Consider the following 254,025-nt stretch of genomic DNA (forward strand, 5'->3'; position numbering starts at 1 on the left):
ACAAACCATTCCATCCTTCCTTCTAGATAAGGTTTATTTTTCCTTGTGGAAAATCCAGAGTTTGGGAAAGAAGTATGGAAATCACAGGTTCTGCAGCCTTCGCTTTTGTGTGTGACGCCAATGGGTTTTCAAGTCAACATTTTGACCGCAGACCCCCGGGGTCTCACGTTTCTCATTCTCCAAGGAGGGGCGGTTGGATGGGGATGTTGGGAAGCTGCTGCTCCAGCTCCTCAATCCATATGAATTGTCCTCAGGTGCTGGCAAGAGTCACAGACCTTAAATTTGCAAGGTGTTAAGATAATAAAAGCAGGTTAGAACCCCATCTGAGGAAGCATCGGTTGATTTGTAGCGTTCCCGCTGCACCTGCGATGGCTCATCCAGCGTCTGGAGGAGATCAAGCTGCGGTTTTAATCCGGTCCTGCCTTGTGCGCAGCAATTAATATTTATTACAGTCTGGACTGAGCGATGGTATTATTTTTCCTGCTGTGCAGAAGACATGTTTATTTAATCTGCCACAGAAAAGAGTGGAAATTAGGATGAGCTTCAGAAAAGAGCTGGGAACAATTAGTCGTGTTATTTTACTGTGACTTAATTACCGTAACATTCAAATTGACAAAGAGAACATGGATGCTACAGGAGGGGCTTGCTGCTAGATTTGAAAAGGAAAATGACTTCATTACAACAGGCATGATGTGCTATAATTAACCTGTTTATTATTACTGAGTTATACATTTAATAATCTCTGCTTAGGATGCATTGGAGCAGATAACGTAGTAAGAACTCATGGCAACACACAAAATTAAGGTGTCCTCAGATGCAAGAGTCTGTACATCCCCCATGGCCCGTGTGGGTCCAGGCCAGCACAGGCCCCTGTGAGCCCAGATAAGCCCTGGGCAGCTCTTGGTTCTCTGCTGACCCTGAAACAAAACAAGAGAATGGGGGAAACTATAGCAAGAGGAAGAGCATAACATAAGAATGGCCACACGGGGTCAGCTCAAAGGTCTTTCTAGCCCAGAGTGAACGCATCTCTAGCACTCTGCTTTTAATTCGGCTTGTACAAATCGCCTTTTGACAGCAATTTCAATGGAGAGGAGAAGTGACAAGTTTGACAGGAGCCATAACAGAAATCTGGGGAAGAATAAGAACACAACAAGCCAAGGCGATAGCGACTGCACTCCCATCCTGCAACTATTTGCTCCATAGGAACTCCTGATGTAAAATAAAGGGAGAAGGGACAGGCAAGAGCTGAACCTGACACAACAGCATCCCCATCTCTCTTCAGGCATTCAAGTGTAGTGATGACAGTAATAATTAAAAAGGGGTTTCTGCGCCCATTATCTCAGGTATCTGTTTGTATGCAATTACATCTGGGCTTTGCAAGATGATGGCTCCTTGGGGAAGCAGAACAGCTGATACAGATGTTTTATTTGCAACTGCTCTACGCATCCGTTGCTGGCACTGGGAGACGTAGTCACCTCCTTCTCCAGAGGACTGTGGCTTTGGAGCACCTCTGAAATCTGCTGCTGAGGTTCTACTGAACATGCTGTTAGATTTTTTTGCACAACTAGTTCTGCAGCCATTTGCACTTGATGTCAATGGGAAGCCTCTGCTCAGGGGTGCTGGCAGAAGCTGGCTCCGATGTTTCATAAAATAACATCTCAGTCTTTTCAGCAGCTTGTCATTTTCCTGTTTTGTTTAATTCCTGTAACTGTCTTCATATGAAACCCTGAAGCTGCAATGTACATTTTGGTTTTCTGTTACAGTGCTTGTTTTTGTAGCGGGAAATGTAATCCTTCAAATGCTTCTGTTTAAGAGAATGCAAATCAGCTTGCCAGCACAATGCCTTGGGAACGCTTCTTTCATGCAAAACCCAGCTAGATAAATAAGGAGGGGGAAAAGGGATTGTTTGCCTCTATAAACAACAAAAATTAATTATGCTCAGTAAATGACAGGTTAAGATCAACATGTGAATCTTTCTCAATGTGGATGAAGTCTGCACTCCTGTCTCCGGGTTGCATCAAACGCCATGCACAGCCTGGCCGGTGCCACGGGACAAGGACAAGAGCTGGGACGTGTGGCTGCCCCGTAGAGCCACGGCAGGATGCAAAATACCTCTGTCCAAATCTGAAACGTCTCTGGATCACGTCTGCTCCATCCGGGAAACACCAGCCCATCGCCGACCCTGCCACAGGGCAGAAAAACAGGTTATTGTTTCCTGGTGCCCTCAGCACCCCAAGCTGCAGTAGGAAAAGGGACCCGAGTCTGAGTTCTGGTTCAATGCAGCCAACTGGAGAAAAGAGCCAAGTGCATTTGAAAGCTCATAGGGAGCAGAAAATATCCATGCTATACAGGCATTTCTCTGATGGTGATGTCCCAGTACTTGACAGCCAACAGCTGTGTGTATGCTTATATACGTCTTAAATTGTAAACTTGTCGCGAGGCATCTCTGCTGTCCCAGTTCCAGCCACGCACAGGCCGCTCAAGCGCAGGAGGGACAACCGAGGGCACGCAGAGCTCACACCGCTGTGCTCCTGCACAGCCAGGAAGGTTATGAAAATCAGAGAACGGGGAAAATCAAGGAATTACTGCCTCCTGCAACAGCATTTGTGGAGATCAGCTCTTCTTGTTTGTCCCCAGATAGGAAAAGTCACTCTGCCTCGTTCTCCCTCCTGCCACCCTGCCCTTGTAGGGGTTTGACAGTCAATTATTTCACATTTGCAAACCCATTTTCAAGCCTTTTTTGAAAGCAAGTGATAGAAGTGCAAATTCTTATTATTGCTCTTCAAGAGGTTTTTGCAAAGATGCTCGTTAATGAGCTTGCTTAATGAGCTTTCTTAAATCTATATTTATATCCTATATACAGCTGTATATAGATACAGCAATGCCTAAAATATGTATGGATTGCACACACATATGCCTAGGAAAACGAAGGCTGATTAACACACATCTTTTTCTGTTATTACGGTGCAAGTATTTATTCCTTTTTCCTTGGAAACTGGAGAGATAAAAGATCCATTCTGGAATAAAATAATTTTGTGCATATGCGCTAGATGGTTTTGTTTATGAGACCCAAGTATGTGAGTGTATGCGAGACAGATGGTGTGTCTGTTTGTGAAAGATATGATGCGTGGATGAATGTGTGTAAAAATACAGGTTTCTTAAGAGGTCTTTTTTTTAAAAAAAGAAAAGGAAAAGACAAAATAACAAATGTCTGCTTGGTACGTTATTTCACCGTGTCATGCTCTTTGTCAATATGACAGAGGAGTGTTCCTGCGGCAGGGAAAGCTGCCCCAGAAAGTGAAGGGTGCTGCCCTTGAGGTTTCGAGCTGGGCATCGTGAATTCTCTTCAAGTTTTCAAAGTCCTGGAAAGTTTTGATAAGCAAATGCTTGCTGGGCTCTGCTCCTCTATTGGCTGCTTCTTCGCCGCCAGATTTTGACACAAATAATCTGATTGAAAAATCAGGGAGGGGAACGGGGGCAAGAAAACAGAGAGAGAAAAAAGGAGAAGTATCTATTTCTGCAGACTGCGACTAAGTGAAAAAGTGGAAGAGGAGTCCAGAGAGGAGACAACGTCCTGCTCGTCTGGGGAGATTTCAAGGCGAATCCAGTAAAGCAAAGTCCCCCAAACAGGTGATTGATTTATTATTTTAAATGCTCCTCATTTCATTGTTTTTTTCTCTCATTTCTCTCGTGTGTTTTTCTAAGATTTTTCTTCTTTGCTTGTGTTTGCAAATACGTGACATATTCCACTGCCTAAGCCACTTGTCCTGAGGGTGCCTTTATGATAATAGTTCACTTAATTCAAATGAGTCAAGCCTTTAAAAATTATACACTATATGCTTCAGTCTCACCTGTGAAAATGGTAATAGCAGGACAAAATATAAAAGATGTGACGATGGTCTTGGGTACCTGCATCCCAACAAGCTCCTTGCAGCAGGAATAGTTTCTAGACGTCAACTTTTGTACTTAAACATTGAGGAGAGGGCATATGTTATTTTCCCTTTGAATTGCTCTTTTACCTTTAAATTCAGAAAGCAGCACCTCTGCTGACATCAGTTAATCTGTGCCGATTTTGCTAGATGATAATCCAGTCTCTTCTGTTGAGTTTTGCTTCAAATCTACCTTTTATCATTTTCCCATGCTTTTTAAGTACAGGCTGATCTAGTGTAACGATTTTTTGGTATATGGAATTAGCTATTTACAGACGCTCGAATACCACCACATGGATTCAATACATGAAGCATGAAAGCATCTATATTACACTTTAAGGGGATATAGAATTTGTCAGGTTGCTCTATATAACTCTATCCATGGAAACCTAAGGCAAAATTTGCTAGAGCCAGTGGCATTCCCAACATCACTCCCAGCTAAACGAGTTTCCTGAATAACAAATGCTGCGATTATATTCCGAACATTTTTTCTCTATACTACAGATGTACAAACATTTCCATTCCACTTCTTGGACAACATTTCCACCAGAATTTGCTGCCCCCACCATCACGTCGACTTCCCCCATCTTACCACAGCAATTAAAATTGTTCTGCTCATTTTTCCCCTAACAAAGTTGCATCCAAGTTACTTGCCCGATTTGATATCGCAAGGGTGGATGTGATCAATATTGTTGTAAAGAACTTGAATTCTTTGTGAATATTCTTTTATATTTAAAGAGTTAGGAGTCCATAAGACCTCTTATTTTATTTGGGCTCAAAATTACACACGCAGGTTGTGTTCTGGTTTGTGCTTTTTTCCTCAAAAATGCAGTGTTCTGAGAGACAAACTATTCTGTATTTTTGGAAGCTTCACCTTTACCAGAAAGAACAGGAAAAAAGCAATATTAAGATTTAAATATAAGTAATGGGAAGGAAATAAGCCTCTTTTAGTCTAAAACTTCCTGCACTCATCAGCTTATACGAAGACATATCCCAATTGCAAGTTAAAATTATGTCTCTCCACTGAGTGTAGTGTGAAAAGGGGTTTCATCTCTACAATTAACCTGGTCAATTTGAAAACAGGATGATGTGCTTTTAGAGGAAAATGAAAGCTTAAGAATGGAACTTACTCTACAAATTGTGTTCCTGATCCAGCGTAGCACAATCCTGCAAGCACCTGTTCCCAAATACGGTGTTTGGTGTTATAAATCCTCTCAGTGAAGGAACCAGAGACAACAGCTCCACAATCTACTTCAGTGAGAATACGAATTTCTTCTAAATTGTATCAAAGGGCCCAATGCTGTGTTTCTGGGTACCGTGAGCTGCTATGCAGTTAAGTGGGAGTTAGGGCTTCACAAGGAACACAAGATCAAGTAAAATTAGGATTCTGAAGTCAGAAACAACCCCCTAAAAAAGGAAAACAAACAAGGCAAACACAAACAAAAAAGACGTAACAAAACAATGCCAACTTTTAATTTGGTTCTCGCACAGTCTTCAGCGCTTCAGTTTTACATGTCATTCTCTGCAAAATCACCAGAGAGCATCACTGAGGATAAAGGACCTTGGAACACAGGAGGTGCTGAGTCGCCTTTCAGATGTGACTGGGGACTTTATAACTGGTAGCAGAAGCCCTTCTATGGTACTTCAGATTAGGTACCTAAAATAATGAAGTAGGTATTTTTTCCCTTGGGTCCTTTCACTGTCTTTTCCTCATGGCAGATTACTACAACAGTATTGTACAGCTACATGAATGGCAAACAAATAAGAAGGTCAATTCTAACCAGCTCCTGATTTTATATTCTACACAGCACTTGGGTTTTGGGTCTCACTCCTGCCCAGGCAATGAACTCCCTTGTGCACTTGCCAGTCAAGGCAGAAATTGCTGCCGCAGGGGCCGGCAAGAACAGACTCCATAGAAATAAAGCTTAACTTTTAGCAAAAGGTTGAGGCTAAATTCTGTTGGAAGCTTCAATGACTTTAAGATGTAACAGGGTCTGTTGTCCACAGCAGTACTGTCCCTGTGAAATATGGTTAACCATTAGTAGCTTGCTACTGATAATCTTGAGTTTCGAGGGGAGATGATAGTATATTCTCTCTCACAATCTGTGCTTCTAGCTTTCCTCTAACCCCGTTGTGTGAATCACATAGACAGTCCAATGCAGTTGTTAATTAACTCCGCTTTGGGCTCCCAGTTCCTGTTTTCTCTGTAAAATGGTGTGGGGGAAGGTAACTTCCCTTCTGTAACGTTCAGCAGTGCATTAAAGATCACTGTGCTCAGCAAAGGCTCTTATCAGCAGTCAAGATACTGGACCAAATTTGACCTTCACATATGCTGCAGCAAACACATCCCAAAAAATCCCATTGATTCATGCGCGTCAACTGCCATCAGAAAAGAGGGGCTGTACTTCATGCCTTCAGGTACTTTGCATATTGGTACTGCCGTAAAACACTGCAAGAGTGCTTATGGCACCTGTCACCAATCCCCTGATGTACCTGGGTAAGTGTATGGCAATGCCTTGGGGTCCTTGAGCTGGTGGCAGAGAGGCTGTTCCAGCCAGCACTGCTGGGCACAGGCTTCACCCACTGCCACAGCCTCGTCCTTCACTGTGTAGGCAGCCCAGGGCAATTAACTAGTTAATTGAGGCAGAGAAATCCCACATCTAAAGCTTGCTGGTATCAATACCCTCCATTGTGGACGCAATCCTGCCCCACCACATGGGAAAATCCCTTCGGCACAAGTGGAAGTTCCACGTATAAAGGGTTTGTGGCAGGACTTTAGCTTGGGGTGCGTCTACATTGCAGAGTTTTGCTCCGTGCACAGATAGCCCAAGTGGGACTGATTGAGAGCTGTGAGACCCCCTGAGGGTCTGCTGGGGTGTGAGGGGCACAGGCTGAGCACATTGCTGGAAGAGTTATCCCCATCGCATCCCTGAGCCGGCGGTACTTCTGTGCACGCAGCCTTTTCCCAGGCAAAGATGCACTGTACAATACTTAGAAAGAACCTCATTAGTAGTTACAGAAGAGTAAATACAACAACGTGCTTCAACGTCGCTTCTCTCGAGGGCATACTCATGGTTCATTCTCAGTACTGTTTTGCCCTCTAAAATTAAACCACCAAATCTACTCTTGGCCTCTGTTTTCTCTTATTCATCTCAAGTTACATGCAAATTTCTCAGGAAAATGATGAAGACAAACAGGTGAGTCATTTCAGGAGAAAAAATGGCTAGAGACGCTGAGAGTTATCCCTGAAGTCATAGGAGAAACAGTGGGAATCCTGGATTTAAAAGCCAGCTATCACTGCATTTCCAAAGGCAGCTGAAATGGTGAGCACCCAGTTCTCACCAACAACCGTGGGCTGGGCGATCCACCTCTGCAAATCTGGCCCTTGGATGCTTAAACGAAACACCACTGGGCCATCGGGTTGTGTTTGTCATATAGGGGGAATGTGGGCACTTCTGAACCCCAAGGAGCAAATCTTTTCCATCCCTGGCTGCTTGGGATTCCAGGAGCCCACACTGCTCTGTCCTGACTTACACAGACATTGCAGGTCAGTCCTAATTAACAGAAGCAACTTGGATTTCTTTTTCTTTTTTTTAGTAAAAAGTACGCTACACTTCAGCTGCTCTTGGGGGAAAAAACACCCTGAACAATACTACACTTTCCCAGAGAGCCAGGATTCACTGCTGATTTTTCATATGAAATATAGCAAGATTTGCTTTTAGTGCTACTATCCTGAACAATTGCAAGGGAAAATGCAAATACATATGCAAATAACATGCCAGCTGATGTTGCCATACGCAGCATCCAGCCTGTTGTCATTCTGCTTACACAAGAACAGTTACTGGCCACGGGGAGCAAGCACAGGGCGGGCTGGCTTCTGGGTAGTAAAGATAACAGATGCATTGCAAGAGAATTTTGTATGATTAAATTTCAGCATTTGATGTTTGTTTCTAACCCGTCGTTTCAACGGTCTGTGATATTTGATTCAGATCCAAAAGGTAACCTGTCTCACCCAACGCTGCTGCTCCGCCTCTGGTTGACTGTTGTTTGTCAGCCAGAATTACAAAATACTCAAGCTATGGCTAACAAGAATGAAACCCAGCACACATCATGGCTGTGGGGATTTTCCACTGCATCTCTCCTATTATTAGATGTTGTTTCTGTCATTATTATTTGTGTAGCAATTTCACTCCCTGGTCTTCAACTGGGTGAAGGGACTTTTCAGATGAACTCCCCATCTCCCAAGTAGAAGGGTTTTAATTCTCATCGCTGCTGCAAACAGAGCTGATGTGCTGGGGAAACAAATGATAAATTACCCCCAAAACCACAGGGTTTGACCTGCTATTTTTCTGTGTTTCTGCCCGGACAGTGAATGGAAAATGCCACGTTCCTTTCTGGTGAAGAGCAAAAAGGCTCATTCCTATCATCAACACCGCTTTGTGGAAGATGACCTGCCTATCCTCACATGGGACCCAATCACCTCTCCCTTCACTGGTGAGTCAATCCAGCCGTGGGGCTTGTAAGAATACACCCGAGCAAATTAATAATTGAGCAGGATGAGTGAGCTGAAGAGCAACTAAGGGCTTCCACATAGTGATGTCAGTCTGAGGACAGGCTGGTCCCTCACTTGTGCCCTCTTTCTTTAGGCCAAATCCACACTGTTTCACTGAAACCAAATTTAGATCCTCCCTTTGTTTCCTGCGGGGGAGACTGGAGATGTAAGATTGTTGTGTAGAGCTGGTCATTTTGGGGAAAGACAGCCAACTTCAGGCAACTAACAATTAGGAAAAGAGCTTGCACTTGGTTGCTGGTGTCCTACAAACTCACAGCTTCGCCACCTCAATCTCCAGCTTGCTCTTTTCATTGTTCTCATTCTCTCTGGACCTACATCCTCTCACCTCAGTGTGTTACCACCTCTTCCTGATAATTTGCAAGAAGGTCACAGCTAGAGTGAGAAAGTGCTAGTGATACCTGAACACTGATTGTGGAAGGAGTCCCAGATGATGTACACTATATTAACATCAACCAACACTGCTTCTGCCTGTTCCCGCTGCCTTCCCTCTGCTCCTGTTCCTGCTCTCCCACAGCCACCCCTGTATTGCCAGGCCAAGGCAATTACCTTAGTAATTCAAATTTTCTTTATTCAAATCTAGGATCAGCTTACCCTTATCAGTTCTAGCCCTGGCTGTCAAATTGGAGTCCAACCCTATGATAAGTTTGATTAAAAAGAAAGGAGGTGACATTTTAATTTCAATTCCTGCCACCATCCTATGGCTGTTTGTTGTGTCTCTCTCACTTCCAATAAGTGCTGGTTGATGTCTTTAAGGGCTGGGACAAGCATGGAGAAATGGGAGTGTGGGCAGGATGAGACCAGGATCTGTGGTCACCTTTGCAACTGTGTAAGCAGTTACCTCCTCTCTCTGCTTCCCTGCTTGGCTGTCCATAAATTCAGGTTAACAATACCAAACTCTCTTAGAACAGGGGTGGGGAGGTTAATAAGTTAGTGATTATTAGTTACCCACACAAATGGAAATGGTTCTAAATAGGGAAGTGATTGTTACAGACATGTGGTCTTCTAGGGTTAATTTTCTTTAACTATGTAGGGTATCAACTGTCCTATCATTTCTTCCTGCCTCCCTCTACCTTGCCTATCTCATCCTGCTTGGAATTTCCCTTTGTCAGCAATGAACAGACCTTGATTGCTGTGCTGATTGCACCACTCTGCACTTATTCAGAGAATTCAGCATGGGCTCATGTATCTGAGCATGAATTCATACATAAGTACAAACCCCACCTTAATAGACTCTCCTCTTAACAGCTAAATTAAACTAACTGTGACACCACTGTGTGATTACAGCCACAGGAGACAAGACACCAGAGAACATCAAGAAACGGGACCTAGAATGCATAGTTCCAAAACAAGAAAAGGACCCACCTGAACTGAAAGAAGAAAGCGTCCCTGTCCAGTACCTCAGCAGGATGCCAGCAGGGCCTTCAGCTCAAGGTCTGCTACCCAAGACCACACTTGCAAAAGATGTTAGGGCTGAGCTGGCTTATGGAGCCCCCACAACTGGGTCCAGATTAAGTAAATGGCAGCTCTTATTTTGACAGCAACAGTCAAACTCATCCCAGGCAGAGCTCATCAAGAGTATTCTGTATCTCCTTTTTCAATTCTGGTCTAGAGCAGCATCTCCCTGAAGAAAGACACTGTGATTCCCAATGAGCAAGCATCCAAATCTCAAGGGCTAATGCAGCTTTGTGCTATATGGGTCAAGGCAGGTGTCCACATGATAACTTGTTCAACTACCACACGAAGCAGGGCTAGTAGGTGGGGTAATATTCCCTTAGCATTCCCTCTCCCATAAAACTTCCTCATATTGAAATCAGTCATAATAGGAATTTTGTAGGGGGGTCAGGATTTGAATCAAAGGAGGAGTTACCAGCTGCAACTCCCAAGGTCAGGCCAGACATTAAATGGGGGAAATGGTACCTGGGGAACTTTTTTACTGGTGCCCAGCTGCAGGCAATGGCATGACACTCACTTCTCCCTCTCCTTTGCAAACTCAGAGATGGCCATCCCAGGTCTGCAAATCAAAGACTGCACTAACTCGACAAGCACCCCTTCCTTCTACAAAACCGGCTTTTCTTGGGAGGCTTTCCATTTGCCATACAGCTACCGGCAGATGTCTTCCAGCATGCAGTCAGCCCTGCTGGAGCACCCAGTGAGCCTGTACGGAAGCCACCTCCTGCCAAGCACGGAACCTCCTCTGGATTACAGCATGCATTTCTCCTCGGACATGGAGACCTACCACTGCGTGAAGTGCAATAAGGTGTGTGTTGGACGAGAACCTCAGGGACGGGCTGCAGTGATTTTCATTGCATATGTCAGTGTTTCACTGGGTTACACCACAGCTCAAAATGGGTACCTACTTGCTCTCCTGATTAGGGGACAAGGGCACTAGGAATGACACAGTTCACATGGCCCACAAGAGGGAAAAAATCAAATGAAGAGAAGGAATTGAAAACAGAGGTAGAGACACAGCTACCTCATCTCAAAAAAAGAAAAATCACTGGCATTTTGTTTTGCAGGTATTCTCCACTCCCCATGGACTGGAGGTCCATGTCCGCAGGTCTCATAGTGGGACCCGGCCCTTTGCTTGTGAAGTATGTGGCAAAACCTTTGGACACGCTGTAAGCCTGGAGCAGCACACCAATATTCACTCCCAGGTGGGTAGCGTGTTTCCAGAAAACCAGCTCTCCAGAGCTCCCGAGTGCTCGGACCTTAGCTGTTGCTTATTCAGTTATCAAACAAGTGACATTTCCTAGGTTACAAACATGGTGGCTTTCCTGGAGCACCCAATGACAACGATAGGAGCTCTGAAGGCCATAGATCACAGATACTGGTCTCACAAATCTCAGACTGCCCTTCAGAATTCCTTGGGTGGGCAGGGAGAATCATTCTGCTGGTTCTTCTGTGCCTCGCCTCCTCCTGAAGGGCACAGGAGTGTGGATCACAAGATGCAATTCATTTCCATAAGTAATTCTCCCTGCATTCTCTTTGTACTGCACCTAGCGCATCAGTCCATGAGCTGAGGAGATTTGCTTATCAAATCTACTATTCTTGAAGGCTTAACACTCCTCAAGCTCTGTCACATGTCTTGCAGCCACAAGCACCCCATGATTTTCTTTCCCTAACAGGAAAGAAGCTTTGAGTGCAAGATGTGTGGGAAGACATTCAAACGTTCCTCCACCCTCTCCACTCATCTATTGATCCATTCGGACACGCGGCCCTATCCCTGCCAATACTGCGGGAAGCGCTTCCACCAGAAGTCAGATATGAAGAAACACACTTACATCCACACTGGTAAGAAACAAAATACTCCCGATAAGAAAATGCAAATTAGAGTCCGTCATGTTGATACACGCAGCCCCCACACAGAGAGAGGCTGGACCAGGGATGTGTCCAGAGGCACTGGAAAGTCATTCTTCCCTGTTTGGTAAGACAGCAGAAGGTCTAAGCATCACTGAGATGTATCCTCTGTATCACAAGGAGGGGGTTATTGACCAGCCTCCAGTGCGTGTGATGGTTGTAGCCAGCCCTGGATGCAGACAGGGCATGGACCACCCATCTGGAGAGGCCTGTCTGGCTCCTCTCACCCTCTGGTGCTGGAGCAGAGCAGCATCAGAACAGCTGGGCCGGCAGCACCCTGATGTCCAAGCATAGGCAGTCAGGTCTGAGTCTCCTAAGTGGCATTTCTACCTCCCTTCTCTCATCTCTTAACTATTTCTTACCATTTTCTCTGCCCTGCAGGGGAGAAGCCCCACAAATGCCAGGTATGCGGCAAAGCCTTCAGCCAGAGCTCCAACCTCATCACCCACAGCCGCAAGCACACCGGCTTCAAGCCCTTCAGCTGTGAGCTCTGTGCCAAGGGCTTTCAGCGCAAGGTGGATCTACGGAGACACCGTGAGACCCAACACAGTCTCAAGTGAGGGACAGCCCCAGGTCTCTGCTGGAGCTCCCGCTGCCAGTGCATGCACCAGGGAAGATGACTCCAACACCTCCATCCAGCGTTGGGCTGCCCAGCTCATAAAGCTTCCTATGTTCCCTTGGGCACTCCAGGGCCTTACACATCCCAGTAGGTGACACAGAAACATGTGGGAGCTCTCACTTTCCAACTAAAATAGGCACCAGCCCAGATATAACATCACCTGCTCAAGTGCAAATCCAGAGGAATTCCTCTAATGTCACTATTACTCTTGTTTTACACCCTGTGCAGAATGCGGTTCAGACTTACCAGCAGTGAGGTAGAAACTCCTGGACTAGTGGCAGCAAAAATCTGTGCCCAGCTAGTGCTGTAACCGTGTTCTGCTTTGATAGTTAGGAAGATAAGACTAGGGCATGCAAATAGATTGCCTTCAGTGAGCTGTGTGCAACCTGAACAGGGCTGCTGCAGAGACTTGCCCAGGTCATAAATTCTGGCAACAGCCACCTAAAGTAATTTTCTTTTAGCGGAGCATTTACTGTGATCAAATGACAAGTTAACTGTGTTGTATTTTTAGCTGGGAGTGGGAGGTAAATACTGAGAAAACAGCTCCTATCCCTGATAACAGGGGTCTCTAAATGCATTCCTCATACACGCCGCACTGCAAAGATCCCTGGGTTAGCAGCAACCAGGCGAGCTCCAGGAAGAGCCGTGCCGCAGAGCTGGGCATAACCTAATAAACCCCATGTCTCAGTGCCATGCGCGAGAGACTGGCTGTTCTTGGAATCCAGGCTGGTATGTCCCACAATATTTCACTGCATGCTGGACATACTGGCTTAGAGCTGTCCTGGGCAATCCCGTGTCACTGCATGGTCAGGAATGGCCCTTGGATATCAATGTCAAGGGCCAGAGTTCTGCTTTCCAGCCACTCTCTTAAAGGAAGAGGTGACCTGGCCTGTACACATTGGCATAATATCCAAGTACCTTGCAAATATTATACAAACAGAGCAGCAGCATTTCCTCCTTCCAGGTCTAGGGGTTGAAGCAAAGCACTAGAACAAGTAAAAAGCCAGTTCCCCTCCAAGCTCTGCTGCCTTCTCACTGCACAACCTTCAGCAAGTCACTGCACTGGACTTTTCTTCCTCCACCTCTCATGATGATGTGGAGTCATTCACTCAGGTTTGTAGAGCCCCTTGAGTTCTTAACAGGAAGGACAAAGTATTATTATAGCATTAAAAAAAGACAAGTGCTTTCAGTTAAGCAGGGCATTGCAGCAGCACACAGCCCCCTCCATACCCACATCCCTGAACACGTGGCCTCAGACAATGACACTGGCAGAAAGTAGCCTGGAGAATGGGCTCTGGCACAAACCATTTCACTCCAAATGCTTCTGAAGGAAGGCTGTCATCATGGCGGGGGGAAGTCCAAATGGAAAATTCATTTACTGCCAAGAGAAAAAGAGGTCTGTTCCTACCCTCAGTTACACTGCCATAAATCCAAAGCCATTCTCCTGATGGAGAACTAGAATGCACTCACCCCTGTTTTATGCTGTGCTTAGCTGTCAGTCATTAACATGCACTCTGGAAGCTCCAAAGAGAGTTTGTACTCCTGGCTTTATTTGTACACTGTAAATACGTATTTATACTTATTCTAATGTATATTTTTATTGCACTACACCAGACAGTAACAAGATGTACAGGCCTGCTGGGTTTTATCTGGTAAATCTGTTCCCTCTCAGTAACTGGGCTAACGCAGTTTGTTTCATGTTAAAAACATCCGTTTCAAGAAAGGCTCTTGCGTGGTTCTGGAGATACAGGCAGTGGGGATAGAGGGGAAAAGGAGGAGGGAGAGAGTACAGCATTGCCCCATACAGTTCAAATGGAAATAAAGATGGAAATTCACACACAGGACAGGGCTCCTAAACTTAGGCATGAAATAGTAAATAAAACTCTGAGTCATGCCAGAGCCTGGTCAGGGCAAGGATTCCAGTGGATATGTTTAACCTGTTGTGGCCATGACACCAGGCACACATACGCATGTGTGAACACTCTCACACATGCACAAGTTTTACTCAAGGTAAGGTCATATCAGCTTACTAAAGCTGCTGCCAGAAATGCAAACTGTTTGTTATTCCCCTTGTCCTCCACAAATCTGCAAACAGAAGTATTTAAAGAGCATGTCAGCATCTGAACTGCCCAGGAGCTAATACCCTCCAGCCCCAAAACACGCGGACACACCAGCACAGGCTTCCCCGCTGTGTCCTGGGCTCAGCAGGTGTGCCTGGCTCCTCCGGAGCTCCCCGGTTTGGGGGAGTTCTGGAGGGAAGTGCTGGCACAGGCTGATCAGCAGGACTGCCTGTAAAACCACTCGTAAAAACAAATCAGCTGGTTCTTCTGAGCCTGCTGAACAAGGGCTACTGTATCCATTAGATTTCCATTCCTATCTTTGATTTCCATGGCATGTGGGAGGTACAACCTTCGACAGGCAGCTGAGGTCTTCTGTCCTAAAGCTGTGCTTCTACAGCTGGCTTCTCCCTCCTAACAAAGCACAGATCACCCCAGCCCTGGCTTTTGTTTCCCCAGGACTCTAGGGCAGGCAGCTGCTTTCACCATTATTGCTTAGTGAAGAGCAGTTATACCAGATGAGACAGTGTCAGCCTTACCACTTTATTTGTGAGGAGTCTGGTGAGCACATCCCCAGGAGATGCAAGGATGGGTTTAGATGTATAGGCAGCAAGCAGAGAAATACACTGGGACAACATCAGGCAGCGTGCTGCTGCAGAGCCATGCTCAGAAAAACACATCTGTGGGCAAAACAGCCCAGGGCCCCCATCTGACCCACTCCCCCAGGCACTGGGATCCTATCTGCAGAACCATGGGCTGTGGATGGACGCCAGCTGGCAGGGACACTGTGAGATGGTACAGCCAGAGTCAGGAGGTGACCCAAGAAGGGAGGAAGAGGAGAGAGAATTAACTTGCAGAGTTTTCCACAAAGGCACTACAGTTTCTTTCTCTAGACACCCAGGTACCACCACCTGCCTCCTTTCTCCCCAAGCCCCATCCTTCCTTTATGTACATGGATGTCAGCAGCCTAGAGGAAAACCTCTGCCCTGAGAAGTGCTCTGAAAACAACCCCTTTGCCACTATTTCCCCTTGCAAAAAAAAAAAAAAAAAAATATTCTGGTCAGTCAATCAAGGAAACAGATAACAAAAGGCAAAATCTCAACTAATCTTTGTGGCTGAAGAAAGAGCTGATTGTTTTTACCTTCGTCTGAGCCCGCCCTGTATCCTGTACTTCCCCAGTCCTCTTTATGCCTGCTTCCCTTTACTGCCAGGGGAAAAAAAATCCTGGTCTTTGGGCTGTTTTGTTTAGCAAATGAGGGACATGCAAAGCAACAACCCTGTGCATCTGTCAGGAGGAGAGAGGTGCCTCTGTGCCTCCCAGACAGCCTGCAGGCGCTGAGAGCAGCGGCACAGAAACACTATGATCAAGGGTGGGTTTAAGTTTGAACATGGGATGCATCTTTCTCTTCCTAAAGAAGACAGAGCCACAGGACACCTGGAGGAAGCAAGGTGTGATCCCAGCTAGAGCTTATATTCAGGTTGTATTAACTTCCATGGAGTGGAATCCTAGAGAAGGCAAAAACCTGAAGTTTTCATGTTGTGGTTAGGGAAGTCCTAAAAGGAACTGAGAGGAAGGACAGGGAAGAATTTGGCTGCAGTTGGGTACAGGTTGGATTGGAAAAAAATACATGCTAAGTCCAGTTGCTTTCCACCCAAGACTTCGCAAGAAAGCGTTTTCAGTGCAAAACAAAAGATAAGGGCAGAGTCCCTTGTCCTCACAGCAGGTCATTCCCCCCAGGGCCACGCTGTTGTAGGTGATAGGGACACAGCATCAGGTTAGTCCTAGACCTCTTGCACAATTCCTGACCTACCATCTTCCAGCTAACATTCACCATGGACACACACTGATCTCAAGGCTGCAGCCTCGACCTGAGGCGTGAGATCTGCCACATGTTTCCTGCACGACCTCGAGCAAGGCACGAGTGCTGGATTTCTGAAGTTGTTCAGCACACTATGAAGCTCACAGAAAGCTTCACCCCATCTGTGAGAAGAGGATAATAATTCCCCCTCTCCCCTTCATTTCACTTGTTTATTTCAACAGTAAGATAGCCAGGAATGGGACTGCTCCTCCTTATCTTCTATATACAGCACCTTACACAATGGAGCCTTGATCTCAGCTGGAACGCCTAAGTGCTACTGCAATACTAATAAAGGTGATAGAAACTTTATTCACCAAAGCAACCCAATTCTGTAACTGGCTTAGAAAAAAAACCCTCCAGCGAGAACTCCACGTTAAAACAATTAAATGAGTGGAGAAACAGGGTAAGCAGAAACACAGAGAGGATAAAAATGAGCAGCATTTCCACTGGTGAATAATATTCCAAGGGGGGAGACAGGGCTGGATATGGATGCTACAAACAACCCACTTGACACCCACATTTTAAAGGTGCTGTGTCAACACAAGCGTTTTTCAATCTGGTCCTTAGGCTGCTCTGACCTGCTGGCCCCAGGGTGATCTGTGTTCACCGTACCAGGCGGCAAGAAAGGGAGCGAGGAGTCCCTGAGAATGGGGAAATCTGAGGCTGGGGAGGAGCTGAGCTTGCACTGGCCTCAGCTTTGGTCTGATAAGTTTATCAAGCACTGCCGGCTGCTAACTGTCAGCCGGCGAACAGGGCCTGTTAGGGAGGAGGAACAGCTCCCAGGGCAAGATAGGACAGCCCAGGCCTTATCAGAGCGCTTGAGCCAAAGAGGGAACTGGAGAGCGGGCACTTTCCAACCACTTCATCTGAACAACAGACAGATTGGCAGGAAAGGGCTGTCAGCCCTTCGCTCCTGCTGCCCAGCCATCAGCAGGGAGCCCCCATCCATGCAGACAACCCTGGTAAGTGCAGCGTGAGAGCCGCAAATGTGAACATAGGGTCCTGAGGGAATGCACAGGGTAGGTTTTCTTGGGGGCATTGCCCAGTGCGGAGAGTCAGATTTACAGCGAACAGTTCAGGTGCTTACTGAGCAAGCTGCTCCTGTTCAGTGCCCAGAGCAGCAGCGCTCCCCCCTGCTGCCTTCTCTAGGTTTGGGAGGGGAACCTTGCATTTCAAAATAAATCTAGTCACTAAGTTTTGGTGTACAGCAAAGTGCTTTGTTTTCCCTCTACCGTTTCTGCAAAATAGTAAGAAAACCTAAGCGAATAGAAGAGGAAAAACCTGACCATTCCCATCTGAGCTGCAGAAGTGTGGCCAGCAAATACCCCTCCATGCTGATTGCCAGGGCAGCAACAACCATATCAATGTAGCTGAAGGCCATAGCAGAGAGACTCTCCGACATTTGTGCAAGGTCCCTGTGTGTGTACCTCAGCCATGACAAGGAGGGTAAAAAGATTCCCTCCTGGCACGTCCTCTGCTCATTTTCCCTGCTGAGGACATGCTGTGCAAGGTAGAACCAGCATCAGATCAGCAGCTTCAACATACTAGCGCTAGACCATACAGACAGCTGTCATTCTGCATCTGGCTCACCTTCGGGTCTCTGGCTGGGTTCAAGGTGGTGACTTGGGTCCTGCCCACACCAGGGGATTTTAGAGAACTGGCCCCAGTGCAAGCCCTGACCCTTTACTGGGAGGACAGGATCACACTTGGCTGCCTGGGTGCAAGTGCTGTCCCAAGCCCTCCATGGGCTATAAGGCAGGAAACCTGCAGCACCAGTGAAGGCCAGGATGTCTCCTATGTGAGCTAGGCACTCAACGGTTCCCTTTCTGGCAAGTAACATATCTAGGGAGGGCTTTACCTCCTCTTAAAGCACATATCTAAACCAGGACAGAAGTCATGCCTTCAACACACCTCCTTCTCTCCCTGGGGAGCCCGGTATCTGCAGGCATCTAAAGTTACATGAGATGAGTCATATGGTTTCTGCACTATTCTCTGGCCAAATTTCTCACAGCTGTTTCTGCTCCAGACCGTAATCTGCTCTTCTCCAGGCCGCTAACAACCTTTAAGCTGTTTAATTCCTCTGTGCATCAGGGACTCCTAAGCAAGTTGTGAGTACAACAGCCACATTCAGCACTGGCCAACACAACTCTAAGGCTCAAGGCTTCCTCATGAAAATGAGTTCGAAAACCCTACCCCATTGATTCTGCCTTCCTTTTGAATAATTTTAAAGCAATGGGGCTTTATCTTATATACCAGACCCTTCTATATTAGGACCTCTGGTGGGATTTTTGGCAGTGGTCAAGTCCGCTGGTTTCTTCTCTTTATAAAGTAGAAGTTATCTCTTGTCTCAGTTGGGGAAGGGGAAGTCAGAGATGATGGAACATTCCTGTTCTTGAAAGGGCCCCATCCTGGGAGTGTGGACATGGTGAACCAGTGTGTCAGTCAGACATCTCTGCCTCAGCTCCTTATTTAGACCCAGCCTGTAGTAGCTTGACTGTAAATCAGTCAGACCCAAAGGACACCCAGATGTGACAGCACCTGGAAAAGAGTCCAGAAACCAAAGCTGCACTTTCTGATTTCATAGTGTCATGGAGAACACTAAATGAGTCTCAAAATTCAAAGAAGGATTGTATTCCTGGCTTTGCCATTCTCAGCTGATCTAAGCCAGTCACTATCCCTCTCTATGTCCCAGGTTTCCCATCTGCAAAAGCATTTTAGTTTCCAGCTCTTATTTTGATCATTGGGCAAAATCCAGACCCATTGTGATGAAAACAGCTGCATAAGTTGCACCAGTGGACTTTGGTGTATCCTCTCCAAATAAACATGCACACAAATGCCTTGGAGCCCTGACACATTTTTCTTCACACCACACCTTACTACTGTATGTCTGGAAGCAACCACTATGTAACATGACCTATTTCAAGCCAAATCCCTGTTTTCTTAACTACGTGTTCCCACTGAAGCAGGCACAGCATGCAACAGTCTGCAGGATTCAGCCCCTTGTCTGCAGGTGCTCTCACAGCATCATCATAAATTCTGCAGGAGATACAACACAAACCTTGTGGTTGACAGGATCACTAATTTATATTTCTGGGGCACCACCTCCTCAGCCCCACTTCCTCAATCCCAAAGTCTCCAGCAATCTTAGCTCGGAAGGGAATGTGACTCAGGCCTCCAACCGAAGGGCTGTCATCTGCAAACCCTGACGACTGGATGTGGCCGTGGTTTTATCACCGGCCACCAGCTGCCTCTAGAGCTCTTGCCTCCTCCCCAATGATTCAGCAAATCTTCTTCCAGCAGAAAAACAAGCGCACAAGTGAACAAATCACAATGTCAGATTACAAAGATGAGCGGGGAAAAACCGCGGCTCGAAGGAGGGAGATAAAAGCTGGCGAAGTTGCACGAGCCAAGGGTGAAAGGCCTGGCAAAGATGTGTTTTTTGGAGCGGGGCAATAATAGTGGGAAAAATAGGGTTGTAATTTGGATTCTTTATACTGTGGAACATTGGTAACAATAAAAGGAACACGACATGGAAGGAAATGAAGCATATTCTGCCCTCTGCTACCTGGGCATTGAACATGGCTAATACGGTTTTTTACTGGTATAGCTGAAAGCTGAATAGTCCATCCTGCTTTACACTGGAACAAAACTCCACCAAGCAAACTATTTTCAGAAGGACTTTTGGCTCTCCATAAGCAAGATCTTCAATAATTCAGAAGCCCATTATCAGACACTTTGAACATCACTCACCCTGAAATAAAAAAGCTCTTGAAACCATCTGGTATCCAAGGCATGGCAGAGGGCAGTTAGAAATAATGGTTTAACTTCTGACATTCTGGACCACTGTATGAGATTTATATATTACAGCCCTTCTCCATAAACTTTTTTCCCTGCTGTAACCACTCCTGAGGTGCAACATGTTTATCAGCTTAACAACTAATGGCACACAGTCTATAGAATAGAAAGTAAAGAAGAAACTTGAGCCAGACCTTAGCTAGGAGGTGCAGTATTTCCCCCATGGTATTCAGTCCAAACATTCCCATCAGAGCCCATGGCACACTGGTGGAATCTCTCAGCCCAGTGGGTCCTCTGGGGTCTATGAGACAGACACACAGCTTTCCACTAGATTAAACGCAACATAAAAACCAAGCACAGAAGGAAAAGGAGCTCAGGAGTTGTGTGTACAGGTATTGCGGATGGATAAACTGAAACTGATTTGGTCTCATATCGCATTTACACTCCAACTGATTAACCTTGCCAACCGGCACAGAGATCAGTAACACTAAAACACAACTAAGCAGGACTAACTTACCCCGTTACGGGTTTGTACATGCTCTGTGAATATTTCAGTATTCACCCCACCAACAACTTCCAGCTCACAAAACCTCCTTGTCCCTCTCTGAGGGCTCCCAGGGGGAGCAGGGTTTGGGTACATGTACCCACAGTGCCTCCCGCTCTTCCCTAGGAAACACAAAAGATGCAACCACAGCACCAGCCAGACAACCTACCCTCAAGCTCACCCAGGGAATTAATGCTGCATAAACCATGTGTAAGTAATGCCAGGGCTGTCTGCTTTTAAAGCATTTCCCTCTGTAGTGCTGTCACCTGTTCTCACAGGTTTGGGGGATCCCTCTCAAGTGTAACAATAATCAGGTGTGTTCGTAGACCTCCAGTGGCAGAGCCAAGGGGATTACAGTTTATAAACTGAAAATGCGGTACTGCTGCACCCTACAGGCTGAAAACAGCGATAGGTAGTTCTTTTGGTTAAAATCACACTCTCTAAGCCAGGCTCAGCACTTTTGGGTGGCTGGCTCATGGCTCCTGGGTATTTGAGGCTGGAGGTTCTGATTCAGCCCTGTCCTGGAGTTCCCACGAAATGAACAGACCCACGGCCCATCCTGCGGCTGTAACACCAACACGTGAACACGCACACGTACAAATACAGATGTGTCACCAACCCTGACTCCGGGACTCTGTGTGGGGAGGAGGTTCAGCTGTGCAGGATCCATCCCCAACACCCTGGCTGCTGAGCGTGGGGACACCCAGGAAAGGGGAGCGCAGGGGTGGGGTGAGGCTGGTTTCATGGGGTGGAGATGGGATGGAAACCTTCACCTGTTTAAGCTGCTGCCCTGTTCTGTTTTATCCCTCCTGATTTGGTTACACCAGAGGCAGGCACGCTTGAGAAACTGTCTGGACAGCAGAAACCTCAGCAGAAGTCCACTTAAGGAAAGGACCTGGTGATCTGGCGATGATGTCTGCATCCCCAGCGCAGCGTGGGGTGCGGTGAGCCCCGCTTTCTGCAGCTTCCAGCAGCTGGAGCTGAGGGAGAGTGCACAAGAGTTGATGCAAAATGTTCCTGTGACTGCACTCACCGGACCTGTTCTATCCTGCGTCCAGTTGATTTTGCCAGAAGAATAATCTGTCAGATCTCCCACAAGAAACATCTTCTGTTTTCTCACTGTTGGCCTTCATCTGCACTTGAAAATAAAGTCTCAACTGCATTTCCATCTTGCCTCATCCCTGTGCCCTGCTGAGCTGCAGAAACTACAGCAGAGCAAATGCAGAGGGTGAAACCTTTTGTGCAACAAATGCATTTCATAGAAATCAGTAGCCAGCTGCCTGGGGGTTTTCTGTCAGACAGTAGAGGGGATCTCTGTCACTGTGCAGCTGGGTGTAGCCTTGCAGGGAGGTTTAATTTAAATTTTATTTCTTCAGTGGTATCACAGGGGTATTTTATGGTACTGGTACGTGATTCCAAACCCCATAGGGAGTTGGGGCCAGAGGTAAAGCAACCCGCTGCTCACATGGCTGAGTCCCTTCTGTTCCAAAATCTGGAGCACAAACTTCTATTCTCACGTGTTTCCATGAAGTCCCCAAGTCACAGTCAGAAAGCATATCTAATGCACGGTTTAATATTGTTTCAGCCTTCTGCACTTGTATGAGTCTTCTCAGGGCTTTAGCATTTTTTGTGTTCTCTGAAGTTTTGTTAGACTGAGATATTTCCTTAGGTTTGACCTCCAGCCCACAAAAGCAACACCTGCAGGGCTCTCACACAGCAATGCCAGGTACCTCAGCCATGGTTTGGCCTCAGCCCCCTGAAAGCCACATATGTAGAGGCTGCCACATCAAGGTCGTGGCTTTGATGCACAGCTGCTCTCCAGGCTATATAAACACATAGGGCTGCAGGTGAGGGCGGCCTCTCCAGTGCGCGCTCACCATGGCTCGCTGGGAGATCCTGTGCTTTGCCTTGTGCTCCTACCTTGGGGTAGCGTGGGCTGCAACCGTAAGTACAAAAGCTGTGGGCTTTGCACAAGGGTCCGAGGAGGTGGCTGGAGAAGGGGGCTGCAAATCCGTCCATCCGGGGGACTGGCCAGGGCAAAATGTGCAGGTGGGCAACGTGGGAAGCCAGAGTCTTGAAGGACTGTGCAATGGATTTTCTCTTCTCAACGGTATCACATGCAGCTGGGTGTCGTGTACACCGAGGGTGGTTTTGTGGAAGGCGAAAGTAAAAGACTGGGACTCTTTGGTGGCTACGTTGACATCTTCAGAGGGATCCCCTTTGCTGCCCCTCCAAAGCGTCTGGAAGACCCCCAACCTCATCCTGGCTGGGAGGGTAAGATCCAGCTTTTGGACACCTTTGGTTTGGGGTTTTCTTTTCATCTCTCTCTCTCTTTAGTCCTTTTTTGACAAGCCAAAGATGTTGTTGCCTGCTTTTATCTCCTAAGCAGCACCAAGAAAAAGCTCTTAGTCTCACGATGGGTATGGCAGTCCATGTCTAAGTGTTCCCAAGCCACTCAAGCAACCACATTAAGTAATAAAACCAAAACATGATACCTGCATCTCCCCTCACCAGCCTTGGGTGTCCCAAGCTAGCTCACATGGAAAAGGGTCCCACTTTGTCACTTCCTCTAGACCGGTCCCAGTGGCTGGGGAAGCTTTACTGCCTCTGCACTACACCCACAGAGGACCAGATGGTTGGACAGAGAGGCTGCAACCAAACAATGGAATTGACGCCTCTAACTAGGACCTGCTGCCTCTCCTCTCAGGAACACTGAAGGCAACAGAATACCAAAAGCGCTGCCTGCAGCTGACACTTGCACAAACTGATGTCCGTGGGAGCGAGGACTGTCTCTACCTGAACATCTGGATCCCTCAAGGGAGGAAAGAGGGTATGTGCTTGGCAGAGACCTAGGCAGGAGATTCCCGTTTCTTTTTTGTAGCCAAATACCTTTGGACTGTCTCTCAGCAACTGTGACCCCATATTGGGCAACTGTAGGAGCCTTGATTTGCAGAGGGAAGGGTGGGAGCCATGTCAACCAGTGTCCTGCAGCTGCAGCCTGTTGGGAATTTCAGCCGTTGTACAGAGTGTGGTCTTTCTTGGCCATAGGCTATTGTGAAGCGTCTGGTGGGTACAGGGATGGAAGGGCAGCACTTTCCAGCTGTGCTGTGACTCACACTGTCCTCCTTCCTCTTCTCCCAGTCTCTACCAATCTGCCGGTGATGATCTGGATCTATGGCGGTGCCTTCCTTTTTGGAGGGGGTCAGGGAGCCAACTTTCTCGATAACTACCTCTATGATGGTGAGGAGATCGCTGTGCGGGGCAACGTGATTGTGGTGAATTTTAACTATCGTGTGGGGCCCCTTGGCTTCCTGAGCACCGGAGACGCAAACCTGCCAGGTACTGTAGCTGCCGCCCATTCAGGGGAGCCTGTCCCGGGTCCCCGGTGTGTCAGCTTTGCTGTGCCCTTGCTCAATGGTGGTTGCTCTCTATTGCTCAGGGAACTACGGGCTGAAGGACCAGCACATGGCTATTGCCTGGGTGAAGAGGAATATCCGCGCCTTTGGGGGTGACCCAGATAACATCACCATCTTTGGGGAATCAGCCGGTGCTGTCAGTGTCTCCCTGCAGGTGTGTTGTCCTTGTTGGTTCCTCTGCTGCAGGCACGTGTCCTCACTTTTGGACTTCTGGTGAAACAGCATTTACTTGCCATGTCTACCTACTCTGCTCTTCACTGTATGGCCTTTTTAACTTGAACTGCTGATGCTGTTCACAGCATGAGAGTTGGCAGCTTCCGCGGGTCTGGTCCACAAGCTGTGAGGAGATTGGCCAGGTCTGGCAGGCGCTGATCTGTTTAGGAGTTAGTACCTGAAACACTTTTTTGTTGTGCACCACAGACGCTGAGCCCGAAGAACGCAGGATTGTTCAAGAGAGCCATCAGCCAGAGCGGTGTTGCTCTGTGCAGCTGGGCCATCCAGAAGGATCCTCTGTCCTGGGCTAAAAAGGTAACGTGCAAATCTTGCCTAAGGGAGTGGGAAAACCAAAATATGATTCCTTAATGAACAGCATAACTAGCAAGGGATTTGGCAGGAGCTCTGCTGACAAACACAGAGCTGTGGAAATATGCAGCTTTGATATTAAAACCAACCTCTGCCTCTGGGAAGCCAGGAACAAAGCCTGGCTTTGGAAGGTAGTGCTGGGAGGTTTCTCTCTGTCTCCTCCTGCAGATTGGAGAGAAGGTGGGCTGCCGCACGGACAACACCGCTGACTTGGCCAACTGCCTGCGTATTTCTGACCCCAAAGCCGTGACATCAGCCTACACACTGCAGCTGGTTGACCTGCCCGGTAAGTCCCCGGGGCTGTCCTGTGGTCCCACACCCACTCAGCCTGTGCTCTCTACAGTTCCTTGAGCCTTGGGATATGCCAGGTCACGCTTCTGTCTTTGCTCAGCTCCTAATGGACTCTGGTTTTGTCTCCTGCTGCAGTTCCCGTGGTTCACACACTTGCCTTCACTCCTGTCATTGATGGAGACTTCCTCCCAGACATACCAGAGAACCTCTTTGCCAATGCTGCTGATATCGACTACCTTGTTGGGGTCAACAACATGGATGGACACTTCTTTGCTGGCATTGATATGCCTGCTATCAACCGCCCACTTGTGAAAATCACCGCGTAAGTGAGGAACGTGCCTAAAACCCTCAACAGGAGGAAACTTATCCTTCATGTGCCCTAAACTTCGAGGACTCAGAGCTGAGTGGGCAGGGCACAACCTCCAAAACAAGATGTTACACCAAGCCAGGCTGCCTCGGGCATACGCTGCCAAGTCCATGGCCTTCAAGAGAAAGGGCCAGCTTGCGGGGAAACCTCCCCATTGGCCTTGAAGGTGCTCCTGATCTCAGCACCAGCGATAGGCTTGGCAACCCTGATGCTCTCTGTCCAGAGCAGGTACATGCCAGACGTGCTGGGCACCTGCCCCGTAAGGCTCCCCTTTAGGGATGAAAGGAGCTTGTGACCGATTTGGCCCCAGCTGCTCTGCTGAGAAGCCTGGGAAGCACATACCCACCATGTGAAACCTGGTCTCATATCCCGGGTTTTTATTCCACCAGATCATTGCCAATCGCAGGGTTGGGTGTGATCGTCATTGAGGGCTGGGATCCATTTCCATGAGTCCTGCCCCACTGGAAGGTGCCAGTCTTTAATCACTTGATACTACCTGTCTTTCCAGGGATGAGGTCTTTAATTTGGTCAGCGGACTCACCATGGACAGGGGCGAGCGTGGAGCCACTGAGACGTACAATCTCTACACAGAAACGTGGGGTGACAACCCAGACCAGAAGGTCATGAAGAAGACAGTGGTGGCTTTGGCTACTGACTACATCTTCCTGATTCCCGCGCAGTGGACACTGAATATGCACGTGCAGCATGCCCGGTGAGCTGCTGAGCCCTGGCAGGAGCCCAAAGCCTGCCTGGGGCCCAAAACACTCCGTTTCCAGCACAGGGGGCTTAGCAGCATGTTAATGGGTCTGAACTGAAAGGAGAAAGCTATTTTGGTACCAAGTACACGCTTACATGTGGATCAGATGTACACTATTTCTCTAATTTTACAGGGCAGTCATGCTAGGAATTTGTTTGAAATTCCCATCAAAACAAGGTTTTGCTCCTTAAAACTTCAGATTTCATCCTAACAGTGTTTGATGCCACAAGACATGGCAGTTGGATGATAATGAGGATTAGTGTGAGAATCAGAAATGAGAGAGAAAAATTCCCAGATAGAAGGAGGTTTTCTACTGAGAGCACCTCTTAGATTCAAGGGAGCTCCTTCCAGGCCTGAAGCTCTCGCTCTGATAGTATTTGAGCATGTTTATGAACCTTCACCCCTTTCTCTGTTCTCCACTTGCAGCCATTTATCAAGTCTATCTTATTTCCCCAGGACTGGCAAGACATACAGCTACTTGTTCTCCCAGCCATCCCGAATGCCTGTCTACCCAGGGTGGGTAGGGGCAGACCATATGGATGACCTGCAGTACGTGTTTGGGAAACCCTTATCCACCCCCCTGGGCTACTGGCCCAAGTACAGGAGGCTCTCAAGAGCCATGATTGCTTACTGGACCAATTTTGCCAGGACAGGGTGAGTGATTCCACTTCCATAGTTGGGGCTCGCTGCAGTGCTTCACCCTGCTGCTTTGCCTGGAACTGCTTGGAGCAGTTCCCAAAAGCGGGATGTCCTCTGTCTTTGCACTCCCTTAAAGCCTTACTTGAGCAGACGGAGTTCCTGCTGAACACCACAAACCTTACTGCATCCACAAGCTGCCCTGATAAACCTGCATAACTGTTTCTTGTGTTTCCCCAGGGATCCCAACACTGGGTACTCAGAGGTGACTGTTCACTGGCCAGCCTACACCACTGATGGTGGTTACTACCTAGAAATCAATAGCGACCTAAACGATGACTCTGTGAAGCAGAACCTGAGATCCCAGTATGTGACCTACTGGAACACGGTCTATCAGAATCTGCCGGTGGTTGCCAACATCCCCCAGACTGTGGAACTGCTGTGGAACTAAGGAAAAACACTTTTTAAAGACAGTCCCAATTCATTAAAGTCTTGCTTGTAATTGAGCAATTCTGGCTTCTCTGTCTTTGCCGTGACAAGATTTTCTCCCTGATACTAAGGTCAGCCAACAAGCGACATCCAGTGCCTTGCAAAGCATGTTCCCTCTCGTCCTGTCACTTGTTATTTAGGAGAAGAGATTCCTTTCCGGCAGTTCAGAGATCAGAAGGTCTCCCCTAAGGCTCATGTTCTCCAGCTGAACCCCCAGGTCCCTCAGCCGCTCCCATCACACTTGTGCTCCAGCCCCTCACCAGCTCCGTTCCCTTCTCTCAACTCACTCCAGCACTTCAAGGGCTTTCTCATCGTGAGGGGCCCAAAACTGACCCCAAGATTTGAGGTTTGGCCTCCCCAGTGCTCAGTCCAGGGGACGGTCACTGCCCGGGTCCTCTGGTCCTGCTGGCCACACTGGTGCTGACACAAGCCAAGATGCTGGTGGCCTTTTTGGCCACCTGCTGGCTCATGCCCAGCCACTGTCACCAACACCCCCAGGTCCCTTTCCATCAGGAACTTTCCAGCTGCTCTTCCTTGAGGCTGGAGCTTTCATGGGGTTGTTCTGACCCAAGTGCAGGACCCGGCACTTGGCCTTGTTGAACCTCAGACAATTGGCCTCAGCCCATCAATCCAGCCACTTAAGATCCCTCTAAAAGCCTTCCTACCTTCCAGCAGATCAACACTCCCACCCAGCTTGGTGTCATTTGCAAACTTACTGAAGGTGCACTTGATCTGGTTAGTGCATTTTCTCACAATGTAGTAAATAGCTGTGTTGGTTCTGGAATGGAGAGGCAGTGAAACATTTTCTTCTGGTTTGATAGATTCCTCTAGCAGACACATTTTCAAGTTACTATTTTCTTTCTTTTTCATCACTTGAAGATGCCCCCAATCCATTCTGATTTCAGTGTTGTTATAGGATCTGTGCTCTTGAAGCATCAGAGCAGCACTACATGCCTCCTTCATGTACGTCACCTGTTTAAGCTGCTGCCCTGTTCTGTTTCATCCCTCCTGATTTGGTTACACCAGAGGCAGGCACGCTTGAGAAACTGCCTGGACAGCAGAAACCTCAGCAGAAGTCCACCTGAGGAGGGGACCTAGTGATGTGGCGATGATGTCTGCATCCCCAGCACGCTCCAGGCAGCGTGGGGTGCAGCGAGCCCCACTTTCTGCAGCTTCCAGCAGCTGGAGCTGAGGGAGAGTGCACAGGAGTCGATGCAAAATGTTCTCTGACTGTGCTCACCGGACCTGTTCCTTCCTGGTGCTGGCTGGTTTTGCCAGAAGAACAATCTGTCAGATCTCCCACAAGAAACATCTTCTGTTTTCTCACTGTTGGCCTTCATCTGCACTTGAAAATAAAGTCTCAACTGCATTTCCATCTTGCCTTGTCCCTGTGCCCTGCTGAGCTGCAGAAACTACAGCAGAGCAAATGCAGAGGGTGAAACCTTTTGTGCAGCAAATGCATTTCATAGAAATCAGTAGCCAGCTGCCTGGGGGTTTTCTGTCAGACAGTAGAGGGGATCTCTGTCACTGTGCAGCTGGGTGTAGCCTTGCAGGGGGGGTTAATTTAAATTTTATTTCCTCGGTGGTATCACAGGAGTCTTTTATGGTACCGGTACGTGATTCCAAACCCCATAGGGAGGTGGGGCCAGAGGTAAAGCAACCCGCTGCTCACATGGCTGAGTGCCTTCTGTTCCAAAATCTGGAGCACAAACTTCCATTTTCACATGTTCCTGTGAAGGCCCCAAGTCCGTGTTTGCCACAGGCAGAAAGCAAACCCGATCCTTTCCTCTTTCTTAGGGAGGGATACAACAATCCCCAGGTGTCTGGTGAGAACCTCATTGGCCTCAGCAGGGCCCGTCGCTCACACAACGCTATCCTTGTGAACTTTGATGATGAGAAATCTCAACTAAACCCCTGGATGCTGCTGTACAGACCTGGAAGAAATTGTGCACCAACTCTGTGGATAAAAAGGTGGAGAAAGAGCTGAGAAAGGTACATCTTATTTCTTAGTTGGGCTGAGGACTATACTGGGGCATGCAGACCTTGCCAATAATTGCTCTAACTACTACTGGTTTCTCTGAAGGTTTTGTGATTCTGTTTTCTGTCTAACGTTGTTAATAGTGAGGTATGGGCCTATGTAATTAGGCCAGGAACTTGAATGCAGGACTTTGTGTTCCACTCCAGTTCGATGTCAGCTGCCATTTGTGCCATTAGCTAAATACACATTTGCTTTCTCTGCTCTCTTATCTATCAAATAAAAAGGGCTGTGCTGGCATATTCTGCCAGGGATACAGGAATATTTGGTGTTCTGAACAGCTGCAGCTCCCCTTGAAATGATGGATGGGATAAAAATTTGTCAAGGCATGAGAACATCACATCAGGACATACCTGAAATGCCACCCAGGGCTCTGAAATTGTCTTCCTTAGAGTTGCCTGTGCTCTGAAAAAGAATTTAGGAGGAAGGAGACCTCAAGCCTTCTGACAGGAGTGAAAATGAAGAAATTCTGCAGTGAGTAATTCCTTTCTGCAGCACATAGTGTGTGCTGTTCTCAATAGCCAATGCACTTCTCAATTGCATTTTGACACCCCCAGTAAATAACAAGTGTGGAAGGAGGCGGGAAATGGGTCCACAGAGCCTGGCCATCAGTCTGCCATTGCTGGCTGGATCCTTACCACCCAGTCACTGAAATTAAGGATCTGCTGGCATTTTATGAGTCTTGTCAATTCCCAGTATGTTAGGTGTGCAAGGTTTCTCATTAGCTGCTGATAATATGCTCTAATGCATGGTTTAATATTATTTCAGCGTTCTGCACTTGTATGAGGCTTCTCAAGGCTTTAGCATTTTTTCTGTTCTCTGAAGTTTGTCAGATTGAGATATTTTCTCGGGTTTGGCTTCCAGCCCACGAGAACAACACCTGCAGGGCTCTCACACAGTGACGCACAGACGCATTCCAGTCTATATATACGTACGGCTGCAGTTCGGGAAGGGCTCTCTGGTGCGCGCTCACCATGGCTCGCTGGGAGATCCTGTGCTTTGCCTTGTGCTCCTACCTCGGGGTAGCGTGGGCTGCAACCGTAAGTACAAAAGCTGTGGGCTTTGCACAAGGGTCCGAGGAGGTGGCTGGAGAAGGGGGCTGCAAATCCGTCCATCCGGGGGACTGGCCAGGGCAAAATGTGCAGGTGGGCAACATGGGAAGCCAGAGTCTTGAAGGACTGTGCAATGGATTTTCTCTTCTCAATGGTATCACATGCAGCTGGGTGTCGTGTACACCGAGGGTGGTTTTGTGGAAGGCAAAAGTAAAAGACGAGGACTCTTTGGTGACTACGTTGACATCTTCAGAGGGATCCCCTTTGCTGCCCCTCCAAGAACTCTGGAAGACCCCCAACCTCATCCTGGCTGGGAGGGTAAGATCCAGCTTTTGGACACCTTTGGTTTGGGGTTTTCTTCTCACATCTCACATCTCTCTTTAGTCCTTTCTTGACAAGCCCAAAGAGTTGTTGCCTGCTTCCATCTCCTAAGCAGCACCTGTGCCTCCCCTCACCATATTTCGGGTGTCCCAAGCTAGTTCATATGGAAAAGGGTCCCACTTTGTCACTCTCTCAGACTGGTCCCAGTGGCTGGGTAGGCATTGCTACCCACTGGGCCCACAGAGGAGAGGATGAATGGGCAACGAAAGGATGGAGTTGAAGTCTCTAACTAGGACCTGCTGCCTCTCCTCTCAGGAACACTGAAGGCAACAGAATACCAAAAGCGCTGCCTGCAGCCGACACTTGCACAAACTGATGTCCGTGGGAGTGAGGACTGTCTCTACCTGAACATCTGGATCCCTCAAGGGAGGAAAGAGGGTATGTGCTTGGCAGAGACCTAGGGAGGAGATTCTCAGTTGCATTTTGTGGCCAAATTGCTCTGGAGTTCCTTCAGCAACTGCATCTCAATATTGGGCAGCTGCAGGAGCCCTGATTTGCAGAGGGAAGGGTGGAAGCCACGTCAACAAGTGTCCTGCAGCTGCAGCCTGTTGGGAGTTTCAGCCATTGTACAGAGCGTGGCTTTTCTTGGCCATAGGCTATTGAAAGCATCATGTCTGGTCACGCCCAGATGGAGTCATGCTAAGAGAGTGGGTACAAAGATTGATGGGCAGCACTTTCCAGCTGTGCTGTGGCTCACACTGCTCTTGTTTCTCTTCTCCCAGTCTCTACCAACCTGCCGGTGATGATCTGGATCTATGGCGGTGCCTTCCTTTTTGGAGGGGGTCAGGGAGCCAACTTTCTCGATAACTACCTCTATGATGGTGAGGAGATCGCTGTGCGGGGCAACGTGATTGTGGTGAATTTTAACTATCGTGTGGGGCCCCTTGGCTTCCTGAGCACCGGAGACGCAAACCTGCCAGGTACTGTAGCTGCTGCCCATTCAGGGGAGCCTGTCCCGGGTCCCCGGTGTGTCAGCTTTGCTGTGCCCTTGCTCAATGGTGGTTGCTCTCTATTGCTCAGGGAACTACGGGCTGAAGGACCAGCACATGGCTATTGCCTGGGTGAAGAGGAATATCCGCGCCTTTGGGGGTGACCCAGATAACATCACCATCTTTGGGGAATCAGCCGGTGCTGTCAGTGTCTCCCTGCAGGTGTGTTGTCCTTGTTGGTTCCTCTGCTGCAGGCACGTGTCCTCACTTTTGGACTTCTGGTGAAACAGCATTTACTTGCCATGTCTACCTACTCTGCTCTTCACTGTATGGCCTTTTTAACTTGAACTGCTGATGCTGTTCACAGCATGAGAGTTGGCAGCTTCCACGGGTCTGGTCCACAAGCAGTGAGGAGATTGGCGAGGTCTGGCAGGTGCTGGTCTGTTCAAGATTTCATACCTGAAACACCTTTGTTTTTCTTGTGCACCACAGATGCTAAGCCCGAAGAACGCAGGATTGTTCAAGAGAGCCATCAGCCAGAGCGGTGTTGCTCTGTGCAGCTGGGCCATCCAGAAGGATCCTCTGTCCTGGGCTAAAAAGGTAACGTGCAAATCTTGCCTAAGGGAGTGGGAAAACCAAGATATGATTCCTTAAAGAACAGCATTAACTAGCAAGGGATTTGGCAGGAGCTCTGCTGACAAACACAGAGCTGTGGAAATATGCAGCTTTGATATTAAAACCAACCTCTGCCTCTGGGAAGCCAGGAACAAAGCCTGGCTTTGGAAGGTAGTGCTGGGAGGTTTCTCTCTGTCTCCTCCTGCAGATTGGAGAGAAGGTGGGCTGCCGCACGGACAACACCGCTGACTTGGCCAACTGCCTGCGTGTTTCTGACCCCAAAGCCGTGACATCGGCCTACACACTGCAGCTGGTTGACCTGCCCGGTAAGTCCCCGGGGCTGTCCTGTGGTCCCACACCCACTCAGCCTGTGCTCTCTACAGTTCCTTGAGCCTTGGGATATGCCAGGTCACGCTTCTGTCTTTGCTCAGCTCCTAATGGACTCTGGTTTTGTCTCCTGCTGCAGTTCCCGTGGTTCACACACTTGCCTTCACTCCTGTCATTGATGGAGACTTCCTCCCAGACATGCCAGAGAACCTCTTTGCCAATGCTGCTGATATCGACTACCTTGTTGGGGTCAACAACATGGATGGACACTTCTTTGCTGGCATTGATATGCCTGCTATCAACCGCCCACTTGTGAAAATCACCGCGTAAGTGAGGAACGTGCCTAAAACCCTCAACAGGAGGAAACTTATCCTTCATGTGCCCTAAACTTCGAGGACTCAGAGCTGAGTGGGTAGGGCACAACCTTCAAAACAAGATGTCACACCAAGCCAGGCTGCCTCGGGCATACGCTGCCAAGTCCATGGCCTTCAAGAGAAAGGACCAGCTTGCGGGGAAACCTCCCCATTGGCCTTGAAGGTGCTCCTGATCTCAGCACCAGCGATAGGCTTGGCAGCCCTGATGCTCTCTGTCCAGAGCAGGTACATGCCAGACGTGCTGGGCACCTGCCCCGTAAGGCTCCCCTTTAGGGATGAAAGGAGCTTGTGACCGATTTGGCCCCAGCTGCTCTGCTGAGAAGCCTGGGAAGCACATGCCCACCATGTGAAACCTGGTCTCATATCCCAGGTTTTTATTCCACCAGATCATTGCAAATCACAGGGTTGGGTGTGATCGTCATTGAGGGCTGGGATCCATTTCCATGAGTCCTGCCCCACTGGAAGGTGCCAGTCTTTAATCACTTGATACTACCTGTCTTTCCAGGGATGAGGTCTTTAATTTGGTCAGTGGACTCACCGTGGACAGGGGCGAGCGTGGAGCCACTGAGACGTACAATCTCTACACAGAAACGTGGGGCGACAACCCAGACCAGGAGGTCATGAAGAAGACAGTGGTGGCTTTGGCTACTGACTACATCTTCCTGATTCCCGCGCAGTGGACACTGAATATGCACGTGCAGCATGCCCGGTGAGCTGCTGAGCCCTGGCAGGAGCCCAAAGCCTGCCTGGGGGCTGAAATACTACTTTTCTAGCACAGGGAGGTAAACTGGAAGGAGGCAGGTGTTTTGGTACTGAGTACACACTTCCATGTGGCTCAGACATCCATTATTTCTCTAATCCTGCAGTGCTGTCATGCTAGGAATTTGTTTTAAAGCCACTCAGCAAGTCTATTTTATTTCTCCAGGACTGGCAAGACATACAGTTATTTGTTCTCCCAGCACTGCCGGATGCCCGTCTACCCACGGTGGATAGGGGCAGACCATGCCGATGACCTGCAGTACGTGTTTGGGAAACCCCTCTCCACCCCCTTGGGCTACTGGCCCAAGCACAGGAGGCTCTCAAGAGCGATGATTGCTTACTGGACCAATTTTGCCAGGACAGGGTGAGTGATTCCACTTCCACATTTGGGGCTCGCGGCAGTGCTCCTGCTGTGAGCCTGGCTCTGTGTCTCCCAGTGGTGGTGTTTGCTCTGGGTCCTCCTCATCCAGGGAACACCTGGGGACAGCAGAAGCTTTTTCAGAACTTGTGAACTCTGTTTAAACTTAATTATGAGATTTGTGTCTGAATCCTGGCACTCAGACAGGAGTTAAGTCCCCATCTGCAGGTAGGGCTGATGCGAGTGGGGACCAACGAGGGAGACTCAGGTTGCTCCTGTCAGGCAGAATTGATGTTGCTTGTCCCAATGTCAAACTCTCTCTTTGCACTCCCTTAAAGCCTCATTTGAGCAGATGGAGATCCTGCTGAATGCCCCAAACCTTACTGCATCCACAAGCTGCCCTGATAAACCTGCATAACTGTTTCTTGTGTTTCCCCAGGGATCCCAACACTGGGTACTCAGAGGTGACTGTTCACTGGCCAGCCTACACCACTGATGGTGGTTACTACCTAGAAATCAATAGCGACCTAAACGACGACTCTGTGAAGCAGAACCTGAGATCCCAGTATGTGACCTACTGGAACACGGTCTATCAGAATCTGCCAGTGGTTACCAACATCCCCCAGACTGTGGAACTGCTGTGGAACTAAGGAAAAACACCTTTTAAAGACAGTCCCAATTCATTAAAGTCTTGCTTGTAATTGAGCAATTCTGGCTTCTCTGTCTTTGCCGTGACAAGATTTTCTCCCTGATATTAAGGGCAGGCAACAAGCGACACCCAGTGCCTTGCAAAGCGTGTTCCCTGGCCCATGGCAGAGCAGTGCCCTGGTGGAGCTGCCGGCACAAGGAGCTGCAGCTCACGGTTTGTTTGTCCTTGTTGCCTGTGTGACCCCGGGCAGGACAGGCCAAACCTAAGCTGTCTTATGGATATCCCCACCTTACCATCAACATCCACACTCCTATCAAACAGCTCTTCAATCAGTGCAGTGCAATACACGCAAGCAAACCAGTGACCTGTTGCCACGGGCGTGTGGAAACCAGCTCAGAAACTCGAAGGGGAAAGTAACGCCAAGGGGGAGGCTGTTTTGCACTTATGGGCACAAGTGCTGCTTGGCAGGGAACAGGTCGGGCTGGGGAGCTCCGGCTCCGGGGCTGGAAGGGAAGCACGACCGCCCGCGGACCTCCATCTCCGCAGCCCCCACTGGCGGAACCGTCGTGCGGGGAACCTTCGTGCGGCGGAACCTTCGTGCGCGGCCGCACGGGGCGGCTGCCGGAACGGAGCGGGGCGGAGCGGGGCAGGGAGCCATGGCGGCGGCCGAGCGGGGTTCGGCCGTGCTGGAGCTGCCGCGCACGCCGCGCCTGGTGTGCGTGGAGTACCCGGGGCTGGTGCGGGACGTCGGGGCCATGCTGCGGACGCTGGGAGGAGAGCAGGGGGTGTCGCGGGTGAGAGGGACCCCGGCGCTGCGAGGGTTGGGGGAGGGCGGCTGTTCCCTGTGGGACCCCCCCTGCCGGGGAGCAGGGGAAGGTCCCACGCAGGCTCCACGCGTGGTTTCGGGGTCGCTGCTGTACAGGAGCGAGGGGACGGGAGGTGTCGGGCAGGACGGGGGCAGCTGCGTGTCCCCGCGATGTGCTGCTGGTGGAGCGGGGTTCAGAGAATGTCCTGAGCTAGATCATGGAGTCCAACTCCTGTCCCTGCACAGGACACCCCACAGTTCACACCGTGTGTGTGGGGACGTTGTCCAGTCTCTTCTTGAACACTGTCAGGTTGGGGCCTGGGGAGCCTGTTCCAGTGCCCAGCACCCTCTGGGTGAAGAACCTTTTCCTCATGTCCAACTCACCCTCCCCGGCTCATCTTCCTGCCGCTCCCTTGGGTTCTGTCACTGGTCACTAAAGAGAAGAGCTCAGCCCTCCTCCTCCTGCTCCCCGAGGTGCTGTGGGGGGGAAGCCCCATGGTTGAGGGTGTGGGGTCGTGGGCTGGTGCCAAACAGGTTCCAGGGGAGACGGGCTGCGCGGGTGTGATGCTAACGATGCTAATGGATCCTGTGCCCACCCTCGCCGACAGATCTACGCGGACCCTACCAAAAGGCTGGAGCTGTATTTCCGCCCCAAGGACCCTTACTGCCATCCCGTCTGCGCCAATCGCTTCCCCACCTCCACCATGCTGCTCAAGGTCAAGAGGAGGACCAAGAAGAAGAAGAAGCAGCTGGACAGCGGAGAAGAAATCCAGCCAGAAGTCCAGTTTGAAATGGAGATTGTTGGGACTGTCACCACCGTTTACAAATTTCAAGGTAATACTTGGGTTTGTGTCCACGTGGCTTGAAGGTGAGTGTGTCTGATGGGAAAGTGAAGTGTTACCTTCTAAGAATTTACAGCTGGAAGGACAATCAAGTCTCCTTGCCGTATAAGCCTTTACATAAACTTATCAGACTCCTGCTTCTGCAAGTTGAGTCTTGTGAGAAATATTGCGATATTCACAATGAACTTCACCATGTTTTAACTTTTGTTTCTCGCAGGAATGTCAGATTTCCAGTACCTGGCGATGCACTCTGGTCCTGACGGCAAACAAACCTCCATGTATGACAAAGTCCTGATGCTCAAGCCAGAGAAGGAAGAGTTTTTCAATGGAGAATTACCTCTCTACATCCCACCCCCAATTTTCTCAAGACTGGACACTCCCATTGACTATTTTTATCGGCCAGATATACAACACCGGTTAGTGCCTTTTCTCATAATGTAGGAAATAGCTGTGTTCATTCTGGAATGGAGAGGCAGTGAGACAGTTTGCTGGTTTGTTATATACTTCTGGCAGATAAGTCTGTGTGGGGTGCAGTGAGCCCGGCTTTCTGCAGCTTCCAGCGGCTGGAGCTGAGGGAGAGTGCACAGGAGACGATACCAAATGTTCCTGTGACCGCGCTCACCAGACCTGTTCCTCCTGGCCCCAGCTGGTTTTGCCAGAAGAAAAATCTGTCAGATCTCCCACAAGAAACATCTTTTGTTTTCTCACTGTAGTCCTTCGTTGGCACTTTTTTTTCCTTTTAAAAAAAAGAAAGTTCTTATTTCTAGATTGAACTAATACCTGCATTTCTATCTTGCCTTGTCCCTGTACCCTGCTGAGCTGCAATAACTACAGCAACCAGATGTAGCTTTGCAGGGATTTTTTAAAAGTTAAAATTTCTTTCCTCAGCAGTGTCACAGGAGTCTTTTATGGTACCAGTATGTGGTTCCAAACCCCACAGGGAGTTGGGGCCAGAGGTAAAGCAACCCTCTGCTCACATGGCTGAGTGCCTTCTGTTCCAAAATCTGGAGCACAAACTTCCATTTTCACATGTTCCCATGAAGGCCCCAAGTCCATGTTTGCCACAGGCAGAAAGCAAACCTGATCCTTTCGTCTTTCTTAGGGAGGGATACAACAATCCCCAGGTGTCTGGCGAGAACCTCATTGGCCTCAGCAGGGCCCGTCGCTCACACAATGCTATCTTTGTGAACTTCGATGATGAAGAAATCCCAACTAAACCCCTGGATGCTGCTGTACAGACCTGGAAGAAATTGTGCACCAACTCTGTGGATAAAAAGGTGGAGGAAGAGCTGAGGAAGGTACGTGCCTTATTTCTGACTTGAGCTCTGTACCGCAGTGTGGTGTGTAGGAAGAGCCTGCCTCTAGTTCTAATATTGCTGTTCTGGTAGGTCATACTAAGGGCCAAAGACCCAAATACAGAAGAAAGTCCACTTTGAAAGCTGAACTGCCATTAGTAACCCACTTCCTACTGTTCCCATGGTTGTTTCCTTACTATTTTAGCTCTTTGAAGTCCGTCCTGTCTGGTCTCGGAATGCAGTAAAAGCCAATATCAGTGTCCACCCAGACAAGCTGAAACTTCTGTTGCCGTATTTGGCCTATTACATGGTGAGTCTGTATGTGCCCGGGGGGCTGTGGGGAGGCAGAGCAAGGGAGCATCAGCTGGGAGTTTTGGTCCTTCACTGTTTCTGAGGTCCTAGCACTAAGTACCAGTGCTTAATGTTATGTAAAGAGAAGGAAGGAAGAAAAGCCTTGTTTTTAAACGGAAGTTAAAACCATGAAAGATTCAGTAACTGTTCACACCATTGGTTCTAATCTGCTTTGCAAGTCAGTCAGAGACTCAAGTTGACTGTCCACCTGGCAATGGCAGCAGAATTTTTCCATACAAGCACTTGATTGTGACCTTGCAAGTTAGTTTGTAAGAGCACACAAGTATTTGTGCTTTGACGCATTGATTGTCCAAGTTTCAGTATATAAACACTGGCGTGGCAGGTGAGGAAAGAGCTGGTAACTGAAATAAACTTTGGGAACAAGGGGAAATGCTAGAATTATTTTAAGAACCTCTGCAACATTGTACTGTTCTTTTGTAACCATCTCTTCCCATGTGTGTTTATGCAGTTAACAGGTCCTTGGAGAAGCTTATGGGTTAGGTTTGGCTATGACCCCAGAAAACACCCCGAAGCAAAGATTTATCAAGTGCTGGACTTCCGAATTCGCTGTGGAATGAAATATGGTAAGAGGGCACAAGCCCCAGAGACGCTCTCTCTGCTTTCTGGTTAATCCTGGTAGTACTTTTTACTTCTTTTCCAAACTCTTCTTACCATATTTCTGCTCTGATGAAGATGACGCCTTTTGAGCTCATTCTTACTGTATTTCTTCCATTAACTCCTGTAATACTTCATTTCACAGTATGTGTCTCTGCTCGTTTGGCACGTCCCACACTCAGTGGACAGCTGGCTGACTTTTCTCCCACACATTCAAAGCCCAGGTGGGGTTTTGTTGATCTGACGCTTCTCCTCTCCCTGCCTTGCTAAAGTCACCCAGCCCAGGGATCCACCAGCCCTTCACACACCGGCCCAGCACTTCTGTTACTCAGCCAGGGATGTTCTGCAGGATGCTGGCCCTCAGTTCATTATTGGTTTTCTTTTTTCACCTCTAGGTTACGCCTCTAACGACATGCCTGTGAAAGCAAAACGCAGCACGTATAACTACAGTCTGCCCATCACTGTTAAGAAGCCAGGTACGCTGTGCCCACAGAAGGGCTGGCTCTTCTGTTTCTTTGTTCACCCCATCCCCACAGCATTGTCTGTGTTCTAGCTGAGCCAAAACTGGAGCTTTATTTCTGGTTATAATGTAGTGCTGCTGTTTAGCGAGTAGAAGTGTTGTGAGAGCCTTGGATGCATGTCTGGCTGAGGCACAGTACCTGTTGGCAGACACAGAGTGAAAGATGTCCCTAATTATGACTCTTTTTTTTGTCTTTCAGTAAGTCATACAGTCAGCGTACATGATCTGAAACAGGGGCTTGGTACATCCGGTGCATCTGGTGCAAAAAAGTCTGCCTCCAGCATGTATAAACTGAAGGTGAGCATTGCTCCCTTTTACCAGAATCTCAGTGAAAACCAGGGTGTTTACTGTTTTGTCAGTCATTAAGGGGACAGTTGTGACTTGATGTCCTCAGGGTTACCTGGGCAGCCACTAGTTGTACATGTCACTGCAGAACTTCACCTGCTGTGCACTAAATGTATTTCTTAACTGCTGCAAGATGGGATTGGTGCTCTCAGCCCTGGTCTTAGGCCTGATGAGCATTTTATTTCATTTGATAAAACAGGAACTTTATGGACAGGGAAGTTCAAAAAAAATCACCATGTGTTCATCAGGTCATGCTGCAAAATCCAGCAGGGCAAAATAAATATTTAAACAGGGGTCTTTTATTCTTGCCTTCTTGCTCGAATTAAACCTATGTGGTGACAGAGCTGCAGTGTAAAGAGATGAAGTGTGTTCTCTGCACAGCTGTGCTGTCATGACTATGGATGCCAGGAAATTTTGCCACAGTCCTCATTCAGCTTTACCTTTTGCCCTGTGCAGACACATTAATCCTTTCCTTCCTTCCTCCTCTTAGGAATCTGTGTACATTTTCCAAGAAGGAGCCTTACCCCCTTATCGGCAGATGTTCTACCAGCTCTGTGACTTGAATGTGGAAAGGTACGGCACGCTGGCAGCTGAGTCTTCTGCTAGAGCTAGATGTCAAAGCCTGTTGTTTAGATCCAGTCCATTCCCTTCCCCTCTCTCTCCTTAACCAGAAACTTATGAGGTGTTTAGCTTCTGAATAAAAATAGAACAGATTTTTCACACCTGAACTTCATTCCCCATATGATAATTACCTGAATAACCACATATGCTGTTCCAGCTCAGCATAGTAAAATGGAAGTAAGCCATAATCTGTCTCACTTGAAGCTTACACCTGAGTGCTGAAGGCTAACATCTCCTTCTCTTTTGCTGCTTTTTAGCCTACAGAAAATCATCCATCGGAATGATGGCACAGAGTCAGAATGCACAGAGCGGGATGGGTGGTGCCTTCCAAAGACCAGTGATGATCTGCGAGACAGCATGTCCCTGATGATAAAGCAGATAATCAGATCTGCAAGACCTGGTAAGGATGTTTCAAAGCATATTACTGCCTTCCCGATGGTGTTGAGACATTGTGGGTTGGATAAGGATGTCGCAGCCAGCACTGCAGCAGTAGTGTTCATGTGTTTGCCTCCTCCTCTGTGCCACATCTGGCATTCTTTGTGTTATAGTTCATTACAGCACATGACCCGGGGCTGTTGTCCTCCAGCATCAACGTGGGTTGGGACTAGGATAAAGGTTTTCGGTTCCATCTTCCACAGCTTTCAGGTTTTAGATGTCTTTTCTCAGTGTCTTTTCTCAAGCTCTTATTCTTACTGATGTATCTGTTGGTGGCATTTTACTTTTTATTGATGTTATTAATTGAACAAGAAGTGAGGAAATAATTTGTGCATGATGCTGGGCTCAAGCAGTATCCCTGTGAATTAGAACAGACTGAGCCAGGAGAGGAGGCACCGCACCTGCAGAGCTGCTGGTGTTCCTGGAGTATGGGAACATGTTGCTTTGGGCTTGATCCAGTTCTGCTGAGATGTGCAGCATGAGCTGTGCCCCTCCAACTTCTGTCTTCTCTCACTTGTTTTATGAACTCTGCTGCAAATGCCCCCGGGTTTCACTGAGAGGAGGCATCACAGTGTCTGTCTTTCTTCCCAATTAAGCTCTTTTCTCAAGTACAACAAGCAGTGAAGACGGCAAAGAGCAGCTGACATACGAGTCTGGAGAGGATGAGGATGACGAAGAGGAGGAGGAAGAGGACTTCAAGCCTTCTGATGGGAGTGAAAATGAAATGGAGACAGAAATTCTGGACTATGTGTGAACTCGGTGAGCAGTCTGGCTGCTGTTGGATGGAATCACCTCTGCCCACGTTCCTTGAGTGCTGAGGGTTCAGCAGCAACTTGTACTAAGATGCTGACGATCTCTCTGCACGGGCTGCCGTGCCTGCTGGTGGCTGTCATTCTGGATGTTTTGGAGCTGTTCCTTACATTTTCATAATTGCTGGCTAATAAACCGTCAAGCAAGCTCAACAAACTCCTGAGAAAGAGCCCAGAATCCAAACCAGTTGTTACTACACCAGAAAAGAGGAGAAATTGCATTCCAGAATCTCTGTGTAAGATAGGAAAGGTGCTAAGGTGCTGGAGAAACACTCCAGTGCTCCTGGAGTTGCTGAGGCAGGTGCTGCCCTTTTGCTGACCTAAGGAGAGTGAAAATATTGTGCCATGACCTCAGCATTGGGACTCACTGCTGATCTTGGAAACAAAGCCAGCAGGAAAACCCACTTTCTGGCAGTGAATAATTCCCACATTTATGCAGCAGGACAATCTCCCAGGTTCAAATGAACGTGGTTCATTTGAAAATCAGACACCGGTATCTTAGTTCAAACACAGAACAAAGCTCTGCTTCGCTGAGTTAATGTAAGGTACAAACAATAAACCGAGTGCTGCCTCCTCCACAGCCAGGTCCGCTCCTTTGTCTCCAGGAACACGCCAGCATTTTGGGGAAGGAGTTCAGGCCAACGCCCGCCCTGGGGCAGAGACATTTGAGCATCAGTATTTTATTGCAAAGACTAATTACATTGCTGTGTACAAGTCACACCGGGCGGTGTGCTCCTTCATTGAAGTGTTACAAAATACATATGGTACAGCCGGTCCCTCTGGTGACACTGGGCTGCTGGGGGACACTGGTGGGAGGGGAAGGGAAGGTGGGGGGCAGGAGCTGGCAGGTACAAAGCAGAGGGGAGACGCTGGGGTGCTGGAAAACAAAGGCAGGCGCTGGGCTTTGGGCAGGGGGGAGGCAGGAGGCTGCCCCTGCGTCAGGGAGCCAGGGGCTCCCATCATGTGCAGTGACGGGTGATGCCACCCAAGGGCCCAGGGGATCCCCAGGTGCCACCCAGGCCCTTCTGGAGCTGGGGAAGGTGCTGCACCTGCCTGGCAGCACAGCACCCACAGACAGGGAACAGAAAGGAACAAAGCGCTTAAAAATAAAACAGATGGAACCAGGAGCAAAAAAAGGTCCCCCTTCGGTTAGTGTTTCCTACAGTGATTAAAACAAGCATCTCTGCTGCTGCTCAGGTGAGTAGTGGTATAGGAGGAAGGGAGGGGGTGGCCAGTGGGGTCTGTGCCCCATGAGCACGACAGAGTGATGCTGCTGCTGCCAATGTCCCTCCCAGCAGCCTTAAACACCAGGGTGGGGAGTGGAGAGGGACTGGGCTGCAGGGCATGGGGGAGACTGGATTAGTAAAATGTACAAGTTCGTCTCTTCTATTTACAACCAATAAATATTGAAAAAAAAAAAAAAATCAGTAAACTTTGTTTTATACAAAAAAAAGTCTCATTGCTGCTTCTCCCATGGTCAGTGTTTGAAAAAGTCTGGTTAAAGCCCAAGATGAGTGGCACTTTCTGCGGGTCAGGCGGTGGCACCCAAAGCACCCTGAGCTCTCTGGCTCCTCGCCTGCCCAGCAGACCCAAAGTCTCTATTTGCACAAGTTTGGACAGAAATTCGCTCTCCTCCTCGTTAGGCTGGCAGCGCTGGGGGCATGGGGAGGCGCACAAAGCTTCCCCCACCAGCAGAAGAGACGCTGGCGTTTGATCTTTGGTGCAGGGTTGGACACGGGCCGGCGAAGTCCAGCTGGAGGATGCGCTGGATCAGGGAGAGGAGCGAGACCATGCAGGCTTCCAGTCGTTGAGAGCACGAGGCACCCGCTCCATCACGACACAGACACAGCACCTTCCACAGGGCTCTGAGCATGGGGCGGCGTCTTCTCCGTGGCTTCTCCCAGGGGAAGGATGGGCAGAGACGTGTGGCGGTGGTGATGCCAGTTATCCCGCGGAGGAAGGATGGAGAGGTACAACAATGCTGGGAAAGCCAGGAACAGGAGTGGCCCACGGGCAGCCCAGCTCATGTGGGAGAGGCGATGACTCGTGCTCTGCTCCTTGCAAACTGCCCCTCTGCACGTCACCGCTCCCCGGCTCCCTGGGACACAAGGCACCTACGGCAGAGGCGGGCTCCAGCTCTGGGCTGGCTGGCGGCTGGACTAGTGCCACACCGTGGAAGGTTAGAAAGAGAAAAGAAAAGAGAGAGATCCCCTCTGCTGCCTTCCTGTGTAGATAAAAAGACCTGATTGAAACGGGAGCTTGTGCAGAGAGAGGCAGAGGCTGACACAGGGTGCCAAAGCACCCCGGCTCTCTGTGCAGGAGGAGATGCACAGCTGTCGCCCGCGGGGCAGGGTCGCTCCTCTCGCCAGACCGGGTGGCACAAGGACCGGCCACAGCTGAGCACAGAGCAGCCTGTCCCCAAGGCCCCGTCGGTGATGGGTGGCAGTGGGGCTGAGGCTAGAAGATGCCTTTGGCGATCTTCAGGCCTTTCTGCTTCATCCTGGGCAGGGTGGAGCTGGAGCCATGCTTGATCTTCACCCCCTTGGAGAAGCCTCGCTTCTTCAGCACAAAGTCGTAGTTGGCAGCAGAGTTCATGGCATAGAAGACATTGGCGTTGTCAGGGATCTTCAGCTCTGGAAGTGACCAAGAATGGGGTCAATCAGGCACCCTTTCCCCAAAAGGGGCCCTGAGCGGGGCTGAGAGTTTTCCCCAGGTGCTGGGACCCCTCTGCTGTCACTGCTCCACCCAGTGCTGCCCGAGCTGCGTGACCAGCCAGGGCTTAAGCCCCCAGGAAAGCCCCCTGCGCCCCAGCACACACCTCTCTCCTCTGAGATGATCTGAACAAGCTCATAGTCTTCAGGCCGGTCTCCATCCAAGTTGTGTTTGGCCATGGCTTTGCGAATAACGACCGGGGTCTTATCCTGGCTTGTCACCTGTGAGCACAGAGCATTATTAACTGTAGGGGTGCAAAACACTCAAGCCTCCCACCACCGTCTCCTCCCAGAATGGGCCATGCCCGCAGCTGAGCAGGACAAGCCACCCTTCCGTGGTGTCACCGTGGGTGCCCCGTGCTAACCAGGATGCTCTTGTACATGTTGCCGTTGTCCACGGCCAGGCTGACGCGGATGATGCAGCAGTCGTCGACTTGCTGGTTGTAGAGGGGCAGCGAGAGGGAGGAGTAGCTGGAGATGCCGGAGACCGAGCGCTTGTGGGTGCGGGAGGCCGTCACCGGCGTGGAGGAGACGGAAGAGGATGAGGCACTGCTGGAGCCTGAGCCAATACCCGACGTGTCCAGGGAGGAGAGAGAGGTGGATTCCCAGAACTGGAGGGCAGGGAGGAGAGGGGATGCGGAGGACACAGTGGTTTTAGCTTCTCCGTCGGCCACAGACGGGGCGTACCAGCGCTGGGGGAGGGAGGCCAGAGGGATCTCACTGACCTGTGACAACGGGGGACCGACACAACTACAGCCACCGGAGGCACAAGAGCCCCGCCACGCTGCTGCAGCAGCAAAGGGCAGGGGCCTCCCCAGCCCCAGTGGGTCAGAAGCAGCCCCCAGGGACGCCCAACCCACTCCCCCCAGACACACCTGCCTCTGGAGGCCCGGACCCTGTGAGGTACCCCATACCTTCTTCTCCTGGCAGTCGGGAGACTCGGGGATGAAGCTGATGTTGATCTCCTCCACATCGGAGCTGCTGGAGCCGGCGGAGGTGACGCTCACCGAGTCGGTGGTGTCCCCGCTGCACAGGTACTGCCCGCACTTGAGCTGGTCGAAGGATTTTGAGTGGGAGCTGCCACTGGCGCAGGGCTCGGAGCTGGGCGGCTGCCGGCTGCCAGGAGAGACGTGGAGCAGGTGAGAACAGAGCAAAGCGAGGGTGCATTCGGCTGCCAGGACAACGGCCACCCCAGCTCCATCCCTGCAATGCTCAGCTGGTGTCACCCCACACTGGCCCCATCTCCTCCCCGCATCCCACCAGGGACTCACTCGCTCCATCGCTTGATGATGCCCGTGTTCTTCTTTGCTTTCAACGTGTTGCTGGCTGACTCTGAGAGCGGCTCGATCTCACACGACAGCCCATAGCTGGGAGGGGAGAGAGGAGGGTTTGAGCTCTCCGAGCTGCCGCGGTGAGCACCGTGCTGGAGGGGACGAGCGGTGGGACCTCCCAGTGCCCCGGCAGCAGCACAGCCCTGGACCCCACTCACCTCTCAGCCTCGCTGAGCCGCTCCAGGCCGTGGAACCAGTCCACAAACTGGTCCTCCCGCGTGAAACTGTAGTTGTTACAGGCTGACTGAAGCAGCTTGATCTGGGCAATGACTTCAAACTCCTGCAGCGAACAGAGACCGTGAGACCAGATCTGTTTGCCAGCCCCATGCACAGAAACAGATATGAATGACCAGAATCCTCCTCCCCAAACACTAAGAACATGACAGCAAAAAAGGAGAGGGATCAACCCCAAAGTGACTGGCACAGGCTGGGCTTGCATCAAGTCAACCTCCTCCCTCCACCCTGCTGTGCTGCCAGGGCAAAGCTCTCACCTTCCTTCTCTTCTCAAAGTTGATCAGCCCACCCTGGAAAAGAAGGAGCCAAATGTCAGTGTGGAGAAAAAAATATGGTTCCCATAGCTCACTGTCACTGCTGTGCAGGTGTCCCTGCTGAGGCACAGTGGGACAGCAGCCCATGGCCACGGGCTGGCAGAAGTGGATGCACAGGGTGCAGTGTCGGATATACGACACACAGGGTGCAGTGTACGACATAGGACACATGGGGCACCAACCCTCCATTTATCAGCCCAGGCTCTGGGGCAGCTGCGTGGAGGAAGGAGAGGACAGAAATGGAGCTACATACATCCAGGTAATCCTTCATGGCAGTGTCGAGCATCACCAGGTCTGTGAGGAAGGTGCCAAGGTAGGGAATGGTGCCCTGCATCACACCCTGTGGGGACAGGAGGGTCAGGAGGGTCAGCAGGGGGTGGGTACCAGCCCTGGCAAATGCTGGTGGGGGGACATGGGGGTGGCTGTGCCAGACTCACCATCTCTCGCTGCTGCTGCTGCCGCTTCTGAGCCCTCTTCGGGTTGATCTCCAAGGTGGCAAATTTGGATGTGCCCTCCTAGATGGTGGGGAGAGGTGTGGATCAGTGCAGGTGGGAAACTGCACTAATAGATGAGCTAAAATTCATCCCTGTTTTTATTGCCACAAGTTTCCTCGTAGAGAGGAAGAGGAGGAAATCACAGCTGAGCTTTTTCATGGCTAAAAGGGGAGAGGCTTAGTGAATAGGAACTGCTGCTCCCATTTCCAGCTCTGTATAAATAGCTCCTCAATGGGATGTTTTGTAGCCTTTTGCATTTTGTGTCCTCCCAGCCCCCAAACTGGAGCTAGGTTGGAAGCTGTGGAGAGGCTCTATGCAGGAGGACTTTTTCTGCAGAAAGACTTTAACAAAACCTACAGCCCCACCTGAAATCAAGAGGACTTTACACCGAATGCAGCTGCCTCTGGGGAGAAGCTGTCACCTGGTGCACTGGATCCTATCCCACTGCTTATCTCTGCTTGCTAGACTGCTCTGCTGTCTTCAGGCAACGACAACTTTTGGGTGGAGGAGCAAAAAGCCCAGCCTTGTCTGAAACCCCTGCCTGCAACCCCAGCAGCACTGCCACGGCTTTAACCTGGTGGCTGGAACAACGTGGAAACTTCTGCCAGCATCAGCTCGAGCTCCCTGCCAGAGACCAGAGGACGTGGGTGCCGCTTCCCCGTACCTTAATGAGAAGCTCCCGGCTCAGCGAGTGGTTGTTCTCATCAGAGAAGATCTCAGAGAGCTCATGGAAAGTGCGGATGCTCTCCCTGCTCAGGGAGAGACATGGAGACAAGTCAGCAATGTTATCATGGTGGGTTCTCCTCCTTACCCAAAGGACTCTGCAATGCTCACAGCTCTAGCAGGGCCTTGCTTTTTGGGGGCTATTTCAGGGTGTTTTGCATGGGAAGGAGGAAGAGGTGATGGAGCTTTTATTTCCTCACCTTCCTTAGGTCCCTGACACCTTATGCTGGATTGTGGGCACTCCCCAAGAGGCAATGCTGGAGCTGAGACGATCCCAACTACACATTCGAGGGCCACAGACACAGCCCAGCCTCCCCCATGAACCCTCCCCACGGCCACAGGAGCCCAGCAAGGTGCTGCTTACCGCAGGACCTCATCCCAGGTCTTCTTCAGCCGGTGAACGGCGTTGCACTGCAGGGCCGAGAGGATGGCTCGGAGGGAGGAGAAGTTCTTCAGGATGCGGCACTCCTGGGGGCAGACAAGGAGACGACAGGACTCAGCGCTAAAGAAAGCCCAGGATCTGCTGGGATTCTCATACTGCAAAACCTCAGCCCTTTGCCGAAGCGAGAGGCGAGCGAGCTGTCCTACCCGAGCCACTTCGATCCACCGCTCCACCACCTTGGCCCGCTGCTGTGGCTTCAGGGACCGGTCTCCGAGACACGTGACAATGACACAGTTGGCCACGCTATTGAACTGCGAGACCGTGGCACGGATGGTGGGTGCCAGGTGCTCTTTGCCCTTCTTGTCTCGCTGGGACCAGATGCAGCCCAGGCAGTGGTAAGGCACCACTTTCTTAAACAGCTCCTGGAAGATAAAGGGATGGAGATGGGTCTCTGTGGGGTCCCTGGGAAGGGAACGGGCCAGGGGGAAAAGATGGATGGGAAGAAACAAGCCTGTGCCCAGAGCTGCAGGTGGGCAGAGCGCTGTCGAATGATACTCACGGCATCCATCAACGTGAACTGTTCTGCCACCATCTCTGGGGAGAAGGAGAGGAAATCTGGCTTTCCGTCCCCAACCCCGTTCTCCTCCACCAGCTGGAAGGTGCAGGCGCCATGGTCCACAGCTGTGAGAGATGGCACAAAGCTGAGCCCCGTGGAGCTGCCGCGAGCCGGGATCCACACCAACCCACGCCATCCCTGTGGGCACCCACGTCCCACCTCCCGGGCTCTTAATTCCCATCTGGCTTCACGCCTCGAGAAACGAGGCTCCGCTAAAAGGATAGTCATCTTAAACCTGGACACAAGCATCTGCAGAGGATTAAAGGCAGATTAGCTAATCCATTTAGAAATCCCACTTCTGGTTCAGTTGGATTAGCTTCCCGTTGTACCTCCACATAAACACGGGGTTTATGGGGGTTCAGTGACCCAAGATTTTGGAAACCCTCGATGCCAACCAGTGGCACTCTCTCCACCTGCAACCCCAAATGAGCCCCTGAAAGCGGGGGGAGGATCCCACCTTCCCCCTCGGACTCGCTCTGCTCTTGCTGCTGGAACTGGGCCAGCAGGATGCGGGCTCTGCGCTCCAGGTCCGATCCGGGGATGTTGTGGTGCACGTAGGAGATGAGCTGCTTGAGGCAGGCGAAGTCCGGGGGCTTGCGGAAGTCCTCTGAGTACTGGTCCAGCCAGGCACCCAGGATGGAGGAGATGGTGCTGCAGGGAGGAGGGAAACACAGGCAAGCCTGCTGAGAACTGTGTCCCAGCACCATAATGAGCCCCAGGCACCAGGAGCACCCCCGGGACAAAACATGCCTTTGTACAAAAACTAAAGAACCATAAACCAGAGCCACCCATCTTGTCCACCCACAGTGGTCAGACTTACTTCTTCAGCTCCGTCCTCTCGTCCACGGTGTGCCTGGAGTGGTCCCCATTCGTCTGCACGTGGAGTTTGCCGTACCTGGGGGGCACATTGAGGAGGCACTGAGCATCCTGGGCTCACTGCCTCTCACCGCTGCCTCTTCTCCCTCCACATCACCCCCAGTTCTGCCCGGGGATCAGGATGAACCTCTCATGCACTGTCCTGCTCCCCTCACTCTGCCACAGCCCCCAAATTACATGAACCGGGTAGCGGCTGGAAGGGGAGCAGCTCTCTGGGAAGTTGTGTCCCTTCATGCTAGTGGGGTTGGGAGAAGCTCACCAGCCCTCCAATGCACAGCAGCAGAAGATGCTGGGGCTCTCCCGGCCAAAAGGGCTCAGATATTGGCCACCCCCAGCTGCATTTTGGGGCTCAGGGCATCCTCACCTGTTCAGCAGAAGGTCCAGCACTTGCTTGGTGGTGGCGAAGGCCCGGTAAGTGCACAGGAAGATGGTGACATAGGTGGAGTCATTGCCCTTGAAGGCTGAGACCAGGTACTCCACCAGCTTCTCCAAGGTCCCAGCTTTTATCGTCCGCACCTTACACGTCTCGTAGAGGTTTAAGGCCGACTCGTTCTCAAACTGCCAGGACAGGAGCAGAAGTCAGTGGGCTGGATGAAGGCAGACACGTTCGAGCGCAACACAATCCCACCAGCTCCACAAGGTGCATTTGGGTCTAGGCTGGGACCGGGGATCCCGTATAATGCCCAAGACTCCCATGATGGACCTGGAGAAAGGGAAGCTGGGTCTCCTCGGACACCAAATACCAGCAACTTGGCTGAGAAGATTTGAGCATTTGGGAAATCCCAGAAAATGCCTCAAGGTTGCTGAAATCTAGATGCAAATCAGGGTTGCCCTATTGTGCAAAATGAGGCTTCAGATTGTTTCCCCTATGCCCTTCCATGTGGGGAAGAGGCCAGTGGGTGCTCCCAAATAAATGCATGATTCCCAAATAAGGCTTTCAAGGGGCACCCTGGACAGGAGCATATGAGAGAGTACGAAAAGGGCAGGATATGGGTTAGTATTGACCCTGCCAAGCCCTGACATCAGGGAAACATCTGAAAACACCGCAGCTCACCCCCAGCCATCGCTGCCCTTTGTTGGCCGTGTGATGGAGCTGCACTTTCCGGAGCGATATGCTGTAGATCACACCATCCTCCAGCTCTTCTCCGATCTCCTGTGTGGAGCTCTGCATGGGAGGACAAGATACACCGTGAGATAAGGAGGCTGAATTGTGGCAGAGATGCTTTTGTGGGCTCATAGGCAACAGCTGGCTGGCTGCTTCCTCCTCCCCAAGCCTTTGCTTTCCCAGGAGATGACATTGCCACCCGGTGTGACCATAATCTCGGTAATCTGCCCCTGTGGGAACTGAGCACCTCAGCGCACCTTCAGTAATAAATAATAACCATGAAAACAATCTGTCTATGAGCTTTGACAGCGCTGGCCACGCACACAAGGCAGAAATCCAAAAGGGGAGATCAAAGCTGGGGGGAAACCTCAGGGAACAGCACCAGGGTGGGCTCAGGAACAGCTGGGACATGTCCCTGCACCCCTGGGGACAGGCACCTCCAGGCCACAGCCCAACCAAGCTATGAAGCTCATGTTTTTGCTCTGGGGAGATGGAGATTGTCTAAAACTCAGTGAGGAAAGAGGGGATGCTCTCGGGGGAGGTCCCCAGGCAACACCTGCCCCAGCTCCCCCAGCCCCATGTGCCAGCGTGGGGCTTGGCAGCGGCTCCAGCCCCACACGGATAATTGGGTTCCCTCCTCCTCTCTCGCCACGCTGTGCTGAGTCAGTGCCTCTCTTAAGAGGATTTATTCAGATCCTTTTAAACACTGCAGGGTTCTCCCCCACCCTCCATCCCCCATGCCAAATGGTGGGACACGGTGTAACACACAGCAAAACCCACAGCTCAGCAGATGGGGAAAATGCCTGAAAGCATTAAGCCGGTTAGCGGGGGGAGGTGACCATGCGCTGGGGTGCAGGGACCTGGGGACAAGTCCCCCCTGCACATCAACATTGCCAGCCAGGGACCAGAGCCAGCCTGTGGCTTTCCCTGCAACCAGGAGCACAAAAAGCCCTGGGGAACGGCAGCAACATCGGGCTCACCGGGGAAAAAGTTGCTGTGGGGCGACCCAGGATGGAACCCCAGCAATGCTGCTGCTCCCTGCAAAAAATCCTCCTCTCAAATTGCTCCTCACAAACGCAGCAACAGCCGTACCCAAGGTCCAGGCTCCAGACAATGCTGCACACCTCAAGGTGACATATCAAATGTGCGCCCAACATGCTCTTTAACCACCATCCTGTATCATCACCATCTCAGTAGCCGTCTCTGCTGTTATCATCCCCTGCTCAAGTCAAGTACTCGTTTGGTTTGCAGAAGCTCGAGGAGTTGTGGGGCTCCGAACTTCAGCCGTGCTGTGAACACCAGAAGTCCTTCCCAGGACTCAGTGACTTCTGGACCAACCCTGACAGCACCTGCACAAGGCAGCAGACAGACAGACAACCTTCCAGACACCTGCGTCAGTCCCTCTCTTGTTCTATGCTCTGGGATGAATTATGGCATCAATTTATGTCCAAGTATAAACAGGTCTGAACTTTAAGAGATGGAGAAAGTGCTTCCCATCATCTCCCCTGAGCTCTCTCAGTATCTTCCAGTCACACTTTGGGCAGGAGGAAAACTCTGGGTCCAGCAGGAGCAGACCCCTTGCACAGTTTAACTCAGAAAAGAGATTTGGCTGGGCAGTTGTAAACCCCAGACACAAATATCAAGAAAGATCAGACGCTTGCTGAGATGCAATTAAGTTAATAAAGAAATCAAACGTCTCAGGATCAAACCATGAATCACTGGCAGCTGCTGTGCAACTACAGTGGAAAATATTGCCATGACTATGCAGGGGTTTTCACTCTATTTCATGTCACGTGCAGAGGATACACCCAGCTTTATGTGCGTAGAAGCACATTTCATTTCCTTCCCATATTCAAGACTGGCAGATTCATTCATTTTCTGTCTTGCTGACTCGTGCGATATCCCCCAAAGTTCCCCCTTTGCAAACCACACGCGAAGTATGCAGCTTCCAGCGGTCCTTGGCCAGGTTCATGCCAAGAGCCAGGCGAGCCGCTACACTGGTACTTTTTAAAATCCCGCTATTTATATTCTGCGTGAGCTTCCTCTTTCCTACCACTGCTTCTCCAAGATGCTGATTGTGCATTCCGCACATGTTGGTTAAAAACCAAGGAAGCAAAAAGCAGCAGCAGGACGGAGCCAGTGAAGCCCCACTCCAACACCTGCACCAAACACACGTTTATCCCTTTGCAGGTGAGGAGACACGGGGTGGGAGAGACACAAAACCTCCAACTGTGGCTTATGTGTGTGTGGGCACCAAGAACTCTGCAATCCTAACTCTGGCACTCACACCAGTTCCCTCCAGGACTTCCAGCAAGTCAACCAGAGACGAATGTCTTCAAAACGGTCTCTAAAGGGCTTTGACACACAAGTGCTGGTATATATTACTGCAACAGCTACTGCTCCCCATTGCTTGCCCTACACATCTGAGTTTTCTGCCTCTCAAAGCAGAAGGGAACTTGGTTCAGGCCTCAGCCAGCACAACAAGAGCCCAGCACCCATGTGCAAACCTCCTTCAACCCAAATAACTGAGCACTGAACTGTGGCAGAGATACGGATGAGTCATCCCTTCCGTTTACTGCATCGCCTTGGTACAAGAGACATGGTCAACAGGCCCAGGCAGGGCTTTAAACAAAGCTTTTCTGTGACAGCACTAACTCTGAACATGTTGATGGTTACAGTATTTGCATCTTCCCCCAAACTCATACAGAAGGGACTCAGCATCCCAAAAAGGGAGATCCAACGCATTTCAAGATGGGCACCAAAATAGAGAAGACACAGAAAATGAACATTTGACCACGATTTCTCCAGCTCAGCGTGCAGTCCTGCTCCTCTCCATACAACAGGAAAAGGGCCTCTTGATGGAGAGGCAGAAGGAAAAACCACATATTTAACTTCGGGGTATCAGACGCCCAATTCTGCAGTCCCAGAGCCTTTTGCAAAAGCAGCGGTAAGTGAACTCGGCAGGAGTTCATCCCCTGAAATACGAAACTGGAGGTCTGCACCAGATGGCTTGCCTGGTTTGAGAGACGCCTCCTCCAACCGCAGATCGCCCCGGGCTGCGTGAGCAACAGTGAGAGCTCCTCCGATAGTTCAAAGCCATGGTGACTACACCGCGGAGGAATTCCTGCTCCGTGCAATAAACCCTGCTACTCTCTGGTGAATGTTCTAGCACACGGCACAGCGTCGAACCCCACGTCTTCACGCAGAGGTTTAATAATGAGCTGTGAGACGTTGCCAGGGTTTGCAAGCCTGGAGGAAGGGCTGTGGTGTGAGGGACCCCAGGCAGGGAGCAGCAGGGAATCTGCCTTCGTCTGTGCTCATCGGCTGAACGGGGGGAGAATGCAAAAGCCAAACAGTAAAGCATATTATTGGCGAGGGATGTGCACTTTAGAAAGCGTTTGAGATCAGTCACAATGGTGATTTCAGTAAGACAAGAGCAATGTAAGGGATTAAGTGTGAGCATGACAGCATCCCTGCACGTTACACAGACAATTAGCCAACAATTACCAGGTCTTAAGAGCTCTGGTCCCACGTGTCCTGGGTTAGCGCATTGGCCTCCAAGGACACAAAATAATGAACTGTTATTGGAAAAAAGGTATTAATTTCAGCACACGTGGAAGAGACAAAACTGCTTAAAGTGCTTTTACTGATGCTCCCTGGACAACAGCTGGTTTAAAGATCAAGATGTTCGTGTTGCTCTGTTCCCCTTCAGCTTGGCTACACAAAATGCCTGATCTACGGACAGGTATAACACAGCACCAAGAGGTTCTTTGCACCGCGATTTCCAAGGACTGCTGCTACCAGCCAGAAGAGAGGAGCAGATGTTAACCCTGCCCATGGGAACCTGAGTCTGTTGGGAATTAACAGTCGTGCTGGTTGAAGAGACAAGAAAAGGCAGAGCTGAGCCTCAAAGACATCACCAGGAGTTTCTTGGTGAAGCTCCACGCTTGCACAAGTTCAAAAGGACTTGATGAAAGCTGGTAAACTTTCTAGAAACAGAAAGTGAGGGTTTGGTGTTTACAATCCCCAGTCCTTTCTCAGAATAATCCCTTCACACCGGCAACGGGAAATGGGCCTTTTTCCAGAACCGAAAGGAACTGGCTCCACCAAGACCGTGTCCTCCATGCCTCACACAAGCCCCAAGTTAACTTTCGTTTCACTCCCATTAGCAAATCCCGAACCCATGCAATGAACTGCAGCGACTTTGGGGCCTCTTATGTAAACTGAAGCATATGACATTAAGTAAAAGGAAATAGGAAAAAAGCCACCCCCATCTAGTGAAAGGAAAACAACTGCAGTTCCGTGACCTAAAGAAAGACCGCAAAAGCAGAAGTACCCTCTGTGCTACCCATCCAAAATAAGCGCACGTAGCACAACCCCCTTCCTCATGGGGACTTCCAGGCAAAAAGCCCCATGCTGGCTGTTCCCCCATGGGGTTGGGATTGTCCCGTCTGCTCCTCAAGCTCATCAGCGGTTTCCTTCCCCCAGCTGTGCTCAGGAAGGCTATGGAGTCCACCTAAAGCTGTGAGGAAGGCACCGAATATCCCCAGTGCTGGGGGAAAGAGAGGTGCCCCATGGCAGCGCCTGCCCACCCCAGGGACCCCCAGTACGTGTTTTGCATCGGGAGCCCCATGGAGGACAAGAGCCCTCCTGCTCCCCAACACCATCCCAGTGATGACCACAGCGGCATTGGGGTACAGTGGTTTTGGGGGCTGATCTGCTGGCTCTGTTGTCCCTGAGCTGTGTTCCCATCGCTGCTGGTGGAGCTCAAGTCCCCAAACACAGCTCGGCTGCCCCCAGCCCCGGGCGCTGCTCCCCACGCAGAGATGTTGGGCAGATGGACGTGATTCCTTTCGGTTTTCAACACTCTCTGCCTTCCTTCCTGCCTGCTCAGAGCTGCCTCAGACCAGGACGGATTCCAACAGCCCATTAAAAAAATAATGACAAAGAGGGAAACAGGAAAAGAGGAGAAAAAGGACTAGAAGCTAAACTTAAACTCACTGTGAAAAGGGGGTGTTTCTGCCAGGACACCAAGACAGTGGCAACAGCTGAGAGTCTGTTCTCACCCCATCAGCCGCTGGGCTCTGCAGCTGGGCTTTCCCGACACCCCAAGCTCTGCGTTTGCTCTGCTTTGGGTGTTTGAGCAGGAAAGTTGCACCCAGTGCCCGCAGGGAACAGCCCTGGGCTGGGCATCACCCAGCACCACTGCACCCCAGGGACAGAGGGAGGGGGAACATCACCCCACACCTGCCTCTTGGGGAGATTTTATACCTCCTGTCTCATGGTCTGGGGCTGCACGAGACTGACAGCAGGTCTGATCCTGTGTCTGCAACCCAAAGGGGTTAGAGACAATATTCAAAGCTGCCTTCTCCACCATCGCAGCTTAGGAGAAAGCAGCAGCTAGCGGATGGGTTACAAAGGCATCTTGTGATTCGCACGCAGTGAGTCAGAGGCTGGAGCGAGGATTAGGAGCTCAGCGCTCAGGTTCAGAAATGAGACAGAGCAGATACAGAGTATTCCTCCCCCATCGCCTTTTGTTTTGCTTTTATAAAGAAAAGGAAGAGCCTTCCCACATGTAGAAACTTTTTCGCTCTTTTTATGGTCTGGAAATCAAGAGCCGAAGATGTGCAAAGATGCTCTGTGTCTACTCGGCCTCCAAGGAGATCAGGCCCTGTGATGCAGGGGGGATGAAGGTGCTGGGGGATCAGCCTTGGCTGGGGGACTCCCCAGGGAAAAGCAAATGCAGAGACATCAGAGACATCAGAGATGCCTGCTTAACTCCAAACTCTGTGTTTCCTACACCCAGGAGTATAGAAGACCACCAGCATCTCTACCTAAATATTTGCATCCTGCATGAAAACCCCACCAAAGCAGGACCTTCCTCATGTTTCCTACTAGGGGATGTGCCAGGAATGTTGTGCAGGGATGTGCAGGCTGTTGAAGTTCAGAAGAAAACTGAGGGCAGCAGGTTTTGCTTCCTCTCTAAGTCGATGGAAAAAAGATCCCGCCGACACATCAGTTCCAGCTCTTGCACCACAGTCCTCGGCTCTGTGTTCGTGATCGCTTCGGCGTGCGCCCCGGCACTATCCATGCTCAGCACCAACGCCTACGCAGGGCCAGGTTTGCATACGAGGGACGCAGCTGGCCCGCGCTTACGGAGCAATTGTACCGCTACAAACTTGCCTAGAGCCCGGGGGGTAATTACTGGAAGTGAAACCAGAATGACATGACTGGTGACAACTGGTCTATATAAAAGAATTAAAACATATTGCTTTGCAAGGTTAAGTAAAGACTGAGTGGCTCATAGTAAGTCATTTCAGCTCAGAACAAAGGTCGCTATTTCGCCAAGGTGGAACAGAAAAATCTGCAAGAAATGTAACAGAAACAAGTTCAAAATTTGCCTATTTTTTTGGTGCATGAACAGTAGCACCTGTAAGTCACATGCAACATGTCAGCTTTATAATGCCTCATCCAAATGCAAAGAAAAACTGCATATGTGTCCCAAAGAGGTTATAGTTCAAGCCTGATCTAATGCTGCTCTATTGATTCCACTGCTGAAACAGGGCCCTTCTGCACCAAGTGTGCTATTTCTGCTGTGGCAATGACTGCCATATGTATTTGGAAAGGGATGGCGATGAGGCCGGCATTCAGAGCTGATGTACCTCGAAACCGATCGGTATGCTTGCTCCTGAAATGTCAGTTATGTCTTAACACATGTTAACCAGAACACCAAGACTTGGTCGTTGCAGCAGCTCCAGGGCAATGCTTGTCCCTCGCACACATCAGTATTTGCAAGCCGGTGAGTTCATCTACCCCAAAAGTCAAGTCTACATTTTCAGATACACAAAGCCTTGAAATAAATATTCTCCTGCTCTCAGCTTGTAGCCTACGTGCAGGTCCAGACAGCTAAAAAATACATTCAAAGAAGTATCAGCTGCTTTTGTCAAACCCCTCTCTCGCCCCCATCCTCTAAGTCACCCATGTGTCCAAAGCGCACACCTGGGCACACACCTGCGGCACAAACCAGGCACGTGGGACGTACAGAAAGGGCAAAGCAACGACTATGGCTCCAGCAAATGCCAGGAAGAAAACATCAGCCCAGAGCCAGGAGGCGGCTTTCAGCCCCTCGCGCCATGCTAAACCATCCCACCAGCCCCGTGCCAATATTCCCAGGGAGTTTCGCCACATACCATTCCCAAGCAGCCTGGAGAAGCTGTGAATGACTGCCTACGCAGTAACTCACCTGCTGTAGCTTGTAGAGGGGGAAAAAGAAAGCAAAGTTCTATCTTTCTGTGATTTTTGAAGGTGCACAGATTGGGATGGACGAATTGGAGGCTGTCCAAAAGGCACAGCCCTGTCTGGCTGCAGTCTGGCTTACGGTCACTGCGCCGCCACATTTCCTTTCAATCTGAACAAGGTTAATTCTGATTTAGCTCAGACACATCCTCAGCTCAGATAAACTGAACCAAAAAAAGCCCTCGTGAAATAAATGTGTCCACCCACGTGTTTACACCACCTTACGTCAACTTATATTCCCCCTGTTAGAACTGGTGTGAATGAAGCGTGGGCAAAGCCAACAAACCCAGACCTCTCGGTCCCCCCTCCCCAAATCCCAGCACCCCAGCCTGCGCAGAGGAGGATGCCTGGGGGCTCTGTACGCCCCTGGCCCCCTGGAGCAGGGCAGGCTCGGCCGCTCTCCCAGCCCGGTTCTATGGCCCCACTGTGCTCCCCATGGCCGGAGAACGGCTCGCGGTGCTGGTGGCACAGGAACGGCCTCGCCGGATAGCTCGTTCTTTGTGTGTGTGTGTCTGCAGCAGGGTGACCCAGTAAACAGCTGAAGCAGAGAAAATGCAGGAACAATCCAGTGCAGGGAGGCAGCGAGGGGCTGCCGGGGAAAGGACAGGAGGAATAAATGCGAGTCTTTGTTCTCCGGCCGTGCCCCTCGCGCCCAACTCCCACCCCGGCCGGGATGACGTGCGGTGCCTCCATTTGCTGCCGTGTGTTTCCCAGCACGGAGCTCCGGGCTGAGCCCAACTCGTCCCAGCCTCCTCCTGACACCCTCAGCCCCGGTGTCCCACCATATCCTAATGCAGGGCTCAACCTGCAGAGATTCTCCTCTCTGTGGGTCCCCCCCTATTTGTTCTCCTCCCTGGGGTGCCTGTGGGAAGCGGGAAGGGGGAAGAGCAAGCACTTTTGCTTTGTAGTCAAGAAAATCTCACCTTCAGAGCATTACTTAAATAGGTGTCAACGAGGCAGTAGGTGCTACATAAGCAGGTACAGGGGCAGGAGTAAACAAGCCAACACCCGGGAGGGGTCTGCAATCAGGATGCTCTGATTTCCACTGCCTAAGCAACTGAGAACTTAAGTTTAATTGGCACCTTTGGGGAGAAAACTACTTTAAAAAAAAAAAAGGATAAAAAACCCACACCACCTTAAAAAAACCCCATTTGTTGTCAAGTGTCTGAACACGCTGGGAGCCCAGAAGTGAGGTTTGGACACGGTCCCTGCCCTGAGTGCTGGGTGTGCCGGATCCTGCACACACGGAGGGTGGAGAGCGGCTGTGGCACGAGGAGTGCGGGTGTCCGGGCAGGACACGGGCAGCCGGGGCGCTGCGATGAGCGCTCTCCCCAGACCTGCAGTTGTAGGTGCCACGGACCATGTCCGAACATCACCCGGGACCCGCAGGCAGCTTCACCCAGGGCTGCTCCACTTTCTCACCTACCCTGACTCAGCACAGATTTTTGGAACCATGTTTTCTGTCACCACTTAAAGACACGGCCCTTTTCCAGTGGTTACTGATGACGAAGGTGTACCTGTGTTTGCAGCAGCGTACCCGCTCCCGCTCGGGGACAGCGGGATTTCAACCCAGCGCTGGGTCACCGCAGGCATTTGCAGACAAGCATTCCCTCACGTTACCAGAGCTCTTTCATGGCAGCTAAAACACCGCACAAGAAGCCAGCTCCTCCTGGCCGCGGCACTTTGGCAAACCAGTGCAGACACGCTCCCAGCCCGACTTGTCTGTTCCTGCCACCCTGCCCGATTCACCAGCCACAGGTGAGCATCCCTGCAGCTCACCCTCCCATTTAAAACGATTTTGGGGGACAAACGCTGGGATATCCCAAAAGATGTGCACAGTAACCATGGGGCAGCATCAGTGCAAAGAGTACAGAGGTGCCCACTTTCCTCCCCCGGTTCCTTTGATGTTGTGCCTGGACTAAGCCGGGTCAAGCCCCAAGCAGCCCCATCCTCCCAGAGCTGAGTTTTACTGAGGAACACACTGAAATCTATTGGAATGAGGGCTGAGAGAGATGTGGTTTGTGGGATACCCCCCAAAGAAGCACTTCAAGGAGTGTTTGTTGTGACACTGGTGTGAGCCATAGCTACACTCTGAGTCACCCCAGCGCGTCTGCAAGGGAGGGACCAGCTGGGCCCGTCTTAGTGCCAGTTCTCACTGTCGCAAGCGGGACTGCATCTAGTAAACCACGTCGTCTAGAAACCCAGTAATCAGTGACGGTCACCAGCAACGGGCACTGCCACCGCATTGCTCAGCATGGAGATCCAGCCAAGGGCCCCAACCAGCACAATGGCAGCTGGGACCAAATATCCACTACAAAACAAATAAAAGTAATCAAAAGCAAATAGCAACATTTGGAGAAAAGCTGGGCTGCTTCGAGATGATAAACCAAACTGAGCATTAGCCCGGCTCTGAAAAATCTGTGCAGAATCAGACCTCACCAACAGCAGGTCATCACAGGAGCCTTCTGAGCAAGTGTCTTTGAACAAAAGCCCAGGGTTTTGGCTCAAACTGGAAGGTGAGGTCCCGAACAGCCCCACCACATGAAGGTGTATGCTTCAGCAACCTTGTTCTCTTCCCACAGCTGAGTTTTGGCCCTGCCAGTCTCAGGCAACATGCTTTGCTTTGCCCCGCTTGGCTAAACGACCGTTTCCTGAAATTACTTCCAACTCTAAGAAGTGAACCCAAACTAAACACATCATTTCGCAAACGAAAACGCGGCTCGAGCGGGGAGCCCAGCGCAGGCTCTCGGCTTGCGAGTCTCCACGGAGACCCGACCACTGCAAAGAGCAGGGAAAGGCGGTGTGGTTTTGCTCCATCACATGAAAAGAAGTTCTGGTAAGACGGGTAGCGAGCCCTTTGAAAAGCAGGTTTCCACACAGGCCCTGAGCTCAGCTGCTGTTTGTTAAAGCGTGGTTAGCAGAAAGAAAAGCCGCTCTAAAAATAATGCCTCAGCATTCCAGATGAAGTTGCCTCCGACGAGTTTCCTCTCCAATCTGCTCTGTTTCCAAGTCAAACCAATGTTATTCCTCCCCTGTCATCTCCGAGGACTCTCTGCTCCCTGGCAGCTGGAACCACCTCTGTTCCGTGCCCACCATCCCATGGGCACCCAGCACCGCTCGTGCGGAGCAGGACGATTCCCTTCCCCATCGCTGCGTGTTTCTGACAGCAGGGCTCGTCAAAATACCAACGGTGTAATGAAAACAAACCCGCTGCTGTCGAGCTACGCAAGTGAAACAGGCAATGCAGATGCCTCTGTGTGTGCTTAATCTCCCCCGACACTCAGCTGCCACATAACTCCTGACCCTCAGGTATGTTAGAGAGAAACTCGCGGCGGTTATCTAATGTAAAAGCTCTTCCCTATAAGAACCTGTACCAACGCAGCCCGGGGAATGTAACCAAAGACTTTAGAGATTATTTGCATAACATCATCGAAACAAAACAAACAAAATCACATGGAGAGAGAGGTTTTAGGCGCTGTGGAGCTGCTACTTCATTGCACGGAAGGAGACCAGGTTTTGCTTGCTGCAGACCACGCGACAGCAGAGATTTAGGAAAGGACTTTCCTGTCACCTCTGGGAGAGCTGCTCCCAGGTGTGAAGAGAACACAGGGCCCAACCACAAAAGCCCTTCTGCAAACACCAGATTACACGAGAGCAAAGCTGCTCCTGTGCCAGCCGGCAGTGTGTGCCCGGAGCAGGCTCACTGTGCATCACCTCTGCTCCTGATGGACGTATATGACAAATAATGACAAAGAATGTTAATCAACCTTTGTTGAACAGTTAACAAGACATGGCCCTGAAAGAAGGAAGAGGATGAGTGCTCTGCTCCCCTTCCCATGTCCCCATTCCGAAGGCCACCCTGCCGGGCAGAGCCCCGGAGCAGCGGGGATTGCCCCATGCCGGAGCTCAGTGCTCCCTTTCCCTAACAACTCAGGAGCAAAGTCCAAATGCACCTTTATTGGAACTTCATGAGCCAGTAGGGCTGGGGCTGCTGTGATGTGTGGGTGAGTCCCCGCATGGGGACAGGAATCAGACAAACTGACAACTAAAAGAGCCAAACGGCTCATTTCTTCCCCTGCTGCCAGTTTCCCCAGGCAGAGGCTGCGGTGCAGAGCGACGCTCAACAGGTCTCAATGGGCACCAAGTCCCTCCTTGCGCCAGCCCCACCTTTCAGCCGACAGAACAAAGGTCCCGCAATCCCTGCACACTAACAGTACAGGATGAACAATTAATCTATGGGGGAGACGAGTCCTACAACTCAACTCCCACCATCCAGACCCCGCAGGTGCCATCCCACCAAAGCAATGCTGAAATTCTGAGCCGCCACGAGCTGTGCTGGAGCCCCCCGGCCCCCCTGCCAGCAGCTCAGCCAGCTTTGTATCCAAATCCCGCTCCTTAGCAACGACATTTTTTCCCCCCCCTCTTGCTGGGTCTGTGGGAGATGAAGAAATATTTGAGAACTGAAACAGCCCTGCTGCAAGTGTGTATTTGAATAAAAGGAGCACATCTGCTTCAAAGGCAGTCACTAGGCAGCTCTGGAGATAACGGCTTGAGAGAAAGTACAAGCAGGGGATGCCCAGCCTTTAAATGTGGTCTAAAGTGACCTAAATAAGCTCTCTGCTCCTTCAATTACACGTCCCTCCGGGGACAGAGCGCTGGCGATTAGAGAGGCGGAAAGGGTGATGGAGGGGCCGCTGGTGCTGAAGCCCTTCCAGTGGCCAGACCAACGGCCCTAAAACCAGCCCCATGCTCTGTCCCTAACTGAGGGGGGGGGTCACAGCCAACCCCCCCATCTCCAAAACAGCGGTGCCAGCTGAGCAAGACCCATCCCCACAGGCACAGCTGGTCTGATGCTCTTTCTGCTCATCCCACCCCAAACCCGGGCACAGGGAGGCATGAAAATCCCCGAAGATCGCATTTAGTTGCCCCTGTCTGGTAATCTCACCTCAACAGAGAGAAAACAGGTGGCTGTAGTGGGGCAACTGTGTGATTTGGGGGCCTCGAAGTGGCCTTTGGGGGGAGTTGCCCATCCAGTTTTCAGATAAACAAATATTTTGGTTTCCAGGGTTGCCAGACTTGGTATTAAATCCACTAAAACCTCAGTGAGATCCCAGCACTGGGGGGTTTCCCGCCCCTATGGAAACACGGCATAGCAACACCATCCTTATACAAACACATTTAGAAATCTCTCTCCAGCTTCTCTCTAACAATATCAAATAATAACTAAAAATCCCTCCCATCTCTGTTATTCCCATCTTGCACCAGCCACCAATAATCAGCATCTCGGTCTGTTCCTGGCCCCACCGCCAGCTCCAAACCCTTCTGGAAGGGAGCCAGAAGGTAAGTCCCCATCCAAGAAATACCAACAGATGATGTTCATCTGGCAAACTGCAAGGGGCATATCGGGTTGTGCCTGGGGGAGGAGAACAGGCTGGGAGAAAAGGATCTTCTTCCAAGGCAATTAAAATGGCTTTTAAGAGATATCTTTGCCCCTCCCTCACCTCCTTCCCAGCTGTAAAGAACAAGCACTGACCCCCAAGGCCATCTGGGCTGAGCAGTTCAAGTTTTTAGGATGCGTTTAGCAACTGAAAATCTCCTAATTGTTCGGAAAACAAATAGAGCTAGAACAGCGAGAACACAAGCTTTTTTGATAGGTGTCAGCCCAGCCCCTTGTCAAGAGGTTTGACAATGTCAGCCTCATGAAAGTTTGAGTCTGTGTCATCTGCAGGGGTGTTTATGGCCCGATTGCTCAGCAAGGACCAGGAGGAGGGCCACCGAATTCAATCTGCGGAAGGTTTGACGCTTGCTGTTGAGTTGGGATGGATTGGAACGGGAAAGGTCAAAAGCAAAAGGTCTGCAAAGCTCTTTCTCCATCCCTTGCTCGAGACAGTCAATTTCAATTTTCCATTCTCCGCAGTTAAAATCACAGCAAGAACACTTGGCAACACGTGGCCACAAGACCTCGAGCAGGACCTCAAAGCGATGCCCGGGTGATCAATATCGTTGCTGTGGGATACAGGCAAAGGTCCGCGCTGCTGACATCTGGAGGGGGGGGTTCGGCTGATGAGCAGAAAACGAGATCCGCATTCCCCACAACCTGCCCAGCCGCTTTCCAGGGATCCTCTATTCCCTGTGGGACCAGACTATCCACCCCGTAAACTGGCACAGCTCCACCGAAACCAGCTCCGTCCCAGTGCAGGGACAGGCCGAGCCTGGGAAGCACAGCTCCCTTTGGCAGAGGCGGCAGCCCCAGGCTCCCACCGCACACCCGGGGCAGCGCTGCGGGGCTGTTAACGGGGTTAGCAAAACGCTGAAGGTCTCCAGGGGTTTTCTTATTCAAATAATCCACTTTCCCCTCCCATTGTGCATCTTGCAGAGTAACTCTACCCGAGGATTATAACCACACCAGGCTGCTGCCAGGACGGTTGTCACAACACTGACACTTGTCTCATTTTTCCCCACTCGTGCACTGTAATGCCGGCAAGCGCAACCTGCCCCGTGGGGCTCAGCGAGCAACGCGGAGGCCCTTGCATGGGAACACACTGGAAGTGAGCAGCTCTCTGAGCATCTCAGAGCTGCTTGGGAGGCAGCGGGTCACCATACACCACTCTGGGGTGCACCTTTGCCATTGCTTGCAAATGGATGGTACGAAGAAAGGAGGAATTTGTCTGCAAGTTGTTCAGGGCAGGGAGGAAAGCGCAAGCGATTGGATGCGGGGACTGTGCTCTGACCATTACGCAGCACAGACCTGCGTACAGCCCAGAGCAGAGATCTGGGTGAAGGTGACTTCAGAGGAGGTCTGGTGGGCAGTTGTCTCTCTGCTGCATGGGGACTTGCTCAGGGCTGGGGGGGCCATGCAAAGCTGCCCTCAGCCCCAGCGCTTTTTCCTTCCATCACCCGAGATGCTGCCAATCCCTCTCTGGAGCCTCCTCCGGCCGGGGTGCACGGGGGCTCCCACAAGCCCCTCCTCTGGGGTACGAGCTGCTCGCTGCATCACCCCCTCTTCTCCTCCCCACTCCTCTTGCTCCCCTTGCCAAAAGCGCGGCCCCTCGGCCTCCCGGAGCGGCTGGACTTCCTGCCAGGCATAACACGAACCAGATGATGTACTCCAAACAATCTCAGCACGCCCACCCCCAAGAGAGAGAAGCAGGGAGGGGAAATGGGGGAAAATAAGCTGGATGGAGCTTTCATGAACTCTTGGCAGAGCTGAGGAGCCCCTGCGACCAGGCCAGAGATGAACCGATACAGCCAGAGCCCGAGAAAATCCCTTCCCATCCATGGGCGACCAAGATTTCCCATCACAGGTTATGGGGTGGATAGCTTAGTGCTGGGAGAAGGCGCTGTCGCCCCTGAAAGGCTGGCTGTCCCCAAGGGTATCTAAACAGTAACTCAAAACGTTCTACTGGTGATTCCCCTGGCTTCGCCACCCCCCTCCAGTGGGAAGCATCCAGAGCTGAGAAGCACATCTGCAGCTGCCTCTAAATCCCAGTGAAGCCAGACTTGCTGACCCTTGCTGATATTAACCCCTGCACCACCAGCCCGCATCTCTGAACGCCAAAGCCTTCCTCCAGCTGTGCTCTCCTAACACCTCCTTTGCTCAGAATCAGTGACATTCCTGGCACGCCAAAGATGATCATCCATTACTAAGAAAAGAGGCACAGCTCTGACTCAGATTATTTCGGGTGCCTCCACACACCACTGCCATCAAACAAACCACTCCAGGGGTCCAGTCCGACTCTGAACCTCCTGGGGTCGAATCCAAAGAAGCACAAATATTTTGCATCCTCCAGCAAAGTCCACCCGATGCCCGTAACCTTCCTAGAGGACACTTGTGGTTTGGACAAGCCCAAAGCCTTCACAAGCAGCTCAGATCTGTGCAGACTCCTGCCTCCAGCAGCCAAAACTTCAAATAAAATATTAAAAGCCCCGGGTTTTAGCAATCTGCCCCCCTCCTTGGTCGTCTTGAGGGTAAGCATCTCTTTGGTTTCTCCCAGTAGAGCCTGGCGGCCTGCCTGCCAGTCAACGGCACGGGGACACATGGTAAGAAGATCAAGCAGGGATGCCCATTTATTAAATAAAATGAAACAGTGCCGCGTGTAGCACAGCCGCCCCCTTACCAAACTGCGGGCCAGCTTCGGGCAGGCGGCAAATCCCAAACTAGAGGGGGGATCCGCTCCGTGCAGAGAGCTGAGCCCCCCAAACTCACCGCAGCAGTGACACCCCCAAGCACCCCCCAGCTCCCCGCACTCACCTCCAGCGGCGGCAGGTCGGGGTCGAGCTGGGTGAAGCTGTGCAGCACCACGGGGCTGCTCTCCCCCGCCACCTCCAGCCTCACGCCCCCCCAGAGGCTCCGCGCCCGCCGGGAGCCCTCGAACATCCTCTCGGGGCCGGGCGAGCCGTTGTGGCGGGAAGGGGGGGCGCGCCGGCGGCCCCCCATGGGCAGCGCCGCCGCATCCCCGCCGCCGCGCTCCGCCGCCGGCCCCGCCAGCGCCCCCGGGACGCCCGGGGAGCCGCACCGGGGCGGGGGGGCACAGCTGTGGGGTGGGATGCTCGGGGTCCGGGAAAGCGGCAGCGAGAGGTTCGGCGGAGCGGGGCGGGAGGAGCTGTGCGGGAGCACCCGCAGCAGCGGGGCAGGCGCCGGGAACCCGCAGCCGCCCCCGCCGCCGAGGAGCCTGATGTCACCGCGGGGCCGGGACGGAGCCAGCGAGGCTGTAAAACCAGGCACTGGATTTCCTCCCGCAGCCTCCGCCCGCCCCGGGGGCTGGCCCGGCTCGGCACGGCCCGGCCCCCCCGCGTGGGGGGGCACATTGAGGCGGACGAGCTGTGAAAAAAACCCCGAGCCCAGAAAAAAAAACGCGAGGGAGGGTGCGGAGGAGTGAAGCTCGGGGGGTGCGGGATGCTGCCCGAGCCCCAGCCGGAGGGGTGAGCAAAGGAGGTTTAAATGGAGCGAGGGGGAGCAAAGCTGTACAGCTGATCTTGGAATCACCAGGGGTTTGTGCAGCACCGAGGTCTGAGATTCGCACACCACCACCCAAACAAAAAGTATTGAATTCGAGCGCATGGGTATTAACAGCACGTGCTTTTGCCTGAACAGACAAGTTTTATCCCCTCACATGAGCTCAGCCCCGCTGGCAGCGCTCTGTGCATTCAGAGCACTGCCCAGGCTTCACCCTCCACAGCTGGACTCCACGGGGTGACAAAGTCACGGTCACCATGGGGGTGGCAGGCAGTGTCCTCCCCGAGGAGAAGAAGGGATGTGACCAAGGCCCTGCAGCTCGTCAGTGCCAGGAGCAGAGCCTGACCCCTTCCCCATGCCAGGTCCCCAAGGCACAGGCAAAGTGACAAACAGGGACCAAGGCACCTGCACTCAGCCCAGCAGGGACTCAGGGAAAGCGAAATGGGCCCAGGGGACAGCAGGGCTACAGATCCCACTTTAAAGAAGCCTCGAGCCCCCAAGATGATGCTGGAACCTGCAATGTAATTGTGTTTTCAGAGGCAAAGAGAAACGGGCAGAACTGTCATTCCCCATCCCCCTGTGCTGAGCACAGCGTGCTCTCACCCTCCCCTGGCTCTTCCCCTTCCCTCCTCACACGCTGCCGATAAACTGCATCACATCGTCCAGGCAGTTCCTGCTGACAACACCAAAATCCAGACTTTTACGCCTCAGCTCCCTGCACAGCTGAAATAACATCAGCCTCCCAGGGCCTTCCAGCCCCGCAGCTTTATTTCCACTGAGAACATGGAGCTGAGCCTGACACGTCCAGCGCTGCCGAGGGCACCAGCAGCTCCAGCCTGGGCAGGAAAGGATTAACAAAGCTGCCAGAGATGTGAGGACAATGCGGGCTATTGTCCTGCTTATCTAGAGCCGCAGAGGGTCAAGGGGACTTCCCGGGACACCCTGGAAAAGGGAATCCAGCCCTGCAGCAGGGTCTTGTGCTGCCCACGGCAGCCCCACACCTTCAGGAGGACATAGATTTAAATACTGCCCAGGTACAGAATCACAACCCTGATCACCCTGTGGTGCTGGTCAAATCACCAGAGCTTTCTCTGCTGCAGAAAGAATGTGACGATGCTCCACACAGAGGTGTCCTTAGACCCACTGGCATCTCATGCAGAAACCACCTGATAGTGCAAGATGTGCTACGAAATGAGATTGGCAGCGTGCATCGTTTCACCCAGAACATACAGAAACCGGAGACAGTGCCTGGTTCCCCAGCAGAAATCAGTGTTGCCACTCTGGGCTGTAGGCTCTTTGGGAGGGACACTGCGCTTTTCTTTGGTGTTTATCTCTCAGGGCAGTGTCATCATGGCCCACCGCTGGAATTGCTTGGCACTGCTTGAGTACACATAATAAATAACAGCGCTACTCATCTGCAGCTGGCAAAACCCTCCAAAACCCTCCAGCTTTGTCTGACCTCTACAGAAAGATGCAGCTCTTTGATGGGCAATTTTCACCGGTCCCTTGGTTGACCACTAAAGATGGTTTCAGGGGAGAAACACTTCTGATAATGGATAATAAATAATATAAGGCAGGAAAGCAACTGCGAGGGTTTAAAAATAGCCAGGCAGTTTCCTTTCTCCTCTCCTGGGAACCTTCTGGGTCTGAAAAGCAAAACACTCAAAGCAGGGTCAGGAGCCCAAGTTCAGGATGTTTGCTCAGCACAACTAACCCCAAACACTCAGACAGCAGGGGCCAGGCTCTTGAAAATGGCAAGATTCAAAACAAATAACTTTTCAGGGCTTCTTGATTGCCTCCAAGCAAAGAGCCAAAAGGGAACATGCAGATCACACCCTCGGGTTTCTCCCTTATACCCTGGAAAGTATAGAAGTTGTTGAAAAATGCAATTATTTTATATGCACATGAGTCCAGGAGCAGGAGATTTAAGAAAATGATCAACACTTAAGTGACTCATTAAAAAAAAATATATATATATGTGTATATATATATATACACATAAATGTATCATTTTACAGTTGGCAACCTCAGCAAAAGCTTTTCACAACACACTGAGCATTTTGCATTGACGTCAGCTGTAAATGTCCCATCGACTTCACAGGCGCAAGAACTGGGTGCTGTGGGAAATCCCGTATTTTGCTTCTTTCTGCCCCTCACTTGGCTGAATAAATACAAACACACATGGGCAGCACTGGAGCATCTACAGAGCACACACCTCTGCTCCTCTGCCACAGTGTCCAGCCCGCGGGCTTCCCTGCCTGGTAAATTACACTGAGCAGGTAACACAACGCGGCTTTTGCAAACTCTAAGACAGTTTCCTGGTTTAGCTCAATCCATTTGGGTCAGGACCTGCACATTCAGACCTTGGTTTGTTTCTAAATAACCAGCGCAGATCCCGAGTCATCTCTCCCCGGCACTACAAGCACGTACGCGTGGCCTTTGAGCATCCCGCTCAGCTTCATCCTCCAGCCCCCCTTCTCTTTCATCTCCCTGCTCTGCTCCCAAGAAGGGCTTTCCAGCATGTTTTTTACAGGACAAAACTCACTGTGACCCGGTTCCCATGCTCGATATTGCTGGTTTGCTTTGTTTTTGATTTCCATCAGGCCATAGGCTGAGCAAGTGAGGCTGCGCACCCCAAAGCATCACTCAGAGATACTCACATAGGGGTTGCTGCCTTCTCCACAGCACCAGTCACCTGCAAACGCCCCCAAAGTCCTGTCACTGTCTCCTTATTTCCTTTGAGCCTCAATGAACCTACAGCAGGACAGATGCCAGAGCAGAGAACTGAGAAAAAAGCTGATCTCAGCCCTGGCCACAGAAGGCAAAAAATCGGCCCCAGCCGCCTCCAGCCGAGCCCCTCTTGGGCATCACACACCCCCGGCTTTCCCTGTTGGACAAGTGAACGAACCAGAACCCAAATCATCTCCCTCTGATGAGAATCGGTCTGTTTTCCGGGGAGTTACAACATGATCCATCCTCCGTCCCAAGCTCTGGCACCAGCTCACAAAGCACGTCAAGTAAATCCCCACAGTGCTCTGGGTCAGGCCGCTCACTATAAAATGGAGACGACAACACTTCCTTCTATTGTAGGGGCTGGGAAAGCCCTTTTTGTTGCTGTTTGTAAGGCACTTAGGAGGAAAAGTGCTACCAAGAGGAAAGAATTCTTTACTAAAAGTCAGGCTGTTTGCTACACCTGCATTGAGTCCTAAATCAAAGCTTTTTGGGCATTCAGATTTTAATTTGAAATAGTTGCCGCTGTTCAGGCTCAACGGGAAGATTATTTTATAATAAATAATAATAATAAACTAATACTATCTCTTCTACTTCAGGATGAGGAAAAAACTTCCAAGCTTCTGTAAAATGGAAAACAATGCCTTGTTCAGTACAATCTGTATACAGACATTAGATTAGAGAAGTCGCTCCCAAAATTTAGGGACCAACAGATCACCACCAGCCCTCAGCCCCTTGCAGACCCAATTCGCACTTGCAAACACCATCAGTGTCCCTATTTAACTAGATTTTAGGGGTGAGCCACACACCGCTTGCCACGGCTTACAGAAAATATGGATTATTAGGAAATTCTCCGCCAAATATTTCCGATCCAGGGCAGTTGATCACTTGGAACTGTTGGTGCTGACAAAGGCTGACTCGGGCTGTCCTGCACTTTGTGTCCCCTCTGTGGGTGGCACCTGTTCTCCAGCTGCAAACCCCCCATGGGCAGCTACTCATTAAGCGCTGGGTTAATTGAGGAACACCGCTCTCCTCCAGCCTCTGCGAAACACGCCAAACGCCTAACACAGCAAGGCAAGCTCCTAATTATTGTCAGTTCCTAGCAGAGGAAGCGCACCAAATCCCCGGGCAATTAGGATCTAAACCCCTCCATCCAGCTATTCTGCGTCTCATTTCCTGCAGCCCCTGTGCACAGCTGGGCTACGGCATCTCCCGCCGAGCCTGCCGGCTCCTGGAGCTCGGCAATGGCAACGCAATTATGCCACAAGCCTCACAGACTCAAGAGCTTGCAGGAATATTTCCCCTCAATCGTGCTTCTTATGCCATCCACTTGCTTGTGGTATTTGAGCATCTTCCATTAGGGCAGCAAGTGACAAGCAAACCTCGTTCTTTCGAGCTTGCTGACCTCTAAAAACTCAGCAGAATAAGGGCAATGCGGGGTGGGAGGGAATCGAGCCACTTTCTAGGAAACAACTGAACACAACTTGCTTTGAGAGAGCATTTCTGGGGAGAGGAGCCTTGATACCTTCACAGCGAAGTGCTGCACAGCCATTTATGGTGAAAAGAAAACACCCAGAAAAACAAGAGGCAAAATATAACTACTAACATTAAAATATGCCCAGAAAGCCACAGACAACAGGGTCCATCTTGTGAAAAGCGCCAAGAGACCTCAGAGCACTTCGCAGGGCACTGGTGCCAGGGGGATGCAGCAAAACCAGCACAAGAGCTCGCTGCTCCGAGAGGGTCACAAAACACCCCGTGAGTTTTGTTACACGGCATCCCCACATTGAGGGGATTTGCAGCTGCAGCTCTGGGTTGCAGCATTTTGCTTTTCCACGTGTTTCTCCGTCACGGCTCCCCTGAGTGCAGGGTTCAGCAGGCATTAAGCTGCTGAAGCCTGACACGCTGCAGACACACCAGAGCTCCCCTGGTAAAGACTATTATTTCTTGAGCTGTTTGTCTTTAAAGGCAGCTTTTATCTCCCTATCACCTTTCTGCCAGAATGTTTCAGTCAGCTCTTTTAACAAATACCACCTAAGGTGCTTATAACCAAAAGGAAAACAGGAAAAACATTCTTCCGTGTTGCTTAGCGATCAGCGTACGGCGGGTTTGAGCCTCCCAGGTGCTCGGAGTTATTGTAATTTCCATCCCTTGCTTGCATGGGCCCTCTGCGTAACAGTCAGGACACAAAAAATCACTGGTAAAAAGAGGAGAAAGGTTATAAAGCCACAAAAATTGGCAGGGAAAGAGGGGAATGGGTGTAGCCACTGGAGATAGGGGAAATTCCTTTCTGAAATCAAAGCAGCCCTCCTCATCCACCAGAAAAACAAAATGACATAGCGAGATTTCATTATATATTGGAAACATACATCTGAGATCACTGTGACATTGGGCGAGGTCCAACGGGCAGTTTCATTGAGAAAGCACCCCAAGCCCTGCAGGGACCCCCAAAGCTGGGGTCACTTTCCCCCGAGCCCCTCGCTCCGAGGACACCCCGCTCCGACCCGGAGCAGCCAGGGGCTACACGGATGCACCAAACAAAGTTGATCTGCCTCCCAGCTGCATCGCTTCCCAAAAAAACCTCAACCTCTGAAGGAATTTACTGGGCATAACTTATTCCCCTCACTACAAGCTTTGGTGAGAGATGTGTGTGCTGGACTTTCTGTGCACACAACTGTTCCCTCCTCCAGTACCTTTGTACCATCCCACTGGGGCCAGACTGGGAGCATCAGCTCAGTTCAAAACACTGCTCTTAAATATGCAAAATATGTGAACAACCAGCTGGTAAGTGACTGTGAAATAGGGAGCAGCATCACTTGCTGTTACAGCTTTGGGATGCTGGTGTAGCGCTGAGCAGCCCCATCCTGCCCCAAACCCCCTTTCAGCCTCGTGCAGCCCCTTCCAAAACACCCCCCAGCAGTGAGCGCTCTCCGTGCCCAGGCTCATGAGTCCAGCTGGAAAAGAAACAGGAGGCGGTTCTGGCTCTGCTCACCTTTCAAAATACATTCAAGGGCAGGCAGTACATTTTTCCACCAACAATAACCAGCCCAAATGACACTTTGAGCTGAATCGTGTAAAAGGAGACTCTCAGAAACAAGAGGCTCTGGCAACCGATCCACAGAGAAATCCCGGTGGATAATGAAGAAGCTCTGCTCGGTGGAGCGCCCGCCATCACCCCAGCTCCCATCCCAGCCTGTTCTCTGGCCCTGCTTGCCTGGCCAACACAGGTGGGCAGCGCTGCTGTAGCCCCGAAGTGACATGAACAGCCACACAGCCTGCACCAGGTGGACAGACAGACAGACAAGGAACTTGGACCAGCCTTTGGGTCTCACTCTCCATTCAGGGGAGCTTTATTCTGGCTGCCCTCCTGTGAGGGTTCACGCCAGCACGTACAGAGCATCACTGAGCGCTTGTTTTGTAACCAGGAACATGCTCTGACCCCATGCTGCGTGCTCTCCCTGGGGATCGGGATGCAGGTTTGCGACCGTGTGACTATCAAAACTGATGGAAACGCTGCCCCAGCACACTCAGACTCAGCTCCCCGAACCTGATCAGCACCGTACATTCCCTTATTGCTGGAATGACGGGTCTGAACACACATGGGGAGGGAATGGTGTCACAAAGCTGCTAAGAAGTTCAAGAGAAAAGTGATGCCATAGCACAAGCACAGGGAAGTAACACATAGACTGATGTTGCACAAGATTAAATTATGTCCAAAGACCAGGTTAAACATGGGAGCCAAACAGGCTGCAAGTGCCAAGCTGATCTGAAGAGCTACAGGTAGCAAAATACAATATATTTACATGCAGCCTAGGTTTAGTACAGAGACTTAGCCCAGCATACGAATAAGGTAGAACAGACTTAAATGCCAGATCCTGGAAATAGGTGAAGCAACAGTAAAGTGTCCACACTTATAATGTTAATACCATAAGTAAATAACTTAAAATAAGAAATCCAGTTAAACAGGAACAAAGCCTCTTAATGGGGGATATGGAAAAGGATGTTCCAACAATGGCCCTGTATCTCCTTCAGCTGCACAAGCGTCAGGGAAAGCATACATCAAAACCCAGACGCGTCGGGAAGCCGCCGTGAAAGCTGCAGGAAAGCTGACTTGATTCAAAGTGAGGAGTGAAACCTTGGAGCCGGGAGCTGACGTGATTGAAAGTGAGCAGCCGAGAGAGGAGCCAGAGGGGACGAGGGACAGGAGCCGGAGGAAGAGACGCCCAGCAGCTGGACCGGCAGCCAGCGCCCCGGCGATGCCGGCACCGCGCAGCCCCTGCCACGGCATTTGGGTCAAATTCACCTCGGTCTGGGCTGGGACACGGTGAGCGGACATGAAAATATTCTGCTTTTTAACAGCTGGGGTGCACACTTAGTGGTGCCGGCCACGTGAGAAGCAGGAAAAGAGGCTGGCAAGAGCTGGAAAGGGAAAGTTTCATTGCCCGCCCTGAGCGGGTGTTGCAGAGATGGAACAGTCACATGGCTGAAAAGTCAATTAAGAACTGTAAAGGTCTTTTAGAATTCCCAGGTATTGTTCGTGCCTCGGACAAAGGATGTTTAAAATAAAATGATTTTCCCTTCGGTAATCACCACTTTAAAAGGTTTCCGCTCCATATTGTTTCAGTGGGGGGAAGTTATTCCAGTGTCTCTCTCAACGGGCAGCAAAACTCTTTTTGTTGTGGGTTTTTTGGCGTGGGGAAGCGGTGTTCTTCCAAACAATACTGTACACCAGTGGCCAAGGGCCAGATTTATCTCCGTGTTACAGTGGCACAAATATCAACACATTCGGCAAGTGCCACCGAGTCCCGCTGGGGAGCTCAGTCCAGCCACGGTGCTGCTGACCCTCCCCACTTTTTACCTTCAGTCCCACGATTTATGCTGTTTTTCCTTCAAGTCTCGGCTCCAGGGATCACATTGAGTGCTGAAGAATTTCAGTTGTCATTAAAATACAAAGGTCATCCTGTGAGCACTGAAACTACTCACGTTGCTTCCCATGGTTTTGTGTCTCGAGACTGTCTTTGGTGCCTAAAAATGTCTGAACTGAGAACGAAAATGTTTTTGTGGTTAAAGCGTTTGCAAAGCGGCATCTCTCACGTGGATTTTCTGGTGTCTAATAATACATGAACTCATGCTACAGATGTTTTGGAGCATTTACAAGATTCTGTTCCTCCTCTCAACCATCTCATTTCATCATTTGCACAGACTTAATTCTCTGTGAGCATTTGGCCAAATCTGCACGAATCAGGCCAGCAGGTTCAGAAGTCATTTGGGGAGAGAGGACACAGGCAGACAGACGCTGTGATGGCGGTAACCTCATCTGGGGAGGAAATTAAGATTTTAAGAATTTTCTGCCGCCCTAATTGCAGGGGGGAAAGCTAGAAAACATCCCTGAGCATTTGCAAGAGGGTCAGGGATCAGAGAGAGAGTCAAACAAGCTGCTCCCCAAGGTTTCTGCAAGACTTTCTGCAGCAGCGAGGCAGCATTGATCCCCAAACTTCTCTGATCTTCTTGTGGCACGGAAAGGACGGGCCGAGGAATCCATTCCTGAGCAGCCAATGTTGTTGCAGGTCAATTTTTGTCATCTCAGCAGTGAACATCATATCGGTATCGATGGTTAATTACCCTTTGCTATTCGCGATGCGCTGGTAAGGACCAGTGTCAGTGTTTCCATTACACGTGGGTGCGTAACCCCGCGGCATGCAGATGCAACACCAGCCAGGGTACACACTGAGTCACCTTTTTGCAAAAGCCAAACCCTTGGAAAACTTCCCTATCCCCCTTCTTTGCCTCTGCCTTGTGCTGACCCCACAATAAGTGGGGATGGATGGCCAGGGCTGGTTCCCCCTGGGTCAGTGGCTGTGGGTGCAGAGACAGTAGGAAAAGATGGAGCTGCGTCCCGTAGCTTGACCATCTTCTCCCCTGTTCTTCCTCCATCCCTTTGCCAAATAGAAAGGGAAATCCAGGATTTTCAGCTGCTTTTGATTCCCTCTTGCTCACAGTGCGGGGGGAAGGGATTAGTCTCCATTTTCTGGCTCCAACACAGGGGTTGCCCGCTGGTCAGGGGCTCCCTGACCCACGACGCTGCTGGTCCCCGCATTGCTGCAACAGCTGTCCCCATCCTGTGTCCCCCCATCCTCGGCACATCTCCCCAGAGCCCCCAGACGTGCCTCCCAGCTGCTCTGGTCGGTCAGCCCAGGGTCTGGCACTACAAACCGCATTTCCCCTCCTTCCTCACTTGGTTGCAGCTTCTGACTTGTACTTGGTTTCCAGCATGGGAAGTAGAAGTGTTGGGGAAGGTCTATGATGAAAGAAAAACCCCCAGACTCTCAGATCAGTGCACCTGGGAGACTAAATGGAGAAAAAAAGGATGAGCAGAAAGGGGTTATTTTTAAGGTGGGGGTTTTGGGTGCTATTTCCTGGCAGGCAGAAGAGCAAACTCCCTTGTCTCAGTACACCAGCGTTACTGGGGGTGTTGCTCTGCATTTTCTTCCCTGTCACCAAATCACAGCCAGACACTACCGAGACTGTCACACCGCTCACCACAAACAGCTCCTCAACATCTCCAGGTCCAGGGCCTGATCCTGCTGGCCGTCCTCCAGAGCTCACAGCACCCAGCCCCAAATTCAAAAGGGAGATGGCAGCAGGAACTGGATCGGGAGCAAAGACAAGAGGTGTCCAGCTGCCAAGGAGCGAGGACACAGGGCAGAGGAGGTGCCCGCATGAGTCTGCACATCAGATAATTAAAAATAAAATAAAATAAAATAAATATATATATACAGACACATATATATAATCAAATCAGCCATTAGATGTAAACAGCCCTTGGGGTTCATAACATCAAGACTTTAAGATAAAGTTTCTTACCATAGAGGCACAGAGGAGGACAAGCACCTGAGACTCTGCTGCCGATCAGCATTTGCGTGGAGGTAACGTCCAAAAGCCTCAGCTCTGGACAACAGAGGGGTGCAAGCTGCCGTGCCAGCAATGTGCTCCCCTCTCCAGACAGTGTGCATGATGCCACACACATGACTAAGGAGTTGGGAGTTAAAAATACCAAATATCACAAGTTCTGCCCAAACTGAACCACCAGCCTGCCTGGCCCATACATTACAGCATCGTCATATGACAGCAAACAGCTCCTCCACCGGGCAGGAGGATCTGGTGAGAGCCATCTCCCCGGGGCGAGATGGAGCCAATTCTTTCAGCAGTATTAATACTAAAATCACGTAATTAAAGCACCCCAGGTTCACATCAGACAGAGCCAACACGGAGCCGCATCCAGCTGTCCTTTGCTACACGGGCTGCGGTGTTTTACCACCTCACAAGCACGTCACACTGAAACCAAAGATGCTGTTTGCATCAAAACAGCTCTGGATGGTCAGAACAGTGGAACCAAGCTGCTTCAGGACAGGGCGACTGCGTGCCGACACGAGGACATTCCAGCAACACCACGGACCGCAAGAGCAGAGCTTATGTCAGCAAGAAGCGGCATCACCCATGTCTGCATCAGCAGCCGCATCTGAAGGCAGGCAGGGGCCAGCTCAAGGCACTTAATTGCAGGCCAGGTGCACGCAGGGCAGCCCTGTGCTCCAGCATTGCCACTTTCGGCTGCCTCAGCTGCAGCGCAGCCCCTGGGCTTGCTGGTTTTGCCGAAACATGGGGTAAATAAATAGGGCCAGTTCTCATGGAGTCCCTCGATGGGAGATGCCCAGAGCTACGTCCATGCTCTGCCATCAGATTTTTGGCTGCAAATGGAGCAAAACCTCTGTTTCGCCTGTGTTTACAGCTGGCACACTCCAAATCAAGGGGCTGTACCGATGACAGCCCTGTCCCCAGCCCAGCCCCACTGCAGGATGCGGCATGGAAAGCTGCACAGAGGAGGGACAGGACCACGCTGGGATGCAGGAGAGACCCAAACCTACCGCTTTGTGATTTCTGCTTAGGGAGGGCAGGACAATTAGGGCCAAGGTGCCCCTGCACTCTTGCAAAGACCCCGAATGGGCATCACAACCCGCCTTTGATTGCCTGTAACGTGCCAAACCAGTCAGTAAACCGGATTTGCCTTATTTGAACACAAGCGGGCACCGAGCAGCGCTGGCAGCCCTCGCGGCACGCTCCTGAGACAGCTGCTTCTGCCGGCGCTGCCCTGAGCCCTGATGCAAAGTGACAGCTGACAGCAAATTGTATTGACGGGCGCTTATTGAATGGAACCGTCAGGAGGCAGCTGCTCCGCATCCCGCTGCCGATCTGCCGTTCATCGGGGTGCCAGTCCCGGGGTGCAGGGATGGAGCCAAGTGCCACCAGCAGCACTGGGACGTGATGTTGCATCTGCCTCGGCAGCACCCGGAGCCATGAAAAACGTTCTGCTGAGTTCGAGGGTCCCTGTGGTATCACCAGGATGGAAAATGAGAGCAGAGAGTGAGAAAGCCAAAAGCACAGCTAAGAGATCCCATTTCACTTGAGAAAGGGAAAGTGCGAGAGGCAGAGCTTGTGCCTCATGTCTACAGAGTAAAAGCTGCAAGAGGAACAAGCTGTTATGCTGCTCTCAGATTTCAGACAGAGAAGCTGCTGCTAAACCATGGGAAAGAAGAGCAAAGCAACAGAGAAACTCTAGGATGTCACCCTGAACAATAATTTACGTCCCTAGCTAGGGACAGGTTGCAATGCCACCAAAATTGGTGAGTTTGCCTTGATTTATACCAGCAGAGGACATGGCACACAGTATTTTACCAGATTTTCTTTGCAGTTTCTGTTCTGCAGCTAGCACTAGCAAGCACAGATCCAGCCAGGCCACTTATAAAAATACACAGAAAGCAGATCGATTGACCAATTACTGGAAATTTCAGCTCCTTCCGTGCTTGTAATACACGGAGAATTAGCATTGCTTTAATGGCACTGATAACCCCATCGAGGCAGCAGTGAGAGTCGGCCGGGCAGCGAGGGAGCACCAGTGAGCACCCAGTTCCATAGTTTCTAGTTTTCTCCAAAGTGATGATTCACCCAAGGGAAAAGGAGAGTTTGGCCAAGAGCAGAGATGGAGGGATTTGTTGTTTTTGACTGTAACTGTGGTCAGGAAACAGTCCCAGCGCTCGTTTTCAGCTCCTCCCTCTCGATAACATCTATCATATGTAGTGAGTGGAAAAGAAACAGTCTGATATAAACATGACAGGGTTTGATTCATGGCAGTTTGCAGCTATCGCTTCACCACAGTGCTTGGTGCGTGGCTTCAACCTGCGACCAACACAACCAACAACTCCCCAGCCCTGCTTGGCTCCCAGTTAAATCCTTCCCAGCCCTGGCAGAGCCGCACCGAGGGAGCGGGGCGATGCTGCTGGGTGATGCCGAGTGGCTCGGCCCTTGCATTGCCACCACAACAAGAGATTTCACGCCATCCAACCCACCCCATCACCCAAAGGCAGCCGCTGCATCTGTGCCCCAGGAGCAGCCCCCAGGAGGGAGCTGAGCCACAGATCCAACACCCAGATTAATTAGTTGCCATTTACACCGCACTCCAAGGGAATACCCGTGCTGCAGACAGGAACAACAAAGCTGCAAATTAGTAGCTCATTACTGCTGATCTGAAAGTTTTTCTTCTGTGTGCCAGAGGACAATGTTGCACCCAAGTCACCCAGGTTGCAGTCAGCTAAAACACTTCAAGCTCAACTGAACAAGTTCTCAAATGCGGCAGGTAATAAGTCTGTGCTACGGCAAACCTGGGAACTAATCGTTTGTTCCCATCTCCAGCTCCTCTGAGCCTGGCTCTAAGGTCAAACTAAGCTTTTATCTTCTCCTGTATTCCAGCACGCTGGGAAAAAAAATAATATTAGAGGAATAAATTAGCATGTGAAATGTAATTTAACTAATTAGCCCACTGGAGTGGAAAATACTCACTAACCACTTTGAAGTCAAACCTAGCGCACTTGTTAGGATGTCACAGAGGAGACAGAGAGGAGGCGAAGGGGGGAGCCTGCCAGGACAGGCTCTGGAGGGTGCAAGTGCCTGAGCAGGACACTGAGAATTTCACCTGGTCACTTTTCTTCTCGCTCTGTGGAGCTGCATTAAGTGTCCAACCCAACCACAGCTGTGACCAAAGGCTGTGCTACACCCCTCTGACTTGCCATTTACCGGCCATTGTGACAAGCGGGTGTTTCCCAGCGATTTTCACCATGACACAGGGCTGGGGCAGCTGTGTGTTATTAACCTTGCATGCACAACCAGGAGCGGGCTGGGGGATGCGCCAGGACTGTGCAAGGTGAGCAGGAGCTCCCCACCATGCCAGGACATCAGCTCACCCAGCCCTGCGGGCTCTCGCTCACAGGCAGCGGATATTGCCAATTAAGCTGACAAAGCAATGTGCCATAAAGCTCCATCGTATCAGGGAACTGTCCGAGATGTCACAAAAAGCCGTTATATTACCTGCAACAGTCCGTTCATTGATTTCCCCATCTCCCAGATAGAGAAACTGTTGCTCTTTTATTAGCAAAGCTTTGGAGATCCCAACCCATAGAAGCAAGAGAGGAACCCTGGGAAATTTTGCAACTGCTGTGGTTGAATTATGAAAGTGAGGGACTGACGTCCTCATCCAAAGCCAGAAAGAGAGACAGACGAGCCTCCTCTGCCCAACACGCACCACGCATTGGGGATAGCCTGGGGGTGTTCCCCTTCCAGCTGAACGACAGCACGAGCAGCCCACGGCTCTCCATCACCTCCAGTGCTCTGCTGCCTGCTGCTGAAGCGCTCCCAAAAGGAGCCCCGCTCCATGCTGTGACGGAGCAGTTTCCCTGGAAAACCCAAGTATGAGACATGGACCCAAGAGAGTTGCTGTCCTGAGAGAAGAGGTTTGACCTGGGGGCTCATGGCTTTGTGGGGTGTCCCGATCTGGGCTCCACCTGGCTCCTTTTCTCCTTTTTGAGGCCAAACCGCTTCTCCCCTGGGAACCCAGTCTGAGAGGGGTCAGCTATGTGTTCAGTGAATGGATCTGCAGCACGAAGAAAGCTCATTTTTAAAGCCAGGCCTTCCCACAGCGATGTTCCAACTGGTGATGGAGACTGACGGACAGGATCCTGCAGAAGAGCTCTGCTGAGGTTATTTCCACACCATGCCTTGCACGTTTGGAAGCTCCAGGCATGCGAGGTGGCAGGATTTGTCCTCAGGGAAGGGTACAGACCTGACAGCAACCTGCGTGTGCCAGGTCTCAGCAGGAGGACATGCAACAGTGACCAGATGCTCCCGTGGCCACATCAGATCAGCTGCCAGCGGGAGCCAGGAGCACAGCAGGGCACAGCTCCTCTCCTGTGGCTTTTGGCTTTCCCCAGCACCTCCCGCCCGATGAGATGTGATGCTCCTTTTGCAAAGGCCAGAGAGGGGTTGAGCAGGTTGCCAAGTGCCAGCCCAGCTGCAGAGGAACACCCACCATCCCAGAGCACCTCTGCAAAGGGCAGCGGGGCTCAGGGCGGTGCAGCCGAGCCCCACGGTGCTAGGAAACCCCTGACTCCCTTCCCATGAAGCTGATTTGTTTGACTTGAACTTGCAAGAGGTCAGGAAGGCAGCACTGGGCCAGGGCCAACCGCTCATTAGCACATTCCCTGGTTGAATCAATTTTTGGAACCCCATCTCTCACTAGAGCTTCCTTTAGGTGCCGGCATCTAAAGGTCCCCAGGTAACACGGTTCCTGAACTTTTCCCAGCCTGCTCATGCCATCTCCAAGAACAGCAATTCATGAGCCTCAAAGTCCTGAAATAGAGGTGGGAATGCCAACGCGGCTCCCTCCACCATGCCCACGCAGACTTGGGAGATGAGCAAGTACCAGCACATGGGTGGGCGTCAGACACCAAACCCTGCCTGGCTGGGCGGAATCTCTCAGCTGCGAAAGGAGTTTCCCCATCGTTCCCCAGACAGAAATGCCGCTTGGGACTTCCCCGCTGACATTTCCCCACCGGCCTGTGCTTTGCAGCAGAGGGAGGTACCAGCTCCGTAGGGGTGCAGGAGCTGCTACGCCCCCACTTCCCAGGAGAGGAAATGGGAGTGAGCATCCTGAGCCCCGAAGCAGCGGTACCTGAGCACAGAGAGGCAGCACAGTCCCCAATCCACCTCCTGCTCATGGGTGCTGCCAGCCAAAGCTCAGCCCTGGGGGCTCATCCTGCTCTGCCCAGGGCAGGGGATAGAAGCACCAGCAGAGCCCTGAGCTGGGAGAGGTGATCACAGGTGGGAAACGCACACGGTGCAACACAGAGAGCCTCAGTTTAAGTAGAAATGGGGATGGTGGAGACCACGCTCCCAGCCTGACCTCGTTTGAGTCTCCACAGGAAAGCACTGACCCTTTCTGCCCTGCACAGTGGGTGACGCCCCAGCCATGACCTGAGTGCTGGGGACGCCCCGATGTGCCAGATCACGGATGTGCCAGATTACTGACCGGTGCCTCACCATGACACAGCTCCCGGGACTGGCTGTGACCCAGCAGCCGCCACGGGGTTAGTGGGACTCACTAAAAGCCCAACCAACCAACAAACCCTTTAACGCAGTGCATGACCCCTTACAAATTATTTTTCTTTTCTGCAATAAAACCAGGAATAAAACCAGCAAGCGGAGGTCGTTTCCAAGCAACCCAGATCAGAGCATCCCCTGCATCCACTCCCGGGTGAGCCCAGGTGTCCAGCTCAGGCTTCCCCCTCTACGGGGAGCGAAGCCTCCACCCGTGTCGGGCAAACCCTGAGGATCCCCTGCGCTGCACCACGGGCCGCAGGGAAACCCAGCACCAGATTGTGCAGGAATGGCTATCGCGTAGCACAAAACCTGAGAAATCTGCTGCTTGAATTAAAATAAAATTTAAAAAATCAAGCTAAATGAGAACAAAGGATCCAGGCACTGGTTCACCCGCTTCACCCCATGCTCTAGCCACCTCCTAGTGCCCAGCTGCCCTCCCTCCCTCCCACACTGCGGGAAGCACCAGCGCTTTTGGGGCACATTTCCCAGCCCCGGCACACCCCACCAGCTCTGCAGTGGCAGTCGCAGGTATCCTCATTAGTGCAGCAACACAGTAGATCCCGGCAAAGCCCTGAGGCGTTTCTAAATATAGGAGGCTGTCTGCAAGTCCCCTGTCCCTGCAGAGACACTTGCAGGTTTCTGAGCTGGGGATGGGGCTGCCCACCCCTGCTGAGATCCAACACATCACCCTGCAGGAAAGTCCTCCCTCCTCCAAGGGAGGTGAGCTCGTTTCTGTACTGTCATTTCACCTCCTTAACACATATAATGTAGAAGAGAAGATAACATTCACCGTGACATATCAATTGTTAGCCATCAAGAAAATTCAGATTTAAGGCTCCTGCAGTGACATTACAAACACTGAACACATACACACACACACACACATACACACACACAGAGCAAGAATGTGGGCTTTTGCTGCTCCAAAATCAAAGCAAGTGTTTGCCTTTTAATAGCACCTGAATCACACCCATAACCCTTGCACAGGTGGGACACCAACCGCTCACCACCCACCAGTCATGGAAAGCATTGCCCCCTATTTTGGCTTCTCCAGTAGCTTTATCACAGGGTTTCCTCCTGCACAGTCAGGTTGTGGTGTATTTCTGAGGGGCAGAGTTAAGGTGAATCACCAGGAATCCCCTGACCTGAGCACATCGGGAAACCTCCACCTCAGTGCTGCAACCAACACCAATTTTTGCATCATGGGGCAGACCCTGCACGTTGTTGCAGCCGCAGCACAGCAGCAGAGTGAGAGGGCAGGATCGGTGCCCGGGGCAGAACCAGGCAGGGCAGCACCGAGGCGTGCGGAGGCAGAGCCGAGCTCTGCAGCCCATCGCTGCCTTCCGGGTTCTCACACCCATCGGCCACCCCAGCACCGACACGGCAAACACTCCCTTTTGCACCGAGAGACAACCCAAGTCTTTCACCATCCAGGAAGGCTTCCTCTCCCTCCCAAACTCCTCCTTTCATTTTGGTGCCCTGGATTTGGCAAGTGCCACAGTCTGCCTCAAAAATACACCACTTTGGAGAGGAAACAGTCACATCTGGAGGCGGTGCCAGCCCTTGGCAGCTTTCACTTTGCCAGAAGTTCACCACCCCCGGGTAGCGCCGGGGTGGGGTCACGGCACCTCTCTGCCCCTCGCACACCCACCCCATCCCTGGAGCCGAAATTGGGCTGGAGTTTCAATTGCCTTCTACTTACATCATCATCCTGCACGCTCAGGGGGATATCCAGCATGCACATCTGCACGGGCTGCACCAGAGCCTTCTGCACGTTGAACAAAGGTTTTGCCTCCATCTTCCCAGGGATGGAGGGGCTGCTCATCCTTCTCCCTCTCCTCCGCGGCTCCTCTGCCAGGAGCAGGGTCCAGCCCAGGCAGCGAAACAGCTCGGAGATCTCTCCCTGCTCGATTTTGTCAGCGCATCTTGTCAACAGCTGCCGCTTCTGCTGCTCTAAGAGGTCTTACTTCCTTCCTTGCGAATCAAAGAGCTGCGAGGAGCCGCACCGAGAGGCTGTGTGTGCGCGTGTGTGAGCGAGCGCGCCTGTGTGCGTGCGCGTGTGTAGCCGTGGATGCTCCCGAGGTCGGTGAAGCAGCCCCTTGCGAGCGTGCCACCGCACGCCGCCTTCCCCAGCCGCTCCCTTCTCTCAGGGCGACCTCGGCGCTGGCTCCGGCTGCTGCTTTCTGCACCGGCGCGAGGCTTTCAGCCTCATCGACATGCGGCACTCACAAACCCCATGCATTGTCTCCGAGACACAACAGGTCCTGCCTGCTGTTGATTTCTGATTCTGATCAAACTGTGCCTGCGGTAGCTACAGCATTTCCCTCTGGCTGTTGTGGCAGGCAAACGAGCAGAGCTGGAAGGACGAGAGGGTGTGAGAGACAGAGACTGATCGGAGCTGGAGCCTCCCCTTTTCTTCCCTTCTCTGCGTCCATCCCTGCGTTCCATTGTCAGAGGCAGTTTCAGCTCAATGCCTTCCTGCACTCCCAGGACCACAGCGAGCCTTAAATAATTCACATTCAGAGAGCACTTGGGAACCTTATGGCACTGAAAATGCAGCATGGCACTGAGAGGCAGTGAATATTGGTGATCACTCTGTTTGTAGGTCAATTCTGCACGGAAAGTTTTGCCCAGGTGAGCCTGGCACCAGCTGCCTTTTCCACCAGAGAGCCTGCGACTCCAAAACGGAGTTTTGCTCAAGGGAATACGGCACAAAACATGGTGGGTTTTTGTTTCATTTTGGGTATTTTTTTGTCCCACTTTGGGGCTGCCCCTTGCTCCCAACCGGGCAAAGCTCTGGGACGGTGCAGCCTTGTCCTGGTTTTCCCAAACTCAGCCACTGCTCACACACAGCACGCCTGGGTTCAGAGCAGCACCAAGGCACCCTGCTGAGCCCAGCATTCCTGCGGTGTTAAGTAAGCTGGGCTTGGTGAGCCCCGCTCAGTGCCAGCCCCGCTCCCTCCCGGCCTCTCGGCTGGGCTGACTCATCCGCAGAGGAGCCAGAGCCGTCCAAGACGCTGGGGTTAGACGGGTCTCACGTACACACGGAGCCTTCGTGCTGCTCGCAGTTGGAGTTGGGCACCTGCCCAACACGCTGGGGCAGCGCATGGGACCACGGCAGGGTCCAGCTCCCGGGAGAAACACAAGGGTGAGAAAACCAGAGCAGGAATGGGAACTAATGGACAAGCCTGGAACAACACCAGATAGGGATAAACGCACCATAAATAAGTTTGAACTGGAAATCAGTCAGAAGTTTCAACCACTGTATGGATGAGACGAGCAGCAGCACAGGACGCAGAGACCAGCGCTGCGGCAGCCCTGGGAACGGCCTTACAGGGAAAGAGAGACGGGAGATTGCGGCTACAGCGCACAGACAAAGCAATATTTCCAGGGCCACCTCCCAGTTTCTGGGTGACCGCATTTTGGCAACTGTCTGGCTCTTTTCATAGCAGAAAGGTAGTGCCACAGCCCAGGGAACACCCGGGCATGGCCAGTTATTGTGCTTCTATGTACGTGATGTCTTGCTGACTCAGTATAACGTGTGCTCCCGTGGAGGACAGTCCCACGTTTCACGTTGCCATCCGCAGTAAGGAGATGTGCCTCCAGCACAGGCAGTGCCCACAGCTCTGGTTCCAGGAAAGGTGATTCAAACCCCCACTTTAGCCCCAGCTCAGGTTACTCACCTCCCCGCAGCACCAGGTCGGCAGGGCACAGCTTTCCAACAACAACTTTCCAGTAATAAGCTGGGCTTGGCCATGATTGCACCTTTCAATGGGCCTAAGTGACTGCACCAACATCCTGAGAAGGACACAGATTTCACACTCAAGTGCCAGAACCTCCATGGGCTACCAGCCCCAGCAACGCACTCATCATCCTGCTCAGCAACTGATCCTTCCCATGAGAACAGGAGTCTCTGCGAGGTGATGTGGAGGTGCAGAAGTCCCATCACCGGCTGGTGTCTGGGTCTGCAGGGCTTCCCCAGACCTCACAATAACAGCAAAGGACAGATGACAGATGTTGCGACTGCAGAGCACACACTGGCAGGGGCTCAATCCACTTTGCTGGTCCCCAGAGCCCAGCAAGCTCCCACCAGGCAGCTGTAAAGATGCTAAAGGGATAAATACTCTGGAAAAGACACAAACCACAAAGGCAGACTGCGAAGGAAAGCAAAACTACAAGTGCAGAGTCCGAGGATTGATGCCAGACATAGCAACAGAGGTTGGATGAAAAAACAGCTGCTCCAGAGAACTGTCTCAAACTAACAGCAACGGGATGCAGTGGATGGGGCTGACGGGACATGAAGACTTTGTGCATGGAAGGCTGTGGCCAGAGGTAACCAGCCAGATGTCGTGGGCATTCGCACAGTCCTAGAGACAACGTGAAACCTTCTCCTCCTCACCAGCTCTTGCTTGTCCACCCACCAATCTCCCCAGCCACCAGCATAAATCACCGGGGAACATCAAAGACCTCCAACAGAAACCAGCAAAGTGGCTTTGAACAATTCCCATCGGGAGATTTTCAGCAGTACAAGGCAAAGATTCCCCCGGCATCAAACCAGCCCAGACAGGACGATCCTACGCGGCGTTTTGAACGACAGCCTCATCCTACTTCTCCAGTCTGGCTGCCACGAGTGGAAACTGCTACGATGGCAGATCCTCCAGCAACAGCAGCTGAGCACCTTAAATGTTCCGCTGATGGGTGACAGAAGAGCATCCCCACACACCCAAGGAGGGGGGAGCCCTGCGACAGCTCGGGGAGAAATCTCCCCCTGCTATCACCGTCCCCCAGCAGCCACTCCTGGCAGACAGGGAAGCCCCAGCACACCCACCAATTCCCCATTTCATTTTGCACTGGAGCTTTATTGTTTCCTGCAGATCCAGCTGAGCAGATAAAGCCCATCATGAGACCTCACTGCTTAGCAACCACTACTGGAAAAAACACTGTTTTCCAGTAAGAGTCTTGGCAGGAACAGAGCAACTGCAGGGCAAATAAAATGCAATCCCTATGCCAAATGCATCCTGCTCCCAACTGCTTGACTGCTGCCCCAGGGAGAGACCAACTCCTGTACTGAGAAGTGCATCCATTCCTTAAAGTCTGAACCTTCCTACCCTGCAAACACATCATTTTGGGCACATTGTGATGGACCACGACTGAATCTCTGCATAGGTGGATGCAGGTTTCAGTGACAAACTCATGCATAGGAGGATCTTGGTACCGAGCAGAGTTGCGATGGTGTGAACAACCAGAACACTCTGAGAACCGGTGACCGACCTCTCCCACCATGTTGGTCGTTCCTTGTGCCCCGTGACTCACGAGGACAAAGGCCCACCTAAGGAAGGCTGGCTCCAATGCTTGATGCAGTCGAGCATCAAAGACTTCCACAAAATTAAAGAAATTCCACAGAAATGACAATGGTGAGTTTGTTTTTCAAGGGAAATTTCAACTCCATGTATTGTCTGCAAACCCAAACGTCACTGCATCCTGCACAAGAACGCTGTATTTGAAGAGAAATGACACAAAACCAACTGGTTTATTTTCACTACGCGAGGCTGGTAGAAAGGCAAAGAGGAAACAAAGCAGCATGACGAATGAAAGGCAAATGGAAAATCCCAACAGCTCTTCCCCTTTGATACTTATCAGTAACAGAAAAGAGGAAATCTGCTTTCAAAAACACAGAAACCTCGAGCTGACAGCATCCCGCTGAAGAAAACTCACATTTACTGAAAGCCTGCAGGTAGACTGAGCGAGGCAGACACAAAGCTGGGTGCCCAGGGGACTTTGCAGAGGCTGTGGGCAGGTAGGACACCCACATCTCCATGCAATCAAAGGCACCTTGGGTATCTGAGCACGCGGGTGCCTCTGTACATCCCATTTGAAATCTGTCTTGTCCAAGTGAGTTATGAAAACAAACCCCACTGATTTATACCTGCACCCTTTTTCCTACGTATTTATTTGACAAAGCTGTCCTTGATCCCTCAAAGTTACTCCTGACAGTGGCCACAGCCCCTGCTGCACCTTGCGCCTCTGGAAAGCCCATCTGGCATTCAGCATCTCGAGCCAAATAAATTCCTGTGCTCCCCAGAATAGATATGTATGCAAAATTAATTTGCAATCAAGCCCGCACGAAGCATGAGACGGCCTTTTAATAGGTGCAGAGCAGCAATTACTAATGCAAAGTGAAAGCCAACAAGCTTTAAAGGGGGGGGAAATCAATTAGCTTTCTTGGGATTCCTCTACACATTTGCCACTTGAGGGATTTCAATTTCCACGCTCCCCTGGGTGCTGAGAGCGCACCCTGGGAGCCACCACGTCCCGTGGGGAGGGGATGGGGACACTTCCCTGTGGCGTCCCCCTGCATGGTCCCTGTGATGCTGCTGTGCTGGACCAGTCTCCATGGAGACGGTCACTGCAGCAATGGAGACCAGAGGTGCAGCAAAGGGGCTGCGAGAGGATGCAAAGGAGAGCAAGGATCACTTCTTCCCCATGGCAAAGGGACTGTCAGGTACCCACACGCCTCCTTTCTGCTTCCGAGACTGTTTCCCTGCATCGGTGGGATAAAAGGGCTCTGCCACTCACAATCCAGCTGCCTCGTCCTGTTCTGAAAGCGCTTTATCCTGTTGAAATCAGTCCCACAGGAGCTGGTAATATTGAGCTGTCACGGTGGGTACGGCACTGGGAGGGCGCTGAGCTCCTGGCTGTCATGGCAACAGTTTATTGAGTTTCCATAACCGTCTTTTACCCCGGAGGTGGGGACAGAGCCCAGGCTGGGGACACTGATGCAGCAGTCCCCAGGTGTGCACAGCTGGGGAGCCCAGGGTGGGCAGAGCTGTTCTAGGTCTGGTCGTGATGCTGGTCACTGCACCGCTGCTTGTGCACAGGGTGGAGGCAGGACCCCGTGTCCCTGGACAGATGTCACAGAACAGGTCCCTCCTGCCCCAGGTGGCACCAGCACCTTCTACCACCACACTGCAGGTGGTCAAGAGAGACAGTCACCAAATGGCTCAGCTGTCCCCATGCTAGGCTCTTCCCACTGCAAACAACATCTTTGCTGAATAAGAAAAAGGTCCTGGGGGAAATGGAGAGCTGAGGGCACCAGCAAGCCACGGCAATCCCCGCCGTTACCAATTATAATTTCTCTGCAAGGGTTTATTCCACGTGCCAACCAGGGCAGAGCAGCAGCCGTCTGCGGTCAGAGACCAGACGGGCAGCAAGGCCAGGGCACCTCTCCGGGCATATGTCTGCATGCAAACGGGGTGCACAGACGAGATGTATCGCATCACTACCTGGAGCACTGGCCAGACACAGACTAATTCACCCACCCGGCCAAGCCTCCAGCACTGCGCAGGGTTGTTCCCTTCAGCATATTCTCCAGAGCTTAGTTGAAGCTTAAACAAACCCAAAGGAGGAGGTTCCCGTCCCCGCCACCCCTGCTGCCATTGCTGCTCACTTGGCAGACAAGGAACCACTGGCTCAGAGAGATAAGAGACACAGCTGCAGCGGCTCGGAGTTTTCCAGCCCTACGCCCTAAGCCAAGGCTCTCCTGATCCTCCCTCTCCACTCTTGTTTTGCAGGCTAGCACATTTAAAGAAGTTTCCACCATGTGCGGTCCCCTCTCTGCCAGCCTGTGTTAGCCAGGGGGCTGGAAAACCCTTGTTGCATGGACAGATTCCTGAAGCAGGTTGATTTTCTTGGAAGTTTCCTTCAGGGCTCCCATTCAGCTGCCCCCACCCTCCTGAGTTCAGTGTCGTTTCCTGGGCTGCAAGGGGAGCCGATACCTTTTGCAGACCTCTCCCAAGAGCCACGGCCCCAGATCAGGGTGCGAGAGACATTTTAAGCCTGGACCCCCCCGCAGGAGGGCGAGGAGGGGAAGGACAGGGCAGGGTGGGACTGACCAAACCGCAAGGCTGTCAGCTTCGGTGGACACAGCCCAGAGAGCGCGGGGGCCCTTCCCTGACCTCCCTGAGGGCTGCAGCCGGACCTCAGCTTTCCCAGGCCTGGCCCCCACACAGCCCAGACGTGCAGCCCAACGCACAGGGGGCTGCATCCCCCGGCCCCATCCCCTGCCAGTGCCACAGCCCCTGCTGCGGTTTGGGGATGGCGAGTTGTGAGCTCACTTTGCATTGCACAGATTAACAAGCCACCCTACCCACCTGCTGTCTCCAAGTGCTTTCTGACAGCAGAGAGGAGGGCGAAGTCCCCCCAAGGCATTGCAGAGCAGTGCCCGCTCCCAGCTTTTAGGCCAAGCCACCAATTTTGGCTGGAGAAAGGGAAACCTCCTCGATTTCCCACACCAGCCAGTGCTTTGGTATATCATGGAGCTGCATCAGCATCCTGCCTGCGGGCTCCCAGGCAACGCACCAACCAGGAGAAACACGTGGTGGGCACCAGTGGAACAAGAGCATCCTCAGCATTTGCTGGAGGACCCACCAGAGCAGCACACAGCACGGCAGGCAGCTCGCCCTCCCTCCAGCACCGTACCAGCCTCTCACCACACACCCAGCACAGCCATCTAGTGACTGCACTGTACATCGGATGAAAGGCAGCCCTGGAGGCCCACCATTGATTTCCGTTGCCTAACGACAGGAAAGCTTTATAATCCTATTAACTAAACACCCTTTCAAGCAGCACTGGGAGCAGCACAAAGGGGAGTTGTATAAGCAGTTAGAGCCACCTGGTGCAGCGTCCAGCTCTAGGAGGTGCTGGGTGAATTCCCCAAAAGGGGGGCTGTGACACCTGCAGTGTCGGTGGTGGCCCCCACAAAGAGATGTTGGGTCCTACCATGAAACACGTGCCTCAGCTGCAGGTCACTGGCCAGAGCGCAAAGGAGCTGGGAGACCTTGCACAGGAAAATGGTGCCCACATGTGCGAACCTGTGGGACTTGGTCCCTGAAACACTAACAGCTATAATTGCATTTCAATCTATTCCTAATTGTCACCACCCTGGTCAGACTTATAGATGTTTCCCAACAAAAGATACACTGTTTCGACCAAAATATATAAACATTTCGTGGGAGAATTCGAATTTCATTTCCACTTCATAAGGAGAAACGGTATATTTCAGAATAATTCTGTTTACAAAACGTTTCAAGATTGCATTCCTCCTCCCTAGTTTGCAACAACAGCCAGTGTGAAAAAAAAACAAGCTTGCAGAGGGTGTAAAAATCTCCATTTCCCACCCAGCCCCAGGTACCCCACAATGCATTCCCATACAGGGGTGAGAAGCCTCCGCACCCCGGGGAGCTCCAAGGAAACGCTGCTGAGCCACATACAGGGATAGAGAGTGGGGCAGCTGTGAGTTCCGTGGCCAGAACTCCCACCAAGGGCCATGTGCCACCATGCAAGATGCAGATCACGCAATTAAAAGCCCTTTGGGTCCAGTTGCCCCCCAAACAGCAAGGTCTGGATATCTCAGTGGTTAGCTGGAGGAGGAGGGTCTGCACTGCGGCAGGAGGGAGAGAAATGCCTTCCCACCAGTGGAAGTGCACCTTCCCCAGACTGTAGAAGCATTTATCAGTCATCTCCACTTCCCTTTAATTAGTTATTCGCACAGCATTGCTAATTTCCAGGCCTAATATTTTCCATGAGGGGTTATGAATACAGGGGCACGGGATGGGCTCTTTGTCAGGCGACACGATGCTGCAGGCGTCCCCATCAGTGCCACGTGCAGTGACCGAGCGGCCATGCACAGCTCTCCCAAACAAAACCCTTCTCCCTTTTAGCGCTTATCCCCTTAGGGGCAAAATAAACTGCCCCCCACGGGCACTGGGGAAGGAGCATGTTGGATTCCCCTGTACAAGGCTGCAGGGCCAGGGGCTCTGGTTTGCTAACCCACCACACTGAGGCAAAACCCTTGCACCAGCCTCATTATTTTGGTGCCACTGAGGACACCAAGAAGTGTCTGCCTGTCACCATGGAAATGCTGAACTGGAGGATTTGAAGCCTGCTGGGACTCTCCCCCTCTGCCAAGCTGCCCGTCGCTGCTTTTCATGCCAATGGTGTCTCCTCCCCAGGGAAGCAAAGACCCACGGCCCCACGGGACACAGTGCCGAGCAGGAAACACGCAGTGGGAAATCCGCTGGGAGGAGGCGGCAGCGGGGCCAGAAGAGCAGGGCAGATTTCAAAGAGGCCACGGGCTGCCCTGTGAAACAGCCCTGACCTCCCCACCCCGCGCCGGTGGTCCGTGTGGAGCCAGGAGGGCTCCTTGTGCTGAACGTGGCCTTTGCAGCGTTTGCTGCCTGCATTCACGCCAGGCAGGGTGTTTATAGCGAGGGAGTGGGAAGCAGATTGGGAGCGCATGGAGGAGAAAAGATAAAAGGAACAGCGGATGTGCTGAGAAACCTGCAGGGATGCAAACCAGACGTAGCTTCGGGGTCACGTCAGCCAGTCCGTGCCTCTGGGGAGGCTGCGAGCGGGTTCACGTGGAGAATCCCGGGCAGCATTGCCCGTAGACCGTGCCAGCAAACCTGCACCCCAGCTGCACATCCCCTGCTTTGCTAATGCCAGGATTGCTTCTCCCATCACACAAGTGATCCCTCCTAACAGCGTGGTCAGACAACAGCAGCATCTATACTGCGCCTCACTCATTTTCTCTCTCGTGCTTCCTCCCTTTCTTTTCTAGACCCTGCAGGGAAGCACGGAGCCTTATCTGGGGTGGTTTGACAGCCCAGAGCTCTGGCACCACATCTAAAGCTTCTCTGATCTTCTCCAGATCCTACACAGAAGCAGGACAGACCAAAAGAGCGCTTCTCCACCCTTCCTGAGCTACAGGCAGCATCAGGGCACCGCAGCACCCTTTCCTTCTCCCCCCAGCCCTGCCTCTTTCCTTCCTTTCCCCCATCTTTGAAATGTCTTTCCAGGTAGGGTGGTAAAGGACATTATATTGCAGCTACACCCACTCCGAGGAGCAGGCGATGTCCACCAGTCCCAGGGTAGGAGGGCAGAAGCCTGTGGGGCTGCACCGCAGCACAGCTCAGCAAACCCAGGAGCACCGGGCGCTGTAAATCTTTGCAGTGATGAACTCCCGCTGCACTCCTGGGACTCGAGGGAGCTGGAGCCCTGTCCTGCAAGACTGTGATCCCCCAGCACGCCACCGCCAAGCCACCTTTGACGTCAGCTCACGTCTGCAAACATTGTCTTTGACTCACGGCCAAAATTTGCAATGCGGGGAATATCAGTAGAGAAAGCAAATATCCGCAGAGATAGCCTGAAGAGAGCCTGTTCTGAGAGACCTGGGAGGCCAAGGGCAGAGGGCCAAGGGCAAACATGCAGGCACAGCCAGGGTGACTTTGGAAGCCAAAAGGTCCCCAAGAAATCATGTCATTTAAAATGCAGATCCCCAAGGAAAAACAGATGGGTGAACCCTCACTACAGGTCACGCAGGCTGGAGTCGGGCAGTCCCAGCAGGGAAACCTGTGAACATCTGGAGGCTCTGCCGCTGCCAGAGGATCCCGTGGCAGCTGGGTCTGACCCCAGGACGAGCAAACTGGATATCTGAGCAACAGCTCAGCACCCAAACAGCTGCCAGGGCCACTCCTGAGTGCCCGACGCTGCTCTGGCCACAGCAGCAGCAAGAGCACGATCATCCCCACTGCCCCATGCATGTATTTAAATGCCACTACACCAACGCTAACAGATGTGGCAGCCTGGGAAGCAGCACAGGCACCTCTCCCAGCCACGGCTGATGGAAAGGTCACGGGTTTGCCTGTTGTTTACAGAGCCCTAGGGAAAGCTGGGGGATGGGCTGACCAGGGACAGTTGGAACGAGCACAAAAGGGAGCTGTGGATCAAGGCTTTCCTTTCGCAGGAGGGACACGGTGATTGACATGGCCTTGCTGGGGTCTCACAGCAGGCCCAGGGTGGCTTTGGGACTGGACCTCTGGGTCTCCAAGGATGGAGCTGGCGCATATGACTCATCGCCAAGAAGCCAAACACAGCTCCTCCTTTGTGAGCGAGACGCAAACACTGAGCTCTGTGGAGCGGATCCGCTCCCCGCAGCGAAGCCCAGCTTGGCGCACGCCGCTTCCCCAGAGACCCGGGCGACAGCCGTGCCACGGCTTCCGTCAACACTGACCCTTCTCAGCAAAACCCGAGGCAATAACTCACAGGGAAAACAAGAGTGCCATCTGCTGCACAGCCCCGCTGGGCCCCGAGCGGCCGGACAGCCCCCGGCCTGCCCGCACAAGGCATTTGCACGGGTTTACACAGTCACAGCAGTGACAACAGCATGGAAAACGCATCCCCACCAGCACTAAGCGAGGTGTGGAAGCAGCAGTGGGAAGGCAACCCTACAACAGCTGAATGACTGGGGGCAGCCTCTGGTTTGCACGGACAGCAGGATGGGGAGATGGAGCAGAACAAGAGAGTGTCCCAGAGCCCATTTAGTGACAGCAGTGTGTGGAGGAGATGGAGAAAGAAGCAAGCTTACTTGCAAAAAGCAAGCAAACAAGCCCTCTCCCCATCAGCACCCTGCGGGTGAACAACTTCCAGCATCTCTACAGGCAACAGGAAGGGAGAAAAAGCAAACAGTCCCTAACACCCACCGAGCCTTGGAGAGAGAGCTGATACCATCCTGAACTTCTGCTTTGGAGAGAAATCCCAGATTCTGGCACTAGATACCACACATTTCCACACGTACCCTGATATCCCAGGGGAATATCCCCAGGTAGCAGGGACATCTGGGAAAGCAGGGTCAGCCCGGGGGAGCTCAGAGCAGCTTCTCTGCTCCTCCAGCCCCAGCAGCTGTGGGCAGTTGCCAATTAAACCCCCCTGAGCAGGTGACCGTGGTTTGGTGGCATAAACTGCCTGGAAAGCATGCTGGCATTCTCCATGAGACACGTGTTGCTATAGCAATGGGAAAGGTATCAGAAGCAAAACTAGCGCTGATAGATAGCGCAGATCACTTTTAAGATTGCCATACACAATCAGGACCCCTGATTCTCAAGATCCAGTGGCCAGGCACCATATAGGGAACAGCACAGTGAAAACACTGAGAGGAACTCAAAAACACAACCCCAAAGATGCCCAGAATAAATGAAGTCCTGAAAATCCCCTCCTTTCCTTATGTAAAGAGTCATCTCAAAGCAAGCTGACCCCAAAGATAATGAGCTGCACTGAGTTACAGGATGTCAAATCAATCATTACAGTATCCCAGAGGTTTATTCTGGAGCTTGCAGCAGTCGCTGCATCCTCTGTTCACGTCTGATCAGCCCTGTCTGCGGGTACATTCACACATGCGTGAGTGGGAGCTCCAGATGGAGCAGCTGAACCATGCTGAGGAGCGACTTTGCATCTCTGCACTGGCGTCCTCCCAGCCCCTGCTGCCAGCTGGACCCTCACTTGCCATCACTTGTCGCCAGCTCACCCTCCTGCCCACGGCACAGTTAACTCTGAGCCATTGGAGCCATCTAAACACAGCGCCCTTCTCTGCCTCGGGGCAGATGACAGAGAGACAGACAGAAACAAATTCAGCTCCAGCCTTGCTTGCCTGACTCGGGCTCTCTGCATCCTGCCCTCAGACTGCTTGTCCACCATCTGCTCCCTTCTCCAGCCCAAACGGACAGCAAGGGAGAGAGATGAGCCTGCAGCTCCAGAAGCTTGGTTCGGGATGGAAGCTACCTTCTGACCCAGCTCGCATCCAGGGTTTTAAACACTGAAATCCATCCTTGCACATGAAACTTTGCTTTCACGTGTCACGACACCCTGAACAACACACCTGCAGCAATTAGATCAGAGATGAAAAAAAAAACCTCCTTGTTTGCTCAGCTTATTTACTTTCCAGCACTCAGTTTTCCCAGTTGTTTGTGTGGGTCCTTCCCTTAGCAACCAGGGAGAGAAACATTTATGAGGCATGAAAAATGTAGCTGTGCAGTCATAAGCACTGGCAGGGTGCGGCTGTGGGTGCAGCTGGAAATTCCTCTTAACTGGTAGTGATAAATGACAGGACTTCGATGAATTGCACCCCTTAAACAGCCAAGTGGCTCATCCTCTTCAAGCAGGATGTACAGGTGGAATCTGGACTTCCAACCTGTGCTTTCCACTGTACCACCCACCCCGCAGGATCCTGGGCTTGTAACAAATGCCTCGACATGACTCAGTTTACCCATATATACAATGAAGCAACGGGAAGGCTAAAGTTGAGACGTTCATATAACGCACTCCATAGGAATGCGACACGCATTCCCCAACGTGGAAGAGAGCCTGAGCTCTGGACATCTTTTTCTAGACAGCTTTACATCTCTAATTTTCTGGATCTCCCAGCAAGATTACTCTCCCCAGTCCACAGCCATGGTAACAGAGGATTCTTGTTCTTGACCCCTGGCAGGGTCAGGATCCAAACCCCAGGATTTTGGTTGCTGATCTCCTTTTCCAAAGAGACATGCCACAGTGCATGCTAGTGCATGCATGATGCCACCAGCTCCCGCCTCACACACTTACCCCTGCAGAGCTAACTTAGCTTTTGTTTACAGGCCTGGATCAAGGCACGTAAAACCCAGACCAGATGGACCCACTGGGTGCAGGAGGAGGCTCTTGTATGCACATTTTCCAGTCCAAAAATGGATCCCAGCCCACTTTTCCATCATAGCATCAGCCCTTTAGTCATCCCTGTGCTCCCAGGAGCCATCGCTGCCCATGTACCTTTGTGCCACCCCCACAAGGTCAGCAGCACAGACCTCACTTCCCTTCCTAGGGCTGTGGATCAGGGGAACACATCAAGGAGAATATAGGGTCAAAAGAGCATCAAGACCAGACAGAGAGCCACATTCTGACGAGACCCCCAAAATTTCATGCCTTTGCTTCATTCTCCCCTGCCCCAAAAGCACCAGTGGGTTTGTGAGTGTAGAGCGTTTGTCCACCTGGGCTCAATTTTGCTTCCTTTAGGCTCATAAACACACCAGGCAGAGACAAGGAGCCTCCTGGTGTCACTTGGCCCGGAGCTGCAGCTCTGGCTGGCTGGCCCAGCGCACAGCAGCCCCGCAGCCTGCCAGCAGCCACGCAGCTCCAGAACGGCTGCAGCATCGCACCAACAGCGAGACCCTGTCCCAAACTGCCCTGCTTTCCTTCCCAATGCTTCATCCCCACTTCTAGCGGCTTCAGTTGCCCACTACATAGATTTAAAAAAAAAAATTATACATATATATATACATATATATATATTCTCCCCTTGCAAAGGTTGTTGCTTTTCCTCTGCCAAAGCTCACGCAGCAGACCAGGGGTCGGGATTACTAGAACGTACAGTGTTACCCTATCCCAGCAGGCAGCAAGGGACATGCACCTGCAGCGGCAGACCCCTAGGAAACAGCCGACACAGCCCACCCGCTCTCTGCCACCGCACATACATTAGTCACCCGTCGCGGACACGCGTGGGCTACCGTGAGCCCCCTCTAGCCGGGGTGCAAAGGCGACCGAGCCCGCGTACCCCCGGCAGCTGCGCGCCGGAGCTCGGGGGGCACCGGGAAAGTGCTCCGGGGAGACAAAGCCGAGGGGTGAAACGCGCAACTCACCTGAGTGTCGATCATCATCATGCCCCGCGCATCTCCTCCGCTGGCCGCCGCTCCGGGGCTCCGCGGGGCCGGGCTCAGCGCCGCTCCGCGCTGCCCGGCGGCCGGGGCCGCACCGAGCCGGCCATGGGGCCCCGGGGAGCCGCCGCCAGCGCGGAACGCGGCCGGGAGAGGCGGGCGCGGGGCGGGGGCGGCGATACCGGGAGGGCGGGGGCGGCGCCCGGCTCCGCCCGGCCTGCGCGCCCGCGGCTCCGGGTGAGCAGCGGCAGGTGGGTGCGCGTCTGCACCCGCACCCCTGGGTGCGCACAGGGGCTCCTGCACCCCTGGGGTACCCACGGGTATCTCCCCAGGTGCACTCTCTGCCTGGTGCCCTGGGCACCCCACTTTATTTTTGGGTGTCCCCCCTAGGAGGTGGGTGCTGCAGGGCAGCAGAACCCCTGTGAAAGCACCGCGCAGGCCTCGCCAGGGGGAGAGCGGTGGTTGGGAGGGTTTTGGCACCGCGCTGTGCAAGCTATAAATAGGAGAAGAGCTTCAGGGCAGAGAACGGGTCATTTGCTGGGTGAGATCCCCCTGCACGCACTGCTGCCCAGCTCTCCTCAGCAGGACACCTCTAATGAGGCAAACACAGCACCCTGCAACTGGTGCACAAACACCCTCCGCCGGCTGCCTCAGCTCTGCTCAGCCCAACACCCAAAACAGGGACACAGAGGGACCAGGGGAAAAAGCTGCTGGAGATTTTGGTGCACAGTCGGTGTGCTGGAGCATGAGCTGGTGAGACAGCGGAGGCCGAGCGGAGCGGGGTTGCCCTGGAAACAGAGGCTGCATGAGAATGGCTCCAGTACCCACAGTTTGTATTTATGAGGCTGATGACATGTGTCATTGCAGAGTGATGTCAGGAGAAGCAGGAGCTGAGAGCAGGCTGCGTCACTCTCCATGGCTGAGCGCACCCGGCTGGTGTGATGCTCCCGGTTTGGGGGTGCAGAGCTGGCCACTGCACTCCTGGGGACCCCAGGACACCCAGCACCCATACAAGTGCCACCATGTCTAACAGCCCCAAAAGCCACTGGGAGAGAAGAGCCAACTTATCCAGGGTCACAGCGGGATTTAGGGACAAGGCACAGCTCGTCACATCTGCCCGTCCTGCTGCTCGGCAGCTCCGGGCTGGCAGAACCAGCAGCTCGGGATGGGGAGCAGAGCCAGGAGAGGAAAAGGTGCTGCCAGGGCCCTCGCTCTGGCACTAGATGCTGCTACAGAGCAACATCATTCTAATTATAGTAACGATGTCAGTGCTGAACAGTGGGAAAAATACATGCTTCAGAAGGTTTATAACGATGCAATTTGCTGCTGGCAAAACTCACTAAAAAACCCATGAATGATGCATTTTTTAAAAGTAATTTGTACTCATCTGACTTCCGTTAAATTAGCTAAAGGTTCAGCAGGGAGGGCAGGGGGCAAGGTGGGCAGCCAAGCAGCAGGGATTTCTGGTTAAAACTGCCTTTTTTGTTCATATGGCTTTATACTAGTTTTACATGACACAGCGACATTTGGTGGATCTATGTTTAATCTAAATATAGCTCAAGAAAAGTCAAGTCAGTACAGCATTACTCTTAGATAAAGGAGGGAGTTGGGTGGGTAGGCAGACATTTAAAAGTCACTTCTTCAATGCATTTTGCTAGCAACGCTTTCCTAAATTATTTGTTTGTGTTAACTGACATGTGGATCAGAACTGTAGGATTGGGGATTTAGCATAAAGCGCAACCCACTCCTGTAAATTCCTTCTCCAGCTCCTGCTGTCCCTGAAAGCGCCTGTCACTGTCACCTCACCTGGAGAGCAGCTGCTGCTCTCTGCATGGTTCAGCCCTGGGGGTCCCACGGGGACTTGCTGGGGCAGTGAGGTGACACAGAGCAGGGGGAATTGAAGTGAAAAAATAGAGACCATAGTGTTTAGAGCTGCTCTCTGAGCTTAGAGCAAATCCCCATGAGAAGCTCACTTTGGGTATCTCGCATTCTCCACTGAGCAACAAAGACTAGTTCCTGTGCGGACACAGACTGAGAGATGGTCCCTTCCTTGAAAAGCCACCAGCCAGTCCTCTCATAACTGTGGCTGTGCATTAAAGTGACTCAAAATGACATTTCTGGTCAATAATGTCAGGCAACACCACCTGTGGGGGGTTAAGGGAAATCCAAATAGGAGTGAAAAATGGTGCTAGTCTGGCTTAGTGGAAATCATTCTTGTCCCGTCAGTGGGGAGAATGAGAGGATCATGGTCTCACCCCATCTAGGATCATATTCAATGCTGGAAGTTTCTGTTTCTTGCCCCCTAGAGTTTTTCCTTTTGGGGATGAATGCACCATGCAAGCCACCAGCTGGGGCAAGGAAAGAAAAAGCCTGTCAGATGGGTTCTTAAATTAGATGGACAATGAATGATGAGTCTGTTCCAGCCGAGCGGAAAGGGACGGATAGAACAAGGGGCCCTTGGGAAGGCAACAAGCTACTGAGCTGAGCCTTGGTTAAGGACAAACGGGGCTTGAGTCAGAAATACCTTGAAAGCACAATCAGATCCTCCGGCAGTGTAAATCAGCCGATGATTTATTTACATGTGGTGATTCGCTTTTCATGCAGTACTGTGTGTGTGTTTCCAAGCCCAAATTCCCTTAGCACAAGCGAGACAGCATTGCGCCCTGTGGCGAGGGGAGGAAGATCCCACAGGCCTGAGTGCCAGTCTGCTGCCTTGCTACTGTGTGCCTCAGTTTCCCCACTGTGTGATGGATGTTGGTGGAGAATTTAGATTGGAAAGTAGGTCCTTGCAAAGCTCCCACACTGCCCACAAATCTCAAGCTGCACAATCCAAATGAGAGAAAGAAAGCTTGCTGCTGGTGTTGGGGGAAGGGAATTAATCAGCAGGAGATGACAACAGAAGTCCAGGCTTTCATTAATTAGAGGAGAGCATGAGCTGATTCAGGGAGCATCTCCCACACTCCACCGGGGAGTGTGTTTCTGCAGTCACATTCTCCTGCTCCCTGGAGACACAGGGAGTTCCTAAGTACTGCTTCAAATCACAGCCCTGTCAAGCAGAACTGTGTCAGGTAATACGTGACACAAGACCTTCCCCTGGGGAGAAGCTGTGGGGCTGCCAGGAGGATAAACATGTTTGGCACTGCACAAATCAGGCCATTACTGAGTCAATCACAGGGTCTTGGGTTCAGCCAAAAGGAAGCAGAGCCAGAGAGCAAGCCTTTCACAGAAGTTCTGAAGAACAGGTACCCCAGAAACATAAACCACCCTCTATCACACACCATTTGTGCTGGAGAACTTCCTCTCAGAGTGAATCGAGTATAGGCTGTGAATATCTATGCAGGAATTCAAGTAATTTAGTATGGCAGGATGAAGCCCAACGGCTGCAAATACAGGCTGCAAACACAGACCAGCTTAGAGCAGAATTAAGGCATAAGAGGAATCAGCCATTGACACAGCTGATCTATGGCTGCTATATCACTTCTTGTTTTTATTGGAACTGAATGCATTTCTAAAAGATGTAGCACAGCCCAGCCAGGTATTGTGAGCTTGATACTGGCATTGGGACATAAAATTATCTGGTTTGTCCTATGCGGATCAGACTAGACAGTTCCTTCTGGCTTACAAAATAATCCATATGCATATATATAGCAACTGGCATAATGAGACCCTAGTTTTGGTCCTGGCCTTCAGACACAACAGTTTTACAAATAGGAAACATACAGTATTCATCCTGGGTTTGGTGGGAATGTATCTTTTTGGAAATATTTCGATAAGGATCTTTCTTCACCCTTTTGGCTGAAATGAGGTGCCTGGTTACCAAATGTAGACATCTTCATAGGAGATTCAGTTCTGGTTTAGTTATGCAGAGAGGTGTCTTCCTCCAGTGACACAGCACCAAGAGCAGTCTGGAGAAAACAGAGAGTAGACCCTTTGCAGGGTAGAGCACGAACCAACAGACCCACTGCCACTAGGGCTTTGGGCCTGCAGTTATGTTGTGTACCTTATCTCTATTATGGGTACCGTGAAACCTTTTCTAATTAGGCTTCTGGAAGATGAAATGCCTACATCGACACTGGCAAGTACCATTCTCAGCTTGCTCACACAGCACTGAAATGGCTCGTTAAGTCATCTGCAATCAGCGGTGGGGCCCTAAAGCTTTGAATACTTGATACACTGCCATACAGCAATTTTCTCATGCGAAGAGAAGCAGAAACAGTCAGGCACCTCTTACCCATTTTCTCTCTCTGTGCCAAATGAGCCTCTTTTCTTTTCTTTTCTTTTCTTTTCTTTTCTTTTCTTTTCTTTTCTTTTCTTTTCTTTTCTTTTCTTTTCTTTTCTTTTCTTTTCTTTTCTTTTCTTTTCTTTTTTCCAAGTGTTCCCTTAGGAACAGCTTAGCCCTTTCACCCCTGCTTCTCCTCTCCACGCCGTACAGCACGACAGCAGCACTTGGCACTGCCATCATTGTCTGCTGCTCCCTGAGGTCTCTCTCCCTGCTCACATTAAATGTGCGTGGCACAGACTTGCATGCCTCGGGAGGTAATGGAGGAGATGTTTATGGCAGGGGAGGTGGCACATGAACCTCCATGCTGTGACCTCAGTTGACGATCATGCAGTCGTCGTTGTCAAGCCGTGGCTGCTCCCCTCTCTTTGGTCCCCCCAGCATGCACACCTGAGCGAGCTGTCAGGCTTTAAAGGCTGCAAAACGCCTGGTTCGGCTTCTCATCACATTAATGCAAAGAAAATGTTAACCCCAGCCTACTTCCAGCTCTAGACTGAACTCACAGGTTCACTAGACCATTTTGTTATGAAATGAAATCACCCTCCCTGCTGGAAATACATCAGCTCTTGCTGTTTGTTCCAGCAGCTTCCAGCCAATTTATTTCACAGAGCTTAGAAAAGCTGGAAGAGACTGAAGCAATGGATAGGAACACGAACCTCTCAATACCAGATTTTCTGTGTTGGAAAAGATTACATGGTCTACAGAGACATGTGAACGAGGGAAAAGGTTCAGAGCACATCTGTGATTGAAATAAACCCAGAGAAGTTCAGTGTGGGTCTGAGCTGTGCCAGTTCTGTCTAAACTTGGGTCTGCAAAACACAGATGGGAATTTGGAAGATAACGGCTATGTGGATTCACACTATTTGTCCTGTCAGACCAGGGTTCTTACTGGCAGGGGCTGGCACCAGTTCTGTGCTGAGAGGGTCCAAGAAATCCTGCTGCACGCTGATCAGGGATAACTTGGTCCAAGCACAAGTTTCTTCCTGATCCTCCTAAAGGATGAGTTCAAATCATGATGCATGAAAATGTGTTGCCCTGCAAAATTCTTTTTTCAAATTTTTTTAAGTGAAAACTAGGTCTTCTCATCCACAGGAATGTCAATTACCATTTTGATCTTGCTAAGTTTCTACTAGGCTTCAGGAAAACACTCAGGCAAAGGCGTTTCTGCCTTGCTATAAGGAGAGCCTTGCCTTTGGTAGGCGGCCTTTTGGATGCCTTTTTGTGTGCTGCAGCCTCAAGCAGGATGCTTGTATTTGCAAAGATTAGGAACCTAGAAACCTTTTCATTCTTGCCTCCAGTTTGTCTGCTGCTTCTGAAATGCATTAAGACCCCTGTTCTCCAGAGAAACTATCCACATGTTTCTTTCTCAGCTTGTTCACACTGCGAACAAAAATTCATGGTGGGGCATGTTCTGTGGGAGGTAATATTCAGTGCGTTTGATTGCATGGAGGACACCTCTGCAGGGATCAGATGGTCAATCTCGTATCTCTTTGTAGTTCTTATCCACTGTGGAGAAACGTATGAGGTGAATTTCAGGGGGCTTTGGCTTCCTGTCATCCCATAAATACTCTGGAGAAAGCACTTTGGAGGGCTTGTGGGAAAGGAAGTGCCTGTTGAGATGACTTTCTTCTTGCCAGGCTGCCATGATCCCATTGGCTTTGTCCGTCAGGATGGTCATGTGGCAAGTCTTGGTGAACTCATAGACTTTCTTGACCAGCCCTCCAAACACAGCTCCTCCGTAGTAGAAGTCCCCTTCTCCGTCAGGGATGTAGGCTGCTGAAGATCTTCTCCTCTCATAAGGGAACTGGCTTCGAGGGACATTGAAATAGCCAGGGTGTATGGCTGCTACAATATCACCCAGGGTCTCAGGCCCCCAGGTGTTGTAGAACACCATGTCAATGTCCAGGCAGAAGAGGTAGTCCACCTCCTGGTGGCTCGTCTCTGCAATGTGCTTGTTTATGGCCTCCATCCTGCGCATGGAGATCTCTTGCCAGCTGGGGTATTTCTTGATGGGGACAATGACAAACCTTCGTCCAGGTTGCAGCGGGACATCGGGAATTGTCTCGGGGTTGTCAGTGAAGATATAATAGTTCACCCGATAGCCTTTCATGAAATGTTTCTCTGCAGACTCCAAGAAGCGGCCCACAAACCTTGTGTATCTGTGCAGACACAACACGTGAATAGCACAGCAGAGACAAGGGGATGCATGGTGGGTTATGAAGGGCGTTTTAATCAGTGGAAGAAGACAAGGGATGGGGAATGTTGACAAGCTTTTGCTGCAAGGATTCACACACTATACATGCAATAGGTAAAGTACAATTGAGGACAAAACAAGTGAATTATCCCTGCTTTGACCAACCAACCACCTATCTACAGCTTTAATTCCCAAGGCACATGCTTGTTCTTCAAAAATATTTACCATGCTTCCAGGTACCTTGGGTGCTGAGTCTGTATCTTGAAGGCTTACATGATTGTGGACACAATACATGGGCATAAAAGTTTTACTACAGATTGAGGACAAGAAAAGCCAAAATGATCTTTCGGCAGAGGAAGTAAATCAACCCAAGAACTGTGCGCATTGAGTGGTTCACTTACTTTCCGATGGCAAAGGCCGTCACCCCTATGGTGAGATTCAGTGGCCTGTAGGCACTGTCTAGGATCTCGGGATTGAAGGTTCCTTCCCAGATGATGGGGGCCAGCCACGGTGTGACTGTCAGCACGTCCTGACGCCTGAAGAACAAGAAAGGGAATGTTAATGAGATGTAACTGTTCCTTTCAGTTTCAAGGCCCGTAAATGGGAAAGAAACACTTAAAAGGCAGCTAGAAAAGAGTATGTGTATCAGCATTAACTCATTCCGGATGGTATTATCTTCAGATCTTTCTCCCTGCCGTCTTATTTAAGGTTACCAAGCATGGACATTTCAGTTCCTGGGATGAAATTAAGCACTGTTTAATGAATTGGCAAAAACCCGAGGATCTGCTAAATCTAATTTAAGCTCATAGGACTTTTCTACTGAGGAGAGTTTAATGACCGTTCAACTCACAGAATGAGAAGCTATGCATATTTGTGATCAGTCTGACGCTGATTGCTATGTACAAATTAAAACACAAGTAATAATATGACAATTACTATAAAAATATTCCCCATTGCTGTGTTATTAAACTGTCATGCCACAAGCTGTGTTTTATTTTTCCAGTATTTAGCTGGAAAGCTTTAACACATTCAGATATAATTCAAAATTCTGTATGGGAGCCAGCATTCAAATGTGTAACAATGTTACAGAAAATCCTTAATCTCCTGTGTGGGTAGTGGAAAAACTGAATATACATGCAGCAGAGTCTGATTATGCCCTACTACAGCTCTGCAATGCTATTTCAACTTTCTTGTTTTCAGGATTTCTTTCTTACCTTTTTGATTTCAAAACAAGGTGTCGTTCATGATGTGTAATTTACCCTGGCCCACTCACATTTGGCCGCTCATCTGTAGCACCATGCTAATGAAATGTGTCATGCGCGGCACAGGGCCACGCTTGGAGGTTGAAGCAGTCTCCCATCTGACACACTCCCCAGGCAATAATAGCACAAAAACCAAACCAAGGGGTCTGTGGGGAGCAGTTTGATGGCTGAGGCAGCGGAACACTTTCAACCCAGATATAACGCTTTCAGTCTGAGCAGATACTAGAATGACAATTTCGCTCCCTCCTATAGTAATGCATATGATTAAAAGACTAAATTATACAGGAAGAAGAATTAAGTTTGTAGGAAATGTACGAACTGAGCTGTTCTCTTTCTGGGTTAATTATCCTTTTTTTGGAGGAGGAGAGAAAGAGAGAGAGAAGGAAATCTGCAAGTTTGCTTTTCTAAGCAGGGCTGTTTTCGTTTCATTTTAAAGGGTTGTTCTGGATTTCCCAATGACTCATTTCCATGGTATGCATCCTCTCAGTGCGTGCTAGCCTTCAGAAGACACACAGCACTAAAAGCTACACGATTCTCTTCTTATTTAGTGCAGTATACACTAGCTAATTTCACATAATAATTTACTCCAACACGGAAGAGAGAAACATTCAGGCCTCACACACCCTGTTGAAACAGCGGGGTTGGGGTGTGGAAGATTTGTACCAACAGGGTGTGTGTTTATTAATGTGCAAAAGAATGGTGGCTGTTGAAGGTGAACTGCTAGAGATAAGAGCTGGATCATAGGAGCTGGGCTGAAGGAGACTGCGAACAAACACGAGCTGACAAGGAGCGGTTGCCTAAGTCACTTCTTAGCTGTTGCTGCTTGAAACCTTCCACGTCTGTTTAAACTCACTGGTCTGACTGCTGCTCACAGAGGCTCGTCTGTGCGAGCGCCTGCGATTTGTTCCAGCGTAAGATCCAGCAGGTTAGCTGGAACCATTGCTGAAGGTCGTACAAGGCACCTGCTTGATTTTGCCCTGAAATGGATTCAAAGCTCTCCCACAGCTGGTTACAGCTACAACAAGTTCCAGAAGGTATTTCTCACTGTCTTGCAGCGATTATATATTACCCACCTCAAAGAGTTCCTGGCAGCAACCATGCTGCCAAGCTGTGTGTGTGCTAATATATTAACGGGGAGTTTACAGTAGGCATGTTAGCAAGGATACAGTGACTAAACTTGGTTTTATAGCAACAGCTATAGACATACCCATACGGTTAGACTTCTCTTGGAATAAGGTACTGTGCAGTGTGTACCTGGACTTTGAAACCATAAGCAGCACAGAACACCCAAACCAAAGTCAGTAGAAACAAACAAGTTCAAACAAAGAAACTTACTTTGGAGCCAGCACTCTTGGCTGCTGATAAAATAATCTGTAAAAAGGAAGAAATATCCAATGAATAAAACATGAATATGCCCGGAAGAGAGGAACAGCAGTTTAAAGGTCAGGAAATAAAAAGCCAGTACTTACTGGGGGAAAAGCTGGATTAGCTTCTCTTCTGTGTATTGTAGTTTCATGGAACTGGAGGATGGGGTGGGAAAAGAATGGGATTGTAATGCTTTTCCTCAAAAAGAAACCAGGTTCAGCTTCAGGACCTGCTGCTGTACTGACAGGAGTCCTCGTCCTCACTGGGACTCCTGTGCATATTGCTCTTTCTGGTACAGAGAGTTAGACGTTGCCTGTACGCACATTCAGGGGCTGTCAGATGAGTACCAGTTTTGAAACAGAGCACACAACAGAACAGGGACAGAGAGATGCTGGCGGCTCTCCGAACCTGGGGGTAAATCAGAGTTTAGGGCTGAAAATCTAGGGGAGCACATGCTTGTTGGGCACTGCAAGTTCTGGTCATTTATGTGCTCCATTCCCTGCATAACTGTTTCTGTCCACCTGAAGGGCTGAACTACCTGAACTACATCACACTTTGAATAGCTTTCAGAGAAATAAGCATCTGATTAGACACAATGGTTTCTAGTGGCTTGAAATAACCAATGTTAACGTGTTCATCCCAGTCTCTGCGACCCACAACAAACAACTCCTCACTCGTGCTGTACAAATACAGAGTTGTCTTGAAGGACAAGCATACTAAAGCAGAAAAGGTTGTATTATTACAATTTTTTTAAAGAAAGTGACTAATTAAAAATTAATACAATAAAGAACAAGTGACTACTTGTTAAGAACTACTTCTACTGTCAGTGGAGTACAGCTCCTGTAACAATGATCTTTGGTATTCACTAGATACAAAATGGGATACTTACAATATTTCAGGGCATGGAAGGTAATACGGGAGGTAGCGCACTTTTCCATTCCCAAATGTAATCCTGTGATAACAAAGAAACATTTTAAGATGTTTTGATCATGATCTACATAGATTTTCGTATACAATCACTTAACTACTGGTGAAATGGAACCACTCACAATGTGAAATAGGAGCAATTGCAATATCAAAAATACAGTATAATTACTAATTTAATAGTTAATAGAAATGCCTGATCTCAGGTTCCTTTCCAACAATGTTTGAGTCTGCTCAAGACAATCTGTAAGGCATACTCAGCAGTCAGTATACTCAAAGCTAGAATGTAAATATTCTCAAGGTTCGAAAGCAACAACGTTTGATAACTGTAAAGCTATCCCTAATTACATGGGTGTGGGTTCAGACTGTTTGAAAAGACGGATAATCATCTTTTTTAAGGCCTGGACTGAAATGCAACCAGAATATTCTGTACTTGAGCATTTGTTTGTGAGGCAGATAAAGTGTTAGCAGCCTAATTTAGACACAATCAGTCTTTTTTTTTTCTCTCTCCCTTCAGAGGCTTTCTCACTCTACTTGTGTTACTTCATCTATTTTACGAATTACTGTTTTCTTACAGGTGTAGCAGGGACTTTCCATAAAATGCACCGCCTGCATTTTTCTTCTGCTGTGCCTTTTACGACAGTATAGATACAGACAGGATGTTTGAAATACGCCCAAGCTTGCCAGCAAGTGCTTACCAGATAAATGCAGCAACAACACACAGACAGACAAGAGATCCCAGTGTTTTCCTGGAAATCATGTCTTCTAGAGAAGAAGTAAAGGCAACTTCTTATTCCCAGCAGCTTTCTATCTACAAAGAATAAAAAAGCAAGGGAAATTGGCTATAAATATCTCAATGTGAGAGAAACGGATTATTTTATTACAGAAGCATAAGGTTCTCCAAGCAGTTTCATTTGAACTCTGTCTTTCTGAAATCTGGAATAGGGAAGGAACCAGACTGAATGACGCAGGTCACTGAGGCAGTTCCTGTAAACTCCTTGACAAAACTCAGTTTCCGTGAGATTTAATCATACGTATAAGTGCATGGGGAGCCTTTCTCATTAGATTCTAATTTCCGTAGATTCATCTAACGCATATACCCCTTGCAATTTAATAAACTCACCCAAACCAGTTAATTAATTGTTATAGGCTACGTTCATTATTACCTTCAGTGAATACAGAACTACAGGACTGCAGAGAAGTCTCTGGTGTGTGCACACTCCCTTCTGCCTCCACAGCATCCTCTGTGTCCGCTCGCATTAAGCCTCTATCTGCAAAGCAAGCTTTCCAGGCTGCTGCTGGAGGGACTGTAATGCAGTCTCAAGTTAGAGGAAAGCACTTTGTGCCATGTGACTGAAGCCTGGGGGGAAAAAAAAAAAAAGTTGTTTGTCAAATTCCTATTTATAGATCATTAGCAGAGATGTTAGGGGGAGGAACCAGTACTGGGCACGCTTCTTTGGGGGAGGCTGAAGAAAGCATCAGAGAGATCTTTTCTGTCCTGGCCCTGGGTGAGGCACACAACAAGTGCCAATTGATCTAAAAAGCCAGGGGTGATTTTCCCACTTTAATTTATTTGGTTATAAAAAGACAGGTAGCAAAACATTCTTTAACTTACCTTGTTATGTCATGCAGAAATCCTCTCTGCTGCTGCTTCCTCGCTCTCCTGTCAACCAATCAGCTTTGGGCTTTTACCAAGAAGCATCACAAAATCCCACTTTAAAAAATATTTATATATATTAAAATATATATCCCAAGGCATTCCACCATTTAAAGGCTTCAGGGATTAATGCTGAGCAATCCTGGATTCTTGCCTAAAAACGCAGCAGATCCACCAATGTAGGAGGATTTGCAGCCAGCCTTTCCCCTCTAGCTGTTGTTCTACACTTTGACCAGTTTTATCTAGTTCCTGTGCTAATTCTGTAATGAGAGCTGCTTCACTGATGCCAGATTTTTCAGTGCCACGTATCTGCCTCGTGCATGATGCTTCTGGCACATGCAAAATGGACAAATGTGTAGAGGGGTGTTCAAAGGGTTGATTTTCCATCATTCTTCGAGAGCTGGATAGACATGGGGTGGGTTGGCAGCCTTGCCAGGGCTTTCCTGACCTTCTCAGCAGGAGGCTTCATAATTTCCAGCCAGGATCTCACTTGCTGCAGTTCAGGTCTGTGCCTTTTTATGACAGCAATCATTCACCTGGAGACGCCCTTGACATATCTCAAGCCTATGATGTTTCCTCCCCTCTTCTATTCCATGAGCTCAACCACCACAACTCCTTCAATCTTTGTGGATCGCTAGCTTCTAAGACCCACAATTATTTCTGTCAATTCCATTTGAACTCTCTCTAATCAGTCCATTCTAATTAAATGCAGTGCCAAACCAAACCAAATACTTGGGTTGAGCCGTCACCCATATTGAATAAAGCAGGATTACCCCACAAAACAGACACGCTGTGCCAGTTCATACATTCTTACACGATACTTGCACATTTTGCAAGAACACAGCACTGGCAATGAGAATCCACCTGTGGCCAAACGTAATCCACACGCCTTTTCTACGGAACCTCTCCCAGCCAGGTCTATGACATATAAAACTTTGTACTTGACTTGACAGAATTACATTCCATTACCAGGCTATTTGTTTTTCTGAAACATCGAGCCTTGTTTGAGTTGTTTTCCATGGTGCTTGCAGCCCCTCCCCAGCTTGATACCATTTTCTAATTTAATAAACATCCTCTCAAAATTTTTCCCCAAAGCATAACTGAAAGCATCAGACAGTACCACTTTGCAGAAAGCCCCCCGTGGATTCTCATTTCCTGCACCTGACCATCCTCATGCACTTATTGCCCTGGTGTCCAGAGACTGATAGCACAGAACTTGGGTGATGGGGAAGGACAGACGATAACAGATAGAAGAAAGGAGAATAGAAGTTATCCTCAAATTGAATAGCAAAATTAGCACAAAATAAAAAAAAAAAGACACAGGTGTTCTGGTTATTTTAGTGCGGTTTCAGCTATTGTACTAGGCATGTACTTCCATGTGTCTTTACAGAGCAAAACATCTAATCCCTCAGGAAACGTAATACATGTATTTTGAAATATGGCATCTTTAGGAGCACAGCTGATGCATTCCCCTTCTGCTTCAGTTTCTGTGCTACAAATCTGCAAGAACACTGGAGCCAGATGAATTCAGAACATTTCCTTGCATCTAAAACCATCTCATCGACATTTACCATGTTTGTCCTCAACTGATTTACAACTCCAGGGTTCACAATGAGTGGAAACAAAAATTGAATAGATGTGGTTGCAGTTAATGAAAGAATCTCCCAACAAACACTAAACACAGCTAAAGCGTTTTTAATAGTTACTCAGGTTCCTCAAATTAGTTCAGAGAGTTTTCTAAAAGCGATTTGGTTGAAATTAGCTGTATTACTCCTAAATGAATGAGCTTGAACTCCCAAAACAAAGCAGTACTTCATCTTCAAGCCCTGCCTTGGAAAGCGTTCTAGATTGCAGATAAACACCTCACTTACAGACCATTCCATGCAAAATATTATTTTTCAACTATTTCAGATTTCTAAACCTGTATTTCAGATTTCTAAGCCTGAAGTAGCAAGCTGTGAGTACAGCATCATTCAGAATGTGAAGAAAGAGGATATCCATGGGAAGGCCTTCCTCTGTGCCGAACAAAAAGCTTCCTTGCTGGACTCCATTATTAAACCGGCTGCCTTGGACTATTATAACCCCAGGGTGCAGGGTGTGTCTGAGCCTTGAACATGAACTTCAGTACAAATCTGTTGCTTGGGCTTTTCAGGTTCTCATATTACAGCTGGCACCACAACGAGTTAACTTTGCTCTGGCTGAGATCTGACTAGGAAGCATTGTGCAGAGTCTCCATTTCATTTACAGCACATTCGTCAGATTATTTTATTTCAAGAGGCAAAAATCCAGCTCCTTTGACCATTGCACTTGCTCAGTGCATCAGGATTTTTTTAAAAAATTAGAAAATTCTGTTGGACTAAATCTATAACATCACTGTCATTCGTACAAACTTGTCAGTTTACACCAACAATGATCAGGATGACACCAGCAAGATTTGACTGATCTCACATATAGAGTTCCTTAATCTTCTGGACGGATCGTTTCCACCAATCTTCCCAATGCTGAATTGTCAGCAACTGAGTTGTACTTTCTTCCTTGATCTGGGCAAACTGCTGCTCAAGTTTACTTTTGTATTTCTGGATAAACAACAACAATAAAGGACAAAATTAGTAGTGATGAAATATAATTTTAGTTTGCCTAAATCCAGGTCCTGATCCACTATCAGAAGATGGCATACAGGGCACTTTTTGAATTGTGATGCTGGTGAAATGCATGAAGTGTTCTGTTTCTTATACCATCCATGGGTCTCTGCTGAAACCGGCTCTGCTTTTGACAACATCACAAAGAAACGGACAAGAGAGGATTTCTACACACAGTTAATGTGGCTTTAAGATCTGAAAACACTGTGCATATTAAAAACTTATACATAGCTACAATTTTCTTCTTAAAAAAGCAAATCCACAACAGTAGCAGCCCCACTCACAGTCCTTTCCCACTGACCAACCTTATATACAGCATCTCTTGCTTCTACTGTTGCTACATGGCCCAGTGTAGTCTTTGCTGTTGTAATTGATGCAGTTTCTCTGCAAATAATATAGTCCGAGTTGTCTGTAAGAGTAGTCATGGGTATTCCTGGCCAAGTCCTTTAAAAAGCAACACAAACAAACAAAAAACCCACATAAGAAAGTTAGAAAAGAGAACAGATTATACTAATACATGTTACTTGTACTTACAGTGCAAAAGATTCAATAAATTTTTAATCTCCACAAAAGGATTACCCTAAAAACCTTATTTAGTACAACCACCTTTTCTTTTAAAACTTCAGGATCTCTGCACAGTAAATTGAATTCCTGTCTGCTGAATGAAAATACACAGTATATTCATAGATCAAATGTGTTGAATTGATAAATAGTGGCTAGCAAAGTGGCATAGCAATAATACTGAAATTATATTGCTTTACAATACAATACAATACGTAATTCACTTTTATTTATTTGGATCCATTGCTATTCTTTCTCTAAGATCATTACCCACCCAAACCGCCCCATGACTAGTTAAAGGACATCACTAGTGATGAACATAGTATTCAGCGGTTTCAACAAGGCAGCAAAAAATTATGAAGACAGTGGCTGACATCAGTTTAGACAAAAGAAATTACATAGAACAGTGTTCAGTATGGTCAAATATTACCTGCTCCCACGCTCAATTAACTGTTTAACTTCAGAGATTTCTAGAGGAAGTGCAGCTTGTTTATGACGGATTAAAGTGGATGTCTTCTGTCTTGGTGGATCGGTTTCTGGGAGATAATAGAAGACGGAGTCAGCAGCAACAAAACAATGGCACTAGTAACATTGTTTTGAAGTAACTATAAGCAGCTAGATGCTCGTCACTTTTAAGAATTTTCTTTGCGTGCTTGATCATTCAAATCTTTCCATTTAAAGTACTATAGCATATAAAAGTCTCCTCTTCCTAGAGAAAGTCTGCAGCAATCTTGAGAAGAAAGAGGAAGCCTGAACAAGCAATTCTTTTACTTACTTGCTACGTGTATATCATCAATAGTGACACACTCATCTAATTCCAGAAGCAGCTTTTCAGTGAAGGTAGCTAGCGCAGAAACAAAGTTCTGAGCACACTCGGCAGCACAGGCCTGTTGGGACGTTGGAGACAAGTGAGAGCAAAATCTGTTAACAATTTGATCTCTTAGTTTAGTTCACAAAGAACTACACAAGCACTCAACCTTGACATTTTGCAGCAGCTGCAAATAACAGACATAAGGCTTTAAATTGCATATAAAAGGGTCTTACAGTGCCTCTGGGGTATTTTCAACACTACCTGATTGCCTAAGGTATAGTACAAAGAGCTATAGACTTCTGTGTGTAGTTGCCCAGTAGTTGCATATTTGGTTTAAGCATCTGAACTTGATAAAAGCAGCTATCTGTAAATGCATCCTTCTGCCCAAAGCAAAGGCCATTTTGGAGTTCAGGTACTTTGGGTAGAAGTGCTTTGGTCAGGTATTATTCTAAAACAGTGTGTTTCTGTGTGCGTATGCGCGTTATTTGCACTAGTGAAACACATACAGAAAAAACTCTTCCAGGCATCTGTTGTCTGCAAGTAATATAACGAACCAGAGGATGTCAGTGTTGCTCCCAGTTTAGAATTATATCCCATAATTCTACCATTAAGATCTAAATAATCTCTTCCTCAGTATGTTCTACGAATCATACAAAATATCAGTTAGTTCCACAATAAATCCATGCACGTCTACACGTGCATATGCATTTATGCATATATTGATCTAATGCTGATAATACATAACTTAAAAGTGAAAAGATATGTGAACAGGATTGCCTAAAACTGAAAACATTTTCCATTTTACTTTTGATATGGAAAAAAATGTATCCAAGATGTCCTCTCCTTTCCAAATGCAACACTTAAGTTCCTATTAAGCAATGGCTTTACAATTACCTGCAGCATCTTAGTGTTGAGATTAATCCCATCAGCTTGGTCTTTTTGCCTTTTTATTTCCTTTTGGCACAAAGTGTCCAGCTGAATTAAGTTGTCTGGGTGTCCCAAAGAGGGATGCAATTGATTCTTGTGCACAGCCTTTAAGTAAACACATAAGAATGAAATCCTTTCCGTAACGAATGTGCAACTGAGTCATAATAAGGAAGAAGTAAACCCCACACATTTTATATAAAAGTATTCAGAAAGACAAAGAAAACGTAGCTGTCTAGAGATAAACCTTGCAGTATATACCAAATTGCCTGTCTGTTGCATAGTAGGGCCTCTGATCTCACCTTCGGTTGTGTTTTCAACAAATAATAATCTCTCCCATCAAGTGGTAAAAAGATATAAAAATATCTTTATATTTGAATTTTTTCCTGAATTTAACTTTATACTCAGAAGGACAAAATCTCAAGATACTACTCTGTAAAATTGTCTGCATGATCTCCATTATAATTCTGTTATCAGTTCTGATATTACAGGACAAAATATGCCTCTTTTTTGAAAGACAGTAAATAAAGATATTTCATTACCAATATATCATAGTACCTACAAACGAGGGCACCCATACAGTATGAGCTGTGTAGCCATACCACAACGTCACAGCCCTTAAAGAGTTTGCAATCAAAGTGTAAGATGTCAGGCAGAGCTGTACAAGATTAAAAAGATGCAGCCCAGTGCTGGAAGCAGCGAGAGAAGGGACTGAGTTACTAGCAACACAAAGAACTACACAGACTAACTGCAAACACGGAAACAAAATCTGAGGCCAGCTCAGCAGTGAATGATTAAGTGAACAGTGAGATTAATAAAAAGAAAATTTTAGAATTCTGATGCATATAGCATTGCACCCCAGATAAATACCTTCACATTCTCCCATTCTTCCATCTGTTTATTGAAGAGGTGCCGAATCTGAGCAATGGAAAAGCTGAGCTTCTGCTCATGTTCTCTTAAAAGAATATCAGCTGCCAACTGGGAGACAGAAGAGAGCTCCTTCTCAAACAACGTCAACTGATCCTGAAATGCTTTTTGGAAAATACAGGGTGTTTATGTGACACAGAGGAAAAAACCCTCAGCCAAGTTGAATATGCACTGCAAGGGTCAAAGAACCTGGAATTTTCTTTCACAGAGATTCTGTCCCTGGCATTCGTGGTCAATGGGGTGGAGTCTAGTTGGAGGCCTGTATCTTAACTGAATGAACTCACCTAAAAGACAGGAATTGTAGTAATCATCTGCCTGACTTTGGTATGACAACAGGTTCTGTTTGAGCATTTCTGCACAATGTTCAAATGTCTCTGGCAGATCTCCAGATATCGTGATTTGAGGCTGCTGCTGGTTTTCATAGAACTCCTTCAGGAGGTAAAGATAGAACAGAAATACTGAGAACACATTCAAACAGGTCACATCTGGGCATATAACGGTCGCAGGGATACATAAGGTTACCAACCACCCTCTATTTGAGACCAGTTTTCTTCCTCTGATTCTGAAATGCTCAGTTAATGTTTATAAAAAACCCTGTGATTCAAAATACACTGTGTCAAATGCTATTTAAAAGTTAGGTATGCTGGTGAAGAAAGGAAAATTTTTGGATGGCCATCCAAAAATTGTAAAGAACCAAGTTATTTAGCTGACACAGAAGAAGGCCTATGAAAGCAAAAGTGACCAAAGAACACTGGGGTTTCTTACCTCAGCAAGAGAGAGCAAGTTGTTATTACCCGTCCAGAGAATATTCATAATAATCCCCTTAAAAGTACTGGAAACAAAAACCAAATAATAATAATAACAATAAAAAGTCAATCACACTGTAAAATGATAATGCTGGCAATATTTACTGTTTTACAAATATTCTTTTCATGTTTATTTTAATGTACAAAATGGGCTTAAATGAGGCTGGTTTTACAAGACACCAGTCCAAACAGTGATACGTGGGAAAGAACTGGATGAGCTTTCGAGGTCCCTTCCAATCCCTAACATTCTGTGATTCTGTGAGGCCACCCATGCTAGATATTAAACAAAATAAAATGGATTATTTTTATCTTCACTATTATTATGCTATAAAAAGGAACCATTCTGTAAACACTTTGACTCATAAATATCAAGGTTAAATACTTCAAAATTCAATGGTGAACTCTATAGTTCACAACTGTAAACAAATAAGTAGTTAAATAGATAGACAGGTAGGGTTCTTTTCAGACTAACTTCCATTTCTGCAAATAAATATACATGACTTACTCAGATTCTGGAGGCTCCTCTCCAAATATTTGGAATTTCTCGTCACTGAGATCTAGCATGTTGGATTTCCTTCTCCTAGGGAGGGAAAACATTAATTCAAAACTATCCACAAGTATTACATTGTCCTTCTCTGGCTGATTATTTGAGCTAGTCAGTCACATGGTGGACATGAAACTGAAGAAAGATTGGGAAAATGTAAATCTAAAACTAGTATTACATGAAAATAATTTCTCAATGGAAAAAAATTCTCAGGATTCTCCCTTCAATGGCTCTTTAAAACTTTTCTGTTGTTTTCACTCTTACAGTAACTCATTTCATCTATCTATCTATAGATTGAGCTGAAGACACCAGACCCTAAAATTAAGCCATATTGATTAAAGAGTGAAGTTAGTCATCAACTTCACAGTACAAAACAACAGCAGATGAAGGAGAAAACAAGCCAAAAATTCAGCTAAAATCTGAAAAAAAAAAATGCAGCGCTGATCGTGACGACATAAACAAAGGGATCCCAAATGGCAGGTACAGATGGAAAAGCAGCTAATACTAATAAGCATTAGGAATTTGTGGACAAAATTTAGGTAAATATCTGCACAGGAACATTGTAAGTGAAATTTCTCCTTTCAGGGGTCCTACCTTGCTGTTGGCTTCTTCTGGTTAAAAGATGACTTCCTTCTGATCTGAGCAGCGGAGGTCCGACGACGTTCACCAGACATGCTTACGCGAGAACTCTTCTTTGATGGGGGAAGAAGTGCTTTGTATTCAAGAAGATGAAGAACATTGTATAAGACATTGTAGGACCCATAATTTCTGGCAGACAGAGCTGAAGTAACCCAGCAGCGGCAACAGCAAAGGTTGTGATTTGGGGCATGAGTAATAGGAATGTTGTAGAAAATATGTAGATGGGAGGAGATTTAAAACATTAGGGTAAAGAATAAGGAGGAGAATAAACGGGCTGCATTCACTGGCTGTGATGGGGACTTAGGAATGGGGAAGAGAGAGAGGTTAAGAGCCAAAAATCATCTTATTATTGCAAAATAAAGATAGACAAGAAAAAAGTTGGGATGCACAACTCTGTCGAAGTTCGTGTGTGTGCCACTGGCTGGAACAGGCTGGGCCTGCTCAGTGAGACATGGGGAACTACGGTTTAGACGACTGTAATACATCAAAAAATGCTGGCACACCTGTTCCCGATGAAGGTAAACGATCCTTTCTCTCCAGATTTAGGCCTGTAGATTTTCCGGATGGCTGAATTCTGAAAAAAAGAAAAGAGCTGAGTGGCTATTGAATACTCAGCCATTTTAAATTATGTAGTGGATTATACGGAGAATTAGTTATGTTTTCTACCCCTACCATATGCTAAATGGAGTTAAATTTCTGAGATAGTGTTTAACAGATAAGATTACCTTTACAACTGACAGTGTAAACATCAGTACTTTAATGGAAGTAACTGATTTTTTAATTGGAATTTCTACAAGTGACACTGTGCATTAAAATATTTACCTGCAAATTACACACTTGTCATACTGTTTGTTGCATACTTTGTATGTTCATTCAACTATGTAGCACGTAATCACCTTTAAACTAAAATAATACTGTAGATGAAAAAAAAAATACCCCAAATATATCATAATGCTATTAACTAGATGTAACTTATAGAAAAATACCTTTAGGCAAACAAGTACTTACTCAAGTAAATTCTTGATAAAGCTTATTGATAAATCCTCAAGTGCAGACTTTCCCATTCTGCTTGGATTTAACACAGGAAATTCATCAGGATCCAGCCCCATCAACAACACTTTGTTCTCATCTCTGAGACACTCTGTTCGAATGGCAACAGCAACTGGACCTTGTAACGTAACATCCGTTGCAAGAGGGCTGAAGTTCTCCTGCAATGGGAAGAAAAATGAAATCCTGTTGACTGGAGCAGGCAATTAGTGAAAGCATTACATGAAGTTACTGATTACTAAAGCAGATCTTCCAAACATACGCTATTTTGCTTCACAGGCTGAAATAAACTTCTAATAGTAATATTGTTACAGCTATACAACCCCAAGACACTTAGAAGTAGTTGTGAGTAGATTCTTAGAGTTATCATAAGCCATATACAAGTATATACCCTTAAAACAGCGATCCACTGGAGCTTACAAAATAAAGATAGACTTTACAGACAATGAAGTTAAAAAACAAAACACCACAATAAAATAATCTCTTCAGGATACTTTTTTTCTAAAAATTATTTAAAGAAACCCATGAAATATGGATCTATAAATAGTGTTACATCTGGAAAATCCACTCTTGCAAAGGACTGAGCAGTTCATTGTGATGTTGAGCATCTTTAACATTAAGTAAACTCAGTGGTGACTGATTTACTCAGCCTCTTGAAAAAGCTGACCTAATATTACAATGTCTTGGACAGCTTGGCATAATGCAGCATCTTTCTTCATTTGAAAATTCAAAGCACAGATTCCAAAATACCTTCCAAACATCTACACCAAAAATTTACTCAATATTAACTAAAATACAGAACTTAGATGCTATCTTACAGAGTCACACGGGCTCATTTGTTTTACTAGCAAGCAGTCAAGGTATTGGCTCCTCTTTTTCAGTTCTTTCAACAGTACTTGAGCAAAATCACACAACTCTTCAAAAGTCAAAGCCTGAAAGATATGGTAATACAGACAGTATTTACTAAACTAGCTATTTCAGTCTTTTCAAATATGCTGACTTGCATGTAACCTTCCTGAGCAAAAATTCTGGAAAGTACTCTTTCCACCCACCCAAAAATGTGTATGAATAGAAGTTTGTCTCAAAACTATTAGTTTTTACATTATACAAACACGCACAGTGAGTCAAATTAATACCGAGTCAAATCAAATAACATTTTGTGCTGATTAGAACTTACTTCTTTCTCTGCAGTAGGATGAGCACAAGCTTCTATCTTCTGATGGAGCTTCTCCAGGTAAGAGTTTATTGTCTCTGCCTGCAGATTGGAATTTGCTACCTAAAGCAGAAACAGATATTGGTGAAATTCCATTCAAGAGGTCTTCAGAGGCTCCACTTGGAAACCACTAGACTTGCTGGTAGAAACACTCAGTCACTGGTACTCAGAAGAGAAGGTGAAAACAATAATTCACAAAAGCACCATGTCATGTCCTCGACTGCACCACAGAAAAGTGCTGGTCTGTTCGAATGTACATACTCAACATGCTGCTAGACCACACTGTCCCAAAACTGCAGCCCTAGTGAAAACACAATTAAAGCTGATAATGACAGAAAACAGGTTTTGAATGAGTATAAAAAGTCATTCAATGTTTGTCCACTCTGAATTCAGTCAAAACTACCTTCAATGGAATAAAAGACACATGATTGAAACTCATTTAAACAAAGTTTTGATGTTTCTGTTTGTACCTCTGATTTGATTTGCACTTGTAGATTTCTCAAAAATCGTTGGATCTTCTCCATAAAAACTCGATTTGTAAAGACATGCTGGAACTTTGTTTCAGACTGTTTGATAAGTTCAGTAGCCTTTAAGAATGCCAGAAACAAGAGACAGAACTAATTAATTCTCACTTTTAAAAACTTAAATAATAGAAGCTCATAATTTCTACTTAATTTTTCCATTTTTGCCACATAGAACAGTCTTACAGTCCCAATCTGGGAGGAGGCCATCAAATATGCCAATATAATACATAATTTGGAAGAATGAAACTGCACACCTGCTGCAAGCACCTTGATTCAATTTTCTTCATATCTGCCTTGATTAAACTTTCAAAAGAGTCAATACGCTTACTCTCTTGCTGAAGACACTGGTTGAAAGACTTGGCCTCATCAGAAGAAAACTCACCTCCCTTCACAAATAATCTGAAAGCAAAGTAAAAGCAGTTGGTTGTCAGTCTTTCTTTTCTCAGAGACTGTTTTAGCTAAAGAGCCGTAAAACAAAGATACCAATACAAATGTTGGGTTGCTTAGTCTGGAGCAGAGGAGGCTTAGAGGTGAGCTCAGCACTCTCTAGAACGACCTGAAGGGCAGTTCTAGCCAGGTGGGGACTGGGCTCTCCTCCCAGGCAGTCAGCAATAGGACAAGGGGGCATGGGCTTCAACTCTGCCAGGGGAAATTTAGGCTGGAGATTAGAAAGCAATTCTGTGCAGAGAGAGTGGTCAGGCATTGGAATGGCTGCCCAGGGAGGTGCTGGACTCACCGGCCCTGGAGGGTTTTAAACTGAGATTGGCCATGGCACTTAGTGCCGTGATCTGGTCAATGGACTGGAGTTGGACCAAGGGTTGGACTGGATGATCTCTGAGGTCTTTTCCAACCCAGTCGATTCTGTGATTCTGTGATGTGATAAAAACAGTATAGTAACTGTGGCTTAATATTTTTTTTTTAAATAGCAAACTAGATGAATAACAGAATAATTTTACTGTTCTGCCTATGCAACAAGTGCTGATGCCCAGAAATAACTATTTACAAACAACGCTTTAATGAATCTCTGTACCTGCAAGTTTTGAGAAAATCTGTATTCGAATCCCTTAATTTTCCTAAAGCTTCCTCCAAATACTTTTGGTAACTCCTCAGGGAAACCTGGATCGCTTTCAGATGATTATCTAGCTTTGTGCGCAGGCTGTTGCTGAGAGGAGCTAACCTAAACATAGAAGACAGGGGAAACAGGTAGAAAGAGGAGCACACATTATGGTTCAGAAACTGCTGGCTGTAAAGACACAAATAAAATCTGAGAACTCAAGAGTGTTTCAGTATTCTGAAGGCAACTCACTGAACTGTTATTGCTTTTGTGACACTTGGAAGATACCACAGCAAGCAGTTGATGCTATTGAAAAGTACCCTTCAAAACTAATTAGTTAATTGCTAGTACTGTGCAGGTTCACTTGATAAAATCTAAAGGGATGAAACATCTTTTCTATTTTAAGACTGCCAGTACCTTGAAAAATATATGAAAACTGTCAGTACTGATTTTAATTTCTTCACAAGGAGATAAAGGAAGAAAACATTCTTTACATTTTTTTTTAAAGTTTCATGAAGCAGTTTTCATTGAAGAGTAATGACATATAAACCAGATTAAGAATGCAAACCAGGAACCAGCAATAGGGAGTATTTAACCATGGAAATTCACAGCCAGGAACAGCTGCAGCACACTTACTTCTCAGTCATAGGAGTGCTGAGGAAGACAGATTCCATGTCACGGATTTGGGAACGTAAGTTTTTGCTGATGTTATTTTGCTGATCACAAAATTTAAGAAATTTATCTCTCTCCTTTCTCAGAGCTTCCACCACCTCTGCGCAGTGGTTCTCCAGGCGCTCTTTGTGAACCAACAGTTCCACTGATAAGAAAATAAATTTTACAACTGGGTCATGATTGACTTTTATGAGGACATAACAAGATGGATGGATGATGGCAGAGCGGTGGACGTGATCTACCTTGACTTGAGTAAGGCATTTGACACAGCCTCCCACAGCATCCTCACAGCTGAACTGAGGGAGTGCAGTCTGTGGACTGTGAACTGGCTGAAGGGAAGAAGCCAGAGAGTCGTGGTCAATGGGGCAGAGTCCAGTTGAGGCCTGGATCCAGTGCAGAGCCTCAGGGGTCAGTACTGGAGCCTGTATTATTCAATATATTCATCGATGATTTGGACGAGGGAATAGAGTGCACTATCAGCAAGTCTGCTGATGACACCAAGCTGGGAGGAGTGGCTGACACGCCAGAAGGCGGATGATCTTTCCAGGTCCCTTCCAATCCCTGACATTCTGTGATTCTGTGTTTACTGTGGACTCTCACAGCCACCAGACAACCTATTATCAGAAGCACCAGTAAAATATTCTCCTCTACTACTGAGCCAACAGATGCTGAAACAGATTTTGGCTAACTTACAATCATCTTTAAATGAAGATATGCAATGCTTAGAGTAAAAAATAGTCAGTACCAGCTCGAAGATTGTAGATATTTGTCTCTATATTCTCCTGCCTTCGTTGATGTAACTGAAGATGCTGCTCAAGTTCTGAATCCAGGTCCTCCTTCTTGACAGCTACAAGGACAAAGGAGTTGGAGAAGGCATCTGCAAACCATTTCTCCAAGTCTTCGAAAAAGCAGAGGCGAATCCTGTGATTGAAAAATAAATATTACAGTGAGGAACAGTAAGCAATAAATAAGAATTTATCAAATATAATAATTCTAAGAATTTAACTTCTGATTAGAGGAAGATATGGTTTCACTCCCATTTGCACAATACTGGTAGACTTCTTGAGCTGGCTATGCACCACTGAGTACCAAGCATTTTACGTGCACAGCTCTACAGCAAGTCTGGGCAAATTACTTGTCTGTCTGTAATATCTTTTGTCACTAAATAATCTTCCGTAAAATATGAATGTTCTGTAAGAGGTAAACGCTTGTGTGGTACTCTGAGAGCCATGGATGAAAAGCAATATAAAAATTTTCCCTTATTTTTATCGATTTAAAAAGAGGAAGAGCATCCTATAATTAGGTGGTGGGCTTTTTTGCATCTTTAGTCTAATGTTTCTTCCAAACAGCTGAAATTTGTCTGTTACCTAAGGGAAAGAAAGAAGATAAACTGTTTGCTACTAACCGTTTCTTGAGCTCTACAAACACCGTTTCTTCGATAAGTACATATTTCAGGTACATAGGAAGCAATTCCTTTTTTTCATATTTTGTAAAATAAGTCACTGGGATGTCAGTCTTTCCTGCGTCTTCAACTCCAACAACCGTGTAAGAGTTTCCTCTAGAAGTGGAAAAGGTCTCAATGGCAATTTCAGAGCTTTCTCCCTTGCCGCTGTTGAATGTAGCCTGGGAAACAACAAGGAATCATCATCTGTTACCTTTAAAGGTGTAAGCCCAGAATCAACAGAATAATGTTCTGATTCTCAGTTTCGACAACATTCATGCAGAGAATGTGTGCAAGTCGCAACAGGCAGAGTCACCAATGTTTTAAAAGGTTTTTGTTATATTAATAAATGCACATAACTAAAGACTGAAAAACTAATCCTCAGACATGAATACAGCTTAAATCATTCACAAAGGGTTAAGAATAGTGTGATGAAAGAAAGGTATTTTTTAAAGAATCTATGCAAAAGCTTCTTACAAGGGTAAAAGCAGTGCATAAGGAATGGTTATAAACTCCATTTGCCCATAGAAAGGATCTAAAACTCTAAAGGTCCAGAAATAAATGAAAACAATAGAGACTCCTGCATGCTTTGTGTAAAACTAAATTTAATCTACTTTAAAGAATCCAGACCTACCTGAGGAGAAAGCAGATTTCCTATTCATTATTTTGTGCAAGACTTCCTTCACTTTCGAATTTCTGTTGTTCACTCACCTGTGTAAAGCTTACCCCCTCTCCTGCACGTTCAGTTCCTTCACTGCCATAAGAAGTATTCTCCTCATCTTCTTTTTCCTCTGTTTCTTCAGTTTCCTGTGCAAAGATCTCCTCATTCTCAGCTGCGCCGGTTTCCTCATTTTCTCGTTGACAACTATCCGTCTTTTGCTTTCCTTTGGTTTCTTGCACAATGCTCTCAGCTTGCTGATCCACCAGACATTCAGCTTCTGAAGCCTCAACTAGTTCTTCCAAGTTAAAGCAGAGTTTTACTTGGTCACAATCCAAAGAAATACAAATTGAAAAACAAGCAAGCAAAAAGACGTATTTGTACCATTCACGTATTACCTTTATCTTGAAATGTGAAGTCTATCTCTCCCTGCAAGTTCTAAAAGCAAAACAACAATAAAACACGCTATTTAAAAACAAGGATTTGCTTGTTTAGAAGAAGTTCATATTCCTTCTTAAAATAAAGCTATTTCAATAAGGTAGTCTTGAGTGGATCACTTGTCTTCCAAGGAGCTATAACACTCAGATTGGAATATTGTGTCCAGTTGTGGCCCCTCAGCTCCAGAAGGACAGGGAACTGCTGGAGAGAGCCCAGCGCAGGGCAACCAAGATGCTGAAGGGAGTGGAGCATCTCCCGTGTGAGGAAAGGCTGAGGGAGCTGGGGCTCTGGAGCTGGAGAAGAGGAGACTGAGGGGTGACCTCATTCATGTTTACAGATATAGAAAGGGTGAGTGTCAGGAGGATGGAGCCAGGTTCTTCTCAGTGACAACCAACGATAGGACAAGGGGCAATGGGTTCAAACTGGAACACAGGAGGTTCCACTTAAATTTGAGAAGAAACTTCTTCCCAGTGAGGGTGTCAGAGCCTGGCCCAGGCTGCCCAGGGAGGCTGTGGAGTCTCCTTCTCTGCAGACATTCAAACCCCCTGGACCCCTTCCTGTGGAACCTCAGCTGGGTGTTCCTGCTCCATGGGGGGATTGCACTGGATGAGCTTTCCAGGTCCCTTCCAGTCCCTGACATTCTTGGATTCTGTGATATAATGTAAGTTTTAAAGCTAGTGTAAATTTTCCCAAAGAAGCAAAAATTAATACACCAATAACATTTTAAATCAGAAGTTTGTTTTCTTTATACCTGTTTGAAGATTTCCTTTACATTAAAATACTGGCTCACAGATGTACTGTAAGAAATCAATTCCTGAAAAATGGCTTCTGGGTAAGTTTTTACTTTATCCATTAGAACTTCATAGAATGTCTTGTATCTGTCAAATTTAAGGTCAGTGTTTAAGGGACTCAAGTATATAGAGAAATAAAATGAATTATGACTACAATGTCTTTAAATCAAAATTTAACTTTTTGACCAATCTCATAAAACCTACTACTTTAACCTTCTGAATAAATAATTATCCCATTGGCATGGATGACATGGTATACTACACAACAATATTGATCTGGTATATTTTTTGAACAGTACCAGTCTTCCTCGGTCCTACTTGTAAAACGCGGGTATTAATTGCCTTAGCCTTGTTCAATGTGGCCATTATTTTACATTCTTACATGAAGTAGAAAGCAATGTTTTTCAACACCTCCACACTACAGCATAAACAAGACCTAAATAGTACAACCAACACTCAAATACGCTTTACTTTTAAAGTTTGCACTAAAATTCATACTTAGCTCTGAAGTCATCTAAAGAAGAAAGGGCATCCTTCAAATATTTCTTCAGCTTTTCTTCAGAGCTTGTTGTTCTCATTTTATCCAAAACTATATCCAGATTGTCTTCCATAATCTAAGGTCACAGAAAAAGAACCCAGTGAAATTGATTTAGTAATTATTAAATTGCTTCATAACTATTTATGATTCAAATAATTAACTTATATGCACATATTCTACACTAAGAAGGGAAGTTACCTTATCAAAACTCATCTACTAGGAAGATCTTTCATAGATAATGAACACCTCTGACATTGCACGTTATACACATAATAAGAGAACCTGACAAACAGACACTATACCTCCACGAGATCTTATGAGTAATAGAAACTTGCAGCCTCTTAATATATAAAATATAATCTTTACCACCCACTGTTGCCATATCAAGAATAAGATATGACTTGAGTTAATCAAGCAGTTAGCAAAAAATGTACCTGACAGAATGAAACTACCCTATAGGCATTTCAGTATAAATGTCAAAGATTACAGTTTAAATTATGTATCAGGTATTTTGAATTCCAGAGGGTTCTCTGCATTGAGAAGTCCTTTCTTTACATCATACCACATCCTTATTTTTTTGCTTATACCTGTATTAAGATATGCTGTTTCCGTCTGCATTCATCTAATTTCTTCTGAAGTTCATTTTCCTGCTGGGACAGGTTATGTTGATGGGCATCCCAGAGAGCCATGGCCTCCTGAAAATAGCTGTACAAGTCTCGACAGATCTGCTCATTCTGTTTAGCCAGCTCCTTGAAGTCTCTCTAAAGAAATACATTTAAGTGAAAAGGTTATTATTAAACTGTTGCTAGAAAGTGAAATACATGTATAAGGGGACATATGACATGATTATAGGCCACCCAAAAGTACACTATCAGTATTCAACATGGTCTCTTCTACTTGGCGAGGAAAAAATAGTCCAAGGAAATAGGATATGAATAAGGATTTTTGTTCTAGAAGCTGAGATGTGAAAACTTCAGTTTATTCTCCTGGTACTGCAAAGCACAGAATTACTAAGTTCTGCATATGCCCTGAAGTATCTGGCCATCTATCATTTTAGTAACAACTGCCCAATCATTTTCATGTATGGAATCATAAAAGACCAATTGAAAGAAATCTGGGAGATCATTTAAATGTCTGTCTCTGTCTCCAGGCAGGATGAGCCATACCAAATTCAACCCTGACAACCTACTATAAATATAAATCAAACAATTATGAGCTGTTCTCCTTGAATCACACCAAACCATTTTTGTTTATGGGGCAGGTGTTCAGTCACACTACGGAACTCTTTCTAACATCAATAGCCTAAGACACACGTGGCATTTCAGGCAGTAGCACAGGACGAACAGACTAATCCCAGAGAGTAATAAAAACACGTGTAATCAACATACATCCATATGCTCCAGTTCTTCTTCAAAATGACTTTGTAGTTTCTCAGTCAACGGGAAAAACTCAGAATCCATAATTTCTTCAGCTTCTTCTTTTGTGCAAAGTTTCAGATTCAACAGGTTATTCTAAATGAAAAGAATGCCAAGTTATCAACATGCATTTTGCTCTTTTCAAGTACAAATACCACTGGCTATTGTGAAAAAAAACCAAACAGACAGTAAGTTTTGTAACGGAACAAGACAGAGGTTTAAAGTAATTTCATTTGTTATCTCAATGTTTGGTAGATCCTCAAACTTGTATCATTGTGTACTCTTACTAACAATCCTAAGAATTCACAAAGCTGTGATACGAACCTTGCATAACTCCATTTCTGCCAAACATTTTTGCCGGACCATCTCAAACTGGGTGCGAATTTTCTTCACACATTGCACATTGTGGGTATCTGGAGGATATGAACAACAGGCCATTGTAAAGATTTCCATATTTCACAGTGCAATGTGAAACGGAAACATGACAGAGGACTTGTCCGAGTCTCAGCACAGGTAATATAACCCAGTAGTGTCTTCACATGTGTACGACACTACCAACCAGTGAAATGTTTTAATGCAAATTGTTTTATCATTATGCTTAAAAGTAGCGAGTTATTGACAATTGTCAGCAACTTCTTTGCTACTATACAGGCCACAAACATAAAGACGGGATGTGCTCTGGAGAACTGGTGAGAGGGGTCAAGGACAACAGGAAGAGCTTTTCCAATATGTGGCAGATAAAACTACCACCAGAGGCAACGTAGGCCCACTGATGAATGAGGTGGGTGCCCTGGTGACAGAAGATACAGAGAAGGCAGAGTTACTGAATGCCTTATTTGTCTCAGTCCACTGTGCCGGGGGCTGTCCTGAGGAGCCCTGTACCACTTAGGCCCCAGAGGAAGGCAGGACAATGGAGGAGTTTGCCTGGGTTGATGAGGACTGGGTTAGGGAGCAGTTAGGCAATCTGGACATCCATAAATCCATGGGTCTGGATGGGATGCACCCACGGGTGCTGAGGGAGCTGGCTGAGGTCATTGCTGGACCGCTCTCCATCATCTTTGCCAAGTCTTGGGAAATGGGAGAGGTGCTTGAGGACTGGAGGAAAGCAAATGTCACTCCAGTCTTCAAAAAGGGCAAGAAGGAGGACCCGGGTAACTATGGACCGGTCAGCCTCACCTCCACCCCTGGGAAGCTCTTTCTGGTCATGTTGTTAGCTCAAACCTACTTAAAAGGTACATGGAAACACACAGAACACAGAATAGAGCAAACACAAACTTCTGAAGAAACCACCTGACTCATCACTGCCTGGAATAAAATAAAGAATTGCTTGATTTCCAGACTGTTTTATTATTTTCCAGCTTACCTATATTTTTGTTTAAATTCATCACATATATGTACCATTCATCTATCTCATCTTCTTTGTGTGTTGAAGGGAACAGCTCACTATCAAAATAGCAAACAAGAGTCAGATTATACAAATTAAACTCCCACACAGAAATAATGCCTTGACAAGATCACCAGTTTTTACTTATCTACCCATCCTTGTCTGCCCCTTTCTGCTATGTTTCAAACGTCAGTAAGATTTACTTTTGTGCTCCTGCATTTCTAACCCTCGATCACCTCCTATTTAGCATAACTGGTGCAGTGAAAACCAATAATGCACTCTTTTTTTTCCAAAAAAAGGCGCTTTACAAAGTTTTGGCCCTGCCTTACTGCTGTGTTGTACAATCACACACTGAAAGGGAGTAAAGTGCATTTTGTAGCCAAGTCCGTCACTAACTTTAGAAAGAATGCTATGTTCCTTTGTTCCCGTTCTCTCTTTTGTCATACCCAAGGCGCTGCAAAAGTTCCATTCTCCTTTCACTAAGTGCAGTCTGAGCCATTATCACATTTTCAATTTCTGTTTTCACATTTGGGGGATTCTGTATATCTTCATTTGCCATAAATTCTCTGCAGAATAGAAGAATACACTGAAATAAATATCTGTTTGGAAATACAAATACAAAACATGTTTTATACGTACCAGGTAAAAAAGAATGCTGAGATTTTAATTTTTATAAAGGAAAAATGATAAAATATCACTGTTTATAGAAAAAATAAGTGAACACTAGTCATTTTGCGTTATTCATACTCCAAAATATTATTGTAAAATTTCTGACCTGAACCTACGAATTACGCAGTTCTTTTGGATGAGCTTCCAGTCCTTGACTCTATCTTGCCATTTCCATCGATGTGATAAATCCTTCATCATTTCTGATTTCATTAGATTAACAAACAGCTTGGCAATTGCCCGCTGATTAGCCAACAGTGCTCTGTTAATCAGCTGTGTATTAAAAAATAAAAACAGGAATAAAAGCAGCATAAAACAAAAAAAAATTGCCAGCTATATGTAAAACAAAAGAAAAATAATATAAATGAATAGAATAGCCTGCAAAACAGAAAACTCTCCTATATTGTATCACAGAATCCCAGAATGTCAGGGATTGGAAGGACCTGGAAAGCTCATCCAGTGCAATCCCCCCGTGGAGCAGGAACACCCAGCTGAGGTTCCACAGGAAGGTGTCCAGGCGGGTTTGAATGTCTGCAGAGAAGGAGACTCCACAACCTCCCTGGGCAGCCTGGGCCAGTGTTCTGTCACCCTCACTGAGAAGAAGTTTCTTCTCAGATTTAAGTGGAACCTCTTGTGTTCCAATTTGAACCCATTCCCCTTGTCCTATCATTGGTTGTCACTGAGAAGAGCCTGGCTCCATCCTCCTGACACTCACCCTTTCTATATCTGTAAACATGAATGAGGTCACCCCTCAGTCTCCTCTTCTCCAGCTCCAGAGCCCCAGCTCCCTCAGCCTTTCCTCACACGGGAGATGCTCCACTCCCTTCAGCATCTTGGTGGCTGCGCTGGACTCTCTCCAGCAGTTCCCTGTCCTTCTGGAACTGAGGGGCCACAACTGGACACAATATTCCAGGTGTGGTCTCCCCAGGGCAGAGCAGAGGGGCAGGAGAACCTCTCTGACCTACTGACCACCCCCTTCTAACCCACCCCAGGTACCATTGGCTTCCTGGCCACAAGGGCCCAGTGCTGGCTCATGGTCACCCTGCTGTCCCCAGGACCCCCAGGTCCCTTTCTCCTACACTGCTCTCTAATAGGTCATTCCCCAACTTATAGTGGAACCTGGATTGTAGTGATTGATAAATAGAAATAATGACTTTCAGTTGGGAAAAAAAAGACATTGTGGGAATATTCAGATTGTTATCTTCTCACAGGAAAAACAGACTCTCAATATGAAAGATTTACCATGGCCTCATTATTAATGAACTTGTGAATGTCAGCTGGCAAGAAGAAGGAGATTTTCTCCAGTATCACAGTATACTTCCTCAGTACGTCTGTTATCTGTGCAATAAAGGAAAAAACAAAAATCTGTATACTTCAAGTGTCAGTTTCCTAAGGCAAGCAACTATATAAAATTGGCTGGTAGATTAAGAAGTGAATCTTAAAATATCTATTTTAAATACCTTAAATACTGACTTGTTAAATCAGTCATAATTAAGCAGACAGGCAATTTAAGCAAACATAGTCATGTCTGGTATTTTTCATAACTAATCAAACAGAAAATTCCCCAGTGATCCTGTTGGACCTATTCATCATGTCTACATCACAAAGAAAGGACAAACCGACACAGGTATAACAAATAGCATTTGTTTGTGTACAAGAACATCCTTATGGACTATCCATTGATTTATCCAAACATTTACTGTGATGCCCAACAGCTTTCACAGGTCACACTGAGGCCTAAACAGCTGTAGCATCTCTATTATTGATACCCAGCCTACTCAAACTAAATTAGGGCACCTGTGCACATTCTCAGCTTCAGAACAGTTACGTCCCAACTAAATAACATTTCACCTCTTCATAGTTTGACTTCAATAACCCTGCAGAAGAATACAAGCAGCTCACATATTCCTTTCATCTTTACTACAGGTAATTGTTGGAGAAACAAAAACCTTGTAACTAGAAAAGAAGCATCTTCTACTGATTGCATGGGAATAAAATGAGAGAATGATCTATCGGTGAAAGGGCAGTAATCACCCACACTACAGAACCCCCGGCAGACCTTTCTGACTCCTGTGGAAACAACCTACTCTTTGCTTTGCATCCAGCATTACGAGCAAATAATAATATTATGCTTAAATTAACAGCTATTAAAACTACAGCTCACTTTGTCAGCTCGACTCCATTCAACCTTTTTTAAGGATTCATCCATTTCCCTAATCCACTTCCTTCTGGTCAAGGATTCCTGATGGATAATGTTCCGCAGTTCTTCCAAACCCTGCAAGAAGAATTTGTTCGCAATCTCACTGAAAAGTAAATGTCAAAACCACCAATCAAAAAACAAAGAAAACCACAAAACCCAAAAAAAGGGCATTTATATCTTAAAACAGCAAGACATAAGAAGTTATTTTACACAGGTGAGGTACAACATAACTGAAGATGAGAAAATGGCATGAGCTGCCTTACTTCAATCGAGAAACCTTCCAGAGCAGTGCCAGACTCAATCTTTTTCAGCAGAAGTTCAATTTTTCTGTCAGATTCCATCAGTTTTGTCAGAAGGAATTTTCCAGGCTCCAAAACAAAAGGTTCCATCTCCTAAAAAGGTAAGGAAGTCAGTCTGATCTCTTCAATATCAGGCCCTGATCTTAGCATAGCACTCTGGACTATCTGGATTACAAACCCCAGCCTTACCCTGCCAATGCAGGCGAGCTCATGCGACATGGAGGAGAGAGCTTCCTCGTGACGGCCGCGCCGCTGTTCTGCCAGGCGCTCCGAGATATCGCTCCTTGTTTCCCCAGGAGCTGCCAGGAAAGAAATGAGGATGATGTAGCTTGGAACTGTTGCTGCAGAACACATAACACACGCACAACGAACCACTAAATCCACGCTCTGACCTGTGTTGTTTGTGCAGCTGTTACAGCGTGTGGCACCTTCCCACTGGAAGGGAAATCTATGCAAATGTAGGTTAAAAACAGTAAAGCATATTTCAAAATTTCCTTTGATTTTATTAATCTGCAATTTTCTGAAGGATAGAAGCATGGAAGCTATGAACCAAATTCAGGTATGTGGCAAAAAATTGCGAATTCCAAGAGTGAGATCTGCTTACGCCACAACTGGAATTTACCAACTCAACACAAACTGTGATTGATCAACAGTTTTACAGCTATTTTTTCTATGAGTAGACTCTTCATCTTCAAAATTACCTACAAACCACCAAAAATCCATCAGGTCATCTCTGAGGCTGATTTTATACCTTGTTCGGCTAAAACAATTATACATATGGCAGCTCCTAAGAATGCAAATTTAAGTATCTGACATCAAGGGAAATAAATTTTACCAACAAAATCAGGCAGGGATCTGACTTCCTCAGCTGCATTTACATCTACACTTTTCCAAGCCTTTTGAAATACTGTAGCTTCTCTGAAACAGAAAGAGAATAAAGCTTTGATTTGTACTAAATACATAATAGGAAGCAATTGCAATGGGTGTAATATGAAATTAAATTGGCAAATCTAACATTTAAGTGAATATAAGCATAATTCTAACTTCAAAGATTATGGTTCAAAGAACCAGAGGTGAATTGAACTGAGTAATTATCTATCTTAGGTTGATCACAAGTCTGCTCTGATGGCATCAAAGCAATAAATGCTAGATTTAATACGTGTAAACTACGAAGACACACATACTACCTCTAAAAGGTATAAAAATCTATGAACTGTTGAGTAAGAACTAGTGAAAAATATAGAAATCGGTTTTATCTGCCCACTGTTCTTCCCATCAGCTGGAGCACTGTGTTTTTCCTTGGAAGAGGTGAGAATAAGGGTGTGTTTGGGTGAAAAGGATGGATGCACTAATTGCTTTTCTTGCTCATTATATAATCATTTGTGCAGCACCATGTAAACCATTAACATAGCTTAAAATGTGGTTCAATAACATATATCAGACTGGGCTTATGGTTTGAACAAAGATGACATATGATTTCTTTTTAAAAGAAAAGCCACACAAGACGCATGCCGTTGCAAATATTAGCCTGCTAATCCGCTCTTCAACAGGCAGCAGCTCATTATACTCCATTTACACCTGGCAAGGAAACAGTCTATTACAAATCATTAGTGCTGAGATCAAGAATTCAGGAGCATCCAGCCCCCAGTGCAAATCTTACAGCCTCATACCTATAGCCATGAAGATAAAATTGGGTGTTTATGCTTCTGTTCTCTACCTGGACAAGGGAGGCTCTTCTGTGGGGTCGTTATAGGGTGTTCTTTCAGCACGGTCCTGCTGGGTGCACAGCAGCCTGGCATCGGGAGAAATTTCTGGATCCCCAACCAAAGCGAGCCTTTCATTCTTTATGGGAAAGCCAGGCTTGTTCCTCACTTCATGCAAAGAGCGCACTAAGCGAACCTTCAAAGAACCACAATCAAAATGGTTAGCGTTCTTCCCAGCCTACTGAAGAGAGATTAATGCTATAATTGATAAAAATAGAGGGGGAAAGGCAGCGAGGAAAGGCAAAATAACGACCATCACTTAGACACGCATAACAATTTTCATGCAAGACTGTTTACAAAGCACAATATATATATATGTATATATCCCTTTCCACATAGAGGCAGAGTGAAGCAAACTGGATTGTGTGTCTTGCTGCTGGTTACGTGGAAAGTCAACAGCAGAGTCAGAAATGCCCGAATCCAGCGCACGATGCCTCTTAATTGATCTTTTACTGCCGTGTTATAATTATTCTACCTCCAGTTAATGTTATACATCCTGATACACAAAGTCACAGGAACACCCAGAGATGCATTAGTAAGCATATGCTAAAGATAACACAAACATTTTCAACTACAACAAACAAAAAAGGAGGAAGGGTAAAACTGACCTCTGCTTTGAAACCGACCTCTGCTTTGCGGTCAGTTTAACAACCAGCCAACAACCGCCCAACATCATTAACTCACATGGTTCTACCGTTTCTTCTTTTTTTACCTCATCCTCGAAGATGGGTTTGTAGACTCCCCCGGGGGGAACCAGCCGCACGGCCCCCAGCGACAGCATGCGGCCCAGCGCAGCCCCTGCCCGGGGCCAACGGGACAGAAAGCAGGCCCTGCCGCCTGGTTTTGTTTAACGTTGCTGCAGGTGAAGCATCCGGAGGACTGAAGCACCTCCTGTGGTGATTTAGCGGCGCTGAGGGGACCCGGGTGAGGCGGGAAGCGCCCGCGGATCGGGCGCTCCCCTCGAGGCGGCAAACGGGCGGGAGGGGCTCATGGCGCGGAGGCTTCGCCGTTGCCAGGGCAGCGCGGGGAGGCGGAGCCTATGCAAGCCACGCCCCTCGAGACCACGCCTCCTCGAGGCTCCACCTACCCACCCCGGCAGGCTCATATTACAATAAATCAGCCAGAGGGCGTTTCTTTGCGATAGGAAATTTAATTAACACACATGTACCAAACTTTTTAAAAATTATTAAACAGACCCCCCTTCACCCCGCCCCAGCAGAACGGCCCTCCCCAGGTGCAGCTGCCGCGCTCTCACGTTAAACCAGCTTTTTTCAAGTCCTCAGGCAGAACCCGGCCTTTCTTCCTGGCCCTTGCTTTCTTCTTCTCCATCTTGTCCTTCTTCTTCTTCTGGATGTTCTTGCGGCGCTTTTCCTGCCGCTGCTGCATCCTTTCCACCACTTTTTCCGTCCGCTTCTCCCACTGCCTCTGGCGTTGCGCTTTACGCTTCTCCTTACGCTTCAGGGCTTCTTTCAGACGCTCCTCATCATCGCGGATCTTCACGCCTTCTGCCTTGTAGAGAACATTTGTCCATTTCATCTTGTTCTCCAGCTCCTGAGCTTTCTGCTGGTCCTTATCCTTGAGTTCCTCCAGTTTATTCTTCCTGGTCTCCAGCCTGCTCAGCAGCTGCTTGTAGTTCCTGCCTGTCAGAGGAGTGATGTTGCCTTTCACCGCTTTCCTCTTCTCTTTCTTCTTCTGGATCTTGCTCAACTCGTTCTCTCCATGCACCTCAACCCTGTTATAGACAATCTCAGACGTGCTCTCCTCCTTTTTGCTTTCTGGCTCCACCGGTACCTCCTCAGGTTCTTTTTTCTCCATTTTTACCTTCATCTTCAACTCCTTTCTTCGGCGCTTCTTTCTCTCTCTCTCGTACTTCCTGCGCTGCCTCCTCTCCAGGACTGCAGGGGGTAATTCTTTCGCATCGTCCTAAAAAGGAGGGACATGAACCAGGAGCTTTAAAGGGATAAAGCTGAACTAAGAGTGGGATGTCCTCAAATTCCTGATATCAAACTTCTCCTAAGAAATACACCACTTGTGACAAGAAGCTGTGGGTTCAGCTTTTAGAGACACTAAACACAAAAAGGCATTTCAAACCCTTTACTCTCATTTAACACCCCATAGCTATGTCCCCTTTCGGGCTTTTAGTGCTTTTCTCTTTCCTAAAAATCCCCAGGGCCAGGCTCTCCTCCAAGTCAGGTCTTTTCTCACAATTTTCCCAGCCCACAGAACACACACATCTCCAGCAATACCCACAGACGCTTCCTGAGGAGATGGAATTAGCTCAAACTCTGAGCCTTGGAAGATCCTACATTCCCTGAGAGCCTAGGGAGAATTTATATGGTATAAATACACATACAGATACATAAGAGTCCTCATACTTGTCCAGAAGCTTTTTTAATCTTCTCGTGTAGTCTCTGACGTAAGAGATTCATTGCGGAAAAAGAAGGTGAACCAAGTTCACTTTTACTCCCTGAAAAAGAGAGGAGGAAAATAAATATCTGTGATTCAGACTAAATGCTCCTGGTCCAGAGAGCCACCCAGTGGTGACATTACAAATTTACATCCATATGCACAAGCTTTCAGGGCACGTGGAATAAGCAAAGAAGTTTTCAATTGAGCTGAACTTCTGAAAAGCTTTCCGAACTCTGTATGTGTGACACAACTGAAACGCAGCCACCTCAGCTCAGGTAACTTTGACCAGGCAATGGCAACGCTGGTGTTCTTACCTGTGACGAAACTCTCATTTCTACTCTGTGTAGCACCCTGTGGAGAGGATCTGCTGGCCTGAGGAGCTGATTCGTGTCCTGCGGGAGGTTTATTGGTGTTAGAGGCGGCTTGTTTGACTGAAGAAGCATTTGTCTTCTCAGCTTGCTTCTTGGGTTTCTTTCTCTTCTTCTTCTTGAGCTGTCTGCCAGCATCCTCGGGCTGGCCTGGCGTCGACACTGGAAGGCAAAACCAAATCACACAACATGCAGTTATTTCTGAAGAATAAAGTTCGAGCACTGCAACTGCACATCTCAGTCTTCAAAGATTCCATCGCTTAGGATTTATTTAAATAGAGCCAAACACTCTTGCACACTTCAGCTCCCCCACATCCGATCACCACGTGAGCAAAACTGCTCAGAGTCCCGTATTTCAGAAGAAATTGTTTATTTTTTCTTAAAAAACGACGCAACATCACTCGCCCGGGCAAACCCGCCCCAAGCGCAGACTCCCCCAAACCGGCCCCGGTGGGACACAGGCCGAGACACGATCGTTCCGTTACCGAATTTTCTCTTCCGCGGCTCCGGGCCGTGCTGCGCGCAGACCCGCTTGGCCAAGCCCTGCAGGTAGGAGTCCTGCGCGGCCAGGCTGGCCAGGCTGGCCATGCTCGCCCCGCAGTGGCCCCGGCTCAGCGCAGACAGACCGGACAGCTCCGCAGAGACGCCGTTCCCGCCCCAGCGCACCGGGAGGACGGCGGCATCCTCCGCATGCGGCCCTCCGCCGGGAAGTGACGTTGGCGCGCCGCGCCGGAAGTGACGGCAACGCAGTGCGGGGCGGCAGGAACCGGCGCCAAGAGCCGCCGGTGACCCAGCCAGACGGGAGGCGCTCAGGTCGGCCCGCTGCTCCCGTTGTCCCGGCCGTCACCCGCAGGCTGTGCCCCGGTTCGCTCCGGCCCCGATCTGGAGCTCCCAAACCCCGATTTGTGATGACGGGGTCGGAGACAGACCCGTAACCGGTTCGGTCTGTAGCTGCCAGAGTCCCGCCTGGCCGGGGTGCGCTGTGCCCGGTGGGTGTCCCGGTACCGGCGGTCTCTGGGTACGGAGGGGGCAGCAGTGGCCGCAGGGAGGGGGGTTTTCTTCCAACCCATGGGGAACACTCGTCCCAGCACACACGCAACACCATCAGGTTGTCAGGAAGCAATGTGGCTGAAAACACACGCTTTAACAATTACACAAAGGAGTTAGTTTTATTAAACCGCTTAATTACAAAAAGAAATGGAATGGAAGAACAATGGATCAGAAGTTATGGCAAAATTCACATTCTAAGGAAGGAGACGCTACAGCAGAACACCAGAGAAGTTCAACGCAGCCGCCAGAATGCACGGGCAGCTCCGCGGTGGCCACAACACCTGGAACAACTGCAAAGGGAACGGGCAGAAGCACTGAATGTGCTGTTTTGGAAGGAAACTGCGAGTAACCGAGTGTCCCTCCCTGCAGCCCAGTCACCTCCAGACTTATCAGGTGAAATTAGGAACCAAAAGAAATGCCAGATTGATGTTGGCTCAGGCTGCGTGAGCAGAAAGTTTCTGTGTAAACACTGGAAAAGGAAGCAGATTAACTGAGGTGCTTCTATCCACAGTCTTGAGCAAGTGGCACCATCAATACCTCAGTCCGATTCCTTGGTTTTCCACACTGGTCTTGGATAAGGGGCTCCTGGGAGCCTCTTTCAAGCAACTATGAGCATGAAGTTCAAGTTCGTGAAGCGCTCTGACAGTGTAAATACTACAAGCTTCTTACTCTAGTTCAGTAGAACGGAGGTTGTCAGATGCCATCCTGAGAGAGCTTTAAAGCAGCCAAAACGTCAATAAGCTTGGCAAGTGGTGTAAAAACCCTCCAAACACTCACTGTCCCCACATTTGGCTCGAGTTTATCCCACAAAAGTTCAAGTCCCAACACTCCAGATTGAACTTGCTGATAGAAATACTTTGTTTCCAATGTCTGGAGAAAAGCAAATGTTTGGTAAATAAAAACAACTGAAATAAACTTTAAAAAGACAGACCCAAACAACCATGACTGACCTGATTAAAGTACAACAAACTCAATGCTGACCTGACATAACCTGGTGAAGTACTTCCCATGTGAGTCATTCACATTTTAACAGAAAAAAATCTGCAGGAATGCTCTGTTGTGGTTGCTGGGTTGTTTTTTTCTCTTCCTACAGCTTCCACATGGAAACAAACTGGATTTCTAACAAACTCTACACATAACTACCACGCAAAAGCAAACCTAACTCTAATTTGTTAGAACAATCAGCTTTGTTATTTACTTATCGCGTTCTCTTAAGGGCGAGGAACACTCATGGCAACGTCCCAGGGTGGAGAAAGCACCCGGGCCACCCAGTGAGCAGAAACTTGTCACCACAGCTCCAGTGCCTTCTCCTGGCAGCGGGAGACGATCGATACAGCAGGTGGAAGACGTCCAGCAGCCAGGAGGAACAGCTTCAGCAGCAGAGGATCCTCTTCAGGAGTGCTCCACGGGGCCTGCCCCGTGCCCATTGACATGGGGGTGCGACGGGGTTGAGCTCTGGGAGGTGGTGACGCTCTGCTCTGCCGTGGCAGCTGTCAGAGGCATGGAGAGGCTTTCGGGGGAGAGCGTGGCAAAGTCTTGTCTCCAGTAGGCTTCGCACAGCGGCAGATCATTGCTGTCACACAGACTGTAGCTTTCCAGAACAAACAACCCCAAGAAGGAGAGACAGCCGGGGCAGGAGGGAGGGAGAGGTTGGGAGAAGCAAGACAGAAGCAAAGCATTAAGAAAATGGCAAAAAAAGCCAATCACGGAGGTAAGGTCTGTGATCACAAATTCATCAAAAGTCTTGTGAAACTGGGCTTCCCTAAGATACTCTTAAGGGTTGGTCTTGAACTTCATGCATCAGGGGAATTTCAGAGACAGAACTGTTGCTACAGATTGAACTGGGAGCTCAATTCTCATCCAGATGCTCTGAGTCCCCAAAGAGATCTGGGCTGAAGTTGGCACCCCAAAGATGGGAGTTCTGCTACTGATTTGAGTGAGGCAATGAACTCATCCAGAATTTTTCTACTTTGAATTAGATCACAACCCATGTGATGAAAAAAAAATAGAAATCCTGCTCTAAATTGAAGTTCAGCAGAAAAGCTAGCACAATTGTTTTAGGGCCTGCCCCTGTGAGGATAAAGAAGAAGCCTCTTTGCACCCTTGCCCTTTCAATAAAGTGCTCCACAGAACATCTGGGTCTTCTACTGAAGCTCCCCAGCCTCATTATAACATACTGATGGCTCCTACCATTTTCAGTAGAACCTGAGCTGTTCTAAAAGCAGCTTGGTGGATTTGACCACTGTAGAGCTGGATGAACTAAGAGCATGGGAAAGTCATGCTTTTAAACAACTGGCTCATTCTTGCCTGTGCTCTGAGGAAAACATAATGTGGAAGGGCCAAAACTAAAAATTATGAAAGAAAAGGGAACAAAACCAAAACAAATTCCAAAGAGAGGAAGGAGCTGTGCACAGAGACACCCAAGACAAAGTGAGCGCTGGAGCAGAAAGCAGCTTGCGTTCAAAGTAAAACAAACCCAATGGGTCAAGTGATTTTGTTGTTGCAGCTTTATTTACATTTTTAATGTATGGACTTGATTCGATGCTTTGGGGAATATTTTAAGTGTAGAGATACGAGACACTTCAAATTGCACAAACATGAAACATGTTGAGATTTAACCCCACACTCAAGACAGCTCCTGTGATCTCAGAGGAGGGAGCGATGGAACATAAACACAAGTTTTGGGGTTAGGATGAGAGAAGGCAAGCTGGAGTTGGAGTTACCGCTTTGGGGGATAAGCACACACAGCACTAATTGCAAGAGTCTACTTCTGAGCTCTCTTCTGGCTGGATACAGGTTTTATATCTGAGGCCTTTGTAAAATCCCTTGGATGCTCACCCTTCCCGACAGTCCCCAACACACCGTGAGGATGGGTTCAATCCGCAAAGACCTTCAAGGCTGAACCAGAACTATGAGTCGTCTGTCAGTCTCAGACCTCAGGCCATTGTTTTCAAGAAGAACCTGGCCAGAGCACCCACCACATTTTGGCAGGTGCCAACATTTTATCTGCATGAGAAGCATAAGTGTTTCTCCTGCTGCTCCAGTTAGAACAGGCCCAAAAGTCTAAGCTTTGCCTCTCACCTAACACTCCTCAGAAGTCAGGGTGAATGTGCAGCTGCTGCCCAGCCCACAGGAGCACTGCCCAGCCTGCTGCTCTGCCCTTCGACTGTGGGTTTGTCACTGCCAGGAAGGGACCTTCCCGCTCCCCTCAGGGCAGCAGGCCAGGTCTGTGCGCAGAGGAACAGCTCTAGGAAACTACCTGAACATGGACTGAAAGCAAAGCTTCCTTCAGAACAATCTATTCAGCTTTAGTGTCACAGTCCTGCTTCCAGGTCTCATCAAAACCTCCACATCCACATAAAAAACCTGGCAATGAAACCTGACCTTACGCCTGAGACACATCCTGTTAGTTACGCGGGACTGTGCACCTCTTGATAAATCCTGCAGGATCAAGCCCCATGAGAAAGTAATGGATGGTGCAGAGAGGCGACCCCAGCTGGGCTCCCAGGTCAGCACAGAACGTGCGTTTGTGTGCAAACCAGCTATTGCATTTACAGCCATTTAAACACGATTATCACTCTGTGACTATGTGACATAACATAAACCCTTTTTCCCACATTAGACAATAAGCTTTCATTAAAAATATCTTAGTGCTCTAATTATAAAAGGACTGAATAAATCACTGTTTCTATATTTACACACACATGCAATTTCTTTGGTGCAGAAAGACAGGAAAAAGCACAGAAAGGGAACAAGTGCTAAAAGCAAATGATCAAGTGCTACATGACATGAGGCTTCAGTGGAGGGATCACAGCTCTGCAGAGCTGCCAAGTTTCCTCCCCTCGTGATGACTCTTTTAAGAGCCCAAAGGCAAATCCATTTGGTGTACGCCAATGGTCACACTTAAGTGCCAGCTCTGTTACAAAAGGTAATAGAGGCACCAGGTGAACAGACCACACGGCAGCACGGTTAGAACCTCTTATTCCAGAAGTTAAAGCTACTGCCAGAGCAGTCACAGGCTGGTGACAGCACGAGAGGAGCACGTCTGGCACACGTGAGGCACTGTCAGCTCACGCCGCATCATGGTGGATGCAGCTCATCACTGTGCTGTATGCAGCCTAAGTCATGGGCGCACCCCTGAGCTACCAAGGCACGGGCTGGTGCTTGGGTTTACGACCACCCCTCTTCATTCCCGAGATATTCCTAGGATCCCTTGCCACGTCCCAAAAAATTGTGTAAAGTTTGAAAAACAACTCTAAACCTGTACCTCAAATTGTCTTCCTATGTTGCAACAATTCCTAAGCTATATCAATATCTTTTTACTCTTGAAAAGTGTAAATTACCCATACATAATGGCCTAACTTCCAAAGATATTGAGCCATTAGGGGTTTAGTTGACTTAGATGGGGTTATAGACATTCAGTATTTTTAGAAAGAAGGGAAAAGCAAAAATAGAAAATCTGGTCATTAAGATTTTAAATAAAATTTTGAAAATTTCAGTTCTTGTTTAAAAGTCATAGCACTATTGCACTGACTTTACATAGCTGGGATAGTGCAGCCAAAATAATCAGGTTCTCATTTGTTTTCTCCTGCTTTCATTTACTGCATCATCAACTAGAAGTGCTGGAGTGCAGAAAATAAAATTAAAAAATAAAGTGTCTGAATTCTCTGAAATCTGTTTCCTATGAGTCTTTTTAAAAAATATTAAAAATCCCACAAACAAATCAGTAATAAGTCTTCCATAGAAAATCCTATGACAATGCTTCAGAATTCAACAAAACTGAGCGTGTCTTTTTCGCTCATTTCAAATGTCCCCCCAGCAGGACTCCAGGCAGCCAGGGGCAGTGAACTACAAGGGTGAAGGCACAACGTGTTACGTGGTCACTTGTGAAAGAACTCCCCATGAAGATGTGATCTCATCTAACATGAGGATCCAGCTCAGCAAGTTAGTCTCTCCAAGGAAAGAGAGAGGCTTCTCCAGAGGGATAGTCAGAGAGAAGCCTACACCCTCAAGGAGGCTGATCTCCTTTTACAAAGGAAGCTGAAACAAATTATCTGTTGAACCTACTGAACTAAAGCAGGCACCTAGAGCTGGATGCTGTGAATACCTCCTTCACTATGGCATTTATACCCTGTAGGGTATCTACAAAGAAAAGGCAGTGGCTTTACTTACAGAAAAAGAGTTTGACCCAATTAAAAACAGCAGTGAAGTTTTGCTGGGAACATTCTCAAGACCTACACTGTAAGGACTACTTGTTTGTCTGGACTAACTACCCCAAAAGAGTTGGACTCATAAGGCAGAAATCCGCTGCCTTATTTGTACCTGGAAGAGTAATATTCTTCTTCTAGCTCGTACAGGTCAATGGAGATCTCATCACGTAGTGCAATCAGCTTCTTGTCACATTCCTCCTGCAAACTTCTCAGCTGCTGGTTGCGCTGGTTGATAGCTTCATTCACAGAGGGGAAATCATTGAGGATCAAGAACTGCTTCAGGTCAGACACAAGTTTCATCAGGGACTCACCAGCTCGGACCTTGTAGAGGGGAGAAAAATCATATAGCATGTAGCGTATCTAAACAGTACTTTGCTCCAAGTCTTAAACAAGATCTCCCAAGCTGCTCCTTCAGCACAAGCCTCGAGTAAAGCAGAAACTCCCACATTACATAAGGATTCTGACAGAAGCCTGTAGCTCACAAGCCAGGTTACCCAGGCTTTTCCCCTAGCAAAAGAATTCACCCAGTAGCCACCCTAAATCCCAAGTTACTCCTTGTGAGTGTTACAAAGACTGCCCTAGATGCAGTAATGAACCCAACAGCTCCCGAATGAAGTGCTGCCCGCTAATTTGAACCACAGAGCGCTACTCACAATGTTTGCAGCTCGGACGTGCATCTCGTAGTTATCTTGTTCACCCTGAGTTGCTCGAGATACTTGAGTTTCATCCTCAATCTAAAGAAAAAAGTATACACATCCACCTTTACATACTAGAATCATGATACATGATTACTGCATTATAAGGCATCTCATTTCAGTTCAATCCACACGTGGAATCCCTGAGGAGGCCTCTGGACTAGACGACACCCCCCGATCATCTTTACTACCATCCCCATTTGGTTCTCCCCAGTTCAGCAACATTGCTTGTCTGCCCACAGCTGGGAGCAGGGAGGCCAGAAGCAGCCGGGGAGAACTGAGAGAATAAACCCTCTTCATTTCCTCACAGCCGCTCTCAAGGGAGAGGGGAGAAATATCCCCCCTGTCAGTCCCTGTCCTCCCCTCATGGCGGCTCCTTCTCCCCTCAGGGGCTTCGCTCTCAGAGCCGCCCTCTCTCCCCTCAGGGCCCTTGTTCTCCCCTCACACCTCAGGGGCTTTTCTCTTCCCTCAGGGCCGCCCTCTCTCCCCTCAGGGGCCCCAGTCTCCCTTCAAAGTCACCCCCGGGGAACCCCCCCCGCGCAGGGCTCGGCTACAACCCAGGCCAACCTTGGCTGTCTTGATGATTTCGGTGAAGTTGTCCAGGATGGACTTGACATCGTCCTTGAGGCGCTTGTTGTAGGACTGCAGCAGCGTCTCCTTGCTCTGCGGCAGCACCCGCTGCTGCGCCATGGCTTCCCGCGCGCTCGGCCCCGCCCCCTCAAGCCCCACCCCGGCTCCGCCCCGCGGTCCTCTCGCGAGACCTCGCGCCCCATAGATATTTCCCGGCATGCATTGCTGCCTCTTTCTCTTCCTCAGTCCAAGATGGTGAGTGGCAGCGGGATCCGGGTGGGGTTGGGGGTCATCCGCCGCCATCCGTCCCCATCGCTGCGCGGCGGCCTGGCACGGAGAACCGCGCGGGTGCTCGAAAGCCTGAGGGGGTGGTGGAGGGGTGTTTCGTGCCCGGTTTGCCGTGGCCGGGGATGATTCCGGGGGAGGCCGGATCTGGGCCTACCCGCCGGTAGCGCGGCGCCGCCCGGCCCAGCGACCGGGGCTTCTCCCGGCTCAGGCTGCGAGAGTGGGGCAGGCCGGCCAGACCGCTGCGTTTTTCCCGGTGTAAGGCGAATCTCGCCCGGGCTCGGTGTCCGGTAACCGCGGTGGGTTTTGGGGAGCGCCAGCTGCTCCTTGGGCGATTCCATACCCGCTAAGGAGAGCAAGATGCGATACCAAACCGTGTTCTTCTCAAGGAGGTTTATAAACCTTTCTATGTCAAAGCGAAGGACTTGCTGTCTCTAGGAGAACAAGGCTGCCAGGCTGGGGCAATGCCTGGGAAAACGCATTTGCAGGTGGGACTGAAAGCTCATTTAAGTACACAGCTATGAGAGGAAAAAGATGGAAAGAGTGTATTTCTTACTTGCAGCCGAAAGGAAAGAAGGCCAAGGGCAAGAAGGTGGCACCAGCCCCTGCTGTAGTCAAGAAGCAGGAGGCCAAGAAGGTTGTCAACCCCCTCTTTGAGAAGAGGCCCAAGAACTTTGGCATTGGTGAGTAAGTAGAAATTTGGGATACTTGTTCAGGGGTTTTTTGGTTTAGAGACAGATGTCTAAATTGTAAACAGAAGTGTGTTATAATAAAGCTATAGTGTGAAGAGTGATGAAGGCAGTTACCTTGTGATTAAGAGCTGACCTTCGTTAGGGGTATGAAGGTGGCTATAGACAATTTGCTCAATTTTCCATATTGAAAAGATCCTTATGTGATTCTGTTGTGATGAATCTCGTGCTTTTGCACATGGTGTAGTAAGTCAGTTCAGATTTCTGTAGTGCTGTTTTTGTATGGTGTGCAGATGATGTGAAAGAATATTTGCTATCTGAGTGATAGTGCTGACATATCACCACCAAGATCACTGATGCACTCCTGCCCGTTCCACGCTGCTGCTCTGTGGGTGAGGAACAACTTTGAATTAAAGTCTGTATTTTCAGGACAGGATATCCAGCCGAAGCGTGATCTCACACGTTTTGTGAAATGGCCACGCTACATCAGGCTGCAGCGCCAGAGGTCCATTCTCTACAAACGCTTGAAGGTGCCTCCTGCCATTAACCAGTTCACTCAGGCCTTGGACCGCCAGACAGGTAAGGATGTGCCCCAAAAATTGTCTTGGCTTGGGTCATTATTGGTATATGTATCAGCAAAGGAAAGAAATGAAAATAAGACAGTAAGGGCAAGCTGGAGAGTGTCTTTGGAAGCCTTTCAGGCTTTAATAGTGACTGGGGTGATGTCAACAGCAAGCTGCTGTCTGAATTTGCTGCCTTAATTCTTGATAGGAATAGACAATACCCAAGTTCCTATTTAATGACCCAAACCCAGGATTATCTTAACTGCATGTTTCCATTGGAGTCCATTCTTCCAGCTTGTAGAACACAGAATGTAGACAGAACACAGATGTAGAACACAGAAGATTCTTTTAAATGTGTAAACAGATAGTTTGAGAAGTCTGAGTGCAGGCTCTCGCAGGCTGACACTGAAACGGGAAGATAAGACTTCAGGGTCTTCTGTGAAGAAGTAAATAGGCTTTTCCAGGTGACAGTGTCTATGCTGTTTGCTTTAAAGGAGAAAGTTCACCACCTTTCACTGTAATTGCTGTGAGAGTCCACAGCCATTTCTTCATCCATGTGGTGCAGAGATGCACGTAGAGGTAGATACGAGCTCTGCAGGCACCCTGCTACCTCTGCCCTTGCACTGTGCAAATGATGCCAACCTTGCAGTCTAAATACATTTGATGACAACCACCAAGATCGCTGATGCACTGCAGTCTTTCTAAAAGTAATGCTCAAGATTCTTTTTAGTTCATGCAGCTAATTAACCAGTACATGTTCTCTTCCAGCTACGCAGCTCCTGAAGCTGGCGCACAAATACAGGCCAGAAAACAAGCAAGAGAAGAAGCAGAGGCTACTGGCTCGTGCTGAGCAGAAAGCTGCAGGAAAGGGAGATGCTCCAACTAAGCGGCCACCAGTCCTCCGAGCAGGTAATTTTGTATGTGGACTTGGCTGTTTGCATGTAAGGGAGTGTGGTATTTAGTTAGAAAACTCAAGAGTTGGTGCTCTACTCCAGCCACACAGGATTGGACAAGCTATTGCAATGATGTATGAATTTCTTCACCTGAGCTCAAAGTGAAGAGCAAAATAGACGAGCTTTTTAACCCTGAGCTTTAGCACATTGTCCATGGAATATTATCTCTCTGCTACTGAATGGATGTGAAAAGTTTTCATACTGTTGATAATGAAGCTGCACTGTGTGGAATCTGAGCTGGTTGCATGAGGCTTAAATGAAAGCTCTGAACACAGACTGAGTGGAATCAAAGCTTACCTGTAACTTGTTTTTCAGGTATTAACACTGTCACAACTCTGGTAGAGAACAAGAAAGCTCAGCTTGTCGTTATTGCCCACGATGTAGACCCCATTGAGGTAAGTGGGCTAACTGGAATATGTTACCGGTGTGACTTAAGCTGAGGTCGGAACTGGGCTTGGGGTGAAAATGCATTTTAGGATAAATTTATTGTGTGAAAAAATTAAACATAAAAACTCTTATTTACCAGAACTGGAATGCTCATGCATGTTCATAGTTACAAGGAGGCTTGGCCTTTGCAATGATGTATGAATTTCTTCACCTGAATCAACAATGAAGAGCAAAACGAGCTTTTTAACACTGAGCAATTGCCACAGTCCAAGCTGATTCACAGAATAAGAATGTTTGCCCTCAGTTATACAGCATACTCTCTTTCTTTTCAGCTGGTGGTCTTCTTGCCAGCTCTGTGCCGTAAAATGGGAGTGCCGTACTGCATCATCAAAGGCAAAGCCAGACTGGGCCGACTGGTCCACAGGAAAACTTGCACCTCTGTTGCTTTCACCCAAGTTAACCCGTAAGTATTCTGTGTGCAGCCTTGCTTCCCTGTAGTGGAGAAAGCAACTGTTTGTACTTGAGTCTCTCTAGTTTCAGGTAGTAACACTAAATAAAATACTACCTCTGTAATGTGTAATATAGATGTTCTTTGTTATGAAGAGCTCTACTGGATCCTGATTATTTTAATTTACTGAAATGGATGGCTATTTTAAAGTGTGTAGATTGAACTGTTTATTTTAATCTGAGCAGAGCATCTTCCTAAAGCACTGATGGTTGGGGTGGTTAACCCTTTGCATATGATGCTTATGCTTAACTTGAAAAATCACATTGCCACTTCGAGCACCTAAATCCTGAGGTGAAAGATGTATGGAAAATGTTAAATTGAGGCTCTAAAGGAATTAAAACTTATCACCAACAGGGAGGATAAGGGAGCCCTTGCAAAGCTGGTGGAGGCTGTTAAGACCAACTACAATGACAGATATGATGAGGTAAGATTCTCCATGCTTCCAGCCTTTTAATTTATACCTGTTACCCTCCCCAACATCTTCCCAGTGAAATGCAGATTATTTCAGACATAGTGACATCAGATTTGAGCCTATTGAGGGTGTTGTACCTAGATTTGCTTACAGTGTATCCAGATTCTTTACCTGAGTGTGGGGTAAATTGTGAACACTGTCATCAAGTTAGAAGTAAATGGAGCTATAGCAGGGCTAGGATGGAGCTAAGCAACAGCTTCAGCTCATCCCCCAAATCCAGATGTTAAGTGATGGCAGAATCCAGCACCATTCATGGGGAAAAAATTTAAACTCTTGTATCTGTGCTCTGAAGTGTAGTTCCCTGCTTGACTCTGGGACTTTGTAGTTGAGGGAGCTCTTCCCCTTGTGCAGCGTGGAGTGGAATAATTGAGCAAGTGGACTGAATGATGTATTAAGAGATTGTATGAGACATCTAACCTGTTCTTTCTTTGCAGATCCGTCGTCACTGGGGTGGTAACGTCTTGGGTCCAAAATCAGTGGCTCGCATTGCTAAGCTTGAAAAAGCAAAGGCTAAGGAACTGGCTACCAAGCTGGGCTGAAGATGTACTGGATTGGTACCACGTTTTCTGTACATAAAAATAAACCCCAGATGAAGTTTCAGTGGTCTCTTATAACACTTCACCAGGTGTGGGGTCTGTAATGTGTCTTCTGGGGCAAGACTGGTCAGCGAAGGCTGAAGTGGGAGAAGAATCTGGACCTTCTTGTCCTTCTGTTCTTTCCAGGCTGCTGACATGGTCTTGCAGCATTGTTGGACGCTACCAAGCTTGGTATGGCTCCAGCTGAGGTAGCTGCTTGTTTTGGCTACTCATGCTCTTGCAAAGCCACAGGCTGCTTTACCCAGCTAGACTGGAGTAGCCACAATAACCTTTAGTGCAGGTCTGTTGCTGTTAAGGTGTAAGGTGCACAACACAAGTCACAAGGTACCAATAGACCCTTTGTTTATTCTGATGCAACTGCTGTGACCCACTCCTGACTTAGGAATGACTACTCAGTGTAAAGCATTTGATTCACAAAATCCCTTGCTGTCTTTTGGAAAATGCAGCAGTGGAGGAGTTACAACCACCACCCACAATAGAAAATTGTATCCTGAGATGTCTAGAGAAGCTGATTTATGCATTAGTCCCAACAGCCACTTAAAATTTTGAAGTTCAGTGCTTCCAAGCTGCAGCCAAATCACACTGGTAGGAGCTCAGTCTGTCTCCTGCTAAAGTCTGTCTATAGCTCGATCGCTGCATGCGTTTACTGAACATGCCCTGAACCTCTGAGTGCTGTCTTCTACAAAAGTCAGCTCTTGGTCATAGGACAGAAGAGATCAGCCCTTCCCTTCACAGAGGCATCTTCTGTATAAATTTTCTGTACCACAAGAATGAAGTTGCAGCACATAAGCCATACCTATGAAAGAGAACAAAACCACACATTTACACCTTTCTACGACTGACTCGACCTCCCAAACTGTGCTATGGTGCAATAAAACAATTATTTCAAATCACTGTGCAAATGTTAAAGTTTTAGGCAGGGGTAAGAATGCCAGGCAGAGCTTTTGGCTGATGGGATGGGATGTGGAAGGTGGATGGGACACCGGCTGTGACTCACCAGGTGATAATGTACTGCATGTGCTCGTTCCTCAGGCTGACTCTGGTCTGGCCCCCGATGGGCCCCCCTGGGACTGTGCTTCCTGCAGGTACAACACAGGGTACAAGTTAAATCTCTAGTTGCACCATGTAGAGCTGCCCTTGCTGTGAGCAAGGGAATGATGGTGGGAAGTCTCTCCCTGCTCCTCTTTCTCAGGAAATGGTGTTCCCAATTTGCCAGCAAAGCCAGAGCTGTGGGGCAGGTGGCTGGTTGTGCTTGACCCACACCTGCATCTCTTGCAGCATTCACCCCCCCAGTGCTGCCTGTCACCTTCAGACGAGCAAACCTAGCAGAGTACACAAAGATGCAATATCTTAGACTCAAAGGTCTTTTCTAACACACGATTCATGATTCTACCTTTCCGAGTGCCCTGGGGAAATAACGAACTAAACGGAAAGGGAGACCGACGTGATTTAGAGATGGGGTTGGGTTCCTCTGTGACTTACTGAAATCTGCGTCGATAAAGATGGGCTCAGCGCCGGTCACCTTGGCCATCGCCTCCAGGTCACGGTAGTGCCAGCGGTTTTTCTCTATGTTATTTTCAGGCACAAAAGGTTTCCGGGTTTCCGATAACCTCACCACCCCAGTGAGATCAATTTCATCCTCAATCTGAAGAGAAGTGCAAGGGAGAAAAAAGGAATGTCAAGGTTCTTTTCATATTCTGGCACACCAGGTCCTGGTAGAAAAATATGGCACTTGTAGGGCCTAATTGTTAGAGTTGTGCCCTGCAGTGGGGCAGTGCTGTCACAGCAGGGAAAAAAGCAGATCAAGAACACCATCTTGTTTGTGAAAATAACATTACTCACTTAAAAAATGTGGGAAGAACAGGTTTATTTTTGAGAAGTGCAATGACTCTATTTAAGTAATGTCCCATGATTTTGAAAGTGGCCTCTGCCTTTCTGAGTTTGTCAATAGTGCCTCTGGGTGATCACCGGGCAGAAGGTGACACACAACATTTCCTGTACCCCCCTTACCTGTCCCTTCAGCCTGGTCTCCGGTTTCAATTTCTTTTTGGGCACAAATCCTCGGTTGACTAAAATCGTGACCCTGGAGTTACATAAAGAAGTAAGGCCCATGAGTGAAATGAAATTTATGTTTGCTTCTGCCTAGAACTAAGTGCCAAAGAAAGAAGCAACCCGTACATTTAGTGCCCCTTTTTCTGTCAGAGTGCACATTATAAGGGAATTTAAATACAGTTTTGAATTAAGCCTCAGTGACCTAAAGACTCTGAGAGATGCCTTTTAAGGGAGAAATTTATATAAACTCAACCACCGCGATTCAGCTTTTCAAACCAGAAGCGAGTTGCTCACATGAACATGACTTTAACTAACTTACCCTAGTTCTGTGCAGTAGAAAGGAGTAACGACATTTGCTCCATTCTCTGGGTGGGATGTGAGCCGCCCAGCTTCTCTGGTTTCTCGCTCAGGGTCCACAAGTGACCGCGGCAAAATGTAGAGCTCCTTGGAGTGGTCAAAATGCCCCCGGACCTTTACAGGTCTGTACTCCAGTTCCTTCAGTTCCATGGGGCTGCATGGAACAGGATGAAAACAAAATCATGGCTGTGACAGGCAAATCACATTAGGGCAAATTGTAGGATTCTCCTTTCCCCAGCACACTGTCAGCTCTGCAGACAAACTATCTCAGCTTTCTTACTCTAATGTCAGAGGGATGGGCTCTGCTGTAATTCTTGAGGCCAGTTGTGCAATCAAATCCAGTTTCCACTTGCGTCGCTGAACCTGAAAGCGCACAAACACAAAAGTAATTCCTCATGGTAGAACAGAGCAATGTAATAATCCCGCGAAGCCTTAAAATCTTTGTCATGATTTTCTCCCCAGACACGGCTTAAAACTGGGTAATTAGAGATATGAAAGAGGAGGCCACTGGCTTCATTTTGGGGAAATATTTATAGCAAAATAAAAGTGTAAAAAATAAGCAGCTCTCCTTTAAAGACTTACAAATGGACACTTGGAATATAGAAAGGTAAATTAACAGCAAGTCTTTATCCTGCCTGTGATTTGAACTGGGTTAAACAGCCAGAGATGGAAAACCCCGACAGTCCTCGAGTGCTCATCCCTTGAAAAAAATGCAATATTTATTGGTACCTGCCAAGTGCCGAGACAGAACGTGGCCAGAGGGACCAGGAGAAGGCCCCATTTGACTAAAACATCCTCTCCAGATGTGTCAGCAGCTGCTGTAGAACTTCGTGGTCTGCAGAACCTCAAACACAGGTCTAGAGAAAAACAGAATGAGGAACAGGATTTGTACAGGAGAGAAGATGCCAAATTCCTGCAGGAAATGTCATCCCTCAGTATAAAGTCAAAACAAATCCGAAACACAAACAAATCTTTTCTTACCTTTAGTCTGCTGGACCAGCCCAGAGCCTGCTTTACTCAGGGGATAGCCAAAAAACGTTCTTCTGATCAAGCACTGTGATACCTACACGAAACAAAAAAGATCCTTTATAGTGTCTCTGCTTTGTAAAATTTGTATTAGATTATATCAGTTGCCTCAGTGATTGCAGAGAGTTCTGTTTACTCATTGACTTAAATCCCATCTGAGCAACCACTTGAGAAACACTACAGACAAGGTTAGAATTTAAAATAAACAAAACAAAAAATGATCTTTCCCTTTCCAGCCATGCTATCAGCAAACACACACACCATCTTAATTTGTTCTTGCAATAAATACCAGCCGAGCACCTGCCCTCCCGCTCCCTCCCCTTCCCAGACACATTTACAGCCTTTTTGCCACCGATTCCTCTCATTTTTTCCCACCGATTCTCCCCAGACAGTGAAATCGGTCCCCACACCGCGACGGAGGCACCGACCCACGGCAAAGGCCTCGGGCAGGACCGGGGTCTTACCCGGCCCGGCCCCGCTTCCCTCACCCGGCCCCGTTCCCCTCAGGCCTCACCCGTTCCCCCCACTCGGCCCCGTTCCCCTCAGGCCTCACCCGTTCCCCCCACTCGGCCCCGTTCCCCTCACCCGGTCCCGCTCCCCTCACCCGGTCCCGCTCCCCTCAGCCGGTCCCGCTCCCCTCAGCCGGTCCCGCTCCCCTCAGCCGGCCCCGCTCCCCTCACCCGGCCCCGCTCCCATCAGGCCTCACCCGTTCCCCTCACTCGGCCCCGTTCCCCTCACTCGGCCCCGTTCCCCTCACTCGGCCCCGTTCCCCTCACCCGTTCCCGTCGCTCCCGCAGCAGCCGCGGCCCCACGCGCAGCAGCAGCCACCCCGTCGCCATGGCAACGCCGCCACCGTTCCCCGCGCCGCCGCCGGCCCCTGGCCCAGACAGTCCCGGCGCGGGCGGGCTCCTCTCTAGCCACCCCTCTCTATGGTGCCGGCTGCTCGCACCGGAAGTGGAAGTGCACACCGGTCTGCATGGCGGGGCTGGGGCCTGCGGGTGGAGCGGCCATGGCGGAGGTGCCGGAGCAGGAACGGCTCTTCCTGCAGCAGCACCCGCTCCTCAACCTCGCGGAGCCGGGCAAGGTGGGGCCGGAGCCGGGTCGTGCGGGGCTGGGGAGTGCCGTGAACGCCGGGGCTGCCCCTGGAGGGGGCTGGGGTGACTCCCTGAGGGGTTATTGAGGTCTTCCCTGAGGGGAGATCAGGCCCGTTGGTGTCGGGCCGGGGAGGGTTCGCCGGCAGATCCCATCGGCCCCAGTGAGCTCCCTGACCCGGGGGCTTCTCCCCTGCTGTGGAAGTCGGAGGGGGCTGGGGAGGAGGATGGTGGTGGGACCCTGAGCCCCTTCTGCCCTCCCCATCCCGGCTGATCCCCTGACCACACAGCCTGGCTTTTCTGCAGGTGAGGTGCCGGCTGACAGGCCACGAGATGCCGTGTCGGCTCTCGGAGCTGCAGGCCTATACTAACGGCAAGAAGTACCAGCGGCTGATAAAGACGGCCAGAGAGTTTGACTATGGCAAGTTTGAGCCCCACATAGTGCCCAGCACAAAGAATCTGTACGTATTCTTCCTCTCGTGCATTGTGCTTCACACGGTGTTCAATCTCAGAAATAAAGCAGTTGAGCTTTACAAAGTTATTGAGTGTTTATGGGTTTGGGGAGGCTGGGAAATTCTTTATAAAGTATTTAACAACTTGGAGCACAGTGCTTGTAAATGAAAAGTTATAAAGTAATAGCATGCTGAAACTCTGTTGCTCCTTCTTTCTCTCTGCATCTGTCAGACACCAGCTGTTTTGCAAGCTCACTCTCCGGCACATCAACAAGTTTCCAGAGCATGTGCTGCGTCATGTCCAAGGGAAGCGCTATCAGAAGGCCCTAAAAACATGTAAGTAGCTTTTCTGAAGATATAACCAGACAACATTTTTCCCTGAGCTGTTGAGATTCCAGTTAAATTTCTTTTAGATGAACAGTGATGTTCTGCTATTGCTGGTTGTGCTCCAGAGTGAGGAAGGCAGATTCAGGTGTAGGGAGCAAGAGGCCCTTAGAACATCCTTACTCGAGAGGAGTGGTTCTAAACCTTGCCCGGAGAGGGTGGTTGAGACATCCAGCACAGTCTGTGTGTTAACAACTTTCCAGGCTTTGATGGCATTGCTATAGATTACATGAATGTGTATTAGAGTTGGAGTTTGATGTTGTTTTGAGTTGCATTTAGTATAAACTAGAGCTGGGAATGAAAGGACTGGGGTGGCTGAGAAGCCTTGCTAAGTGCTGCTCCCTGTTAGATGAGCAGTGCCAGAAGGAAGGAGTGGAGTACGTCCCTGCCTGTTTGCGGCAGAAGAAGCAGCGGCCCCAGCACCCTGATGACCAGACGAATGGGAGCATGCGCCCTCACAGAAAAGAAGAGTTCTGGGAGCCAAAGTCCAGTGATGAGGATGGATTGGAGACAGACGACAGCATGAGCGACCTGTACCCACGTGAGTAAGAATATTGGTATCCTCTATGTCCTAAAGGGAGTTTGCTGGCTAATTTTCTCCCGGCTTCTTTGTCCTGCTGCACATGTGCTGGAGGTATGAGAGTTCCATCCCGCTGAGGGTTCTTCTGTTTCAGAAGAGCTTATCACCACCAAATAAAAAATAGCAGTTAACACTAAGTGGGATTACTTAAGGTGTGAGGGGAGGGGTGCAAGATCCACTGGGATTTGTGGCTTTAGGCACCTCGACTTCCCTCATTTCTCAGCAAGTCCTTGGGTCTGACAGAAGCTGGTGAGGCCCTTCTGACTGACATCGGGAGCAGGAGCGGAGGGGTGGAACACACGGAACCGCCTGTACGGAATAGTTCCCAGAACTGGGCCAGCGAGAGCACCAAGCACTTTTCTAATGAAACACCAGTGTGTTTATTTCCTAAGGATTTCAGTAGTGAGTCGTATGTGTTCCAGGAATGGAAGCAGCTTTAAGATGCCCTCAAAGTTGAGGGGAGGCAGAGCCTGTGTGCACAGGGAACTGATCCTGAGCTGCATCTTTGTATTTTAGCTGCACTCTTCCCAGAAAAAAGCCCGGGAGCTCCACAAACCACAAAGAGCAGTGATGACTTTGCAACAGACAGCGAGGATGAGGGGGCCAAGCAGAATGGTGACGTGAACGGCAAGGACGGTGGAAGAATGGATGTCAGCAGAGCAGCTGGCAACAAAAGAGGAAAGGTGGGAGTCACGCTGCTGCGTGGGAGCGTGGAACCGGGATCCCAGCCTGTAGGTGTTTGATCTGTTCCTGTCTGAGAACCGGCAGAAGGTGCAAAGCTGTTGAGAATAGATTTTCCCCGTGTGCCAGCCACCGAGGTGTGAATTACTGCTAGTAAATGTTTATCCCATCTGCTCTAACCGGGGATGTTCCTGCCTGTATAAACTGCTCGTTTTGGACGGGTTGCTGCTGCATACTTGTTCTAACCTTGTGTAGGGAGTTTAAGAGTGTTAACAGGGAGACCGCTGTGTCTCGTGGGATACGTAACTTTCCTCCCCAAAGTGTCACATACATAAAGATGGATAAACCTGTAGCTTTCTAAGCCAGCCCCTGAGGAAGGGGCTGGATCTTTATAACCATATCCAACTGGAAAGCGAGGGCTGGATGAAGTTCAGGCTCATTTCTGTGAGGAGATGGCCACTGTATCTAATAAAACCATGTGCTGTCAGAAGGGGATGCTAACTTGCAGGACAGGACTGGGCTTGTTCGGTCTGCTGGTCAAGGAAACCACACTCAGTTTTTTCTCTAAGTTCTCCTGGGCAGGGCTGGATTTGGGTTTTGGAAATAAGCCTATTGACTGTTTCTTTTTTCCTCCATAGAAACAGTCAGGCCCTTTAAAGAAGAAATTCAAGAGTCATCATCGAAAACCCAAGAACTTCAAGAAAGCAACGAACGGCAAATAAATGTTATGGTAACTACGTGGCCTGAAGCCTGTTGTATAACAGTTGTAGAGGCGCACAGGACTGTATGAAGTGTGTGACCCTTACAGCTGGGGAGGGAAACAGTGGGGTGGAATTAAGTGGTATTTTAACAGCCCCCAGGGAAGGATGACAGCTGCAGCAGTCACATATAGGTGGCCCAGGACTCGACCTCTTTGTAGGAAGAGGATTTTCGTTAGGAGGGAGAAAAAGCCACCACTGACCAGTGGAGTGTCACCAGTCACACCCGCCAAGTGGATACAAAGATGCCATTGTTTTATTTTGATTGTTTCCAAAAATCAAAACATTTTCAAACACAACTAAGGTACAAAATACAGCATAAAATGAGAATTTATACTTTTTTTTTTCCACATAGAAAGCAAAAATATATTCAGAATGAATTCCAGAACACTTTGCCAAGCCAATTGATAGCTGACATCCTGCTTGTGAGAGCTTCTCAGCCCCGGGGAGAGGTCACTGTATTTTTGGGAGATGTATGAATACAGCAGTGTACGTAGGAAACCAGAATCTTCCGCATCAGGACTCACAGTTACTAAGTCTGCATATTGCGCTGCCTAGAAATACCTTATAATGCCCTCCAGCTAACTGTGCCCCTTTAGGACCAAAATATTTCTGCTGCAAGGGACAGTATCTGTTCCTTTTCTGGGGTCTTTTCTTGGAAAGGGGACTTGATTTTCACAGAGGAAACTGGTCAATATTTCAGACTAGTCCATCATCCAGCTCCTTAGGACACAAAGAAGCTGAAAAAGCCAACTTAAGAGCTACTTACAAGAGTTGTTTCATCATTGCATTTGTAAATACTATGAACATCAACAACAGTGAGGATATCGGAGAATGGCTGCTTTGACGTAGCCTAAAACCGTTCTAGTACCTGCAGTGAAAGTTAGGAAAAGTGTCCTGTTCTCCATATCTGTAACCGAAAGGACCAGTCTTGCTATGAAGAGACAGGCACAATGAACCCTTGAGCTGAAAACTTCTCTTGCAAAACCTATTTAAAAGCCACCTGCGTGACCTGAACTTCAATGCTGGCTTCCCCTCCCATCTACCCCCACACATCAATTTGTTTCCTTCAGCAGCAGCACATCCTGCTCCTCCATAAGCTATTTTACCCTTAAGATGGCAAAAATCACTAGTTTAACATTCAACAGTGCTCTTCTATTTGTCCATCAGTTCTTCAAGCCTTGTTTTCTCTCCTAAAATGCAACCATTAAGCTGAACTGTCCAGGTTAGTGTCCTTACCAGGAGACCCTGGTAAACAGCTCCTGCTGGAGACGTTCAGTTCAATCACTCCTCCAACAACCAGCTGAGCAGCTTTCTCAAGGGAGACAACAGTGCAAGGAATCAACGTGATGTTAGCAAGTTGGTAGGGCTCACGCTTTCTAGAATTCTTTATCATCTTGTGAAACAGGTTCACCTAGTTTACTAGCAGAGGACGAAACGCCTCCTCTGAGCAGCACTAAGCATGTTCATGGCACAGAGGTCATGGCACTGAGAGGTGAAAACAGGGCCTTCCTCTCTCCTCACCGTCACACTGAGCAGTTTGAACACACAATTTACGTTCCTGGCTGCTTATGCACTGTGCTTTGCACTTGATATAACCGTTAACACACAGGGTTGAGAACTGGGGCTATGGCAGCACAGCCAAATTCCACCTTTCCTCCCTACAGGTCCCAGGTGTGGTCTGAGACAGCAAAGGGAAGGGGCTGTACTGGAGGGTCCAGCACCCCAGTTCATCCACTGTTCAGCCAACTGGGACTCTGAGAGGCTGACTGAAGGGACAATAAGAAGCAAGGACTACAGATTAGATGATCAACTGCTCTCATCTTGCATGTACTGAGTGCAAAGGGGGGTTCTGTAATTCTGAAGACACACTCACCAATAACCTGCAATTCAGATATGCATTTGGGTCATATACATCTGAAAGTTGGTTAACAACAGAAAGGAGCTTTTCTTATGGAACCTGCAGGACAACTTGGCTCCCTTCTTGGAAATTCAGGAGGGGCAACTCTGGGGAAAGAATGCTGAATAAAGAGTTCCTTTGGCACAGAATCTAACATTGTCTCTTCAGGAATATCTTCCCCTCTTCCTTCTTGAAATCTGATTAGCAATACAGGATTCTCCCTTGTTCCCCTCGAAAGCAGAAGTGGGACATGTCCAAAAACCTCCCTTTTCTTACCAAGAGGGCGGTACAACTACTTTCAGGGTTTTCTTTTTGCCTTCTAGTTGGGGGCAGGAAAGACCTCCCCTCTTGTTAAACAAAATGGGGTTACAGGCCTCTGAGCAGCAAAATAACAGTGATTTTTTTATGCCACTTTCCACCTTGATAAGCAATGCTATAACCAGCAATGGAACTCCTTATGCACAAGACAGCTTTGATGAAGGTGAGAAAGGGGGATCCACTTTTTCAGTTATAGCTAGAACCCAACAGCACACTGAATCATACAGCTGTATCTGCTCACAGTACTTCCAATTTTAAAACATTGCTGACATTAAAGACAGCAACAGTTCTACTGCAACTCACTGAGGCATCAGCAAAATGCAGGTTCCTTGGGTTAGTTCCAAATCTAGGAAGTTAGAATAAGCCTAGGCAACATTCCTTAAAGAAACGGGATTTTTTATCTATTATATTACTGGTGCCACTGTAAATCAAATTCGAAACATCTGTGCCTTTAATAGGAAGGGGGCATGTACGTGTAAAATGCTGGCAGTTTCTGTTGAATCCATAGAGAATCAGTTCTGGACTTAACATGTTATGTCCCAAGAAGTGTTGCTATTCCTGTTACCACTCTTTTTTCTTCTCATCCATGGAGACTCCACCAGGGCCCAGTGCAACGACAAGGAGAAGCCCTCCGATTACAGACATGGTCTGGAAGAAATCATATTTGAGGAAGTCGTGCATGGGCTTGTAGGCTGGGACGGTCCAGAAGGCATTGAAGTAGATGTTGATGCCAAACAGCCAGATGACGAGAGTCAAGGCAGCCAGCTTAGTCTTGAAGCCAATCGCCACCAAGATAATCAGGGCCGTGCCCACTATGTTCTGCAGAATCTGCAAGGAAAAAACCCACAGGTCTTAATACAGATACACAAACACCAGAACAGAGCATGGATAAGTTCAGCAGAACAAGTTGTTGTAGCACAGATTATGTAATAACTTTTCTAAATATTAATTCTAGTAGAATATAGACTGACATGATAAGCATTGAGTAAGTCCTGCAGCCAGTCTGGGAGTTGGTGCTATACTCCAGTTCCTTAACTCATACTTTTATATTCAGGTACTTACAGAAAAGAAGTTCATATCAAAATGTAGCAGTGTCATGAACATGAGGACCAGCAGCACCCGGCCACCCAGCTGCATGTACTGCTTAGGAGAGCTTTCCCGCATGGTAGGGACACCAGCAAACATGCTCTTTCCTTCTGAGCGCGACTCAGCCAAAAGCAGCAGCAAGCCTCCCCCAAGGGCAAGGTTCCTACAGAAATGGGGAGAAAAAGCAGTTTATTATAGTTTGCACTGATCTATAGATTTAAAGTCTTTTCTCACTGGATCAACTCAGTAAGAATCTGCATGCAGGAGTGACCAACTCTGCACCTCATGATGGGTGTCTGCATTACTTTTACAGCTGGTACAGCAGCACTGTGCACAAGAATGATTTACACAAGCCTGTGTAGACACATACAGCCTGCAAGAGCAGTCAGGCACCCACAGCTCCAGCACAGTTTGCTCAGCATCTGTTACAGCACAAATTTAGTTGTGTTCAAGTTATTCTGTACCTCAGATTTAGCTGTATACGCCAAAGTAGTTCAGAGGTTGCTTTGAGAAAACAGAACAGCAGTACTGCTAAAAGAAGTTACACATTTACAGGGTTGTAGTAAGCTCAGAGTATAGTTCTTGTGCTGCCACCTGCCCTCTTCTCAGAGGAGAGGGGTGAAAAGGTAACAGCCAGACATCACTTGAGATTTGGCAAGAAAGCTTGTGTTTAAGAACCATGTCATCTACTTAGAGAAGGTATTAGAGGTTTAAAAATCCCAGAAACCACTCTAAGATCTACATGCTTTTGTTTTCTTGCAAAATGGTTTCAGTCATGCATAAGCACAGTTGCTATTTTAGCCATTTAGGAAATAACGGCAGCTCACAGATCCAGTCTACACAGTTGTTTGTGAGCTCTCAGCAAGGAGGTTGGTAGCAGAAGCACTTAGATCCTAGTGGGTTAGGGTTAGTCTTTCCCTCTACAGTATTGAGCCTGCTGTCTATGGTTTAACACAGACTGCACTGATTTTTTTAAGTGCTGTCATTTCTTGTTTAATGTAAATGCATCATTTGTATAAACCTGTCTAGTAAATACTATGTACAAAGACAATTTCCTCTGTCAGCAAGTGGCACTGACACACAACAGTTTTCATTCTGGTTTGATAAAAAGAACTTCAAGAAGTAGACATACCTCATCAAGAACTTCAGGTCCCATAGAATGCTGTATGCAATAGTCTAGGCAAAGAAGAAAACAGGTTAAAACACCATATAAATTACACTGAAGTTCTGAATTTATGTTAATCTCAAGCCTGTACTATCCATTGCAGAATTCAATTATATATTATACCAAAGGAAACAAGGTAATATCAGTGTGGCCCAGTGAATCACTGTAAAACAGGGAGCAGAAGCTAGAATTTCATTTGTGCTTTAGCCCTCACAAAAACTTATCGGTTTTGAACAGGAAGGATCCTTGGTGATGGAGACAGCCCTTCATTCAAGTGTGTGCTGAAGGCAAAAGCAACTGCAAGTTCCACATTTGGCACCTTACTGACACACAGGTAAATTGCAAGTTACTTCTGTTAAATTGGTCAAGGTCAAGTATTGAATCAATGTCTCCAGCTGACTAATTGCAATTACAGCCAAGGATCTATTGGGCACAGCAGAACAGAAGCAGCAAAATAGTTCAATGCCATTGAGGGCTGGCACTAGGCCACGCTGGAAAAAAATTCCAGGGTTGTGAGCTGTATTTAACTATGTTGGTAGCACTGGGGCTGAGAGAGAAGATTTGAAAGATATGATTTAGAAGGGCTGAAGACTTAAGCCTCCTACCTGTAATGCTATAATTCCAAACAGTCCAAAGCAGGCATACTGCACAAAGTTCCTACTCAGCACCAGGATGCAGCCACCTGAGTTGGGAAATTGAACACAGTTACACTTGGGGCTTGCACAGGAAGAGATGCTGCAGAACACCAACTTGTTTTGAACTAAGCAGACTCCAATTTCTTTCAACTGTGCCATGGAAAACATCAGGAAATTTTAATGGCATGTTGGCACAAATAGGTTTGAAAACCAGTAAGTTTTACTGCATTTAAAAATATTTTATAACCCCAGAAGTATCTTTTGTTTTACAAAGGATAAGCACATGCTGAATACAGCCCCCAACACACAGCACTGCACAGCAGCTCTTGGTGTTCGAGCATTAAAAGAAGCTCAAAAGAAACTTTTAATGAGATAACTGTTAGGGCAGACGTGCTGCACTCCTTTTCCTTCAGAGTTTTTGTTTTATATCCTTCCTCAAGTTTTCTGTCTCAAAGCACTGACAGCGTTTGCCACTTCCACATGAGGACTGGTAACTGTAATTCATTAGGACAACACTCTACACCAAAATGAGGGTAAAAAGATCTAAAACCCAGACACAAGACAAGAAATTGGCAGAGCAATCAAGACCAGTAGATCAGGGACATAATAGAAACAGAAAAGAATTTTACTTCTCTCCATTTCCAATAGCCTAAGTCCTTCTAGCACACATACAGCAGCTCTGCTTCGGGGCTTATTGTAATTCCTGGGCTTTGAAAATCTGACACAAGCACCTCTCTCGGGCTGCAGTGTATCAACTGCAGGATAAGGCTTTGCCATTGAGATCAATAACCATAAAACCAGCAGGCTGGCAAAGTCTTAACACTGCCCAGTTTCAGAAAACATGAGTATTTCATTTAGAGAATTCAGGGGGTGTGGTACGTGTTTATAGATGTATATACAGAACTGAAAACAGATTGTCCTAATGGTTTCTTGGCATCTCAAACTCAGAGGTAGTGTGTCACCAGAAATTCTCTAACACTACTTCCAGGAAAGGCTGAAGTGGATCAGTTTAGAGTTCTTTTCATTCAGCCCACGTAGTACTATCCATTCTAAGATGTCAATGGCTATTAAGAAATCAGTGAGGCATCCCGTGCTTACATGAGCCAGGGTGGAAAGCACTGGAGCGCTCTGGCGTCCACCTTAACGGCCTTAGAGCCACTTACTCAGCTGTCCGAAGAGATTTATGAACACAAAGATGGAGGCCAGGAAATAGCCACAGTTCCACGTGCCGTCAATGTAATCCCTCTGTTCGCTCCACTGGAACCACATGCGGATGCCGTCCTCCAGGAAGGTGCTGATGAGGCACAGGCGGGCCACATGCGGGAGGTACTGCTTCGTCACCCGCAGGAACTGCAGGCAGACAGCGCCGTTAGCAGGAATGGGAGGAATGGAAGGGGATATTCACACTATAACAGATCCACGCACCCTGCAGACTGAGGTCAGCAGTTCTCATGCACACAGGGTCATCAACATTGGGAGAGAAACACCGACTTGGGATTTGGATCTAATGAAAATCTCCTCCACTCCAGTGTAAGAACATTTAGGAGCAGCAAGGGAAACTTGTTGTCGTGCTGCACCCAAACAGCATTTTGGATACGGACATGAAGAAAAGCAGAATCCAGGAGCACCTCTCTATGTAAGAACTGCGTTTTGATGGAGCTCTTACTAGATGAAGGCTGACCTTGGGTTTAGTTTGTCTATCTCAGGGTTTCATGTTACAGCTCAACTATCAGATAGCCAGGAGCTGAAAGGGCAGTTTTGCTCCCACCCACATGCTCAGGCACTCAACACCCTGTAACAAACCAATTCTGGGAGTCAGGCTGACAGAAGATTAATTCTGTACAAATTAAAAAACATTAATAAGCTTTGTGCCAAGCTAGTTCCCTCTAACAGCTCAGAAAACCAACAGTGCAAAGCAACTGTACTTGCCTAACAGAATTTTAGAGCAGCCTAGCTGTTGCATGACATTGCACCCTCTATGCAAGTACAGAGTTTCTACTTCCATTAAAAATAACATCCTCTGCAGAAAGAAAACAGGCATTTATATATGCAATTCTGTGCAGTAGTTAAAAGGAAATTACATCATCATGCCACAGATGCGGAGCCTTAGTTCTTGGGAATGCAAGATGTGTCTGGTCCCATATACCCCTTCATCCTCCAAACGCACTGGTTAGTTTGCTCTACAATCACAATAATTATAAAGGAAGAAATACAGAATTGCCAAACAGGGTCTAGACCAGATTGAGGTGCACAGGAAAACCTACTGCCTCTGGATTATGACAAGCATTTAACTGTCACTCAGTTTCTTGAACAGCACTGGTTATTACTTAATGGAGATTTCACTAGGATCTGCTTTGTCACCCTGGCACCCGGCTGGCCCCTTTCACGCACAGGTTCAGCTTAGCCAGCTCTCGAAAAAGACATTTGGAGTCACTGTATGTTGCTGTTCGAGCAAGTGCAAGCTGGTAAGAAATAAATATAATCTACAACCAAGTACAGGATTATCCAGCAGGTTTCCACCTTCAGGTGACAGGAGCAGTTTGGACATGCTGGTACTTGTGACAGTAAATGCCCTTCGTGCAGAACTGCCAGATCCCGTGTTAGAACTCGGAGGAGCCATTTAACAAACCCCCACTAGCCCACACAAAGCCCAAGTGCTGTAAGGCTCATTGATTCACACAGTTTATGCAATATTAGCATATTTCCAGCATGAAAGGGGTGGGGGGACCCACAGAAAAGGCACACAACCCTTTTCTTTTATAATCTGGTATTTACATTGACTTGAGGTTAGACAATATGGCTTCTTTCTGGGCAGAATATTTTCTTTCCAAGTTCTGGCAGTGTTGCATGCTCTCAGTGTAAATGGGAGTGTGGAGAGACCAAAGCCATTCCTGAAAGTTTATTCTTGCCACAGTGATTAGTAAATAGTAAAGGCTGCTCCAAATCCCATGCTAATGACAAGCCTTGCTCACTGCCTAACTGAACATTGCCACTAGAAAAAGAATCCAGTAAACACACTTCACAGTTAATTAAACAGTTAATATTGGAACATACTATGCTAGTTGTACTGCATGCATAGAGTCTAAGGGTCAAGATTCAAGCTAATCAAGTGCATTTGAAGTGCAGCTGTACTCTGACTTGGGGCTGCCACTTCAGGCTTTTTTAAGCCATGTTAACAGTTGGATGAATGAGTCAGAAGAAATGTTGTGATCTTTGTCACTGAGACACACATCTTGGTTTCAGCTTCCTTCCCTCCTGGATTTTACTGTGTGTTTGGCCAAACTTTGAGGAATAATACTAAGGATGTTTTGGAAATAGTACAAAGCCAGAAGTATTTTGTAATTAATTCTGCCTTGTCAAGATGCAGAACAGGCAACTTTGGTCTAGAAGGAAATGAAAGAGGACAAGTGCTGGGCATCTGCAGGAAAAGGAAAAAAACATTGCTGTGGAAAGGCTGGAAAAAGAAGCAAACATGACAGATCTGCCCCCAGGCCTCATCTTTGTTGTTCTGAAATGGGTTGTGTGAGCCCATCTCTTCCTTCCCTTACCCGAAACCAAACAGCTGCCGACAGTCCAGCTGAAGGAGCCAAGAAGTCATTTCACCTTTACCCGTTCTCCCGGCATACAGAGGGAATTTAACGCTACCTATTGAACACGAGTGTGCACATCCAATCAGCTTACGACAAGTCGGAGAGACCAAAGCCAAAGGCAGCTGCAGTGCTAAGCAACCTTATCACGACACACATCTTCGGACATCCGTAACGCGTGGAGCTGCATTTAGTCAACCACACACAAGCTGAAACCCCTGTACATAGCAAGCTGGAAGTAAAAAAGTTTCAGAAACAGACTGTATGAACAAAAATCCAAGCCAAAGAAACAACTAGATCCAAAGAGAAAGGAAGAAAACAGATACATGATAACACGAGAACATAAAACATGAAGTGACTTTGTGATTAGAGTCTGAATCACCTAATTTAACTAAGAACAGAGTAACTTATAAGAAACAGGAGATCTCTAGAAGTGGGACTGAACTAACGGTGCCAGACACCCTGGTTTTGTCCCTACACATCACAAGCAACATGTGGCTCAAATGCTGCACCCTGAGACCACTTCCTATTTCCTTTGTGATTCACACAGATACAAGCAGCACATACGGGAAACGTGGTACTGCAGTTAATAAACATGTCCTACTAAGACATGGGACTCGAAACACACTCCACCAAGCACAATACACATAAGCCAAAACAAAACTGCTGAGATTGATGGAGGGGGCAGTGTTAAACGCATGACATCAAGTAACCGGGTGGTTTATTCGGCTATGGGCTCTGCATCAGCTGTTCTTAGCACATACTGCATACCTACAAAACACTGGAAGACAACAAAATGCTGAAGTAAAACTATTTTAAAGTAGAACAGCTGGCTCTGTGTTGGCAGCCAAGTTACTAATGTAAACCAGAGGGGCTTTGTGTTGCCACTTCCCCCCTCTAACAGGATTAGAAAGGCAAAGACAGATTTAAATGCTCCTCTTAAGTTTAACAAGCAAAGATGCAGAAGATGATCCAGGGATCCCTGTATCAAATCTCTGCTCAAACCCCATTTTTCAAAAGGAAGGTTGAAATATTCAAACCCAGCAGACACCTGCCCACAGAGAGGTAATAAACTAATCCTGTTTTGACTCTTATCACACTTTCTAAACTATATCCCACGTCCAACAGCTTCAAATCTGATAAAAATCCAGTCCATTTTGTCAGAAGTGTTTATACCACAGCATAATTACAGGTGTTTTAAGACCGATATACAGCTAGGAGTTGGGAATGTTTGTGTCACCTAGGTATATTCTGTCCAAACACAGAAGCCTTTTTTTCTGCGTGTACACGTGTCTGGTTTTGCATCGTGGAAGTTATGAACACAGTGATGAACCGCAGCCTGCTAATCTACACAGAAAACCTTCTTGTGGGCTGCACAGCATTATTAGCTTGGAGCTTCTGATAACGGTGTATTCCAGATATCTGGCTTGTATTCATTTAAAGGATTGCTTTGTTCTGGCAGGACAGAGACCTCCAGCAGCCCGGGACACCAGTGATCTTGTCTGGAATAGGATGCGCAATGCTCCGGCACAACGAAAATCACTTATTTTCACCAACCTATATAAAGCTACTTAGGGGATTCCACGTAAAAATCACAAGGAGAGCAACACCAATCACAACAGGCTCATTCAATGTCTACAAGTCACAAAAACCGGAAACAGAGGCTTTCCTGCTTGTTTCAAAAGGTGAGAAGATTGCTCACAGTGTTCTAGTGGGTCAGAGCGATCTTAATCAGGTTTTTAATTGCAGGGAATTTCTCACTTCATCTTCTAACGCATACTTTATACCAGTGCCCTTTTCCAAAAAGGCTGTTTATTAATCTAATCTTTAAAATGGGAATTATTAGTCATGTATTGCATTTTGCTATCACTTTTCATGGGAAGATTCTTTCCAGCCTAACTAGAATAGAATAGGCTATTTGGCTTCTAACGATAAAGGATCAGTGCACTGATATGACTAAGTTACAGGGAACACTTCCAAATTCAGTTTTTTAAATTTAAAACACACACACAACCCCACCAACAGACTAACAATGAAATGTTCTCTTTCCCTTCTGTTTTCTGCAAAATAGGATACCAAGACATTAGAATTAGCTGAACAACGTGCATCAGCATTTATTTGGGGAAATTAAATAAAATCCCCAGAGTCTGGTTCTCCCTTACAGTCCTGTCACTATAATACAATGACTCAATAGTCTCCCTGCATTTTTGTCCATATTTTTTTTTTAGAATGGCAGATATACTAGGCACCCATATTCCTAAAGTTTATTACAGACACTGAGAAGGTTGCACAAGATCTGCTCCCTCTTATGGGGATTTCAGAGGGGAGACAACCAGTTCTGTATCCCTAAACAATCAGTACAGGCCCAGATACAGCTATTTTCAGTACAACGTCAGCAGTACATGGTGACTGCAATGAAGGGCTTAGCATGTAATATTTTAACAAGAATCACTAAAAAAAGAGCTTAACTTCTGAGTATGTAGATTATCTAATAACATTGGGCTGATGTCATGTGGCTTAAAAAACCAAGCCCTACAGCCTGTAGTTGGGCATCATTCTGAACCAAGATCCTTATTTCGTTGCTACAAAAATGAAGACTTAGGTCTTGAGCACTAGTCCAGGGAGTGGAGAAATCAAGGTCAGAAAGGAAAATGCATTCAGCTCCCAAACAACCATTGTCCAGCTTCACTTTTTCCGCCTCCAGCAAGGGGAGTTTCAACATAATTTCAGTCCAAATGTTCCAAATACTTTCTTTTTTTTTTTTTTAAATCCAAGACGAACAGTTTTCATAATGCCAAGTGTTAACTTCACAATATATATCAAAGGTTACTGTTTAGTAAATCCCTCCACTCCTGCACTGGTGTGACACAATTTTAGCAGCACACCCAGTACTGAAAGTGTCTGATTAAGCTACAAGGCAGTTATGTGGAGGCAGAATTATCAATGGAGTTACTTGGAAAGCCATAAAAATGGTTTTGCAATCTGATGGGTAAGTGTATGCAAACACCCCAAACTCTGCAGGTAAATGAAAGACTAATCTTTAAACAGAATGTGGCCCAGCACAAATAAAGTTGTGCCATTTAAAACTCATCTCAGGAGAAAGCAAACTGCATTTTAGCTGAACAGAAGAGCTTTCAGTAGTACGAAAAAAAGGGGTGTTAAGGACATCTAGAAATAGTCACACAGGAATAAATAGAGAGGTGTTATAAAAAGGTCAGGACAAGTGCTGTAAACTGGTGAGTGATCTGAACACTATAGTAATAGTTCACCTTCTCCTCTAAAATGAGTGAGAGGACAAGGTAAACAGATGATGACAATGATGATCCAGACACCCCTTAAACTGAATGCTCCACACACCATAAGAGGCTCTGTCTCCAAAATGAGTCTTCCATCTGGGGGTGGAGAGGAAGCGCAGAACAGGTTTTCCCAGTAAAACTCGGTTAAAGACACAGAAGTAGCACAGCCCCCTCAGAGCTGTGACCTGGTATCGTGCACCACACAATTCTCACTGCTTCAATAATCACAGTTGTAGAACCAAGCAGAATCAGATTTTCCACAGAACTTGCTAAATACGACAGGATGCCACCTCTTATTTTCCATTAGATGAATCACCATGACAGTGAAGGTCTTGCTAACACCACCACCAGCAGATCAACTACTTACACTGGAAACATTCCTGCTCTCACATACAGTAAGAGATCACAAACTTCTGTTTAACAGAGAAATCTGTGAGGGTCTCCACTGAAATAAATGCAAGAAGGATTACAAGACAACATCAGCTTAGAATAATTTCACTTGGAAAACACCTCTAAGATCATCAAGTCCAACCAATGGAAAGCTTGTTCACTTTCCTTCTGCCTCAAATCTAAGCACAGTACTATGCTGCTGCCAAGCCTGAGTTTCCAGACATAGGTCAAGATTTAGATTTTTTGCTTTCCTGACACCACCACCCCACCCAACTTTCCTACCCCTTCCTGCCCTATTTACCAGCCTAGACAGCTTCAAGAAAACCAGAGCAGTTCTGCCTCCTGCTCTCTTCCCATTTATTCAGCCCCACGGAGAAGCCCCATTCTCGGGAGAACTCTCCTCCCCGGGCGGCCGAGCAACCACAGATCTGCCCGGGGACAGGAGCAGCCGCTCCCGCAGCGACCCGGCCGCAGGGCCGGCCCGACCCCGGTAGGGACCCGGACCCCCAGCCCCGCACGGGGATCCCCACCAGAGGGACAGACCCCACCACCCCAGCCCGCCCCAGCAAGGCCTAACTGGGCCCCTCAAGGCTGCAGCCTCACCACCCCTCCCCACGGGGCGCCCCCTCACACCAGCCCAAGGGAGCGGCCCAGCGCACAAAGGCCGCCCGACCAGAGAAGGGCAGGGAGACGGGTACCCACCTGGTCCGCGAAGTCCTCGGCCGTGCTCATGATGTCGTTCTGGCCCATGGCGGCGGGAAGGGGAAGGTGCTGCCGGCTGCTGCGCGCCTGGGGCCCGGGCTCTCTGGCTCAGGCGGCCGCGGGAAGGGCGGGCAGGCGGGAGGGAGGCAGCGCCGGGCCGCTCGGTGCTGCTGCCACGTAGGCCAGGCCTTAAAGGCGCCGCGCAGGCGGCAGCGCCGGCGCGGGCGGGACGGGGCGGGGCGGTGGCCGCGGGAGGGCGGGGCGGCCCCGCCCACCGGCGCTGCGCGCTTAAAGGGGCCGCAGCCCCCACTGGGGAAACGCCCCTGAGGGGTCTTGGGGGGGGTGGTGGTTTGCCTTTCCTATCAGTTTATGCCTGTGGGCTTATAACGATGGTTTTTTTGGTTTAAAAGTGTAGCCTGAGAGTGAAGGAAGCAGCCCGACTTTGTTGGGCTCCCACCACTAACGGCTGAAGGGCCTCATTTCTTGAGGGTCCTTCTGCACCCGCTGCCTGATTGAGAGCCCAGTCCCGCCATGGAGAAATACGAGGTGCTGCCTGGGGCCTGGCCCTGTGCGGCTGGAAGGGGATGGTTGTGGCATTTTGGGGGGAGTGGATGACCCTGGGGAGGGGCTTGTGGCTTAAGGATGAGGGTGTAGATATGGGACCGTGGGAGGGGATGCAGGTGGCCCCAAGGAGGGGCTGTGTGGCCCTGCAGAGGGTGTGAGCTGCTCTGAGGAAGTGGCCAACATGGGGGCTGGAGAACAGGAGCTGGGGGGAGGCCTTCTCGATGTCTACAGCTACCTGAAAGGAGGTTGTGGCTCAGAGGGGTTGGTCTCTTCTCTCCAGTAGCAAGTGATAGGATGAGAGGAAATGCCCTCAACTTGCACCATGGGAGGTTCAGATTGGATATCAGGAAAAAGTTCATTACAGAAAGGGCTGTTGGGCATTGGAACAGGCTGCCCAGGGAAATGGTGGAGTCACTGTACCTGAAGGGGTTTTAGAGGCGTTTAAATGAGGAACATGGTTTAGTGCTGGAGTTAGGTTATGGGTGGACTCAATGATCCTGAGGGTCTTTTCCAGACAAAATGATTCTGTGGTCCCAGTGAGGGATGTGCTGGGGTGCCAGTGGCCCTGGGGAGATGAGGGTGTTTTGCTGAGTAGGGGGGAAGTGCAGAGAAACATTTTAGAAGGGGAGGCTTGTGTGTCCCTGGAGTCGGGTGCATGTGGTCTGGTCGCTGGGAACTGGGTGTGTGTGCTGTGCGGAGTTTCTCAGGAGTTTGAAGGGGCTTTTCTGCCTTAAGTGCTCTACAACTTACAGCTGAGCAAGTGCCTGAGTGTCTCTCCTCTGCCCCACAGGTGCTGGAGCAGCTGCAGCCTGGGGCGCTGGGCACTATGCTGGTGGCTGAACTCAAAACAGAAATGGATGCAGAGAAGAAATATATAATAAAACAGGTGAGAAGATGGTTGCTAGGAAAGCAAGAGTCCATTGACATTGTTTGTTGTCTCCATGAGCCCTTCTGATAGTAACAAACAAACATAGTAAGGCAAGCTTGGCCATTGGGTCACAGTAGGCTTACCTCTCAGTATGCTGCTGGTTTGGAAACAGAATATTGAGGTTAGAAGTGGGAAAGGGGAGCAGCCTATTTAGATGTTTGTTCACCTGAGCTTGCTGCCACTTCGACAGTGCAGGAGGACTGGCTAGCTGTCACAGACTTGTTTAAAATGCTGTTTCTGGCCACCTCCCAGCAACAAGACTGCTCCAAATGTGAGATTGGAGCTATCATTGAAAACTTATGCTCGTTCATACATAATTTGCAGTTCTAGTCATCCTGACAAGATTATTCTGGCTTGGAGTTTGGCTGTCTCTCTGTTATGATCTTATCTTCTTTTTGGTGCAGGTTGAATGCATCGAAGAAAAGCAAGCAAATGAGGCCCTGAAGGAGGTATCAGTGTGGTTTTTCTTCACTACTTCATTTACAAAGACCAAAGTCTTGATAGAACAGAGCTTTTTATCTGTAAGGATTAACTAAGTAAATAGTCAAGATGCAAACAGGGTAAGGCTATCTGAGGGGTGTGCTCCCTGCCCTCTGCTTGAGCTCAGGCCAGGATTTTGTATTAATTGTTCCTCTATTTGAATATGTAGACTCAAATGGACAACTCTTCTCAGAGGATAGTCCTTTTTCAGGGTTTGTGTTTGCTTTGTGCCAAAGACAGAGTGGAGTTCATCCTTTTGGCCTTTAAGCTGAAGGAGAGCCTTGCTCTGTTTATAGTTTATTATTCATAAACTCAATTTGTAACTCTGCTAAGCAGAGTCTTACTGAAATATTTTTCCTTGACACCTCTACATACAAATATACAACAGAGCTTGCATATTTACAAGATTTGGTCGGACATGTGACATTAACAAGTCAAAAACTGGCTTAGGATATTATTTACAGTGCTGGTCAGTGGGAAGGACTGTGTAGCTATAGAAAGCTCTCTCTGTATTTTTTCTATACAGGCAAGAGATTTGCTAAAACTTCATCATTCAAACATCTGTGTTTACAAGGAATTGTTTGTGACTTGGGATAATGAGGTGAGAATGAAATAGGATTGGTTAAATTGGAATAGATGGTTAATGTTGTAGGTGTGTAAGCATTTTTGCAAGTTTACATTTAGGGTCATTGGTGTGAGATGCTACAGAAAAAGATTATTTGACTTGAAACAAACTTGCTTTATTAACTCCTAAATAAACATACTGTGAAGGAGTCCATCACATTTCAGTACTGCATACTGACTCACAGCTTCTGGTGTGAATCAGTGTGCAATATGGATTTGCATGCCTGCATAAAAACGCTTTACAGGACACCACAGGAAACTGAAAAGCTGAAAACCCTGAGTTTTTGCAGATTCTATGCTCAGGCAAAATTTTATGTATATCTTTGATATATTTGACTTGAATTGTCCCATATGGCTTCAGATAAGATGCTTGATAATGGTGTGGGGGTTTTTAATGCAAACAAAAACCAAAACAACAAATGTGCTGTATTTTTAATAAAAAATAGTAATTATTGTATCCTCTGTGAGAGATGAATCATCTCAGAACACCTTGGTAGTGGTGAACACCACACCCACCAGTTTGGCCAAGTGCTCAGTTTTATCTTTTTTACTGAACATGTTATTACCTGTGAACAATTAGACAATGCCGGTGTAATGTTGTGTTACAGATATCATCTCTGTTCCTTTGTCTGGTAATGGAGCACTCAGGCCAGGGAGATCTTTCTGCTGTAATCAAGGAAAAAAGGCACAAGTCAGAAAAAATAACAGACATGGTAAAAAGTACAGAAGAGGCACCTGGCTGAACTGACGGTGTCTCGCTGCTTTTATATTTCCTTCCTCTGTATTCCCTCTTAAAGTCCTCCCCAAAATCTCTGAACCACAGTGTTTTGCTGAAGGGTGGGCTGGGAATCCTCTTCCGAAAGATATTGGGAAGTTTTTCTGTTTGTTACACTTTTGCGTATATTCTGCTCAACAGGTGATAATGAGTTTCCTGGGACAGATGGTGGATGCTTTGTTTTATATACACACACAAAATATTTTCCACAGGTGAGTAGAAATCTCATGCTCTTTGTCTGACAGGTCACTTGTATATTTTAAAAACAAAGAAACCAAGCAGAACCCTCAAACAAAAAAAGACCCAAATCACTCCCCTGAAAAGACAAATAAACAAACCCAAACCTCCTGATGTGTAAAGATGCTGGGAATCTGTAGTTAAATATCATTAAACCCTAATTTCACACGCTGATGGGAAACCTTTGCCAAATCTTGGGAAACAGGAGAGGTGCCTGAGGACTGGAGGAAAGCAAATGTCACTCCAGTCTTCAAAAAGGGCAGGAAGGAGGACCCGGGTAACTATAGACCGGTCACCCTCATCTCCATCCCTGGGAAACTGATGGAACGACATCTCCTTGGGGCCATCTCAGGGATAAAAGGGTCATTGGGGCAGTCAACATGACTTCACCAAGGTGGCTTTCGAGGTCCCTTCCAATCCCTGACATTGTGTGATCCTGTGATTTGTGTTGCAGAAATCTCAAGCCATCAAACATACTTGTGACTGGTGAAGCATCCTTCATGCTTAGTGACTTCGGTACAGAAACACTTATGACAGATGAGATGAAATGGAAAATAAGAGTGGAAGAAAGTAGATATTTGGTTTACTTTTTTTTACTTTATTTTTTAAAGTTTCAGCTATGGTGGATATTTTTAGTTCTCAGAGAAAAATCAGCCAAAGAGGAAAAAATTATCTACTGTCCCACTTCTCCATATTGTACTGTTTGTCTTCTGAAGCATGAATAGGATATTCATAGGTGGCTGCCTGGAGCATTAATTGTGTTCACAATTGAAAACTATAATATGTCTGGGTCTCAGAACTCTGCAACAGATAGAGCTGGAGTCCTTTTTAGTTTAATACCTCTGCAGTAACATCTGAGAAAATGATTCATTAGTTGTAGTGTGTTTATTAGTCTTTAGTGGCATATTGCCAGTAAAAAATGTTTAATCTCTGCAGATTATCTCTAAATGATTTTTAGACATAAAACAATTGCTTGTGATTCATGGATGTGCAAGCAAAAACTGTGTGTAGTACAATGTCAGTGCCTTGACTGCGTGATTCTTATTTCACCAGGTTGCAAGTCTTGGATGGCTCCGGAAACATTTGGTTTTTCTTTTACTGAGAAATCTGACATCTGGTCTCTAGGTTGTATTCTACTCGTTATGATGAGCTGCTCTGTTCTGAATGTACGTAATAATGTTTCATTATAGATTTAAAATGTCCTGGGCCCACCAGGATGTCTTGGAGTATGTGGAAGCTCTTCTGATATTGTGTTCCTTACAGGAAGAAGAAACAATGTATTTTCTGCAGGATATCAGACAGGATACCAACCGTCTTGAGATGATTGTGATACCGCTGCAGGCTGAATATACCAGCTCTGCACCTTTATTTCCGATTTTATTTATGATGCTACAGATTGAGCCCAGCATGAGGCCCACAGCAAAGTGAGTTCTGGATGCTTTCCCTTTATTTTTTGTCCTGCGTCTCACCTCCCTTCTTGAAGATGAGAGCTTTAGCTGCTGTTTGAAAGAGGCTGAGTCGAGGTTGCTGATCTTAGTGCCTTGACAAATTGAGTTATTAAAGAAGTGAAAGATTTGGTGTTCATTCAGAAGCATGCATTCTGATAGGTGTGAGTCTCCCTCTTTTGAGGCGTTACATTATAAAATCATGTTATACGCAATTTTACAAACCGTTAAGTTGAAGCCCAAGCATGGCTTGCTCAATATGAGTTCTTTTTATAGCCATTTTGAAGTAAATTGTGTAAATTCTCTTGAAAAGAATCCAGTCTTCAAAGAAGTATTATTAGGTTTCTAAACCAAAATGAAACAAAGCCTGTCAATTTTTTTGCTGTAACTTACCAGTTCTAACTTATATTACCTGCTTTTGTCTTTTATAATTCTAGGGATCTCACCGATGATCCTTTTATTAGGGAATGCCTGACTGTTGCGGGTGCCTCTTCAGTAAAACTGAAAAAGTCTTTGCCTCCCAAAATAATAGATGTGTTCCTTGAGGCAAGAATTGAAGAAGTTCTAGGTAATAAGGAAAATCAGATTAATGTAATGATGATTTTCATAGGAAATAAAGCTCTGTGTGTTCCAGTCAGCGTGTGCTCTACCTGAAAATGAATTACTGGATGTTCATTTTACTTGAAATAAAACGGGATCCTTTTGAGGAAGGATCACAACACAGCCTTTTCTATAACCTCATAAGGTTACCAGCTGTACCTGCTGTGCGAGTTAAATGTGGTCGGAGATCATTCCTCAAAAAATTGGGGACCCCTGCTTTTGTTGTCTGCATTCTAATGTGTTTGCCGATTTATGCCACAAAGGATCTACTCCATTATTTTCCGCCTAAGGAAGGAAGATACATTATTCTGGTAGCCTTTTCAGATTAAGATTGTAGTTAAAGCTCTTATCCCTGCTCTGATTTAATATTCCAACAGGTGCCCAAAAATATATAATGGCAAACACATATTACAGAGATGAATCGTAACACTTTATAATATTTAGACGTTTGATGCATTAGGTGGAAAGTTTTTCTTTTCGACAATCACAGCTTGTGAATTCATGTAAATGAAAATAACATATCTTGCACAAAATAGAGAAAATGTGAGTGCTTTTTATAAGTGTTTGTATCAAATGATTAGAAGAATTTTCTTTGTGTAGAATTCATGCAGGCTTTCTGGGATATAGAAGAAGTGCAGGTTAAAGCCATTCAGCTCTTTGCCAGTTCTGTGAGAGATAAAAGTGGTAAGGCACTATTTTATCAGTTTTATTCTGCTCTTTCCTTACATTTTGAGATAACAGGAAGAAGAAAAATATTCTTATGACAATAAATGAGAATGAAATTGTTCTCTTCCTGTTTTGCCTTTTTGGAATGTACTGGAATAGGCCACTAGTTGATATGATTGTGTTGGTACTTGTTTTGTAGAAAAATGGGCACTGGAAAACACCAAAACTAAGTGGTATTTTAATTGGCGACTAAGGTGAATTGGCAAACTGACACTTGAGGAAGGTAAATTTGTATCAGTGTTGGGGCCACGTGGGGGTGATGCCTGGGGCTATAACACTGGGAGAGCAAAAGGAAACTGCATGTGTCTAGTTTCTGTGTCTAGTAACGGTGTGTGAGTGAAAACTTCATATTTTCCCTAGCATCTGCACATTTTTCAGGCTAATCTTTCAGATCACGACTAATATTTTTGAAGCACCATGTTAACTCAGTTATAAAATGTGTTGCTGTTTAATACTGGTATTGGCTTATTATGTTAAAACACAGGGCTGCTCATATCTGTAATCAGTAAGGAAAATAATCACTTGTTTGAAACTCGAACTCTTGTGTTTTGGAGCATCGATACCCACTGAGTGTTCTAAGCTGTGTAACTGAATGTTGTCTCAAATAATTTCTTTTCCCCACAGCCTGGACCTATCTGCTGAAGTTTACAGAACTGACCACTTTTGCCATGAAGACTCATGTAGATTCTCCCAAGTTACAAGCAGATGGCTGCAGTTTATTGCTTGAAATTCTTAGTCAAGGTACAGTTATGAGACTTCCAACTTATGCTGAGTAATACAGCATCTTTTGTAAAGTTAGATATAGTGGCTCAGGTTTGAAATGGGTTCAGTAATCTGTGACTCACTCACAGAGTCGAGTGGGTTGGAAAAGACCTCAGAGATCATCAAGTCCAACCCTTGGTCCAACTCCAGTCCATTGCAGGAGTATATTATGGGAGACAGTGTCAAAGGCTTTGCTGATGTCTAGATAGACCACATCTACAGCTTTAGGAGATAAATTGAACACAACAGAATAATAACTTTTGGATACGTTATGTGAAGAAAAGCTGCTAATTGAATGTTTTACTCATGCTAACAGCAGGAGATTCAGACTTGCAAGACACTGGAATCTTTGTTCTGTTAGAATGTTTTTTTGACAGCTCCAGAACAGGATGCGGTGATGGCCCTGATTGAAAACGTGGCCACCTCTCTGTTAGACACAGTGAGAAAACACTCGGAAAATGAAGAGTTGCTTTCATTGCTCTGTACGTTACTGATGATGATTTCAGCCAGTGGTGAGTCACCTTGTTCCTATTTTGGGAATATTCTTATGTTTCTGCTTTTATAGTCTAATCCAAGATATGATACAGAACTTGTGATTTCACTGAGAGATGTGGATGCCTGTAGGTGTTAGTTTGATAGTGGTAACATTGATAATATTCACTAGATATTGGTAAGATAAGTCCTGTAAGTATAAGATCCACTGCTGAGGCTTTAGGGTCTTACAGAATTGTGTCTAGTGGAGTGATCCTGTATTTCATCTTGTTTTGGAAATAAGTATAAACTGTGCAAATAGTAGCGCTTGGGGAAAAAAAAGGCATAGAGCCTGGATTCTATTTTTAGCTGTGTCATGGCGAATTAGAAACCGTTCTACCTAATTTCTCCACTTTTTTTTTTTACTCCTGACATTGTAATTGCTAAATATTTATAGTATTTTTTTACTTGTTTTCAGTGTCGCTTCAATAGTCATCAGAAGGCTGTTTTTATAAATAGTTACAGAATAATTTAACAGCAAGGGGGTAATCTTAGAAATAAAAGGTACAAAGTGTCATGTACAAATAAACTTGCCATCTAAGCCCAAACTACTTTTCTGCAGGGTTTCCTAATTCTGAACCTGAGGTAGCTTTAATTGCAAAATTGCAGACATTTGAGAAATAGTAATTTATACTCTCTCAGTTCCTTTTCTGCTCTGTAAATTTCAGATCTGTAAGGAAAAAGGATGGTCAAAGGTCTGTTTGAAAGCATGTGCTAAAAACTGTACTTAGGTGCATCCTGTTAGAGAATTCAATCTGTTCTCTTGCTTTTTGTCCAGCTGATGGTATCACGTTACTGGTTCGTTATCACTGTTTAAATATGGTTAGTGGTGCTGTCTGGTGTGAGGACAGCAAGTGGGACAAAAATACCAGACTCTATAGGGTTCCTTTCACTGTGTTTTTCAGATGTTGCTGCAGAGAATCTAAGGAAAGCTGGAATAATCACAGACCTTCTGTCAATTTTGAGGGGTTTTCCTCACAATGCGAAGATCTGTTTCTCGTGCTGTGGAGTTCTCTGGAGCTTGGCAGTGGGTGGTAAGGAGAACGCAGTGAGTCTTGTGCCTCGACTCGTGTGACGTGGAGGCAGTGGGTGTTGTACCTAGTTGAGTTCAGACATTCCCGGTGCTGGAACTGGATCTTTCTTCTTTCTCCCATTCTGGAGAGATGTCTCCACATCACTGCTGGAATAACTTGAAGTGATCCACAGTTAAATGAGAACTAAAAACTAATGCAGACTTTTTAGCAACTCTTTTTGTGATAAGGTGTCAAAGTCAAATCTTAACTGTTTTTGCCAAAATATGACCATTTCTATGAGAAATTCTTGTGCAGGTGTGTGGTGTTCTAATCACCAAGGAAGGGTGAAAGCAGGGTGTGCACAGTTGCCCTTGGTGTGTTTTATTACCTCTGTGCAACAAACCACCCATTCAATTTATGTGATGAACTAAATATTCATCCTGCAGACCTTATTCTGTCGAAAAAGTGGTTATTTTTGGTTTCTTGCTGTGATCCCCATGTGTAATTCAAATGGCAAAGAAAACCAAGCTCCAGGAGAAGTTCAGCTTTCTGCAATATTACAATGTAAAATTTGATTGGGTTTTGTGCATTTTGGGTTCCTTCCCTCTGCTGTTGTTCATACTAAAATAACGATGCATTACTGCAATGCCACCACCCATCAAGATTTTACATACAATATGCTTATGATATTATTACTCAATTAAATAACTCTGCTCGATGCATTTCCTTTTTGTTACGGTCATCCAGAGAACAACACAGACCATGCATTGCTGAAAAGTGCTGTCCCCGTTATCTCTGCCGTCCTTCAAGAGCATCTCCAGAATGGACCAGTTACAGAGTTGGCCTGCTCGGCTCTGTGGGCATTGTCACTCCAAGGTGTGTGTTCCCAGCTTCCTTGTTCCTTGTGTGTGGGAAAGGTGTCTGTCTGTCAGTGGGAAATAGCGGCTGCTTGGTCTGAGCAGGCTCTGCAGATGGCAGCAGAGTTAGGAACTTGCATCCTCTCAACCAGTTTTCCATGTACTTGTGTTCTTACTCTCCCTAAGGAAGCTCTTTTTGATGAGCCACAGCAATGATATAACTGGATGACCCCTGGATCAGCTCATTATAAGGTATTATTTGGCCTTTTTACTGCAGTACAGGTTTTCACGTGTTTGCTTTGTAACTTTTATCACATAGTTTAAAAGTCATTTCAGAAACAAGAGGCAGAAACTGAAATGTTGCTGAGTGTGTTAAAGGCTTTTGAGTATATTGAAGTTTGGGATTTTGTGTTTTGTTTTTTTAAGGTTGCTTAACTGAAAATGAATATGAGTCCACAACAGCACTTCTGCTGGATGTGCTCAGGATGAACCTGGAAAGACCAGTGCTGGTGAAGAACACCTGCCTGGCATTAGCAAGCCTTCTGAGGCTATCTGGTAACATGCAGCAATTCTATTATGATTATTATTATTATTTGCAATTCAGCTCAGAAGTGGATATTTCTGTATTGTTCAGGAGTTTCTAGTAGGATTTGGATTGACATGTGCTCTCCTGCGTTTATCTTGCAGGACTGTGAGAGGAAATAGTGAAACTGGAGGTGTGATTTTAGTTTTTCTTTCCTTTCCCATGGCCCCAGTATGAATGTATGAGAAGTGTTAGATCAGTACAATTGGATCTATTAATAACTTGAGTGTTTTGTTACTTACTTCACAATGAAGTTGTTTCACTGTGTTAAAGTGAATGTGAAAACAGTAAACATGAAAATATCAGTTCTGCCATGTGTGACAGCATTGGTTGTGTATATGTTCTTCTGCTTGTTGCCCGAACTTGCTTCAAAATAGCTTTTGGGAAGACTGAAAATAACAGGCATACCTTCCTGGAAAAATGTTACACGTGTCCAGGGGACTGGAAAGCAGATAATGCTGGAGTGACCAACTAGCCCAGCAGTGTTTGTCTCCCTTTCAGAAATACCAGCTTTGAGATTTATAACGGATTCCAAAGGCAGTGGAATAAAGCTGATGAAAGATGCCTACCACCTTCACATAAATGATCCAGATGTGGTGGAAAACATCTGTATGCTGATTAATGAGATGGTTCAGTATGGTGAGATCATGGTCTTATTTGATGAATCTCTTAATCTGCCCCAAAAAATAGTAAAGAAAGCTAGCGGCAGCTGCTCAGGGATGTTAGTTGCTCTCAGGAAAAACCTAACTATGTATTTGTGAAAGGAGGATGAATTGGAACTGAGAGTTCATCCCTCTTGTTCTTGAATAATTATAAATGCCCCTCTGTTATAGGGATATAACTTCATCTTATCCTGCCTTCTGTTTGTGGATCTGTCCCCTCATTGCTGCTCTTTAGCTCCTGCTGATGCTATTGTAACTGTATATTGTCCTTTTCATTTACAGAAGACGTGGTGCTGGATATGCTGTCCCAGAAAACCGAAGAACTGCTGTCTGAAATAAAAAGGCGGTTTCCATCCAGTACGGTATGTAGAAGCCACTGTCATAATATAGGGTAGATGCTTAATATCTTATTTCTGGTTATGAATTTTATCATTCTCAAATAGCTGCAATTACACAGTGCAGAAATTTACAGAATTATGTGTATATGGGGTGAAGAATGAGTTTGTAAGAATATTTCTAACTACTGAAAGCAAGTAGTTGGAAGTCACAGAATCACAGAATGTCAGGGATTGGAAGGGACCTCAAAAGCTCATCCAGTGCAATCCCCCCGCCGGAGCAGGAACACCCAGCTGAGGTTCCACAGGAAGGTGTCCAGGTGGGTTTTGGATGTCTCCAGAGTAGGAGACTCCACACCCGCCCTGGGCAGCCTGGGCCAGGCTCTGGAATCCTCACTGAGAAGAAGTTTCTTCTCAAATTTAAGTGGAACCTCTTGTGTTCCAGTTTGAACCCATTACCCCTGGTCCTATCATTGGTTGTCACCAAGAAGAGCCTGGCTCCATCCTCCTGACACTCACCCTTTAGATATCTGTGAACATTAATGAGGTCACCCCTCAGTCTCCTCTTCTCCAGCTCCAGAGCCCCAGCTGCCTCAGCCTTTCCTCACATGGGAGATGCTCCACTCCCTTCAGCATCTTGGTGGCTGCGCTGGACTCTCTCCAGCAGTTCCCTGTCCTTCTGGAACTGAGGGGCCACAACTGGACACAATATTCCAGGTGTGGTCTCCCCAGGGCAGAGCAGAGGGGCAGGAGAACCTCTCTGACCTACTGACCACCCCCCTTCTAATCCAGCCCAGGATGCCATTGGCCTTCCTGGCCACAAGGGCCCAGTGCTGGCTCATGGTCACCCTGCTGTCCCCAGGACCCCCAGGTCCCTTTCCCCTTAAGTCTTTTTTCTTAATAGTATCTTTAACCAGACCCCATACAAAGACAAAACCAACAAAAGAAACCCTTGGGACAATTTGTCTGCAGGTTTAACTTAGAGTAAATTCCAACAAGTAGTCATACCGAAAAAAGGTAAGTATTGAAACACCAGAAACAGTAAAGTTATTCGAGCTAATATTTCCTTTTGCAATGGCTTGCTGTCGTCAAACCAGTAATGACATGTTTGTACATCAAGCAAATAAAACTGTTTGGTCTTATAACTTTCCTCTTAGTTACATGCAGACTTGTTCTCCAGTGTCTCCTGCAGACATTGCCTGCAGCAGTTTAATGAATGCTGCAGCTATGAGGTAGTGCAGAAAAAAAGAATCACAAAAGAGAAGAAAGCTCCCTCTTCTGTTGTAAATGTAATTTGATGTTCCCCCTTCTGTTGTAAATGTAATTCCTTGTTCCCTGAGTCCCCTGTTGACAGCACAGTAAAGGCCAGAACACTCGTTCTTGCAATACAGTGTAAATCTCTAAAACCCTTTTCTGGTATTGATTTCCCTTCCAGTATCCATTTAGATTATTTAAATCAGAACATTAGTATTTGGTCTGTTAATTATGGTTGCTTTGGATTTTGCAGTATCAGACCCCACATGTGCTTTAAACATCACTCACTTGAAAGGCCTATGTTAGACACAGTGCTTTTATTAATAAAGGAATGTAAAAATAAGTGAAGCAACAAGGTAATCTTGTATTTTACAACTCTTACATTTCTCTCCAGGAGATAATAACCCTTGTGGATGCAATGCTTTTGAAACTGCAGAAATAAGAGAGAAACTTTCTGTATAAGAACAAGACTCGTACACTTCTGGTTCCGATATAAAAGCTTGGATCCTTCAGAAATATTTTAAAGTATTTTTCTCATGAGAAAGATTAATATTAGGCCATTAATAATACATAACCAGTTATATCCTGTTGATCTAGGTACACAACCGTGAGACTGACAGAAATCAACAATTTGCCTTACTTTGTAGACTTCAAAATATTTCAAATAAAGATCTTTAGTTTTGTGAATTTCAGCCAAGTGATGAGTTTCTTCCTTCCTTTATCCTAATTTAGAAACACATTTTAAACTTACTCAGTGTATATTTTCTGCAGAAATTGAACTGATGAAGTACTTGACAGAAGCAGGACTACAGGTATTGTTTACACACAGTAGTAGGCATTAGGTGTAGGTGCCACAGGGATGGCAGCACTTGGTTATCATGTCAGGAACTATCGTCCTTTGACTTCCATGAAGTACCTGCTGTCAGTTCTGAGTTCTCTCTAAATTTGCCCTTGAATGTGACATGAAACCAGCAAATGCTGCACATAGAAACACAGTGTAGAATCACTCAATTTTTACTATTTTTGTTGTTAGATTTGTTCTTAACAGCAGCTTCCCATGTCTTTTTCTCCAAGGTGTACAGTCTCATAGCTGCTTGTGCATCCTGAATCTGAAAGAGAACAGAAGAAACAGGAGGCTTAATGAAACAGAGCTGACATGGTTTAAGAACACTACTGTTAAAAAAGCAGCTAGATCTTCCATCATTATAATGTCTTTTCAATTAGCACTTCATAATCACTTTCTAGGTGTAGGTTCTTTAGAGTGACTAGCAGAAGGGATGAAAATATTCAGACTGTGTCTCACCACAAGGCTATGCACTTCTCTTTCTGATTGCGACTTGGAAAGCTCTAATGAAAAAATACCCTTGATACAGTATCTTGGAGGTATCCAGACAATTCTCCCTGCTTTTCCCTTCATTCCTGTTATATCCTCCTGTCCACTGAAAGGAAGGAGCTGTTGAGATTCACGTGTAGGCTCGCACACTATTTTATCCAGCCCACCAGAACACTGCTTTTAAGGTAAGCAGGCAATACTTGAGAATTGTTTTTTTTCCTCAGGGATCTTAAAACAACAATTAATATTTAAACAAAATACAGCTGACATGTTCAAAAGGAGTTTCTGAATATAAGGGAATAATCCAAGTGTATGAGACATGGTAAGTAACCTTAGACAGCAATCTTACTGCATGCTGGTGTCCACGCAGAGCTCAGTAACTTTCACGGAGAGGTGAGAATGAAGGCACAGTATTCTGGATTGAACCTGGATCCTACAGCTAATGTGTTCATCTACCCCAAAATGTGTGTTCTGGTGAGATACGCACCGAACAGTGCTCCGCCGTCTGCACTTGAATGTTCAACAGTCTCTCGCAGAGCAGTTTCAGTGATGGCCGTGCACACTAGAAATAGAAAAAATAGCATTGTTGTGTCTTATGCTATTTGAAAGGTGTATTTATAGAAAAGATAAACTAGTTTGAGTGTATTCCTTGTTAAAGTATAGTGCATCTCAGCTTCTACTGATGAGCTGTCAAGAATAACTCGTGAATTAAGAGATTTACACATGCACTGCTGAGAGGATTTTATATTTATTACCATAACCCTAAGATTTATGTTTGGGATGCCCTGTTGTGAAAAAACATGAGCATATAGTTATGAAACTTACAATATCTCCCTATGATCTGAACCTTTACTCCTGCAGTCTAGGCAGGAACTTGAAGCCATCTATATTTCATATATCCCTATGGAAATGATACCATTTAGAACATCACAAAGCCTTACTGTAAGTAGAACTTACTGTAAGCAGAACTGTACCATCTTATTTTGCTACCCAGAAAGTCATTATGAAGACCATGCGAGTGCTAAAGAATGGGAGAGCCACAGAATTTTGTGTGCAGGTATTATTGGTAATGTTTGTACTGAACTAAGTAACTTATTGATACGTTTCAAAGACTAAGGTGTTTAAAAGATGCATATATGAGGTTCCTGGGGACATGGCTTAGTGCCAGTATTAGGTTAAGGGTTAGACTTGATCTTGAGGGTCTTTTGCAACCAAAATGATCCTATGATTCTAAGCATTCACCTAGACTAAGCTTTTCAAATGACAAAAAGCAGACATCCCTGTTTTGGGGAGGAAAGAAAGAACAGGGTCAGAAAGAATAGGGGCAAGTAGGAGTGAGTGAGCAGCTCAAGAGTCAGTTCTGAGGTTCACCTTCCCAGCGGCTTCTTACCTTGACTCTCTGTTTGAAAGGCTTGTATTTTTGTGTGTCACGTATTTTCTTCTTAGGATGATCAAGAAATAGAACCTAGAAGAAATAACATTTCCAGTCCAAAGCGTGCTGTTGCATAGAAACTTATAGAGCTGAATGTACAGCTTCCTGCTCTTCCCTTCTATCCAGTGTGAGAGAGAGTTCAAAACCGTGAATGGACAAGATCAAGATCATCCAGCCACGAGCTGGATTTGAGAACCACAGTTCTACTTAGCACAAGAAACAGAAATAATCTGGAAGCACCACCTGTAGAGGTTGCCTGCAGTGCAAGTATAGCAGGATGTGAGATACCCGTCTCTGGTGATGATGTCCAGACTGCTGAGCTGGTTTATCATCATTCTGTTTCTTTCCTGGCTCTTTAATTTAGTAAACAGATCAGTGCCTTTAGCAACAGTGCCTGGGAGTGGAAGAACTTCAGTGGGCAAGTGACTAGGGCTACACTTGGTGCAGCAAGAAATGACAAGGAACTGAGGTAACAAAGCCGTAGTTTCTAGGAGCTCAGGTGTGTTCATCTGAGCCAGAAAGATGTATTAGAAATTCAATCTTAAGTTTTTGGAACCTTGTCTTCAAAATAACAAATCTGCAGCCACGTACCTTTAGATCATTGCGTAAAGCATGTCCAACTAAAATCCTTCCCTTCAAGATGTCAGCGACCTCCTTCTGAACTGTTTTAAAATCTTCACCTAAAAACACCACACAAGGAAACACTTTGCATTAGATGCATTGGACAGCTAAACAAGCCACAGTTAAAACAGTGCAGCTTTTTTGAGAAGGCAGTTGTATCCTTGAGATTGTACTTATCCAAGCTCAGCCAACAAGGCTTCTGCCCTCGCCTGTTAAATCCTCCCTCCCTAAAGGACATTTCTGGGGAAAAAGCTCCTACCTGTATTTATATTCTCGGGGCGTATGCCACTAACAGCTGTTCTGTAATCGGTCACCTCTTCTGTAGGCTTGACATACTTGTCATAAACGCACTTTCCAAACTGGTTCACGATGGACACGCGAGCCACGATGCTCTCTTCACCCTTGGGCCCCACTCCCACCATCTCGCAGTCCATGGCCACGGCTCGTGTCAGCCTAGAGACCAAGGACAGCTTGGTGACACCTTTTACAGGGACAATCTCCATGGCTCCGCTGGGAAATGTCACTCACCCTTCAGAAGCCGCTTCTTTAACCAGCACCTTCTCCACAGACTCTTTGGATTTGGTTTCAAGTTCCAGATTTCTTCTAGCGATTTTTGCTGCTTCAGGTCCTATTGCTGCTTCAATATCTTTTGGATCAACATCATCGAACCAGATTTCGGGCCTGGTAAGTACAGATTTAATTACATTTAACGGTCTTAAAGCAGTTTTGCATCTTTGAAGTGTAGGAAAAGCATATTTATTTTTTACATCAAGACATGAGCTCTGTGAAAATCAGTTCAGTTCTGTCACCTATGCAGGTTCATTGCTATATCTGAGGAGCAGGACAGCACGCAGCTTATTTATCCCAAAACTTAGTGTGGAATAGTGCAACTGCTCTGTGCTCCTTATGTACACCTCCCAAAATAGGTATTGTGTGATGCCTGAAGTACTCACTCTTTGGGTTGCTGCTCTGTCTGTTCTTCAGCTTTCCTCCTCTTATGCTTTATATCATCTTTCTCCTTTAAAATATTGCTATTTTTCTTCTTTTCTTTGCAGCCTTTCCCATCACTTTTGGTGCCATTTAAAGTCTTGTCTGTTGCACCTCTCTTGGATTTTGGCTCAGCCAAAGGAGGAGCACCTTTAGCAGAACCACTGTCCGTTTGCTTTGCGGGTTTGGCCTTTCCCGCTTTCCCATTGATAGCTGGAACCTCTGGGCCATTTCCAGCTGGGAGCGGATGCTTCTTTTTGGTGGATGTTTGACACGTAGAGAGGGTCTCGTTGGAGCTATTTGCCTTTTGTTTCAGTAGCTAAAATGACCAAAAAAAAGGATGATTCCCCTTCATTTCTGACCCCACCATCCTTCCCAAGGTCTCTTGGTCAAGTGGCCCCAGACTCTTGCTGGTTCTAGAATTACCTGCAACGGGTAATTCCCTGCTTTTATTGACCCAAATATTGTTGTTTTTTAATTACTCCACACAACGTGTGCCTGTGTTCATGGAAACCCAGCGTGGCCCTGGCCCTCCCCGGGCGGTTTCCCCTGCCCAGCCCCGGGGTGGCTCCGTCTCCCCGCAGTGAACCCCCCGGTTCCCCTCACCTCCTGCAGCGCCTTCCAGTTGGCGGAGAACTCCTGGGCGCTGCGGGGCGGCGCTGCCGCCATGGCGGGGCCTTTCGGGGCGGCCGCCGCTTCCCCGGGGCCGCGCTCCACCTTTCTCCTCCTCCTCCTCCTCCTGCGGGCCCCGGCGCTCGGCCCCGGCTCCTCGGGGCTTCGCTTCGCCATCCGGCCCGGCCGCGCCGCGGGGGAGGCGGTTACCGAGCGGGCCGGGCTTGCCGAGCGGGGGTTCCCGCTGCACCGGCCCGCCCGGGAACGGACACCCGCGCTTGGGTTCCGGCTGCGGGACCCGCCCTGGGGGAGCCCGGGGGTGCGTGTGGGTTCACCCCAGGGCCACAGCCGAGGTGTGGGGGCTGTGAGGCTGCACAGCACGAAGCCGCTTTTCCCCTGTAAATCGGCCCTTGTCTGTCTTGATAAGAGGAACAAAAATCTTGTGGAAACCCCTAAGCTAAGACTGAGCCTAATATAGCAAGACCAGGCTTAATGTAACAGAAACCTGACACAGAAGCAATAGCTCCGCAGAGACCGGACACGAGGCTTGCGAGCTGGGAAAGTGGAATATTCTACTAAATGAAGAAATGATGACTTTTGCTGAGTAGCAGCACAAAATGACACCATGTGTGCTCGAGAGATCAGGTCAGGGAGCCGACACTGGGGGGGACCAGGCTGCAAACACCCCCGGGGACCACTAGAGCCCCCTGATGCAGACTCCTGAATGCCAAAGAAAGGCTTCCGGCAAAGGGAGGGGTTATGTAAATAGTTTATGTTTAACGCATTCACTAAGCGGTAGAAACGAATGAATATGCAACAGGCGCCTGTAATAAACACCGAGAGGCGCGAATCACGCGCACGCTGGATTAGAGGGCGATCCTGTAATCAAAGTGCTGCCTTTTAACACTTTCCAAACAGCGCTAAAGAGTCTTTTTGCCGGCTCGTCGGTATCAGTCTGGCTCCACGCTCGCTATCGCCGCGCTCTTTGGCTGCAGCGAAGCTGCAAACGTTGCGCAAACCCTCCCTCCCTCCAGCTGTTCCTGTAAAGCCTCCGGCTGCAGGACATTCCCCCGGCTGCCCCTCTCCCAGAGCCTCAGCTCCCCTGTTTGCTCAGACCCCTTCCGCTCCACGTGATGCTTCGGGCCAAAACTCGGCTTAATCACCCCTGGGCCGGCGCTGAGTCCGCAGCGCTGGTTGCGACTCCTCCAGCATGATCGTCAGCTTGACGCTCCGGGCGCTCATGATGCTCCCCTTGGGGTTCTGCTGGCCGTCGGCTTTCCAAGAGGTGAGTTTGACCTCCAGAAAACGCAGTTTCCAGGAAGACTTTTTTAATTTCTAGGAAAAAAAGAGAAGAGACGACACAACGTGTTCTAAGCCAGACTCCATCCAGCCTCACTAATCAAGAAGATAAAGCTGTTTCCTCTGGGTGGCTGTTGTGCAGCCCATGCTTAGTGCAAAATAAAGCCATGAGAACTTGGCGTCGGTACTTGTTGAGTTGTTCGCTGGCGTTCCTTCCAGGTTAGGTTCAGTTAACTGATGGTCTTGTATCCATTTGTTTTTCTTAAAAAAATGTGAGGCTATTCTTCTTCTTGCAGAAATTTCTCGGCGCTTTGGATGCAGAAGATGTTTTCTCTTATTTTGGAACCAGCTCAGTGTCTGATGGTACGCAGGGCTCCTTCCTGGGTCTTGGAACACGTCTGTCAGTTTATTTCTAATCCTGTACATTTGATAATACTAAGAACGCTTATTAATGAACCCCGATCCGACAAGCATTTAGCATTTCTGACTCGCATTACTCAGTGAGGCAATCCGTGTTTCAGTATGAAAGCGGTTGAAGAACTGGGTCAGTATTTAACATCTGTTGAAGGAGATACGATAGATCTTTTTGCACATTTCTCCCACGGTCCTTGTTCTCCGTACTGGTATTTTTCTATGGAATTAACAGAACCAGGTCTTCTGAGTGGGCAGCTTTGGACTAAGAATAGCTTTAAATGCACTTGATAATTCTTTTTTTTTTTAAAAATAAACACATGGAGAGACTGATATTCTGGGTCTGGATTGATGGTAGTTTAGAATAAAGGTACATTTTAAATTCTCAAATCCTTAAAGCAAGGATGTTGTCTACTTGTGAGCTCACCTAGTGCTCATCCCTGTCTGGATTATGATAATGCTCAGTCAGTAATACTGAACATCTGAGGAAGTAAGACTGTGTCAGCCTTTGTTAAATGAACCATTCTCCTTATCGAGAGAGCAAAAACACCAATAAATCAGGAGCCAGTTTCAGAGCTGTTGTCTGTTCCCAATCAGATTATCCTCACTTTGGAACATATGAGAGTATAGAAGTTCTTTGACTGTTGTCATGATGACCCCCGAAAGGCCACAGTTCTCATTTAGAGAGTTTTTTTTTTTCCTAGGAAGATGGATCACTACATTTGTTTTCTGTGTATCATCATTCCTCTTCACTGTTCCTCTTGTTCTGATCTGGTTTCATTTCTTTCAGTACCTGAGTTTGTTGTTGCTGAGCCAACTTGCCCTTGTAAAGAAGAGCAGAATGGGCTCATGTCCTGTCGGGTCCAACATTGCTCCATCGAGGCCTGGGGAGAACTCTACGCCTTTGAATTTCTCGAGGACCATGCCCTCCTTTCCTCTTCCTTTGTGAGCAAGCAAGTGGTGAACTCTTCCTTTGGCTTACTGAAGCGATTGTCGGGCAACTGCTTTGCAGGTGGAAATTCTCTGCAGCCTCCTGGGGCGAAGTGTAGAGTCACGTACTGCGAAGGGCAGCTGGTGAGTATGTGCTGAACTCATTCTCACAAGCGTTTCCAGCCTTTGTGTGTTTGCAGCTTGATGCACCAAACATGTGTGAACCATTCATTTAATAAATCTGAGCAGTACAAAGGAGGAACAGGAAGGATATGGCACGCAGTTCTCCACTGGTAGTAAATGTCTTTGGAGTAACTCAGAGATGGCATTTCCTCTCCTTTAGCAAGGAGTCGTCATTGCAGATGAGGAAAAGGTTCATATCAGGCCTGTCAGAAGCAAAGATTTGGCCCTGCTGAAGGACCTTGGCTTCTCCAGACCCCACATTCTCTTCAGAAGTGCCACAAGAGAGGAAAATACAGCAAGAGGTAACGTACGTGGAGAGGACACCCTGCTCGTTCTGCTTGGGAAAGCGTCTGCTGGTAGTGGGGTTGGTTGAATGAGCTCAAAGGAAAAATCTGCACCTACAAATATATGAACATACTTGATAGATGTTTCTCACCTCACTGAGGTGTAACTAGTGTGTTTTCATTTAGGCATTTGTTCTTTCGTTAGCATAAGTGTGTTATTAAGGATGCTGCCAAGGGAAAGAAACCAACAGAAGTGGGAAACTTGAGCAAGCAACAGGAGGGGTGGTCTTCCAGCTGGTTATTCTAGTTCTTCAGGATCTGTAGGGAGTGGATCTGTAGGACTTTTAATGTTGTCTTGCATTTTAATCTCCCCACGTCCGTTTGTGCTGCTCAGCAGGGCGGTTTCCTTCTCGCCTGCAGAAGAGGGCTGAGGGAGCTGTCAAACATCTGGAGCTGATGGTCGTAGCAGGTCCAGATGTTTACTTGTACCACAAAGAGGACACGGAGCGATACATTCTTGCCAACCTGAACATTGTGAGTAGCTTTCTGTTTGGACTGTTGTCCCGGTGTCAGAGCTCATGGTGTCACAAGCAGAGGTACCTCTGTGGGGGCATTTTTTGAGGTGGCTGTGGTTACCTGCTCCCCATACGGAGCTCATGTGCAGGGTGTTCCTCACTGCTTCTCTTGGCACTGCATGGCAAACTGTGCCTTGTACAAGGAAAACTGAATCTTAGAAGCTCTTGGGTTGTAGTTTAAAGCCCATGTAGAAAATATATATCTTCATTTTATTACTAATATTGTTGCATGTCAGATGCAGTAGCAAAAGTTTTATCACCAGAGCCTTATCCGGTCCCTGGTGCTTTCAGTGAGATCGAGCAAGATCCACTCAATTAATCTTACATTTCACATTTCAACATTTTATTTCTGTTACGTAATTTCTCTAAATGTCTCCCTTTGCTATTGTTAAGCATTTGTTTATGCATTTTCTCTGTGTGTGTGTTGCAAAAAGGTGTTTAGCATTCGCTCTCCTACCCCATGAAACTGTTTTCCCTGCAGGTTCTTCTCTTTGCTTCGGAATATCTGACAAGTCTAACAACAGTTCTCATCTGTTGACAGATTTATTTACATTTGTAGTGCATACTTTAATGTTGTGCTTCCCCATGACTTTATAATTGCCCCTTATGGTTACCAGGTGTGTTTAGTTTGTAGTGAACGCAGCCCAGTTTTTGGGAACAGGCAGTGGGAGTCACTGCGGTGCTGTCTTTACCCAATCCTTTCTGTCTCTTAACAGGGGGCAGAGCTGCTGAGAGACGCCTCGCTGGGTGCTCATTTCAGGGTTCACCTTATGCAAATGCTTGTTTTGAGAGAACCAGAGGTAAGCAGGGAGGACTACGTTCAAGTGTTGCCCATGGGGTTGCTAGAAGCTGGATGAAAGGTGCCACCATGTGCCTTTGCTCTAGACAGAGGTGAACATCACCACAAACATCACCTCCTCGCTGATCAGCGTTTGTGAGTGGAGCAAGAAGGTCAATCCCCAAAACGACTCTGACCCCCAGCACGCTGACATTGTCCTCTACATCACCAGGTACTGAGGGTCCCCTGCCCTGGGAGGGGATGGGGACAGTGCTGATGGTGCCCTGGTGAACACAGTGATTTACACCAGCTCTTCCAGCAGCATCACAGGATCTTTGGAAGCAGGTTGATGCTCCTGTTTGGGGTTGATCTCCTGCCCTGGTGTGATGCAGTGGGTCAGAAGTGCTGTGTCTTCAGTTGCTGAAGGAACTGGAATATTCCCCAAGCACTGACCAGCCAGCCAGAGCACCACAGCCAAACCCACCGCAGCTTTTTGTGGGCAGAAACGTCGAACAGTAACTGGAAGTGAAAACCCACTGGTGTTTTCTGTGGGAGATTTCTAGTGCTGCTCTGACTCAGATATTTTGTCTGACTTTCAGTCTCCTTGCTCTAAATTGCCTTGGCTAAATTTGTTGAGGATGAACTTTTCTGGAGTGTAATGGCTTTGTTTTGGGGCTCTTTCCTCAAAGAGATGATGATACTGCTCTGCGAACAGGGTTAGGTCATTTTATTCTGTTCTGCTTGTCTTGGCTCATGGGGACTTTTTAATGAAGAATCACCACAAATTTTGAGCAGTGGATGTTCGTGGGACCCTGCTGCTATGATCTTGCCCCAGGGAGCTCCGTGTGTCAAAAGCAATGTTAGGTAGCTGGCAAAGTTAGATCAGAAAGTTGCCAATAAATTCAGTTGAATGTCTAGACCTGACTTTATTGGCTGCAGTGGTTCTTCGCTCTTTCCTCTGTATCTGTCTCCCTTTAGGTTTGACTTGGAGTTGCCTGATGGGAACAAGGAGCTACGTGGAGTAACTCAGTTAGGGGGAGTCTGCTCCTCCTTCTGGAGCTGTGTTATTACCCAGGACACCGGCTTTGACCTTGGAATCACCATAGCCCACGAGATTGGGCACAGGTCAGCAGGAAAGCCCCAGAGCAGCCCAGTATGTTTTATATGGGTAAAAACATTCCCCAGTTTACAGGATTCAGAAGAAGGAAAAGGATCTCTTGGCATAACAGGGGGTTTCCTATAGATTACTCCAAACTTTTGGAAAGAATTCCTTGCCGTTCTTATATTCCTGTATACTCTGTGATAATTAGAAACTGTGAAGAGGAGAGAAAACCTTTGTGACAGCAGTAGAAGGAAAGGCTGCAGAGAGAGCTCAGCCCTTGCTCTGAGAGGCTCTGAGGGAACCCAGCCTCGGGGTTTCTTCTCCTCAGGGCACTGTGCTGCTTCTCTTACAGTCTGGGGATCCCCCACGATGGTGAGGGGAACCGGTGCAGCAGCAGCGGACACATCATGGGGTCAGCAGGGAACCACAACAGCATCGACCTCACCTGGTCGCAGTGCAGCCGGGAGGAGTTCCTGGCCTTTGTCAGGTAAGGGAATGGGCCAGGTCTGTGTGCCCCTGCGGGAGCGTTTCCCTGTGCTGGGAGCTTGGGAGAGGGCAGGGAATGACAAGGAATAAATTAGGATGACAAGGAAAATGAGGAGCTGTTATGTATTTCTTATCACTTGTGTCTGTTGCTGAGGTTAAACCCAGTTTTTGCATCAAGTATCTGGAAATGACTTTGGTTAGTGACTAACGTGCCTGGGCTGCATTGAACTTCTCAGACACTAGCTCAGCCTGGGAGTTTTATTTAAAATGTTGGAGCATCTAGGTTTAAACAAGCATTGCGGGCTGTGAGCTGGCTGGGTGAAGAGCAGGAATGGGTTTCTGTTATAAATTCAGCAGCAGGGAACTGCAAGAATCTCCAGGCAGCTGCTGCAACTAAATCCATCACAGCCCACAGTAAGCATGTGTTGTCTGGGAAAGCAACAGCCAACTCCCTAAATGAAACTCAGCACAAGTTTGCAAACATGTCGTTGTCCTTACTGCCCACAGCTGGGAAAGTGATATTTCTTATGTTTCTATCAGCACAGGCCAAACAAACTGCTTAAATGACCTGCCGGACATGGACGGCAGCATCCCTGGATGGAAGCCTGGGTTGTACTACGGAGCAGATGAGCAGTGTAAAATAGCCTTTGGGAGCGTTGCCACAGCGTGCACCTTTGCTGACAGCAATGTTGTAGGTAGAAGGTTTGTCTGGCTTGCTAGGGGCAGCAGGGAAATGTTCTGGCACCAAGATTCAGGAAAAGGGAGCTGGGGGCGTATTATAAAGAGATGGAAGGTGCTTTCCTGGCACAGACTTCTTGGCAAAGAACAAACCTTCGAAGGCTTTTAAAAATGCTTCCATCACCTTTTAAGGTTTGCACAGTACCCAAAGACCTCTGTCCAAACTGGGGCCTGGCGGTGCTGGGTGCACCTACTCGAGGTCCTGTCTTAGGGAGCTGTAGTTTATTGGATTCCTTCAGCTAATAGTGGGAGAAACAGAGTCTTGTTTGCATCGTTGGGTACCTGTGAGGAAACCAAACATCTGTGACATGCACCATTTAGATTGAGCGGCTTTTGGGACTGCTGTGTTGATGAGCCCAAGTGATTCCCTGTACTCCCTGATTTTCTTGTCACACCAGGACATATGTGAAGTTCTCTCATGCCATGTACAACCGGGAGACGAATCCAGCTGTACTCGGCTTCTTGTTCCCCTCTTGGATGGTACTGAGTGTGGAATCAATAAGGTAAGGAGGCTGCTGATCTGATGATCAGCAGTGGGTGTGGGTGCTGTGGAGCTCACTGGACAGCAAGACATCGTCGGTGGCCGGAGGGGACTCCCCGTCCCTCAGCCAGGGACTCCAGTTCACAAACTGGTACCAGCTGATCTTGCTGTTTCCACCTTGTCTGCATCTCTGGAGTTAGTTTGCAGATCTATAGCCTGATATCTGAGCTCTCCTCCAAGGCTTGGCTTTCCATCTGAGATGACCTATCAACTCTTTGTTTTAACCCCAGCCTCACGTTAGACCATTATTAGGAAGGGGACTATTCTAGGCTTTTGTGGGAAGCTACCTCATTCATCTTGGGATTCTTTGTTACAGTCTGGCCTGCAAAAACATGGGGACTTGTGCCGCCCTTGTAGATCCCAACCCTGCTGGGTTTACTCTGGTTCCTGCTGACAGTTTTCTATGTTCTTGGTCTTAGTGGTGCTTCAAGGGCCAGTGCAGCTCTCTGGAAGAACTGAACCCCATGGCTGTGGTCCATGGGCAGTGGTCGGTCTGGAGCCCCTTCTCCTCCTGCTCCCGCAGCTGCGGAGGTGGAGTTGTGCTGCGGCAGCGGTTCTGCAACAACCCCAGGTGAGAGCTGGGGAGTTTGCGGTGCCTCGTGGCTGATTCAGGGCCGTGGGGGCTGAGTCGTGCTCTTTGCTTGGGACAAACCTGCCGCTGAGTTCTTCTCTTTTCCTGTCATCTCCAGGCCTGCTTTTGGGGGGCAGGAATGCCGTGGCGCCAGCATCCAGGTGGAGATGTGCAATACTCAGGTAGTGGAGCTCATCACATCTTCTGAGCTTGTTTTCTTACCGCTGTTCAGCCCCTGGAGAGCAGTGTGGTTTGGGACCACGCTTCTCACAGCTGACTACTCTGGGAAGGAGGACTGAAGATGTGGTGTGCAGCCTCCATCTGTGTGACAACAGGAGAGGTGTTTGTCCCGCTGTGTCTGAAGACAGCAGGATTATTTAATCGCATTGTTCATGTGTAATGAAGCATTTTCTCTATGCCTTCACAACAGGACAGACACTGAGAAAATAGTGATGCACTTAATGATAGTTTTCTTCAGAGGAACATTCTGATATTGTGCCTATTTTCCTTAGCCATTTATTTTGTATAAATAGCAAAGATATCAGCTTCCAAACACAATTCTCTGCGTATCCCGCAGCCTTCCTTTAAATTGGTTTTCTCTATTCAGAGTTGTTTTGGTGTTTTACTTATCAGCCACCATTTTCTGCCTTTAGCTAGTGGGTAAAATGCTTTTGGGATTCTGTGCTCAGTAACTGCCTTTCGTTACCCGTACGATTGTCTCTGGGATATAGGCCTGTTCAGTGACCCAGCAGGACTTTATGGCTGAACAATGTGCAGCAACAAATCTAAAGCCACTGTATCTCACTGGAGAAGCACCATCCTTTTATAACTGGACTTCTGCTGTTGGCTTTGCCAAAGGTAAGGACGGGCTGAGAAACCGTGGTTTCCCTGTGAAAATGGACCTGTCTGCACTTCGACGCCAAAAAGCTATTTCATTGATTATTTTTCAACTGAAACATAGATAAACTTTTTGTCAGATCCTTTTGACTTCTTCCCATTGTTTAACGGTCAGCCCATGCCTTTCTGAAAGAGTGAAACTCCTTTCTTCTCGTGCCTCCTCCAGGGGACTTGCTGTGCAAGCACATGTGCAGGGCTGTTGGCAACGAATTCATGGTGAGCCGTGAGGGCAGTTTCATCGATGGAACGAGATGTGAGCAGGATGAGTCCGAGCGCCGCGGGGCTTTCAGTCTGTGTGTAACGGGAACCTGCAGAGTAAGTGACTGGGGATTCCAGGTGAACCTCTGACACATCATCTGCCCCAAAGGAGTCAGTTTGCTTAAAGCAGGGGGAAAAACCCACAGTGTCCCAAACAGCAGAGCGAGCTTGTCTCAAAAGAAGAGAGTTTTGTTCTTAGCTTATTGGATGGAGTCCAACAAATCTACTGTTCTGTCAGTGCATCCAATGCCAATGCCCTCCAGATAAGGCATCCTGCTAATTATGCAGTAAGTACATAAGGCTGTTCATCCCTGCTTCAAGAAGCAATTGGTTTATGCGTTCGTTGAGGAGACATCATTAGCCGTTCACTTTGCGTGGTACAAATAGCCCTACAAAATTCTGAGTCTGGGGGAGAAAAGTTCCGTGATTTGAGCACAGCGAGGCAGTGGCAAAACAAGGAGTAAAACCGGGGAATTGTAAGTTGGGAAACTGATTGTTGAAGCATCACTAATCGAAACTTTTGGGTTTTTTTTTCTGTATTGGACGTGAGAAAGGCATTCTTCCGTGATGGACGTGAATAAAACTCCCCCGCACTGTCTGCATTTTAGTAACTGCTCAATGCTGACCTGGTTGTATGTTTTCTGTTGTTTCTTTACATTCCCAGAATACACTTGTAAAATTTTATGGTTTTCTCATTATCCTGATGTTCCCAATGCTTTGTAATGCATTTCCACCTAATGAACAGCAGAGGGTGTAGGCATAATCTATTCTGATCTCCACTGTTCTGTGATAAATATGTATGTTATGGCAGCATCCAAAGCCTGGGATCAGTGCCTCTAGCATAAATTCAGCAGTTGCACATGTTTTGCTGCTAAGCCTGCTGAGATCCTCCTGTAGCTTTGTGTAAATCAGTCTTGTTCGTGGGAATGAGGATAGAATCTCCTTTCTGAGCTCCGTGGGATTGAAGACCAGGCTGAAGGATGTGAGCGAGGTTTGGGTTTGGGGTTTAGGGAGCTAAAGATTCCTTTCGAACCTGCCATTCATGTTTACAGTTCTCCTGGGCATTTTTTCCTCCCCTTCCAGAAAGAGTCTGTAGAAGAGAGGGAATGCAGAGCCTTTGGTTTAGGTCACCAGAGAAATCTTTTTGGGCTGCTTCTTATGGGAAAGAAATTGCCAGACACTTAATGAAACTTGTGCTCTCACCTAAAACTGCTGTACAGTGGTAGGTCTAGGTACAAATGCATCTTTGTCTATGTTGTCTTCTCAAATTGAATTACCAATGAAAAAGGCAGTTTCAGGAATCCAGGCAATATTGCTTTGATTGGCTTGTTTTCCTCTCGGAATAGGCAAGTTCTTGACAGACTCCCCCTCTGCTCAGGCATTCGGCTGTGATGGCCAGGTGGACTCCAAGAAGATGATGGACTCTTGCAAGGTCTGTGGGGGTGATAATACCACTTGCACCGAAGTGAGCGGGTCTTACACAGAAGGAAATGCTAAAGGTGTGTGGTCCTCACCCTCAGGCTCAACATTACGGTGCTGTTTATATCCTGCATATTTGTACGTGTATTCAGCATTCTTAATCTTCTGTATGTGACTTGTTTCTGCTCCTGCTTGATGTTATTTCGTGGAGGATATGGTGATGGAGTTTGGGTTGTCATCAGAGAAGGCAGCCAAGATCTGTAGCAGGGAGGTAGCTGTTGTGCCCGAAGAGTTTTGGTCATAGTTCTCTGGACACGGACCAGAAATGTAACCATTTGGCAAATCCAGCAAATGATTGGGAGCTGGGGGCCATGTCAGATGCTTCCTGAGATGTTAAACATCCATTTGGGAACTGACCTGGCCCTTGCAGAATCACATAGAGGTACTAGCAGGGAAAATAATAAGAACAAGAGAGAGAGGAGAACAGGACACAGGATTGGGTTCAGTTTTGTTTGCTGTAATCACACCAAGCTGATAGAGCAAAGATCAGTGTGAATTTAGCCTGCTGGTCATAGCTGTCACATCCTTGATTTTTTTATATTAGGTGTATAACCTTTTCTTTCCATCCTTCCAGAGTACGTTACGTTTCTCTCCCTGCCTTACAACACCACCTCGGTCCATGTTACCAATCGGAAACCACTCTTCACACATTTGGGTGAGTTGAATGGAAAGGAGAGGAAGGACAACAAGCCAGGACTAAAACAGGCTTGTGAAAACAAGAAAATGGGAATTGGGAGGAAATGTCTTGATATTGCAATTTGTTTGTGGGATGCTTTCCAATGGCAAGTGGTGGAAGCCACGGTCTTTGGGATGCTTGACTTAGATCAAACTGGTTTCTAGCAAACAGGGAGTCTGTAGCTGCCAGCACTGGGGGATTCTGGTGAGCACATGTTATCTCTTAACCTCACTGCTGCTTTTGTTCCTCTAGCTGTTAAGGTGAAAGGAGAGTATGCAGTTGCTGGAAAAGGAAAAATCTCCCAGAATGTCACCTACCCGTCAGTTCTGGAAGACAGCCAGATCATATACAAAGTGTTCCTCACCGAGGACAACCTGCCAAGCCTGGAGGAAATCCATGTGGATGGGCCAACACAAGAAGAAATTGAAATACAGGTAAATTCAAATAGCAGAGTTGGAAAGGGGCCAGTCGGAACTGTCCGGGCTGAGTTTGAGCAGCTCTGCTGCAGTGCAGAATCCAGGTGTTGTAGGCTCTGTGTCCAGGACCACTGGAGATGGTGTTCACTAAGAGTGTTGCTCTTCTTGCGAAAGGCTGAGGGTTGGCTGCCTACAGGCTTTCTGCAGGTCTGGGAGATGAGCTTACTGAGTTAAACCTTTCCTTTGGCTTAATCTTTTTGTCAGTGCTCTGTGCGCAGAATTCACAGTGAGTACTCTGAGTGCACCTGGCAAGAGCTGAGGGTTGTAGCATTGAGGCTCAGGGCTGGATGGAAAAGGGGGACCAGCTTCTCTTATCTCCATCCTAAGAAATGAGTCAGAGCTGATTCATGCATTGACCACAACTTTTTCCTTCCCCAGGTCTATCGAAGGTATGCAAAAGAATATGGCAATGCCACCAACCCAGACATCACCTTCAGCTACTTTGTTCCCAAAGAGAATCTGACCTATGTGTGGATTCCTCAGCGGGGGCCGTGTTCGGTGACCTGTGGGGAAGGTGAGGCAGCGATACTCGGTCTTTCTGCCCAGATCTCTGTGAAAAGTAATTCTAGTTATGCTGGCTGGTAATCACCCAGATCCTGACCCCACGGGCTCTCCTGGGCTGACTGAGAGAAATGTGTCATCAATAATAGATACTTGGTTAGAACTTATTAAACAACTGGACTGGATTTAATAGCAAATTGCTGAAAGTGAGCTGCAGTTGACAGTGTTAAACCGAACCAAAGAAAAGCGTGGTACAGCTGTTGAATTAAATTAGCAAACCAGCAAATGAGCTGAATCATCAAAATGATAGTGAAAATGTTTGATCGTGAAGAGGATTTTTAAATAGGGTTTAACTGAACTTGTGGTTTTAAGATTAAATGATTTTGTCAGATTTTTCAGTTATTGAAGACTGTAATTTGAAGTTGGCTAAACATCAAAAGTCTGAGACCAAAGTAGTGTCTCACTAAAGCCTCAGAGCTAATTATGAAACTTCCTTCTTAGAATTCTATTCCTGTGCCATGGCTAATCCTTTCTGTCTCCCTGAAGAAACCGTCATGCAGATTGTAGCAGGTCACTCTGGTAGACGGTCTGACATCTTGTTTACCAGATAATACAGATGACACTGGCAAGCCTCTCAAGACTTTTATGATAAGGATTGAGAAAATACATTAATGAATACTTATGCAAGTGAAGCTATAGGACTAGTTATGTCTGGAGAGCTTTTCTCCAGCAGATTCCTCAGGTGAACCGGTTGCGGAAAGCCTGAAGTGAAGAACTTGAAACACTCTAGGGCCTCCCAACTAATGCAGTCAAAGGGAAAAATATCTGGGACTTAAAATAACAGAAAGTTGAGAATCTGAGCTGAAATTGCATCCTGAGCTCCAAGTGATGCTCAGGCCCTTCTTGCCAACAGACGTTATTTGAAAACAAGGAGAGTAGTGAAAAGATAACATTGCTGATTGATTCTTGACATTTGCTTCTCAGGGTCATGCTCTTCGAGGTGCAGGAATGCTGGTTTCTCTTTGTGGGAGCTCACTCACTGCAAAGGAGACTCGTTACTGCTTTGCTTGCAAATTTTTTAAGCTTGGATTTTCACCTGCTTTGCCCGTTAGGTTCAATATTGTTAAAAATCTTGTTTAGAGCTGTAGTTGATGAATATTTCAGTTCTTGTGTGCCACAGGCACTACATGTCCGCAGTTTCTCTCCCAGTACCCCAGCGTAGTTGTGGATATTGATGATCCCTTGGAGGACATTGGCACGCTGCTCTCTGGGTGCAGAGGTTGTGGGATGATATAACGTGGTTAGTTCTGCAGAATGTCATTTAAAAATGGCTGGCTGCTAGGACTTATTTTCAGCAACCTGCCCCTCATCAGTCAGACATCAAGATCACAGAAGTAATTTGGACCAAATTACGATTCATATCCTTGCTCTTGCGAACGGCCAGTTTAGAGTGATCTTTCAATTTTGTCAGCAGATTATCTGTCAAACTTCTGATCTTTGGGGGTGTTCATCTTGGAAAGTCGCTTTAAAGCTCTTGAGGAAAAGCTGTATCAGAAATAAGGGATTTGTGTGTTTCTAGAAAGGCTGTATTCCCAAATATGTCGTTTTTCCTACACAGGTAACTTGGGTAAAGCAAAATGTGTTCCAGAGTTGTGGGGATGAGTGCATTAAGTGTGCGTGGGGCTTGGGCAGAGTTTGCTTGTTCTGTACACACAGGTGCAGCTGGCACCGCTTGGCTTATTTTCATAGAACATCCTCAGTTGGAAGAGACCCACAATGATCATTTTCCAACCCTTGCACACGTGCCATGCAGTAAGATCTCTTCCCATTCAAGGTGAGAGGCAGCTACAGTACATATGTGTGGCTTTTGACACCAAAGAAGAAACCCAAGAAGAAAACTGTCATCCAGTGCCAAAGCCGGAGAGCAGGATGGAAATCTGCGATCTCAGTCCCTGCCCGCCAAGGTAAGGCAGTTACCAGGAGACAAGGGGGCACTGAGAGGCCTTTCCTTCCTCTCTCTGCCTCCAGGGACGTGGTAAAGTAGGGGTCAAGCTACTCTGAGGATGTTATCTTCCTCTCCTCTGCTTTGAAAGCACAGCCAGCTGCAAAAACAGTAGCGCTGATCCGTGCTTGGCAAACTAGCTGAGAGTCTTTCCTGGGCTGGTATATTCTCAGGCAGAACTAAGTGAAGTCTTTGGAGTTTGAGTCCGGGGAAAACTGGAAAACTCTTGATCCCTCATTACCCTGGGGAAGCAGAAACAAATCCATAATTGCAAAAGGTAGTGACACATTTGCCAGCTGTCTTGTGAGTACTGTAGGAAGCAAAGTGTCTGAGGCAGAGGGGTGAAGAAAGCTGCTGAGAAGCAAAAAGGGGGAAGGATGAGGGAGCTGCAGTGCATTTTCTGCAGTGAGAGGTAGTAGAGGGTGGGGATTCATCACTAACTTGATTTTTCTCCTCCTTGTCCTCTGTCAGATGGAAGGTAACTCCAGCTGGGCCCTGTTCCTCCAGCTGTGGGCTCGGCTTAGCTGTTCAGCTGGTCACCTGTGTGCAGATTCACCAAGGCAAGGAGATGTTGCTGGAGGAGCGTTTGTGTCCTGTGGCAGAGAAGCCCCTTACCAGTGTCCCCTGTGTCATCCGAATGTGCTCTTATGAATGGAGCTTTAGCGAGTGGACAGAGGTACCTCCTCCTGTTCAGATGCAGCACTTGGTGTCTAGTGCAGCGGTTTTATAGCCGTTCCTATAGGCAGGCAGTGGAGAAATACCACCTCCACCTTGTACGTTTACTTCCCACAGAAATGCTAAACTGTTCCTAGGGATGTGTTTTCCATCCTTTCCACTGTCCAGTGTTCAGCAGGCGTAGGTTTGCTTCTCATGCTTCTCAGCTCAGATTTTGGCTGCAGTCTGAAGATGGTCCTTGACATGATTTCTTCTGGAATGCAGATATTTTTGGAGTTTTTGGGAAGTGGTTCCGTAATTCAAAGATATAGTTTGGAAGATCCTCTGGGAGGTGGGCCATCAGAGCACTAAAGGGCCAAGTGACAGAACAGCATCAGTGAACAAAAGATCAACTCCTAGGATCATGCCAATAAATGCATTTATTTCTAAATATCAACTGAAACGTGCGTAAAAAGACCTGTGGGTTTCTTCCTCTGCAGTGTTCAACTTCGTGTGGGAATGGCATTCAGACACGGCAGGATTTCTGCCTCAACCCGCTAACCCGTAAGCAGGTGAACCCCGTCTTCTGCAGGCACTTCCCCAAGGCCATTGTGGTACGCGGCTGCTCCACAGGGCCCTGTCCTGAGCAGGTGATGGGGACCGAGTCCCATGGAGCAGGACTGCAGATGGTGACACCAGCCCTGCCGACAACAGCCACAACTGCCAAAGAGGCGAGATACAAGAATCTGGATCTTCCTCCATCTGCTGTGCCAGTTGTGCCTGAGGAGCAGGCAGAGACCGGTGGAGGTGAGGAGGACAATGCCAAAACGTAGAGATGGTGCTCACTGTGTGTGGCTGTGTTGTGGTGACCTCGCTGCCATACAGGGACAGGAGCATGGGTTAGGAGGGACACCATGCTGTTCCTTCCAGCAAGCCATGACCTGTCCATGTTACATCAGCTCAGAACAACAACTCCCTTCCCTGGGCTTCCCAAAGCTCTTCTGACTTGGGACTCTTCTGCTTCCTTCTGGAAGTGGTTCTCATCTGTGTCTGCTGTGCAGGTGTCTGTGGAAAACTCTTTCTTAATGCCACGGGGGTCATCAACATGACGGGTGTCGAGAGCAGCGACTGCACCGTGGCCATCGGACGTCCCCTTGGGGAGGAGATAACGCTCCGTGTCCTGGAGAGCTCCCTCAACTGCAGCGCAGGTACCGTCCAGGGTGTGCTGGGGGCGAAACTGGCCCTTTTGGGAAACCTGCACCACCTTTGCCCGTGTGCTTTTGGTGTCCTGAATGGTTCTTGTTGCCTTGGAACCTGTGTAACCTCTGCAATGGCTTTACAAGTTTTTCTGTCCCACCAAGTCTTTGCCAGGCAGGGCTAAATGACGTTGATGTCTTTCCTTCCCCTGCATAATGGACTCTCACCTCTTTTGTTGATAGATATTGGTTGAAATGAATTTATGGGGTTAAAGAAGCTGCTTGTTTTGACTCTCTCTGTAATGTACCCTCTTGCTGGAATCAGTACAGTTAGATGAGTTTAGACTGTTTTCGTGACAGATTTTGATAAGATAGGGACAAGATGCAGGAATTACTTGATTGCAGACCTATATAGGACAGGTTGTGGCGTTTTACTTAAAAATGTTTCTAGTTGCTGTGCTCATCTCTTCCAGGTGAGATAGTGCTGTTTTCTGGGCGAATGATGTGGCGGACGGGCTGCAGGAACCTCCCTTTGTCACTGATAAATTCCAGAACGAACACGCTGATTGTGAAACAGCGCGTTTCGCTGCCAGGAAATGGGGTCATTCTTCAGTACAACAGCAGAACTGCAACTAAAAAATATTACCAAGGTATCTTACTGAAAGCTTTTCTATGGCTTTACATTAAGGCACCCATGACGAGGCCTACAGAGTTCCACAGGTAGTGGTTGCTTATGGAAATCTATGGAAACCTTGCTTCATTTTTAGCAGATAATAAGCCCCTCCTTGAAGAGTTTTGGAATGAATATTACTTGTGGACTACCCCTCTGTTTTAAAGGCAAGCCCGCTGCAGGTGTTTGCTGATGCTCGGAGGTTCCCAGATGAAAATCCTTAGAGAAACTTTTCTGCCTGTGTTTAATTTAAATGATTTCGTTCTTGGAGACGCTGGACACTTCTCTAAATAATTTTCTTTTCTGCTCCCTTTCCCAACTCTCAGACTGTGACAAGCAGCTGTTCGGTCCCCACGGTGAAATAGTGAATCCTGTGCAACTGCCTGATCAGAGACAAGAAGTAGTGTGTCGGACCTTCATCAACGTGGCTCCTCGGCATCGCATCGCTATCCGTGCCCTAAATATTGACTTGGGCAGTGAGAGCAACCAGACGCATTTTAATTACATCCTGGTGAGTCGAAACCCTAAAGGGGATGATTTGGATGGAAACAGACCCACCTCCTCATTAGATATTTGCATCCAGATGCAAAGTCCCATCACAAATCCTAGAGGGTCAGGCTCTGATCTCTGTTAATGTAAATGTGGATGAGCACTACTGACGTCTGCTGTATTGCTTCTAAACTTTTTATAGGGCCGATTTTCCCCCTGAGGGCCCAATCTGCAATCCCCAGTGTTTTGTCGGTACCTCACTTGTAGGCTACTGTGATATAATGGTTTGGTCTTGCTTTATGCAGGTCCGCGATGTAAGCACCATGAAGACGATGGTTTTCCATGGGAAACAACAATTCTTCTGGCAATCAACGGGAAGCCAAGCTGAAATAGAATTTCATGAGAATGTTAAGGATTACCAAACCAGTTTCTGGGCTGAATACTATGCTATTGAGCCCAAATAAAAGGGGCCGGGGCCACTGAGTAAGGCTGTGGGCTGGTTAGTGACTGCTGCCCGTCCACTGCTCGAGGTCACATTTAATCTCTTTGCAAATGCTTCCCCATCTATTAAGCAAAAGCAGTAATACCTACTGATTCCTTTGGGATCTCGGTACTTATAAAGGTTATGTAAAAGACACGTAACTACCAAATATTTAGCAAATAGCCCTCAAACAGATTTTCTGTCGATGTTGATTGGTATTAATGCAGTTTATGTGTCTGCAGTTAGTGACTCGGACACTGAAGTCTCAAGGTCCTGCTTCTGTGATATGCTGTGACCATTTAGGATAGTCATTTAATTTCTCAGTGCCCTGTTACAAATCTCTGTATACCACACGTAGCCACGATTATGGTTTAGCTGTTAAAGGAATGCCCCTTAAAACTGAGGCCTGTTGAAATTCTGGAATATTATAAGGAAGGTGAAGATGTGTACGAGGAAAAAATGCTAGAAGAAGAAGAACAGAGATGTATGAGGGCAAGACAGTTTCTTTGCCCAGGAGGGTAGTGCAGAAAAGCTGATGGAACCACCGTCCTTGAATGTTGACCAAGGCACAACTGAGCTGGTCAAGCCCTGGTGACAGTTGGCTCTGATGTCTAAATGATATCTAGAGGTTCCCTTCCCCACCACCCCTTCTGTGGTTCTACTATTATATATGACAGTGATACGAGTACTTCTTTTCTATGGGAAAATAAAGCAATTCTGTCTCTTAATGATGGGTTTAGTGCCAAGACTTATTTACACAGATAGTAACAGTAGCTGTGCTATTAATCTGCTTGTATCTTCATCTCACAGGAACTGTGCAGTGAGAGATTGTTGAGACTGCACGATACAAGTTGTAGCAGGAAGAGGTATTTTAGAGCGGTGACAAATAGTCATGTTTGATTTAAATACATTTTTAAGTGTTTTTTTTTTTTAATATCTTGAACATTTAATATCTTAAACATTGCACCGTGCTTTGGTCCAAATCTATCATCCTCCTCAAAATCACAATATACTGCTTAAGGGGTCTTTTCCGCACCTGGAGCCTGGCTGGACACATCTGCCCTTGCTCTTCACGCTGGATTCAATAAATGGTTCTGCCTGAGCAGTTTTAACCCTGCTTCTGCTTTCTTTCAGTCGAATCCTCTGACATCTTTTTTACAACCACAAAATCTTAGTTTTTTTCTGTCATCTTAGTAGCGTGGGGTTTTTTTTAAATTATTTTTATTTTTAAATGTTCTGGTTAAGCCTGGAGTTTTGTGCTTGCCAGCCTCCAGATTTACATTCCATTCCTGGAAGAGCTAGAAAGTAGATTCCTGAAGCGAGATCCTCAAGGAGTTGGTTATATCAGGTATCCCGCTGCGGTGCGTGGGTGATGCAGGCACCGGGCCTTCATTTCCTGTCTAACAGGAGATGTTAACGAAAAGACATCCTTTTCTTAATCCTTTTTTTGTAACCTTTTAGCAGATGGGATCTGTCTTCCCACTCTGCTATGGATCCCAAGTCTCACTGCTAAATATTGTTCCAGATCAGCTATGCAGAGTTCCCAGTCTGCGGAGACAGGCTCTGGTTACTGACTGTATCTCCATGTTAATTTACAAAAAATGCAGCTGTTGTCTTTATATTATTATTATTATTTATATTATATATTATTATTTATATTGCGTATATTATTATTTATATTGCATTGCACTTTTTTGGTATTGTTTTAGGTTCGTAAGCTGATTCAAAAGAGTATCTGTGGCTAGGAAGGTTTTTAGCCAGTGGACGTGTATAAAAAATGCTTGCTCATGTTTGCCATCCTTTAAAAAAATCTGTTTTTAAAATATGTGTATTATCTTACACTTTTTTTGAAAGTATGTTTATCTATCTTACATTTACTTTGCTCTCAGGGTGTTTTAGGGTAGCCCTGTTGATTAAACAGAGCCGTACATTGTTAAATGGTATCAACCATGTTGTAAAAAAGCTGGAGTATTTAACAAAGGCTTATAATCTAAATATATCTGAAAGATAATAGCAATAGTTAAAATGGAGTAATTTTGGTTGGGAGAGACCCTCAAGATCATTGAGTCCAACCATAACCTAAATCTAGTGCTAAACTATGTCTGAAACCGCAATTACTTTTGCACCAACCTAATAATTTAAGAGAACTGAAGCTGTTTCCCTGTGCCGTTTGTTTGGGTAACAGGTTGCCAGCTGGGACACCTCTGGCTTGCAAAGCCCTGCTTCTGTGCTCGTTTCCATGGGAGAAAACCTGATTCCGTCCAGATTGAGGGGAGTGTTTCCCTCATTTTGAGGGCAGAATTTTGTAATAGTGTTCAGTTCACGTTAATGCAAAAATTCACGTTTATTGAGCACACACCGGATAACGGCACCGCATCGTTCGCCGGGGGCAGCGGGACCACGAGCCCCCGTGAGCCCCAGATTCCGTGTCTGCGCTGCTGCTTATGAATATGTACAGAACGGGCTCTGCCCACCCTCCTTTTAATGCGGGTGACATCAAAGCCCTGCCTGCTGCAGGGGGGGACCCACAATGCAATACGCAGGCAGACGTGGAGGCCGCTCCGCTGGCATCGCCACTGCAGGCACAGACCCTCCATTGTCAGCCCTGGGGGGGCTGCGGGGGGCCAGGCCCTGCATGGGGGAGCAGCTGCACAGCTGGGTTTAGGGGGACACGAGGGGGGGTCTCACCTGGGGGCGTATTGCGGGGTGCTGCCCCCTGACCCCCCAGGAGCAGGGGGGCCATGAGCTCTCAGGATGAGCAGTTCCCAGCAGCAGCCCCTGAGCCAGCGGCTCCCTCCGCCGATGATGGCATGACCTGGTGGTACAGGTGGCTCTGCAGGATTGCCGGGGTCCTCGGGGGCCTGTGTAAGTATCCCCGTTCCCTTGCAGCCAAAGGGTCCCCCTCGATGCCGCTTGTGCATGCAGAAGTGCGTATCAGGGGTCCTGCCTCTTTTTGGGGTCATGTTTGTGCAGGGGGGATGCGCCACAAAATGCTCATTTGGGGTGATGGGTTTGTGTCTGCTCTAGACATCTGTTCGCTGTGTTTCGGGCAGGCTGAAGAGTCGTGGAGGTGCCTGAAGTTTGGGTGGTTTTAGCCACACACAAGGGATGGGCTTCGTGCTCCCCAAACTTGCTGAACTCCAGTACCTGCGAGAAGGGGCGGCACAGGGGGATCGGTAAATCCTCAGCTTCTTTCTCATATCCAGAGCTCGCTGGAAGGGATGGGAGCAGCAGCCGAGCCCCTGGTCCCACAGGAGGGCTGTGGGCAGATAAACCAGACAGTGATTTTATTGCAAACGCCAGGTTCGGGATGCTCAGCGGGGTCAGGTGCGGGGCCTGAACTGGGGCCAAGGGGTTTGGTTCATCCTATTTGCCTGTTGGGTATTTCTGTATTCCTGCAACTTATTTTCTTTGCCGTTCTGAATGCGGGAGCGTGTTTCCTGTTACTCCTCTTGCTGATTGCAGAGGGCCTGCCTGTGCTGTTATGGTTGTTTTTTTTGAAGGTGAATAATGGACTCGGTTTGTGTTGTGTGTTTTTAAGGGGTTTAGTCTTGGACGCGCAGAAGAAGGGAGCCGGCACACGGCAAAGTGCGTTGGCTTTGCAATGAATTACCTGCTGCTGAAAAAAATTTTCCCAGGGAAGGAGTCTTTGCAACTTTGCCAGAAATCAGCCTGTCCTGTAGTGCTGTTTTGCTACATTTTGTGGGGAGATTAATAGCTCTTAAAAGCAGGAGGGACTGTTATGACCGCTTAGTCTGATCTCCTGCAGAGCACAGGATGGAGAATTTCTTCTGCTTCAGGTCCACGACTTTTAGTGGAACAAGAGTATTTCTCAGCCAATGCAGTCAGCCCTGATTTATTCCCTCGGCTGTAGCGTTCTGTCTGATTCCCCCTCCCTGCCCCTTTCCCATGCCTGGCTTTTGCCTCAGGACTCAACTGCACAAGCCCCCGGCATTTTTGCAGCTGATTTTGTATTGTTGGTCAGGCTCCTCACAACCCTTTTTGGCTGAGCTGGTGAAACACATACCGCTCTCACCGTTTTATGTCTTAAGTGCTGAAATTCTGGAGGTGTGAAAAGACTTGGTAGGGCTGTTCTTACGGGGTAAAACACCTTGGCCTCGCCATGCTCTGCCTGAGGGCCCCGCGCTTCTGGTCCGGGCTGGTGGCCAGGAGAGCAGCTGGGACTTGTCTTCAGCACAGGTCCCAGGTCCGGCTTTAGCACAGCAGCACCTTTGCCATGGGCAGGGGGATGTAGCTGGAGCATTGGTGCTTTTGATGTGGCTTTGCTCCATGCAGAGCTCGGGGGAACGCGGATGGAGGGTGAAGATGGGTGTTGGGTCATGTTGGCGGTGTTGCCCACCTTGTGCTGGAGCAGCCTGAAAGCACTGCGAGTCTCTGAAGGCATTTTTGTTTGTCTTCGTGTTTCAAAGCAGCTGAATTGTATTAGGATTGTTTTCCCAACCTTTTTATTCACAGCTCAGAGAACTCATGACTTGTTTTTAAAGGAAAGCTGAGAGTTTTACGCATTTGGGTGAGTCTGTGAGAAGAAGCTTTTGGAAGAAGAGCCAGGCTCTGATGATTTGGGGAATGGGACGGCTTGTTCTGTAGCTCTGACAGTGTCACTTCACCAGGTTTGTCAGGCAGAAAATGAAGCAGCGTGAGATACAACTTCTGTTATGAACAGGGAAACGAGACACTGTGGAAAGAGGAGCCCTCCAATGTCCCATGCCAGTAACACCCTCTTCAAAACGCTCCTTGTTCAGCATCACCTTGTTGAAGGTGGATGGTTTGGAAAAGGGGTGAATAATAACACAGCAAGGCTGGAGTTGGCTGCTATTTTCAGAGCTTGCTATGGAAGAACAGAAATAATCTATAAGGATTTTGGGCAACTGGATTGTGATCCTGCTACAGGGCTGGGTTATTTCTCACAGAAAGAAAAAAATCCCTGTAGAAAGGAAGAGAAATTTCATTAGGGGAGATGAGACTGGGAGACAACGTCTACCACAAGTGAACACCTGCAGCCCACGACTTGGTTCAGCCGGAAAGGTCCAGGGGCTGGAGCAGGAACAAGACAAACACAGTTCGGTATCTGCTCCTGGCTCTTGTGACCTTGGCCAAGTCCCTTCTCTCCCTCATGTTCCTGTTTGTGAAAGAACGAGGAGAGTCTGTGGCTTTTGTAAAATGCTCTAGGAGCAAAAATAGGCGTGTGTTGAGGAGAGTGACCAGCTGCTTGAAATGAATAGAGCCTTTGTGGGGATGGTGTTCTCCCCCCTGCCATTTTAGCTCCCAGTTATTTGTGCTACCTCAGGGATTCGGGATGGGACAGCACTCAGACAAATGGCAGAACTGTCCGTCCTCCATAGCTTACGTGCCATTGAGCATTATCTACATTTTAAACCAATTGTGAGGCCCCTGCTTCACAAAAAGAAGTCTCTGGGTTGGCAGCTTTGTCCCCTTTTAGCTGCAGATCCCGCCTGGGCAGGACAAGGGTGCACCAGGCTGCTTTGCTGCTCTGCAGAGGAGACCGAAGGTCATGGAATCGTTATCTCTGTGGCTGTTGGCAACCACCACCCAGTGCAGTGTTCCTGCAATTATAAACCTTTGACTCCTTTCCCGCTGGCTGCTGCTGGTGCTGACGTGGGGCTGGCTCAGCCCCGGCTTCCTGGGTCATTAGTCCATTGGCAACTGGGGTGGGGCTTGGCTGAGGCTGCTGTGGGGGTGCTGGGTGCTCAAGGGTTGTTTTGGGGTGTTTGAGGACAAAACCAAACCAGAAGTCTGACCATACAAACAAACAAAACAAACACACACACACCCCCGGCCCCACCAAACGAAAAAACCCCAAACCAAACAACTGGTTAGAAAGATTAAAAAAAAAACCACAAAAAAACCCAAACCAAAAACAAACAAAAGAGTGAGGTAAAAAAATCTGCTTGGAAAATAACATTCTGCCTCTCTCTGTTCTGCAGTGACCAGTTTTGTAGCCATGGACCTCTTGAACCTCTGCTCTCTGCCAGGCTGTTCAGCAAGGCAGGGTTGTGCCCCAGCTGTGTTTTAGGGGTACAGATGCAGCTGCTTTTTTCTGTCCTATTAATTGTGAAGTGCCAGAAAGTCATTTAGCATTATTTTCAGAAGCGTGCTTTCCTGGGAGACAGCAAGTGTCACAAGCCTGTGGTGCTTCCCCTGAGTTACTCTTCTATCACATCCAAGGGTTTGCTGGTCACAGAGAGGAATTATTATAGAAACCTCAGCGTTGTGCCCTGCTCTCCATGCTGCCTGCTGCTCCCAGCAATCCCACTTGCCATCGCTTTTCCAGCTCTTTGCATGTGTGACCACGAGCAGATTATCCCACCCCAGTGCCTCAGTTTCCCCCTGTGGTGTGGGGACACTGACACTGGTCCTGCTGCAATGGGAGGATGAGAAATGTCCTTGGAGCATCGACAGTAACATCTCCTCTGGCATTTCTTCTCTGGTTGAACTTGTTCTTGCAGGATGCTCCGAAAGATTTTGGGTCCTGTGCGATTGTCCTAGGAGCCTTTAAAAATAATCTTGTTTGGTTGTTTCCTAAAACCAGGGTGTCACTTGTTTGTGGGGTGACCTTAGATGGGTCCTGTCATAGGCTCGCGGTTGTGTTTCCCAGCCCGGTAAATAAGGACAATGATTTTTAAGGGAACTTTGAGGATTCAGCAGTGAGTGCTGAAGAGGAACCTTGCAATCATGTGCCAGGCTTTTGAAGGTCAGGACTGCTCACAGCAGCCCTGCTCAGGGATCCCCTGAGCTAAACATGAGCAGACATCTCAAATACCTGAACCTGGGCTGGTCTCATTCTCAGAGATGGACTCTGCTGCTCTTCATCATCCCCGAGACCGTCTCTGAGGGCTGTATAATTTCAGCTGGAGTTTCGCAGGGCGATGTTGTTTATGGTGGACTCAGCCCATGCCTTGCTGCCCTCGCTGTGCTCGGGTTCCAGGTGAGCGCTGGCAGCGGGTCGGTATCGGTGGAGGAAAGGGCCCGTATCAAGTGCCAGCAACGCTCTGCAAGTTTAATGAGGCAGGAAGGAGGCACACGCTGCCCGGGCTTGGCTGTGGCTGCCTCGTTCCTCTCCTTGTGTTACAGAACCAGGAGTGCTGGGGCTATTTTGGGCTCTGCTTTATTGAGCATCTGCTTCCATTTGTATTAGCGGAGACCCAAACTTGGCTCTTTTCTGCCCGTCTCTAGTGCAGAACCAGCTCTGTGTGACTGAGGCTGGGTTCACCTCTGATTTATTTATTGTTTGCCCGTGTGCCTTGGTGCTGCAAGTCATGTTTTTGCTGAACTTTCCCTGTGCTACTCAGAGACAGGTGCCTGCTGCGACTTCTTTTTTCATCCCAGGACAAAGCAGTCATTCTTTAGCAAATAAAAACCAGAGTGCCACACGCGTGACTCCAGGTAAAGGCAAATACTCTGTTCTACGCAGGTCAAATATTTGTGTGAGTGTCATGCTAAGACACCAAGAGTTTGGAGAAAAAGGATGCCCATCTGGAGGAGCTGGGAACAAACTGCTCCCCTGCATCCTGAGCTCCTCTTTGGGCCATCAGACCTTCCCACCCACCCTCCTGAGCTGATCTGCACAGGCTGCTCCACGGTGCCTGGAGGTGCTGGCCCAGGCAAGGGCTCTTCTGGGCAGCCCCTGCTCTGCAAAACACCCCAAAATACAGGAGAGCAGAATTGTGCTGGTATGGCTGCAAGGTCCTGTTGCAGGGCAGAGCTCAAGGAGCAGCCAGCCCTGTCTGATGGGCTCTGTCCCCCCTGTCCCTATGGGCACACTGGGTTGGTCTTCATGGTCACTGAAAGCCTCTTTGCTTTCCAGCCTGTGCCTTCGCTGGTCTCTGGAACTGCGTCACCATCAACCCCCTGAACATCGCGGCCGGTGTGTGGATGATGTGAGCAGAGTTCCTTGCCTTTTTTTTTCCTGCTGGGAAGGAGGTTTAGTTAATTAGAAACCACTGACCAAGGGGCAGTGGGTGTGAGTGAAATGTCTATTGGGCTCTGCAGGCAGGGGAATTGCCAGATGTTGCACTGTTTGGCAGGTTGAGATGCTTGTTTTATTCTATTTATATCCTTTCTTATTCTTTCCCTACCCGTTTTTAGGTAAATACTGGGATACACTATCCAAAATAAGTCTGGGCACTGGGGTTTGGGAATTATCAAGGAGAGGGGAAGGGAGGACGGTGGGGTTCAGCCCCTCCATTCCCTTCTGCCTGTGTTTGGGCACGGGGAGCAGCTGGTCTCCGGGATCTGGGGGGCATTGCTGACCCTCACTCTGGGACACATGGGCAGGATTAACTTTGGTTTGTTCTTTCTGGAGGCTCAACGCCTTTGTCCTGTTCCTGTGCGAAGCCCCTTTCTGCTGCCAGTTCATCGAGTTCGCGAACGCCGTCTCCACGAGGGCGGACAAGCTGCGGCCCTGGCAGAAAGCTGCTTTCTACTGCGGGTGAGGATGCTCCTGGGGTGCGTTGTGGTGGTGAAGCCATCCCAGGAACCATGCTGGGATGCACGTCACGATGGACGAGCATCCCTGCATCCCGTGGGGAGCAGAGCCTGGATTTGAAGGTTGCTTCTCTCTTCCAGGATGGCCGCGTTCCCGGTGATGCTCAGCCTGACGCTGACCACGCTCTTTGGAAACGCCATTGCCTTTGCCACCGGGGTGCTCTACGGCCTGTCGGCGCTTGGCAAAAAGTAAGAGAGACCAGTTTGCTTGTGGAAGTCAGGGAGGGGAATGTGGATCTCCATCCCTCACCCCAATCTTCCTCCCTGAGGCTGTGCTTTCCTCTGGTACTAACCATGCGTCCCAGTGTAAATGCTGCTGGAGGATGTCTCCCTGCCATCACCTCAAAGCCCTGGGAGGGAAGATCCTGGGGATTGCTGAAGCTCTGAGCTCAATCTAGGCTGTCCCATCGGTACCAGCCCTCTTTCTGCAGCCATTGGATGGGGTGATGAGCAGCTCTGATGGGACAGGCTGGGCTTGGAGTGGGCCAGCAAGTCTCATTTCACGCCTGGCATCCCTTAGTACGGACAAACCCTGGCCCCAGTTGGGAGAACTCTGTGCCAGGGGCTGCACCCACCATGGTGGGCACCCAGAGCTCACGTCCCCATGTTGTCCCTTCTCTTGCAGGGGAGATGCCATCTCCTACGCCCGGATCCACCAGCAGCAGAAGCAGATGGATGAAGAGAAGCTCACAGGGGCCCTAGAGGGACAGGCTCTCTGAGGCACGCGAACTCAGGGGACCCTCTGCTGGACATCGAGATGGTGAAGATACAGAAACCCACCCTGCCCTTCCCTCTGCCTGCTCCCCTCTCTCTCATGCCACGATTTCCCTGGACACTGCAGCCACTGGAGATCTCAGGGCCCAGGGCAGGCTGTACCCTCTTCTCACACCAGCAGCCAGACCTCAGTGTGTTGGCCCCTCTCTCCTCCTCATCCCTCAACCAAAAATCTCACAGTCCCCCTATTTTTTAGCTTGCTTTTGCTGCAGAGGTGCTGGCCCTTTGCAAGCCTGAATAGGTAGCCTTTTTTTTTGAAGCGATGCCTGATAAGGAGCCATTTGGGAACTGCTCTCTGGAAAGGGTGAGGAGGGACAAAGCTGACGTGCCAGCCCCTTGTCCATGCCAGTCCCATGGGAGTCAGCGAGCTGACGGCCTCATGCCTGAGGGTAACCTGCCATTGCACGTTACACGTTTTTAGTAACGCTCTCTGGTGTGGTCCTTCCCAGGTGTAACACAGTAAACCAGGGTTTAGCAATACATGGTGATGCTTAAGCTTGGTCTTTATTTGTTGAGGTTGTTTTAATATGGGTCCAGTTCAGCCGGGCATTGGAGGCATCGCTGCTCAGGGAAGGACTTCAGCAAAAAACAAAGACCATGACCACCTTTGCAGAGGAGCTGCAGGGCAGATCCTGACACCTACAAAGCACAGTCCCCTCTTCCTCTGGATACAGCTGCAGGCAGTTACTGCAATTTACTTGAATTATAAGAATTACTTTGTCTTAATAATGGTACCTTTCTTAAGCTTCACTCTTTTTCTGGGGAAGAAGGGAAACAAGCTTTACTTTACCTCAGCTGAAAAAGGGCACTATTGCTTGAGCCAAGTGGGGTTTTTTGCTGGTGTAAGGGCTACTGATGTGCAAGAGCATCCTTCCCTTGTGAGCCCGGGACTCTGCTCTGTTGTGTCTCCTTGCATCTGCTCCTTCTCCCGTGACCCATCCCTCCACACAAGGGACCTGCTCTTTGCTTCTGTCTGCTACAGCCTTGGTCTTTGGGCTCATGTTCTTTTTGCATCAGTCCTGAGCTGGTTTTGTATGGGAAGGTGGCAAATCCTTCATCTGCAAACACAGAGAAGCCTATACCATTTCGGTGTGGGTAGCTGGGATGTCTTGCTTCTCTATTCCAGGTTCCATCAGTGGTTTACACGTGGTATTCTCTGTTTGCTTTGTATCATGCAGAACAAAACTGCTTGTTAAGTAAGGCCAGATCTCCATCTTCTCATCATGGTTTCTTCTGGGGGTCTTAATTTATTTGGTTTTTACATTATTGCTTTTTGTTTTGAGCAGGGAGAAGGGGAGTAACTTATTTCTAGTTATTTAAGTTATTTAATTATTTTATGGGACTCATTTTTTTCTGGATATAGGAGAAAGAGGTGCTCTGTTTCCTGGCCTTCAAAGGATTTCAATGAAGGCATCTTTGAACCCAGGGAGAGCCCTGGCTGTTGTAACTGGGGTGCTGTAAAATCCTACTTCAGCCTTCAGAACATTTTTCAGACTAGAAAAATGTGTTGCCTGTTGATGCTTTTGTCTTCTTCTGGGCCATTGGCTTGACAAAATCTGTTTTCCCCCTCTTCTAGGAGAGAGAAGGGAGGAAAACTGGGCTGTAACTGCTGTGTTGTCACTTGGCAGAGCTCTTGTTGTCACCAACATTTTGTGGTCCCGTTTGAATTGCCGGGGTACCAGAGGAGTTGTGCAGGGTCTGAGAAATGATGCTGGAGCCTGACTGCTGTCTGTCACAGGGGTCTGTCCGACAGCTGCTCTGTGGCTTCTGAGCAATGTCGTGTTGGAAAATATCTGTATAACATCTCCTTTCTCTAGGTACAGCGTGTATTTGTATTAGTTGAATGATACCAGTGCATCCCTGGCAGTACCCGGGATGGAGCCACTGCTGGGGGGTGGCCGGGCATGGGGGCAGCCTGTGCATTGCCACAGTCCCTGCAGACCGAGGAGCTAAGCCGTCAGCTCATGTTATTATTAATAATTGTTGTTTCTTTGGTGGAGTTCAGGGAGGTGTGAGGATTTACACCCGGCAGGAACGCGGCTGGGGTTTATTTGCACACACAGCCCCTTGCAGCTGGACGCTGGGTGGCTGTTCTGTGCTAAGCCCCTTTCCCCCAGGCCTCTGAGCTGTGACTGCTCTGACACCAGCTTGTCTGGGACACAGAACAGGCACCGCCAGCCCAGATGCAGCTTGTTTCAATAAAGGCTGTGATGTTTTGGAGCCCCCAGCTCTAGGCTGATCCCTGTTGCTGTGTGCAATACATGAGGCATTGGTGTTCCCTGTGTCTGGGTCCTGCTGGTAATGGGGTGCTGCAGGAGGAAAATGCCACGATCCGTAGGATAATTCAGTGGTACCAGCCTCTGCCCCACAGCCAGCAGTGCCCCCATATAGCACGTTTACCAGCTGCTTAAAGTGCAGAGTCCTGCCCAGCAAACAGGAGATCTGCCCCGATTTCAGGGGGGGTTGGGGTAGTTAAGTAGTGTTTAGTAGAGGAATGTTGCAGACTGGTGCACGTAGCTACGAGCATGTATTTGGTAGTGGCTGCTTTGCTCTGTGAGTAGTTCCACAGAAGCTGTAGTGACAGGAGGCAAAAGGCAGAGACAAGGCGACGCAGTGATGTTTGTAGGCTGAGCTGCACCCCTGGGGAGGAACCAGCAGGACCCTCGCTGGCTTCATCTGATGGTCCTGATGCCTCAGACCAGCAGCGTTCCCCAGGGCTGGCTCAGGCAGATGCTGCTCCAGGTCACCTCATGGGCATGGATGGGTCTGCTCTGCTCCCTTGGCACCACCAGCAGAAGTCACTTGGTCACCAGCAGTGTTGTCACACTGTGCTTTGTGCCAGTGGGGTCTGGCACTGGGGCCAAGGCAGGCGAACAGTCTGCATCAGTGCTGCCACCGTCAGCAGGGTGCAAAGCTCAGCTTGGATCTCAATGCTCCTGTTGGAAATGGGTCGCAGAGACTCTTCTCAGGAGTTTCTTCTGTAAGAGCTGAGCTGGAGCCTTTGGCCACGACGCCTAAAGACATGGGGTCTGTTCAGTGTCCCTGTGCCTGCAGCAGCTCTCAGATCCATGATCCAAGAGCACCAGCTCCTACAGATGCACATCTGGAGCGGGAGCTCCTGTGAATTCCTGAATTTGGTCTGTCTGTGATGCAGCTGAAACCAAGCCAGATGCTGCCATTGTTGCAGACATGGCAAAGTGCAAACACAGAGCCTGCAGCACTTGTGGCTTTCAGGAGTTGCTGTGACAGGTAGTGGATGGTCTCACCTCCATGTGGGCAAGAGGCTTTTTTCTTTTTGTGGAGATAGAAAGGACCTTTAGAGTAGTAGCATCACAGTAGTTAATATGCTCATTCACAGTGCATGGTGGTTAGTAATTGTGTTTAGAGGCACCTTTAGGGTGCTTGGAGTTGTGTAAGGATAAATGAAGTTAAAAACCCTGCTCTAGAGGTCTTACAGGTTCAACCCAATCCCCGCTGATGATGTCTGGGCCGGATGGTTCATCCATAGGGTCTCTATGGAAGAGGTTCTGCTTGCCAGGTCTTGGGAAGGCCTCTTGGGAGGAGACCATGGCACAGGTGTTCTGTTACATGAGAACTCAAGAGCGGGTGATGCATTGACTACAATGAGTTGTTGGCAGGTGTGGAAAGACACCTGGGCAGGAGCTGATTTTGTAACACCAGTTGATTCTCTGTGTGTGCAGTGAATAAGAAGACCATTCTACCTCTGGAAAGAGCCACTGTGATTTCTCTAACTCTAAACGTTGTAGCAAAAACCCTCAGACTTTCTATATTGAAGAAAGGAGGCCACTCAGAAAATATTTCTTCGATGAGGTTCTTGCAGGACCCGAAGAGTCCAACCTCATTTCATATTCGGGCATTTCCTCCTTAGGCTGAGCCCTGGGAAGCTCAATCCATCTTTGTCATTTTTTTTCCTCAGGAAAAAACATGCACTGTCTTCAGGGAAGGGTTTCACTGAAGTGAAGATATCAAGACCTGGTCTATAGCCATGTGAGAAAGAGAACGCTCTAGCACAGGGCTGTCAGAGATCCTGATCTTCAGAAGGTCAGTGAAAACCAGAGGCTCTCGAGACCTCTCGCAATCAGACCATGCTTAGGCACAGTCATATTCCAGCCAGGGCTGAACATCTTTCTGGAAATAGGTCTCGGCTGCCAAGGTTAGGTCTAATACTGTATTTTCTCTGTGGTTTTGATTTTGGCCTCTCTCTCTTCCTCTGTCCCAGGCTGCTTTAAATTAGTCCTCTGGTAAAGCACATCATCTCTTAGGTGATTTCTCTTATCTCCTCCTGCAGAGGATCTAAATAGGAGCTAGCATCTCCTGAGATCTGGATCAAGTATGCTATGTTACCCCATGCTTCCTTGTCCCAGCAGGATGAATGTTCCAGGAATGGGAGGACACAAGCATCTCCACCAGACCTCGAGGTGCCAAGTGCATTTCAGGAGGTTGGACCAATGCTTGGACAAATCACCTCCCAGCTCAGCCTTTGTTGTGCTGCCCTTTTGGGATGAGTTAGGTTGGATATGATACTCAGTAAGGCCATTCATTCCTCGCAGCCATAATCACCTCCTGCAGCTGTGTTTTACCTAGCGTTAGGCTCTAAAAATAATTTAAAAAGAGAGTCCTTAATCTTGCAGGACACACAGCAAAGGGGTAAGAGCAATTTGCTACCAACTATGCAGTTGAAATCTCAAAGTGCTGGAGGTGGAGGCTCCACACACAGCAGTGATGGAGGCACAACCACTCTCCTCTTTGCGGAGATGGGAAGGACCTTCCCCAGGACAAAGTATTGTCAGTACGCACCGTGTCTTTCCTGCAGGGAATCACTTGCACTACAGCTGAATGTTTGTCTGTTCCTGTTCTTTGTTTTGTCCTGGATTTTCTTTGTGAACTGTATTTGGTCTGGTTCATTAGGCTTCTAGTGTAATGCGTGTTTTTAAAACAATAAAACGTGGCAGCTTTTTATACAAAATATCTGGCTTTGCCTCTTTTAAAGCCCTTAAGTACAGGAGACTCACCTGGGAAGCTGCAGGCTGCTGTGGTCCCCTTGTCACCGTCCTGGTCGGCCTCTCCCATCCCACCCACCTGCAGCTCTCTTCTCTGCAAATCAAGGCAACACCTTGTAATTGGAGGCAAAACTGTTTTATACTTGCAACTGCATGATGAACTTTTGCCAAAAATGGTTACAGCTGTTAACTCTGTTCCAGCCTCATCCTGGGGCTCTCAGGCTGCTTTGGTGGCTGCTGAGCAGAGGATGTCCATGGTCTCTTGTCCATAGCCACATGTTCAGTTTTCCAGCATGTCTTTATCTCCAGCCCAGCACTGGTTACCTGGTCCCATACCTTGGGCTGACGTTTTACCCAGAGAGCAGCAGGCAGTGTTGAATGACGGGGAGAGGAGGTCAAGTTCCAGTTGGCAACTTCTACATCCAAAGCAAGGTGATCATTGCTGCCTGTTCCTCTCCCCTTGCCTTCATAGATCGCTCCAGCCTCCATCTCCAGCAGCACAACCATTTTCTTTCTTGCCCTTGAGCACATGAACCAGTGGCCCAGCACAGCTGGCAGCTCCTACCTCATGAACGACCTCCGGCCAGTCCTGAAGAAAGCCTCAATCTGTTCCAGGGACCTGCCTTTGGTTTCTGGAACACAGCAGCCTGTGAATAAGATATTCCCGGTGCAGATGATGGCAAAAAAAAAGAAGGGCACCTCGAGGCCAAAGGCTTCCTAGAAAGCAAGACAGAAAGCAGACATGAGTTGGTGCAGAGAGGGGCTGCCGGACCCCCTCCCGGGGCAGTACCCACCACGACACGAAGGAAGAACTGGGTGAGGGTGAAGGCTGTGAGCCAGCTCACGACGACACAGAGACCTGAGGCCACCCCACGGGCTTTCAGAGGGAGGATCTCGGACATCAGCAACCAAGTGATGGGGCCCCAGCCCATGGCATAACCTGCAGGGGAGGAGGGGTGAGGTGAGGCCCTTGAGGCTTCAGAGCTCACTGCGGAGTGCAAAAGAGCCCCATGCAAGCCTTCCCTGCTCCCACATCAATCATTATTGCCCCCAATTCATGTTCTGTCAGTCCTCAATGTGTCTTCAGATGCCATCTTTCTTGGTCTTCCAGGGACATTTTCCTGCTGTTCAATTCCAAGCCCAAATCTCCTTGCTTTATATCACCCTGGGCTTTTGCTCTCTGCACCTACCCATGATGAAGAACATGGTTGCCAGGAGGGGAATGAGGGTGATGTAGTTGGTTGGCTCAGCAGGAAGGTTGGCAGCGCTCACCAGGGTCTTGTTGGCAACGGTGCCATTCTGAGAAACTGGCATGAAGTGGATATAGAGCCCCATGGTCAGGTTGGAGGCCAACATGATACCAGCTGTGGAGAGATGCAACAGCACAGTGGGATCAGCAGGTGAGCGATCCCCTCTGTGCCAAGAGCTGAATGCCTGGGAACACCTCTGCTCAGGAGCTGAGCCAAGAGAAAGAGACCCCCATCCCTGCCTGAGTCCTGCATGGCTGAGGTTTCCACTCCTGTATTTTTGTGGAGCTCCTGGAAACCCTTAAGTGCTTCCCTTGCACAACCGTGGGAGAGACATACCTGATACAAAAAGAAGAATCTTCCTCCCAGCTTTATCCATCGACACAGCAGCGATTGCCACTGAGAACAGACGTACCAAGCCAACCAGAGCTGCATCGTACTCTGGTTTCTGCAAAGGCAAAAACACTGGGAGATGGGAGAATGAGGGAAAGGGGGGTTCCTACATGTGTTGCTGTGACTCTGGCTGATGACTTTGTCCAAGCTACCCTCTTCTAGAAAGAGATCAGAGAAGAAGACCCTTCAGCTCAGAAGAGGAGAGCAGAGAGATAGTCCCGCCAGTCCTGCTCCCCCTTCTCATGCAGCCTTTTGCAGGGCAGGTGCTTGGCAATTGCTGCCAACCAGGTGTTTTTAAAAAGGCTTCAGAAGTTGGGGTCTTAGAGCTGCAGAGAACTTGGAGCATTGGGCAGGCACCCCTGAAGATGGAGCAGAACCCCAGGCTCACCAGGATGACGGATGTTTTCTTGAATATCGACTGCAGGTAGACGAGGACGCAGGTGACACCAGAGAGCTGCTGCAGGAACCTCATCCCCACTGCGATCAGGATGGGCTTGTAAATGAAGGGGTCCTTGATCTCGGCACAGGAAACCCGCTGGCTCTGGAGGGAACAAAGCCAGAAAGCTGAGATGTTACCACCTCTGGGCACCCAGAAAATGGCTCAGGAGTTGCTCGAAACAGGCTGGATTGTACACTTTTTACATTACATCTCCCCCGTGCTGGAGGTGAGCCCTGTCCCATCCTCACCTGCTTCCTCACGCTGTCCTTGATCTGCTCATACTCCTGGGTGTAGTCTGTGTCCCTGCCCCGCAGCCAGCACAGTGACCCCAGGGCCTCGTCATCCTTCCCCTGGGAGAGCAGGAACCGGGGCGAGTTGGGCATGAAGCAGAGCAGGACAATCATGGTGAGCACCGGCACCTCCCCTGCGACCGCCAGCCAGCGCCAGTCCAGGACCAGCCCTGCAGAGCAGCACGGTTAGGAGGGGACTCCTGGCCTTGCCTCCACAGGGGCACCCCAACAGCAGAGATTTCATAAAGCCAGGGGAGCAAAAAAAAATTCCAAAAACTAGAGAATGATTTTCCGTGGTTTCCTCCCAGCACAGAAGCATTTTCAGCTGGGGAAATTCCAGCAAATTCCCCCAAATCTTAGAGGATCCCAGCAGGATCCTGCAGCAGCCAGGGCATGTGCTGGCAGGAGAGACATGATACACACGAAGGTCATCATATTCTGCCCTTTAGCCCTGGTGAAGCCACAGCAGGACCCAAGTCTGTGGGTACGGTGATGGCCACGGGTCCATGCAGGTTATGTATTTATCTCTTTGAGCGCACACACAAGGTAATCCTGTCCAGCCCCTCTTTGCACACCTGTGGTGGTCGTTGTGAGCTGGCTATGAGGGGAAGGAATCCATCAACTGGGTGAGAAAGTTGTTTAAAAATAAACTCCCCTTCCCCAAGGTCTTGCCGGGGGTTTCCTGCCCTCCGAACACTGAGATACTTGCCCAGCGCATACAGGATGAGGGAGCCCAGCACTGCCATGATCTGAGGACAAGCACCCAGCATGCCCCTGACCCCAGGGTGGGAGATCTCCGAGATGTAGACCTGGAGCGGGACAACACAGGCTTAAATGAGCTGCAATGTTGTGCAGCCAGGGGAAACCCAAACCGCCCTCTTGGTGGAAACCTGGCAGGGCCAGCGACACGAGCTGGTCCTGGCAGGAGGAGAGGACAACCTTGAAGGTACTGCTGCTTCCCTCCCACACCCCAGCATGGGAGAAGTGCTCCAGGGCATGCTCAGACTCCTGTTACTGGAAAGACCCACGGTTACGCAATTCTTGCCTTCCCCTCTGCATGCAAGTGAGGTTGGTGCTTGGTAAACACAGGAGGAAATAACTGCTGGGAGGAACAAGGAAGGGATCAAGGACCTGCCTTCCCCTTTCTGCAGGCAAAAAAGTCCAGCACTGTGGGGGCAGCTCAGGCTGGCTGTGCTCAGTGCATCCTCCTCATCCCCAGCCCTGGAGCTCTCCTGATTTCTCCAAAAAGCAGCAGGATGCCCCAGGCTCAGCTACAGCACCACTCCATCTCCCGCTGCTCAAATCCCTCCCACGCCACGTTACCGGGATGGAGGCAGACGTCACGCCACCTGCGTAGCCCGTCAGCACGCGGCCCAGCAGCAGCATCCCGAAGCCCTGGGCACCGGCCATCAGCGCGTATCCCACGGCGGAGGGCAGCGCCGAGAACATGATGCTCAGCTTACGGCCCAGGCGGTCGTTGAGGAGCATGGCGCTGAGCCCCCCCGCCGCCGCTCCCAGCGTGAACACCGACTGTGGGGACACACGGAGAGGGGCCTCAATGGGTCTGGGCTTTTCACATCCACCTCCCAGCAGGGATGACCCCGCTCCTTACCCCAAACCAGGATGCTGTGTGCTGGTCCAGCCGCAGTGCGGGGCTGGGGTGAGCCTCCAGCGCAGGGATGACAGGTGAGGGGTAAACCAGGGCGAAGCCAAAACTGAAGTTCCCCAGGACAGCGGCAAACACAGCCAGATAGAGCCGCTTGTTGTGGAGGCTCCTGAGGGAGGGATGGGGGGAGAACGATGTGCTGGGTGCCCTTATCACACCCGGCAGAACCTTTAACTCTGTCTTGCAGCTTCCTCCAGCCTGCGCTGAGGCTCTCGTGACACCCGTGAAGGGTTTTTCCCAGAGAACAGCCCTGCACAGCCACAGGCTGGTCGAGTTTCTCCGACCAGAGCAGTAGCAGCTCCTGCCTTGTCATGGGGGGGCAAGACCCTGTGCCCCCAGACCCTGCTGATGCTTTCCTCTGTGCCAGGCTGCTTTCAACAGGTTGGACAAACCAAGAAAAGCAGAAGCTGGAGCTGGGTGGCAGCACAGACCCAGAGGGCAGCTGATTTACCCCGGTGAAGTGGGGAGGGGGTTTCTATCAAGACCCCGTGCCTCCAGCAGAACCCTGTGCCCCCACAAGAGTCAGATGCCCAAACACACACACACCTGTAGCTCTCCCAGGTGGGCTCACCCAGCACCACACACCCTGGGCAGGATGAGGCTCCATCTCAAGGCAACTCAGGAACGACAGCAGCATGAAGCAGCTCACCCCCCAGTTCCCCAGCCCAGTGCTCTCAGGATGGGGGGCACAGCCCAGCCCCATGTCCCCAGCCCAGTCTGTACCGCAGATACTCCTTGTCAAGCCTCTTGCCAGCGCTCTCAGGGAAGGTCCGATACGAGGAGCTCATCTTCCTGACGAGGGGCTCCCGCACGCCGGGCTCCATGGCGGTGCTGCGCCCGGTGCCCGTGCGGGTACTGCTTCTCTTGGGGCCGGATGCTCAGGGCTGCCTCGGGGAGGAAGAAGCAGCTGAAAGCGAAAGGGGAGAGGCTGCCCTGCGTTACCTAATCAGAGAAATCTGTGCCTCATGGGCTCATGCCTGCCCAGCCTCTGGGGAGGAAACTGGGGGGACCAGAAAACCAGCAGGCAAAGGGGCATGGGGAAATGATGGTGACTCACAGCCTTTGTCCTGTGCCTGCCCAGACCCCATCAACACAAAAACCCACCACTGACAGCGGCACTTACAGCGACAAGGTTTGCAGACCCGTTTCCACCAGCAGAAACTTCCCTTTGCTAAGGCCATGTCTCTCCTCTCGAGGAACTGGTACGAGTTAGACCGGCCCAACGCTGCTTCTTTTTACAAGGGTAAATTGCATCTGCGTGAGCCTTCGCAGCCAACCTGAGGATGGGCTTTCAGTGTAGATCAGAGCTGAGGAAGAAGAAGAAATGAGAGGTAGGTGAACATGGAGGGGATATGGGGGGCAGGTGAGGGGGATGAGGAGTGCTGATGAGGATGGAAAAGGGAGGGACAGCATCTCTGCTGCCTTGGGTGCAGCTGCCCATGGGTGCCTTTGCCCCCTCGCCCTGACCCCTCAACCTGCAGGGCTCAGTGGGCAGTGCTGGGGCATCTGCAGGTCTGGGGGAGCTGTAAGGTCCAAACTCACCCTGTAGGAAAGGGATGGGGGCACTCCTGGCTTTGCATTTGGATTTAATTAGCAGAAGATATCTTTCCTTAAACCACTGTAGTGGTCCTCTTGTTTTCAGCATTCACCTTAGTCCTTGGTCCTTTTAGAACAACCAGAATAGTTTCTGCACCCCTAAGCCTGTGTGGGAGCCCCAGTGCTGCGTTAGTCAGGACATGCTACGCTCTTCCCTTTATGCAATCTGGTTCCCTTTCTGTAACCACTGAGTGCTGCATTTAGTGTCTGATCGATGCTGGGGATTTACAGCTGACTCAGGCACTCGGGGCTGTGATTTCTCTGTAACAAGAAAGGCCATGGAGCGAGGGGATGTTTGGGTGGTAGGCCAGCTCATCTGAAAACTTTCCAGTGCTGTTTTGGTCTAAGCAAGGATGTTGCAAGTCTCCAGCCGACGTGCACCTCATGCCTGCGCCCTGGGCATCCACTCCTCAGCAAACACCATTGGCCACCTCCTGCACTCGCATTTTGCTGTGTGTATCTGGGCTAGCAGCGCCTGTTTGCTCTCCTGGTGGCGATGCCCCCGGGCATGTTGGTCACTCGCTTTTGGTGAGCACCACATCCTTGCTCGGCACTTTGGTCCTACCAGAACACGCATGGGGTGGGTAAGGTGAAAGAAGACTCTGCTTCAGTGGTGGGCTGTGCTTGGCCATCAGCACAGGGAAGGGGCTCCTGATCTGCTCCCCACCGCTGTAACAACTAATGGGGCTCGAGGCCCTTGAGAGTGAACCAGGGAGGAACGAGGTGCCTGTTTTGGGAAAGTAGTGAACCAACCTGTGGCCGATTAAAGGGCAATCTGGTTTTGCTGAGAGCTGTTGGCTGCCTCGGCCGGAGTGATGCATTGCTCCGGCTCAACAGGACCTTCCTCCCCCTCTGACAGCTGTGCAATACATCACGAACACATGCAAAAAAATAAACTGCATCAAAGCCACTTGGCAACTTAACTAACCCAATTCATAAATTCATTTCTATTCCTCTTGTAAGGGAGAAATCAGTCACTTCTCAAGGCTATCCATCTCTATCGCTCATCTGGCCACATCCTTTCATCAATCTTCCCTGTAAGTCTGAACTGGTGATTGCTGGGTCAGGCTGTAATAACGCTCAGTGCCTGGGCTGGGCTCAGGGGCAGCCCCGGGGCTGTTTTGCCCTGGGCTGGGACAGAGCTGCTTCTCTCTGCATCGCCCGCATCCCATAAGGCTGTAGCGGAGCTGGTGTTTCACAGCAGGGTGCTGCTCTGTGGGTGATTTTGGGGAGTGCATGGTCCACGCCAGGGAGTGCAGAGGTGCGATGGTGAACAGTCTCCTTGCACAATGTGCAGAGAGGCAGATACGGCTGCTCCCCCCGCAGCCTTCCAAGACCCCTTGGCTTGACAAAATGGTACCTTGCACCCAAAATTGTGCCTTGCACCCCTGGCTCCAGACGGGCATCGGTGCCTGGAGCCCAGGTTGGCTTTTCCAACTAGGCAGACAGGAGTCAGCTCTCCCCTGCTGTATCCCTCATCCCGCTCCCCCCTCACAGAAAAAAATCACCACCTTTTCAGGCTGCCATCTGTTTATTTTGTTGGCCTCAGAACTTGCTGAAATGTCTTTCGATGGATGAAGCAACGCAGAGTAGAAGAACAGAGCCTGGCAGGCTGCATGGTGAGTGGAAAATAGTTTTGTGGGACTTGCTGGAGTTTGAAGCCCCGATGATGGATGTGCATGCGAGGGATGGTAATGGCTTTCTAAGTATCAAAACACAGAGCAAAAGAATAACTCTACCTAATAGACTGAGAAATGTATGTCGGACAGGATCTGCTCCGCTCTGACATGGGCGAGAGCAGCGGTGCTGAATGATGAAGTGCTGCGGGGCTTGGGAGCAGGGACTTGTATCAGTTTAATGTATTGGAAAAAATGGTACAGCTCGTTTTGAAAAAAAAAAAAATACTATGAAAGTGTTGGAAAAGGCTGCATCTTGCCTCAAAATGAGTCTTGAGGAGACCCATTGTGTTTGCAGTGATCTGTTTGAGGGGCTTTCAGCCGCCTGTGGCTCTGACACCCGGGCAGGGGTCCCTGTGCCTCCTGGCTCCCCTCTCGCTGCCTCCCCCCTCTGCTCCTGGTGTCCAGAACTACTGACAAAAGTGATAGTTTTATGTGGAAATTTCGTGGGGATAAATATTTGCCTGTCAGCAGCGCTAGGTTAGAGCATGATTTCTCATGTGCCGTTTGGAAATGACATTTCCAAACAAAATTAGAATTTCCCATTGAGGGCTTTTTTGTTGTTTTTAAGTTGGAAAATGGTTGCATTTGGGGGGTTTCCTGGTTGCCATGCAAGTAAAAGACTTGTTCATCCTCCATGCTAACAGCAAGGGATTTTGGTGTCCCATTTCCGACCTGGCTAACCCAGAAGCCAGGATGAGCTGGAAGATCTGTGTGTGATCTTCAGCTGGGTGTGGGATTTACCAAAAGCAGGATGTTTTTTTTTCCTGCTTGTGGGGCTTTTTTTCAGGTCACATGAAATCTCACAACCCACAGCTTCCAGTGTCCGCAGGTACAAGTGAAACTGAGGTGGTGGATAAAAAGGGGATGTGGGGCAGATCGTAGTTTCCCAACCCTTTGCATGCGATGCAGTGGCTTCGTCACTCGCTCCATCTCCTGCTGCAGCTTTTGGGTGGCCACTGGCCCCAGCTGGGGGTGTGAGCAGGGTCAGACAGTGCAGGACCATGATATACCAGAGCCCGAATTTCCCCAGGGCTGTGGTGGCCCCCAGGAGAGCTGCTTGGAGCTGGTCCCTGTGGTCCTTGCACCCATTTACTTCTGGCCTATCTCGGGTGATGTGGTTGATCTTTGCGCAGGGACATCTGTGCAGTGACACTGCAGGGAAGCAGGGGCTGAGCATCCCCAAGGATGTTGCGCTTTTGGACAGGGAAACAGGTCAGGTTTTCCACAAAGTCCAGCTCTGGGCAGGATGAGCGGGGATGTGGCTGCAGCCCTGGTGGCTTTTGGTGCCCCAGTACCAAGCCAGGAGGGGACGTGGGTGCTGTGAAGCAGCAGCGCTTGTTGCTCGTGGGGATGGGGAAAAAACACGGTGAGCACAGGCTGCACCTCAGCAACTGTGGGAGCTTGCTAAAGCTGAACCTTGCTGGGCTGTCGCTGGGTCAGGCTTTAGGGTCTGGACGTTATCTGTGCTGAGAACTGACAACTCAGGTGACCTGCAGTCTTGGGAGGACAGTTCTGCCATCACCCTGTAGCCACAAGGGCTAAAAATAGAATTTAAAGAACAAGCACGAGAAAGTTTCCCTTCTGAAATATCCTGCATATTCAGAGCCATGTTAAGGCAGCAACAAGGTTGTTGACACCCTGTGGTGGTTGAGAGGTGGTGAGATAAATCAAACAACTACCAAGAAGAACTTTTAAAGAATTTTTGGGTTGTTTTGTTTTTGCGTGAGCTGATGGGACCGCCTTTGAGGTGCTGCCTGCTGTGGTGGCACAGCTTGGGTTTTTTGGATCCCCTCTTGCTGACCCATGGGCATTTCTACTGTGTATTTGCAGTGAAGTTGCTTTCCTCTGATGGCAGGGAGTAGATTTCTTTATGCCCTGGGACACAAATCTTTCCCCAAATTCCTGAACGCTGCTGCCTGCTCCTTCCTTGGCCGTGTGCATTTTTTCCCTGTTTAATATGCTTTTTAATTTTATATTTTTTTTTTAAAGGGCAAAACAAAACATATCATTTCCTTGATTTAATGTGAGCCAATTATGGCTCACAGGCTGTTAACTTCATCACCGCTTCTTCCAAGAAAGGCCTTGGTAAAATAAACCACCCCGGCGGCGGAGCGGAGCGGAGCTGGCAGCCGTGCCGCTGCGCCGGGACCGGCCCTTGGGCTCCGCGTGCGACCGGCAAAGCTTCGGCTCGAGCCGCCGCATTTCATCCCCCTCCTCCAGCTGGAAAAAACAAACCAGAAAAAAAGCTCCAACGGCTCTGTCACACACACACACATGCCCGCTAAAATATCCAACCACTTGTTGTACATCTGCTGACGGATACCAACTGGAAAGGAGATTAGGGCTCAGACTCCTGCGCTGGGCTGTCTGCCCTCCTAATGAGGAACAGATTGGAGCCCTCGCCGGCGCTGAGCGCGGCACGCTGCCTCCCGCGCCCGGCAAATGGCAAAATCAGGAGGGCTGGGGCGGTCGGCGGATACCAGGGTACGGGCCAGGGTTATTATACTGTGTCGGCAGCCAGGCTGAGCCGCGGCCAGGGTTTGGATGGGTGCTGCGAGGGGTGCTGGGGGTCTGTAATGGGGTGCAGGGTCTGTAATGGGATGTTGATGCGTCCAGAGTGGGGTGTTGGGGGTCTGCAGTGGCATGCTGGGAATTGGGGGGCACCTGAGTTGATGCATGTTTGTAGTAAGGGCTGGCACGGGGTACCAGGGATGCTCTGTGGGATGCTGTGCTCAGCCCTGGCCCCTGTGCTGTCCTGCTCATCATCCCCAAATCATAGAATCACAGAACAGTTTGGGTTGAAGGGACCTTCCCAGCTCCCCCAGTGCCCCCCCTGCCATGACAGGGACATCTTCACCAGCTCAGGTTGCTCAGAGCCCCGTCCAGCCTGGCCTGGGATGTCTCCAGGGATGGTTCATCCACCACCTCTCTGGTCAACCTGGGCCAGGCTCTCACCACCCTCAGTGTAAAAAATTTCTTCCTCATGTTCCACCACAGTGGCTTGGACATCGGGAGGCAGGATCTGACCCCTCCGACCTGAGCACCCCTGGCTTGAGGACCTGGAGCTGTCCACCCACAGTGAAATCCCCCATAGGATACATCACCTCTTGCACGGCATTTTCCAACCCATTTGCCTTAGGGAGAAAAATGCTGGTGGCATTTAAAAACCCCTTGGGACCATCCCCAGGAGCAGGGTGCAGGTCTCCTGCTCTGCCTCAGCCACAGCCGTTGTCCCGGGGTTTTGCACGCTCACTCTGGCTCCAGGACCTGCAGACCCCACTTGTGTTGCGTCGCCGTCTCCTGAATCGCTCTGTCCCTTGGCCGGGAGCCAGCACAGGAACGTTAATGTTTTTCTGCAGCTAATTCGGGGCTGTGGGCAGACCCGGTGCTGCCTTCTCCCTCCCTCCCCACCAATGGTGCTTGTTTTATTTTATGTTTCTTTTCAGCAGCAGTTGAATTGAAAATTAAGATGTGCCGGGACTTAATCCCAAATAAAAATGCCAGTGTGTTCCCTGTGGGGCCCTTGGTTTAACCTCTGAGGTGGGAAATGCCGCGCTGGTTGTGCAGCTCGGCTATGAGGACACTGTCCCTGTCCCCATCCCTGGGCTGGGCAGAGGGAAACCCGTCTCTTTCCCTTTGGCAAAGCGCTTTCCACTGATGGTGGGGTGGAATTGCTCATAAAAGGTTTGTCTCACTGGGAATTTGGGGCTTGCAGCCTGAGAGGTGTCCTTGCTGAGGAGGACGATGCTCTCTCGGGTCCCATGGGGCTTTCCCACTGTGCATCATCTGCTGAGACCTTGTCATTGCCAGCTGCCCGTGGGACAAGGGATGGGGACAGGGCCGTGTTCCCCTGGTGCTGTGACATCGTGACAGGCAGGCTGGCGTCCGGATGCCATCAGCCACTGGCAGAGAGGAGCGGGGTTGCCCCAATGGGCTATGGAAAAGCAAAGATGAGCTTGGATTCCCATACAAGGGGGAACAGGAGGCAGCTGCATCCTTGAAGCGGGAGAATAAGGAGCTTTTTATAAGCCCATTTTTGCAGGCACCTCTTAACCCATTTATCCTGCCGAGAGAAAATCTCGTGGATGAAATTGGAGTGAAAGCAGGGACCTGAAAGCACATTTCTGCTCCACTGGCGATCTGTTAACGGGATAATCTTGTTACAGCCACCTGTTAGTCCTGGGGTGAATCTTGAATGTTCCTGGGCAGATATTAATTTATTTTATTGGCATAACAGCACTCTGCCCCGTGATCCTGGGGTGTTCCCCAACACCTCAGCCCTCGGTTGCTTTCCCATTCAAGGTCATTGCAAGTGGCACTAAATATTTTCAATTGCTCTTAAGCGAAATTAACTTTGAGGTTTTGAAGATGAAAATGCACCAGATGGATCAGGATTTTATTCAGGGACCTTTGGGCTGAGCTTTACATGCACTAAAGAAAAGAAATCTTTACACATCTCCATGGCCTGAGTGTCTCTGAATTTTGTGTAAATTGGTGGCTGGATAGAGGTGAAAAAAATGCAATGATGTCCCTGCCATGGGAGAAAATGGTTACACCCAGACTGTGCCCATGCCGGGAACCAGTCGGCCACCACTTCAGCTTCTCTCGCTTCCCACCAGCCTTGCTGCAGCTCCCCTGGGGTTTTTCCATTGCAGTTTTAAACCCCGCGTGGCGTGTCCCCCCCGAACCCCTGAACTCTCCCTCACCCATCCGCAGCCACCACGGCAGGTGGGACCAGCCCCGACCCCTCGCTCCCAAAATTCATTTCCCTTGGGAAAGCCTCCGAAGCTGGTTACACATCCCCGGGGATCGAACAGGAGAGCCAGGCCTTGCAGGAGGATGAGATGGGATAATTTGGGAGTGAAGAGGAGCAGACTTTGTACAGGAGAGCAATGGGAGGTGCAGTCCCTGCTCGGTCCCCGTCTCATCCCAGGGTTCTCCCGGCTTTGGGGTGTCCCGAGCCCCTGGGATTCTGCCTGTGTCTGGAGGAGCTCATGTGAAACCCATTAAAAGCGTTAAGGAAAGGGAGCACGACGGTTGGGAATAATTTTGTTTGGGTTTCTAAAACGTGCGCATGAAAACACTGTGTGGTTTTCTGACAAATTTGAAACAGCTCTGCTCAATTCGCTCCAGTGCTGCTACTGTTGATCTAGCAGACTGTAAAGCATTTATTGGAGTTGCTTGAGGCGAACTTAAGCATCTGTGGAATAACAAGTCCAGGAAGTAATTGCATCCACAAGGAAAATATTTTTATGTATAATTCAGTGACCCATTTTATAAACATTGCGGTTCCACCTTGGACTTTGGGTTTTTTTTTCTTTTTTTCCTTTTTTTTTTTTTTTTAAATCCGCAGCCTTCCCTATCCAAGCGTCTGAGGTCAGTGAAATATGTGGGGCTGTGCTTGGTGGCTCTGTGTTTGGTAAGGCACGGTGCTGGGAGGAAAGCCCCGGCACAGGGGGGAGCTGGGGGGTCTGGCTCTGGAGGCGGCACCACGGCAGGGGACACACAGACTGTGGGTGCTCTGGGGAAGCAGAGGAACAGTGTGGATTGCTCCTGCCGAGCTTGGCAAAAGCAGAGGAATTGTTTCGGGGCAAGGGCTTTTCTTTCTTCCTCTGCAAACCAGCTTTACGAGAAGATGAGTCACTCCCAGCCTGGGTGGCATCGCGCTGGGCGCGGGGTGGCAGAGCTGGGGGGGCTCTCGCTGTCGGGGTGTGCGGCTCCAGGGTTGCCCTCAGCCGCGGTGCCGCTGTCGAGGGGCAGCGGGTTCACCCCGTGCAGAAGTTTTCAGTTCAGTCCAGTTTTTAGGGGTTTTCTGGAGTTTCATTTCCATGCAGTGTGAATGCACCCCCTCCCACCCCACCTTCCTCAACCCAGGAGATGTTGCCATTGCACAAAGACCTTTCGGAGGGGACTGGCCCATCCCAGGCACAGCTGGTTTGGAGAAGATACAGACGTTGAAATGGGTGATAGCTTAAAACGCATAGATATGCTCTAATAGAACAAAGTTACGAAAAGATAAATCTGCGAAGCACCTTATTCCAATTGCACTCAATTTTTGTGGGGTTGATATCGTAGTGTTTTTGTAGGTGTGCCTCGCCTTGGCCAGGATAATGGGATTGATGGCACCACAGTCCACTGCCACAGGTTTGTCGGAATCTTTATTGCTTTGGGGGAAAAAAGGTCTGACCAAGTCTGAGGAGCGAAAAGCATGGGGGTGCTGTGCCCTGAGACCAGGGGCCACCTCGTGGGTCCCCGTCCTCCCTGTGGAGAAGCCACCAACCCCCCCACTGCCTGTGCTACTGGAGAGGACCCGTTGTCCCCTACCAGACAGCAAACCTGTCCCCTGCGCCGCTGCCTCTCCCTGAGCACAATGCTCAAATCCAGCAGTGCTGGAAACTGGAGGGCAAAGCTTGAGTCAGGGGCACTAGGCAGAGCCCCCCCCCGGCTTTTCCCGTTGCTTCCATCACCCCAAACCGCCGTGCCCCGGGTGCAGCCACCCCCCTGCCCGCAGAGCAGTGATGCCAAGGGCAGCCGCAGCCCCAGGGCCAGGCCATGCTCCAGGAGGGAGAAGAAAACAAAACAAAACAGGCCTGGGAGTAAATATTATCTGAATATAAAGGAACGCGATGTTTCTTCATATGGGTCTAGAATTTCTGCCTTTTAACAGCTAACCTTGACTCAGCCAATATCCACAACATGCAACCCTGGCCAAAATATGCTGGGCCTTAAAGTACCACAACAGCTGTTTTTCTTGCTAAAATACGACATTAAATTTTTTGGACGGCTGGATGCTTCCTTGATGAACGTGGAATAAGGGGCTATTTTTCCTCTCTCTCTCCCCTCGTTCCATCTTTCCTTCTCCTTCCGTGCAAGGCAATAACACACGAGCCTTTGCAGACAACCCGTGTGGGCAAACAGCCGATGTGCCTGTGGGGCCAGAGCCCCAGTGCAACCCAGGAGAGGGGGCTGCTGCTCCCTGAACCCCCCTTGTTATTGCTGGATCCCTCCCATGCCCTGGCAGAACCTGCACCAGCAGCAGCTGCAGCCCTGACATCTTGTTTTGTCAATGGTTTGTAGTATGTCAAAAATGTTCCACCCTTAAAACAAGGATAGTGGGGCTGGCGGGTACCTCGGTGGGTTTTTTGCACTTTGGAACCCGTGTTCTTGCAAAACGGGCAAGTTGGAGCTTTTCAAAAGCTCCGGCTGCAGCCAGTGGTGTGGGACAGGATGCCCATGGCTGCATCCAGCCCATGAGCAGGTGCTGGTCCCTGTCCCTGAACTGACCAGCTTTTGCTGGACAAATTGCATTTCCCAGGCTGTGGTGGGCACTGCGATGGGCATTTGCAGCAGAGTCACTGCTCTGGGCCTTAAAACAAGGGAACGGCTGCAGCGGGAGCAGGGGTGTGTGGCGGGATGTGCCCTGGCTGGTGCCAGGGAGGTGGTTCTGCTTGGCAGCGCTGTGGTCACCCATGACAGCATCGCCCAGTGACACAGTGACGTGCCCAAAGTCCACGTGCGGTTCAAGCAGGCAAGAGCGGGATGTGGCATTTGCTTCTCTTCCCATCCCTCCTCGTTCCTTCCCATCCCTCACCATCCCCTCCATTTCTCCAGAGATGCTGTGGATCCTCACTCAGCTTCCCTTGAACCACTGTGAAGAACAAAATCTCTGCCCTCTACACCTCATCCTCCCCTTCTTGTCCTTTTTTTTTAGATCAGCTTGATTTTTGAGGGGAGACAGAAGAATTTTTGAAAGGGGAGAGGTGGGAACCAAACCAGGATGAGGTTTTCACTGCCCGGAGCCTCCTGGGCTCATTGATTTTTGGCTGGGGCCTCACATCTCACGGGCTGATGAACTGGGAGCGCTGGTGGGGTGCTGCACGGGCAACATGGCATCGTTACTCTTTATTCCTCTTATTTATTAACAACTTCACTGCAGTACCTTATTTATACCTAGCACTGTACCTGCCAAGCCATCGCGCTTGCTGTGCATGTATTTATTTCTGGAGACCTGTGGTTACTGGTGGGGATGGGGATGCAGGCGGGGGCTGCGCAGGGTGCCAGGCTGGTCCCCAGCGGTACCCGTGTGTGTGTTTAAGGTACGTGCTCCTTTTCCCCGGCCGGCGAGCATGTGGTTGGAATTAGCGGTGCGGCTGCAGGGGGAGCGGGCAGCTGGGTTTCTCCGGAGCGTTTCAGTGCTTAATCTCTGAAGAATGCAGAATGTCTGTCTGGACGCCCCGGCCAAGATCAACTCCGCGGCACGGGGAGGCCAATATAAACGTTCATGTTTTGTGTCACCGAGATTTCATTAGATGTTTTTTATGTAATTGCATAAGTCGAACTACCGTGATGAAAATGCCACAGCGAACGAACGAGATGAATTGTGAAACCTCTCCTTCGAGGAGACGTTGGCCTCCTCCGGACCGTGGGGATCCAGCTCCAGCCTCTTCCAAGGCGCTTGTGACCTTTTGGGATAAATATGAGGCTGTTTGCCCATGTTCTCCCCTTTCCCTCCCTCACCCTGACGTCAGGGTGAGCTCAGACAAGGCAGCAGGTCTCCCCGTGGCCGAGGTTGGCTGGTCCCGCGCTCCGATGGGCTCCCATCCCTCCTCCAAAACCCGAGGGGAGGTGGCGGGGCCAGGGGGAAGGAAGAAAAGTTTCTCCTGCTTCTTGCTGCCCAGTGTCCAAGTGCTCTGCAGCATCTGAATGATATCACTGCCCTTTCCGTTTCTCTCTTTAAGCCCCTGATAGAGGCAGGGAGGGCGAGCTGCAGGGCTCAGCGAGCATTTGCAGCGATGCTGCGCCCTGTCGCTGTCCTCTGATCCTCTCCACGATTAATAACAACTTTGTTAAAATCTGTCCCTTAAAGGCCTGATGATACAGATTAATTCCAGTTTAATTAGGCCTTAAATCAGTGCCTGCTTGGTTCAAACTCAGATGCCAGGCAGCCCCATGGGACAGGACAGTGCTGCTCCTCCCCAGGACGCAAGGGCTCAGTGAGGTGACATCCCGCCACGTTCCCCAGCTGCGCACCCATCCCGATTCTCCTTGGTGGTTTGACAGCGTGGATGTTGATGTGGGGCGAGAAGCTGAACCCACTGGCACAGCATCCCAATGCAAATGCCACGCATTTTGTGATATTGCTCCTGGGCAGGTTTTCCTGCAGATGCATGGCAGGGATGGGGAAGGCGGCCGGCAGAGCGGGAGTCCCGGGTGCTGCATCCCTGCGGCGGCTTCTGCGAGACGGGCTGGAACGGTCGCCCTCGCCGCAGACACATCTGCTGGGCGGGAGGGCCTGGAATTTGGGATATTGTTTTTCTGGCGGGGAGCGGTGGGTGCCAAAAGCCTGATAAATTAATCACCTCTGACATGGGTCAGTCCAGCTTCTGGCGTGCACAGGCTGGGCCCCCCGAGCTGCTGAGCGGAGACGGTGCTGCTGCAATGCGAAAGTTCATTATGCAAGGAGACGGCCCGGGAGGGGAGCAGGTTTTGGCCGGGCTGGGAGGGGGCAGCTGCTGCTGGTGGGGAGCTTGGCCACTGTGCTCCCTCCAGGACGTCCAGCAGCAGGAGATGTGGTGGAATGACTCTCGCCAGCTGCCTGGAGATGCTATGACCTGACAGCGCTCGTTACCTGTTTTGGCGAAGAGCTGCACGCTGCTGGCCTTTGAGAGATGGGATGTATTTAGGATTTATACAGCTCCTGTCACAGCAGGGTCCTTAGTCAGCGGCTGCTGCGGTGCCGGTGCTGGAGGGGATGCAGAGCCCCGGGGAGGCCGTGTGGGATGGGGATATGCAGGAGATGTGCAGGACACAGCAGGGGTGCAGCTCACTGCAGTCACTCCCCTCAGTCCTTGCAGGCAGGTGTTTGCTGCTTCCCTTCCCAGTACACACCAGCATCTCTCCCTCTGCCAGCAGCACCATTTGCTTCACCTTCCCCAGTCTTTCTTGGGGCCATTTCTGCTCAGAAAAGGAGAAAGAGGGAGGCAAAGCCTGGAGCGAAGCTTGGAGGAAAGGGTCTCACTGGGGTCTTCGAGAGGGTTTCAGGCTGCATTTGTGCCTCACATTCACCCAGGTGTTTGCAGGCGCCGTGCAGGGCAGGACCGCGCTGCTCCGGGTGGCAGGAGGTGTTAAGACAGGGCGAGTGCTGTAATCGAGGTTGGGATCTGAGCAGATCTTATCAGGATGATGCAGAAGCCTCCCTCTGTCCCTCCTGTCTTCTCAGCTTGCTTGCTCTCCTTCTCTCTCCCCCTTGTTTCATTTCTTTTTTTCTTTTTCTTTTTTTTTTCTTTTGGTCCAGACATAATTAATGTAAACCAAATGCTTTGTGCACAGCTGCTGGCATCCTGAAACCGTTTTGTGTGTGGTCTTTCCTTTAGCCTGGACAGAGATGGAGCAAAACTCTGAGCACTATCCCAGACCTGCTTGGGCAGAGCGCAGCATCTGTTACACAAGCAGCACCTTGAGTTTCTGCGTTCCCCTCGTGGGATGAGGTTATGCGATGGCTGGTGGAACTGGTTTAAATAAAACCATGGAGCTGCCCAAAAACTTCATCTCCCAAATCCAGCCAAACCCAAGCTCAACGTCTCTTGCTGGTTGAGGGAGGGACGATTTCTGCTCTCAGTGCTTGGCCAAGTGATGCTCACAGGAGAGGGGAAGGGTTCTGATCTGCAGAAAGGTGCCTTCCCCAGTCCCCATCCTTGCACTCAGCCCCACTCCAGGATGCTCTGGGGCTGTGGGGCTGGTGAACACCAGAAAAAGAATTGTCTGCCCCGAGTGTCCCGCAGCTCCCAGGCGATGACAATTTTAAATGAGTGAGAGGTTGAAAAATAGCGAGTGAGATTTTTTTCAAAGGTCACCTTGGCGAAGGAGGCAAAAATTCTTCCTTGCGCGAGTGAGATGCTTTAGGAACTGCCTTAAAATTAATCCAAAACATAAGCCCAGCTCCAAATGAGTGGGACTTGGCAAGACGGCTGGACACATTATCTTTAAATATAGGCAGGCATCCCAGAGGGTTTCTGGTGGTTTTCCTGGTCATTTCTTACTCCTCCATCTCCCCTTCTGCTCCCCGCTCCTTGCATAATTCGCTCTATTTTAATGCCTCTTTCCACATTCCGGGTAGCCGTTTGTTTATGGGTCTGAAGTCTCCCCGAACCAGGCAGGGTTGCAACACTGCAAGCGCTTTTGTGTTGGGATGGTTTTGCTTGCAGCGACACTTTTCCTTGGGAGGACATTGTGGCTCTCGAGGGATCGCAAAGGTTTTTCAAAGGTACAAATGCCTCTGGCTTGTGGGTTTGGGCTCTGGGCCCTATTCTGTGCAAAATTACCACGGCAAGCCCTCCCCGTACCCTGCGGGTATGTGCGTGTGTGTTTGCAGGGCCTTGGCAATGCGGCAGTGCTAGACCGGTCCGAGCCATGTGTTCTTGCGAATGCAGCTTCCTATTGACTTGTTAAACATTTGCTATTTATCAGATTTTTGCTTTTAAACTGTCTGTAACAGTCTGGGAGAACTTGTGTCAAAATCCCTTCCAGATGTGAAGGTGCTACCTGATACTTTGATTATAACCTGCACCCTCGCTCCTGCTCCATTCAGATTAGCTCAACCTACTGTGAAAACGAAAATGCAAATAAAGATATAGAAAGAGAGGAGAGACGAATGTAAAATTTCCCCAAAACCTTCCCTTTTATAGGCAAACTAGATCCTGCCTTTATAAGGCGATTGTGAGTTTTATCAGTGAACATTTACTTTGTTAGAAAACCACAGGTAAGCAGGGTAGAGCAGCCACCCATCCCTGTCTATCCCTGCGAGTGCTTTTTAAAGCTTTATTGCCTTTTTTTCCCCCCATTGAAATAAAGTTTCTTTGGGTCTGGGGCTTCCAGACACATCAGCTCGTTTTATGAGCATCAGATGATGTGCGCAGCTGGAAACCCGAGCGGTTCCCTTGCATTCGGAGCACATGGATCAGATAACGATGACGGTTCGTTAAATGCTCATTGAAAAGCTTCTGCAAGGTTGGGAGCTTTCCTGAGCAGCACCCGCTCTGCAGACACGCTGCCCTGTCCGTCTCCAGAAGCAGCTTTGGGGCCACAAGATATTCCCAGGTTAAAACAACTTCTCTCGCTCCGTGGTATCTGTCAGATCGTATGCGGCCCGAGCCAGCTCCCATCGTAGCAAGGGAGGGTTTTTCCACTGACTTTAAGAGGTGCTGGCCCGGGGCCATCCTCTGTGTAATGCGGATCCGGCAGCGTGCGTGATGCACTGCATGATGACAGAATTTCTGGGAGATTGGCCTAAACCAAAAACCTTGGACTGCCGCTCCCTGGGACCGCTCCGCCGGAGGAGCGGGGAGGCTGGAGACACCGAATCTGGACCGGAGCAGGTTTTTGCAGCTGTGAAAGCATCCCCGCAAGAGCCGAGCGAGCCCGGCTGCTTTGCATCTGCCCTTCCTCGGCTCGGGGACTCGGCGCTCGGGTTTGGTCACTTGGGTCGAGTCCACCATCCGCATCCGTCTCCGGCGCTGCCGGGGGGAGCAAACACCTGCAAGTGTGCGAGGGGCTCCCTGCCCGACTCCCCCCGGGAGCCGAGCGGCTCAGCCTGTCTGTGGGGCTGTGGCCAAGCTTCCCTCTGCCCTGAAATACCCCGTTGCTGCCAGAGGCTGCTGGGATAGGGCTGCCCTACCTGCCCCAACCGGGCTGGAAAGTTTGGTTGGAAATCTTGCTGAGAGGAAAGAGGAGCAGAGGAGAGACATCCCAGGACAATGCATGGCGCTGTTTTAAGCAAAACCCCAATGCATGGCTGTTTTTCTCACTTGGTGGTGCTGGGTTAGGCTGCTTTGCAACCATGCAGGAGGTTCCACTTTGCTGAACTCCAAGGTTGCATCTGTTCTGATTCCACCCTTCCATTTCTGCAGAGCAGCACCAGGCACAGCAAATCCCCCTCTGCTCTCCCTGGGTGTCCCCTGACTCCTCTGAAGTGCTGGAGACTTTCTTTAGCACCCAGAAAGATATGTGCTGGGGCTGGGACAGCTGGTGCAAAGCTGAGAGACACCAAGTGGTCCCAGTGCTCCATCTGCCTCTTTTTTCCAGGCTGAGGGATGGGGCTGGTTTCTCATAGTGCATCTGTGCCATGTCCCAGGGCTGTGGAGCCCAGGGGATGTGCAGGACATGGGAGGTGACTCCCTTTGTCCCTGCAGACCTACTCTGTCCAGGCTGGTTTACCACACGGATGTGCGCGGAGGAATGGTGGTGCGAGGGTGAGGGGGGAAGAGCAGCGTGTGGAAAAAAACCCGACCCTGAAGCGGTCTTTCAAAATCACATGGTGATAAGGCATTTTCTGGAGTGCCCCATACAGCTGGCAGCAGAAACCAGGCTTTTATGTTTCAGTCTGGCTAGTTTTTCACTTTCTGCAGCCAAAAGGATCTGGATAAAGTTTGCCTGGAAGATTAGCTGGCACTGAGCCTGACTAGACATCTCTGGAAGCCTCCCCTTGAGCAGGAGTAGGTCCTAATTCCCCTCTCATCCCAGCTTTATCTTAGGCAAGTGTGGGGGAATGTGTGTCCCCTGGGAGGGGACAGTTCCACCCTCCTTTGCACCTGGTCCAAGATCCCTGGTGGGGCCGTAGCCTTGGGACCAGCACCCAGCATACTGGGTCCCCACTAATGCCACCATGGGGATGCTGGGGAGCGGGCAGGGCTGAGCGAGATCCCAGGGATCCCTGCTGCTGTGGTTCCCGCGTGTGGCGGAGACGAAGCCGGGCATCCCAAGGGTGGGACAGGAGCAGAACCCTCAGCACCGCTGCCCGGCTGCTGTGGCTTCACATCAGCCCTCACCGGGGGATGCGCATCCTCCATGTGGTCTGTCCCGATGCTGAAACCAAACGGTCAAATGGGGTGTGTGGAGCTCCCTGAGCAGGGCTGAGCTCCCCCAGCTCCAGGACAGATGTGCTCCAGCTGCTGCACATCGTGTGATGCCATCCCTGTGGGGACAGCATGCACCCCATGCCCAGACACAAAGCAAAGCGGATTTCGTGTCTGGGGAGGCACCGCGGAGCAGGGGGGGACTGCCAGGCTCCTTGTCGCTGCCCTCGGACATTGTGCTGGTCGCAGATGCCAAGGTCTCCAGAGTGGAAAGCCCAGTCCCTCCTGTCTCATTCCTTTTTCCTTGTTTCTTTCTCTTTTTTTTGTTTCCTCCCTCCCCCGCCCCCGGCTGATTTTAAAAAAAGCCCAGGCGGCTTGGGCTTCATGAAACCCAAATGCTTTTTGCAGCATCAAGCACGGATCCCATAAGTAATATCCCAGTGTTTGAGAATAAGACAGTATATGAAGTAGACAGGGAGCTATAAAGACGCTTTAAAAGGGGCAATAAAAGTTTTGGGTTTCATATCGTCTTACCAAAGAAGAGAATAACAGAGAAGCAGGAAATTTCAGTAGCAGACATGACAAAGGTCACAGCACTCAGACTGCACCTTAGACGAAAACACCTACTCTTATGAAAACAGCAAGAATTTTTGGCAGGGGCTCAAGAGCTCTTACAGGCAAAGCTCTCGGCAGCGCTAAAAGGTTACAAGAGACTGTTTTGTCTACGTTGCTGTAAATGTTTATAATATTTCCCTGCGTTTGTATTGCAGGGGATATCCTGCTCCGGTGATAGCGAATTCGGTCCGTGCACCTTCATCGCGGGTGTCGGGGTGCACGGTCCCACCGCAGCGGGTGCTGATGCCATGTCAGGGACCCCTCCAGATGTGCCCAGCTGCGTTTCAGCCCTGAGGGCGGGTGCTGGTCCTGCATGGGGGTGCAAAGGGATGGATGGTTTGCACAGTCAGAGCAGTGTCCTAGGACATCAGCAGGGACGGGGGGAAAAGGAAACCATGCCTGCCGTTTTGTTGCGTGCAATACGCTTTTTGACTTGTGAGTTTGTAGGGTTTTTTTTGGTGTAACACCTGAATACCTGGCAGGTGGGAGCAGCAGCTTTCATTACTCAGCTGAGCCTTAGCTAATGTGCCCTCCTTGTCTGTGTGGGGTTTGCCAACCTTTTTTCCCTTCTGCTCAGCCACGTTGCAGTTACCCAGCCCCTCTCCTCACGGTGCTTTACCTGCACAAGCCTCTCCCCATGCCCACGCTGCCCATGAACCGCCAGGACTTGCTGCAGGGTTTTACATGTCACTGCAGTCCTGGGGAGGCTGAACAATCACAAAAATGAGTCGGGGGGTCAGGATACCTCTGATCAGCGGCTGCAGCGAGTGGCAGAGGGTGTGCGGAGGGAAGGAGACTGCTGGTACTGCTGGTGGAGACCCAGCGTTGAGGATTTGCAGGTGGGGTAATGCACAGAGAGATGCGTTTGGGGTGGCTCAGTGAGGGCCAGCGTGGCCCTGCCTGTGGGACACCCATGGGGGCAACTGCTTGGGAAGCAGCTGCACACTTGCATGCATTGCCAAGGTGCTTCTTGCGTTCAGCTCTGAATCAGGAGTTGGAGAACTTGGGACTGCTTTTTGGGGATGCCATGAGCAGCCCTTGCATGGCAAAATACTCAGGTAGTGTGCTAACAATGCTGAAAGTTTTGTGTGCAAACAATGCTGGCAGTTTTGTATGCAAACAACAGGGAAAGTTTTGTACACAAACAACAGGGAAAGTTATTTACACAAACAATGAGGAAAGTTTTGTACGCAAACCCTTAGAGCACCTTGCAAAACTTCCCAGGGGCTGGATGCTGCAGCAGACCTGGTGTGCTGTGTTGCTTTGGATGCTGGGGAACCCTTTGAAAAGTCTTTGCTAGCGCTGCCTCTGCGCGCAGCTGCAGCGGCCGTGCCACCACTTGCCAGTGACTCTTGAATGCTCAGGGATTCATAATTCATGTATATTTTTGTTGGAAGCTCAGCCAGTTTTGGTTGTTGCCCCATTGCAGGAAGTTGCTCTGATGAATGACTGAGGTGGATTTCTCTTCCAGAGGAACCCAGGCTTAATGCGGGCTTTCTGTGGACATCGCTGTATATCGATACTGCTCTAATTGTCCATGACATATAGTCTTGGCGTTATTCCCAGACAGTCTAAATAAATCATACACTTCTGCTATAGTAAATAGTCTGTTAGAGGAGATGTTATAAGCTTACAGCCCTCCCCCTCCCTCCAGGAGCTTCTTTTCTCTGCCTCTCATTTTCCATGTGTTTTCCATACTAATGATGCTCTCCACAAGCGCACCTGCTGCCTGTGCTGCCCGGGCAGCTCCGCAAGGACAAAGTGCCCAATGTTGCAGCTCCATCCAGGACAGAGCGGGCTGTGGGCAGGGGCGGGGGTGGCCGTGCCTAGAGCTTGGCTTTGGGGCCAGCATCTGCCCTTGACCGAGTGGAGCTGAGCTGGAAAATTTCTTGCACCGCTTAAGAAATGCTGGCTTGCAAAGTTTTTTTGTTAGTATATATTATTTACATCAGGAGAACGCATAAATAAAATAGTAAATATCTCACAAAAATACAGGTTCTGTTAATCAGAGGTGACAAACGAAGCCTCGTGTGCTCAGGCAAATTTCCATGGAGGGGACAACTCGGGTCCTCCCAGGCTGGTGCAGGGGACAGCCCAGGTGGGGACATGGGCTGAGGATGCAAATGTCCCCCAGGGCTGGGGACAGGTGACAGCCCAGATAAGTGCTTCTCCAGGGAGAAAGCTGGTTGTGCAACAAGCACAGCCCCTGCAAGGGCTGGCGATGGAAAGGTGAAGCCTTTCCAGGGAAGAAAAGCCCAGGGTGTGCACAGAGCTGGTGGGGAAAGATGCCGGTGTCCCCGAGGAAAGGCACTTGCTTTTGCTTGCACCTCTCAGTCACCCCAGGAGCAGAAAACCAAGTGCCCTGCTCACCCGGGGCCGCTCAGACGCAGCAGCAGAGCGTGGAGCAGTCGAGCTTGGCGGGGGTCCCGGTGCCCCCGGCCTTCTTGTTCTCCTTGGGCAGCAGCAGGACGAAGGCCATGGCCAAGGCGCAGTGGTAGAAGCTGTGCACGTAGGTGTAATCCCACTCCTGCAAACGGGGAGAGCGTTAGCGAGATCTGCCGGGGCTGTGGGAGCAATGGGGTTTGGTGCAAAACATTAACTTCCTGTGAGTAGCCAAAAGGAAAGGAATAGAAAAAGAATTTCGGAGCCTTCTGCCTCCTTTTGCTGTCAAAGAAGAAAGGATTCCCAACCTTAAAAAAAGAAAAGCAAAGTGGATTTAACACATTCCAATTTGCACATTTCCCAATTTTTGAATGAAGTGTTTCATTACCCCGCAAAGGACGCGGCGGAGAGGCCGGAGCGCGGGGGGAGGCAGTTGCTGCTAAGTGACATTTTTATGTTCTGCTAGAATTTGCAATTACTAAATGCTTTGAAAAATAATCCTTGGGGATGACTGTGAGGTTGTATCTAGCAGCTCCCAATGCACAGAGCAGCTGTAACCGAGGGGCTGAGTGCGGGCGTCACCGGCAGCTCTGTCGGGGGTTAGCGCCTTCCGTGCACGGGACAGATGGACCCTTTTGCACAGGATGGGCGGACTGGCCAGCAGTGAGAGCAAAAGGTTATAAACACGAGATCGAGTGCCCCTGGGAGTCAACTGAGAGGCTTTTATTTGGCACGAGCCAGTTTTGGATCTAGCCATGCCTGGGTTGTATCCAGTCCCTGCCGTGGCTCCACAAGGTGTCCTTAAGTCACCCGTGCCCAGTTACCAAAACAACCCCACTTGCATTCAACAAAACCTTTTTGAGGACGTGCATAGCTGAAGAGAGCACGGCCTGTGACCTTGTGACTTGCTTAATGGGGGGAAAAGAGAGTGAGCAGCACCCTGCATGTCACTTGCTGTCACATCTGCCCACACCACGGTTAATGGGCCAGAGGCTGGGATGGGGACAAGTTTGGGGACCTTGTCCCTTCTGCCAGACCCTGGCACACCAACCTGGAGACCTGCACCTGAACTGGGTTTTGTCCAGGTTGGATGCTGCCCAGTGCTGTGAAGGGAGAAGTTTCCTATCGCGGTAACATCCTTTACACCTTGTAAAGTCAGTGAGGGAATGTGCAAACCTCAAAGAAGAACCTCAGCATCAGCGCTAATGCCCCAAAACAGAAGCCAGGACCAATCTGCTGGGTGTAGACACTCTTGTCTGGATAGAGCCCTTTCTTCTCTTTCATCTTTTGGAGCTGGAAGGAAAGAGAGAGCACCCTAAGTGTATTCACCTGGGTTTAGCTCCCTGCTTTGCATCCCAAACATCTCATGAATGCTGAAATAAAACCAGGCAAAGCTCTCAGTCCTCTCCTTGTTCATCCCTTCCCTGTTGTGGCCACTAGATTTTAGCTGCTGGCCAGTTAGATGTGGCTTAGTGATGATGTGTAGCTGGGACTTGTATCACTATATTTCTGTGACACTCAGCAGCATCTTCCTGCAATTTTTGTCCCATCACTGAATCCTTCTCCTTTCCCAGTTATGGCTCTGCCCCCCATGCTCCCACCCCTGTCACAGCGTCTGCCGTGTGTGGGACACACGCCACGGTCCCCGAATGTCCCAGGAGCTGCCAGCCAGGTTCAGGCAGACTACAGGCAGATTCCTTCCCATTTTATCACTGTGTTTCTTCTACCAGCCCTGGGGCAGTTTACCAGACCCCTCTGCCTCTGAGTAGCTGTAAAAACTCCATAAATACCTTCCTCCTGATTCCAAACACAGGGACAGGAGATGTAGTAGATTGCTCAGACCGATCAAATCTGGCGTTTATCACAAAGGCTGTTTGCTGACTGCTTGTCTTCTGCCTGAAGGAGCAGTGATGTTCCCCACCACAAGCATCCCCCAAATCCCCAGCGTGGTGCCCTTCCCTACGTACCCATTTCACAGTTATTGCCAGGACGGCCGTCCCGATGGGTCCCGAGTAGACGCCGTAGCCCCAGCGGTCGTGGTAGATCCTCACAGCAATGGTGAGGACGCCGAACATGACGAAGGTCGATCTCTTTGGCTCGTCAAACTCTGCCAGGGCTGCACCGAGCACAGGGAGCATCGGCTCAGCCCCCCCGCTTCCTTGGCTGCTCCCCTAAAGCCTCCCTGGGGTCTGTCCCCCCTGCCCTGGAGACCCTCAGCACTGCATCCATGTCTGATTGCCCTCCCCAGCTGGGGAAACTGAGGCACATAGGGGAAAAGTGAGCCATCCTGAGGCATGTGAGTGGCAGGTCTAGGAGCTGATTTCAGAGATCTTTTACTCAGTGTTATGTGTGGAGGCTAAAGGTTTCCCACCTGTGTATCTCTTTCTTGCCCTGACCCAGAAAAGGTGAGCTCATCACCAGCTTTTGGGTTCATCCCACATCTCCAGCCTTCCCAAACCGGCCGGCTCTCCCCACTGCACCCTCCATCACTCGTAGCATGAGGACCGAACTCGCCACTGCCGTGGGGACCGCACTGCCCGTCCCTGCTGGCACCTGCCGCGGGTTTGCGAGCTGGAAGTCACCGGTGCGAGTAAATTATTAGAGGCTTTTGTTTAGCACAGGATGGGGTAATAACTGATAAAAGTTATGGATCCCAGTGGGCTCCATGCTTTTCCAGCTTGCACAGCTGTGTTATGGCTGTCCTGGATTTGCATTCCGGGAAGCGTGCCCGAGGGTCTGCGTCCGCACATGTGCGCTCGGGCTTTACAAGCCACAGCGAGAGGCTTCCCTGGGCTGCAGTCACCACACCTTCCATGTCCTTGGATCGTGGTTTTATAGGGAGTTTGGCTAAGGGATAATGTCCGCATTTTAATCTCTGTTGTTTCCCTGGGGGTCAATATTTTAAACGTCGTAGTCTGCGATTTGTACTTTTTTTTGCAAGGTTTTTGAATGCAGTAATGAAGCAATCAAGTTGAATTTTGCTGCAAGGAGCCAAAGTGTCTGGATCGGCTCTGACCTACCCTGACATTGCTGTTATCTTCTGAAAATGCCCTTTGGAGATGATTTGCCTCATTGCCTTTTCTAGCCGAGCAGAGAGAGCACTGCGGACAGTGTGGGAGTCTGAATCTGCTGAGCAAAGCCTTTGCTATCGAAAGGGACCATCCCCTCATCTCTCTCCCCTTGCCCTGCTCTCTTCTCCTGCCAGAAATACTCCAAAAATCATGTTGGCAAAATGGGAAAATAATAGGTTTGAAGTTTTAATCCTTCTTTAGTTCTGTCATTTTTTTTCCCATTTCTATTACACCTCATTTCAGTGGCAAATGAGGAACAAAATGAGGAACAAAAAAGAAAGTGAAGGAAATATGGGAAAAGGAAAACTGAATAATATGGCAATAGTAGGTGGGGAATTTTAAATAAAAAGGAAGTGAAATGTATTTCTGCTTTTTCTAAGCAGATCTGATGTTTCCTGTCAGCCCAGACTAGGCTTTTGATAAACTAGGAAGATACATTTGCTTTGACTAAATCACTTGGGTTTCCATGCTACCAGCAGATTCTGCATTTCTTAGTGCTCCCAAGTCAGGACAGGACAAACTGATGGGCTCAGTATGGGGAAAATGAGGAGAAATGGGAGATTCCCCACTACGTGAGGTTTCAAACTACGTCATCTCATAGCACTGCCCTGCCTTGAACTAAAGCACGAAGCTACATGTGTTACTTGCCAATTTGAAATAAATAATTCTGCTGTTGTCGGGACATGCATAAGAGCTGGTGAAGGTGTAGGAACACCCCACTAGAAAAATCACCCGGTGCCAGAGCTCTGTTTATCTCCAAAGAGCCAAACTCCCCCAGCCACCACTCAGGACAGTTTTTATGTGTGTCTAGACCCCACTTGACAGAAATGGGTTTCCAGGGCATGAACTATATAAAAATAGATTTAACCATAGCACGGGATGACTTCCAAAAGGCCAGTCTCAGGGCTAAGTCTTGCAGATGGCAGCTCAAAGGCAACAGCATTTCTAGGGGTTTCACCCACTGACCGTCCCACCAGTGATGGTGACAAATCCTGCCCAACCTGCCAAGGTTGGTGCTCGGGGGGAAGCTTGAGAGAGCGGTGCTTACCCATCAGGGACACCCAGATGGACAGGGCTGTTCCATAGATGCTGAAGTATTCCAGGATATCGTAGCGCATGAAGCACAGCACTGATAAGCCGGGGCCATCACATGCGTGGTAAATCTATTAAATAAAAAAATACAAAGAAAAGCATTGGAAAACTAGTTCCTTACCCATTACCCACAGACCAGTTAACATAAAGGCTCTTATCAACTGATTTGAAACAATCTTTGCACGGCTGTTGAAAGGATGGCCAGCCAGGAACAGAGCAGTCTCAAATACCCCCAGGTCACTGACATACAATGATGAATGTATTTGAGATATAATGTCACCATTCCTAATTGTAAATTGCTCAAGAATCAGCATTCTTCTCTCTTAGTACAAGTTATTTGTGGACAAGCTTTAGTTTGCCTCTTGGTCTCTGCCAGAATTTGCAATCTGATGACCAAGCTGCTTCGAGGCGAGACGCGGGCGGCGTGGGGATGTCCTCTCCAGCAGGAGGACTCTGAGGTTATGGTTGTAATTGCGAAAGATCCTTGTAAAACTATTCAAAATGAGTGTCCTGATTAAATGTGTATAGATGCCAGGTCACTGTCCAGGCTAAATAGGGTTTATATGGCCAGAGTCTGAATACTGGGGAATTCACTCATTAATACATTCCCTTAAAAGCCGCTGGTTCTTGCCCATTAGCTCATTGATTGGGTTATTTGCAAAAAAAAAAAAAAACCATTGTCATGCAACATAGATGCAAACCAAGCCAAGAGAAATTTTCCAGTGCAATCAGAAGAGTGCTCCCAGTGTTTGCTTTCTCCTCCGAGCGCTCAGCCCGACGAGGTTTCTCGTGGTAGCCCCAGCGCGCTCCGCTGTTTCTGAAGAAGTCCCTTCGCTGCTTGGCAGGATGCCCTTGGAACAATCCCGGCTGTCATGGCCCAGCGGGGATGCTGATATTATTTATAATGGGAATTACTGCAAGTCCTTTGGCTCGTTGTGGTTTCTAGAAAGGATCGCGCCACAGCTGTAATTCTTTTCTCAGTTTGAGATGGGGTTCGGGGAGCCCAGACATAGGGAGGAGAAAGGGTGGAAGACAAAGAGTGTGTTTCTGGCCAGTGTTGCAGCACTTGTCTGTGATGAACATGTGCTTTCACTGGCTGGTGAGGGGGAGGAGGAGTGGGATGCTACAAGAAAGGCAACAGCAGCAGCTGCTGCCCTTCCTACCCCCGACCATGCTGGCAGCTCCTTTCCTTTCCTTTCCTTTCCTTTCCTTTCCTTTCCTTTCCTTTCCTTTCCTTTCCTTTCCTTTCCTTTCCTTTCCTTTCCTTTCCTTTCCTTTCCTTTCCTTTCCTTTCCTTTCCTTTCCTTTCCTTTCCTTTCCTTTCCTTTCCTTTCCTTTCCTTTCCTTTCCTTTCCTTTCCTTTCCTTTCCTTTCCTTTCCTTGCCTCTCCTCGCCTCTCCTCGCCTCTCCTCTCCTTCCCCTTCCCTTTTCCCCTTCCCTTTTCCCCTTCCCTTTTCCCCTTCCCTTTTCCCCTTCCCTTCCCTTCCCTTCCCTTCCCTTCCCTTCCCTTCCCTTCCCTTCCCTTCCCTTCCCTTCCCTTCCCTTCCCTTCCCTTCCCTTCCCCTCCCTCAGATATTTTGCCTCTTCCACCTCTTCGGTGAGGACCTGTTCCACCTCCCTCAAAACACGTGCCAGTTTTCCTATTGACTTCTCGGGGAGGTGGAGCAGACACAAAGCCGATGCAAAATGAAATAGTGGCTGTCTGGCTTCCCCAGGGAGCTGGAGCAGGGACTCAGCTGGGATCTTTCTATTAACTAGTCCTGTAGTGTTTCTGGAATTGGCAGAGTTTACCCCCTCCCTCCACATTGTGCTTTAATTGGAGGTTTAAATGGTGGATCCTTAGGAAGAAGTGACTGGCCTGGTTTAGAGCCCTGGCTGCTGCAGAAAAGCTTTTCACACCAGAAAGGTGCTTTATCTACTCCCTGCCTCAGTTTCCCTGTCTCTGTACAAGGGATGTGACAATCCTCATGAGATGGGTGGCGAGAAGAGGTAAACAGTATATTGATTGGGTTACTGGGCTATTTCCTTCATATTCTTTAGCAGAGCATTGCCATGGAGATAAATAGAATACTTTTTTCCAGTGGAAATAATGCTTTAGGTGCTCAATCGATGTGTGTACAGAGGCACTTAGCAGCGACACAATGCACAGGGCAGCTTGTTGCAAGGAGCGGGAATATGAATTAATTTGTATAAGTAGAGACAACTGATTTCTCAGCTTATTATTCCCATGCGAGAGAAGGCAGGGTGATTCTGAGCCTGGTGAAACACAGGTTTTCAAACCGCTCTGCCAGGGTGGAGGGTTCATTTTTTTGCTAGCTCAGCAGCATGTTTTAGTCTTTCCCAGTGCAGAAGAAACTCCCCTGACTCCAGCATTGCTCCCATGGCCAGTTAGCAATTGCAAAATCAATAATTCAACTGTGTGCTTTTGGAGAAAATGACAGAAGCGTAGCAAGAGACTCTGTATACAATTTAAATCCCAAATTCAGCATGGCCACTTACCAGCTGTAAAACAAAGAGAAAAACCAACTCCAAAACATCGCGAATGATTTGCATCCAGACCTTCTCCCTAACCTCACAACCATAAAACACCATTAAGGCTGTGTAGGGCTACCCCTTAGCACATCCTAAACTGAAGAATCAGTTATTCAGCACTGCACACGGTGGGAAAAAACCTGAAAAGGGATATTCTGGGGGTCACGCTCACTGCTGTTGGGTGGGATCCAACTGCCCTTCCCAGCGGAGAACTGATGCAGGGGGATGAAACATGCAGGGTGGGTATGGGGACATCTTACCGCCACGAAGAACATGGTGAAGAAGTAAACCATGGCTTCCATGTGGAAGCGCCGCTTGGCCGCAATGCTGATGGTGGGGAGGAAGACCAAGGTGCTGATGGTGGGCAGAAGGAGCTTGGCCACCAGTGAACCCATGGGTGCCTCGGTGGCTGGTGGCTCCCGGGACGGGGTCTCTGTGAGCTGGACAAGGACGCTGGAGAAAACAGCCGTGGAGAGTGTGCTTCAAAATTTAAATGCCCTGCGTGGCCAGGAGGGCTGCGGGCAGGGAACAGCTGCTGCTGCCACCCCCTTCGCTCCTGTCTCTCCCCAACAGTGACATTCTTGAGGCAGCCGGTGGCTCCAGACGGCAGATGCTCTGTGCCTCCCTGGCTGTTTCTAAAGGAGTGAAGGGGAATGTTGCCCTTGCATGCCTTTTGCTGGGTGTCCAACCTAGGTTTGCAAAGGGTGAGGGCTGCAGGTTTGCTTGCTTGCCATGGGGACACCCCACCCCTGCATCCCACTGCCCCCGTGCCGAGCCGGGGTCACCATCCACTGCTCTGCACTGACACAAAGCAGGGAACAACCAGGACATGGAAGGTACTGGGAGGTTTTAAAACAGCAGGATGTATCCTGCTACCTTTGCTGTACCTGAGAAATACACACTAAGCTCCAAACCTGCCTTTTATTTCCCCGCGAGGGCAGACCTGGAGCTGGTGGCTCTGCTCGAGTGGCACACAGGATTTGGGAGCTTGTGTGGTGCAGCGTCTGACGCCTGCTACACATGCGTACGTGCCTTCCCATGCACTTGGGTACGGTTGAGTTTCTCAGCCATGCCCTTAGGCTTTGCAGTGTGGACACATCCAGGAGATGTGTCTGAAATTCAGGAGCTGAGCGTCTCTGAGGTGGAGGAATTTGAGCAGATCACCGTGCGGCACAGAAAAGCTGGAGGAAAAGGAGACCAAAAGCCAAGCGGCGTTTGGGCTGCTAATCCACTCAGTGAGTTCTCTCTTTTATTATGACTTTTTATTATATCGCTGCTGCTTCCCTCCTGGGTTAATATCTTTTCCTTGGAGCCTCGCAGGGATTCTCGGCATCTTTTCGGTACAGCTGTTCCCGGGACGCAGGGAGCAGGAATGTTATGCTTAAGCAACAGCCTTTGTGGTTGCGGGTTTGGGGAGGAGGCTGCGAGTTGTGATATGAGCTACCATCTATTTCTGAGGCCGGATGGGCTCCTGTGTCCCCCGGGAGGGGGTCTGGTGGAAAGGCAGGCATGCACCGAGGAAAAATGCTCTTTAAACCACTCCAGCTAAGTTTGAAGGGCTCCGGGAAGAGGAGCGCGGGGGCGTTGTGTGTGCGGTCAGAATGGCACGTCAGCCTGGAAGCACTGACCCGAGAGGGCTGTGCTGAGAAAGCCTTCCAGGGCACAGCTGAGATGAGCTGGGTAGGGCTCCTGGTTTTGCCTGACATTGGGACCATCCACGTTCCCTGGGCGCTGCAGGCAGCATCCCTCCGCAGAGCCTGGGGGCTCCACGCTGCCCACACCACCTCTCCAGCCGCCCTCCTGCCTGGAGAAGCCATAAACTTACTACAGGTCCCTGCAAAACTGAATGTCTGCTGATAAATAGTGAAAAACTCTAGTGTCCCTATCAACCATGAAAATTAATCCCTCCAAGCCAGCACATAAATTCTTTGCTTCTCCCCACATGTCCAGCCCTGAGCAGGAAGCGGAGCCGAGTGCCAGCACACCCCGAAATGCCCTGTTCCTTTTCTATCCCATATCCTCAGACGCATTTGTTATTCCATATTGTTCTTGCATGAACTGCTAGGACAGAGGAGGTGGTTGGGGCTGCTCTGTGCTGCACGGCCGGGCTTGTCTGTGGGAGGATTTTGAGTGGGGTTTGGGATAGATGGTTGCACAAGCCACTCTGCTAAGCAAACTGTGTCTTCCCTGCTTTTTTGTCGTGAGTTTGGTGTCAGAGAGATGAAAACAGAGCTCAAAATTTGTTGGTGAGGAGAAGCTTTGATGTCTGGGTGCAAAGTAGCCCTTCTCACCCTCGTGGGACCATTTGCAAGGACATGGCAGCTGTTCAACATGCCACCATTTGCAAGGACATGCAAAGGTGGTGGTTGTGCAACAAGCCAAAGGGCATCAGTTGAAAAATATGATCAAGCAGTTGTTAAATACATCCCCCTCATCCCCATCCTTTGCCCAAAATCCAGCTGGAGTCCATTGCAAAGGAAACCCCGTTGGCTGCTGGATGCAGCAAGTGCCAGCTGTGGCGAGCGCTCCCCTGAGCAGGGAAGGCTTGGAGCTCTCAGGAGCGAGAAAACATTCCACAGGTTGTTGGGTTTTTCCTTCTTCTTTCTTCTCTCCCAGCTGCACACCCTGGGCTGGCGTTTGGTTTGCAGCCAGCGCCGTAGGCATAGAGGAAAAAAAACCCAAAACAAAACCCACACCAGTTTGCACATGTGTTCCAGCTATTATTGAAAAAGAGACCCCAAAGTAAACTGCGAGGCAAGAGGCAGGCAGGTGGCGAGCTCCTGTCGGGAGCTGCTGCTTAAAAGGTCTTTGTTCGGGCTGCAAACAAACCGCAGCGCTAGACATGGGCTTTGCAAACCTTCCCGGGAAGGAACCCAAATAACAAAGGGCCAGGATTTTGTTCCTTCTCTCTGAAACAGGTAGGAAATGGAGAAAGAGCAAATTTTAGCTCCTGCATTTAAGTACTTATGGAAAGCGAATTTTAAATCCACATTCCACAGGGCTAATTTTGTGTGGACCAGCGTGCACGCAGGAACGGTGATATATATGGCTGAAAAGTCGTTCCCAGATGCCAAAACCAGGTTCTGGTATGCCGTCCTGGATCCTTCCAGGGTAACATTAACCATGACTTTCTCTAAGTACTTCTACCCTTTCAACTCAGACACTGCAGTAAAGGAGAGAGACATAGATAGTTTTATTTTTAATATGAGAGTGATAGTTTGGAAGTGGTATATACTGGAACAGAGGAGCAGGGATCTGTGCCAAGTGAGTGTATTCTCCTTGGGATAAGTATAGGATGATCTTTCATCTGTGTGTGGTGTAGACAATATTGTGTGTCCCTGGTTACTGCCAGGTTGGCAATAATGGTGATAGTGACACTAAAATGGAGAGTCAAGGTTGCAGCTTCTCCATGTGCTTTCCGTCCTGCAATACAAGCGTTGGTGTGAGCTGCAATTCAGTGCTTACTGCAAAGTGTTATTTACCACTTTCCTTACTTCGGAGTCTTGATTTTTCATCTCTACAACACTGAGTCTGGACTCGAGAAGCTGGAGACGGCCTGGTTCCAGCAGGACGCTGCGCAGGAGCCGCGGCTCTGGAGCAGCACAGTCAGCCCCGCGGAGTGCTGAGCAATGGGAGCAGCACAGCACCATCCAGCTCGCAAAGCTTTCTTGTCTTCTCACCGCTCTGCCTTGGGAAGTTGATCAAGAAACCCCCTGGTGCGAAAGGACCTGGCGCAAGCGCCGAGCAGCCCATGGGTGCGAGCCCTTCCCTGCCCAGCTGGAGCAGGGATGGCTGCAGCATCTGGATAAAATCCTCTCGTCACCTACCGCAGCCTGCGATCGGAGCCGCTGCCCGAGACACCGGTGTGGGTCAGGCTTTCTGGAGAGCTGAAATCCACACCCGAGCCCTGGCACGGGGGAACAGGAGCCCAATAAATGTGGAGCCACCAGCTGTGCTGCAGCCCCTTCACTCCGATCAGCTGCAGCTCTCGCCCGCTCCCGCCGCAGCCCTGCCAAAGCACCTGCAGCCTCCTGGTTTTATTAGTGGAATAAATTGCCACTTAAAATATCCATTCTCTGCAAGGCCTGGCCCCATTTTAGGCAGCTTTAGCTGAATACTTGCCCTTAAAAAAATTCCCTCTTCCTGTCTCCCTGTTGGATAAATCTATTATGCATATTCCTCACAGGTATCCTCAATTCTTTCTGCCTTAGGGTTTTTTTCACTCTTCCCTTCTCCTCCACCCTCTTGTGGCACATTACCATGGTTAATGGTGAGGACATCTCTATTCTTGTCACCAGGTTTCCATTGCTTGTACTCTCTGTGGTGTCTTGGGGTGTCCCTCCTGCTGCCAAATTCAGGAGGGCAGTGCAGGGGTTTATTGCTTGTTTCATGGTGTTTAGTTTTGTCTTTTGTACAGTCATTACTCTTGGAGCACAGTAGTGATATGAAGGTCTTGGCTCTCACCCCGTTGGTCAAAAATGGCATTTTTTTGAAGAGAAAGGCTCGAAGTTGTGATGCTTCAAGGCTCAAAATCCAGAAGGGAATGAAACCAGTCTTAGGGTTTCGGGGAGTCTGACTCATGAGTTCTGAATGCCTGTGGTTGGCAATGCTGCATAGCTGATGTCCCTCAGCACAATACTGCACAACTTCTATGTCAGACTCATTCCTTTAAAAGAAAAGGCTTTGTACTTTTATTTTTTTTTAATCTTTCTATAGCTAAAATCTTGAACCAAGCATGACTTGTCTGGAAGCTCCAGGTACGTGTACTCTTTGGGAGTAGGTAAAATCAAAGTAAAAGAAATCTGCAGAGAAAAAAAGAGGCTTTTAAAGCCATTGAAAGTCTATGGCCATGACTCTACCTGGGGTCACTGTGGTCGCTTGTGGCTTTCAAACTGCCCAGAGATATTTTTTTAATAGGAATCTGATGGTGAGAGCAGCTTGGTGGCTTTGGCTTGTTCAGTTTGACTCAACATTTTGCAAATCTCCATGGATGAAACCCTCACGCTAACATGATATAAATCACTGCCATCCACATTGCGTGGAGGCACGCAGAGATGAAGCGCCTTGCCCAACACTGCGCCGTAGGTCACTCTGCAAGGGACCAGGACTGTCTCCAAAGGACATGTTTTTTGGTCTCTTCTTGCTTGTTTTAGCTACCCAGTGTAGGCCATGCCCACAGCTCTTGAGAAGAAGGTAGGGCTGGCTGCTAGGGCCTTTTTTTGGAGACTTTACAGTTTTTTGATTCCCCTGGCAATGTCCTGGCCATGCAGGGACCTCACCCGCTCTGTGTCTGGTTTAAATCTGCCCACGCCACATTGGGCTCACCTGGAAATAATGCGTGTAGTTGTGCAGAAGTGTTGAACAAATGGGTCACTTCTGTAGGCAGCTGTAAAAAAATAAGAAAATCGATTAGCCCTCTTGCCCCCGAGCAAAGATGAAGCTGCTGGGGGTCCAGACCACGCTCCTGCTTCTCCTCCAGCCCAGCTCTCCTGGATCTGAGCAGGCGTTTTGGTGGGGCTGGTTGTGACAATGTCCCATCTGCTGTGCTGGCACAAGGGCTGAGCCAGAAAAGGGTGAATTTTGCTGGGCAAGTGGTGCTGGAATGCTGCAGCCCATGGTTGTGGTTCACTGAGCCCTGTGGTGCACCGCTCACGGAGAACCTGCTCTAGGGACATACTTGGGGTTCTGGCTCTTGGGCTTGGGGTGGGAAGGTGTCCCCTGGTGGGGACCACAGCGAGACAGTTGGTGTGCGTGCGTTGGAGCTTTACCATCATTCTCTGCTCCAGGTTACAGACAGAGATCCCTCTACC

General features: G+C 48.6%; 19 protein-coding genes and 4 non-coding genes across 36 annotated transcripts; 13 read left to right on the forward strand and 10 right to left on the reverse strand.

Moving 5' to 3' along the window:
* Positions 1 to 3,500: 3,500 nt before the first annotated feature.
* Positions 3,501 to 14,010, forward strand: GFI1B (growth factor independent 1B transcriptional repressor). 2 transcript variants are annotated; one of them, XM_065853988.2, is made up of 7 exons: positions 3,501 to 3,630; positions 8,299 to 8,423; positions 9,787 to 9,933; positions 10,497 to 10,759; positions 11,019 to 11,156; positions 11,628 to 11,793; positions 12,241 to 14,010. In XM_065853988.2, the coding sequence occupies exons 2-7, from the start codon at positions 8,309 to 8,311 to the stop codon at positions 12,417 to 12,419; spliced, it is 1,008 nt and encodes a 335-aa protein (XP_065710060.1). In that variant the 5' UTR covers positions 3,501 to 3,630; positions 8,299 to 8,308; the 3' UTR covers positions 12,420 to 14,010. The 2 variants fall into 2 exon arrangements, with proteins under 2 accessions (XP_065710060.1, XP_071673543.1); XM_071817442.1 differs by lacking the exon at positions 3,501 to 3,630 and adding an exon at positions 5,532 to 5,599.
* An 8,840-nt stretch (positions 14,011 to 22,850) lies between these two features.
* On the forward strand, positions 22,851 to 27,252 carry LOC136110558 (bile salt-activated lipase-like). Its single transcript, XM_065854089.2, has 10 exons — positions 22,851 to 23,007; positions 23,441 to 23,563; positions 23,875 to 24,072; positions 24,173 to 24,303; positions 24,570 to 24,677; positions 24,900 to 25,017; positions 25,158 to 25,344; positions 25,898 to 26,101; positions 26,603 to 26,800; positions 27,023 to 27,252. Exons 1-10 carry the CDS (start codon positions 22,851 to 22,853, stop codon positions 27,231 to 27,233), a joined length of 1,635 nt encoding a protein of 544 aa, XP_065710161.2. The 3' UTR covers positions 27,234 to 27,252.
* A 3,011-nt stretch (positions 27,253 to 30,263) lies between these two features.
* LOC136110533 (bile salt-activated lipase-like) lies at positions 30,264 to 34,774 on the forward strand. Its single transcript, XM_065854041.2, has 11 exons — positions 30,264 to 30,346; positions 30,526 to 30,676; positions 30,995 to 31,117; positions 31,462 to 31,659; positions 31,760 to 31,890; positions 32,161 to 32,268; positions 32,492 to 32,609; positions 32,750 to 32,936; positions 33,490 to 33,693; positions 33,910 to 34,107; positions 34,541 to 34,774. Exons 1-11 carry the CDS (start codon positions 30,281 to 30,283, stop codon positions 34,749 to 34,751), a joined length of 1,695 nt encoding a protein of 564 aa, XP_065710113.1. The 5' UTR covers positions 30,264 to 30,280; the 3' UTR covers positions 34,752 to 34,774.
* Positions 34,775 to 35,385: 611 nt separating this feature from the next.
* On the forward strand, positions 35,386 to 41,968 carry GTF3C5 (general transcription factor IIIC subunit 5). The gene is made up of 11 exons (XM_065853603.2): positions 35,386 to 35,544; positions 36,164 to 36,389; positions 36,615 to 36,813; positions 37,500 to 37,695; positions 37,898 to 38,002; positions 38,513 to 38,627; positions 39,054 to 39,134; positions 39,378 to 39,475; positions 40,014 to 40,096; positions 40,402 to 40,544; positions 41,176 to 41,968. The coding sequence occupies exons 1-11, from the start codon at positions 35,407 to 35,409 to the stop codon at positions 41,331 to 41,333; spliced, it is 1,542 nt and encodes a 513-aa protein (XP_065709675.1). The 5' UTR covers positions 35,386 to 35,406; the 3' UTR covers positions 41,334 to 41,968.
* Positions 41,969 to 42,052: 84 nt separating this feature from the next.
* RALGDS (ral guanine nucleotide dissociation stimulator) lies at positions 42,053 to 97,181 on the reverse strand. 5 transcript variants are annotated; one of them, XM_065853599.2, is made up of 18 exons: positions 97,140 to 97,181; positions 50,124 to 50,234; positions 49,434 to 49,627; positions 49,014 to 49,088; positions 48,651 to 48,844; positions 48,137 to 48,258; positions 47,784 to 47,999; positions 47,560 to 47,663; positions 47,137 to 47,221; positions 46,416 to 46,493; positions 46,232 to 46,318; positions 45,922 to 45,954; positions 45,589 to 45,710; positions 45,371 to 45,466; positions 45,014 to 45,215; positions 44,465 to 44,824; positions 44,207 to 44,321; positions 42,053 to 44,021 (listed from the first exon to the last, which is right to left on the reverse strand). In XM_065853599.2, exons 1-18 carry the CDS (start codon positions 97,158 to 97,160, stop codon positions 43,846 to 43,848), a joined length of 2,391 nt encoding a protein of 796 aa, XP_065709671.1. In that variant the 5' UTR covers positions 97,161 to 97,181; the 3' UTR covers positions 42,053 to 43,845. The 5 variants fall into 5 exon arrangements, with proteins under 5 accessions (XP_065709671.1, XP_065709669.1, XP_065709670.1 ...); XM_065853597.2 differs by lacking the exon at positions 97,140 to 97,181 and adding an exon at positions 83,342 to 83,814; XM_065853598.2 differs by lacking the exon at positions 97,140 to 97,181 and adding an exon at positions 65,722 to 66,038 and having other exon boundaries at positions 44,465 to 44,710.
* Positions 97,182 to 99,691: 2,510 nt separating this feature from the next.
* On the reverse strand, positions 99,692 to 110,381 carry LOC136110442 (globoside alpha-1,3-N-acetylgalactosaminyltransferase 1). The gene is made up of 8 exons (XM_065853868.2): positions 108,794 to 110,381; positions 108,345 to 108,538; positions 107,877 to 107,989; positions 107,144 to 107,206; positions 106,359 to 106,409; positions 106,225 to 106,260; positions 104,029 to 104,163; positions 99,692 to 103,592 (listed from the first exon to the last, which is right to left on the reverse strand). Exons 3-8 carry the CDS (start codon positions 107,936 to 107,938, stop codon positions 102,908 to 102,910), a joined length of 1,032 nt encoding a protein of 343 aa, XP_065709940.1. The 5' UTR covers positions 107,939 to 107,989; positions 108,345 to 108,538; positions 108,794 to 110,381; the 3' UTR covers positions 99,692 to 102,907.
* Positions 110,382 to 110,514: 133 nt separating this feature from the next.
* Positions 110,515 to 133,749, reverse strand: CCDC180 (coiled-coil domain containing 180). 2 transcript variants are annotated; one of them, XM_065853944.2, is made up of 37 exons: positions 133,502 to 133,749; positions 132,744 to 132,925; positions 131,862 to 131,944; positions 131,216 to 131,325; positions 130,991 to 131,119; positions 130,692 to 130,802; positions 129,770 to 129,865; positions 128,637 to 128,800; positions 128,308 to 128,427; positions 127,841 to 127,920; positions 126,802 to 126,890; positions 126,451 to 126,573; positions 125,650 to 125,823; positions 125,023 to 125,138; positions 124,485 to 124,611; positions 123,694 to 123,733; positions 123,364 to 123,593; positions 122,602 to 122,819; positions 121,942 to 122,117; positions 121,161 to 121,341; positions 120,501 to 120,647; positions 119,725 to 119,869; positions 119,417 to 119,533; positions 118,911 to 119,009; positions 118,552 to 118,665; positions 117,695 to 117,894; positions 117,190 to 117,260; positions 116,642 to 116,759; positions 116,009 to 116,083; positions 115,463 to 115,529; positions 114,982 to 115,126; positions 114,641 to 114,801; positions 113,741 to 113,878; positions 112,811 to 112,922; positions 112,466 to 112,571; positions 111,780 to 111,918; positions 110,515 to 111,411 (listed from the first exon to the last, which is right to left on the reverse strand). In XM_065853944.2, exons 1-37 carry the CDS (start codon positions 133,568 to 133,570, stop codon positions 111,280 to 111,282), a joined length of 4,704 nt encoding a protein of 1,567 aa, XP_065710016.1. In that variant the 5' UTR covers positions 133,571 to 133,749; the 3' UTR covers positions 110,515 to 111,279. The 2 variants fall into 2 exon arrangements, with proteins under 2 accessions (XP_065710016.1, XP_071673434.1); XM_071817333.1 differs by having other exon boundaries at positions 123,349 to 123,593.
* A 225-nt stretch (positions 133,750 to 133,974) lies between these two features.
* On the reverse strand, positions 133,975 to 136,288 carry SURF6 (surfeit 6). Its single transcript, XM_065854181.2, has 4 exons — positions 136,052 to 136,288; positions 135,513 to 135,728; positions 135,165 to 135,256; positions 133,975 to 134,712 (listed from the first exon to the last, which is right to left on the reverse strand). The coding sequence occupies exons 1-4, from the start codon at positions 136,152 to 136,154 to the stop codon at positions 134,041 to 134,043; spliced, it is 1,083 nt and encodes a 360-aa protein (XP_065710253.1). The 5' UTR covers positions 136,155 to 136,288; the 3' UTR covers positions 133,975 to 134,040.
* A 420-nt stretch (positions 136,289 to 136,708) lies between these two features.
* MED22 (mediator complex subunit 22) lies at positions 136,709 to 143,233 on the reverse strand. 2 transcript variants are annotated; one of them, XM_065853673.2, is made up of 4 exons: positions 143,089 to 143,233; positions 142,480 to 142,560; positions 141,939 to 142,147; positions 136,709 to 138,201 (listed from the first exon to the last, which is right to left on the reverse strand). In XM_065853673.2, exons 1-4 carry the CDS (start codon positions 143,209 to 143,211, stop codon positions 138,009 to 138,011), a joined length of 606 nt encoding a protein of 201 aa, XP_065709745.1. In that variant the 5' UTR covers positions 143,212 to 143,233; the 3' UTR covers positions 136,709 to 138,008. The 2 variants fall into 2 exon arrangements, with proteins under 2 accessions (XP_065709745.1, XP_065709744.1); XM_065853672.2 differs by having other exon boundaries at positions 136,709 to 138,207.
* Positions 143,234 to 143,322: 89 nt separating this feature from the next.
* On the forward strand, positions 143,323 to 147,548 carry RPL7A (ribosomal protein L7a). The gene is made up of 8 exons (XM_065853668.2): positions 143,323 to 143,346; positions 143,939 to 144,059; positions 144,495 to 144,644; positions 145,397 to 145,537; positions 145,897 to 145,976; positions 146,301 to 146,431; positions 146,831 to 146,900; positions 147,383 to 147,548. The coding sequence occupies exons 1-8, from the start codon at positions 143,344 to 143,346 to the stop codon at positions 147,485 to 147,487; spliced, it is 801 nt and encodes a 266-aa protein (XP_065709740.1). The 5' UTR covers positions 143,323 to 143,343; the 3' UTR covers positions 147,488 to 147,548.
* Positions 144,354 to 144,426, forward strand: LOC136110638 (small nucleolar RNA SNORD24). The gene has a single exon (XR_010652644.1). It is a non-coding gene; the product is annotated as a small nucleolar RNA SNORD24 (small nucleolar RNA).
* LOC136110639 (small nucleolar RNA SNORD24) lies at positions 145,255 to 145,318 on the forward strand. Its single transcript, XR_010652645.1, has one exon. It is a non-coding gene; the product is annotated as a small nucleolar RNA SNORD24 (small nucleolar RNA).
* Positions 145,646 to 145,722, forward strand: LOC136110637 (small nucleolar RNA SNORD36). The gene has a single exon (XR_010652643.1). It is a non-coding gene; the product is annotated as a small nucleolar RNA SNORD36 (small nucleolar RNA).
* Positions 146,154 to 146,226, forward strand: LOC136110631 (small nucleolar RNA SNORD36). Its single transcript, XR_010652637.1, has one exon. It is a non-coding gene; the product is annotated as a small nucleolar RNA SNORD36 (small nucleolar RNA).
* A 321-nt stretch (positions 147,549 to 147,869) lies between the features above and the next one.
* Positions 147,870 to 151,916, reverse strand: SURF1 (SURF1 cytochrome c oxidase assembly factor). The gene is made up of 9 exons (XM_065853664.2): positions 151,756 to 151,916; positions 150,935 to 151,016; positions 150,683 to 150,810; positions 150,234 to 150,316; positions 149,916 to 150,107; positions 149,555 to 149,627; positions 149,027 to 149,189; positions 148,542 to 148,623; positions 147,870 to 148,340 (listed from the first exon to the last, which is right to left on the reverse strand). The coding sequence occupies exons 1-9, from the start codon at positions 151,816 to 151,818 to the stop codon at positions 148,274 to 148,276; spliced, it is 933 nt and encodes a 310-aa protein (XP_065709736.1). The 5' UTR covers positions 151,819 to 151,916; the 3' UTR covers positions 147,870 to 148,273.
* Position 151,917: 1 nt separating this feature from the next.
* Positions 151,918 to 157,971, forward strand: SURF2 (surfeit 2). 2 transcript variants are annotated; one of them, XM_071817395.1, is made up of 7 exons: positions 151,918 to 152,063; positions 152,377 to 152,531; positions 152,755 to 152,858; positions 153,256 to 153,447; positions 154,003 to 154,169; positions 154,806 to 154,897; positions 155,021 to 157,971. In XM_071817395.1, exons 1-6 carry the CDS (start codon positions 151,956 to 151,958, stop codon positions 154,887 to 154,889), a joined length of 810 nt encoding a protein of 269 aa, XP_071673496.1. In that variant the 5' UTR covers positions 151,918 to 151,955; the 3' UTR covers positions 154,890 to 154,897; positions 155,021 to 157,971. The 2 variants fall into 2 exon arrangements, with proteins under 2 accessions (XP_071673496.1, XP_065709739.1); XM_065853667.2 differs by lacking the exon at positions 155,021 to 157,971 and having other exon boundaries at positions 154,806 to 154,904.
* On the reverse strand, positions 155,160 to 168,204 carry SURF4 (surfeit 4). Its single transcript, XM_065853665.2, has 6 exons — positions 168,005 to 168,204; positions 161,193 to 161,379; positions 160,000 to 160,076; positions 159,362 to 159,405; positions 158,206 to 158,392; positions 155,160 to 157,971 (listed from the first exon to the last, which is right to left on the reverse strand). The coding sequence occupies exons 1-6, from the start codon at positions 168,050 to 168,052 to the stop codon at positions 157,705 to 157,707; spliced, it is 810 nt and encodes a 269-aa protein (XP_065709737.1). The 5' UTR covers positions 168,053 to 168,204; the 3' UTR covers positions 155,160 to 157,704.
* STKLD1 (serine/threonine kinase like domain containing 1) lies at positions 167,679 to 181,072 on the forward strand. 4 transcript variants are annotated; one of them, XM_065853656.2, is made up of 20 exons: positions 167,679 to 167,792; positions 168,415 to 168,550; positions 169,359 to 169,454; positions 169,901 to 169,945; positions 170,503 to 170,577; positions 171,209 to 171,313; positions 171,517 to 171,587; positions 172,067 to 172,182; positions 172,666 to 172,778; positions 172,876 to 173,036; positions 173,495 to 173,625; positions 174,258 to 174,341; positions 175,008 to 175,124; positions 175,523 to 175,657; positions 176,582 to 176,710; positions 177,437 to 177,565; positions 177,973 to 178,101; positions 178,631 to 178,768; positions 179,074 to 179,153; positions 180,775 to 181,072. In XM_065853656.2, the coding sequence occupies exons 2-20, from the start codon at positions 168,536 to 168,538 to the stop codon at positions 180,820 to 180,822; spliced, it is 1,917 nt and encodes a 638-aa protein (XP_065709728.1). In that variant the 5' UTR covers positions 167,679 to 167,792; positions 168,415 to 168,535; the 3' UTR covers positions 180,823 to 181,072. The 4 variants fall into 4 exon arrangements, with proteins under 4 accessions (XP_065709728.1, XP_065709727.1, XP_071673495.1 ...); XM_065853655.2 differs by lacking the exon at positions 167,679 to 167,792 and having other exon boundaries at positions 168,297 to 168,550; XM_071817394.1 differs by lacking the exon at positions 167,679 to 167,792 and having other exon boundaries at positions 168,297 to 168,550; positions 172,067 to 172,128.
* On the reverse strand, positions 180,681 to 185,616 carry REXO4 (REX4 homolog, 3'-5' exonuclease). The gene is made up of 8 exons (XM_065853660.2): positions 185,360 to 185,616; positions 184,720 to 185,072; positions 184,295 to 184,447; positions 184,026 to 184,219; positions 183,737 to 183,825; positions 183,104 to 183,178; positions 182,201 to 182,275; positions 180,681 to 181,489 (listed from the first exon to the last, which is right to left on the reverse strand). The coding sequence occupies exons 1-8, from the start codon at positions 185,540 to 185,542 to the stop codon at positions 181,388 to 181,390; spliced, it is 1,224 nt and encodes a 407-aa protein (XP_065709732.1). The 5' UTR covers positions 185,543 to 185,616; the 3' UTR covers positions 180,681 to 181,387.
* Positions 185,617 to 186,243: 627 nt separating this feature from the next.
* Positions 186,244 to 204,147, forward strand: ADAMTS13 (ADAM metallopeptidase with thrombospondin type 1 motif 13). 3 transcript variants are annotated; one of them, XM_065853628.2, is made up of 26 exons: positions 186,248 to 186,650; positions 186,961 to 187,027; positions 187,866 to 188,149; positions 188,349 to 188,490; positions 188,867 to 189,006; positions 189,764 to 189,847; positions 189,933 to 190,057; positions 190,804 to 190,950; positions 191,280 to 191,414; positions 191,954 to 192,104; positions 192,550 to 192,654; positions 193,112 to 193,263; positions 193,382 to 193,445; positions 193,995 to 194,121; positions 194,327 to 194,475; positions 195,797 to 195,917; positions 196,472 to 196,552; positions 196,826 to 197,007; positions 197,428 to 197,563; positions 199,385 to 199,514; positions 200,024 to 200,228; positions 200,707 to 201,013; positions 201,268 to 201,414; positions 201,876 to 202,052; positions 202,399 to 202,583; positions 202,867 to 204,147. In XM_065853628.2, the coding sequence occupies exons 1-26, from the start codon at positions 186,576 to 186,578 to the stop codon at positions 203,023 to 203,025; spliced, it is 3,777 nt and encodes a 1,258-aa protein (XP_065709700.1). In that variant the 5' UTR covers positions 186,248 to 186,575; the 3' UTR covers positions 203,026 to 204,147. The 3 variants fall into 3 exon arrangements, with proteins under 3 accessions (XP_065709703.1, XP_065709700.1, XP_065709701.1); XM_065853629.2 differs by having other exon boundaries at positions 186,249 to 186,650; positions 188,870 to 189,006; XM_065853631.2 differs by lacking the exon at positions 201,876 to 202,052 and having other exon boundaries at positions 186,244 to 186,650.
* A 1,467-nt stretch (positions 204,148 to 205,614) lies between these two features.
* Positions 205,615 to 217,329, forward strand: CACFD1 (calcium channel flower domain containing 1). The gene is made up of 5 exons (XM_065853674.2): positions 205,615 to 205,907; positions 210,889 to 210,961; positions 211,387 to 211,512; positions 211,650 to 211,757; positions 212,194 to 217,329. Exons 1-5 carry the CDS (start codon positions 205,784 to 205,786, stop codon positions 212,285 to 212,287), a joined length of 525 nt encoding a protein of 174 aa, XP_065709746.1. The 5' UTR covers positions 205,615 to 205,783; the 3' UTR covers positions 212,288 to 217,329.
* Positions 217,330 to 217,585: 256 nt separating this feature from the next.
* SLC2A6 (solute carrier family 2 member 6) lies at positions 217,586 to 222,222 on the reverse strand. Its single transcript, XM_065853677.2, has 10 exons — positions 222,122 to 222,222; positions 221,345 to 221,507; positions 221,056 to 221,262; positions 220,442 to 220,541; positions 219,691 to 219,902; positions 219,392 to 219,544; positions 218,950 to 219,058; positions 218,554 to 218,727; positions 218,158 to 218,303; positions 217,586 to 218,080 (listed from the first exon to the last, which is right to left on the reverse strand). Exons 1-10 carry the CDS (start codon positions 222,220 to 222,222, stop codon positions 217,925 to 217,927), a joined length of 1,521 nt encoding a protein of 506 aa, XP_065709749.1. The 3' UTR covers positions 217,586 to 217,924.
* An 18,836-nt stretch (positions 222,223 to 241,058) lies between these two features.
* On the reverse strand, positions 241,059 to 248,736 carry MYMK (myomaker, myoblast fusion factor). The gene is made up of 5 exons (XM_065853669.2): positions 248,476 to 248,736; positions 245,640 to 245,754; positions 243,488 to 243,636; positions 242,697 to 242,813; positions 241,059 to 241,665 (listed from the first exon to the last, which is right to left on the reverse strand). The coding sequence occupies exons 1-5, from the start codon at positions 248,608 to 248,610 to the stop codon at positions 241,519 to 241,521; spliced, it is 663 nt and encodes a 220-aa protein (XP_065709741.1). The 5' UTR covers positions 248,611 to 248,736; the 3' UTR covers positions 241,059 to 241,518.
* Positions 248,737 to 254,025: the final 5,289 nt, after the last annotated feature.

This window comes from Patagioenas fasciata, chromosome 20 (assembly GCF_037038585.1).
Source record: "Patagioenas fasciata isolate bPatFas1 chromosome 20, bPatFas1.hap1, whole genome shotgun sequence".
In the NCBI taxonomy this organism is placed as follows: Eukaryota; Metazoa; Chordata; class Aves; order Columbiformes; family Columbidae; genus Patagioenas; species Patagioenas fasciata.

What these genes read in the sequence shown, in the direction of transcription:
- GFI1B (XM_071817442.1), top strand. An exon ending in ACTGCGTGAAGTGCAATAAG is followed by an intron (nt 10,760 to 11,018) that starts GTGTGTGTTGGA and finishes TTTGTTTTGCAG; the next exon opens with GTATTCTCCACTCCCCATGG. An exon ending in ACACACTTACATCCACACTG is followed by an intron (nt 11,794 to 12,240) that starts GTAAGAAACAAA and finishes TCTGCCCTGCAG; the next exon opens with GGGAGAAGCCCCACAAATGC.
- LOC136110558 (XM_065854089.2), top strand. Translation starts at nt 22,851, where the DNA reads ATGCAGCTGGGTGTCGTGTACACCGAGGGTGGTTTTGTGGAAGGCGAA. An exon ending in ACCTCATCCTGGCTGGGAGG is followed by an intron (nt 23,008 to 23,440) that starts GTAAGATCCAGC and finishes CTCTCCTCTCAG; the next exon opens with GAACACTGAAGGCAACAGAA. An exon ending in GCAGCTGGTTGACCTGCCCG is followed by an intron (nt 25,018 to 25,157) that starts GTAAGTCCCCGG and finishes CTCCTGCTGCAG; the next exon opens with TTCCCGTGGTTCACACACTT.
- LOC136110533 (XM_065854041.2), top strand. Translation starts at nt 30,281, where the DNA reads ATGGCTCGCTGGGAGATCCTGTGCTTTGCCTTGTGCTCCTACCTCGGG. An exon ending in GGGTAGCGTGGGCTGCAACC is followed by an intron (nt 30,347 to 30,525) that starts GTAAGTACAAAA and finishes TATCACATGCAG; the next exon opens with CTGGGTGTCGTGTACACCGA. An exon ending in CCACTTGTGAAAATCACCGC is followed by an intron (nt 32,937 to 33,489) that starts GTAAGTGAGGAA and finishes CTGTCTTTCCAG; the next exon opens with GGATGAGGTCTTTAATTTGG.
- GTF3C5 (XM_065853603.2), top strand. Translation starts at nt 35,407, where the DNA reads ATGGCGGCGGCCGAGCGGGGTTCGGCCGTGCTGGAGCTGCCGCGCACG. An exon ending in CGGCCAGATATACAACACCG is followed by an intron (nt 36,814 to 37,499) that starts GTTAGTGCCTTT and finishes CGTCTTTCTTAG; the next exon opens with GGAGGGATACAACAATCCCC. An exon ending in AATCAGATCTGCAAGACCTG is followed by an intron (nt 40,545 to 41,175) that starts GTAAGGATGTTT and finishes TTCCCAATTAAG; the next exon opens with CTCTTTTCTCAAGTACAACA.
- RALGDS (XM_065853595.2), bottom strand. Translation starts at nt 65,907, where the DNA reads ATGGGGGGCCGCCGGCGCGCCCCCCCTTCCCGCCACAACGGCTCGCCC. An exon ending in AGTTCACGTTGATGGATGCC is followed by an intron (nt 48,000 to 48,136) that starts GTGAGTATCATT and finishes TTTATCTTCCAG; the next exon opens with GAGCTGTTTAAGAAAGTGGT. An exon ending in CCGACTGCCAGGAGAAGAAG is followed by an intron (nt 44,825 to 45,013) that starts GTATGGGGTACC and finishes CCGTTGTCACAG; the next exon opens with GTCAGTGAGATCCCTCTGGC.
- LOC136110442 (XM_065853868.2), bottom strand. Translation starts at nt 107,938, where the DNA reads ATGATTTCCAGGAAAACACTGGGATCTCTTGTCTGTCTGTGTGTTGTT. An exon ending in CTTCCATGCCCTGAAATATT is followed by an intron (nt 106,410 to 107,143) that starts GTAAGTATCCCA and finishes CCCATCCTCCAG; the next exon opens with TTCCATGAAACTACAATACA. An exon ending in ACGGCCTTTGCCATCGGAAA is followed by an intron (nt 103,593 to 104,028) that starts GTAAGTGAACCA and finishes GTGTCTGCACAG; the next exon opens with ATACACAAGGTTTGTGGGCC.
- CCDC180 (XM_071817333.1), bottom strand. Translation starts at nt 133,570, where the DNA reads ATGCTGTCGCTGGGGGCCGTGCGGCTGGTTCCCCCCGGGGGAGTCTAC. An exon ending in TGCGTAATTCGTAGGTTCAG is followed by an intron (nt 128,428 to 128,636) that starts GTCAGAAATTTT and finishes TCTATTCTGCAG; the next exon opens with AGAATTTATGGCAAATGAAG. An exon ending in AAGAATGGGAGAATGTGAAG is followed by an intron (nt 113,879 to 114,640) that starts GTATTTATCTGG and finishes GTTTACTTAAAG; the next exon opens with GCTGTGCACAAGAATCAATT.
- SURF6 (XM_065854181.2), bottom strand. Translation starts at nt 136,154, where the DNA reads ATGGCCAGCCTGGCCAGCCTGGCCGCGCAGGACTCCTACCTGCAGGGC. An exon ending in AAATGAGAGTTTCGTCACAG is followed by an intron (nt 135,257 to 135,512) that starts GTAAGAACACCA and finishes TCTCTTTTTCAG; the next exon opens with GGAGTAAAAGTGAACTTGGT. An exon ending in TTAAAAAAGCTTCTGGACAA is followed by an intron (nt 134,713 to 135,164) that starts GTATGAGGACTC and finishes CCTCCTTTTTAG; the next exon opens with GACGATGCGAAAGAATTACC.
- MED22 (XM_065853672.2), bottom strand. Translation starts at nt 143,211, where the DNA reads ATGGCGCAGCAGCGGGTGCTGCCGCAGAGCAAGGAGACGCTGCTGCAG. An exon ending in AAATCATCAAGACAGCCAAG is followed by an intron (nt 142,561 to 143,088) that starts GTTGGCCTGGGT and finishes TTTTTTCTTTAG; the next exon opens with ATTGAGGATGAAACTCAAGT. An exon ending in ACGTCCGAGCTGCAAACATT is followed by an intron (nt 142,148 to 142,479) that starts GTGAGTAGCGCT and finishes CCCCTCTACAAG; the next exon opens with GTCCGAGCTGGTGAGTCCCT.
- RPL7A (XM_065853668.2), top strand. An exon ending in GCCCAAGAACTTTGGCATTG is followed by an intron (nt 144,060 to 144,494) that starts GTGAGTAAGTAG and finishes CTGTATTTTCAG; the next exon opens with GACAGGATATCCAGCCGAAG. An exon ending in ACGATGTAGACCCCATTGAG is followed by an intron (nt 145,977 to 146,300) that starts GTAAGTGGGCTA and finishes CTTTCTTTTCAG; the next exon opens with CTGGTGGTCTTCTTGCCAGC.
- SURF1 (XM_065853664.2), bottom strand. Translation starts at nt 151,818, where the DNA reads ATGGCGACGGGGTGGCTGCTGCTGCGCGTGGGGCCGCGGCTGCTGCGG. An exon ending in CCCATCCCTCTGACATTAGA is followed by an intron (nt 150,108 to 150,233) that starts GTAAGAAAGCTG and finishes TGTTCCATGCAG; the next exon opens with CCCCATGGAACTGAAGGAAC. An exon ending in ATGCAGTACATTATCACCTG is followed by an intron (nt 148,341 to 148,541) that starts GTGAGTCACAGC and finishes TCTCTTTCATAG; the next exon opens with GTATGGCTTATGTGCTGCAA.
- SURF2 (XM_071817395.1), top strand. Translation starts at nt 151,956, where the DNA reads ATGGCGGGGCTGGGGCCTGCGGGTGGAGCGGCCATGGCGGAGGTGCCG. An exon ending in ACCTCGCGGAGCCGGGCAAG is followed by an intron (nt 152,064 to 152,376) that starts GTGGGGCCGGAG and finishes GCTTTTCTGCAG; the next exon opens with GTGAGGTGCCGGCTGACAGG. An exon ending in CTGGCAACAAAAGAGGAAAG is followed by an intron (nt 154,170 to 154,805) that starts GTGGGAGTCACG and finishes TTTCCTCCATAG; the next exon opens with AAACAGTCAGGCCCTTTAAA.
- SURF4 (XM_065853665.2), bottom strand. Translation starts at nt 168,052, where the DNA reads ATGGGCCAGAACGACATCATGAGCACGGCCGAGGACTTCGCGGACCAG. An exon ending in CCGAGGACTTCGCGGACCAG is followed by an intron (nt 161,380 to 168,004) that starts GTGGGTACCCGT and finishes GTCTGCCTGCAG; the next exon opens with TTCCTGCGGGTGACGAAGCA. An exon ending in TTGATATGAACTTCTTTTCT is followed by an intron (nt 157,972 to 158,205) that starts GTAAGTACCTGA and finishes TTTTCCTTGCAG; the next exon opens with ATTCTGCAGAACATAGTGGG.
- STKLD1 (XM_065853656.2), top strand. An exon ending in TGAGCTGCTCTGTTCTGAAT is followed by an intron (nt 172,779 to 172,875) that starts GTACGTAATAAT and finishes TGTTCCTTACAG; the next exon opens with GAAGAAGAAACAATGTATTT. An exon ending in GTGGGCATTGTCACTCCAAG is followed by an intron (nt 177,566 to 177,972) that starts GTGTGTGTTCCC and finishes TGTTTTTTTAAG; the next exon opens with GTTGCTTAACTGAAAATGAA.
- REXO4 (XM_065853660.2), bottom strand. Translation starts at nt 185,542, where the DNA reads ATGGCGAAGCGAAGCCCCGAGGAGCCGGGGCCGAGCGCCGGGGCCCGC. An exon ending in ACTGGAAGGCGCTGCAGGAG is followed by an intron (nt 185,073 to 185,359) that starts GTGAGGGGAACC and finishes TGGTCATTTTAG; the next exon opens with CTACTGAAACAAAAGGCAAA. An exon ending in AAAGAAGCGGCTTCTGAAGG is followed by an intron (nt 184,220 to 184,294) that starts GTGAGTGACATT and finishes CTTGGTCTCTAG; the next exon opens with GCTGACACGAGCCGTGGCCA.
- ADAMTS13 (XM_065853628.2), top strand. Translation starts at nt 186,576, where the DNA reads ATGATCGTCAGCTTGACGCTCCGGGCGCTCATGATGCTCCCCTTGGGG. An exon ending in GAGTTCCTGGCCTTTGTCAG is followed by an intron (nt 191,415 to 191,953) that starts GTAAGGGAATGG and finishes TGTTTCTATCAG; the next exon opens with CACAGGCCAAACAAACTGCT. An exon ending in CTCCCTCAACTGCAGCGCAG is followed by an intron (nt 201,415 to 201,875) that starts GTACCGTCCAGG and finishes CATCTCTTCCAG; the next exon opens with GTGAGATAGTGCTGTTTTCT.
- CACFD1 (XM_065853674.2), top strand. Translation starts at nt 205,784, where the DNA reads ATGAGCTCTCAGGATGAGCAGTTCCCAGCAGCAGCCCCTGAGCCAGCG. An exon ending in GCGGCCGGTGTGTGGATGAT is followed by an intron (nt 210,962 to 211,386) that starts GTGAGCAGAGTT and finishes TTCTTTCTGGAG; the next exon opens with GCTCAACGCCTTTGTCCTGT. An exon ending in CTGTCGGCGCTTGGCAAAAA is followed by an intron (nt 211,758 to 212,193) that starts GTAAGAGAGACC and finishes CTTCTCTTGCAG; the next exon opens with GGGAGATGCCATCTCCTACG.
- SLC2A6 (XM_065853677.2), bottom strand. Translation starts at nt 222,222, where the DNA reads ATGGAGCCCGGCGTGCGGGAGCCCCTCGTCAGGAAGATGAGCTCCTCG. An exon ending in TGACGTCTGCCTCCATCCCG is followed by an intron (nt 220,542 to 221,055) that starts GTAACGTGGCGT and finishes GTCCCGCTCCAG; the next exon opens with GTCTACATCTCGGAGATCTC. An exon ending in CCTCATCCTGTATGCGCTGG is followed by an intron (nt 219,903 to 220,441) that starts GCAAGTATCTCA and finishes GCTGCTCTGCAG; the next exon opens with GGCTGGTCCTGGACTGGCGC.
- MYMK (XM_065853669.2), bottom strand. Translation starts at nt 248,610, where the DNA reads ATGGGTTCACTGGTGGCCAAGCTCCTTCTGCCCACCATCAGCACCTTG. An exon ending in CATCTGGGTGTCCCTGATGG is followed by an intron (nt 243,637 to 245,639) that starts GTAAGCACCGCT and finishes TGCTCGGTGCAG; the next exon opens with CCCTGGCAGAGTTTGACGAG. An exon ending in TGCTGAGGTTCTTCTTTGAG is followed by an intron (nt 241,666 to 242,696) that starts GTTTGCACATTC and finishes CCCCGTTTGCAG; the next exon opens with GAGTGGGATTACACCTACGT.